This window comes from Filicampus tigris, chromosome 19 (assembly GCF_054856515.1).
Source record: "Filicampus tigris isolate MCC_2025a chromosome 19, RoL_Ftig_1.0, whole genome shotgun sequence".
In the NCBI taxonomy this organism is placed as follows: domain Eukaryota; kingdom Metazoa; phylum Chordata; class Actinopteri; order Syngnathiformes; family Syngnathidae; genus Filicampus; species Filicampus tigris.
In genome coordinates, this window is record NC_141235.1 from 363,628 (window position 1) to 631,570 (window position 267,943).

At 52.7% G+C, this 267,943-nt stretch overlaps 28 protein-coding genes and 1 long non-coding RNA gene across 72 annotated transcripts in view; 12 read left to right on the forward strand and 17 right to left on the reverse strand.

Moving 5' to 3' along the window:
* Window positions 1–1,817, forward strand: part of chad (chondroadherin) — a 7,408-nt gene extending 5,591 nt beyond the window's left edge. Inside the window, exons 2-3 of the mRNA XM_086017067.1 lie at window positions 538–701; window positions 1,221–1,817. Of these exons, the coding sequence (XP_085873193.1) occupies window positions 538–701; window positions 1,221–1,365 (309 nt within the window). The 3' untranslated portion in view covers window positions 1,366–1,817. The remainder of the gene's footprint in view (window positions 1–537; window positions 702–1,220) is intronic.
* The window catches only part of acsf2 (acyl-CoA synthetase family member 2), an 11,736-nt gene extending 4,560 nt beyond the window's left edge, over window positions 1–7,176 (reverse strand). Inside the window, exons 1-10 of one of the 2 annotated variants that reach the window (XM_086017065.1) lie at window positions 6,776–7,176; window positions 5,782–5,977; window positions 5,315–5,443; window positions 5,174–5,227; window positions 4,870–4,988; window positions 4,630–4,792; window positions 4,275–4,370; window positions 4,039–4,190; window positions 3,768–3,859; window positions 2,973–3,049 (exon numbers count right to left, since the gene is read on the reverse strand). In XM_086017065.1, coding sequence (XP_085873191.1) covers window positions 2,973–3,049; window positions 3,768–3,859; window positions 4,039–4,190; window positions 4,275–4,370; window positions 4,630–4,792; window positions 4,870–4,988; window positions 5,174–5,227; window positions 5,315–5,443; window positions 5,782–5,977; window positions 6,776–6,882 — 1,185 coding nt within the window. In that variant the 5' untranslated portion in view covers window positions 6,883–7,176. The remainder of the gene's footprint in view (window positions 1–2,972; window positions 3,050–3,767; window positions 3,860–4,038; window positions 4,191–4,274; window positions 4,371–4,629; window positions 4,793–4,869; window positions 4,989–5,173; window positions 5,228–5,314; window positions 5,444–5,781; window positions 5,978–6,775) is intronic. The other variant, XM_086017064.1, reaches the window with a different exon arrangement.
* Window positions 7,177–7,672: 496 nt separating this feature from the next.
* Window positions 7,673–15,241, reverse strand: LOC147128693 (antigen peptide transporter 2-like). Of its 3 annotated transcripts, none has more exons than XM_086017057.1 (12): window positions 14,981–15,239; window positions 13,968–14,567; window positions 12,803–12,917; window positions 12,581–12,711; window positions 11,943–12,148; window positions 11,574–11,771; window positions 11,327–11,455; window positions 10,422–10,613; window positions 10,139–10,312; window positions 9,321–9,483; window positions 9,081–9,217; window positions 8,007–8,411 (listed from the first exon to the last, which is right to left on the reverse strand). In XM_086017057.1, the coding sequence occupies exons 2-12, from the start codon at window positions 14,557–14,559 to the stop codon at window positions 8,157–8,159; spliced, it is 2,292 nt and encodes a 763-aa protein (XP_085873183.1). In that variant the 5' UTR covers window positions 14,560–14,567; window positions 14,981–15,239; the 3' UTR covers window positions 8,007–8,156. The 3 variants fall into 3 exon arrangements, with proteins under 3 accessions (XP_085873182.1, XP_085873183.1, XP_085873184.1); XM_086017058.1 differs by having other exon boundaries at window positions 8,268–8,411; window positions 8,966–9,217; window positions 14,981–15,240; XM_086017056.1 differs by lacking the exon at window positions 9,081–9,217 and having other exon boundaries at window positions 7,673–8,411; window positions 14,981–15,241.
* Window positions 15,242–17,350: 2,109 nt separating this feature from the next.
* Window positions 17,351–23,775, reverse strand: LOC147128694 (dihydropyrimidinase-related protein 2-like). 5 transcript variants are annotated; one of them, XM_086016112.1, is made up of 17 exons: window positions 22,849–23,497; window positions 22,488–22,765; window positions 21,375–21,463; window positions 20,786–20,970; window positions 20,526–20,690; window positions 20,321–20,382; window positions 20,119–20,199; window positions 19,975–20,043; window positions 19,626–19,697; window positions 19,466–19,537; window positions 19,100–19,368; window positions 18,875–19,016; window positions 18,694–18,778; window positions 18,520–18,605; window positions 18,265–18,444; window positions 17,988–18,138; window positions 17,351–17,887 (listed from the first exon to the last, which is right to left on the reverse strand). In XM_086016112.1, the coding sequence occupies exons 2-17, from the start codon at window positions 22,737–22,739 to the stop codon at window positions 17,796–17,798; spliced, it is 2,052 nt and encodes a 683-aa protein (XP_085872238.1). In that variant the 5' UTR covers window positions 22,740–22,765; window positions 22,849–23,497; the 3' UTR covers window positions 17,351–17,795. The 5 variants fall into 5 exon arrangements, with proteins under 5 accessions (XP_085872238.1, XP_085872236.1, XP_085872239.1 ...); XM_086016110.1 differs by having other exon boundaries at window positions 22,488–23,497; XM_086016113.1 differs by lacking the exons at window positions 22,488–22,765; window positions 22,849–23,497 and adding an exon at window positions 23,751–23,775 and having other exon boundaries at window positions 20,786–21,463.
* On the reverse strand, window positions 23,647–30,279 carry jakmip3 (Janus kinase and microtubule interacting protein 3). Of its 2 annotated transcripts, none has more exons than XM_086016109.1 (22): window positions 29,893–30,279; window positions 29,562–29,804; window positions 29,162–29,401; window positions 28,835–29,035; window positions 28,435–28,548; window positions 27,570–27,725; window positions 27,347–27,484; window positions 26,984–27,019; window positions 26,825–26,896; window positions 26,353–26,457; window positions 26,057–26,185; window positions 25,897–25,980; window positions 25,769–25,831; window positions 25,461–25,559; window positions 25,297–25,389; window positions 25,123–25,176; window positions 24,941–25,006; window positions 24,799–24,867; window positions 24,627–24,704; window positions 24,330–24,563; window positions 24,088–24,213; window positions 23,647–23,840 (listed from the first exon to the last, which is right to left on the reverse strand). In XM_086016109.1, the coding sequence occupies exons 1-21, from the start codon at window positions 30,025–30,027 to the stop codon at window positions 24,097–24,099; spliced, it is 2,526 nt and encodes an 841-aa protein (XP_085872235.1). In that variant the 5' UTR covers window positions 30,028–30,279; the 3' UTR covers window positions 23,647–23,840; window positions 24,088–24,096. The 2 variants fall into 2 exon arrangements, with proteins under 2 accessions (XP_085872235.1, XP_085872234.1); XM_086016108.1 differs by having other exon boundaries at window positions 25,117–25,176.
* Window positions 30,280–31,978: 1,699 nt separating this feature from the next.
* Window positions 31,979–38,253, forward strand: LOC147128696 (rac GTPase-activating protein 1). 4 transcript variants are annotated; one of them, XM_086017561.1, is made up of 17 exons: window positions 31,979–32,101; window positions 33,195–33,383; window positions 33,525–33,727; window positions 33,955–34,094; window positions 34,178–34,250; window positions 34,313–34,366; window positions 35,420–35,518; window positions 35,731–35,866; window positions 36,463–36,551; window positions 36,620–36,784; window positions 36,855–36,950; window positions 37,018–37,216; window positions 37,307–37,412; window positions 37,518–37,650; window positions 37,722–37,821; window positions 37,932–38,007; window positions 38,112–38,253. In XM_086017561.1, the coding sequence occupies exons 2-17, from the start codon at window positions 33,293–33,295 to the stop codon at window positions 38,155–38,157; spliced, it is 1,806 nt and encodes a 601-aa protein (XP_085873687.1). In that variant the 5' UTR covers window positions 31,979–32,101; window positions 33,195–33,292; the 3' UTR covers window positions 38,158–38,253. The 4 variants fall into 4 exon arrangements, with proteins under 4 accessions (XP_085873687.1, XP_085873689.1, XP_085873688.1 ...); XM_086017563.1 differs by having other exon boundaries at window positions 32,016–32,101; window positions 33,200–33,383; XM_086017562.1 differs by having other exon boundaries at window positions 32,066–32,194.
* A 689-nt stretch (window positions 38,254–38,942) lies between these two features.
* Window positions 38,943–45,215, reverse strand: syde1 (synapse defective Rho GTPase homolog 1). 5 transcript variants are annotated; one of them, XM_086015722.1, is made up of 14 exons: window positions 44,891–45,215; window positions 44,023–44,234; window positions 43,630–43,951; window positions 43,260–43,553; window positions 43,007–43,172; window positions 42,625–42,791; window positions 42,480–42,554; window positions 42,317–42,405; window positions 42,059–42,196; window positions 41,852–41,978; window positions 41,431–41,606; window positions 40,892–41,362; window positions 40,358–40,612; window positions 38,943–40,138 (listed from the first exon to the last, which is right to left on the reverse strand). In XM_086015722.1, the coding sequence occupies exons 1-14, from the start codon at window positions 44,973–44,975 to the stop codon at window positions 40,025–40,027; spliced, it is 2,691 nt and encodes an 896-aa protein (XP_085871848.1). In that variant the 5' UTR covers window positions 44,976–45,215; the 3' UTR covers window positions 38,943–40,024. The 5 variants fall into 5 exon arrangements, with proteins under 5 accessions (XP_085871848.1, XP_085871847.1, XP_085871851.1 ...); XM_086015721.1 differs by having other exon boundaries at window positions 43,251–43,553; XM_086015725.1 differs by having other exon boundaries at window positions 41,107–41,362; window positions 44,891–45,213.
* Window positions 44,481–56,430, forward strand: LOC147128698 (transcription factor COE3-like). 2 transcript variants are annotated; one of them, XM_086015727.1, is made up of 19 exons: window positions 44,481–45,390; window positions 46,328–46,569; window positions 46,733–46,873; window positions 47,485–48,876; window positions 49,730–49,886; window positions 49,970–50,033; window positions 50,122–50,177; window positions 50,475–50,548; window positions 50,637–50,705; window positions 51,165–51,246; window positions 52,037–52,154; window positions 52,940–53,073; window positions 53,156–53,282; window positions 53,357–53,445; window positions 54,212–54,277; window positions 54,348–54,534; window positions 54,608–54,802; window positions 55,012–55,179; window positions 55,955–56,430. In XM_086015727.1, exons 4-19 carry the CDS (start codon window positions 48,755–48,757, stop codon window positions 55,984–55,986), a joined length of 1,740 nt encoding a protein of 579 aa, XP_085871853.1. In that variant the 5' UTR covers window positions 44,481–45,390; window positions 46,328–46,569; window positions 46,733–46,873; window positions 47,485–48,754; the 3' UTR covers window positions 55,987–56,430. The 2 variants fall into 2 exon arrangements, with proteins under 2 accessions (XP_085871853.1, XP_085871852.1); XM_086015726.1 differs by lacking the exons at window positions 44,481–45,390; window positions 46,328–46,569; window positions 46,733–46,873; window positions 55,955–56,430 and adding an exon at window positions 55,331–55,943 and having other exon boundaries at window positions 48,727–49,886; window positions 55,012–55,226.
* An 11,162-nt stretch (window positions 56,431–67,592) lies between these two features.
* On the forward strand, window positions 67,593–70,717 carry LOC147128699 (uncharacterized). The gene is made up of 4 exons (XM_086017458.1): window positions 67,593–67,867; window positions 67,952–68,077; window positions 68,147–68,209; window positions 68,332–70,717. Exons 1-4 carry the CDS (start codon window positions 67,802–67,804, stop codon window positions 68,389–68,391), a joined length of 315 nt encoding a protein of 104 aa, XP_085873584.1. The 5' UTR covers window positions 67,593–67,801; the 3' UTR covers window positions 68,392–70,717.
* On the reverse strand, window positions 68,654–71,024 carry rpp30 (ribonuclease P/MRP 30 subunit). Its single transcript, XM_086017455.1, has 12 exons — window positions 70,874–71,024; window positions 70,284–70,342; window positions 70,142–70,198; window positions 69,993–70,058; window positions 69,841–69,912; window positions 69,668–69,757; window positions 69,478–69,594; window positions 69,374–69,403; window positions 69,261–69,298; window positions 69,115–69,194; window positions 68,960–69,043; window positions 68,654–68,895 (listed from the first exon to the last, which is right to left on the reverse strand). The coding sequence occupies exons 1-12, from the start codon at window positions 70,953–70,955 to the stop codon at window positions 68,834–68,836; spliced, it is 837 nt and encodes a 278-aa protein (XP_085873581.1). The 5' UTR covers window positions 70,956–71,024; the 3' UTR covers window positions 68,654–68,833.
* A 726-nt stretch (window positions 71,025–71,750) lies between these two features.
* On the forward strand, window positions 71,751–75,366 carry LOC147128701 (uncharacterized). The gene is made up of 5 exons (XM_086016661.1): window positions 71,751–72,253; window positions 73,560–73,719; window positions 73,796–73,854; window positions 73,923–74,010; window positions 74,466–75,366. Exons 1-5 carry the CDS (start codon window positions 72,080–72,082, stop codon window positions 75,293–75,295), a joined length of 1,311 nt encoding a protein of 436 aa, XP_085872787.1. The 5' UTR covers window positions 71,751–72,079; the 3' UTR covers window positions 75,296–75,366.
* A 383-nt stretch (window positions 75,367–75,749) lies between these two features.
* Window positions 75,750–83,565, forward strand: noc3l (NOC3-like DNA replication regulator). Of its 2 annotated transcripts, XM_086016659.1 has the most exons (21): window positions 75,750–75,886; window positions 76,901–77,105; window positions 77,196–77,301; window positions 77,377–77,531; window positions 78,110–78,190; window positions 78,325–78,458; window positions 78,613–78,774; window positions 78,863–78,956; window positions 79,407–79,582; window positions 79,665–79,793; window positions 80,436–80,567; window positions 80,703–80,783; window positions 81,565–81,665; window positions 81,745–81,817; window positions 81,896–81,959; window positions 82,028–82,099; window positions 82,457–82,638; window positions 82,731–82,859; window positions 82,940–83,037; window positions 83,103–83,187; window positions 83,275–83,565. In XM_086016659.1, exons 1-21 carry the CDS (start codon window positions 75,878–75,880, stop codon window positions 83,389–83,391), a joined length of 2,385 nt encoding a protein of 794 aa, XP_085872785.1. In that variant the 5' UTR covers window positions 75,750–75,877; the 3' UTR covers window positions 83,392–83,565. The 2 variants fall into 2 exon arrangements, 1 of the variants encoding a protein (XP_085872785.1); XR_015082579.1 differs by lacking the exons at window positions 82,731–82,859; window positions 82,940–83,037; window positions 83,103–83,187; window positions 83,275–83,565 and having other exon boundaries at window positions 82,028–82,380; window positions 82,457–82,602.
* A 1,399-nt stretch (window positions 83,566–84,964) lies between these two features.
* On the forward strand, window positions 84,965–88,370 carry LOC147128703 (actin, alpha skeletal muscle B-like). The gene is made up of 9 exons (XM_086016662.1): window positions 84,965–85,129; window positions 85,652–85,806; window positions 85,928–86,056; window positions 86,128–86,238; window positions 86,357–86,441; window positions 86,512–86,673; window positions 86,966–87,157; window positions 87,224–87,405; window positions 88,015–88,370. Exons 2-9 carry the CDS (start codon window positions 85,678–85,680, stop codon window positions 88,156–88,158), a joined length of 1,134 nt encoding a protein of 377 aa, XP_085872788.1. The 5' UTR covers window positions 84,965–85,129; window positions 85,652–85,677; the 3' UTR covers window positions 88,159–88,370.
* A 262-nt stretch (window positions 88,371–88,632) lies between these two features.
* Window positions 88,633–95,148, reverse strand: LOC147128704 (uncharacterized). Of its 3 annotated transcripts, XM_086016605.1 has the most exons (4): window positions 94,652–95,148; window positions 90,432–90,816; window positions 89,207–89,569; window positions 88,633–89,022 (listed from the first exon to the last, which is right to left on the reverse strand). In XM_086016605.1, exons 2-4 carry the CDS (start codon window positions 90,813–90,815, stop codon window positions 88,795–88,797), a joined length of 975 nt encoding a protein of 324 aa, XP_085872731.1. In that variant the 5' UTR covers window position 90,816; window positions 94,652–95,148; the 3' UTR covers window positions 88,633–88,794. The 3 variants fall into 3 exon arrangements, with proteins under 3 accessions (XP_085872731.1, XP_085872729.1, XP_085872730.1); XM_086016603.1 differs by having other exon boundaries at window positions 88,808–89,569; XM_086016604.1 differs by having other exon boundaries at window positions 88,808–89,569; window positions 90,432–90,853.
* Window positions 95,149–95,276: 128 nt separating this feature from the next.
* aatkb (apoptosis-associated tyrosine kinase b) lies at window positions 95,277–109,088 on the reverse strand. Its single transcript, XM_086016602.1, has 14 exons — window positions 108,876–109,088; window positions 107,624–107,751; window positions 105,262–105,457; window positions 103,838–103,917; window positions 103,192–103,310; window positions 103,019–103,106; window positions 102,786–102,934; window positions 101,975–102,059; window positions 101,776–101,897; window positions 101,315–101,464; window positions 97,984–101,236; window positions 97,446–97,569; window positions 97,176–97,379; window positions 95,277–96,929 (listed from the first exon to the last, which is right to left on the reverse strand). The coding sequence occupies exons 1-14, from the start codon at window positions 108,970–108,972 to the stop codon at window positions 96,901–96,903; spliced, it is 4,824 nt and encodes a 1,607-aa protein (XP_085872728.1). The 5' UTR covers window positions 108,973–109,088; the 3' UTR covers window positions 95,277–96,900.
* Window positions 109,089–110,061: 973 nt separating this feature from the next.
* st6galnac (ST6 (alpha-N-acetyl-neuraminyl-2,3-beta-galactosyl-1,3)-N-acetylgalactosaminide alpha-2,6-sialyltransferase) lies at window positions 110,062–118,665 on the reverse strand. 2 transcript variants are annotated; one of them, XM_086017287.1, is made up of 10 exons: window positions 117,280–118,665; window positions 115,860–116,023; window positions 115,459–115,666; window positions 114,775–114,901; window positions 114,287–114,452; window positions 113,566–113,740; window positions 113,339–113,477; window positions 113,162–113,265; window positions 112,514–112,597; window positions 110,062–112,436 (listed from the first exon to the last, which is right to left on the reverse strand). In XM_086017287.1, the coding sequence occupies exons 3-10, from the start codon at window positions 115,584–115,586 to the stop codon at window positions 112,166–112,168; spliced, it is 1,194 nt and encodes a 397-aa protein (XP_085873413.1). In that variant the 5' UTR covers window positions 115,587–115,666; window positions 115,860–116,023; window positions 117,280–118,665; the 3' UTR covers window positions 110,062–112,165. The 2 variants fall into 2 exon arrangements, with proteins under 2 accessions (XP_085873413.1, XP_085873411.1); XM_086017285.1 differs by lacking the exons at window positions 115,459–115,666; window positions 115,860–116,023; window positions 117,280–118,665 and having other exon boundaries at window positions 114,775–115,402.
* Window positions 118,666–118,810: 145 nt separating this feature from the next.
* Window positions 118,811–134,446, reverse strand: cep131 (centrosomal protein 131). 3 transcript variants are annotated; one of them, XM_086017274.1, is made up of 28 exons: window positions 134,258–134,446; window positions 132,709–132,908; window positions 132,543–132,634; window positions 131,321–131,411; window positions 131,129–131,250; window positions 130,691–130,795; window positions 130,453–130,620; window positions 129,509–129,626; window positions 129,326–129,436; window positions 128,764–128,968; window positions 128,544–128,641; window positions 128,362–128,475; window positions 127,407–127,613; window positions 127,020–127,181; window positions 126,621–126,836; window positions 125,906–126,052; window positions 125,671–125,796; window positions 124,978–125,094; window positions 124,366–124,395; window positions 123,768–123,870; window positions 123,389–123,698; window positions 123,189–123,306; window positions 122,292–122,366; window positions 122,080–122,222; window positions 121,303–121,480; window positions 120,394–120,590; window positions 120,256–120,316; window positions 118,811–120,181 (listed from the first exon to the last, which is right to left on the reverse strand). In XM_086017274.1, exons 2-28 carry the CDS (start codon window positions 132,892–132,894, stop codon window positions 120,110–120,112), a joined length of 3,672 nt encoding a protein of 1,223 aa, XP_085873400.1. In that variant the 5' UTR covers window positions 132,895–132,908; window positions 134,258–134,446; the 3' UTR covers window positions 118,811–120,109. The 3 variants fall into 3 exon arrangements, with proteins under 3 accessions (XP_085873400.1, XP_085873399.1, XP_085873401.1); XM_086017273.1 differs by having other exon boundaries at window positions 124,261–124,395; XM_086017275.1 differs by lacking the exon at window positions 124,366–124,395.
* A 1,514-nt stretch (window positions 134,447–135,960) lies between these two features.
* LOC147128708 (E3 ubiquitin-protein ligase TRIM35-like) lies at window positions 135,961–138,592 on the forward strand. Its single transcript, XM_086017284.1, has one exon. It carries the CDS (start codon window positions 136,062–136,064, stop codon window positions 137,439–137,441), a length of 1,380 nt encoding a protein of 459 aa, XP_085873410.1. The 5' UTR covers window positions 135,961–136,061; the 3' UTR covers window positions 137,442–138,592.
* On the reverse strand, window positions 138,360–152,140 carry baiap2b (BAR/IMD domain containing adaptor protein 2b). 8 transcript variants are annotated; one of them, XM_086017281.1, is made up of 14 exons: window positions 151,294–152,140; window positions 147,978–148,053; window positions 146,006–146,092; window positions 144,452–144,463; window positions 144,147–144,208; window positions 143,229–143,300; window positions 143,016–143,153; window positions 141,818–141,907; window positions 141,497–141,635; window positions 141,035–141,248; window positions 140,886–140,966; window positions 140,247–140,421; window positions 139,432–139,475; window positions 138,360–139,096 (listed from the first exon to the last, which is right to left on the reverse strand). In XM_086017281.1, the coding sequence occupies exons 1-14, from the start codon at window positions 151,339–151,341 to the stop codon at window positions 139,063–139,065; spliced, it is 1,272 nt and encodes a 423-aa protein (XP_085873407.1). In that variant the 5' UTR covers window positions 151,342–152,140; the 3' UTR covers window positions 138,360–139,062. The 8 variants fall into 8 exon arrangements, with proteins under 8 accessions (XP_085873407.1, XP_085873406.1, XP_085873403.1 ...); XM_086017280.1 differs by having other exon boundaries at window positions 141,818–141,910; XM_086017277.1 differs by lacking the exon at window positions 151,294–152,140 and adding an exon at window positions 148,325–151,284.
* LOC147128710 (uncharacterized) lies at window positions 149,683–153,800 on the forward strand. The gene is made up of 3 exons (XR_015082662.1): window positions 149,683–149,898; window positions 151,411–151,575; window positions 153,500–153,800. It is a non-coding gene; the product is annotated as an uncharacterized LOC147128710 (long non-coding RNA).
* Window positions 152,830–157,193, reverse strand: chmp6b (charged multivesicular body protein 6b). Of its 2 annotated transcripts, none has more exons than XM_086017289.1 (8): window positions 156,926–157,193; window positions 155,098–155,207; window positions 154,827–154,914; window positions 154,571–154,657; window positions 153,991–154,056; window positions 153,688–153,768; window positions 153,521–153,593; window positions 152,830–153,219 (listed from the first exon to the last, which is right to left on the reverse strand). In XM_086017289.1, exons 1-8 carry the CDS (start codon window positions 156,950–156,952, stop codon window positions 153,176–153,178), a joined length of 576 nt encoding a protein of 191 aa, XP_085873415.1. In that variant the 5' UTR covers window positions 156,953–157,193; the 3' UTR covers window positions 152,830–153,175. The 2 variants fall into 2 exon arrangements, with proteins under 2 accessions (XP_085873415.1, XP_085873414.1); XM_086017288.1 differs by lacking the exon at window positions 156,926–157,193 and adding an exon at window positions 155,945–156,191.
* A 626-nt stretch (window positions 157,194–157,819) lies between these two features.
* abca5 (ATP-binding cassette, sub-family A (ABC1), member 5) lies at window positions 157,820–175,565 on the reverse strand. The gene is made up of 38 exons (XM_086016778.1): window positions 175,096–175,565; window positions 174,392–174,546; window positions 173,669–173,849; window positions 173,117–173,290; window positions 172,916–173,013; window positions 172,248–172,474; window positions 172,030–172,171; window positions 171,179–171,367; window positions 170,695–170,842; window positions 169,954–170,134; window positions 169,357–169,415; window positions 168,998–169,284; window positions 168,769–168,888; window positions 168,511–168,649; window positions 168,322–168,412; window positions 168,087–168,226; window positions 167,755–167,874; window positions 167,216–167,426; window positions 166,929–167,095; window positions 166,740–166,867; window positions 166,246–166,383; window positions 165,746–165,859; window positions 164,949–165,119; window positions 164,259–164,372; window positions 163,917–164,054; window positions 163,771–163,830; window positions 163,413–163,504; window positions 163,170–163,305; window positions 162,616–162,733; window positions 162,037–162,128; window positions 161,495–161,661; window positions 161,040–161,115; window positions 160,869–160,963; window positions 160,260–160,379; window positions 160,021–160,173; window positions 159,350–159,429; window positions 159,206–159,261; window positions 157,820–158,796 (listed from the first exon to the last, which is right to left on the reverse strand). Exons 2-38 carry the CDS (start codon window positions 174,503–174,505, stop codon window positions 158,644–158,646), a joined length of 4,989 nt encoding a protein of 1,662 aa, XP_085872904.1. The 5' UTR covers window positions 174,506–174,546; window positions 175,096–175,565; the 3' UTR covers window positions 157,820–158,643.
* Window positions 175,566–176,191: 626 nt separating this feature from the next.
* Window positions 176,192–187,481, reverse strand: asb3 (ankyrin repeat and SOCS box containing 3). 6 transcript variants are annotated; one of them, XM_086017043.1, is made up of 14 exons: window positions 187,356–187,481; window positions 185,127–185,219; window positions 184,604–184,783; window positions 184,109–184,249; window positions 180,749–180,968; window positions 179,800–179,970; window positions 179,595–179,707; window positions 179,211–179,343; window positions 178,894–179,071; window positions 178,322–178,528; window positions 178,103–178,213; window positions 177,692–177,892; window positions 177,232–177,365; window positions 176,192–176,615 (listed from the first exon to the last, which is right to left on the reverse strand). In XM_086017043.1, exons 3-14 carry the CDS (start codon window positions 184,607–184,609, stop codon window positions 176,458–176,460), a joined length of 1,773 nt encoding a protein of 590 aa, XP_085873169.1. In that variant the 5' UTR covers window positions 184,610–184,783; window positions 185,127–185,219; window positions 187,356–187,481; the 3' UTR covers window positions 176,192–176,457. The 6 variants fall into 6 exon arrangements, with proteins under 6 accessions (XP_085873169.1, XP_085873168.1, XP_085873165.1 ...); XM_086017042.1 differs by having other exon boundaries at window positions 184,604–184,846; XM_086017039.1 differs by having other exon boundaries at window positions 184,604–184,898.
* On the forward strand, window positions 184,628–189,640 carry c19h10orf88 (chromosome 19 C10orf88 homolog; the record flags this gene model as incomplete). Its single annotated transcript, XM_086017495.1, has 4 exons — window positions 184,628–184,858; window positions 185,604–185,702; window positions 185,864–186,057; window positions 188,490–189,640. Coding segments are annotated over 4 exons (714 nt in total), but the record flags the coding sequence as incomplete, so codon positions are not given.
* On the reverse strand, window positions 189,176–196,863 carry LOC147128715 (serine protease HTRA1B-like). 2 transcript variants are annotated; one of them, XM_086017046.1, is made up of 11 exons: window positions 195,412–196,863; window positions 193,310–193,412; window positions 193,126–193,240; window positions 192,948–193,037; window positions 192,592–192,786; window positions 192,467–192,499; window positions 192,055–192,169; window positions 191,853–191,910; window positions 190,932–191,027; window positions 190,048–190,421; window positions 189,176–189,597 (listed from the first exon to the last, which is right to left on the reverse strand). In XM_086017046.1, exons 1-10 carry the CDS (start codon window positions 196,133–196,135, stop codon window positions 190,253–190,255), a joined length of 1,698 nt encoding a protein of 565 aa, XP_085873172.1. In that variant the 5' UTR covers window positions 196,136–196,863; the 3' UTR covers window positions 189,176–189,597; window positions 190,048–190,252. The 2 variants fall into 2 exon arrangements, with proteins under 2 accessions (XP_085873172.1, XP_085873173.1); XM_086017047.1 differs by having other exon boundaries at window positions 193,310–193,409; window positions 195,412–196,488.
* A 1,175-nt stretch (window positions 196,864–198,038) lies between these two features.
* Window positions 198,039–205,322, reverse strand: LOC147128716 (pleckstrin homology domain-containing family A member 1-like). 6 transcript variants are annotated; one of them, XM_086017053.1, is made up of 12 exons: window positions 205,089–205,317; window positions 202,833–203,040; window positions 202,681–202,737; window positions 202,495–202,567; window positions 201,848–201,945; window positions 201,114–201,227; window positions 199,979–200,101; window positions 199,768–199,836; window positions 199,612–199,676; window positions 198,653–198,716; window positions 198,454–198,543; window positions 198,039–198,379 (listed from the first exon to the last, which is right to left on the reverse strand). In XM_086017053.1, the coding sequence occupies exons 2-12, from the start codon at window positions 202,971–202,973 to the stop codon at window positions 198,248–198,250; spliced, it is 1,026 nt and encodes a 341-aa protein (XP_085873179.1). In that variant the 5' UTR covers window positions 202,974–203,040; window positions 205,089–205,317; the 3' UTR covers window positions 198,039–198,247. The 6 variants fall into 6 exon arrangements, with proteins under 6 accessions (XP_085873179.1, XP_085873178.1, XP_085873174.1 ...); XM_086017052.1 differs by lacking the exon at window positions 205,089–205,317 and adding an exon at window positions 204,049–205,063; XM_086017048.1 differs by lacking the exon at window positions 205,089–205,317 and adding an exon at window positions 203,871–204,031.
* Window positions 205,323–205,405: 83 nt separating this feature from the next.
* Window positions 205,406–218,273, forward strand: LOC147128717 (wings apart-like protein homolog). Its single transcript, XM_086017038.1, has 20 exons — window positions 205,406–206,010; window positions 208,462–208,958; window positions 209,089–209,779; window positions 210,243–210,604; window positions 210,811–210,971; window positions 211,717–211,812; window positions 211,893–212,057; window positions 212,647–212,783; window positions 212,859–212,970; window positions 213,729–213,983; window positions 214,078–214,189; window positions 214,259–214,356; window positions 214,440–214,516; window positions 215,500–215,654; window positions 215,733–215,848; window positions 215,924–216,097; window positions 216,192–216,414; window positions 216,982–217,070; window positions 217,145–217,240; window positions 217,355–218,273. Exons 1-20 carry the CDS (start codon window positions 205,955–205,957, stop codon window positions 217,418–217,420), a joined length of 3,738 nt encoding a protein of 1,245 aa, XP_085873164.1. The 5' UTR covers window positions 205,406–205,954; the 3' UTR covers window positions 217,421–218,273.
* A 274-nt stretch (window positions 218,274–218,547) lies between these two features.
* atoh1c (atonal bHLH transcription factor 1c) lies at window positions 218,548–220,148 on the reverse strand. Its single transcript, XM_086017054.1, has one exon. It carries the CDS (start codon window positions 220,024–220,026, stop codon window positions 219,382–219,384), a length of 645 nt encoding a protein of 214 aa, XP_085873180.1. The 5' UTR covers window positions 220,027–220,148; the 3' UTR covers window positions 218,548–219,381.
* Window positions 220,149–225,337: 5,189 nt separating this feature from the next.
* LOC147128719 (glutamate receptor ionotropic, delta-1-like) overlaps window positions 225,338–267,943 on the forward strand; it is a 56,501-nt gene continuing 13,895 nt past the window's right edge. For 2 of the 3 annotated variants that reach the window (XM_086016121.1, XM_086016122.1), the window contains exons 1-7: window positions 225,338–225,790; window positions 228,749–228,904; window positions 253,308–253,592; window positions 259,298–259,503; window positions 263,074–263,127; window positions 265,837–266,010; window positions 266,420–266,581. In XM_086016121.1, the coding sequence (XP_085872247.1) occupies window positions 225,673–225,790; window positions 228,749–228,904; window positions 253,308–253,592; window positions 259,298–259,503; window positions 263,074–263,127; window positions 265,837–266,010; window positions 266,420–266,581 (1,155 nt within the window). In that variant the 5' untranslated portion in view covers window positions 225,338–225,672. Of the gene's footprint in view, window positions 225,791–228,748; window positions 228,905–253,051; window positions 253,214–253,307; window positions 253,593–259,297; window positions 259,504–263,073; window positions 263,128–265,836; window positions 266,011–266,419; window positions 266,582–267,943 lie in introns of those variants that run through there. The other variant, XM_086016123.1, reaches the window with a different exon arrangement.

Below are 267,943 nucleotides of genomic sequence, written 5' to 3' on the forward strand. Positions count from 1 at the left end.
CGTAACGATCGGGTAAAGAGAGTGCGTTTGTATGTCTCGCAGACGCCTCTTGAACGGCGAGAGGGGAGGGGTTGCGGTTTCGGGAGTGGAGGGAGGGGGGTGCCGGCGGGTGTCGTCCCCCGGTGGAAATTTCCAGCCAGCGGCTGTCGCACCTGCACGAAGCTTTTAGCGTCCGTCCGTGCGCGCGCTTGTTGACACAAGATGAGAGGAGCCTTTCAGGCAGTCGTCGGGCTTCCCACGCCCGCCAAGACCTGCGACGCCCTCCTCCGCACTTTTGCCAAAGCCCTCTCAGCACCGGGGCCGTGTCCCAGTATGCTCCTCGTCCTCACTAGTAGGACGAGTGAGCAGAGCGGGCCGCCCTAACCGAGGAAAGCGAGGATGTCACCGCGGCCGACTCGGCCCGTCCTTCTCGTTGCGCCTCAAGAAGGATGTCACGCAGAGCGAATCAACAAATGCCCCTAGGACTTGCTTTCCGAGCCTTCCATCAAAGAATATTGGAAGAATGCATTTGTGATGTTGTTGATGTTGTTGTCGTAGATGGCGGAGGAGGCGTTTGAGGGCGTGACGGCGCTGACCTTGCTGGACGTCAGCAACAACAAACTGCGCTGGCTCCCCAACGCTCTGGACTTGTCCGGAGTGGCCAACCTGACCGTCGCCAACAATCCCTGGAGCTGCACCTGCCAGCTGGCGCCGCTGCGCAGGTAAGCGCTCATCGTTGCACACGTTTCGCAAGGAAAAAGCGCAAGCTAGCGCAAGCTAGCGCAAGCTAGCGCAAGCTAGCGCAAGCTAGCGCTCACACGTGCACGGTTGCCGACATCGGACGTGATGTCGCGTGACGTGCGCCGGGTGCGCCGCTCGACCGCTCTCCTCTAGCGTGGCAACGTGACAGGTGACAGGCGGGCTCCGACACGGATGCGACGCCATCGCACGGGTCGGCCCTGCACCCCAGGTTCGCTGACGCACGCGCCGTTACAAATTCCACAAATCAACAGGTTCTTCTTTTTGATTACTACAGTCCATAGTTGGAGGGACTTTGATCCACTTTTTATGGATCAATCATCTGTGCTCCTCGCACACCAGATGACGTCCTTCACAGACACATCGTGCGTCCTCGCGTGCATTTCGGGCCTGCACCGAGTCCGCGCGCGAACACTCGAGCAAGGTCGAGGCGGCACAAAGGTCACGTGGTTTTTGTCGTTTTTGTCGTTGTGCGGCCGCAGGTGGATGGACGGCCACGCCGGCAAACAAACCGACGCCGTGTGCGCCTCGCCGCCGGCGCAGAGAGGCAAGCGGGTCCGAGACAGCGCCGCCTTCGCCGCCTGCCGGCTCAAGCCGAAAAGAAGCAAGATGGCCGTACGCCGCTGAATGGAAGGGGGGCGGCGGAAAGGGGGGTGGGGGGCAAGCTCGGGTGCGCTTCTGTCGCCAATTTGCCCACTTGCTATATACGCACTCGACTCGACTTTTTTTTGCCGCGGTAACGTGACGCTCCCGACTGGAGACTTCCTTGTGACTGGTACACGTGCACAGCTCCATCTAAGCGCACGTGACCTCCCGCCGCCGCCGCCGCCGCCGCCGCCAACTTGCTGGCAGACGGATTTGTTTTCCCCTTTTCATGCAGCCACACAAGTGAACTTTTCCACGGGCCCAGCCGACAAACAACACAGGCTCCCCTGACAGAAGCCCCGCGTCGGCCCCCGCCAGCTTGTTTGCTAACTCTAACTCCTTCCCACACGTCCCGCCCCAGCTTCACGTTAGCATCGGCATCACGGCGCTCATTCCACCCGACTTTATGCTCAACGCCTCAATAAAGAAACGTTTCACTACCTTGGCCCGCTTTGGTCATTCTGCACGTCAATATGCTGCAATTCCAGTTGTCACGCGCAGGGGGCGACAGCAATCAGTAAACATGCAACGACAACCTTTTTACAAGATGGTAAATAAAGCGAGTCAGAAATTGTCCAGCGTTTCAAATTCAGGCTAAAGACGAGATGATCTCGACGATTCGTCACTTACAATAAAAGAGTAAGAAATAAGAATAAGAGAAAACTTAAGGAAAAATATTCATAGAAAAAAATAACAATTAGTAAATACCCAGAAATATGTTATAAACGATAACAAGAATAACTATTCGTATTTGTAAAGGACGTGTACATAAATGTACAAAATACATGTAAACATTGGATAATTTATCAATGAGACTGTTTTTTCAGTCCCTTTTGGGTCGCTGCTGTCTTTGTTGTTTGCATTGTGTTAAAATATAAACTTGAAAAACAATGACGTCGTCTTGTTGGCCGATAAGTCAAAACAACAACCGAGCAATCCAAACTACAATGCGGATTCGAAAAGTTGAAGATTCGAACGTTTGTTTTTTTTTGGGGGGGGGGGGGGGTGAGTTAAATCCGGCCCACCGAGTGTTTTTTATGAAGTCATATTTCTTGCATACATTTGAGACTAATTTCCCTTGGTTCAACTTGGTTCGGGGAAATGCATTCATTCATTTGCATTTTTTTAAATGAACCCATTAAATAGTGTTCATGGATTTGCTGTCAATAAGAAAATTTAAAAAAATGATATGATTGAATTGATAGAATTTTGAATGAAAATACTGCTGGTGGCCCACATGTCCGTTTCCACCCCTCAAATGAATCCGAAACGTTTGACAAGGACAACTACAGTACTTGAAGTTGATGCAGCAATTGCTGTAACGTGTCTCCCTCTTGAGGACATACAAAGCGCACGCACGAACCCTTTTTTTCATTTCGGTTACGAGCTTGTTTACACTTTATATTCTACCTACATTCGATTTATTGCAAAATTCGCAAGCAACACTTTCAGCATTGCATCCATTCCAACAGAAAAAAAAAAGTTTTGTCTCCAAATGTGATGGCATATTATATCAAGTGATGAAGAAATGAAATAATGCGGACAACACGTGGAAAAAAAGGACAATTGTGCAATGCATTCTCACTCACCGTGACCTCCTTGATGCCCATGATGGCGATGACGCTCTTGACCAGCTCGGGAGGGCACGGCGAGCCTGCGATGATGCCTGCGTGCGCACATGCACGCGCAAATCAACAACGACGCACACAATGACACCGTCGCTACAAAGGACTTTCCAGCGGACATTTCAGGAAATGAGAAGAGGCTGCGGGGATGGGCAACTGACAGCCGGGGGATTTTTTGCCCCAATGTTTGAAAAATAAAATAAAAGTGTTTCGGGGGACGCAAACCAAAAAAATGATTTCTATTTTTCTCAGTGCGTTTCAATGGGCGTTAATTATATCCGCCACCAATAGCGGGGTTCCACTATTTAGTTTGACGTGACAATATCAGCATAGAAGGCAGACATGTATATGTTAGTTGCGCTTGCACTGCATGGGTCTTCAACAACGGGGGGAGAGTGAATCATTTATCGCGGGGTTGGAAGGACATGCAGGACAAACACACGGAATGAGCATGGCTCACTTGATGTTGGTTTGCTGTTCAGCACCTTTGTGCCGTCCGTGAATGGTCATTTTTCTACACGAGACGAGACACAGATGAAAAACTGCCCCCCGCCCCCGCGGCATTGCAGTTGCCCATCCGTGACGCGGGAGCGTCGGGAACGAGCAGACCGTTGCCTGCAGGCCAGCGCGGTCGTCCGCCGGTTCCCGAGGAGGGAGGGAAGAAGGGAGGGAGCGAAGAAGGGAGGGAGCGAAGAAGGGAGGGAGCGAAGAAGGGAGGGAGCGAAGAAGGGAGGGAGCGAGGGGTCGCCGGCCGCTCACCCCCAACCACAGACGAGAGGTCGTATTCGTGCACGTCGGGCTGACTGATCATGTCCACGTACATGGTGGGCGTCCCGTACACAAAGGTACATCTGAAAGACAAAAGGACGCTTCGACGCCAATCCATGCCAGAGCGCTTGTAGACAAACAATGAAGGGACTGGTCCCAAGTCCATTTCAGGGCACCGACAACACATCGGCCCCCCAAGGCGCGGCGAGACGAGCCGCCGGTGGGTGAGGCCAGTCAGAAAAGAAGGTGCGGTTCGTCTTACTTCTCGTTCTGCATGGCGTCCAGGTTGTCTTTGCCGCTGTACCAGGGCGAAGGGAAAACCAGCGAGATGCCGTGGACGGCCATACAGATGCCGCCCCCCACCGAGCCGAAGCAGTGGTAGAGCGGCACGGGCAGGCAGACTCGCGTGGCGGGCTACGGCGCGCGAAGAGCGGCGAGGTCAGCCCGGCGGGTGGCGCTTGCGGGCGGCGCTTGCGGGCGGCGCTTGCGGCGTCTCACCCGCCAGTGGAAGCCCACGCGCCTGCCCACGAAGAACGCGTTGTTGAGCACGTTGTGATGAGTCAGCGTGGCGCCTTTGGGACGCCCCGTGGTTCCCTGGCAACAGAGCACCGAGAGAGGTGCAGGCGCGCGCCCGTTAACATGCAGGCCAAGTAACACTTTATCCGCGCATGCAGGGGAGCTCCGAAAAGAGCGCCCTCTAGTGCCTGGGAGGGATTCCCCAGTCTTCGAAACACACCAGAGCCCACTGGCGGGCTGAAACCTGCACGACCGGAACACGCCGCCGAGGCCTGTCGCCTGACAGCATTGACCGAGTGCAAGCTTAGGTCACCGAAGCGAACCAAAGAACTCTCACCGAGGTGAACTGGATGTTGATGGGGTCGTCGCAGGACAATTTATTCTGGAGCTGATGCAGCTGGCTCAGGAAGCGCCCGTCGCCCGCCTGCATCACCTCGTCCAGGTGGAAGGTTCCGGGGCGGCGGCCGTCCAGGACGATCACGCAGCGCAGCTCGGGAAGTCTGCCGAGAGGACAAGGTCAGTCGGCGTGAGGTGCGGGCCGGAGGCTGCAGGCGCCGTGCGCGGACATCGCTCCGACCGGCTGCTGCGGATGTCTCCGGGGGGCGACGTGGCCATCTCCGGGCACAGGAGCCGCAACATGTCGTAGTACTTTTGCGTCTTGAACGCCTCCGGACACACGACCGCTTTGCAGCCCACCTGCATGCACGCACATTCGAGGACACGCACACATGCCCGCTCATGAGCGGACACGCACGCGCAGAAAGGTCCCGCGCACGTGCGGATGCGGCCATCCACGGATCAACACGCATCAGCACGCAAGCAAGCTGCGGTGTCCCGCTGGGCGTGGTGTGACGCGCGTGACGTCGCGTGACTCGACTCACCTTCCTGAGGGCAAACTCGGCCTCCTGCACTTGATAGGCCGGGTTGACGGACACCTGCATGCGTGCGCGAGCAACGGGACAAGTTGAGAGCGAGCCGACAGACGAGACGAGGCGAGGCGAGGCGAGGCGTCCGACACCCACCATGATGATTCCCGCCTTGGCCGTGGCGAACTGCATCAGGAGCCACTCGTACGTGTTGGGCCCCCACATGCCCAGGCGCTCCCCGGGACGCAGGCCCACAGCCAGCAGCCCGGCGGCGGCGCGCTCCACCTGCACGCGCACAAACAAACAAACAAACAAACAGCAGGAGCCGCAACGCTCACGCCATGCCGCCCGAAAGGACTCGCTCGCTCCCTCCCTCCCTCCCTCCTCAAGCTGGCTCCAGGTGACGTCACACACGAGCCAAGCGCACTCGCAAACACGCACGCAGCACAAACACATGTGGAAAGAGAGGAATGTGCGTGCGGAGATGCTGGCGGCCGACAGAAGCCCGCCGCCGCCATGCGTGCACGCAGTCGTGCACGCAGTCGTGCACGCAGTCGTGCACGCAGTCGTGCACGCAGTCGTGCACGCAGTCGTGCACGCAGTCGTGCACGCAGTCGACTCACGTCTTGGTGGAAGCTGGCGAAGGTGGCGCGCACGCCGTCCCGCGCGAAGAGGGCCGCCTCCCGCTCGGGCCAGGCGTCGGCCGCCCGGGCCAGCACCTCGCCCACGGTGGCGTTGAGCAGCGAGAAGGACGACGTGCCGTGGGCGTAGCTGCTCGTCAGCGCGGGCACCACTGGCGGCGCGTCCACGTGCACGCCGCTGCAAGCGCAACAAGCACAAGCGCGTGCACGCGCGTCACTCGGGCTCCGCCACGCCACCTCATTTCGCTACCGGGCCGGCCGGCCCGCCAATAGCCGAAATCCGCAAAATATTGACACCGACGTTCAACGCACTGCATCGTTCGCGGAAAAAAAACGACAGCTTTTTTTTTTTCCAACCGAAGAATAAAATCTTTAGAAAACTCGGACAAACATTCAATACGTTAAGAGATAGGAGGCGGGAACGGAGAGGAACAATAGCGGACTGACCTCGCCCCCCAACCCCCCCAAAATTGGAAAAACGGACAATAATGTTGAGCGTGCATGCGAACGGTCGGGCTCAAAAAGCTTTGACGGCTTTTTGGCGCATGCCTCACATGGTGAGCCGGACACAGGGCGGACGCGCCTTGGACTGGTCGCCTCTCGGTGGCAGGCAGGCAGGCAGCACAAAGACAAACAGTGGATTGGTCGACTCGACAGGCCATTTCAGGCTCCAGAGAGACAAACAGTGGACTGGTCGCCCGAACCGCCGCGCGCACGCTCAACGCAAGGGGGCGTTCTTTGTTTTGTTTTTTTGCCTCCTTTTCAACTGCATTCCGTTGAAAAAGTCCCTTCTGGTGTTGGGAAGCATTCGACTTGTTTCCTGAACGGTCACTTGGGAGTGTGGGAAAGTGTGTGTGCAAAGGGTCCAAATGCCGACATGCAAACTCCCAAACATTCCTCGTTCGCCAAGAGATTTCCTGTCTTCATTTGTCGGCTCGTTTGAGTGCAAAAGTTGAAAGTTGAAAGTGGAACTCACCGACTGGTGGCAGCGAGCGCCCACGCGCGTGCATGCGCTGCTTTCCCTGCCCGTAGAGCGGCGGAATTCCCGAGCAAAAACCTCCGGGACGCGATGTTCGCGATCATGTTGGCTGCCTGCAGGAAGCCACGGGAGAGAAAAGCACCAGCAGCTGCACAATCTGTTGCTGTTCCGGTGCTACTCGCGAGCGCGGCCAGCGGGTGGCGCGCCGCGCCGCAGTTCTTTAGTCAAATCCACTTTTCTCCGCGCAACATCCACGCCGCAGTAGCCGTCAAACGAAAGGCACTTGTAATGTAAGACATTTGCACTCAGAGTAAAAACAACTCGAAGGTGTGTGAAATCATTTTGCATCTGAAATTTGACCCGCAATCCAAAGAGCTCGTTTAAGTTGACGGGCGTCCAAATGAACCAATGAGGTCGATCTGCAGCCCGCCCATATCCTACTCACCCGATTGTCGAGTACAGATTTCAATCTGTACAAGTACAAATGTGTCTGAGGCAGATAACAACTATGCGGTGCAAAGGTCACGTGTGCGTGCAGCAGCAGCAGCAGCAGCAGAAGCAGCTGAAGCAGCAGCAGCAGAAGCAGCAGCAGAAGCAGCACTCGTGACGACTTGCGATTCACACGAGTCAGCACACTTCAATTTTGCTGCAATTTCCAAACCTCCAAGTCGGCTTTCCTGCAAATGTGATTTTCTGACACATACAAGGTAGCAATTCTACAGCTACAAAATTCCATTGTTTTTTCACAAATACACGTTTTTCCAGTGCGGATACAAAATTACTCACACCTTCGAGTAGTTTTGGTACAAGTTAGTTACTTTTGGACCACATTTATGCACTCTCATCTCACCGGTGTCGCGAAAAAGGATTTGCACTCTTTGTCCAGGTGGCATGCCCTTTTGATTTGACTGATTTATTTTATTTTATTGATTTTTTTTTTGTTTTTTTTTTTTGCTCCTCCGGGACACACAATTGTCGAAATTGCTTCGCTGGACTTCCTTCCTTTCTTCGGGCAACGCTGGGAGAAAAGCTTTCATCAGTTGCACCTGGTTAACTGACTTCATTTTGCCCGATTGTCCTCCAAAAGAATCGCTCGACTTGAATCCATGTGAATCACTTCGGTCAATTGCATCCCGAACGGAAATCGCCGCACAAATCAAGTTGGATTGATTGATTGCGTCACGTCGAAAGGCAATAGGCCGCATTTCAGCAAGCCTGCTCAGAAAAGAAAAGACTGCATGGCGGCCGCACAAATCAGCGGTCGTGCGTGGGCCCTGACCTTCGTGCGGGGAGCGCACACGGAGGTGCGCGGGTGCGCTGCCGACTTCCCGCGCACACGCCGAGTTGATCGCATATTTCAAATGTGTTTCAAATGTGTTCACAGGTGCGAAAGGCGCCCCGCGATCGGCTCCGGCGCGGCCGCGACTTGGCCCGTCGGTCGCAGTCGCCGGTCGAAGAGCTCCTCCCTGAGTTGCCGGTAGCGACCCCCCCTGGCCATCAGCTGCGCGTGCGTGCCCTCCTCCGCCACGACGCCGTCCTCCATGAAGACCACGCGGTCGGCCCGCTCCACGCTGGCCAGGCGGTGTGCCACCAGCAGGACCGTGCACCCGCAAGCCACCGCCTCCTCCAGGGCCTGCGCGGGGCGGGGGCACACATCGGCCGACATCAGACCACATCACAGGGGCAAGGTTACCCACGTCAAGCAAAACTAACAAAGCAACTACAACTACAATTGGAGGGGAACAACACATTTCCATTCGCCAAATAAAACGAAAGCAAAAAATGATTGAAAAAGATGAAAAAACTCACCGACACGAACTCAGACTTTTATCAAACTAAAACTAACGAGAATTACAGCAAAATGTCTTTGGTCGTGGTCGGTTCATTTCATACAGGCGCTTCGAAAAATATGCCAAACATTTCGTTTTTGCTGCGCATCCATACAAGGAAGCTCAAACACGAGGATTGCACTTTACAATACTTTTTTTTTTTTTTTTTTTTTCCAAATCTTGCACTCCAAATATTTGTAGAAAACTAAAATCGGTAGATTAACACCAATTAAAAACTGAAATAAAACGGAGCATTTTTGAAAAGGGTTACAAAAACGAACAAACTCGCCCTCAAAGTAAACTGAACGGCATTTCAACAAGAAAAGTCCAAACCGAATGAAAAGTAAGTAGCGGTAACCTGATTCCTTGTAACTTTGTCTCAGTGGCCTAGCTCAAGTAAGCTTGCTGCGCTGCAGCGATCCGATTTGCGCGTGCGCGCGAGTTGCAAGTGTGTGAGTCGCGGCGCCACTGACAGCCTGTTGCGCGTGGACGTCCATGTGGCTGGTGGCCTCGTCCAGGATGAGGACCCGAGGTTGGCGAAGCAGGGCCCGCAGCAGCGCCAAGCTCTGCTTGTCGCCCTCCGACAGATGCGCGCCGCCCTCGCCCACGTCTGCGCGTCAGCAGAACAGCTCGTGAGGTGGCGCGCCCGCCAGCCGCGCGCCCCGCCCGCCCGCCCGCCAGCCGCCTCCCTCCCAAGCCACCTCCGTCCCCACCTGCATTGTCGTCGGCCTCCAGCTTGGCCAGCAGCCGCCGCGCTTTGATCCTGGCGGCGACCTCTCGCACTCGTCCCAAGTCGCAGGCCCCCTGCAGGCCGTACTCCAGGTTGTAGCGCAGCGAGCCGCGCATGACGACCGGCTGCTGGGGAACCGAAAGCACCTGCGGGAAGGCCACGCGCGTGACGCCGGCGCTGCCCGTTTGGGGGGAGGGCGCCCCAATGCCGGCCGCCTTGGCAAGAACGCCGCCAACACCAGGGCAGACGTAGACGAGCGCCGTGCACGTCGCTGGCGTCGGGCCAAAAGCTCAGAAGTGCCATGTTGCTCCACTTCCCATTTGTTCCAAAATTGATACCGTTGCTCAGTCCGAACGCGTGGGTGTTATTATTTTTGTTTTCTATTCCTACGCGCGATTGACCGATCCAAAGTGTTGAAAATGGTTTGCCGTCTCTCACTATGCAATGCTAATGTCTCGCCTCTTACTGGATCGGAATTGCTCAGCTGTGCGATTGGAATGGAAGATGGGCCGGCATTCGAGACATTTTCTTCTTCCCACTCCCTTTCGGGCACGTGACTTTTTCTTGCCAACCCGCTCATTGCTTTGTGGATTGTGTTGCTGGAATACCACGCTGACTGTGTCACTTTTCTTATCGCATGAAACTTGACATTTTGGGGGTCTCCTGACTGTTTTGGAGCTCCGGTCTTTGGCTCGACGCCAGCAATATGGAAGCTCCCTGTAGCGTGGACTCCAAAGTTGCCAGTGGCGCAGACCTCAGCCAGGCAGGCAGGCAGTCGGGCAGGCGGGCGGCGGCGGGTACCTTGCGATGCAGGTAGGCGTTGCCGTAGGCGTGCAGCGGCCGTCCGTCCAGCAGGATGTCCCCCCGCTGAGGCTCGTACAGTCGCTTGAGGAGCCCCACGCAGGACGTCTTGCCGCTGCCCGACGGGCCCACCAGGGCGGTCACCTTCCCCGCCTCCAGCACCATGGACACGTCCTGAGCGCAAAGGGCCGTCAGGGGGCGGCACGGCCGTCAAACGGCGACACGAGCCGCGGCGACACGAGCCGCGGCGACACGAGCCGCGGCGACACGAGCGGCGGCTCACCTTCAGCGCCGATTTGCCCGGCGTCGCCAACGGGTAGCCGAAGGTCACGTCGCGGAAGACGATCTCGCCCCGCAGCTCGTCGGGCGCCAGGCGACCGTCCGCTCGGCGTTTGGGCGAGCGATCCAGGTAGCTGAAGAGTTTGGAGATGTTGCCCACCGAGGCTAGCGTGTCACCGCAGCACACGAAGATCTCCTGGTGGGGCAAGTCAACAGCGGTCACCAAAACACTTGAGTCCGCCACTCAAGCCCCATTTATGGCCGGCCGGAGAGGCCTGCCTGGCGCACACGCTGCCTGCACACTTTCTCTTTCAAAAACCCCCTTTCGGGAGTTCTCCCCTTGTGCGTGCGTCAAACACGTTGGGATGTCTTCAAAGGGACCTTTTCAAGTCGTCTCTCAGCTGTCCTGAATCTGTGGACGTGTTCAAGTTCACTGGACGCAGTTTTCTTTGCGCCCCCGCTTGCTGGTTTCCATGACGACAAACCAAAGTATTATCTGCATTTGTATTTGATTCGTTTTTTTCCAAAGAACTTTGAAAGTTCTGCGGTGGATTGAAAATGCGCCAAACATCACAAAGGCGGAAAAAGCTTGACTCGCTCCGTGCGCAGGCACCGACGACGCTGCTGCAGGGCGCGCTGCGCCGCGCTAGTTCCGGGACCTAGATTGGACAGCTCTGTGTTTGACACAGAGTACGCGGGCTCAAGAATTGAACTGCGGAAGAGGGCAATGACAATGACGACGAACGTGTGCTTTTGGGAGGCCAAGGATGGACAATTTCACAGATGCCACATTCATTCAAATGACGGCCATATGGAAATGATGGACGGAGAGGACTTGATTCCATGATGGAGTTCAACTCTGGTCACCGGCGGCGACAGTTGAAGAGCGTTCGGCCCGGCGTCCCTCACCTTGAGGTTGTGCGACATGGGCTTCCGGAACAGGAGGAAGGTCAGGAGGGTCCCCACGCTCAGCCGCCCGTCGGACACCAGCGAGCGAGCCGCCAGCAGCATGGCCGTCTTGGTTAGCAAGCTGCCCAACTGACGGGCGGCGGGAGGGAGGGAGGGAGGGAGGGAGGGAGGGAGACAAAGAGGTCGGCGTGAGAAAGGGGCCACGCGGCGGCCCGTGTCGGCGCGCGCGCGCGCGCGAGTGTCTCACCCTGCGCAGGAGGGTGAAGAAGGATTTGTGTCGATTGGCGCGCGCGTTGATGTCCTTGAGGCATCGCAGCTCTCGACAAAATCGTTGGGCTTCGTCCGATTGGCCGCGGAAGCTTCGGACGGTGCGGATTCCGCCCATCGACTGATGACAGAGCTCTTGGAGGCGAGCCAGGCTGTCCTGCTTCTGCTCCTTCAGTTCCTGTCAGGGTCGACCTCATGGCTCAGGAATCACGGCTGTCCGTCCTATGACGAACCCTCGTCTTCCACGGAACCCACCGATACTTGCTCGGCCTACTGGGGACGACCCGCGCGTCTCGGAGATGCGCGGGTCCCACGTGTATGCGTGCCAATGCCGCGCGCCCCGGCTGACCTTGTGACGGCGGACCTGCTGTCTCTGCAGCGCGGCCAAGACGGGGATCTCCACGCACGCCAGCCAAGTGAGCGGAGGCGACAGGTACAACATGGCCGCCAGCATCAGGACGCTCTTGATGCTGCTGCGCAGCATGGCGTTGGCGTTCAGCGTCACCGTCAGGCCCATCTGGTGCACGTCCGATTCCAGGCGGGAACCAAGACTTCCTGACGCAAGACAAACACACGCCGCCGCTCTTGCTTCTCTTCAATTTCCGCCCTGGCCCGCCAGCGGCCCAACTTGACACTTTTGACCCGGAAGTGTCACTCCAACACGCGCTTTTGCTCACCGACCCCGAGCGAGAACAGTAAGTGAGAAAGGGAGGCTTAGTCCATCGACCGTTAGCTGCCATTGTGCTCGTTGATCATTTGATTGATCCGACGCACGAGCGGTATCGGTGAGTGGTCGGACTGGCATCGGGTTTGAGAAAAGTGCGATTGAACATGCCCGACAAAAAAACACCCATCGTTTTGGTTCCACTTCCATGGGGGAAAAAACACACCATCCAAAAAGTCATCACGCAGCGCTCGCAATTGAAAGGCCAAAAGCGAGGACGGACGAAAAGGGGGCCCGAGTGGTACGACCGGAGGCGCGCTCACCTGGGGGGTTCTCCTGGAAGAAGAGCACTTCCTGGGCCAGCAGCGTGCGGAACAGCGCCACCCTCAGGCGCTTGTTGAGGCGAGCGTGCGTGATCTTGAAGCATCCTGTCCTCAGGCCCGAGAAAACGCAGCTGCGGGCGACCGGGGCGCTGCGTTAGGTCAGCTGGCGACTGAGCCCGGCCCAGCCCGACCCAGCCCGGCCCAGCCGCGCCCCCTTGTTACCTGGCCACAGAGAAGCACGCCAGCGTCGCCAGCGCGGCGTAGAAGCCCGAGTCCAGCGTTTGGCCACGGAGCACGTCCGTCACCCTGCCCTGCAACAGCGGCACCAGCGTGTCGCCTGTCCGCATACGACACAACTTGCTTGACAAAATGTTAGCGCCTCGTTGACGCGTCCGCTTGACAAAGCGGTCGCAGTTTTGGCCCGTGCGCGCTTCTCGGTGGGTATTTTGAAGCCAAACTTGCCAGCCAATCAGAGAGGGGCTTCCCCGAGTAGCAGAGCCAACCGAACGGTCGAGCGCAGATGCCAATAAAGATTCACCTTCAACTGTTTTTAGGGACCGGGTTTTCCATCGCGGAAAAACTACGATGCTTATTCTTTTTTAACTCAGCAAATTTACTGGCCGCACAAGCGCGAGTAGATGAAAAGCAACTTTTGGTTGCAAAATGGCAGCCGTCCGTGTCTGGCCAGTCTGGAGCTTGCCATCAACTCCCTTTCTTCACAAGCCGTGAGACCTTTTCCCAAATTCTTGCTGCGTTGCGCTCGGGGCGAAGGGGCCGTTCCAAACACACTCAGAAAACGGACGCTTTGGGGAAATCTTGTCACGTCGCCAACTGGGGTGCGGGATTTTCAGTGGACATTTTCGGTGGAAGGTGGACAAGCCAAGCCTCCCATTGCAGAGAAGCAGCAGCTAAGCCGTCAAAGAAGTAGCGCATGAACGCTCGCGTGCGGCCTAGTGGCTGAGAGCGCACGCATGGCGTAACTGTCGACTGGGTGCGAGTCCTGCAAGCCAAGTGTTTTGTGCACACTAAGCCGATGAGACACCTCCGGACGGACGCGTGGATTAGCGGTAAAGGAGTTCCTTGGATTTGCCGTGCTACTGGCGCCGGCGTCAGCCAAGTCCCACCCTCGCCATCGGCATGGGCGTCAACCGAGGTGATTCGCCTTCTAGTATGGTGGGAAGACCAAATCTTCATAGCTGTAAAATGAAGGTCTGCTGGGTTATCACCGTGCAGTGGATACAATTGGAATTTGCAGATGGATGGATGAGAATGGCGAAATGAGGGAACAAACAACGGCTAAAAAGCAACTACGAATAAAGTGAGGTGAGTTAAGGTCACATAAGGCCATTGTGTGACAGTACAAAAACTTGCCTCCATATCAACTTACAGGCCACGGTGAGGATGATAAAGCCGCAACCCGCAGTCAGGAAGCGCAAGTCGGGTCTGAAGTACTGAAGCAGCCTGGCCAACACGCGGAGAGAGTCCGGTGCCGATTCGGCCTCTCGCGCCGAGCCGCCGCCGCCGCCGAAGGCCACTTCCCAAAAGAGGCAACTCAGCGCCGAGCACAGCGCCACCTGCAGCAGACCGCTCATTCCGGGGGGGGCGACGGGCTCCGCCCACAGCTCGGGGCCGCTTCGGAGTACGGCCGGCAAGAGGACCAGCAGTGCGGCCAGCCTGCGCAGCACCACCTGCTGCTTCTTGGCGGCCACTGCGCGCGTCGCGGCGTCAAGGAGCGCCCACTTGAGCGCGGAGGCGGCCCAATGCTCCAGCGCGGTTGCGGTTGCGTCTGCGCCTGCGTCTGCGCCTGCGTCTGCGCCTGCGTCTGCGCCTGCGTCTGCGCCTGCGCCTGCGCCTGCGCCTGCGCCTGCGCCGCCGCCCCCGCCCGCGCCCCGCACCAGCAGCAGGCCGCGCCACAAAGTCCACGTGAGCGACGCGTCCACGAGCAGCAGCAGGAAACCGCACAGCATGACTGAAGACATCGTGCAGCCTGACAGGCAGACAGCCAATTACAAATTACACGTCTAATAATCGATTATTAAAAAATAATTGAGAGCTCCATTTGTTTGTTTTTGTTTTTTTGCTGGGCGCGGGGGTGTACTCTGTAAGAAGCAGTTAATTTAATCGAAATTGAAATGAAAGTTAACGGCTGTTAAATCGGGAAGAAAAATTATTGGGCACAAACCGTTTGGTATCAGAGAAATAACGACGCAAATCTCAAAACGGTTAAGAAAAAAAATCACCAAAGAGCGCAAGTGAAACGCCGGAAATTGAATTTCTGGGTTACAAACAGAACAACTCAAAAGGACAAACTTGAAAACAGCCTTAAATGTCATCGATGCTATCAGCACAACCGGCACATGTCGCGACACAAATATGTCACGAAACAAGTTTGCGACTCACCTTCCAAACTGACGAACGAACGTCGAGCTCCTTCCCTTTATATCTACTTTCACTTTCACTTTGGCCAAGAACGACCTTTACCACACATCCTTGTTCTTTCGTGTCGTTAGCTAATATTTGCAAATGGCAAATTGACAACACGTTCAGTGTATTTCGGTGATTAATATTCGGATTATTTTTGGTTTAATCTCAGCGAATCAAAAACACGTCACATGGCGATTGGAAAGCGAAAAATCACTGGGCGGAAGTTGAAAAAAAAATAGTTGCCGGAAGTTGAAAAAAAAATAGTCGGTAGTTGCAAGTGGCGAAGCGGGCGTTTACCGTTTGATTTAATTTACCTTAAAACAGGAGTTGATTATTCAAAATAATGTTTTTTCAACCGAGAAATATTTCATGTTCAAAAGCATTGAGATCATGAATTTTTTTCTTCCATTTTTTTTAGCACTGATATTACACGTTAGTCATCTCGTGACTCACATGATGATAAAAGATCTTATAGTATAAAATTACACCCATCCAAAGCTAACAAGAGTATTAGAATATTCAAATAATGATAGAAATGATAATTGTAAAGTCAAGTCGTACGATTAAAACAATAAGATTATGGTATTAAGATACTGACTAATATTAAAGAACACTAAAGTAATGAGATTACAAATAACAATAAAAGTATAATCATCTCGGCTGTCCTTCCAAAAGCAGCTGCATTTATTTGTTTGTTTCCTGCATGCCGATGTGCGATCACAAGCACAAGGCAGCTTGTTTTGTTGATGTCACGGCGCCCCCTGGCGGCGCGCAGACGACAAGTGCGAGTCAACGACTAGTCGATGGGCCGGCCACACTTTCTTCTGGTCGGGCTCTTTGGCCGCCACGTTGACCACGTTGGCCACGTTGGCCACGTTGGCCAGCATCCATCCACCGAAAGGCGGGGATCAGGAAGACGGCGGCCGAGGCCACGGCGGCGCTGCAGGTCCAAGAAGACGTACAAGTATTGCCCCGTGGAGTCCACCAGGATTCCTTCACCAGGGCTGTGGAGTCTCACTTTTGATATGCACTGCAACCGTTTTTCAAAATAACTATTTTGATTGGCCCAGCAAATCTCATTTTCTTCAAACGTAGGTTAGACGTTCATTTATTTTCCTTGGGGCCTCCTCCCCTCAGTGCTTTTGTATTTTAAAAAAAACAAAAAAAGTTGTTTGGTCGGGACGTGGTTGGTTGCTCCTATAGTTTGGCGATGATTTGCTCCAAGGGAGCAAAAAGGGGAAGTCAAATGCTGCAAAACGGAGGACCCGATGCACACGAGCCGAGTAAAGACAACAGAACTTGCCGTCGCTACCGGAGTCGACAGCTCCATCCGTCCGTCTCTGGCGCAACACAACGACGGTGGCTGAGACTGTCTGGGTTCCAAATTGTAGAAAGACAATTCAGGCCGGGTCCCACGCCCTCATGTAGCCTCCCCGGACCGCATAAACCGTGGCGAATTTGAACACTAAATTGAACACACGTGCGGGCGAGTCGCAACTAAGGCGACGTCACGCAACCGACACCGCGACCTTTCGAGGACCCAGCCCCGTCGGATGTATTCTTTTTCGGGCTGCGCTGCATGCAATTCTGGGGACTAGTTCTCGGGGAAAAAAACCAAAAAACAGTTGTACATGTAATTGGAGCGTTGTGGGTGTAGAGGAAACGCCAGGCAGCGAATACGATCATTCTTGTTGCCTTTTTGACTCTTGTCGCGCGTTTTGAGCCCAATGATTTTATTTTTTTGCTTTTCCCTGGCGTGCTCGTGACGACGCCGTTGACGTGCCCGAACGTCAAAAACGCGAGAGAAGCGACTGGCGAGTCTGGACGAGCAGAAAGTGGAAAAATGCAAGCAGGAAGTAGACGAAGTTGAGTCCTCCTCAGTCGGCGTCGACCGCCCGCTCGCTCCTTCGCTCGCTCGGCATGCAGAGCCCATGCTTACTCCGGCTAGGAACGCCGTATGTACACGAAGCTCACTCTGCGTACTCACACTCGTACCAATATTGCAGCCAGAAAATGCATGACATCCTTGACCCGACAGAACAGAATGTGAGTGTGGGGGTGGGGCACTTCCAGGCAGCGCGTTGCCGGAAACAGCACCCCCTTACTAACTCTGGCTAGGAAGGCCGTATGTACATGAAACTGTCGGGATAGGAGGATTGTGCTCAGTGAGAGAAATATTCAGACCCACCCTCATTTTTCCACGCCCACCCATGAGCCCCCGCTCCAGTGTCTATGTGCCAGCAATCACCCTGAGGAAAAAGGGGCCCGTCTTTCCACTCCACTAACCGACTGAAAAAAGGGATTTCAGAATTTCTTTCACAGCATACAAGAAGAAGAGAAAATCACTTTTATAATCCCCTATTTTATTGCTACTGGCATACTACGATGGAGAGTAAGTTACCTTAAGTATAGAACAGGTGAGGAGCAACAAGGTAGAGTGGTGACATGTTGATGCAATGGGTAAATCTAGAGCCGGTCGCTCCGTGTCAGGGACCAAGCGGTCTGTCCGGCCGTCCGGGATTCTGATCATTTCAACCGCGAAATAACGAAACAAAAAGTGAAACCGTGCGACACAACCCAAGAGTACTAATAGTACGGGGTCGGAGGATGATATTTTTCACGAATGCGGACGAAGGGATGAGGACGGTAGGGTAGCCGGGTCGCAGAGGGAGGCCGGAGCGGCAACTCCCTCTGGGTAAATATTGATCAAGGGATCGTAAAGAGAGGAAGGCTTGATCACAGGTTAAAATGTCACTTGTTTGGACTTAAGCACTTGAAACAAGAGCAGTTTTTAAGAGAGTGAAGTCACGTTTGATCGTCCACCAGGCGGTGCCACGATCTTCTGAGCTGACCGCCGAGGAATGTGGTCATCGATCTGAGTTCCTGCGGGTAACAAAGCACCGGTTCATGATGTCCGCAAATGCAAAGTTTGAAGAGAAACGGCTACTTTTCTTCCTAGTCAGTGAGTAGTAAATCTCTTTACCGGCCAAGGTGAAGCTTGATTGGTGGAGGTTTCGGGGGCCAGTCTGGATTTGAAGACAAGGCGTCGCCGTCTTAGGCGTGATCAATTTGTTCGGAATCGTGACATCGTGGACCGGTCCATCGTACGATCCCCGAGGGACACCCCGATATACCTGAGCAAAAATCAGCGCATCACAAGTCAATATGTTTGAGAGCCTGCATCTTCTTTTGGAGATCCGAAGCCCCCTTCTAAGGCTTTCCCGATTCGTGGGCTTGCTCATCGTGCAGGATCAGCTGACCTTGTTGCGAGCTTTGATCCGGCGGTAAGCACTATCGGGGAAGGCTTTCCTCGGAATGAAGCGTCCGGAACCTTCCGTTCCATTGAATTTCCCATCCCGCAGGACAACCTGGCCACCGGCGATCACCACTGAGGCCACACCTCTCAGCTCCAAACCCTCAAGGACGTTCACTTCGACTGTCTACCACAAGCGGGACTTGGACGACTTTTCAATGGAACGAAACCACATGACTTGTTGTCAGACAAGAGCTCTTACCAAGTTGTGTGTTTTGGCAGAGACCGTTTTGGTGGCCGCTGGATTCCAAACGACAATGTCGGCATCAGAGCCGACAGCGATCCGTCCTGTTCAAGCACACGGAGCACGCTGTTACACAAATTGTACACACGTGGAACCAATTGTTTCTCTGCATCTTGATTACAAAGGCGGTACCTTTGCGAGGGTAGAGGTTGAAGACTTTTGCGGCATTGCTACTCGTCAGAGCTACAAACTCATTCTCATCGATCATCCCCGTACACTACAAAAAAAGGAAGAAATTCAAGCACACATCGTCAAGGTGTTCTCGCTGCCGCAACGAGGCAAAAGTCTGAGCGGGCCGGCGAAAGTATCGTACCACGATTCTGTCCCAGACCACAGACATCCTCTCCTCGATTCCATTGGTTCCCTCCGGAATGAGAGTAAAGTCGTCTTTACCCACGGCCTTCTGTGCTGTGCAGAAGCTGGCTTGAGCGCTGGAGGTCACCTGGAGGTCGCCGCTGGAAAACAGCGTCCACGCATACATGACGCGACGCGCTAACCGCGGCGAGGGAAGGGCTGTTGTCAGGCAAACGGGACCAACCACGCCAAGAGAGAGCTTAGGTAGCGTGCGGTGGAAGGATCGGGATTGAGGGGCGGGCTCATGAGCGGCGCTGCGGCCGTAGCCCAATCTTTGGACCAATACTGCGAGCCGTCCACACCCAAACCGGCGGCGATTGGCTCCCCGTAGACCACGACCCCTGCCCAAAGACAAGCGGCGGCGGCGGCAATGTGACTGAGCGGGCGGCCCAGACACAGAGCTTTCCCGTTCTCGTCTCGAGCGAGATGGTCTGTCTCTCGGCGCGCCGTTGCCTAAACACAGACAGGTGCCGGAGTCTGGCCCGTCAGTGTGCACTTTTCTCAGTGGACGCAGCCGAGTAAGAGTTGTGACAGGTGTGCGAGGCTTCACGTGGACCGTTGACCGTTGCGCAACACTCTCAGCCTTTGTGACTTCCTGTGAAGCGGCGAGAGAGGCCCCTCCCTACTCAGGGCAAATTTGGAGGAGGAAAACACCGGTCACCTTTCTTCCTGGCCTTGGCGATCACATCGGCCGCAGATTTGCTCATCACCTTTGTCACATAAAGCGGACAGTTTGCCTGTTTTGCAATGGCGACGGCTCGGTGGACCGCCTCGGCCTCCACCTGGAACATACGTTCGCATCGCGTGGGATTCTTTGCAACTCTCTTGGAGCCTGAGAGCAGGGCTGTCCAAGCTGGGTCCTGGAGGGCCGCCGTCCTGCCCGTCTCCCGTCGGCCCCCGCCGCAACACAGCTGATTCAAATGACCAAATGATCAAATGAAGCATCAGCCTCTTTTGAATCGGCCGCGCCGCGGCGGTCGGGACGGACTTGGAACGGCAAGAAAGCGGCCCTTGAGGACCGGAGCCGCACAGGTCTGCTCGAGAGGAGTGAAAATGGACCTCTTCGGGGTGAGCCAAGAGGTGTCCTTCGGGTCCAGTGATGCCAAGACCGAGAACCGTCTTTTGCCGCTAAAAAACAGAAGGCAAGTGGTTTTCAAAGCCCTTGCAGTCGACGGCCGCGCCGGAGAGCTCCTTTCGACTGACCTCAGCGACAATGTCGCCATTCTCGGCGTGGACCAGGGCGACGGCTCCCAAATCCCTCAGGACGCCAAAAGCCTCATAGAGCTGCGGGGAAGAATGCAACGGGACGCGGATTCAGTGCAATGTGCGGCGCCATCGCGACTTGAATGACAACAAGGGAAATGGTGGCGCACAGTCCAAACGGCGCGAGGAACGGCTCTCGCACCTGTGAATCGGAACTCTGATAGCTGTCCTTGTAGCTCATGAAGAACAGGAAAGAGTTGACACCTGCAAGGCAAATCGGCTCATCGGACAGCGACTGTGCACACCCCGGGTCATGATTGCGGACCAATCGCAGGATGGACGAGCGTTGCCACTCCTCGGTAAAAATCGCATTCACGATATTAGCCGTGAGAGAGCGTGGGAATAACCTCGATCCTTGACAAGAATCTCCAGGTCCCGGCCAAGGCCGCGGTGCCAGCGGGTGACGTCCACGTGGAAGGAGAAGTCGCAGCAGGCCCTCGGGCGGGCCGCGTCCATCCATTGCTCAAACGCCAGCAGCAGATCGGCCCCCGGCTCGGCCAGCACGTGGTCGACTGGGAAGAGAAAGACGAGCTGAAGCAGCGCCGCCTTCACGCCGGCCTTCGCCAAAGCGGGCCGGCGTGAAGGCGGCGGACGGGCGCCGGCTGACTGATCATGGTGGTTCCGCCGGCCAGAGCCGCCCGAGTCCCCCGGTAGAAGTCGTCGCAAGGCTTCAGGCCTTTCTGGGAGGCGTGCAGGTTGGTGTTGGCGTCCACGCCTCCCGGGATGAGCAAGTGAGCGCCAGCCTCCACTATCCCAACACCTGCAGGGACCACCAAATTCTCCCCAATTTGTCTGTGCGGGGAACATGAGCGCACATCAACCGGACAACTGCCGCTTGCTCGCTTGCTCGCTTGCTCGCTTGCTCGCTTGCTCGCTTGCTCGCTTGCTCGCTTGCTCGCTTGCTCGCTTGCTCGCTTGCTCGCTTGCTCGCTTGCACTTGGCGTGCCGGAGGAGCTCCGGACACCAAACGTCACTCGCCAAACTGCGCTCATCAACATGCACTCAAACGTCTGCGCGAAGCGCCGCACAAATGGCATCGCGTCATCGCCACCGAATTCAAATGAGCACTTTTTAGCAAGTGCAGCGGACCAGGTGTAACTCGGAAAGCATGAGCGGAGCGCAAATGACACACTTTGATTGTGACGTACAAATATTTGAGTGGATCAGAATGAAATGTGAGAAGGAAAGCAAGCTACTTGATAATTCCGTCCTCGATGTAAACATCGGCATAAAAGGAATGGTCGTCGTTGACGATCTTTCCTCCTTTGATGACCAGCCGGTTGTCCTGGAAACAAACAACACCCATGTATTGATTTAAGGCACAACAGACACACACAGGCAAACGCTTCACATCATCTCCAGATGTTTACGGTTCAAACTGACGCAGTCGGAGCACTTTTCTCCCACAAAATTGAAGTCGCTCCAGTGCCGGATTCGAAAGCCAGATTTTGCTGTTTGTTTGACGGTGTAGCGGCAGGGCTGGGCGATTTTTGCAAAAGACGGAATTGAGAAGCTTCAGTGTGATATTCACCTGCATGTAAAGGAACATTAAAGTGACATCATGCCAGCAAAGTCTTCCGAGCTGTGACGCCGACAATGCACGCACGCCGCGCACTAGAGAGGCTGCGTGAGGGAAGCAGTCCTTTGGAAAGGCTTTCCCATCAGCGCTTTTCAATTTCATACTAATGCCCTCACGTTGATACCTAAAAGCAAGACTTGATGCGACTATTTTGTCCACATTTTGGTTCAAATTTATTTTCTGTCGCTTCAGACGGAGACTTGTGGCCTGAAAGTCATCTCATGGTATCAATTGAATCCCTTCGCAGTGAGTCCTAGTGTAAAGATCACAATCAAGCATTTCTGAATGGTTGATTTCAATGTGAAAGGTCAACATTTCCTGGAGAAATAACCCCATGTCCGATGTTTTGCTCCTCTTACGTCCGGCAGTCGATTCGGGATTGTGAACGTGTAGTGTGGCATAATCAAGATTGCCCAACTGGCGTCGAGGATGCCTCGCGACCAGGCCACGCAAACAGAGGGCGGCGGGGGGGGGGGGGGGGGGGGCGGATCGACGGAATGCAAGGACGGAAGCGCTTGAAAAAGGAAGAGGACGGACTTTATTTTTATGAATAAGAAAGGAGGGACGAGGACGGAAGGGTACCCGGGTCGCGGACGGACTGGCAAAACAGGGTGAAGTAGTTTCAGTCATTTAATGAAAGGTCAGGGAACGGACTTGTTACCCTTTCAATGGATTTTGTTGCCTTGCGAACAAGCTAACAAGGTCGCGGTCTCAAGGCCGTGGCTCGTACCTGGACGTGTCCAGAGGGGGACGGTGCAAGCGGGCCGCCTCCCCTCGGCGCGTCTTCCCCGGCGGCGCGGGCCGCTCGGCGTCGCCGCGTCTGCGGGCTGAACGATTCAAAGTTGAGCGTTTTGTTTTCAAAGGCTCCTTCCACGCTGCAGAACATTCCGCCGTATTTCATCCGAGGCCGAGGAGAGTCCGAGCCCAGCTTGGACAACAGCGACGCGCAGTCATCGTCCTGAGAAATTCTTCTTTCCGACATGTCACCGCCGCAGAGAAGAGATGCGACTGAAAGGGGAAACGCCGAGACGACTGCTGAAAGGCAAGAAATGAGGCCGGCGGTGGGTGGGGAGATCTGACCTAAAACCGACCTGAAGGGAGGACCGAGAGCAGTCGAGGGGAAGAAAGCGCCCATCAGAGCCAATCGACTCGTACGAGTCACCCGTCGAGTTCGTTGATAAACACGCCAATGGCGGCAGCAAAGAAGTTGGGCGTTCCTGAGCACAACCCAAAATGACGACAGCTGACCTAGCTCACGCTTTGCGCCTGTCGCAGGAGCCCGGAGGAAAAGCAAAAGGTGTCCAGACCGAGAAACCGTGTCATATTCTGTGACATTGCGGCTCCAGCGCACTCACATCAGCGCTCATTCATGTCGACGTTCTGAACTGGATTACTATGCCTGTCACATCCGCTCAGTCAACACACATACACACAACCTAGTTGTTTGATAGCTTGACAGCCTCAAAGAGCTCAAGGAGCAACAGCAACGTCGGAATGCATCATCCCACTTTCTTGGACTGAAAGTAACAACGAAGGCACTTGACCCACAAAGCTGCGTCCTGAGGCAAATGGAGATGAAAGGCAAATGGAAATGAAAGTGCAAAAGTCACGGCCAGCGTTCATGTGCGCGTTTCTGGCTGTGTTCCATGCTCTCGACTTGAATTGGCCACACCGGTGAGGGAAAGGTTTCGCAACACTTGACTCGTGACAAGGGCGCGGCGCAGATGTGCGAGCGGAATAATGCAGGACACGAAGAGCGCGCAAAAGTCAGCAAGCGGTAACGTGACATTTTCTTTCACGTTTGCTTCCTGGCAGGCGCCGCTGCTGTTTGCGAACATCCCAAAACGTTGACTTGGGCCGACATTGGGGAGAAAAAGGCATGACGTGTGTGCTGGTCAGGCAGTCTTTATTTGCACCTTTGAAAACAATGTCCACAACATATTTCTGTCAAATGTTGACATCTGAGACAACGGGCAGTAGAAGCCACCATCACCTGCTCTGGGAATCGGCGCACAGGCATCGCGGGACGTTGAGGTCATCTGGTTTCAGGGTGGCCGAGTGCTCAGTCGCAGGAGGCCGGACGCTAAAAGACAGAGCCACAACCGCAGCAAAATGTTTTCCACTCCGTGTACAAGTGCGCGTATGTATGTATGCACGTTTGCTGGTTGAGGAAACTCAAAATAGACGCTGAGCCGGGAGTGAAATCAAGAAATGAGAAGTCATAGCCGAAGCAAATGAAGAAGAGAAACGCCACATGCCAATCAAGCGAGCAAAGAGCGAGGATGTTGAAATCAGTCAAGCGGCCATGTCGGATGTTGACGAGAACTCACCGGCTGGCGTTAGGACCACAGGATGAAGGCCAACGAGAAGAAGAGAAAGAGGAAGAGAAACTTCTCCTCCAATTCTTTGATTTGTCGCTCCTGAGCTTCGATGAATTCTTGCAACTCTCGGTTCCTCTACGACGGACGGAGGACGGGCGGAGGACGGACGGACGGACGGACGGACGGACGGACAGACAAAGGCAAAGTTGCCGACGTAGCGTAGCGAGGACGTGCGTGATTTGGGCGCTGACCTGTTGCGCGACTTGCAGCAGATCCATTCTCTCTTTGAGGATCTGCGCGTCTCGCTCCCGCAGCTCGCACATCAGGGCTCGCTTCCATCGCTCGGTGGCGCTCCTCAGCCCCTCCCTCTGTTCCTCCGTCAGGGCGTCCCCGGCGCGGCCCCGGCCGGCCTCGCGTCCGTGCGTCGGGGAGCGGTCCTGCTGTCCGAGCGCCTCGTACAACATGGCCTCCAGCTCCAGGATTCTCTGCGCCCACCGCCACAATCCTGGTCCGTCAGCGGTCCGCGGGGAGAGGGGCGGGCCGCTTACCTTGTGAGCCTGATCCATGGAACGCTTCCTGAAGTCCAGCTCCTCATCCAGGTAGCCCTTCTGCTTGCAGAACAAATCCTAGCGGCGCAGAAACAAAAGCCCCCCACGCACGGTTCAAGGTCAGAGTGGCCCCAGCTGGAGTCGCTCTTTGCCGACGCCGCCTCCTGCCTACCTTCTCACTTTCGATGTCCAGCATCTTCTGTTGAAGTGCCGACTTTGTCACTTGAATGGATTCCAACCACTGGCAAAAGGTCATCATTGGACCGCTGCTCTCGCGCCATCGCAGCGCGCGTGCGCGTTCGCGCGCGCGTTACCTTCTCGGCCAGAGTGAGAACGGTCCTGGCGTGAATGACAACCACCTGCTCCTCATTGGTCAGATTCTGAAAGCACAGCGGCTTGCCTCAGGTGCACTCGCCACACGTCCAAAAGTCCCATTTGGACGTGAGCGAAAGACGCACGTTCCAGCGGAGACCAAATGAGCGGAACGTACACTTACGGCGTTATCGCCCAGGATGTCCAGCTTCTTCATCAGATCGCTGATGACGATGTCCTGCGGAAGCAGAGAAGCTGAGAAGCTGAGGAGCTGAGGAGCTGAGGAGCTGAGAAGCTGAGAAGCTGAGAAGGTGAACGCGGCGCGTGGAAGGCGCCGGGCCACGCGCGCGCTACGTACCGCCACGCCTTCCGCCTCGCAGTAGATCTGCAAAGGACTCAGGCAGTCCGGGACCTGCTGAAATTTCATGACGGGGGAGCGCCACTCCCTCTCCTGAGCCCAAACGCGCATTTGTCATACGTGCTCTCATGTCAACATTTTGCCGTCCGAGCGGGTGGGATCACCTCCAGCTCTAAGATTCGGAACTCAAGTAGCTCGTTTTGGTCTCGGACGTCCTGGATGTCGTTTTTCAGATGCGCTTCTTCCGCCTCCATCTGCCTCACCTGAAAAACGCAACAAGACATCTTGCAGGGATTGTGTTGTTTTCTTTTTCTTATTGGGTGGGGTGGGGGGGTTTCGGCAGGGTTTGTTTGTTGGGCAAATGTCTTCTCTTCTTCCACGGCTCTTTCGTGCAAGTGAGCGACCTCAAGAAGCTGCTTTCTTTTGTCAAGTTGAGCAGCAAGCTTCCGATTTGCAAATGAACGAGATTCACCTTTGCCAGCAACTGCTGGTTCCTCTGATACAACAGCTGCTTCTCCTCCACCCACTTGACATCCTGCAAGATGATGACCATCGTCAAAAACACCACGCGCAGCGCATTGTTCCGTCACTAGAGCCTACCCGTCCTTGTTGTTTCACCGCAGACTCCAGATCCGTTACTCGGGTTTGATATCCGCTGATTTCAGCCATCAGCTGTTCTCTGGTCTGAAAAGAAGCAAGCAACTAGCATTGCGCCTTCTCTGAGAAACGGAAGCTCCAAGCCGCGGGGGGCGTGCCTCACCTTCATCTCCTTCTCGGGGTCATAGTGGTCCCCGCTCGTCTCAGTTAGCAGAGCGTAGGCTCGCTGCAGCGCTTGATATTCCCGCGTCAGCTGGCGGTAGCGAAGCTCTGCCTCCTCACGAACGCACACCTGCGACACAAGACTACTGCCAGAATCAGTCAGACCGGTAACAAGCCCCTTCCAACCCCGACGTGGAACACAAGAGCGACTTGCGGCGGAAGATGAACATTTCGCGACGTTTCCGATCGCTTCCGGACTCGAAAGGCGTTGAAGCAAAAGGCAAAGGCAAAGGCTACCTCTTCGGGTTCCGTGTCAGGGGTTTTGTCGGTGTGAAAAGACAAGGACGAGCCGTCCGAGTCCAGCGACACGTCTTCGTCGTAACCATAAAATGTTTCGATGACCTGCGGACAGAGCAGAAAGCTCTTTGGACAAAGCAAGCTGCTAACGATACTTTCAATTCGTGACAACGCAGATGTCCATTTTGCAGAAGCGTGATCAAAGCCAAGGAAAACGTCGCTGAGTCCAAAAGCTTCACTGAGACATAAAAGGCAGGCGTTCACTCATTTGGGCCCCATCGGCCGTCCAGTTGGTCTCTGTCCCAAATATTCCAGGACGCGACAGCGCTTATGTTTGGCCATCCATCCATTCTCTGTGGCGCTTCTCCTCACTTGGTCGCTGGAGCCTCTCCCGGCAGATACAGTTGCGGCAAAGCAAAAACAAAAGTGCAACAAACAACCACACTAACGGACACGAAGAAAGTTGGCTCACCCTGCAGGATCTGACAGTCCGTTTCCTCCTCAATGATTCTTGGCGTCTGTATCGTAATACTACGTCTCTTTCCTGCCGTTGACACAAATACTTGAGGTTTGAGATTCTTTGAACGCTTGGGTCTCAACATCATGGCCAGAGCACGGAAGGAGAACTCACAAGGACGTTTTTGACGTGACCTCCCATTTCCAGAGCCTGGAAAACAATGGGACGGACTATCAAAGCGGCGGCGGGGAGTCGTCAAGAATAGCCGCCGGTGAAAGCGGCTGACTGCCAAGACCTTCGTTGTCGCCGTCGGGCAGAGCCCTGCCGTCTTTTTCAGGCCACGCTCTATTTTTCCGAGGTACTGAAGGGACTTTTGCTCTCAAGTTCATTGGAGCATTTTGGATGGCTTACAAACATGGGCAAATAAGTCACTGAGCCATCGTGGCGAGTTGTGACAAAATGTGAAATTGAGCACATTTGGAGGTCAAAGGTTTCCTGTCCGACAGCGACAACGTGGGCGCTGGTGCGAGGGAGGACCTTGGACAAGTCGTCTATGATGTGCTGCTGCTCCACAACTTGAAGTCGCATAAATTCCATTTCACTCTCCTCCTGGCTGTAACCGTGGTAACCAGCACACTGGCTGCGGTCCAGGTCATTCAGCGAACTCGGCCTTCTCTGCGGATCACAACAAACGCAACTTGTAGGGCATCTCTCCACACTACTCCTCCCAGCCAAGCGGGAACAGGCGGCGCAGACTTACCATGGTTGCCATCTCCAAGTTCTCCTGCGTGACAAAGCGCACTTTGTTTTCAAGGCGACACAGCACCAGCGATAGCTCCTCATTCTTCCGGCTCAGACGTTTGTTTTTGTCCAGAAGAGGAAGAAACTGACTCTCTGTTTCCCTCAGCCGCTTCAGCTGCACGTCCCACCCGACAGGAAACGCAACGCACAGGACGTGAGCGGCGCGCAACGGAGCGCGGCGCAACGCGGCGCAGCGCAACGCAGCGCAACGCAACGCAACGCAGCGCAACGCAACGCAACGCAACGCAACGCAACGCAACGCAACGCAACGCGACGCGACGCGACGCAACGCGACGCGACGCAACGCAACGCAACGCAACGCAACGCAACGCAACGCAACGCAACGCGTGCGCCGCAGGCTCGCTTGGCCAACGACCGTGCTCACAAACAAAATCAATCAGGCCGGGACCAAAACTCAATGGCTTTATACGGACTCATTCCGCTGGCAAGTATTGTTCATGTCCGACGAGTGCATTGTTGGAGTGGCAAACGTTCTTGGCATCCACACCAAACGCACACTTGTGCTTTCTCCTCCCGCGGGCGCTTTGCGTCGCGTACTTCAAATTGCGATAGCTTACGTAGCTGCCTTTTTGTCTCCGAACGAGCCGTCGGTTTGGCTCCCCGCAAACTGCGCTCTGCTATTCGGACGCCCAGGAAAGGTTTGCGCTTCGGCCGGCACCCGGCGAGCTCCCCTCGGAGGTGGCTGAACGCGCGCTACTGCCGGGGGAGCGGCGGGAACGCGGCACAAAACGATCGCTCCAAGGAATGCAAGAAAACAAACGCACACATTCAGACATTGGCAATAAACGCCGCCGATCAATTACCAGTTCGTTGCGTTCTTCGGACAGCAGAGCATTTCGATCCTCCAGTTTCCTGATGACTGCGCTGAGCTCAGCAACTTTCAGTTGAAACCTTCGCGTATCTCGATCCTCCTGAGACTAAAGGTGTACGCACAGGCAGACAAAAACACGCAGGACCCGGTTAATCGCGTCAGCGGCGTTGTGGTCACGTGATCTTCGGATTCAAAGTTCCAAACGGTCAGCCGGCATTTGCGCTCCATTGGGATTTTCTCGGCAATAAGCGGTGAGGACGCAGCAAAGAATCGTGGGACAAAATGATTCTTTCATTGATGGTGACGTGACGTGATTGGATGCGCACGTTGGCGTGGCGAACACAAAGTTGATTTTGGTGGGAGCGGCGGGCGCAAGAGGAGGCCGGGCTTACCATATGTAGAGGATTGATAGCGGTGGTGTTAGCGACATTTCCAGAGCAGTTTAGCCCCGTCCTTTGGGCATCCCTCAGGGCTGCGATTTGCTGCTCGGCAGCCTGAGTCTGCAGCTGAAGCCGGTGGGCGTGGCCAGCCTGGAGCCCCAGGGCTTTATCCAAAACACTAACCGCGCGGTCCTTCAGTTTGATCTCGTCCATCTGGACACACAAACGGGTCGCGCTTGGTCAGGCCAACTCAATCTGACAAAAGCAAATATCCTCAAAGCAAGAGCTCCGGTCGACATTTGGGATCGATCGTCGCGCGTTTGGCGAGATGGGCCCTACCAGTCGCCGGATCTCCCTCTCGCAGTCTCGCTTGGTTCTGCCGAGTTCCTCCTGGTGCTGGCGATGAGCGGCCCGCAGCTCGGCCACTCGGGCCTGGCAGGCCCGGTGGGCGGCTGCCAGAGCGTCTTCGGCGCTCCTCTTTGCCCCGCGTTGCTCCTGAAGCTCCTGCTGGAGACGACATCGCTCGGCCTCCCAACTCCTGCGCGTGTCCTCCACCTCTGCCAGCAGAGCGCTCCTCACCTGATGAGCCGCAACAACGCGCAGGCCGTCAGACGTCTGCCGCTGGCCGCCAGCTACGCGCGGCGCTCGGCCGGGCGCCAAAGGCCGCTTGGCTCCCAGCCGGACACGTGAGCATGCAGAGAGTCCCGCGCGGCTCGGCCGCGCGGCTCGGCCGGATCACCTTATCCATGGAGCCGTCCCTCAGGCTTAGGACCAAAGCATTCAGTCGCTGGATCTCGCCATCTTTGATTTTGATCACTCTCATCAGCTCCATCTCATGCTGCCGTAGTAACGACTCCCTGCTAACGGCTAACTCTTTCTGCTTCTCCTCGTGGAGCTTGCTTTTGAGTTCCGTCATGGCAACGGTGGCGCGATGGTGCTCCGCCCGCACTTCCTGACTCTTCTCTCTCTCCAGACGGCTAACCTGATGTCTCACACACACACACGTCAAATCTGCATCCGCATCAGGACGACTTGGCGCCCCCGCGCACGCTGCGTGTTGAGGCCTTCACCTTGTTCTTCTCCTGCTGAAGTTCGAACTGGAGGTCGATCAGTTTGGCTCTCAACTCGTCATTGGCAGCTTGGACGGTGCCCATGGTGTCCGCTCTCTCACCCTTGGCCCGCCCTCCCGGAGCTCGTTTGGACATTTCTTACTTGAGTCTTGCTAGTTGTCGGTCAGAGAGCACAACATTTGTACCTGGACAGCACAAACACACAACACAAGATGAGAGATCAACATCTTGAGCAGGACACTGCCGCGTCACGCTGCTTTCCGCTGCCTTTGAACTGGACTCGGACTCAGACTCAACCTCAGTCTGGACGTGAGCGTCCGGATGCGCCTGGGCCTCAAATGAGTTGAAAACATCATGCCGGAACAGCGGAACCTCAGTTCAACACACCTGGATCCAATGGAGGGAAAATGGTACATTCCAAAAGTGGTTTGATTCAAACATGGACTCGGACAAAAAGGATGATGTCAAAATTTGGGAAGCGCACTACGGAAGCGTACTTTTCCTTCATTCATGAAAGAAGGATCCCGGGTTGGAGTATAAAAGAGACACACTGAACACCTCACACACAAACCGCACAGCTGGCTGTGCACAGTTGCTCTCCCGCAGAAAAGGACAGAAATCGGAACTGGAACGACAAACATTCATTTGAACGCGAGCTCTGTTTTTCTGAACCTATTGCCAAGGTATCAGATCGGGAATCGGTATCGGCAGATACTTAAAACCTCACGCTCGGACTCGGGTGCCAAAAAAGTGTGACGGGGACATTCCTATCGTGAACCTCGCGACCACCGTACCCCAAATGCAGAAGCGGCGCGTGAGTCCATTAAGTGGTCGTTCCAGTCTATTTTATCGGCCAAACTGGCAGCCCCACAAAAACCAAAAGCACAACAAATCACAAGGCCACCGCTAGTGCTGCCACATACATTGCGCTCTTGCTTTGAACACGTTGGACTTGAGCTTCCTTTTACAACCAAACCGAACCACTGAGTCTGGAAGATCTGCACCAACCAATAGAACCAGTAGAAGCTGAAGTCCAGAAGACCCAGTAGAACCAATAAAACAAGTGTTTCCATGGTAACTCCATCACGACATGACACTCAATTGCACGCAGGGGACGGGGGCGCACGCGCATGCAGGCACGCGTACACAAACACACACCGGCTCCATGTCATTACTCACCGTCCAATAGGAAACCTGGGACACTGCATCTTGTGTGTGTGTGTGTGTGTGTGTGTGTGTGTTCGGGGGGGTGGGTGTGAGTGTGTGTGTGTTGTGTGCGTGCGTGCGTGCGTGTTAGCTTCCTTCCGTCAAGGCGGTGTAGGCAGCAATTAGTCCAAAGCTACTGTGCGCATGACTTTGTCACCTACTGTACTCGTGAGCCACCTTGCAGCAGCACGTACAAATGAGTGTGTGCGTACATGTAGCAGTTAGCTATTAGCTGATGGCTGGCGTGTGTTTCGGAGTCGACACTCTTCTGCGGCTGCGGCTGCTGCTACTGCTGCTGCTGCTGCTGTCATCTTCCTCCTCCTCTTCCCCATCTTCCTAGTCCCAGCATCCTCAGATGTGACGTATGCTAACGTCATCATACTGACAAATTGTCCCCCCAAGTGGACATTCACCGTCATTGCAGCAATTTTTTTTTGTTTTTTCTTTTCTTTTTTCCTCTGTACTTTGCGGTGGGCTACGGCCTCTACTGTACAGCTCTCATTGCCGCAAAACACCTGATTTAAACGATCAGCTCATTGGCAATCTCTGAAGAAGCTTGATAACGATCATCAGGTGCGTTGCCGCAGGGATAGATGGAAAACAGGCAGGACACCGGCCCTTGAGGACCGAGTTTGGACACCCGGGGTCTAAACAAATGTCTTCTGAAGAATTATGTTTCCTACTCGGCAATGTATGTAAATTGAAGAAAAATAACGTTTTGGAGAGAAATAAACAAATACATAAAATAAAAATGAAAAAATGGAAAAAAAAACGCCCAAAATTACGAATAAACAATGTATACTGACATAACTTTCGAACGTATTGGTATAATGTAGGTCAAATGCAAAAAACAACGTTTTGGTTTTTTTTGTTGTTGAAACGTCACTCAATTAGCGGCACCTGCACAAATGATGTCACTGCTCACGGCGACGTGATCTACGTAATCGCAACGGGAAAGCCGCGTGCGAACCAGAAAACGCTTCACTTCCTTCACCTGCAAAATGTGAGTTGTTTCCGAGACTGTAGAAAGTGCAGCGTTTGGTTCAGATGACGCAAGCAAGCGTCAACTCGATCGTGTGTTCTGCAAAAGTTGAAGGCACGTGAACTCCCTCTTCTTAGTTTGGTTCCCACGAGTGAGCACTTTTCTCTGTTTCAAGCAAAAAGATGATTTTTGGGCGACTATTTTTACGCTTGTTTCTACAAGCGTCTGTGTATTTTTCGTTCCGTTTTTGTGTTATTTTGCCTGCAACGTGAAAAACAGAATGTGGCAACCTTTTCTGGCCCTCTGCCAAATTGTCAGCAAATCAACACTGCGCATACGGACACTGACAGCGCCATCTGGAGCGGAACACATTAAGTGAGCCACAAAAAAAAAAAAAAAAAACATTAAGTGAGCCACGTTGTTTCTGTCGTTGCAACCTGCTCGATCGTCGCCTCGCTCCTCTGGCCCAATCCCCGTCCCCATGCACACGCCCCCCACCCCAGGGTCCTCATTGAAGTGTGCACGTGGTGTTGGAGAGCGCAGGTTACAAGCGTGCGAAAATTGCACAATTTGGACTGCGTGCTGAGTCACCGGTTTACGCCATTACACCACAGCTTCTTCACTGGTTAAAAATAACTTTTTGAGAAATTCTGTGTAAGGTTAAAAAACGGTCAAAAGTTCATGAAATTAAAAAACACAGAGGTTCAAACGATTTCACCCCCCCCCCCAAAAAAAAACAGTTAGCGCCCCATGCAAAATGGGAACTGGAACTAGTGTTATGCCAAGGTACTTATCCCCGACAAAATCTGTATCCATCCGCGCCACGGGAGCACCTGCCAGAATCTGTACCCCCCCCCCCCCCCCACCCCCAAAATCACAAAAAGGGGAACCCTGGGATCATTTTGAGTAAGTGTAGCAAATATGAGCAGGATCCCTCTTTCCTAGGCAAAGTTACTGGGGGATAGAGATTCTGGCAGGCCAACATGTCAGCAGGCTGTTAATGGCCCGCCTGAATCTGTATCCCCCGGTATCAGCGGAATCGTCCAAATTCAAACCAGGGCCAAGCCTGCATGTGTATATTTGATGTCAATTGTTGCGCTTCCTCATCACCCAGCTCAGCATCCCGAAGCACGCAGTAAGAGTTCATTCACGACAGCAACAAGAGGAAGGAGAGCACCTTGACAAAAAGAGCGCGTGCCGTGTTGCAGAGGGATGGGAGAGTCTCGTTTCATCGTGGAGGAGCTGCTGGCTCTCTGCATCCAGCGAATTACCATGGAGGAAAATCCTATGAACGCTGAGCTTGGTGAGTCTGGTCGCTCGTGCGCAAAATGCTTTCGGTGCCGGCGAATTTGCCGCATAAATAACTTGAAGGAAAGTGACTAGATGGAGCAAAGCAAAATGGCCTCGGCGACGGTGACGCCGATCCTTTGTCGCGCGTTCCCAGAGTTTATTGAGGTGGTGAAAAACTTTGAGAGCGTCAGGAAGCAATGGCTGCACGCAGAGACGGAGCTGAAGAAGTACAAGGAGCTGCTGGTCAAGTCGGACGTGGCCAAAGCTGCGTTGGAGGTCAAACTCAAGCACGCCCGCAACCAGCTGGACGTGGAGATGAGAAAACGTTACAAGATGGAGGACGATTATCAGTACCTAGTGAGTCCACAGCACTTCCGTGCCGAACGTTCATGTTGCGAGTTGGCACTGTTGATTTTTATGAAAATACCCAAACAAAATCAACTCGATGACTGAGCTGGATCCAGAATGCAAGAAAGCAACCAGCCTCCACAAGGCTTGGCGCTTAGTAAGCGCTTAGCGGCCAACGGTCAGCCGTTGTGCCGCCGGGGGGGCGCTCACCGCCCTGCCGTCTTTTATGTGCGCAGCAAAGGCAGATGCAGCTCATGTGCGACATCCTGCTTCAGGACAGCAAATCCGGCGCATGTTTGAACGAGGAGCAGAAAAGCCTTTTGGCCGCGTTTGAGCACAAAGGTGCAAATAAGACTTTGCAGCGCAGCAGCAAACGGTAAAAGTCAGCACAAAAGGACGAGCGTCTTTCACGAGCGTCCGCGGCCGGCCGTTGCCTTCACCAAAGTGTCCGTGCCTCAGGTTGTCCGCCATCGACGAGTCGTCCTTCTTGTCGCACTCGGACATCAGCTACGATCGCACGGAGGATGACGCGGTGAGCTCATTGTTCACCTGAGAAAATGGGAGCTTGCTCAATTTGGGCTTTGCCGCTTGCAGGACCTGGAGACGACGTTGCTGAAACCTCTGAGGTCGCGAGCTCGAGAGAGGAGGGTAAGCTAGCGTTGGCGAGCGGAGTCTTTCCCAACCTTGAGTGAGCCAAGGCAGACTTTTTTTTTTTTCCCTTCTTTTTTATATGTTAGAAAAATCTCCCAGCACACACCCAAACACAGATGTTGTAAACTGGGTGTCCCACAAGTCACTGTCCGCGTCCTTTGCCCCATTTGTTTCAGGAATGGTTTGGACACATGTGAGGTCATCCGCATTTGACACCTCTCGGCTTTGCCGGTTTGCACTTTTCCCTGGCGACTGAGTTTTTTTCTCTTCCCGCCGACAGTTTGGGAAGCTTCATGGCTGTCACGCAACTCGAGTTTTTTGTCGCATCATCATCTTTGAGCAACTGCAAGCTGCCTTGCATGTTGGAGTCTCTGAATCTGACAATCTGTCCGCGCCCGGCACTTTAATTTTTTGGATGACCCTCTGACTGTTCCTATAATGATGATGCAACCGCGTCGGCGCTAAATAGATGTTACATCGGGTTACTTGAGGGGTTTTGTGGTCCATGCGCCTGTGGCACTTGACATCAAAGAGTGTTGATGCTCCGAACCTAATTTCGTGGTTCCCTCCACAATGCCAATACGTCTCGGAATCCGAGTGGCTGGGCAGCCGCGACGCTCTCGAAGCGTCGCCGAACGGCAGTCGGACGCAGAGAGAGGTCTTGGCGGGCAGCGATTTTGCAGGCGGCGCTCCAGTGCCACTGGGCGGGGAAATGCTACTGGCGAGCAAGCGCAAAGGCTCCAATGTCAAACGCCGAAGGCCTCACATCTGTCCCCGTGGCAGCTGAAACCAGTGAGTGGTGACTTTTGGGACGCCCTGTGTGAAAAGGTTTGCTCAGTGTGCAATGAGGACCTTTTGCGGTCGACCACAAAGTGCCCTGGCACAATGCGTCAGACGGATGAGCAAATTATTGGCGTTAAGTCAAGAAATGACTTTGTAGCACCGAAGCGAAAGCGTCGGAGCGGCCGCGCCGGCCGGCCTTTCGGCGAGCCGGGGCCACTCGCGCCAGACGTTCTCGCTTCCAGAGTTGATCTTCTGCCGCTCGTCTAGCGTTCGTCCATGGGCCAGACGCTTCCTGCTGCGCTAGCAAAGCAAGGGCAAAGCGCCAATACGTCTGCTGAGCTGCCGGAGCGGAAAACTGTGGAGAAGGTGAGAAACTTGAACGCGTATGTGACTATAAAGCAATCGCGCTCAGGAGCGAGAAGCTTGGGAAGCTTGTCTCCAGTTGGCAGCATTGGAATGGGGAACTCGAAAACAATTCAAAGCAGACTCACGAAAAGGAGCCAAGCAATTGACGAGCGCTTGCGTGCAAGGCTTTGAGACAAAAAGCAGTTTGACTTTGAGTGGTGCTGCCATCTCAGGAGGTGGAGAGCGCCGTGCTGCGGGCATTAGTGAGGACCCCTGAAAGCGGAGCTGCCGTCGAAATGGTGGCCGCAATCGCACGGGAGGGGCCCGAAGAGCCCACGCGGGACTTTGCCGGTCCCGACGGCGGCGCAGGTTGGTGAGCGCAAACTTTCATGATTGTGGCCTTCCGAGTAATGGGCAATGGAGTCGAACAACCTTTTTTGTGCTGGGTCGCGCCCGTCACGAGTGGCCCCTCATCTCATACGGGTTGATGATTGAGTCTCCCAAAATGGAGGGAAACGCAACCCGTTTTGGTGTGGAAAGAATTTGACTCGAGCTCCTTGAACATTTCGTTCTCAGCCGTTCTCAGTCTTTTTTTCAACTCAAATGAGAGATGAACGTAAATACGTTGCCTTGAAAATAAGACAACTCAACAAGATTCAGTCCAAATAAGCGATGAACATGCCTTTTGTTTTATATCGATCTAACGTATCTAGATTTAGTCTATGAGCTTATGAAATGAGGGCGGAGTTTTGCTTATCATCCTGGAAATAAAATGGTTGCTGTTGCTGCGCCACCCCCTGCAACGCGCTTGCGTATCCCTGGCTCGGAAACGCGCGTCTCAAGGTCGAAGCCGGACAGGTGGGAGCGCAGCGAAGGTTGGGTAGCTTGCGGGACGGCCCCCTCGACCGAGGAAGGCCGCCGATCCGTCAGCCGGGTCGCTCTCGCGCTTTGTTGTAATTGTGCAGATGCCACGTCGGCGCGGTGGCCGCGTGATGCCGGCGAAGCTCAAGCGCCGATGGAAACGCGTCCCAAACATGACTTTGTCTCGAAAACGGTGCGAGACTTTCCCGTCGAAATGTTGCAGCTCAATTTGCCGCGCCTTCACGAGCTCCCTCCCGCCAGGTCATTCGGCCCGAGGTGTGTTTGCCTTGCGGCAAGAGGATCCGCTTTGGCAAGGTGGCGCTCAAGTGCAGAAGCTGTCGCATTGTTTCTCATCCGGAGTGCAAAGCCAAGTGCAGCCCGAGCTGCGCGGCGGCGGCGGCGGCGGCGACGAGCGCGGCGCCGATGGTGGGCGTCTTTGCCAGCCAGGTTTTGCGCAAAGGCGGGCAGCAGTCGCGTTCACGTCTCTGCCCGTCAGGTCTCACTGGAGGCTTTTGCTCCCGCCGGCCATCCCAGGATCCCCGCGCTGGTCGTCAAGTGCGTCAAAGAGATCGAACGGAGGGGCTTGCAGGAGGTGAGCTGGCTGCCGGCCGGCGCTCCGCCGGAGTCCGGTGAGTCCCGACTCTTGTTTGTGCTTTCAGCGAGGCCTCTACAGAGTTCCCGGCGGCGAGCGTCAGGTCAAGGAGTTGCGCGATCGCTTCCTGGCAGGTAAAACGCAGGTGCGACTGAGCGACGTTTCGGATGTCCACGTGCTTTGCGGCGTCCTCAAAGACTTCCTGCGGAAGCTGAAAGAACCGCTGGTCACCTTCAAGCTCCACCGCCACTTCATGGCCGCTTCAGGTACGGCGGTGGCCGTCCCGTCCCGTCCCGTCCCGTCCCGTCCCGTCCCGGGCGCCGTCACGTCCTAACGTGTGGCCGGCGTCTCGCCAGAGATGAGCGACGAACAAAAGAGGTCCGCCGCCATGTTTGGGGCCATCGCAGAGCTGCCCCAGCCCAACAGAGACACGCTGGCCTTCCTCATGCTTCATTTCCACAAGTAATTTGTCGGACGTCGTACGCGCAGGTCCCCGCTCCGTCTGGCTCGGGCGGATGAGGCAAACCTGCCGCCCGGCGTCGAAGCCTCGGTTTCCTTGTGTTTCAGAGTGATGCGGAGTCCTCAGTGTCAGATGGACCAGAATAATTTATCCCGGGTTTTTGGACCCACCCTGGTGGGACACGGACTGTCGGAACCATCGCCGTCAACAATCATGCGTGACACAAATATTCAGCCCAAGGTCAGCGCGCGCGCGCGCGCACACACACTCACACTTGACATGTGGTTGAAGTCTGTCTTTATCTTTGTCAGGTTATTTGTCGCTTCTTGTCCGTCCCCGAAGACTACTGGAGGCGCGTCCTCGGTGTCCGGGCAGCTTCTCATAAACGCGCCAACCAGGGTGAAGGAGCGGGTATGCCTGACACTCGCCAGTGGTGTGACACCACTTTGAATTCTTGAAGCCCAAGCGGCACGGGCAAACCATTTCCGCTTTCTGACTGCGGTCACGTTGTCGGCTTTCAGCTTGTTTCTTTGAGCCGCTAACGTCTCCCGAGCTCGACAGGACGTCCGTTCAAAGTCGCGCTCGGAACGCGGCAAAGTAAGATCACGAAAAAAAAGTGCTACTTAACCACTTGCGATCAAGACTGGTTGCGATGCTCTTGTGGCGCTTTGACGCGTAAAAAGGAATGCTTCCTTCAACAGTTGGTATGCCGAGTCGGGGAGGAGGTTTTTCACGTCACCCAGCTGACAACTTGTTCATCCAGCTTTCCTAGCAATTGACGATGCTTTCAAATTGTGTTTTGTTTGGAAAAAACGACCGAATAAAGGAATATATTAAACCGGCCGAGCATGAAGTTGTTTCTTTTTTCCAAAGTGTTGTGCGTGTTGCTAATGTAGCTGCAGATGCTCAGTTGGATTTAAAAAATAAATAAATAAATAAATAAATAAAATCCAAAGGTTTCTTTTTTTTCTAATGGAAAGGCTGACTTTACGGTCCACAGAGGGAAGAAACCCCGCTGGAAAGACCAAATCAAAGAGAGCGGCATGTGCGAGCTAGAGAAAAAGGACCGAAAAGAAGCACGCTGGAGACTTGACGGCGTCCGTCGGTACGAGTGGCGTGCGGCATGTTGGCGTACGTCCGCCAGGAAAAGTGGACTCCACCTTGGTTTTGCTCAGAGCTGCGCAAAAGGAAATCTCCTTGTCATCTCCAACGGCAAGTCGGCTACGTAGCAATCGCGAGATTGGGCTGGCGGCAAGCGGCTGCGGCTCGTTTTCGTCTCTTCGCAGACCGAACCAGCGCACGGTTCGACCCGCTTCTCTTCTGCTACAAATGGAGGTGCTGTGCGTTTGTGCTCGATGTCGAAGGTATGCTTTTGAGCTTGTCACTACTCGACGCTACTCTTGGTACTTCTTTGAACTGTAGCTACGGCACTTTGATGGTTTGGCCAAAAGATGTGAGGGTGGCCTCGGTCGTAAGTGGTCAAGTGTTTGACGTTTGGCGGGCTGCGGCTTGCGCTCACTTTGAGACCCCCAAAAAAGTGATGAGTTTTATTTTGTAGCCAGACAAGCTGCTGTGCATACTTTGGTTACAAAAACAAGTGCATTGTGTGAAATGTGTGCAAAACACAATCGTACGGACGCGTCATCAGTCTGGTGCGTCAGTCGCACGCTTGGTACCGTGGACGCTGGTCAGCATCTGTCAACTTGGTACCCTGAACGCTGCTCCGCATCAGTCAATACTGCTCAGCGTCACGACGCACAGCCACGAGTCCAAAGAAATCCAAGTGACGCTGGGAGGCCTTCTGCTGTGTGACAGTGGATGGAAAAGAACCAACATGGAACAATCTGAGTTCCAAAGTCGACCCCAAAATGTTCTCGACAAGAATCTGTTGTGTGCAGGCCCACTGGTCGAAACGCGGCATTCTGATCCAAATTGCCTTTGTGGAATAGGAGTTCAGCAGTGAAATCCGGCCTTTTTTTTGCCCCCATCTCAGGGGGCGGCCATTTTGCCACTTGCGGTCGACTGAAAATGACATCGCAGTCGCTCGGGGCACAGCCCATCATGGCTCGGCTTCACAAAACCCATGAGCCGCGATTGGTGGAACTGTCGCATCATTTTCAGATGACGGAAAGTCACAAAATGGCCACCCCCTGAGATGGATAAAAATGTGTGTATTTTGCTGCTTAACTCCTATTCCGCCAACGCGATTTACTCAGATTGCCGTGTTTCGACTAGTGGGCCTGCGTAGAACAGATTGTTGGCAAGAATTTGGGGGGGTTGACGTCCCCTTGAAGCACGGCCTCAACGTTCAAAGATTCCAAATGGACTCGTGAGGCATCTTTAGTTGAAGGTGAAATTCCCCAATTTGGAAAATTCATCAAAGGTGAGTGCAGCTTTACGTATGGCTTGAACAGTGCAAAAAGTCAACAGTCGGCTCATTTGAGACGCTTGTCCTTTGCTCATCGGCTTCCTTGTTGGGCAATCCATGAGAGGATCAATTCCTCGCCCGGCGAGCTTGGATGCGGGCTTCGGCCGCTCCTCCGAATCTACATGCAAATGTTGATGTGTTTGGCCAGCTCTCGGTCCAGGTCGTTAATCAGGCTGTCAAAGTCCTTCAGGCTGAGGCGGCAGTTAAACGGAGCGTCAAAGTCCAGGACGTCCTCCACGTAGAGCGCTCTGCCGCCTCCCGAAAGCCACGCTTCTTTCTTCCCTTCGTCACCTTCGCCGCCTACGATGACATAAGGTCAAACAAATCAAAGTAATCCAAAAGCAGTCGGGCTTCGTTTGAGCCATTTCACATGACACTGAGAAGTGGGATCCGAGACTGAAAAACGGAGACTTTGGCCGAATAACCGGCAGTCGAAATTGGCGCTTGGAAGGGTTTTCCCCGCCGCAGTTTTAACATGCAAAATGTTTGCCTTCAAGACATGCAAAGCTCAAACTTGACCTTGGTCACTTTCGCTCCCCGCCACCTCGTCGTAATCGGCTTCCTGCCCGGGCGCGAGCTGTTGCCCGCAGACGCTCCAGTCGCCGGCGTAGCGGTTGATGGGGGGCGGACTGTCCAGGCGGGCCACGCCGTCTCGCCCTCGGCGCGACACCACCACCTCCTCCGCCTCCTCCTCCGGGCTCTCGGGGGTCCGGTGGGGGAAGGTCGGGCGGGCGACATCGGCCCCGTCCTCGGGCGGGATCCGGTGGCTCGGCACTGCGGAGGGAACGTCGCCAAGGTCAAATTTCGCTCGCCATCGTTTTGCAGCTGAAGTCGTTTTCCAAACGTTTTCGGCATTGTGCCGAATTGCGCTTCCGCGGAAGAATCCAGCCGCTTTCGGCCATCCGAGGAGGCCGATTTTGGAACGCGGCAGCGCCCCCGAATTGGCGCCCAAGTGCCCACGGGCCGGCATTGCGGCCGGCATTGCGGCCGGCATTGCGGCCGGCATTGCGGCCGGCATTGCGGCCGGCATTGCGGACGTCACGCGCGGCTCACCTGCTTTCCAGGTTTGGTCAGGTGGCGTTTCCTACGGGAGCCAGTGGGCACTTTGATGTCAATTTCAGCCGACAGCCTCCTGGAATGGCTGCAAACCGTCCGGATCGTTGCGTTCGAATCTCGTCGCACGAGCGCACTCGTCACCGGAATCGCGGGCGAAAAAGAAAAGCCACCGCAAAGCAAACTGTCGGCTTGAGGGCAGCCCGTCCTCTCACCGGGCCACAGCTGCAGCAGGTAGTGCAAGGCCTCGATGTGACGCTTGAAATCAACCGCACTGGCTGACCGGTCCCCTTGACGTGAGGCCTTGGCCGCTCTTGGCCCTCCCTCGGCCCGGCCTTCCCTCCAGGCCTCCTGTGTCTGTTTGAGGAGCACTGGGCCAAAGCAGACGGCCAGGTTCTGGTGCGTCATCCTGTTGCAGGAGCTGAAGTGCGCCACCAGGCTGAGATGGTCCAGCAGCAGAGTCAACGTGGCCTAGGAGAGAGAAGGGCAAAGCGTGGGCCGCCGGCTCCGGCTCGGGAAGCCTCGTCTTGCCGTCTCACCCTCTCCGGCGCCGGCAGGCAGGAGAGCAGAGCCACGGTGCTCTCGGCTAACTGGAGGTCAGGGCTCGCCGGTGGGACGGGTGGAGGGCGCCGAGTCATAGCTTCCGTCACCGCCTCGTACAAAGTGGCTGTGATGAGCGGAGACGGCAGCTCCCGCAGGTAGTCTTTTAGGATGCCTGTCCAAGCGCAAGTCGTTCAACTCAATGCTCTTTTTCCTACTATTGTTTTTGTCGCACGTTTCAAAGTCATCTACAGAACTTCGCCAAATGAACTTCCAAAGATGCACATCGATAAAAGGCGCCGAAGCTCAAGCCCGGAAGTCATAACGTCGCATTTGAGCTGCCGAACGAGGGCGTTCAGCGAAAGTGCAGAATGTGGCCGGCGCACGGCCGCAGCGGCACAAATCTCATTCCGCCGTCACCTGTAATGACATTAATGTCGGGATAGAGCTCCTCTCCGAGGCAAACGGCTGAACTGCTGGTCTCGAAGCAATCCCGGAGCTCCTTCTTGACTGCGGCGGAACCGCACAGTCTGTAGAGACCCAGCGCCTGGACAAGAGCAGCAGCAGCAGTCGGGCACATTTGTCAACTGACCGCGTCCCGCTTTGGAAGGTAGGCCGCCGCGCTACCTTCAGTCCCCGCCGCTCAATCTCTGCCACCGTCTTCTGGATGAGCAGAGGGACCGCGGGGCCAGATCCTTCTTCCTCCACCAGGCGGCGCAGTTCCACCCCAAACACATTAGCCGGGCCGGCCGAATCGCGGGCCAACTGAAAAGAACCCAAACGATTAGGCTTAGAGAGACGGACGGTGTTAGGTCAACGTTATCTGGTCCGACAAGTTCTTGCTGTCTGAGCTGATGGTGTGAGAATTTGCTTGGACACGCCTACCTGCACGTCCCACTGTTCCTGCAGTGAGAGTTTGATGTAAAGAAGGCCTCTCGGTTCCAACTTGACGCACAGCTGCTGACTGCGACTTCCTGGCGCCCGCGTCAAGAATCGGTGTCAAACCTTGCCGTCACTGACCAAAGTGATTTGCTGTACAGTACCGCACCTTTAAAGAGCGGCGGGATGGTCACTCCCCCCGCACCGCAAACTCTGTTCCTGATCCGGTCCAACTGTGGCTGAGCTGCACGCAGGGTCCGACAAAGTCAGGTAAGCGCCCCAGTCGCCAACCGTGCGGGTGAACGCAGCCGTACCTGGCCGAAGTACCAGCACGCGAAGTTGGCGCGCTCTCTCCAGCTCCAGGTGGAACGTGTGGTTTAAAGAGACGCCGTGGCCCGCTCCCGGGTTGAGGAGGGAAGTCCTGGCTCGAGTGATTCCGTCAATCTGGATTGCCAGGAAAATCTCTTTGCTTTCGTCCGGCCTGGGGAAGACGGACGGGCATCGGACCTTTCAAAAGCGAGACTCGGAATCCTCCCGACTGCAACGCACCCACCGCGCGGCGCGCTCTCTCTGCTAACACGCGGCAGCAGGCCTTAGCGAGGACACAGAGCGTCGTGCGCATCGGGGCTAAGCAAGTGTGGCGATGGCACGGGCCTCGTACGTTGCTTTGTACGCGCGCTCCCTTTTCCCGCTTACTTCTTTGTCTTGATCTGGTCCAGGCCCAGAAGGTGAACGGTCAGTAAGCCAGTTGTGCGCCGGCCGCATCGCGAAGAAGCCTCGGAGCCCGCGTAGAGCGGGAAGGAAGCCGAATGGGCAGGTTGCCGCGGCAACGGTTCCGGTGAGTCTCCATCGCTAAGATGACCTGAAGAGATCGGTGTCGAAAGAAGACATTTGGAGTGGTAGGACGAGTGAGGCAAAAAGCGGCAAGGTGACGGCCGAGCTCCTTGACCTCCTCTACCGGCTGAGCGTATTCTCGATGAGCGCCGCAGTGGCAAGGCGGGAGGGGCCGAGCTATCCAGATGATATCTGCTCAGGACATTGTGGTCGGAGGAGGCATTCTTATTGGCGCTCTGGTCACCTCCTCCTGCTCCGTCGCTTCCTTGTCCAACGCGGGAGGAGCGAAGACTGATTTTGCGTCGGAGTTCGGGAAGTTTCCTCATCTTCAGCGAGAGTTTCCTCACTGTGCCGGGAGACCTGAGTCTGCCCATCACACCCCCTTTCTTTGGGAAGGCGGGCTGAGAGTCTGGCGGAAGGAGACGCCGGGCTATCGTGACGCAGCCTGAAAAGAAGGCCGGGCAACAGAAGGCGAGCCTCCTTACCTGAGCTTTCGGCAGCTAGGCCGACGGCCGCGTCTTTGCCGTCGCGTCCCTCCTGCGCTCTTCCCTCTGCCGGGCCGGGCCTCAGCCGCCTCCTCGGCCGCGCTTGTCCGGACGGATCCTCCTCCTCCGGGATGGGGTTGTACCAAATGTCGCCGGCGCTTTGCCGCCGCGAGCCGCGGGCCTCGTCCCGAGTGTCGGACTTTCCCGCCGACAGCACCCAGTCGCGACTGCTGCGATCCAAGCTTTGCAGGTAGGCCCGCTTGTCGCGCAGCTTGTTGCCGACGACTTGGTGAGCGGCGCCGCCTGCTAGCTGGGAGGCCACCTGCGTTGTTCGAGCGCAAAACGAGGATGTAGCCGCCAAGCTTTATGAGAGAGCCCCTCGTGGTCACTTACCTTATCCTGCGTTAACTTTGCCGCCTCCCAGTCTCCGTCGACGTCAAGGGTTCGAGGCGTGCGCCGAGCTTCTGATCCTTGCCAGAGCCACCGCTGCTGCTGCTGAGTTGCGCCGCTCGCGCGGCTGAGTGCCGGGGGCTCGGGCTCCGCCGCCGCCTCGCCGGACTTGCTCGTCAGAGGAGGGAATATGACGTCGGGTCGGACCGCGGCATCTGCAGCAAATACAGGTCGCGGAATAGCACTTCACGTCAAGACATGGCGCGTTGACATGGCGACGCTTTCCAGCCACATCCGCTATTTGGCTGTTGGCCTCTTCCCGGACAAGAATCACTTTGTGCACATGTGAAAGGTGGTGGGCTCAATGTGAGCGCGTGAATGAAGTCTCTGTTCTGTCCGGCACGCACACTGCCTCTATTCACTATTCACCACTCTGACGCACACACGCTCAATTAGACAGGAAGAGACGCAGTGAGCTTGGCAAGGCTAATCGGGCTAATCTATCAAATTCTTCCCTCCTGTGACAGCACACAGATAAACAGGAAGGACGCACACTGACAGCACTGACGGGAAGTCCCTTCTCCATGTCGCTTATTACTGCACACGCGACACCCGTACGGATCGCGTTGGGAAATGTGCTTCTCGATCACGCGATCATCGGGTAAATGCCTCCGACCTTCGACCTGACCCGAACGCAGTCCTACGTCGACTCAGTCAGAGGCAAAGACGCGCCGGGGTTCAAATGCTCACTTGGACGTCGTCAAAGATGGCTGCCGCTTCCCCGTCTGACTGTGGTCACGTCTTGAGAGGCAAGAGCGCAACAGAGACAATTCTGGACGAGGAAGGCCAAGCGCGTGCCGGCCATGCTCACCGGTGACTTGAGGCTCCGTCTTCCTGCGCGATCGGTTCTTGCCTCGCAGCCGGGAGAGAGTTCTCTGGAGCAGAGGCTGGGCCATGGCCGGCTGGCGGACGTCCGTCCCGTCCGGCTGCTCCCTGCGCTGTTTCGGGGAGAGAAGCTCGACAGTATCGGGGCATTCCTTCACTCTTTCATCTCTCCTCACTCCTCGTCTTTCCAACCCAACTCTCGGAGCAGCGCGAGCAGAACAGGAAATGAATTCCACGCATTCTTTCCCAAAGTCCCCCCTCCGCCTCCATTTCCTCCTCCCACTCTCCTCGGTACACAGCTGCGGACCGGGGGCGGGAAGGGGGGGTGGGGTATGCTGGGGGCTGAGCGGAGGCGGGGGTTTGGGGTCCGTTGGCCGCTGGAGGCTCATGGGAATTGCAGTCCGAATTTTCTTCCGCAGGCCCCAAGAACTCAAAGTGGCCAACGAGTCCTGGGAAGATGCAGAGCGGCGCAGCTCGACTTGTTTGGTGAGCCGAGGTGACGGCGGCGGACGTGCGGGCGCGCTGGTGCGACGGCCAGTCGTCATGGCCAGTCGTCATGGCTGTCTTTTGGCAGCGCGCTTCTCGGTTTGGGCTTTCTTTGTGTAGCTGAGGCCTGACTGGCTGCTGCCGAGTCTGACCTGAAGCACGCGTCGGGGGTTAGGGGAAGCTCAAGGTGGCAAACGTACTCATGCGAGTACACGTGTGTAGAACGGTAGAAGAAAAATGCGTCTCGTACTGGGAAGTAGGAAAGCGGCGCACGGCTGGCGGTGGCTCAACTCTTGTTCTCGAAACAATGTCTTCTCAGACCTTTGCTAACTTTGACAACAGATTTTGGAAAATGCTAAGCTAGCTAATGTGCCAATAGCGAGTGGAAAAAATACCCCTTACTTGGGCGTGTTTGTTCAGATTCGATTGAGGGGATTAAGGGATAGAAGCTGACACACGACTCAACACGTTTGCCACAAATCATTCCTGGAGGTGACAACAAACGGCTCGTTTGTATAAGGTCATGGATCGGGGATGTCCCGATCGGTTGCACCGTCGTCATTACCTCTTGCCGGTTCGCGGCTTGGTTTTTTTTCACCTTATATGTTATTCCCCAAGATCCCAATCTAGCAATCAATGAATATCTGAACTGTAGCTGCGTAGCGCTCTCTATTTCAGCATCTTGTTTGTTTTTGTTTGTTTGTTTGGAATATTTTGACAAGAGTGGAGCAGAACGTAGGTATCTGTTCTCAATTGCAGGTTGCAATAGTCCAAAAAAAGTCAACCCGACAAAAAATACAAACTGTACCTGAGTACAGTTAAATTCGCATCGACGACAGAGACAGTAGACTAGTGTGTCAGATCTGACGAGCTTTTTATTGAAGTTTGTCTGAATTTCAATGTCCATCGGTGATGCAAGTCCCTTTTTGTCCTTTAGATGGAGGCAGAGTCCACAAAACAGCAGCCGCGCGGAGCTGCGTGAACGCTTCAATCCAACTCAGTGGCGAGACAAGAAAAGCGAAAAGAGGGCCCGGCTTGGAATGCCAATTAGCATTAGCTCGAGAGGTGCACCAGGCTTAGCGAGTTGTGGAACCTGCACGAGTCCTGATGAGGAGAAGCTTGGTAGAGGGCTCTGAGGGACTTTGGAATCCGGTGGAGCCGCCGAGCATGCAGCCAAAGGTGAGTTCAAAGCTGAATCGGGATGAACTGAATTAGGCTCACTGTTGATTGGGAGTCTGCGCACACTTGCCACCATTTCGAGGGCCTCGGCTCATCTCCAAATAAAGGTCCGATGTTCTAGTAGGCTTTTGCTGACGTTTTCTTTCCTTTGGCTTTCTGGCAGAAGCCTGACGGTTGGTGCTCACGCCGACTGCTACTTAATCGGAGCGGTTCAGAGTTCCCTCAATCTTGACAAAGGCGCCAGGTCCAGATGAAGGAAAAGGGCCCGCGTTCGTGACGATGCCGCCACCGCGCTTGGCTCTCGGTATGGCAGAGGCACGAGACACGATCATGGCCAAAACGTTCAACACACGCTCAAGCGCACTCATAAATTCCCCCAAACAAATTGTATCGGGATCCGACGAAACCGACCCTCTACTTTTGACGCGTGTATGCACAGTGTGTGTGTATGCATGTATTTATATGTGTGTGTATTAATGTTTGCGTGTATGTATATATGCGGGTGTGGGTGTGTGTATATGAGAGAGAGAGAGAGAGCTGTTGTTTATTTAGGCAACATGTGTTTCATCATATTCAGGCCTGCAGAAATCAGGTTATGCCTTTAAGTCAACACTGAAATGTAAATTTACTTAAACCGTATAGGAAATGGATAAAAACAATACAAAATGACACGACATCATAATAGAATGTTATGAGTTTGAAATACCCCAGATGAAGCAAAATGAACTCAATTTGAACTCAAAACCGGTGCAAAATGGCAGAAAAGAAGAACTCCTTGTCATCAAATGGGAATGCAATGATGGAATTGATGACAAGGAGTTCTTCATTGATCCTGAATCCAAGCCCTCACATTTGAGACTTTGTTGAGCTCCAACACGACAAAGGTGTATAAAAATGTCTTGAATGTCTTTTCAGACACTCCAGTGGAAGCCAAAGCTCAAAGGAGAAATTCAAACAATCTCACGAGTGCCTTCGGCGTTCCACAAGAGGGCGTCCGTCCATCCCTTCCCTTCCCTTCCCTTCCTCAGCTGCCACTTTCATCAAAGTCTTGGGGTGACTCTCTTCAAGGCGACACACACGCACGCGCGCGCACACACGCGCCCCTCATTTAGTGCTGCGGCGCACTCTTGTACACAGAAAAAAAGATATCCTTTGGATTGACTTCATTGGAACATGTACCCTGGAAAAAAAACATTTGTGGAATTTACTCCATTTTATTATGTCAAGTAGTTGCATGAAATAAAATCACCTGGATCCAGATATGTTTTGAAGTAGACTGCACATCTAATTAAAAAATGTATTGGTGGTTTTATTTTGTGCAACCACTTGACAAAATCAAATGGAGTTAGTTCAACAAAGCGTTTTGGTTTTTTTCACAGCGCGTTGCACATGATGAAAATGTGGTAAAGCGAGGTCATTTTCCCGTCTTCTCCTCCACAGTGTGAAACAAATGATGTGTGTCTAGTTTGTATCACGTGCAACCGAAAGTCAAGTCAAGTCGTGTTTTTTTTTTCCAGCCTAGGAGAAAAGCCTCCAAAGAAAGCATCTTGATGTGCTTGTCTTGTTCTTCCCGCGGAGACCAGTTGAGGGCTGGGGAAGGGGGCGGACCATCCAGAGGAGCGAAGGTGTGCGTTTCTCTGCGCTTGCTCGGCCGGCTCTCTCTCCATCACTTGGCCCGCCCGTCCTTATAAGGGCAGGCCCCGCCCACGCTGCCCTGGCGTCACAGCCGTGGGGTTTTGGGGTTTTGGCGTCGGGTCCTGTGGGGCCGCGGGGCTGAGAGTCCTTTGCCTTCTTGTCATCGCGCCGTCCTCTTCCTCTTCCTCGCCTCGCCTCGCCTTGTCTTTGGGGAAAAGCGGCAAAAGGGCGGGGGGAGTCTTTGCTTTCCTTCAATTTCCTTTTTTTCCCGGAGGATTTTCTTTCGCTCCTGAATTCCCCAGTGAAATTTTCTCTCGCGGTCGCCTTTTAAATGTGAAAAAGCAAAACCCAAATAAAAGTATCCCATCAGGCAGGCAGGCAGGCAGGCAGGCAGGCAGGCAGGCGGCACAACGTTTTTGCTCGCCCTCTGGGCCACTTTTTCCAACTTCCACGAGAGAGGACTAAAGACGGGTGCTTTTCTTGCTTCCACTTGCCGTCTCCTTCGGCTTCTTCTGGATCCCGGTCCAGGTCCCGGTGCGGGTCTTGAGGGATGTTCGGGATTCCCGACGGGCTCCCGCGCGGCTCCACAGCCGGTCTGAAGGAGGAGCCGTTGGCCGTTCGCTCGTGGATGCATTCCGGCGGCTTGCTGGACGCCAACGCCGCCGCTCAGAGGTAAAAGAGCCCCGAGGGGGGATTGCGGGACACCGGGTCCCGGCGGGACCGCGCCGTCCTTCGGTCCTTCTTCCCCACATCTCATCTCATCCCATCCGCCTTTTGTCCCTCGGAGACAGAAGATCCAACTTGGAAAGTCAATCTTCCAAATCTGTGCTTCAATCTTCCAACTAGGACCGCCAGTCCCATTTCCACTTGCTTGGTTTGTCATGTTCATCACTTTCACAAGCAGAATTCTGATATTGCACTTCATCCCGAACCTCCAGATGTCCAATTCAATTATTTGCATCCATGCAATGAAAACGGGGTTCTATTTCTATTGCTATTATTATTGCCGTTGTTGTTGTTGTCGTCGTCATATTGATTATCTTTATCGGTCGTATTGTTGTTGCTTGCCTCGCTCTTCATCCTTCTTGTCGTTCGTCCGATCCTCCTAGTTATTGACACACGCCCTGAGGAGGCTTGGATCGGAATCAGGTGTACGCTGATCATCGTTATCGTTAACGTTGGAGATGCGCATGCAGGCCACAACGCCTTTTTGCTCCTTTTGCTGAGAAGGAATGAAATTCCTCGTGCCCTTCGGGCCGTGCACCTTTTAATGCGACCGACAAATGAGGTTTGGGATTTTGTGGATTTCGCTTCAATTTGTCATCTGTCGTCACATCGCACGTTTTCTTTCTTCGCATTTTCACTTGATTCCATTTCTCAGCCATCGAGATATGCGCTCAGCAATTTGGACTAAGGAGATCAAAGCATCTCCGTGCGGGGGAAGAAAAACAAAAAAGTGTCAGGAAATGGACAAATGTTTTTGCAAGCGTTGTGCTCTGTAAATGTATTTGTGTGTGCGCGTCAGCGGGGTGGGCTTAGCGCGAGCCCACTTTGAGAAGCAGCCGCCGTCCAATCTGAGAAAGTCCAACTTCTTCCATTTCGTGTTGGCGCTGTACGACCGGCAGGGTCAGCCGGTGGAAATCGAGCGCACCGCCTACGTGGACTTTGTGGAGAAGGAGACGGTGAGGCGCCCGGCAGGCCCGCGCGGCCTCCGCCACACGCTGCGCAATCTCTTTGTTGAGCTGTCTTTGCTTTTGCCTCGTAGGAGCCCACGGCAGAGAAAACCAACAACGGAATTCATTACAAGCTGCAGCTGCTCTACGGCAACGGTGCGTTCCCTTTGTCTGTCTGCCTGCGCAGTCCACATCTTGCTGCCCCTGAAACCTTGCGTGCGTGCCTGCGTGCGTGCGTGTCTAGGAGTGCGAACGGAGCAGGACCTCTACATACGGCTCATTGATTCCATGACCAAGCAGGTGAGCTATTGATCCATTTCAAATTCGATGTCGTGCATTTGCTACTTGACATTTGACAAGTTGAGTCAAGAAATTCGTCTGGTCAAAATATCATTTGCAAATATTTTCTGTCACATTTGTCTCGTCGTATTTGACTGGGCGTAATTCAAGCCAGTTGGACACCGAGTCCCACTGAAAATTGCATTTCTCTTTGACATGTTGCCGCTCGCGTGAGTTAACAAGCGCAATCAAAACGAGTTTGGAGCTGCCATTTGAGGCCATTTTTTCCACTCGCCCCCCTCCCGCCCACCGTGTCAGGCGATCGTCTATGAAGGTCAGGACAAGAATCCGGAGATGTGCCGAGTCCTGCTGACCCACGAGATCATGTGCAGGTAGGCGGGCCGGCGTTTGACTTCGACTGACGTCAGGCTGAAAAGCGCTCACGCGTCCCCCCGCCGCTTCCCCCTTTTGTGCCGTCAGTCGCTGCTGCGATAAGAAAAGCTGCGGGAACCGAAACGAGACGCCCTCGGACCCGGTCGTCATCGACAGGTAGCCGGCGCGCACGTGTTCCCACCCACACACACACACACACACACACACATGCAAAAGCTGCCATGCGGACGGGTGCTTTGACGCGCGCCGAGGCGGACGTCGAGCGGCTTGTGAAGGTGCGCTGGCGCCTAGCTTGTGACATCACCACATCCATGGATTGGCCGAAGCCAAGCCAAGCCAAGCCAAGCGAGCACTTTGGGTCCCCCGATGCGGGTTGCCGGCCAATGTTCTTCCTCCCGTGTGAGACTTGAGTCCCTCGCCTCTCGCCGGCGGAATCTTAGCAGCTTGTCACCCGCACGATTCATCTCCTTGAGGGAGGGCACATCCTGCGGCGGTCGTTGCGGCAGCCGAAAAGCACGGGGGGAGCTCGGCCCGCCGCGCGGACTTCTTCGTTGAATTGAACGACAAGTTGCGAGCCGCTCCGTGCGCGAGACTCTGACGCTTGTTTGTTTGCAGGTTCTTCCTCAAGTTCTTCCTCAAGTGTAACCAGAATTGTCTGAAAAACGCCGGAAACCCGAGAGACATGAGGAGGTTTCAGGTGACGCACACAACACGCACGCACGCACACACACGCGCGCGCGCTAAGAGTTGTGGGAGAGCGGAGAGGTGTCGAGGGCTGCCTGAAAAGGGCAAGCGGGCACGCCAGAAGCAACGGGAGGCGGCAGACTGAGAAGCAACGCAGGAGCACCAGCACCAGCACCAGCACCAGCACTCACGCACACCTTCTTGACTCGCTTTGAGGTGGCACGCAGCCACGCTGGAGACGCTGAGTTGGCCCCGCGACGCCAAAGCCTGACGGGCTCGGGCAGGTCCTTTTCGCCGCCCGCTTCGGGCCGTCCGGTCCGACTTCCTTCCAGGCCCGCCCGCGCGCTGGCACCGCTACCCACGAAAGCCGCCGCCGGCCTCAGCCACGAGCGCTGGCCGCGATCGCCGCCAAAAGAGAGGCCGGGCCACCATCCCATCTGCGTCCTGGGTTTGTCCGCGCAGCAAACGGACGTGCGGGGGATGCGGCAGCAAGTCAGGATGGACGGTCCCCGACTTTGCGCTCGTCAAGCCCGCCGATGTGGGAGCGCCGCCGACCGCTCGTCTTTCTTGCCGACCGACCTCAGTCGGTCAAAGGGGGTCTCCGCCGCCCCTCCCCTCGGGCGTTGAGCGTTGGCTCCCCTCTGAGCGCCTCCAAAAGACGTCGTTGTGGATTTCAGGAGACGCGGTGCAGGGAGGCGGGCACATTGGCCGTCACTACGTGGCCATCTTCGAGTCAGCGACTGCTCGCCGTCCACCTCGTGAAACGCTCACTCGGTGCTCGCTTGGTTTGTTTGGCTTTGCAGGTGGTGGTGTCCACAACGCTCAGCGTGGACGGGCACGTCCTGGCCGTCTCGGACAATATGTTTGTGCACAACAACTCCAAACACGGCCGGCGCGCTCGAAGACTGGACCCGTCCGAAGGTAGGTGGCCCGTAGGCGCCCGTAGGCGCCCGTAGGGGACGGCGGTAAGCTTGGCTAACGTTAGCGTAGCGGCGGCCGCCGTCCCGTCCCGTCCCGTCCCGTGGGAATCCTCAATGTTGAGCACGGTTTGAATGTTTGCGAGCAAGGGGGAAGTGTGAGGTTGCCACGTGTCGTGAAGTCAAAGCGCCTTCATTTGCTGATTGAAGAAGAAACGACAGCAGCGCCTCGGCAGTGGCGGGCGAGAGCTCACGCTTCCCTCCCTGGGCCCGCAGACGGCTTTGTGTGTGTGCGGCTGTTCAAGCTCTTTAATAGCCTTCCTAATTAAAAGATGGTCACCATGGCGACGCCCCCACCCCCACCCCCCCAATCCGGTGGCTCCGAGTGTTTCTTGAACGCACTTTCCTCATTGGCCGGCTCAAAAGATGATTGGACGAGCCACAAGTCAAGATTTGCTTTCGCTTTCCGTCACGTCGCCGTTTCGTCTGATTGACGACGAGGCCCGAAGAAGCCTTAGTCCCGTTCAACGGATTCCTTTCCTCCTTTGTCGGGTGCCGAAACGTCGTCGGAAATTGTCACACAGGATCACGTCTCGCACGCTGCTCACTAATGTGCAGGAGCAGAAGGAGAAGAAGCCATCGTCGCCATGGTCATCGTCATCATCACCGTGATCATCACCATCATCATCATCGCCATCACCATCACCATCATCATCATCAGCAGCCGGCTACGTGCGTGTGCGTGAGGTGAAGCCCTCGGGGAAAGCAAAGTCCCTTTTTGTCCCCCAGCGGCGTGCCCGTGCATCAAGGCCGTCAGTCCCAGCGAGGGATGGACCACGGGGGGGGCCACCGTCATCCTCATCGGAGAAAACTTCTTTGACGGCCTTCAGGTGGTCTTCGGGAGCATGCTGGTGTGGAGCGAGGTAAGCCGGCCAGCCAGAGAGCCAGCCAGCCAGCCAGCTAGCGAGCGAGCGCCCGTGCCCTGACCGGCGTTGTGCGCTCCAGCTCATCACGCCGCACGCCATCCGGGTGCAAACGCCCCCCCGGCACATCCCCGGAGTGGTGGAGGTCACCTTGTCCTACAAGTCCAAGCACTTCTGCAAAGGGGCGCCCGGACGCTTCATCTACACGGGTAAGCCGCCGCCGCCGCCGCCGCCGCCGTCCCTTGGACGCCGTTTGAAACTTGGCCAACTTTCTCTCGGTCAGCCTTAAATGAGCCCACCATCGATTACGGCTTCCAGAGGTTACAGAAGGTCGTTCCTCGTCACCCTGGAGACCCAGAGAGGCTGCCCAAGGTACCGCGCGCGCACGCACACGCGGGAGCCTGTTAAACTGATGCCTATCACCACTCGGAGCAGCCGAGCGGAACCAACCGTGATGGAAGAACAATTGTCACTTTATTTTCTCGTTGATATCGTGTGTGTGTGTGTGTGTGCATGGGCCACTTGTTGTTCACCGCGCATGTCACATGATGATGTGGTTCAGCTGTTGTTTGCGGCGCCAAGTTTTGCCTCCAATGAGTCCGGTTGGCCGATGAACCTTTCCGGTCCGGCGGCCGAACTTGATGTCGGAGTGATGTCATGAGAGAGGGGCCGGCCCGGCCCGCCCCCTGGCGTCATTTCACCTTCCGAGCAAGGAAGCAGTGGGCGCTGCGCCCGCCACCTCGACTTTTCCAACGCCGCCGCTCGTCTTAGCAACAGCCGATCACAGCCTCGCTTGATGCCTGATGTCATCCAAATGCACATTTGTTCTCGCGCGCACACACACGCAAGTGAACAAAAACACATTCAATTCTCCATCCACTTGCGCGTGTGTGTTTAAGTCCATCGGCAAACAAGACTGTTGAAACAGTCAAATCGGGAAATCAGTGAGTGCAGTCATGTGGCAAGAAAGGAGATTGGCCCGCACACGCGCGCGCACACGCCCTGCTTTAACTGTGATTGAATTGATTTTGTGAAGAGATGTAGAAATGGATAAAAGTAGTCATATTCTTAATGAATATAATAATGTGTTTTACAAAAAGTCGGATGCATGCTGTCGATGTCACTTCCTGCTGCACAGGAAGTGCTACTGAAGCGAGCCGCTGACATGGTGGAGGCCTTGTATGGGATGCCTCATAGCAGCCAGGTGAGCGTCTCGCGCGTGCGTGCGGAGCAAGAAACGGGAGTCGTTATTTGCTCCGCGCGCTCTTGCGCAGGAGCTGATCCTGAAGCGAGCGACGGACATCGCCGAGGCGCTGTACAGCGTCCCGCGGAACCCGCCGTCGCTGTCAAACGCCGCATCCCACGGCATGATGGGAGTCGACTCCTTCGGCGGCCAGCTGGGGGTCAACGCCAACGAAGCCGCCGCCGCCGCCGCCGCCGCCCGAGCTCAAAGTTTGCCAGGTCCCCAGCGGGCGACAAAGAGCCGAAAAGCCCTCGGCCGGCCACTGAGCTCTTCTCGCTCCTCTTCCGGCAGGCGGATACGCTCGCAACGGCGGCGGCCAGCAGTCCCCCAGAGGATACGCCCCCGGCTCCACCCCCCAGCACAGTAGCTACGGCAACACGGTCAGCAACGGCCTCAACGCCTACGCTAACGCAAGCCTGCCCAACCTCGGGGTGGCATCTTCGCCCAACTTCCTCAACGGATCCTCCGCCAACTCCCCCTTCGGCGGTAAGTCGACGCCCGCTGGCCCTGTTGAGGTCGCGGCGGGTGGGCGGCTTCACCTCGGAGGGCAACGTCTCGGGTTTGCCGGGAGCGCGAGTGGCGACAGGTGGAATGGCGAGACCGCTAACCCGGTCGCGCTTCACCCGTGGACGGCTTGAGTCCAAACGGCGCCACGTGCGACCTCCTCAGTCCAGTTTGTGTCTTTGCCCTTTCAGTTGTGGCGACCAGTCCCACCATGGCGGCGTCCAATTGTAACTCCGCCCACGGCGTCTTTGCCTTCACTGCCAGCGTCAAAGCCAAGAGCGCCTTCGCTCCCGTGGTCAGGCCCGCCTCCTCGCCGCCGCCGCCGACCAACAACTGCCGAGTCGACGCTGGGCTGCAAGGTGACCACGCGGGCACGCACGCACGCACTCGCACCTACATGACAATGGTCAGTACTTCATGTCCACGAGTGTGCATGAACATCCAACCCAGTGTGCGTGTGGGCACATTTGCCATTCATTGACTCAAACAGTCAGTGCGCTGCATTTCCAGACATGTTTCCATGGAGACGTTTGTCATCGTGATCGGCGGTCTCTGGTCAACTGTTGACACGTCACCCGCTGGTGGTCGTGTATTGGGAGGACAAACTACATTTCATTGACATTTCACCCAACAACCAAACGCTTTCCTTCTTTTATCTCGTCAACAGTTTGCATGTGTTAAATCGAGCGTGCGCAGCAGCAAACTCTGTTATTGTCTCAGAACATTTTCAGTGGGTCAATTTCCAAGCCACGTGAAGTTGGAGTTAGCCTCCGTTGAGTCCTTGCTAGCTGCAGTCGCGTCTGAGGAGCTCACAGAGGTCAGCTGGGACCGGGCCGTTTCAACAGTTGGCAACTAAGTAAAGAAGACATGAAAGCATTCGGCCAGTAGGTTCACACCCGTGCGTTTACCAGGTTAGAGCAGCTAACTCGGAGTAGGACAAATATTTGCTCAGGTTTGGAAGTGTTCAAACTAAAATGAAGAGTCCTCAAGAGCAAACGGTTGAAATTGATGGAACTGCTTGGTGTGTATAAAAAAAAAAAAAGGCACGGCTCCCTGCCGGCTGGCCAGACTTTGCTTGAGCGTCTCTGTCCATGTTTGTTAAGATGGAGCCCATTTGTGCTTGCCGTTGTACAGCCATGTCGGGCCTGGTGGGGCCGCCCATGTAGGAGGAGAAGGAGGAGGACGGCGACGGCGAGCGAGCGCCGCGGGGAAGCGTCCGCGCGACGTGGCCGACGCCAACCGAGCAGCTGGGCGGGCAACAACCGATGTCATGTTGGCGCGCTGATGCGAGCAAGGCAAACTTTTCAACAACCTTTTCTCCCCATCAAGCTCCACCTCTCGCACCGCCCTGTGTCGATTGTCGCTGTCATGTTGTGCTTCATCAAAAATGCTAAATTTGTATTGTGCGTGTTTGCATCTGTGCTGTGTGTGAGTGTGTTTGCATCTGTGCATTTGTGCGTCCACGTTTTGTGTGTTTTTCTATCAGGAACAAAAAAGAAAATGTGTCAAATCAAAGCTGTGTGCTTTTTATTGTGACTTAAAGTGAACAAATGTAACAACTATTAACCAGTTTTTCCTCACGCGGAATAAAAGAAAACTTGAAATTCGCAGGCCAAGTTCCTTATTTGAGAATGAAACAACCTTGTCAACGATATCAATCAATCCCCCCCAGGACCTGTGTGAAAGCAAAGCAGGCCGCTGCGGTTGCAGCATCTGACCTCCTCCCCCACCGAGCAAATGTCCTTGGCCAAAGTGCTCAAGGTCACAGGAAGTTGAATCGGAATGAAGGCTCGTTTTAGTGGCCGTGCGCTAACACCTTTTCCGGCGCCTTCTTTGTCGTTGTGCTGCCATCGCGAGTCACGTGGAAGTTCCTTCAGTGATCAATCGCTGTTGTTGTTGTCGTGACAACCGGCAGCACAGCAAACCCCAAGGGCGGCCATGTTTGTTGACCGACGTGAAAGAAGACAAACAAAGAGACAAAACAAACGAATTACCTGCAAACACGGACGACGCTCAACTAACGGCTTAGTGAGCTAACGAGGCTTAACGAGGTCAGTGCAGCCAAAATCCAAAGTAGCGCGCGCGCGCACACACACCCACACACACACACAGCCCTCTGTCAATAAAAATGTGTTGAATAAAATATCGCTTGTCATGTTCACGAATGAATTGTGAATTGACACGTTAGGGAGCCTGCCGAACACGCACGTTCCCTCCGCCCTTGTTTTGTGTGCACGAGTGGCTGCGAATCCTTTTTAAATGAAGCCAAACAAGGCCTGCTTGTCTTTTCTGATCGGAGGACATACGTGACGCAGGAGAGCTCTTGCTTTCTTGCTTGGTTTCGTCAAGGCCGGAGTTGCCGGCTTGCCCGCGCTATCGCGGGCGTGCTCAGGAGCCCAGCAACACGTCAACCCAGACTTACTTGCACTGCGGCGGCCTCGCTGGATGTTTGAAACACGTTGGCCTCTTGAGTCAGCAGAGTCGGGAGCGCGTCCCGCGGCGCCGCACCTGTTTCGCATCACCAATCAAGGACTTTCGAAGACAAAGATCCATCTTGGTTCTCTGGTTCGCGTGTTTTTCCGAGTGTAGTGTTTTGCTTTACTTTTCTTGCACGGCGTTCGTTGTTGTTTCTTTTCGATCGGAGTTTTCCTGATCCCGCGTGGCAGGCAATTGTGTGTTAATTTCTTCCTTGCCTCGTTTTACAAGGGTTTTTTTGTTATTCCGTTTTTCCTGGTGTGCTGCCAACGATTTGTGTTGAACTTTGGACGGTAGTAACCTTTTGTTCAGAAATGTTTGTCTGTCAACTTTTTCGCTGTCTACGCTAGTGTGATCCACCCTTTCCCTGGTTCCAACGGAACCTTCACCGAATAATCTGACCACCGGTGAGTTTTAAAGTCCTCGATTGGTGATGCGAAACAGGTGCGGCGCCGCAGGACACGCCCCAAACTCAGCTGACAGACTGCTAAACCATGACAGACTTCGTATTCTTTCGCCCTTATCCTTCCCTCGTCACACCAGAGCACACGCCCTTTCGCTCTCTTCCTCACGCATGCGCACACCACACCCACACCAGCTGTCACAATGCAACAGAAGAATGAAGAGTGACTTGAAGCGCGCTTTTTGTCATCCGTCGTCTTGGTTGTCTCTGGTCACATGAGGTGAGCTTCATCTGACCAAGTGGTGAGCACGCACACGTCAGCCCGCTCTGAGGTTGGCTTCGCCGAACACTCGAAATTGTCTCCAGGCTGCTTTGTGGTTGGCCAACAAGATGTTCTGAAACGATTACAAGTCATCGCCAGTCCTGCTTTTTACGCATCAAAAAAGCCTTCGCGGAGATGTTGCCACTTGTTGGGCCGTTGGGCAGCACATTCAAACAAAAAACAAAACAAACTCCACATGCAGTTGGACGTCCTGATCGACGCTCTTTGTCCTTTCGATTCCCGTCATCGCTCCCAAGCCTGTTGACCAGACTTTCACAGGTGGTGAGTTGAGAAAGAAAAAAGGCTGCGTGCGCGTGCGCGTGCGCGCGGACGTGCGTGCGTGCGTGCGTGCGTGTTTTAATGCTTGATCCCGATAAAAAGTGTTATTATTTTTCTTGGAAAAGTTGTCTGTGATGGATGTCGCCAGCACATTCCATTCGGGCCAAAATAAGAAAGTCGATTATTTCTTATCATTGGTACATTACAAGTACTTTTATCAGCACGCGCTCTGATTGGCTGTCACTCAGCCCCGCCCCCTCCCCCCACGTTGGCCACGGCGGTGCTCATACGTGGGGGGGGCGGGGCGCTGTTGAGTGACAGAGATATTACTGCTCAGGAAGATTTGAGCTCCGATTTCCTTCATGACGGATGACCTGCTGAGGATGAAGATGAGGATGACTATCATCCTCCTCGGGAGGAAGTGCGTCTGGACCACTTCCTGCTTCACCGGCTTCATCTTTCATCGCAGTCATTCTCAAGCAGGGGAGATTGTCAGCAAACGACCCGCTTCCTTCATTTGTCGGACACGCGTGGGTTCAACGTCTCGAATTTGTCCGTCTTCTGCTGCCCGCGGCGTACGCGGAGTCAAAATGGCGCCGCAACCCATCGGATGGCCCAAGAAGCCTCTTTCCAACCCGACAACACAATAGCGCACGCAGACGCGCAGCCGATCAGCTCGTGCTCGGTCGAGCCGGGCCGCATTGTCACGATGGGCCCCGTTTTGCGTCGGTTCCGACTTGCCTCACTCAAGGTTGGGCAACACGTTTAGCCCAAAGAATGAGCCTCCCGGAAAGCAAAGGCGGGTGGGCCGGGCCGGGCCGGGGCGGGGCCGGGCCGAGGCGGGGCCGGGCCGAGGCGGGGCCGGGCCGGGCCCGACCGCCGACGTTCAAGCGCGGCAAACGGGGCGGACTGCAGAACGAACCTCTTCAACCGTTTTGCTTGCCGTGAAAGGCTCGTGCTTGTTAAGGCCGAGATGGACCAAAGCGACGTCGGAGGCGGCGAAGCGTCCGAATGCGCAGTCCGCTTGGTGTAGCGCCCGCCGTCGTAACTCGTCAGTAAGCCTCTTGGGGGCCTTCACGCATGTTGAATGGGCGTCGCCCGTGGTGACGTTTGCTCACGCCGGTCGGCTGTCGGCTAGCAAATCAGCGCTCGGGCGCCGACGGGAAGTGACAAATGCGGATAAACGGTGAGCGCGCCTCCGCCAGAGCGAGGGTTGACAATTGAAGTATTTCACAATACCGCGTGAAGAACGTGAGGGTTGACTTTGCGCGGGAGCGAAGAATCGAGCCCAATGCATTGTTTTTTAGGTTTTTATAATCCGCCCCCGGCCGACGGCTTTCCGCTTGTATTTTTCTAACCGTGACAAATGGTGACCGCCGCCGCCGATGGTACGGAAGGGTATTACATCTCCTGCATGTTAATGGTCAGCGTCGCGGTGTGTTTTTCCAGCGTAACGTGCCGACAGTCGGCCGGACGCCACGGGGGGAAGCGTCTGTCACTGTTGGTCAACGTCTTTTTGGTCCATCAGGGCCTTCAGATGAGACGTGCAAACGCGCGCACACAGCCAGTCTATCGTCAGTGTGTGCGCGCGGCCCATCGAGCATTGTTAATAAAAGAAGAGTTTCTCCCGCTTTCCCTTTGATTGACGTCCGCTCTTGAAACGCTGCGACGGGGAACATGACGACGACAAAATGTTATCTAAATGAAAGATGCAGGCAGCGAACTGCACGGCCATTGAGTCCCGCCGTCCTGTTTGCCAAGACAACCTGCATGGAGACGCAATGGCGTCAAAGTTCACGCTGCGGTTCCCATGGCAACGCGACAGGGTCAACAAAGTGCCTCAAAGCGTTGGACGGCTTTCTCGATTGCAGCGGCATGATGGAATGAAATCAAGTCGCAAAGGAGCGAGGAAAAGACGCTCGGGCGGGCGGCTCGTTTGCTCGGGAACGGCGCGGCTTCCGTTGCCCCCAGAGGGCGGCGGCGGCTGGAATCGGATGCGAGCGCAGCCCGGCAACGTCCAATCAAATATGAAGCAAGGCGGCCATCCCTGTGGAAATGGCGCAGAAATGAGCGCGTCTGGAACGGCCTTTTGGCACAATCAATTTGCGATTACTGGTCACCGCGGCAACGCAACGCGGGGAAACACACACACGTAGTGCAATTTAAGTGCAACAAGCCCAAATAAGGAGTGGAAGACGAAAGCCAAAAGGCGCTGTGAACCATCCGGGTTGGCTTTGAGGCCGGGAGCGCCCATTTGTCAGCAGGCCTTGCATGTGACGGCCTCTCACTTTGGTTTGCTGTCTCTGCTCTTTGGTTTGTCGCTGGCGCTCTCTTGCTTCTGCCTTGGCGTTTCAGCTGCAACGCTGCAAAACGTCACAGGCAGGTGAGTGACATTTTGCCTTTCGGCCCAGTGAGCGTGGAACCTCCACGCGAGCTTTGCGCGACTGCGGCGGGTCATCCAAAAGAATGCTGACTTGGCTGCTTGCTTGGGATGGGGGTGGGGGGCTGGGGGGGGGGCAGCAGGCCTCCCTCCTCAAGGCGCCCGCCTGCACTCCACTTGGTCCCGCCTTCGCTCCGCGCCGGCGCGCACCTTTTGGCCACCACAAGCGGCCCGTCACACGTGCACCGATTTCACATTTTCAAAGGAAGCGTCGTCACGAATGCGCGCACGCAGCCGCGCTCGCTCACAAAAAGTTTCTGCGCGTTTGTCCAACGCGCGACCTTTCCATGCTGATGAAAGACAAATGTCAGAAGTGCAAGTGTGTGTGCGTTCGTGCGTGTCTTGACGTTACAAGGCATTGCAAACAAACAGCCTGCGCTGTTTCGGTCAGTGCAGGTGACGTTTACGTTAATTGTCAGCCACCCAATGATCTTGGTTACCATGTCAACCAAAAGTAGATCGATGGTAGTTTATAAGGGGGGGGGGGGGGATTGTTTGCGCGCTAAGTAAAATCCACCCCACTTTTTTGATAGTTTCGCCCCTCCCACACGCGTAAAGCACATTTCGGTTTGTTTAAACACTTTGGGGCTTTTTGAAAGATGCTTTTGAAAGAATTGCATAGCCAGCCCCGTTCTCCAAAGAAGAGGCCAAGTGTGCTCGCACGATGCCCTTCGTCAATCTCCGTTGCAATGACTGAGACGAAGAGGATGATCGGATGACGCATCAAGTGCAACAAAGCGCGGCTGCTCACGCGCCCAACAATTTGCCGTTGTGGCCCTCGCGTGCGCATGCGTGGCTGTGCTGATCCTGGCGGGGGCGCTGTGGAGTAACATGAAGGCGGGTGATGTCCACGTGCCAATCAATCAAGCTCAAGACATGACGACACTGGCGGCACTTCAAAGCTACATAGGGCGTCTCCATGGTAACAGACCGCAAGTGACAACACATTTGCTCATTCAAATCACCAGGCGTTAATAATATTCTGCTAATTGATCTTTTAGAGCGATACACTGTTCGTGTGCGCGCGTGCGTGCACCCTGAACCGACAAAAAAAGTTGTCAATGCCACCTTTTTCTCTTCTGCTCATTTTGACAGCCCGTTTGCACGCACGCACGCACGCACAATGGTGCACACTCGACTGGCACGCCGCGGGTGAGCTGAAGTTGGCGAGTGTGAGCAGGAAATGAAGAAGTTTAATTAGCGTGCGATTACATGTGTGACTTTGCTCAGTGAGACAAAAAGTTCGGTCGCCCCAAAAAGTTCTTTTGAAAAGCGGACGTTACGCTTCCTTCCAGCCAGCAGGAGTTGCTCGCCTGCTTTTGCGGGGCTGCGCTTGCCCCGCCCCCTCAGCTCCGCTCCAATCAGCTTGGCGGCCCGGGCGCTACTCATCCCTTCATTGCTCCTCCTCCCCTTTTTGATGATGACACACCTGCGTTTTTGTTCTGCGCTCCCGCTTGGCACGGCCCGATCGCCTTTGCCTCCACCGCCAAGTTCAACGTTGAACTTGAAGTCCGCATCCCGATTTGTCGACTTGGAATGCTGAGCAAATTCCGGACGGCTTGGCGTGGAGGGAGGGCTCCGGTGTGTGTTGTGTTGTGGGGGCTTCAAGGACACTTGAGTGACACACGCCGGCTTTTGCTGTGTGAGCATTCCCAAGTTTGAGGAATGTTTGCCTTCATTTGTACTGTGTTGCCATGACGACACGGGAATTATTGATTGTTTTAACAAGCTGGAACATAATTGAGACCAAAGTCAACATTTGCAATCGAATGCAACCCTTGCGCGCCCATGCACATCCTCTTGGGCACAGTTGTGATTTGAATGATGTAGAAGGTACACGCGCACACACACTCGCGCACGCCTGCGCGCAGATTTGAATCAAGTCAAATTGGTGGTGTCAGCACAAAATGTCCTTTTCTAAAGGAGCCCCCGAGGGAGGTCTCACTGCTGACATTTTGTTGAAAGCCATAAAATGGGCCCGCTTCCGCCTTAACCGATTTTACCTTTGATTTAACGTCCAGACTTTTAGCACCGCGCTAATCCGCTGCGCAACACGAGTGGCTGCATGCTACACAACACGCCGCCGCTTGCTACCCGAGACAAGTCTTCAAGCAGGATCTTCTTTCCAAGTCCACAGCGGCAACTTTTCGCACGACCGCACTTGCGAGATGCAGCGGCTCGGCGGCGGGAGAGGCCGAGTGGCAGACGCGGCCGGGAAGAGACAAAAGAGGGGCCTGCCGGCCTCCCTCCGGCCGCCTCCCGTCAGCCCCCCGCACCCGTCAGCCCCCCCCCCCCCGGCCGCCCCCTCGCCGCGACCTTCAGCGAGGGCCCGGAGGACAAAGCCCTCGTTGGAGGAAATGCGTTTTGGGCGGCGACAGACGGAGATGGACGCGCGGCGGGCCGCCCTTAATAAAATCCCACAGGCTGATATGATCAAGCATGAAGTACATTACAAAGGTAATGTGAATTTCAAGCCACTTCCTTTCATTATCCAAAACACTGAGCCGGCGCTGGCGCACTCCGCTCGCCCAATTTATGAGGCCCACTTCCTCAATCTAATAGAAGGATTCAGGTGTTACTAATGGACCAGCCGCCGAGGTAATAGACGACGCAGTCGCACATAATGTGGACTGATGCGCCGCCGCCGCCGCCGCCGCCGCCGCCGTCGTCGTCCAGGAAAGACAAAGACGGAAAGTTGGGGAGCGGCTCAGCCGAGACGCCTCGCGGCAAGTCCGACGCTGCGTGCGGGTGCGACGCGGGAAGTGGAAGCGACAATGTGGCACGCCAAACGCGCAAACGCAAGTGCAGGACAGGAAGAAGCTGAGCGGCAAGAGCGAGACTCACTTGTAGTTCGTCATGTGGCCACAAGGGCCTCCTTCACTTGCTTGCCATCGAGCAACACCTTTTTTCAGTCACTAAGCACAAGCGCAAATTGACTTCACCTCAGCTCACAGTGTGAGTGCGCCTGCCTGCCTGCGTGCGCGCGTGTGTGTGCGCGCGTGTGCGCGCGTGCGTGCGTGATCACTCAACTAAAACTGCAGCACTAATTAAAAGTGTGCTGAGTGTGTGTGTTCTTGTCAGGGAGAGCTTTAGGCTCACTTTCGGGGCGGTGTGGGGCGGGTGTTTGTGTGTGTGTGTGTATGCGCGCGTGTGCGCGTGCATGTGTGAGCCAGCCATTTGATTTGGTGTCAGTGCGCCTGTGAACTCTTAAAGGGTCAACACACACACTTTCTGTTTCTGTCCATTTCTCCATTTTTGTTCCTTCACTTGTGTCATTGTGTCTGTCATAGACGGGACCCCCAGCAACTCCCAACCCACACACACACACGCGCGCGCGCACGCACCCATCCATCACTCACTTACTCAAGCAACACATTACTCCACACGCGCACACGCACACGCACACACAGAGCTGAGCGTCATTACCAGGCGGCAGTGAAGCAGAAAAGCTTGCTAATGGCAGGTCAGCGCCGTGCACGCGCGCGCGCGCGCGCTGACCAATGTGATGTGATGGAGCCAAGCTCCGCGCATGCGTCCGACGGCGAACTTGTCTGGCAGCAGTTTGAACGGGGAAAGCTGTCGTCTCGCATCCGTTGTCATGCACGGCAAGGCCGCGATGCATTGTGGGAGACGGCGTCGTCCAAGGAACGTGCTCGTCTCCCGCCACCTCGCGTGCATAATTGCCGCCGCTCACCAAAGACTGAAGGCCCCGTGCGCGTGACGTCAGGGCTGTCATCGGGCGGGGCGCTCGTCAATCTGCGGCAACTTTATACGAGCGCGTTCACGAGTATGCCTGGGGACGCACCTTGCCCCCTACCCGCCGCCCCCGCCCCCGCCCCCGCCCCCGCCCCCCATGTCTGCCGCGGTTACAGCAGGTGAGCTAATTTCCTTCAGTTTTAGTGACTGAGTCAAGTCCGTCTGTCTGCTTGACGAGCTCCCTTATTAGCTCGTTAGCTCATTAAAGGCGGGAGGGTCATTAAAGAGACAAACTGACCATCTATCACACACGCGCGCGCGCACGCGCGCCCCCACACAGCAGCTGTTCCGGCACGACATTAAAAGTCTCATTTTTTCCTTTTATGGTTCTCGTTAATGTTTTTAGGAGACCTGCTAATGACATCTCACACACACACACGCACGCACACACCGTCGTTCGGTTTTAGTAAGTGTGCCACTGTTGACCTTTAGGACAAACGAGTGACAGGAAGTTTGATCAAACGTCAGGTGAAGAAGGCTGAAACACAGATGAGCTTCATTGGAACACACCGGCATGGACTTCGCAGTTGGGTCCGATGATCAGGTGCGATGACGAGCGCGAGCGTCAAGTGATTGCGACTAATTGAGGAGGTGTGAGGAGATCTTCATGAAGCGTGCACGGCAAGTGTTTGTGTCAAGCCGGCCGGCGGCTCACTCCCAAGTCGGCACTATGTCATGGCACACCGCGGGCGCCATGCACGTGACTCCTGCTTGCCCGTTTCGACGTACGAAAGAAGCCGGCGTCCGGCGTCCGGCGAGTTGCAGCGGGAAAGACGTATAGCCAAGGTCAGCAAAATGCTGAGTCTGCTCCTATTCTCTTTCCTTCACTGGCTTTGCTCTCTTTCCGGGTGTCAATCATACTTAAAGAAAGAGACAAATCTTGCCCTCTTTCCTGGGGTGTCATGAATGATTGGATACTCAAACACACACACACACACACACAAACGCGATGCTTCTTTGCTCCCCCCCCAGTTGAAAAGACTTCCCTGGTTTTGGCTCAAACGAGGCCACTGATGCAAAATGGTGGCCGACGTGTCACGGCCGCCTTGTGCTGGTTGCGCAATCGGCGCTGGCGGGCCAGTGGCGAGCCCGCTTTTGTTGGCTGCTTGGATCGCTTTGTCGCTCTCCCCGTTTCTGACGGCAGCCTTCAAGAGGAACCCAAAAACAAAACGTGTGTGTGCGTGTGGGTGTGTGTGTGTGTGTTACAAATTGGCACCAGCTGGCGTGTGGGAAAGACGGCAGACGCAAGTGCAGGATCATCTTCAAGCAGCAGAATTCCCACAGAGGATTCTAATCGGCTTCACCGTGCTCATGTGAGGCGCGCGTGTGCGCGTTCGTTTCCAGCTATACTGGCGCGCTCTTGCTTTCTGTTTTTTTTTTTTTTCCTTTGTTGTGCTTCCAGGAGCTTTGTGTGTTGTCTTTCAATGTGGAAGCAGATGACCTTGAAATGTTTCAACTTTAAGCGTGATTTGGTCATATTTCTTTGCGTGGATTGTTGGTCATCTGGTTGAATAATGAGGAAGTCATAAGCACTAAGTCTTTAGCGTCAAGTTTCAAGGCAGCGGGGACGGCTCCCGGATTTTTTCTTTTCTTCTTTCTTTCTTTCTTTCTTGATTCTCTCATCTCTATGTAACATGTGGGACACTAAGACCCAGTGTCCACCACAGGTAGCAGAAAGAAGGCAGCCTACCCTTGTTAAATCCCGTGAGATTTCTCCAACTCACGTTTGCCCTACTACTGTTTTGATCATAACTGGTACATGTGATTTTTCCATGACATCCAACTGACGGTCATTATTCTGTTGAAATACATGCTGATTGGTTGTTGCTCCAAACCCAAATTGATCACCTAAAGCCATACACCCCAAGACCAGTGTTAAGTGAAATGGCCTGCACCAGCAGAGAACCATTTGAACCAGGGGCAGAGACAGAATGTGCTTGGCTAATGGGTGGGCCTGGAAAAATCAGCGTGGGCCTGAATATTTCCCTCACTGAGCACAATCGTCCTGTCCCGACACATCGTGTATTCGAATAAAACGACAAACTGAATAATATGAAGTTCAGATCTTCTTGCCACTTTTATCTAACTCTTTTATTGCGAACCTAAAGTGGGGATAGGTTTAAGGGGACATCCAGTCTTCAACAGTCCAGTTGACAACATTCAAATGGGGCGCTTTAATATTAAGAATTATTTTCCACTTTGTGGTGAAATGGCAAAGTTTGGTAAATAACTGAAGCGGAATTACACCAAAAATTGATGGGTTTTTTTTAATTATTTTTTTCATTCGACTAGGTTTTTGCGGAGGTGTAGAGCTGTCAATGTGGGGTAAAAATATTTTGACTAACGAGTACGTTCGAACGCACGTGTCGCCGAAATTCTACTAACAGCATTTTCCCATAAATGACTCGGGGTATTGACTTGCGTGTTCTCAACCACGTCGCATTATGTGAAAATGATTCGTTTGTAGCATTTAGCCTAGAAGTACATTTGAACGCATTTGCCAGTCAAAATATTTTTACTCCACATTGGCAGCTCCAGGCCTCCGTGGGTTTCTGTGTCACTGTTTTTGTTTTCTTTCTCTCTTGAAAGTCTTCACGGACTAGTACAGTACAGTTCAATTATTTCTGTAAGACTCTGCTGCCACCTCCCGACAAAAAGGGGTCACTACAGAGGGGAATTTGGGCTCTTTTTTTCCATCGAACTGACTTGGCCAATGAAATCGTTTGGCACTGTGACGTCATTCAAGGCCAGTCAGAAAAAAACCGTTTCGGGTTTCATTAATTAACAATTTTATTTCTTATTCAAAAGTACATTAATAAAAACGTGTAGGGGTTTAAAAGTGAAAGGGCAGAAGCAAAGCTTGGATAAAAGTGTAGAGTTTGTATTCTACAATAAGTGGCCTCGCTGCAAATGCGGCGGCATCCTCTGCGGCTCGGGCTCTGGCACCTCGCGGTGCCAATGGCTCCCACATGTTGTCCTTCCACATGATTGATGAAAAAAAATGCTGTACAAACACACATTGAGTTGAAATATAAGTGCGTGTACTCGTGCTATTTTGTACAGTAAAAGAGTGACGAGTGAGTGATTTATTTTGAAGAGGTCACTCACCGGAAATGACGTACGTAGCCAATTTGAAGCTCAGTCCGGCCAGGCAGGACCTGCTGTCTGGGGCACCTGTGGCGCAGGACACACGAGAACAACAGAGCGATTGATCTCAATATCGAAACATTGCGTGTTATCCTCATCCGCTGATGTTAGCCTCAAGTTAATGTCGGGTTAACCGGATGTTAGCCGGCCGTCGTTAGCATGCAACGCAAGCAGCTCGACAAGCGAAGTTGGGAGCCGGAAGTGGACCTTTGGAGTTGCAGACCGGTAATATTATTATTGTTATTATTATTATTATTTATTTCATACGTGTGTGACATTTGTATGGCGTGTGTTGAAATGTTGGTGCAGAAGAAGCGGGTCCGTTTGGAGGCGGGACTTCCGGGCGGTGGTGCTCCAATGGAAATGCTTCCCGCTCTTCTTCGAACTCCTCGGGAGGAGGACCAGAGGAGGGGGCAAGTTGAGAGGAGAGAGCAGGTCAGTCTCAGCTGCCATGACGACGCCCTGATTGCTATGGAAACAAGTGACGTGTGCACGTCTGTGCAGGTGTGCGTGTTCAGACCCGGAAGTCCACCGCTCACTTGCATCAGATGTCTTGCAGGCGAGCCGGTACCGTAGCAGAACCGCAACACACACACCAAAGAAGACATATTTGTCACGCATATATCGTTGTGTGGTGCAATTGTTTTGACTTGTTTGAATGCGATGATGGTGACGACATCATCTTCCAGGGTCACATCAACCACATGATGCCCGCTGGAGGTGAGGCGTCCGCAAAACCACGCTGCTGATGGGTAGCGTTGAAGACAAGAACCGCTAACAGGAAACGGATGAAGCCGTTTCCGTCGTCCGTGTTCCCTCGCCCTCTTCCGGCTGAGCTGGAATCCGCCCGGTCCCAGCTGACTGGTACAGCCTGGCCCGGTTGCCAGCCAGTCTCGGTGAAGCAGTTTAGACTCTGAATTCTTTTCAAATGGAATGACTCTTTTGGACATCACTTCCTCTTGCGCTGAGAAGAAAAGCGCCCGTGTACATTTTGTCAAAATAAAACAAAACTTTCAATGGAAATCAAGAAGGACTTTTATTCCGAAAACATCCTGACATGAATGTTGACTTGGAATCTGCTGCCATTAAGAGAACAACAACAAAAGGTCTGTTAGCGTAACATCCTGCTAGCTCGTCTTGCTGAGACACGGCAGCAGCAGAGGGCGGAGTTTATCTTTGGGACAAGCTGGCTCAGTCCATCAACTGACTTTTGAGTCGCTTGGCAGCCGGAGCGCAGCCTTCAACCGAGTCGCCTGCCGAAGAAAGCAAAACCTATGAATAGGGCCCGCCCCCTTGGACAAGCCCGCCATCACGTACGAGGGGAGGCGGCCTCAGGCTGGCCGGGGGAGTCGCCGCAGCTCTTTTTGGTGGAAATGACGCCGTTCGCTGTCTTCCTGGTTTCTGCGACAACAAAAATAAAACTTTGATCCGACACACCTGCGACGTATGCTCCGCCCACTTCAATCACCTACCTGCGTGCAACAAAAGCGAGCGACAAATGCAGGAAACCGAGCGCTTGGCGTCCTCGTCGGACAGACCCATCAACGAACATCTGAGGGTGCGTCAGGAAAATGCGCACTTGTGAGGAGTCTGAAGGGCAGTCGGGGGTCAAGGATACAGGTTGATGATGTCATAGGGTCCTCGCAGCTCCAGGGGCTGAACACACAAACGCGTGTCAAAAAAACAAACACGCATACACAGGATGGATCAAAGAAGCAAGGGGTGCCTCACCTTCGTCGCTGCGCTCGACACTAGCACGTTCTGAAAGACACGAGGGCGGCCATCATTTATCATGATGTTATGATCATCATCATCATCCTCCTCCTCCTCCTCACCTTCCCTTTGCAGGCCTGCACCAAGCTAACAGCGTTAGCGATAGTGTAGCGCCTCATGGTGGCGTCTCGAATGGCGGCAGCATAGGACACTTCGAAGGCCAAACCCCTCTCCACAGCCTACGCGCAAGCACACGCGCTCGACTTCATTGTCTGCGTATTTCATCGGTATGAAATGTCAATAATACGTCACCGCGTTGACTGGAGCTCTCTTGAAGAAGAATGGAAGTTTTTCCGTCATCGCCACGCTGATCACGTCTACTTCCAACTGCGTGCACGCCGCCTTCGACAAACACAAACGGCAATGACTGAGTGTTTATTTATTTAGTTCTGTATTTTTTGTGCATGTGTGTGTAGATGTCTCACGTGAAAAAGTTTTTCTGTCATCGGTTGGACCGCCAGCAGGTCAAAGCCAGCATACTCTGTAGGGTTTGGCCTCTACGCGCACACACACAGCCGCGACCTTGTTTCATGGCGTTTGCTCGTGACAGTGCAGACTTGACGCAAGGACTACTTACAAAGTGACTCAGCTCCGACATCACCAGCGTCAGTCTGTTGAGCACTCGGATTGGTCGAGAGCGACCCTGCCGCGCACACAGCAATTCAAATGAAATGTGGTAGCAGCGCAAACACACACACACGATAAGACAGGAGAATTGGTGATCACCTGGACGATAGGCAGCTTATCGATGAGCTCTTCGATCGGCTTGGGTGACGGAATCGCCTACAGACAAGAAAATACCATCACCTGTGTCGCTTTCAGTGTGCTTTTGCTTGCAATTGCATCAGTGAACTTGTGAGTGCGTCACCTCTTTCTTTTTGGTCGTGGGTTCAAACGTGTAGTTGATGGCCACTGTGGAGAAACCAACTGCACCAAAACAATCTACTTTATTTCATGATCGTTGTGGCATATTACGTATACATTGATTCACTTAAAAGGATTGACTGGACTTCTTCATGCAAGGCGAATGATCGCCTTTTGTTTGAAAAATGTTGATATGTCTTGGACTGGGGAGGCTGACATACATTGACAGGGGCAAAACGGAAAGCTTTGTGTATATTTGGGACTCATTCATATCGTTGTTGGAAAATGAAAACGCACTGCTAGTCGAGAATGTAAAAGTAGTAAATAATGTATCATTGTATTCTGACTTTTTTGTCGTATGTTTGCTGTGTTTGTGGGGACAACATTTGTGCGTGAATTAACGTATAAATTCGCAATAAAAATATTGTCCCCACCCCACCCCCAAAAAAGCATTGATTCACTGAAGACAGTGTTCTTGTCTGTATGTGTATGTGAGCACTGGTAGCTTCGTTAGCCTAGCTCGCCGTCTTTCGGGTTGAACTAAAGTCGAATTTAACCAAGCGTTTTATTCCATTATAGTGTCGTGAGACTCACGGTGAGCTGCCGTGTCGATGAGTTGCTGCATGTTGCTTCTATCTGCCGAGAAAGTGACGTTTAAATCCATGAAGACCGACATGATTATGACAACGAAGGAGCTACATGTGGATCGAAACACCGAAATACCTTATGGGAAATGAAGTTCTTGCGCAGGCCGATTACAAATATGTCCGCCAGGGGGCAGAACAAATTGGCGGGACATCGAAGGCCCAATCCCACACGACATACTACGGTCCGCATTTGAAGTGTACTCGTAGTGTTCAAGAGCACACATTATAAACGACCGCAAATTTCAGAATTGAGACGGTGCGTGTGGCGTCATCGAATTACGCCAGTATTGCGTCATCAAACATGGCGACACCGGTTGTTGTTTCGGCAATTTTGCCACTTAAAATGATATTAAAACTGCTGTAAAGTAGTATTGAAGTAAAAACTCAGGCTCGGACTTCCAATCGATTGACAGCTATGGTTCCCCTATTGCATTATTTGTGGCCCCTGCACGATTTGCGGCGCATGCGCAAAACGACGCCAAGTACGGAACCTGCACTAGAACAAAATTTGAAGGTGACAAAAAAAAAATATATATATATATTTAAATGCCCGAAATGAAGATTTAACATTGAAACATGATTATTATGAAAGATGTAATAAGTAGGTATTTAATGTTGAAAAGACAGTTTTCGGCACAGGCACAGGATTTCAAAGGGACCTCACCAATTTCTCTCTACTCAATGGTCAAATGCGCAATGTGGCGATGCTTGGGCTGAGGGGCTATCCGTACAGTCTCAGCTGAAGTATGCATATAGGGCGCAAAAGAGGCGTGGCCAAAGTGCAATTTGGACACCCTACGCACTCGTGCCCTCGACGCGCAATGGAAGGGCATGGTTGTATTATAGGGCACAGCTGGAGAAGTAGAAGAAGGAGCAGAAGGGTCAGAATCAATAAGAATACAAACAGGCCTTTTGTCAATTGTCATTTTTGGATTAGTTTTCGCAATAGATTGAGATTTGTTGACACGCTTGGAATCCTCCGGAAGTGGCACCCGGAAATGAAATAAACATCTTCCGGGGTAGTGATTCTCCGTTATGTGTGTCAGCTCTCGTCAGAATAGTTTGTCAAGTATCTTCTTGCGACAATTTAAAACCGAATGGAAAGCCAAGAAGTGCTAAGAAGACGAGTCATCGGTTAGTGTTAGACGTCAACATGAGTGCGGACGTGCTCGCGCAGCTGGCCGCCGTCATGGAGGCACTCGTGCACGCCGCCGTGGCAGAGCTCCACAAGCAGCAGGAAGGCGGAAGCGGCGGCCCGGGCTACCTCCACTCCGGAGACCAACCTCCGTGGACGGCCAGCGTACACAGAGAGAGCCGCGAGAGGCTGGTGAGTCGCCCGGAGACCACGGATTTAACAAAGCGCGGACTAACAATGTCCCTTTCTCGCCGTTGGGAGAAGAGAAGTCACTGGCGGCCGTCTTACGTTGCCACTCGCCAAGCTCGCCTGACGTAATGCATATTATTTTCTTCGTGACGCTTTCAAGTTGTTTTCTGTCTCTATGGCGAAAATGCGACCGTGCATGGTATATGGTTGTACCAATTAGTCCGTGAGAAGCGCTATTGCCCATTTTGTCGGTAAGAATGCGATTTTAAATGCTATATCTCAGAGTGCTTCCCAAAGAATCGTCCGCATCACTAACAATGGTATGAAAATAAAATGTAAACCTACGTTTGTCAGTCACTGAGAGATATCTTGAATAGTCGATGCAAACAGTGAAGTTGGTTGTTTGAGAGGATGTCATGACTCCTAACTTGAATTACTAAGCACAAGTTGTCAGTAGCAATGGCAACGTAAGATGGCTGCCCTCTGACTTCAAGCGCGAGGGGCCAATATTTAGTCCATTCATATATACGTCCATGCAGGAGATGTATACACCGACGCATCGTAGATTGTCGTCATTGAATGCTTAGCGTCACTGGGCTGCGTCAGGCCGTCTGCCATATTAGATGTGCCAGATGATTAAATGCAAGTCAGACAGTGACAACTTAGTGCAAAAACTGTCCCTTCGTGTACTTGCGAAACCGAAACCATTGTATGTCACTTTTAATCTCAGGATTAGAAATGCTGACGTCGTGCATGTTTACGATGAAGGAGCACAAACGAACCAAAGTGTGTATTTTTTTTGAAGTCGTCATGAGTGTCAGCGCCAAGTAAAGGTGAGATGTTTTCGGACGAGTGCTCCACTTTGACTTGACCTAATGTCAATCGGACCATTTTGGGTCTTTTTAGTTCAACGTTTGGAGGCCTGTTGCACCACAGGAATCCATGCTTTTACACACATAATGGACTCTATAGTATTAATAAGAGTTTTGTTGGTTTACTATGATTTTATTTTATGTTGTTTATATTGTGTGTTCTGTAAAACAGCTGCAGCTATTGTGAAAGCTATATATAGCTATATATGAATAAACTTGAGTAGAGTAACCACAAGGTTTGCAAATTTGGTAATATGATGTCATAATGGCTAAATACAAATTTTAGCTGAGAAAGGGAATCGCAAGAGATTCCGATATGGTGCCGACATCAACTTTCGAGTCGGCGCTCAAAACGGCATCCACGCATGTACGATAGTCGCTGGCCTGTGCCGTTGGACGCGCGTTTAGCTGTGGTGTGACGTGGACGTCTGTCCCAGGTGTGCTTTGCTGCCATCTTGGAGACGCTGGCCAACGAGGCTTTGGGGAAGATTGTCAACATCGTGGATGGCGTCAAACCGAGACGGGCCAACGAGCGAGAGCACGGCGGCGAGACGACACAGACAGCCATCGTGAGCGTTCTCAACAAGGCCTGCGTGGGTATGTGCTGAGCCCCGCCGCGCGCCACGTTGCAGCTAACCAAGCTCACGCGCCATCCTTCCATCCACCCACACAGAGGCGGAGCACTCGTACGGCGTCCCTCCCCCGCGTCGCCACTCTCCTGCGCCGGCTCAGGTAAGCCCGTGCGCTCGACTGGCCGCCATCCAGCTTGGCTGCCCTCGTTGATGGATTTGTGGAAGCAGGACCGGCCGCCGGAGGAGCCGCAGTTGATCCTGGCCGTCAGCTTGAAAGACCGGCACGGACGCGTGGACCTGGACTCCATCGCTGAGTGTGAGAACCCCGCTGTGCCCGGAAGAAAATACCTCCACTTTTTTGAGATACAACCTGTCACTTGGACCCCTTTTTTTTTTTTTTTTTTTTTTTTTGCCTTTTCTCGCAGTAGTGATTGGAGTTAGGAATCACCTTCTGCTCCAGTGAATCGAAAAAGGGAGCAATGAAGGTTGACCCTTTTAGTGGAACCTCGGTTCACCAACAAATTGGGTTGCAAAGCAATTTTGCAGACTAATTTTGCTTGGTTGATGAATTGCGCTTCTTGGCATCTGCTTGGAACGCCGTAGTGCGCCAGAGTAGGAAGGCGATGCCAAAGGCGTAATGGGCAGAGACGCCTTGTAGATGCCTCCTCTTATGCTGCGCTGCGCTGCGCTGCGCTGGCCTCCACCAACTCCATTCCACTCTTGTCTTATTTATTTCTTTATTTTTATTGCTTTATTTTTATCTGCTGCCAGGCGCCGGACTCGATGTGGTGCCACCCGCGGGCTGGAACGAGTTGGCGGCCGACGGCACCGCGCGGAAGCCTGAGGCGTGCGCCCGGGGCAAGAATTCCTCGTCGTCAAGCCGAGCGGGCCGGCGCCGCCGACGCGCCGGGCAGGAGCGCGCCGACGAGAAGCCGTTCGCCTGTGAGCTCTGCGGCCGCTGCTTCACGCTGAGACAAAATCTGCGGCGGCACGCCCGTGGCCACATGGGCATTAAGTCGTTTGGCTGCGGCGTGTGCGGGAAGGGCTTCACGCGCGCCGTGGCGCTCAGGACCCATGAGCTGATCCACACGGGCCAGAAGCCCCTCCAGTGCGAGCAGTGCCCCAAAAGCTTCCGGCACGCCGCCAACCTGAAGAACCACCTGCGCGTCCACAGCGGCGCGCGGCCCTTCGCCTGCGACGTCTGCGCCAAGACTTTCCGGCAGGCGGTCAACCTGAAGATCCACCGCCGCGTGCACACGGGCGAGCGGCCGTACGCGTGCCGCCAGTGCGGCAAGACCTTCAGCCAGCAGAGCAGCCTGATCACGCACGGCCGCACGCACTCGGCCGAGCGGCCGTTCGTCTGCGCGTCCTGCCTCAAGAGCTTCAACAACGCCAACAGCCTGAAGCTGCACGTGCGCGTGCACACGGGCGAGCGGCCGTACGCCTGCGACGTCTGCGCCAAGACCTTCACCCAGGGCAGCCACCTGCGCACGCACAAGACTCACGTGCACGATGGCGGCAAACGCTTCATCTGTGACAGGTGCGGGAAGGCCTACGCCAACGGGCGCAACCTCAAAACGCACAAGTGTGGCTACAGCTAACGCGGCCCGACCGCCACCTGCTCGTGTCGCGTCCTCACCTTCCTTAAATAAAGTGTTTTACTGCCCCCGCACTGAGTTTGTCTACTTCATTGCTGCAACAGCAGCACGACCGGTGAGTGGTTGGCACGTCCTCAGTTCGGCGGTTTGGGCCCTGACATTGGGGACCAGTCCAATGTTTGTCAGTAGGTACTGTGGGCACGTGAGTGAAGCCTTTTGTGAGTTTCTTGTGATTAGAGGCTATACAAATACCATTTGATTTGACTTTGACTAGTTAACTGACCGGTGACCCGTTCATTATTTGTCATGTATCTACGTAGATTTATTTATTTATTTATTTATTCTGTTCTGTCTTGTGAACAGCACTGCGTTTTGTTCTTTTCAAATCCGAGCGGCGAACATTGAAGACGCACTTCGGTGACCCAAAGTGTAGTGCGGCCTCCTGCCACCAGCGTCGCTGTCCTCACCGGAGCGTTGGTATTTGAGTCCTGTGAGCTTTTTAGTTTCCGGGTCGCGGAGTCTCTCCACGCGTGTGAATCGCCTGTGTTTGTCTTCCTTCTACCTGGACACTTTGTCGCCGTCGTCATGGCTCCGGTGAGTCCGACTTTCGTAAAAAGCAAGCGTGACGTCCAATTGTTGTGGCAGCGTTTTGATGAAATGATGCTTACAAGGGCGCTGATCACCTGCGAACTTCTCTGTGCCCCCAAAAGCTTTGTATTTTACGTCGTTTTTGGGCTCCCCGCCGCAGTAAAACAAAAAAACTCCAAAACACCGACCTAGTAATTAGTGCAGGCGTTTATTGACTTTTTTTTTATAGTTTGGAATTTAGGGTTCCTGGCGCCGTAGCGTTACAAAAATGCAAGAACCTAATAGTCGAGTCAAACACATAATCGGTATAGCGCAATAAAGTATTTCAGGGCCGCCCAATTTTCTGGAAGGGGAAATATTGTGCATTGTTTCACAATTAAGAGTTCCACTATGACTTGCTTTCGTCAATAATTACAGCAGGAGGTTTTCAGCCTGCCAGAACTCTCCTTGTTTCGAGCGGCGACGGCTTCCGCCGTCCACCAGCCCTCCAATCGATGTCGCAGTACTAATCAAGGTTTTTTGCTTACCTCTTAAACATTAAATTGTCTTAAAGGTCTTGACGGGCCCACAGTTTTCAATCATGACGATGAAAGTGAAGAGAGAGCGAGCGGCAGTAAAACAGGCCAAAATTCAGATGTCGGCAGGCAAAAGGCAATTTACATAGTAGACGTTTTCCTAAATGTGAGGGTCAAAAAATAAGCCGTAAATTGAGGTTTCTCATTTCTGTCTGTTCAACTGTTGCGGGACGGCGAGTAGCGTAAAGGGTCTCGCCAAGGGACCCAACCGGAGGCCACTGGAATCAAGCTTATTGATTGTGTCATGTCACCAGGCTACTCGCAAATATAAACATAAAAAAGTGATGAGGCCAAATGATTCCACACAATTTGTAGAAAAGTTTTGCCGTTGGTTCTTTGTCAACAAAATAGATGTTGATGGGATTGAATGAAGATGCTGCGCTTGCTGACTGTCTGTTTGTCTTTGTGCGCCTTTTGTCCATCGTTCCCTGGTGGCCGGCCGCAGTCTCGCTCCAAGAAGCGCCGGCCGTCGTTCCGGCGGCTGCTGAAGACGAGCAGCATGAAGCTGGACAACAAGCTGAAGAACCGGCAGATGAAGCGGCAAAACTGCGACAAGAAGCAGCGCAAGGAGCACAGGAAGATGCGGCAGGCGCTCAAGGGCGCCGCACTGGCCGAGCCTCGCCCGCTTGACGTCACCGCTAAAAGGCCCGGTGAGAGCGCCCGCGCGTTAACGCGCCCTTTGGCCCGTGGCCGTCATGCCGCCTGTGTGTGATCTTCCTGTGCCGTGCCTATGATGTCAGAGGAGGAGGAGGAGGAGGACTTCCTGGAGAGTTTACCCACTGACATGATTGACGACAGCGACCTGCAGCAGATGTCCTCGTTCCTCAGCAGGGATCTGTCATCTTGGTAATGGCACACACACACACACACGTCCACGTAGAAAGCGTGTCTGAGGTGTGTCCTGCGTGCGCGTGTGTCTAGTGCTCCGGTGCACGGCGCCAAGAAGCGCAAGTCGGAGGTGGTCCGAGGCTATGAGAAGATTCCCCGGAAGATGGCCGCCGTGCCGGAGGAAGAAGTCGTCCACTTGCTGCCCATCAAAGACAAGACGCGACTCATCCCGCGGAGCGTGCACAGAGGTGACGCCCAAACGCCGACATCTACACGCCACTGCAGCGCTTCCGACTTGTAGCGCCCAAACTTCGGCCTCATCCCAATTCCCACACTCGCTCCCTGCGGTACTCCAAGTGCACGTCGTGTCATTAACCATGGCAGCACGGGTTGCTATTTTAACAATTTTGCTCTTTAAAAGTATTTTCAAACTTCAGTAAAGAAATGGTGGAGTAAAACTTGGGCTCAGTCTTCCAGTCGATGGGAGGCGTGTGGCTCAAAATCCGTCATTGAGTCCGAAAGCGCATGCAAGCCTGATGCGCGCAATCGGAGCTCAAGCCTTCGTAAACCCCAGCGAACGGGTCTCCGTCATTGGAAATGGAGTGGAAAAAAAAAAAGAGAGGCGGTGACAAGGTGCCCTTTAACCTCAAAAGTCTTTTGGAAGAAGAAAAAAACAATTTCAATTTGAGTTTCTTTCCACTGGTTAACAAAGGTCCGCTAACATCGTGCTGTAATGTACCACTAGAGGGCGCCCACATGTCACGAGTGGCACTCGTACCGCATTTTGAAAACCGCCTTCTGGTGGGCATCTGTTGTGCATGTGCAGTGGTGACCAAGCAGCCAGACGAGGAGGAGGAGGAGGATGAGGAAGAGCGAGAAGAGGAGGCCACACGGGATGCTGAAATGGGTACGGAGGACCTTCAAAGCTTACCGACGGTCCACGTGACGCTTGCCGCCACCTTTGGAACAGAATCATGGCCACAGCGACCAGGGAAGCTGTCCTGTTGGCTGTCAGTCACGTGGCCCCGCCCTTGTCTTCAGGTTTGGCGGAGCGAGTGAACTACGCGGCGCTGATGCCGGCGCAACAGCAGGAAATGAGGACGCGAAAGATCCAAGACCGGAAGTTGACCATCGCGCGCCTGGCCTCCACCGTCATCGCCAACCCCGTCAACAATGTCAGACTTATGCTTGCTTGCATGCGCGTGTGTGTGTGTGTGCGCGCGCACAATTTGTCAGTGTGCGCATGTTTGGATTATTGGCGCACTTGTTTTTGTTTTGTTTTAGCGTGGGTGAGAGAGCTCACCCGCCCGTGTGCGTGTGCGTGTACAGATCAAGTGTGTGAAGCAGCTGCGCGGCATGCTAATGGAGGCGGACCCGTGCGTGGCGGTGACCGTCAGGAAGTTGGTCATGGTGTCGTTGATGGAAATCTTCAAAGACATCGCTCCCACCTACAAGATACGACCTTTGACCGCCGCTGAGAAAGCCACCAAGGTACCGCATTGGTGTGTGTGTGTGTGTGTGTGTGTGTGGTGATTCCGTTGGTGTGAGGATGCTGCTGATGATGATGTCATCGTCACAGGTGAAGAAGGAGACGCAGCAGCTGCGGGAGTTTGAGGAAGGACTGCTGAGTCAGTACAAGTTGTACCTGGAGGATTTGGAGCAGTGCATCAAAGGTGAGCGCGTGTGGCAGCGGCTCACATTTGATTAGCGCATAATATTGTTTTCATTCATTTCCAACATTTCTATTCATCGGTACAACAAATGTCCAACAATATGAACTAACAAACACAGTGAACTCCCAAAAGTGGACCCCTCGGGGAGGATTGAATAAGCGAGTGGTTTTGAAGTTGGGGTCCTCCGTCCGGCGCGAACATGGAAACGCGCCTGACCAGAGATGACTCGGCCGCTTGCCGCTTGCCGCTTTGGTCCTCCTACGCCGGCTTTGTGGCGCGAGCCGCTTCTTGGCGGCCTAGCCGCGAGGGCTCCCTCCTCCTCCGCCACGTCGCCGCAAAAGTGACGCGGAGGAACGTCTCCTGCTTCATCTTCCAAAGTCACGGCTGCCCGTCGGTTTTGCCATTTGGAAAATTGCGCGCTGAGCGCCGTCCGTTTGCGTTTGCGTGCAGACTGGAAGCAGAAGAAGAGCAAGCGCAGCCGGGCGGTGGCTCTGGACTCGTACTCGGGCCTGGCCGGGGTGGCCGTGCGCTGCCTGTGCGAGCTGCTGCTGGCCATGTCGCACTTCAACTTCCACAACAACATCCTGGTGGCTTTGGCGCCGCTGATGAACGACGCCGCCAAGACGGTGAGCGCCCGACCGCCGGCCCGGCCCGTCACGTCATATCTCATCTCGTCTCGTCACGCCAGACCCGCGCGTCTCTCCTCAGGTGTCCGACATGTGCTGCCGCGCCTTCGCCGACCTGTTCCGCCAGGACAAGGTGGGCGGGGTCTCGCTCGCCGCCGTCCGTGTCATCTCGGGTCTCGTCAAAAGTCTCAACTACAATGTCAGGCCCAAGGTAAGGCAAGCCCCCACACGCACCAAGCCCACGAGCCGTTAGGAGAGCCCAAAAGCGACCTCGATTTCCACTTGGTGACCTTTGAAAAATCGTACTCAGGTCAGTCAGACGCAGCCCTAACCGCTTGCAAAGCTCGCCTTCTTTGGGTGGATCTGGGGTCCCTGCAGTGTCCCAACTTACGTTGCGATCAAGCGGCCGCTGCCCTCCGTCATTATTGGCAGCCCTGCGTCTTTTTTCCAAAGAATACACGAGCAGCGTTTCAAAGAAGCAGCAAAATCCAACCTTGAATTCAAGTGCATTTATTCAGTGGGAAAAAAAAGCCACATGAAGAAATAACTAGTCCAGCAAATGGTTGTTCGCCGCCCTGACGTGGCTTAGGAGGGAGGGAGCGAGCGCGGCATTCAAACTTTCTCTCTGACCTGGGACCTTTGACTCTCTACTACAAGGAGTCAACATTTCTTCTCATCTGGTTAAAAGTGACATGGATGCCTTTTGCTTTCCCAAATCGAAGCAGGAGCACAATTAAGGGTGGCCTTGGTGTTACTTCAGTCCATTGACTGGCGTTAGTTTGGCGGGCAGATCTGCCACATCCAATATGGCTGAAGCCGGCGTCTGTCTGTCTGTCTGTGTGCGTGCTCGCAGGTGCTGCAGACGCTGCTGAGCGTGCGAATCCAGGAAGCGCTGGTGAAGAAGGACCTGAATGACATGACGCCCGGCGTGAAGGCCATGCGCCACAAAGACAAGAAGAGCAAACTGTCGCGCATGCAGCGCAAGGTACCCAACGCTAGGGCTCGCCAACTCGCTGGCTCGCTCGAACGCCCGCCCGCCCGAGCGCCAGACCGCCCGCCCGCCCGCCCGCCCGCTGCCGTTGCCAAGCAACAATGCTCTCCCTCTCTGGTGTTGGTGCAGTGGAAGAAGGCGGAGGAGAAGCTGCAGCAGGAGCTTCTGGAAGCCGAAGCGTCGGACAGCAAAGACAAGAAGATGAAAATGGTGCCCAAGGCGTCCTCTCCAAGTCTGAATGTCACATTTTGTCTTAGCTGCATGCCGCCCTCGCTTCTATTGAGGCTCACGACAAAGTTCAAGCGCCCCCGCGCGTCACTTCCCGGACAATCGTCCTTTCCCCAAGTTTGGCGAGGACTTTGTCCACGGCGCCACCCAATGTGTTGTTGGTGTCAAAAGCGTGCGGCTCGACCCAAGCCCCAAATGCGTGTGTGCCGGCGCCGGTCCAAACGGCTGGGCGCTATTCTGCTGAATGGCACCCTCTGCTGGCGAGCACAAGTAACATCGCAATTCCGACTTCCTCGCGGTCCCCCTCACATCAGGCGCCGTTGAGTCACATGTCAGGCGCTTCCTGTCGCCCGTTGAAAGGTTGGCGCTCGTTAGCCGTCAACTGTTTGAGCCCAAGGCAGGTGACGCAAACGTACTTGAAAGCAGTTGTCGCGGCGCAGACGAGCTCTGAGGTGAGCGCGTATACGGCGGCGACGTCACTACGCCTTGCCGCCCGCCCATTCCCATTGAAGCGTTTACATGACGCCGGTTGGCATTGGCACAAGGAATATAGCACCCTCGTGAATCCCAATGAAACGCCACTCCCACTGGGCCTTTTTAGTCCGATTGGAGCGTTTTCATTGCCGTTGGTCAGTCGGACCCTGTCTAATTGGAGTACGTGGCTCCATGTCAACCCGGCTCTTGATCCTCAAACGATTTGTTCGGTGCAGCCTTGCTCAAGTTGTTCGTCGTCGTCGTCGTCTTCTTCTTCTTCTTCCCGCAGCACACGGAGACGCTGAACATCGTCTTCCTCATCTACTTTCGCATTTTGAAGAAAGCTCACAAGTCTCTCCTCCTTCCTGCGGTCTTGGAGGGGCTGGCCAAGTAACACGCACGCACGCACGCACGCACGCGCGCGCGCTCGCACGTACACACGCTAACAGTTGATGTCACGTCCCGTCAGTTTTGCCCATTTGATCAACTTGGAGTTCTTTGATGACCTGCTGAATGTGCTTCAGGGCCTTATCCAATCGGGAGTGAGTATGACCCAGACTCCGCCCATTCGTCAGTGTGGGAACCACTCGATTAATGTGATTAATGTCATTGCCGGGCAGGATCTGAGCAATCGGGAGCGACTTCACTGCATTCAGACCGTCTTCACCATCCTGTCAGGACAAGGTGCGCTTGCGCACGTGCGAGTGTGAGCGCACGTGCACGTAAGTGACGCCAGTGTTTGTGCGCGGCAGGTGACGTCCTCAACATCGACCCTCTGAACTTCTACTCGGAGCTGTACGCCATGTTGCCACGGCTGCATGCAGGTGGGTGCTCACGTGGCCTTCCCTCATCCAGGACGCAATTTGGCCGCATCCAAATGTTGCCGGCAGCTTCGAGCAATCGGAACACAAACGGTGCGGCGACACATGCGGACCGAACCCGGGCGGGGCGTGTGCCGTGTGTCGCATGGGAAGAGCAACTAATATGACTGCCGAACGGAGAGGTCGCCGAGGCTCCGGTCGACTTGTTCTGCCCGTCTCTTCTACTGTACTGCCCCCAAGTGGCCAAAGTCCACACAGCGCAATGAACGGCAGCCTGTCCAAAAGTGCTCCATTATTTTACTGGTTGTGAGGAATTTTTAGATGGTAACATAGTGTTATTTGACGAGCCTTGTGCCCCAGGGGCTCCCGATGACGACGTGGGCATCGCGCTGCGCTGCCTGGACGCCATGTTGGTGCGCCGCAGGAAGCAGGTGAGCCTGCGCAGGGCCATGGCCTTCATCAAGCGGCTCAGCGCGCTCAGCCTGCACGTGCAGTCGCACGCCAGCGTCGGACTCCTCGCCGCCGCCAGGGCCACCCTGCACGTGAGTGCGTGCGTGCGTGCGTGCGTGACATGCAGCTAGCATGGCAATCAAAGTCACGTTTGTTTGATTCTTCCCCTCGGGTGCGGTGTCAGTCGTTTCCGAGATGCGACTTCCTGCTGGACAACGAGGTTCAGGGCAGCGGCTCGTACTTGCCCGAGCTGCACCAACCCGAACACTGCAACGCTCACAACACCGCCTTGTGGGAGTTGCACCCACTGCAGGTACACACACACACACACACACCGGCCCAGCGTGTTGGTGTGAGCTGATGTTTCCACGCGACACGACGGCGTCCGCGCAGAGACATTTCCACCCGGTGGTGCGGCAGCTGGCGTCCCATCTGAGTGGCGGCGCCCCCAGCGAAGGCGGCGCGGCGCTCCCGCCGGAGCTGAGTCGCAGGTACCGAAGCGCGCGCCAACGGCAGCGTGTCCGTGCTAAGCTAACCTTGGAGACTTCCTGTTCAGGTCGCCGGTGCAGCTGTTTGAAGATTATGACGTCAAAGACATGACCTTCAACCCCCCAGTAGCTGCGCCCAGACACAAGAAGAAGGTGTGCGCACGCGCACGCACGCGACGTACACGCACGCGACGTACACGCACGCGCCATCCAAAAGTCAACTTGTGTTTTTGTTTCCAGGACGTTTTCAGAGTGGATTGGTCCCTGCTGGATGGCGATCTGCAGCGACTTGTTGATGACATTCTGCGTTGCAGTCAGGAGGCGGAGCTTGACTTCACTTCAGCACGCAAACACTGACACTCAGGCGCACACTTTGTGTGACGTCGTCTGTACAATATTTTAGTCCCGTTTTTTTGCGGGCAACGGGATGCCAGTTGGCGATTGGTCGCTCGCTCTCGTGCGCTTGTCCTTGGCGGCCGCACCTTCCTTCTTTTTTGTTTCTCGACACAATAAATGCAATGTTTGCGCCGATATTTGGGCCGTTCGCTGGCGTGTGCCGACCGGACCAAGGACCATTCCGTTGACGGCCAACACCTTCCTGCTGACGTCTGTGCCGTTGCACTAAGGCACACCTGTGCAATCATCAGCATGTTGCCACCTGTCAGCCGGATGAAATATTTCATTTGGACTTGAGGTTTGTCAACAGCATTTCAGACCAACGCTGGCCTCTTGTTTTTCTTTGAGTGCAACTGCTGAACGCTGGAACAAAGCAAACGTTGTGACTTTCTTATTCGCTGGCACAAACGTTGTCATTCGGAGGCAAGGAGAAGCCACTGGGGGAGAAAACGGGACCGCTGGATCCAGTCGACTGAAAGCAGTTTTTCTTTTTGGACATCGCTGGCGCCACCTGCTGCTCAGTGAGCGACACCGCACTAGCTATTCGCTAACTCCCCAAAAGTCTGCACATTCCCCCAACCTTCCCAAACGGATCCGCGGAAAACCAGCCCAGCCAAGAAGCATATAAACACGCATTCCACAGCAGCGACTTGTGCGGATGTTTGCCGACCAATCACATTCGAGCTTCACAAGTCCGTCTGCAGTTCAAATGTTTTCCCATTTTCGGTCAAAGTCAAGCAAGACCACGCGCGCACGCGCGCGTTAGAAATGAGGGGCTGGTGATCAATTGGTGGCCCCTCCCTCACATGTTTTTTTTCTCTCCTTGGGGGGGTGGCGGATTGCATGTCTCCTCAGCTCCTTTTTAGGACATGATGCCACGCCGATGTTTTGCTTCTTGTTGGATTTCGATGTGGACGCACGCGCACACTTGAGCAGGAAGTTGTCTCGTGCGTCCATTTTCCTTGTAAGGACAAACGCGTGTGCGCGCTTCCATCTCGACCTTTGGCCTCATCTTCATCTGGACACGCAACTACATTGCCCACAATTCAACCACCGGGCTCATCAAGCCAAGCCTGCTGATTGGCGGAGGGGGCGTGTCTGAAGAGGTGAGGAAGGTCAAAGCGAGGTCAGCATAAGGTCAGCGGGCCTGTCGAGGACCGGGCGAGGTCACCGACGGGCACCGTCAAACGCGCTCAGACTTGCGCAACCATCTGGCTCAGGGGAAGAACCCGGACCGGAGGCGGAAGTTGCAAGAGAAAAAGAACTTGGGCCTGGACCGCCACAAGTGGGAGAACATCCCGGGCCAACGAAGGAGAAACGACATTTCTCACTCGTCTCCATGAGGAAAATGTGGCAAGTCTGAAGGGGGAGGGAGGGAGGGAGGGAGGAAGCCATTGGCCCGCTCCCTTGAGGCCTGCCTGCCCTACAAGGAGCCCAGTGGACAGACTGGGCCCGGGAGACCTTGAGGGGGGGCGGAATGGGGGGACCGCTCCTTCTTTGGATGGATGAGGGCAAAAGGAGGAGGAGGAAGATGAGGAGGAGGAGGAGGAGGAGGAGGAGGAGGCTTCTTAAGGTGTCTCCTCAGACGGGCGCCTCACTTGTTGGCCACTCGCTCGTTCGCTCGCTCGCTCGCTCGCCCGCTCACTTACTCGCTCACTTCTGCAGCTCGCGCACCTTGCCGGCGTCCAGCAGCACCACGGTAAGGTTCTCAAAGTCTTCCTCTTCTTCACATCCTCCTTGGTTTCATCACCTACTCCTCCTCTTCATCACCTTGTCTTCTTCTTCATCACCTCCTCCTCTTCATCACAGCCTCCTCCTCTTCATCACCGCCTCCTCTTCGTCTTCATCACCTCCTCGTCTTCATCACCGCCTCCTCTTCGTCTTCATCACCTCCTCCCCGTCTTCAACTTGACATGTTTGCCGGACTACGGGCGTCCACTGAAGGTCTCGCTTGACATTGGCCGTTTGCAGGCACGGAGGAATGTGATGTCCAAATATGGTGCACACAGCTGAGAGGTGTGGGTGGGCACGGCCAGGCGGGACGCCGCCGCCGCCCCCGCCGCATGCCCAAATTAGGAAATTTGCCCAGAGTGCCCTGCGCGTGTTCCGCCGCACTCGGACTTGCTAGTCGTGCAGTATGCGACTGTCATCAGGTGTGGCATCATGTGTGTGTGTGTGTGTGTGTGTCCCCAATATCCCCCCCCCCCCCCGCCCCTCCTAGTGTGGTAGCCCCCCCTGCCTGCGGCCATGTGTGACGACGAGGAGAGCACCGCCCTGGTGTGCGACAACGGATCGGGACTTTGCAAAGCCGGCTTTGCCGGAGACGACGCGCCCAGGGCCGTCTTCCCGTCCATCGTGGGCCGGCCCAGGCACCAGGTGGCCGCCGCCGCCGCCGCCGCCGCCGGCCAACGCCTCCTTTCCGATGCCGCGTCTGTGGCCTGATGGTGTGTTTGTGCGTGTGTGTGTGCGCGTGTGTGCGCGCGCCCGCGTGTGTCAGGGCGTGATGGTGGGCATGGGCCAGAAGGACAGCTACGTGGGCGACGAGGCTCAGAGCAAGCGAGGAATCCTCACCCTTAAGTATCCCATCGAGCACGGCATCATCACCAACTGGGACGACATGGAGAAGGTGCGCTCGTCCTTCCCGGACCGGCGCGGGCGGCCGCCTTTCAACTTGTCTTGCGCTCTTCCATCGGCCAGATCTGGCATCACTCTTTCTACAACGAGCTGCGAGTGGCCCCCGAGGAGCATCCCACCCTCCTGACCGAAGCGCCGCTCAACCCCAAGGCCAACAGGGAGAAGATGACGCAGGTGAGCGGCGGCCACGTCTCGCCTGCCCCGTGTTGCTGGCACCCGCGTCGCTTGGCCGAGCCCCGCGTGACGAGGCGCGCTTGTGACCCCCTTTTGCGACGTGCGGCCGTGCGTGCAGATCATGTTCGAGACCTTCAACGTTCCGGCCATGTACGTGGCCATCCAGGCCGTCTTGTCCCTCTACGCCTCCGGACGCACGACAGGTGCCCGCCGTGGTCGCCGCCGCCGCCGCCGGCTCGCTCGAGCGTGACCTGTCCGCTTTGCTGCTTTCAGGCATCGTTTTGGACTCCGGGGACGGCGTGACCCACAACGTTCCCATCTACGAAGGTTACGCTCTGCCTCACGCCATCATGAGGTTGGACCTGGCCGGACGCGACCTGACCGACTACCTCATGAAGATCCTGACCGAGCGCGGCTACAGCTTCGTCACCACGGGTACGTGAGCGCTTCGCTTTTGAGGGGCGCTTTTGAGTCGCCCGCACATTTGGGATTTCTGCTGGTTTGAAACCAAGCGGTCAAACTTGGCCGAAATTTGACGGACAAAACAAGGTTGCCTGTCCTCAGCACAGCGACGGGCTGCCGTCCGTCCAGCGGTGGACGTGCGCTTCTGCCGCTCACAAACACTCATTTTTGCTGCATTCCGTCACGGCTAGCCGACCTTTTTTTTTTTCTCCTTTTTCGTGACTGAATTCCCGCGTGTCCATTTGTGCCGTCCGCGGCGCCTCAGCCGAGCGTGAGATCGTGCGCGACATCAAGGAGAAGTTGTGCTACGTGGCGCTGGACTTTGAGAACGAGATGGGGACGGCGGCCACCTCGTCCTCGCTGGAGAAGAGTTACGAGCTCCCCGACGGCCAGGTCATCACCATCGGGAACGAGCGCTTCCGATGCCCCGAGACCTTGTTCCAGCCGTCCTTCATCGGTGAGTCCGGCCGGCCCTTCGGACCGGCGAGCGGCCGGGTCGGCTAACGTTGCGCCGCGGCCGCAGGCATGGAGTCGGCCGGCATCCACGAGACCACCTACAACAGCATCATGAAGTGCGACATCGACATCCGCAAGGACCTCTACGCCAACAACGTGCTGTCGGGGGGCACCACCATGTACCCCGGCATCGCCGACCGGATGCAGAAAGAGATCACCGCGCTGGCGCCCAGCACCATGAAGATCAAGGTGAGCCGGCCCGGGCGCGCGCACGACCCCCCCCCCCCCCCCGCTAGCGGGGCCGTCAAAGGTGGGTCCCGGAGGGCCGCGCGTTGGCCTGCCGCAACACACCTGATTCGAATGGTCGGGAAGGTCGTCGGGCTCCTGCGAAGCTCACCGACGAGCTGCTCATTTGAATCTGGTGTGTTGCAGCAGGAAAACATGCAGGAAAGCGGCCCTCCGGGACCCAAGTTTGACAACCTGCGCGGACGGACCGATAAACACAATCGCTGTCGCCGCAAAAAGGAAAAGGAAAAACCTTATTGGTGACATGAGCAAAATCAGGCGATTTGAAGGTCGTTGGCGCAAACGGGTGCTTTCGGATGTGCCGACCAAACGCTTGCCGTTACTCGTTGCCTTGGTCCGGGAAGCTTCCGCGCCGCGAGCTCATCCTGCACTTCCGGCCCAAAGGCAAAATGCGGCCCGCTTTTGGGGAGTCGTCAAATGCAGCAGGCCTGCCGAAGCGGGCGGGCCAAGGTTTTGACTTTCTGGGTCCGGCTGCATTCGACCCCTCCGGTCGTGACGGAATGCGTGCGCGTGGACGCGTGCGCACACCGACTTCCCGTCCCGCCCGCTTAGATCATCGCCCCCCCGGAGAGGAAGTACTCGGTGTGGATCGGCGGTTCCATCCTGGCGTCGCTGTCCACCTTCCAGCAGATGTGGATCAGCAAGCAGGAGTACGACGAGGCCGGCCCGTCCATCGTCCACCGGAAGTGCTTCTAGATGCGCGGGCGACCGAAAACCCGCCCGCCCGCACGCCCGCCTCCGGAAGCGCCGCTCGCCCTCCCGCAAGCCCAGTTCTTGGTGACCCTCCTTTTTTTTTTCTTTTTTTTTTTTACATTTTGGATGAAATAAAGCTTGACCACTGCTGCCGATGATGTCATAGCCGGGGCGTGGCCTCCAGATGAAAAAGGCAAATAAAAAGTAAAGCACAAGCTCAAGTGTCGATCATTTGTCACAATGTAATGCGACTCACGATTACTTGAGGCTGTCAATTATTCTTTCGACGATGTTTCCGTCCATTCGGCCCAAAACGAGATGTTATTTCAACAGCAATTTCCCCGATTGATCGATTAACGTGAAGCGCCATCTTAGGTGGCTCTCCCCAGACCACAACCAAAAGCAAAAAAACGAAATCAAGCTGTCTTCCAATTTTGCCGTTTGGACATTCAAAGCAAAGTCAAATACGGAGTGTTTTTCCCTCTGTGTTTAATATCTCTTTGCAATTGGTGGCGTCCAGTTAGCAAAAGAGCCAAACGCTGCTTTGTGGAAATGAAAAGCCTCCGTAGCAAATATTTGGAGAGACGGCAAATGGCCAAAGTCAGCCAGCCCCGCGTCACCTTGGTTGAGTTCCTGCTCTCATTGCTTTTCCTTGGTTTCTTTCCTCTGGCGCTCCTTCCTTTCTTTCTTCTCCCGCTTGTCTCGCTCCTTCTTTTCCTTCTTGAGCCGCTTTTCCCGCTCCTTCCTTTCCTTCTTGTCCCTCCTTTCTTTCTCTCCGTCGTCTCGCCTGACTTCGCCGCCCTCAGGGTTTGCCTCCCCCGTCCTCTCGCCTTGCTCGCCGGTGTCGCCGGCGGCCTTCAGAGACCTCTGTCAAGAGCAAAGACCGGTCAGTCGACCGCTTGGTCCGCCGTGCCGTTTTCGACGTCAAGCCGGCGGATGTCGAGGATTGAAATGCAGCTATCGGAAAATCATTTTTGATCACGGAAAATAGCACTCGGTAAGATTGCGGCTCCACTGCTTGTGTTCGCGCTAACGGGGGCGAGGACCTGACCGCAAAGCGGGCGTTGTGTCCCACGAAGCCCTTGACGAGGCTCTTGACGTTGTCGACGCGCTGAAGGAGCCGGCGCTGGCGGCGGAGGGCCTCGGCCCGGGCCTGGGCGCCGGCCTCCCGCTCGGCCTCCAGACGCCGGCGCAGCCGGTCGGCGCAGCTCCGCCGGCGCGCGCTCTCCTGCCGCTCCCGCCGCAGGAGCTGCTGCAGCTGCCGCTTCTGCTCCTCCTTCTCCTCCAGCCTGGACTTGAGCAGCAGCAGGACGTCTTTGACGTTGCCCATCTGCGCCGCCTTCTCCTCCAGGCTGGCCAGCACGCCGGCGTTGAGCTCCTTCTGCTGGCTCAGCTGCACCTCCTTCTCCCGGACCTTCCCCGCGGCAAGCCAGACAGTCGGTCAGTTTTGCCCAACCTTCACTTTGTCTCTTGTCCGACTGTCTAAAGACAATTCAGAAAGGTCGAGGCGAGGCGTGAAGCCGCCTGCGGGCATTCGCGTGAGGGCGAGGAAATGCCCCCGTGACTTTACGGACAGGGAACTAGTGAGCGTGTCGAGAGTTGTAATATATCTGCTTTATTTAACAGCGGTATGCCAGTGCAGCGGACGTGAGAGAGGAGTTCCCAGTGCAAGTAAGTACTTTAGTTCACGAACTAACTTTACTTAACTTTAGTTACCTAAGTTAACTAGTGGCGCGTTTCAAGCGTTCGGAGAAAATGTTTTGTCATTTGACCATTTCGCCGAGAAGGTTGACATGAACTTAGGCTGCCTTGCGACCACGTCACACGCGTGAGGGACGATTAGTGGGATGGACTAAAATCCACCTCCGCCCTTGCTTAGTCCGTCCTTTTTTGAAAAAAAATTGTCATCCTACGTCCCAAAAATGGCTGTCCGTCCGGGACGGACCGTTGCCGTCACGTGCCTGTGGAGCGGCCATGTTGGCAAGGGCGAGTTTCCCATGAAAGGCCAAACGCGGAGACGTGGCAGCCATGTTTGCAAGGGCAAATGTCTCGTCAAAGGTGAGTGAAGGTAAAACGTATGGACGTTAGCTTAGCATCGCTGTAGTCGCGCAGCTCAAAAGAGAGGCTTCCTATTGACCCACAGTATTCATAACCAATGTTTGTTTTTTCTTTTCTCAGGTTTTGTCATAGTCCCGAAAGTGGGAGGGACCACTCATGGAATGGACAGAACTGAGGGGACTAGTATCAAGACTGATGGGTCCCGGGTCTTTCCGCACCTTCTGCTCCAGTGCAGCCTTGACGCTGCGCAATTCTCTGTCGCAGTCGTCCACGGTCCGGTCCAGATGCCACTCCATGTTGCCCCAATGCTGCTCCACGTGCAGCCGTACGCTCTCCCTCATGGCCAGGAGGTCCCGGGAAACGTCGTCTTCGCGCCGTGCCCACCGCCGACTCCACTCGTCGTCGACTGCCTTCAGCGCGGCCTTGGCCGCCGTGTCCCGGGCCCGCCGGATTTCGGCAAACTGCTCCATCCAGAAGGAGCGCACCCGGTCCAGATCGGCGCGTTGGGCCATGAGCGCCTCCCGGAGCAGCTGCCGGACTTGCCGTCCGCTCCAGCTCGTCTTGTCGTCCTCAAAGTCAGGCGGCTCGCAGCTGGACTCCATGCTGTGGTCGTCACACAAGAGCAGAAGTCCTGCACTGTCTGAAAAAAATGTCTTACTATACACTTACCACTTTAAAAAAAAAAAAAAACGCCTTACTATACCCTTACCACATTTTTAGAAAAAAAAAAGCCTTACTATACACTTGCCACGTTTTTCGAAAAAAAAAAACCGCCTTCCTTACCACGTTTTTAAAAAAAAACGCCTTACTATACCCTTACCACTTTTTTAAAAAAAAAAGTCTTTACTATAACAATACCATGTTTTTTTTAAAAAAACACCTTACTATACCCTTACCACTTTTTCCCCAAAAAACGCCTTACTATACCCTTACCACGTTTTTCGAAAAGAACGCCTTACTATACCCTTACCACTTTTTTTCGAAAAAAAACACCTTACTATACCTAACCGTGTTTTTCGAAAAAAACTATAACCTTACCACATTAAAAAAAAAAAAACGCCTTACTATACCCTTACATTTGAAAAAAAACGCCTTACCACTTTTTTTCGAAAAAAAACCACCTTACTATACCCTTACCACTTTTGTTCGAAAAAAAACGCCTTACTATACCTAACCGCGTTTTTCGAAAAAAAAACGCTTTACTATACCTAACCGTGTTTTTCGAAAAAAACACCTTACTTTACCCTTACCACTTAAAAAAAAAAAAGAAACGCCTCACCATACACATACCACGTTTTTCGAAAAAAACGCCTTACCACGTCTTACCACGATTTTCGAAAAAAACGCCTTACTATACCCTTAACACGTTTTTCGAAAAAAACGCCTTACTATACCCTTACCACATTAAAAAAAAAAACGCCTTACTATACCCTTACATTTAAAAAAAAAACGCCTTACTATATACCCTTATCACTTTAAAAAAAAAAGAAAACCACATTACTATATATACCCTTACCACTTTTTCCGAAAAAAACAGCTTACTATTATCCCCTGACCACTTAAAAAAAAAAAACCCGCTTTACTATATACATGGTTGTTTTTTTCCAAACATATTTATAAATAGCATGTCTGAGATTTGAACCAGGGACCTCAGGTTTACAACACCACAACTCTATCCTCTCAGCCAGTAGAAAGCTGAAAACAAGTCTGCTCATTGTTCATATATTTTAAATGAAAAAAAAATTATTTTTTTTTTAAAAACACCTTACTATACCTAACCGTGTTTTTCGAAAAAAACGCCTTCCTATATACTATAACCTTACCACATTAAAAAAAAAAACGCCTTACTATACCCTTACATTTAAAAAAAAAAAACCGCCTTACTATATACCCTTATCACTTTTAAAAAAAAAAAAACCACATTACTATATATACCCTTACCACTTTTTCCGAAAAAAAACAGCTTACTATTATCCCCTGACCACTTAAAAAAAAAAAAAACCCGCTCTACAATATACATGGTTGTTTTTTTTCCAAACATATTTATAAATAGCATGTCTGAGATTTGAACCGGGGACCTCAGGTTTACAACACCACAACTCTATCCTCTCAGCCAGTAGAAAGCTGAAAACAAGTCTGCTCATTGTTTATATATTTTAAATGAAAAAAAAATTTTTTTTTTAAAAACACCTTACTATACCTAACCGTGTTTTTCGAAAAAAACGCCTTCCTATATACTATAACCTTACCACATTAAAAAAAAAAAAACGCCTTACTATACCCTTACATTTTAAAAAAAACGCCTTACCACTTTTTTTCGAAAAAAAACACCTTACTATACCCTTACCACTTTTGTTCGAAAAAAAACGCCTTACTATACCTAACCGCGTTTTTCGAAAAAAAAAACGCTTTACTATACCTAACCGTGTTTTTCGAAAAAAACACCTTACTATGCCCTTACCACTTTTTTTGAAAAAAAACCCTTACTATACCTAACCGTGTTTTTAAAAAAAACGCCTTACTATACCCTTACCACTTAAAAAAAAAAAAAAAACGCCTCACCATACACATACCACGTTTTTCGAAAAAAACGCCTTACCACGTCTTACCACGATTTTCGAAAAAAACGCCTTACTATACCCTTAACACGTTTTTCGAAAAAAACGCCTTACTATACCCTTACCACATTAAAAAAAAACGCCTTACTATACCCTTACATTTAAAAAAAAAAAACGCCTTACTATATACCCTTATCACTTTTAAAAAAAAAAAAAACACATTACTACATATACCCTTACCACTTTTTCCGAAAAAAACAGCTTACTATTATCCCCTGACCACTTAAAAAAGTTTATATAGTTTTAATGAAAATTTTTTTTTTTTTTTAAAAACACCTTACTATACCCTTACCACTTTTTTTCGAAAAAAACGCCCTACTATACCTAACCGCGTTTTTCGAAAAAAAAACCGCCTTACTATACCCTTACCACGTTTTTTGAAATAAAACGCCTGACTATACCCTTACCACGTTTTTCGAAAAAAACGCCTTACTATACGCTTACCACTTTTTTTTAGAAAAAAAAACTCCTTACTATGCCCTTACCACGTTTTTTGAAAAAAAATGCCTTACTATACCCTTAACACGTTTTTAAAAAAAAACGCCTTACTATACCCTTACCACTTTTTTAAAAAAAAAAACACCTTACTATACCCTTACCACTTTTTTTCGAAAAAAAAACGCCTTACTATACCTAACCGCGTTTTTCGAAAAAAAAACGCCTTACTATACTCTTAACACGTTTTTAAAAAAAAACGCCTTACTATACCCTTACCACTTTTTTTTAGAAAAAAAAACCTCCTTACTATACCCTTACCACTTTTTTTCGAAAAAAACGCCTTACTATACCTAACCGCGTTTTTCGAAAAAAAACCGCCTTACTATACCCTTACCACTTTTTTAAAAAAAACGCCTCGCTATACACATAGCACGTTTTTCGAAAAAAACACCTTACTACGCCTTACTATACCCTTACCACGATTTTCGAAAAAAAACGCCTTACTATAGCCTTACCACTTTTTTTTGAAAAACATCTTACTATACCCTTACCACTTTTTTTCGAAAAAAAATGCCTTACTATACCTAGCCGCGTTTTTCGAAAAAAAACGCCTTACTATACCCTTACCACTTTTTTAAAAAAAACGCCTCGCTATACACATAGCACGTTTTTCGAAAAAAACACCTTACTACGCCTTACTATACCCTTACCACGATTTTCGAAAAAAACGCCTTACTATAGCCTTACCACTTTTTTTTGAAAAACATCTTACTATACCCTTACCACTTTTTTTCGAAAAAAAATGCCTTACTATACCTAGCCGCGTTTTTCGAAAAAAAACGCCTTACTATACCCTTACCACTTTAAAAAAACATGCAAACCTATTATATAAGTGTCAATGTTAAGCTCATCCAAGAGTGCCTTTAAGAGGGCATGAATGGTAAGGCATTTTTTTTTAAAAAGATGACCATGTGTAGTAATAAGTTTTTCAAAAAGACGACCAAAAAGGCGTCAAGATAAAACGACATTGTATAGTAAGGCTTTTTTAAAAGACAATCATGTATAGTAAGGCGTTTTGTTCAAAGACGACCATGTATAGTAAGGTGTTTTTTTTTAAAAATCCGACCATGTATAGTAAGGCGTTTAAAAAAATATATTTTATAGGGTGTTTTTTTTTTTTTTTTTAAGACGACCATGTATAGTCTGATGTTTTTTTTAAAAAGACGACCATGTATAGTAGGGCGTTTGTTTTTTGTTTTTTTGATAAAACAGACGCCCATGTGTATTAAGACGTTTTTAAAAAGACGACCATGATAGTAAGGCGCTTTTTTGAAAAAAGACAAGTGCTGTCGATTGACCTCATGGGAATACGTTGGACTTACTTCAGAGTAGAAGAGGAAAAAGCGACGACACAAGCAAAGATGACGACGACGACCAAGAGTCAAGCGCAAGCGTGACTACAATCTCATTTCACCAAAAAGAAAAAAATGTCACAAAGCATCAAAGACACAAAACTCTGTGAGGGGCGTGGCCAAAACGCTTCCATCTACCGTCTGCGCATGCCTGTGAGATATTTGGGGAGGTTTGCCGCCACTTGACATGATAGCGCTGCAAACGCTTGGAAGATAAATTGATGAAGATTCCGTAGCTGGTTTGCTTCCTCAGCCTTTCAGAAAGTTGGGACAAATGTTGACTGTTTTCCAAAGTAAAAGCAGATGTTAAAAAAGCATTAGGATATGATGCAGGTATCTTATTTTGAAAAAGACAAAAGATCATTGTCTGTTTCCACAGAAACGACAGAAATGGGAGACTTTGCTGCTGGGAGGCTTAAATTCCGAGAATCGGGCCAATTTCAAGTTCAACGAGATTTCTCCACGATGACTCGATTAATTGTTGCACCTCGAGTTAACTGTGCACTAACAAACCCCGTTAGCGTGCCAGCTAGCCTGCTAGCTGAGCCACATAATCGTCAGGCTGCAGTACAACAAGTGAACTGTGAATATGCTGTGATGTGTAAAAGGGACTTTAATTTGTTTTTTGATCAGTGGTACACACGTGAGTGTTTGGGAGCAATTTCCTAAAGATGAACAACACAAGCGCTTCCATCTTGGCGACCTGCCTGTCTGCAAGCATCTTGCGGGTCCAGTCCGTCAATCAAAGTCCGTTTGTTGACTCGACCGAGAAGACGCGCGCATACCTCAACAACATCACATTCATCTCCACGGTAACGACAAGATCGCTGGTGGTAACGCTCCAAGAATCGTGTCCAGAAAAGCAAATGACGAGGTTTGAAACGTCAGCAAAACATAGAGAAGCTCTCCGCCTCCGGTTGCCAAGGCGACGTGTGGTTAGCAACGCGCTAACAAACGACACGTTTGAGAAAAAGAAAACTTACATGTGAACCTATGGACGTTTGTTTATTTTAATCATCATTGTTTTTCCTTCCAATTAATTTATTTGGTAGTCTTTCACCAATTATTTCATAAAATACCGGAAAGAGAAATTCCTAAATGTGTTTGCAAATATTTTACATTTGACAGTTTTTATTGAATAATTGCAATTAATACATGAACTGATGACCGAATTAGAGTAATGAAAAGTAAATCAAATATGTCAAATATGTAAAGGTTCATTTTAATAATCAACAATTCATTCGTTCCTGTTTGGATCTTAAAATGAATGTCATTCATTAACCACTTATTTACTCGACGGATGAACGAATGAATTAAACGGGCGAAAATGCTCGATATCGGAGTGTTATTTACATCAAATCAATGCGATCAGACGACTGAGTGCGTGTTTCGGAAAAAATTGTCGGGAATAACGGCTGATTCAATCCCCAAAATGTAAACAAACGGTCATCTGGCTATTGCCGCGTGTTGATGTTTGCAAAGGACAATCTGCTCTCAACGGCCTTCCCCGCACAAACGGTCAAGTTGTGGAAATGCTCGCTGGGCTCGGCCGATGGCAGAACCAAGGAGGCCGGCGGGCCATACGTTGCCCACCCCTGAATTGGACTACGGCACCGGTATCATGTCATTATTATTACAGTATTGTCATCATGGTCAGCTCGTTCATGTTACCGTGCAGCAGTTCAACTAGCAGGGTTAGGGTTAGGGTTAACCCTAACCCTAACCCTAACCCTAACCCTGCAGGAGGACCAATTATCGGCTTCAATCACCTCCTTTTGACAGCTCGGTTTGTTCAGAAGAGTTCGCGTTCAGTCACAGGTCCTCCGAGCGCTGAATGATTTGGAAATATAGAGCAAATATTAGTAGGACCGCCTCTCGCGTGGTGCCTTGACCCTTTGAAGAAACACTTGAAGTAGACCGTGAGAAGAAGTGATTGTAAAACTCAGTCATGATAAATATCAAGTCCAATTTCAAAGCAGCGACCTTGAAGCTGAGGTTTTCAAACATGCACGTATTCCATTCATCTTCGAAACGTCTGTCCTCATCTTGTTCCATTTCATCGTCTGAGTCTCTGAAAGGTCACCGTGGACTCTTTGGGTGGAAACCTCCACAAAGTCTCAATGGGATGCTTGGAGAGTGCCGGTCTTGTCTTCATTAAGCGGACCGTTCCTTGAGATGCGCGATAAAATATTCCTGATTTGTTTGCGAATGTTCGTCCTTCACTCTTTGTCTCCGTCCTCGCTGCTTCCTGTCAAGCGAACACACGTTTGTGTTTTTTAGTTCAGGGGTGACCGAGCGCGGTCCTGGAGAGCCGCAATCCAGCCTCTTTCCCACGTCTCCCTCCTCCGATACACCCGCTTCAAATGATCAGCCCCGAACCAATCTTAGCAGAAGCCTGACCGCCGTGCTCCTGATCGTTTGAATCGTCGGGTGTGTTAGAGGAGGGAGACCTCTATGCCAACTTCCACTAGCCCATCGCGTTTTCCGTTCTCACCTCCCGCAGAGTCCATGTCCGAGTCGGAGATGTGCGTGATGGAGAAGCGGGACACGCTGGAGGGCGACACGGTGAAGCGGGAGAACCTAGTGGCCGACTTGGTCTCCTGGGAGGCGGCGGCAATGCGGGACGGCGAGTCGCGGGCGGCCGCGGATGTTGGCAGCGGCGGCAGAGGGAAGTCGTCCTCCCACTCGAAGCCTGCGCCTGGCACAAGAAGCCTCGTTGACTACGTCTTGCAGGAAAGCTCCCGCTTGGGAAGGACACACTCACTCTCTTCGGAGATGTTCCCGTCCGAGGAGTCGTCGGACGCGCTCAGCCTCTCGGGGGATTTGCTGCCTGAACCCTCCACGGCCAACGGGAACCCGTGCGCGGTCAGCTCCTTGGTGGGACTCTCCTGGAACAACAAGTTTTCACAAGTTAGAAACGCCAGATGTTCCTGACGTTTCGGCCGGATTACAAACCAGCTGGAGGTGGAAGTACGTAAGCCGCACATGTGCGAGACTGGTGACCGGTCACCAGCTAATCACACATCGGACATTGAGGTCGTTAATGAAGCCAACGTCGTATTTTTGGAACATGAGCCGAAGCTGGAATATGTGGAGAAAAGCCACGCAAAGACCGCACGGGAAGGTCCGAGTGGAGATTGCGAGGCCAAACCCCCGAGTGGGAGGTGCAAGTGTTCAACACTCGTCAAGTCACAAAAGTCAAGTCAAGCCTTTCATGAGTTTCGGCCAAACAGAGGTCTGAGGTCCTCCAATTGGTGATGAAAGTCCCCCGCCTCTGCTGCAAATGGCCAACGACTGCTCACCTGATCAAAGATGTAGACGGTGACGTCGTCAAAGAAGGACACGTTCCTCTTCTTGGGTTCCAGCTCCTCGTGTAGCTTGAGCACGGCGGGCGTCTTGAGGAGGCTTCGCAGTTTGTGGGCCTGGCTATCGTCGCTCACCACGATGGGCACCGGGTGGCACTCATCCTCGCTCTCCTCCTCCTGGACGCCGAAGGTCCGCGGCTCCTCATCCGACTCGTCGCTGTCGTCCGAGTCGCCGTCCTCCCCGTCGGCCTCGTCGCCGTCCGGAGGTGAAGCGCCGTCTTCTGTCGGAGCCGACTGAGGCGGAGGAGAAGACCGAGAGGACCTTCTGGAATTGGCCGCGTGCTGCAAGGCCACCTCATCTTTGGGTAAGATGTACAAGACCTCTGGCCCTAAAGGTTTGTCCTTAAGTGCCCCCGCTTTCCCTTGTTCTTCGTCTAACATGCCGCTGGACTTGTCTTCTCCGTTCAGCGCATCCAGAGCCTCCTCCATGGCTCCCACCACCTCTGCTGCCCAGTCTTCAAGAGACGAGCTCTCCTCCTGGGAGGGCCACTCATCCAGGCCCCCTTCTGCCGCCGAACCGTCAATCGATTCGTCATGGGGACAGTCTTCCGTTTGGTATGTCCCACTCGGTTGTGGCAAACAATCGTTCCCACGTGTTCTTGCTGCAGCCATGGCAGTGTCTTTCGGTGCCTCTTCATCTCCATTCTCACAACCGTCTTCTTTTTGCGGCTCTTCCTCCTGCTCGTTCCTCGTCTGGCGCTCATTCTCGTAGTCGGAAAAGTAGGCCGAGTCCCTGTACGGCGTCTCCTGGCTCAGTGGTGAGAAGGTGTGTTCGCACGCCCTTAATGACGGGTCTTCACGAGCTGCTTCGTCCTTCAGGGCACCGATACCAGACTCCTCCGTCGGGCTCGCGTGGACAGCTGGCCGAGGCACATCTTGGTCTTTGGCTTCATGAGGTTCTTTTGGGACAAACTCGGGACTTTCATAATTTTCCGTGTCATAGCCACTGTCCATGGCTTTGGGGGAGCAGGAAGGGCGTAAGGCGGTGCTGGAGCCCTCACAAGACCCAGCAACAGGCGGTAGGTCCATGGACTCCACGGAATCTGGCGTTCCTCCCTGCTTCTGAAGTGTCTTGAAGGCAGGGGAAGCGCCCAGCTCACCGGACTCCTCTGCAAAGATCCCCGAAGTGATATCGGCGTTGTCGTCAGTGATGTCGTCGTCTTCGTCGTCGCTGCAGTCGAGGATGTCCGTGAGGCTGACACTGGAGCCGGCTCGGTCCAAACCGCTGTCTCCCGCTTGACTTGTCTCTGACTGCGGATCCGTCAGGACCGCCATCCCGTGCTTGTCGTCTGCGGGCGGTGGAGGACTTTGGGTCATCTCTTCCATGTTGGGCTCGGTCCTCAGAGGATGTTCTGCGGTGCTGTCTCGCTTCATCACTTCTTCTGCTCTAAGATCCACATATGGCTCCCTGCCGCCATCAGGCTTGATCGGGGCGGGTTTGGACACCACCGGGCCCCCTGGTGCCGGCGAGAGGTTGATCATCTCGTCGCTGCCCGGGATGTCCGTGACTTTGTTGCAGTTGTAGCTGTTGTTGTTACTCACCAGCAAGCCCGTGAGCGGGTCAACAAAGTGCGGGCAGCAGCACTCCCTTGGTGGCACCACGGGGGTGTCGCTCTGGTGGCACAAGTACACCAAAGCGTCACGGCCGTCCGGCGACACCATTGGGGCGTGTCGACTCAGACAGCTGCCGTTGCCTTTAGCCTGGCGGGGATCCAGGTAGGCGACACTCTTTGGCAGGCCGCGGTGGCATTGCGGGCCGAGCTCCTCCGACCAGGAGTCTTCAATGTCTGTGCTCGGCATGGTGTAGTGAAAGTCCACATATGTGTCCCGTCCGCAACTCTGACTCGCTCGTCTTTGGTGGCCGGCGCTTCTGTGGCGATGTTTGGAAGGCCAAGTGTTGCACGTGTGCTTCTCAATGAACGTGTCCTCCTCTTCATCCTCCCCCGAATCCGTCTCCCTGCGCCCCGCCGAGTGTGCCCTCTCTGCCTCCATGTTAATGCCGACCGTGCCTGAGCCGTGCCTGCTGTGACTCGGCATGGTCTTCCTCAGGGAGCCCATCATGTCGTAGTAGCCCCCGGTCACAGTCTTGCCGATGACAGAAGAGTGACTCGTGTCCAGGTCCAGGTATGAGTCTCTGTAGACCTGTTCAGATGGACTATTGAGGGAGGGGGGCATTCCCACTGGGCTCTCTAGCTCGCCCAACGCCTGGCGAAGGCTCCTTGACCCCCAACTTTCTTGAAGATGCTCATTGGCCAACTCTCCTCCCATCAGATAGTGTTCAAAGTCCACAGGTGGCGAGTGCTCGTAATAGTAACCTCCATCTCGGTCTTTGTAGGACACATAGTGGCTAGACTCCCAGGGTCGTAGGGGGCTGTGGTCGCACACCTGTCCTAAGAGGGGCTCCATTGTGAGGGAGATGGCAGGACTTGAGTCATTGGAGTCATAGACGTTGTGGATATCTGCAGACCAGTAGGTGTCGCAGCTCTTAGCTTCTTGTGACGGACAGACCATGCAGTCGCCCGAGTCGGCGCTCCCAGTCAGGAAGCTCCCACTGCTCTGGTAGTCTGGGCTGTAGGAGCACAAGGTGTAGTCAGGCTCAATGTTACAGTCCACCGGTTCTTCGATGCGGATATAGAATTCGCTGTTGACTGATGGGCTGTGGGCACCGAAGACGGGAAGCGCCCCCGCAGCATGCGGGCGCTTCGGCTGGTAGCGGGGCGGAGAAGCTCTGTGGTTCAGACTCCGGAAGGGGCAGCCTCCCACAAGGCCCGCTGGAGGATAAAAAGCTTCCGGATGCTTGACTTGACTGAGGGCACTTGAGGAGTCCGGGCCTCTGTAGGACTCTTCTGCCCTGGCCTGCTCCCACCTGTACTCAAAGTTCAGGCCGTGGCTGGTCTCGGTGACGGTCAGAACGTCATCCCCGGACTCGGAGCGGTCGCCGTCGGCAGGGGAGAACTGCTGCAGTAGAGGGAACGAGGACAACGTGGAGGAGGGCCGCTCGTGAGTCGGCGGTGCGGGACCGCGGTGGATGTTGTGTCCGGCACCGGGACGCATGGAATTCCAGCGCCTCTCGAAGTCCTCCTCGGCCTCACTGGCCCCCTTAGCGCACAGATAGCTCAAGAGCAAGTGAACTTCCTGGGCATTTGGCCTCTGATCAGGTGGAAGCCAGCAGAACTGCATCACCTCGTACCTGAAACCAATTGTGACAGTCATCAGTGAGACAAGGCAAGAGATAGCGCCAGCATGCTTTGGAGTGTTGGTGTCTAACCAGCGTTCAGCCAGAGGAACTTGGAGCGTGGGCTTGGCCAGTCGCAGCTGCTGCTCCCTCACAGCGTAGGACAGAACTTGACGGTCAGAGTAATGGCTGTAGGGTTGCTTTCCCAGCTCCAGCAACTCCCAGATGGTCACGCCCAGAGACCTGACGGTTCAGAGGCGGGACTAAGTCACACGTGTGCAACTCATCATTCAGTCCAGTGTCTTCACCTTCAGGTTTGTACAAAGTCCCAAGTCACGTTGGGAAAAAAAACAAGCAAGCAAGCAAGCAAGCAAGGCAAGTCGAGTCCCTACTCCACTTTAGGCAAGACCTTCCTGAAGTTAAGCGAGTCATAAGTCAAGTCGTACAATCTTCCTCTGTCCCGTTACTTATTCCACACAGTAGCCACTTTGCACTCACACTCACGGTCGCCTTTTTGAACGGGCGCAAAGCAGTGACTCGATGGCGCCGCTTACCAGATGTTACTCGGTTGGGTCTGCTTGGCCACCAGCAGGTTTCCGTGCACGTCGTCCACCAGCTCAGGAGCGATCCAGCGAAGCGGCACGTACGTCTGGTCGGGTGTGACCATGTAGTCGTCCTGACGGGGAAGCAGCAGAGTCAATTTGAAACCTCGAACGGTGACTCTCACTCTCACCGGACTGTCGCGAGCTCCACCTTGTACTTGGTGCGGGACAAGCCGTAGTCGCCGATCTTCACGGTCACGTCGGCAGTCAGCAGGCAGTTCCTCAAAGCCAGGTCGCTGTAGATGCAGCAGATGGCGCCATACTTACAGACGTCATGTAGCTCAGACACGGACGCAGATGGAGCGGGCCAGAATTCACCACTCACTCCATGGGCGTTTGCAACCGCACGTTGTTGTACATGTGTTTCGTCACGGCAAAAGGCATTCCGTTCCATTGTTATCCGCACAAAATCTTAGGGGTGAAATGTTAGGAGACCGATTGTCAAACTTACTACTTGAGCGTAGTTTATTCTCATTTGTTCGAATCGCGGGTCCGCACCACCGCCTATTTCTTCAAACAACTTCACAATCCAGGCAAACAATGTTTCTCGTGGGTGTCGTCGGCTCCTAAGTGGCACCCGCGCTACGAAATACAATGAACTAAGCGTACTCAGAAACACAGCGATGGCCCTCAAGCGGGGCGAGCCCCCCAAACGAGACCCGGCTACCAAAGGCACGGCCCGCCGGCGCAGAAATGAGACTAACAAGTCCGTCATGAATTCTGGCCCGCCCTGGAGATATATTGCGGCGACGACATCCACCGGCGGACCCGCAGATGGCGCTGCTTTCTGGGGGCGAGGGTCCACCGCCCGCAACAAAATCACTGATGCTGGAGTCTTTGAGCAACACTCGGGCAGCACCAGGATGTTGTTACAGGAAGCGGCCTCGGATGGACTCGGACTCCGCTCGATTGATCTGTGGGATGAGTCCCTCGGGGATGGATGGTACGGTTCTTTGCGGTACCTGTGAGTGAAGTTGTGCGCGTGCAGGTGCTTGAGTCCCGAGGCGATGTCGCAGGCCATCCTCTGGAGGATCAGCGGCTCGGGCACAGCGGCGCCGTCCGCGCACTTGCTGCTGCTGCTGCTGCTCCTCAGGTAAGCTTTCACGTCGCCCTGGTAACGCAACGCAGTCTTAGCGCCTGTGGCCACTGGGGGGCAGCGTCGCCACCGTGAGAACAACCGGACAGTACCGCTCACCAGCGGACAAAACTCCATGACCAGCAGGAAGGGCGCCACGTCGGTGCACTGGGCCAGACACCGCAGCAGAGCCGAATGCTGCAGCACCCTGAGGACCAGCAAGCAAGTGGCGTCATTGGGCATTCGGCGCCAACCATCCGCAAGTGTGGCAAAGAGGAGGGGCGCGGGCGGACCGGTAGGGTTGCACTTCCTCCAGGAAGTGCATCTGTTCCTTGATGCTGGCGCTGGCCTTCAGCTCCTTGACCACCACCTGATTGCTCCTCAGGTTCTCATTCAGCTCGCCCAGAAGAACCTGCCACACGGACACACGGACACCAATGCGGCAGGAGGACACGAGGACGCGAATGGGCGTTCGGAATGGGCGGGGGCGGGGGCGGGGGCACACACAGCGATGGACATACCCAGTCATGAAGATAACGCAGATGTTGATGAGTGTGGAAAACGAGGATGGAGAGAAGAAGACGTTATCGGCTTGCAAACGTTCGAGAGACGTCATGACTCGGATTGCAAACGGGTGCAACACCTTTGGGGAATTTTCATGGGGGAGTTTGCAGGATTTTTTTTTTGGTTTGTTTTTTTTTTTTTTTTTCAGGAAACCGCCCTTGCCTAAGGAAGGCCAGCCTATCAGAGACAGAAGGTGTGATGACCAAAGAGGTGTCAATCATTTGCTGGTCAAGCTTCAGGAGCTTTGCTAAATTATTATGGAAAGATCACCTCAGCAAAGCAAGGGACGTATTGGGGCAAACGGAGGCAAACTTTCCCGTGAATTCCCACAGAAGGTTTCGCAAGACCGCGGGAAGGTGAGCGCCTGGTCCTTACCTTCCCGAACCAGCCGTTTCCGATTTCTTTCAGGTAGAGCAGACTCTGCCGGCTCAGGTTGGACCATTTCAGGCGGTGCGCTGCGAGGAGAGAGAGCGGTCCGCGTGAGAGCTGTCAATCAGACGTCGCGCCGACAACATCGGCTTTCTTAAGTGTCTACGACGTGGAACGTCCCAGAATTCCCAAGCTCCAACAAGCGCCCCCCCAACCCCCGCCCCGCCCCGCCGGTGGCGCCGGTCTGTCTGACTGCGTAATGCATCGCAGTCGGCGTCCTTGAGCAGAGAGTCGCTCCGGCTCACCCGGTCGGTTCCCGTGTCCATCCGTCTTTGGTTGTGGGTGGTGGCGCGGACAAACGGACCTTTGTGCCGTGACAAACCCTCCACCCCCCCCCCCCCCCCCCCCCCCCCAAAAAAAGAAGAGCACAAAGGCCAGTCAGTGTCCGTAGTGGACAGAGCGTCCCCCTCCCCATGCACGCTGCTCATTCCCGACAGCCGCCCGCGTCCTCACTTATGGCCCCCGGCGCCTGGCGCCACTTAGCTGCACATGGGCGCCGCCATCCTGAAGCCTCGTCAATGACAAAATTAGGCACCAAGCGCGTCACATGGAACAAAGTGACCATGGGGTGCGTGCGCGTGGCCGCGTTTCTGTGTGTGTGAGCTAACGGTTGTGTGTGCGCGCTTTTGAGGGCTGGCGTCTTGCTGTTGTTGTTGTGCTTGCGCTCACGGCTCCTAATCAATACCGTGTCGGTGCTCTAAGCCGCCTCGTCGGCCTGCGAGCCAGGAAGTCGTTAACGGGATGCTCGAGCGTTGCCGGCCATTATCCCGTCTGAGTCTTTGTTTGTTGGTTGGCTGGTTGGTTGGTTTGTGCGTGCGTCCGCCCGAGCTGCGCCGCTTCACAAATGCGCCTCAGCCAACGCGTGTTGGGGATTGTCCGCGTGCCACGACATGCATTGTCCTCACCAGCGACACAATTCGCCAGGACGGAACGTGTGAAGATAAGATAAGAATGCCTTTATTGATCCCACAGTGGGGACATTTGCAAGCACAGTTGCGGAATGACCGGGGCGTACGACTAGAACAACTTGAGCAAAGCACCGGCCGGAATTCAGTGGCTAACGGGACGAATCCGAGGCGGAGCGGTCGGCCGGCACGTGTGCTCCATTTGCTTTCTGCGAGAGTCGCGCAGCAGCCGCACGAGGGCGCGACCGCCGAGGTCAGCCCGGCTCTCACGCTCCGCGAGTCTCCCGAGGAGTCGCGCCCACTCGCAACTCCAAGCAGTCGGCCAGGAAACGCACGGCGCGCATTCCTTTGGGAGATTCTGAATGTGAGTGAGGGAGTGACTATGAGTGCATGTGTGTGTGTGTGTGTGTGTGTGCGTGTATGCATCTACGCAAATGTGTGCATTTGTGTGTGTGCGTTCGTCACCTGCATGTGCCGTGAGGCGTTCGGCAGCGGCGAGTGTTTGTGTCAGCTGCGACGTGTCCTCCAGCTCCGACGGTGGCGCCGCCCGCCTGGCGAGGGGCAGCGCCACCTCGCCCAGGGGCAGGACGTACACGCCCGGGCTGGCCGGCGCCGACGGCCGCGCGCGGTACGCCTCGCCATCGGGAAGGTTGCGCAACTCCTGAAACGACAGCACCGGCACACGCGCGTCACCTGGAGTTGTAGCGTCCGCCTACGAGCGTTTCCCCGCACCGGCCCCCCAAAGCTCGTCTGCGAAAGTGGACGTCGAGCAGACGTTTGGCCACCGGCCGGCGGAGAAAAGAGGCAAACCGAGCGATCGACACCAAGCGAGCAATCCCACGGCTCGTTAGCCGATCAATCAAGTGACCCGCTCAGCAATGGATGACATGAACAAAATGCAATCCAAGCTAGCAAAGCGAGCGAGCGGGCAATCGCTTGGTGAAACCACGACCTCTCGCCGCCCCGCCCCGCCCGCCAGCCAAGCGAGCGATCACTTGGCCGGACGACCAAGCGTTCGGACTCCATCAGCGAAAACGGCCCACTATAGCAAAGCGCTCAACCGATCCATTGATCAACCTACCAAAGCAACCAATTGCCCAATTCGGTCAACTGATGAAGCGACAAGATTTGGACGCGACCGACCACGAGCTGTTGGGCCAGCCTACAAAACGCAAAAAGCGCCCATGGGAAGGGGACGCGGCCATGGGAAGGGGACGCGGCCATGGGAATGGGACGCGGCCATGGGAAGGGGACGCGGCCATGGGAAGGGGACGCGCCCATGGGAAGGGGACGCGCCCATGGGAAGGGGACGCGCCCATGGGAAGGGGACGCGCCCATGGGAAGGGGACGCGCCCAGCCAGACTTCAAGAAGACAAACGTTGACGGGAACGCCAAGGTGAAACGTCGTCAATCGGCCGCAAAAGTCACATTTGGCTGGACGATTTTGCTCTTCGCGTCTTGTCCGGCCGCCGGGATCTCCCCCGGACTCGCGTGAAGCTCCGCTGCCAAACCCGAGTTTGCCGCGCGGGAAGTTGCAGGAAAAACTCAGCCAGGTCCCGCAAGACCTCAAGAATGTGACCTGACAACACCCCGAAAACAAACTCACACACACACACACATTCAGATGCTTCTTTTTATTGCATTCTTCTTCTTTTTTTTTTTTTTTTTTTTAAATTCTTCTCCTTCTCATGACATCTTCCCCTCCCTTTTCTCCTCCTCTTTCTCGTTCTTCCTCTTGTGACCCTCACACGTTCGCACGGCCCGCTCGCCCTTCGCACAACATGCATGCATGCATGCATGCATGCGGGCGCTCTCGCTCTCTCTCGTTCGCTCTCGCTCCACGTCCATTTTTCACACAAACGAGGACATGCATGAGAATAGAATGTGCATGAGCGGAGGACACGTGTGCGCATGCGTCCGAGAAGGCGCGCACACGTTGAGTCCACCTGCTCGGAAGGGAACACAAATGGTGACGCACACGCACACACAAGACGATAAAGACCGGCAGACATAAAAGGCATCAAGGCCAATTGGAGGAGGTTTCAATACGTGTGACGAGGTCACTTACCTTCCTCAGGTGACCGCACGCACGCACGCACGCACGCACGCACGCACGCACGCACGCACGCACGCACGCAAGCACACACACGCAGTCGGTGGCGTCCGATGTTGGAGTCCGGAGAGGACGAAGAGTTAGCTGAAGATGAAGAGCATTTGAGGAAGGACGTGAGGACGGAAGAAGGAGGAGCAAAGAGTTCGGGGGTCGCCTCCCTCCCCCCAGGGGAGAAGAAAAATGGGGAAGAGGACGGGGGATCGGGGGGGTTCCACATAGTGCACTGGTGACATCACCAGCACAACACACCCGCCAAAGCACATCTGCACAACTCACGCAAACTCTCGGGAACACGCGCGCGGCGCACAACAAACGCTCGCACGAATGCGCACAGAAAACTCACACCGTCACACGCATAAACGTGCATGTAGCGTCACACACACGGAGAGAGAAACACACAAACTTGCATATACAGTAACACACACACACACACAGACACACATCAAGACACACTAAGAAAATGTCACAGGAAAACACACACACACGACTCGCGACAAGGGACACACGTTCATACGCAAATTCTGTAGTGCACGTACGCACGCACGCACGCACACAAAGATGCCATGCACACGTGCAATTGTGGTGGTTGTTGATGTGATTTGACTGACAGCTGTCACATAGAAGCGGGCACCGCTTGTTAGTACTAACTAGTTGGCGCCGGTTGGTGGGTGTGCGTGCGCGTGTGTGCGTGTGTGTGTGTGCGGTGGCGTCGACCTTGAATCGCGCACCGCGGCTCTTCTTGCAGCACAGGCAAGCCAGCAGGACCAAGAGCAGGCCGACCACAGCCGACGCCCACGCCAACGCCGCCGACGCCCACGACGGCTCCGCCCACTCGCCGACACCTGCGGACCAGACGCAAATCAGGACAACGCGCGCATTCGCATGCCCACATGTGACGTAAGAGTCTTGCACGCGTGTGCGATGTCACACGCGAGGACGACGCTTGCGCTGCACATTTTGCTTTTGGGTGACGTCGCCTCGTTCTCTTGCTTCACTTTGTCGCCTTCCCGTCCTGCGGGCGGAATGTTCTCGGAGCATCCTTTGGTGGTCCGAGCGGGATGCGGAGGATGCAGTTGCCACGGAAACGGGCTGCTCCTGCTTTCTGCTTGTGTTTACTCGCCAGGCGTCACAACTTTGCTGTCCGGCACAAACTCGGCCTCGCTCGTGGGGACCCGAGCGCAACGCAAGGCTATACGCTAAACTGCGCTAAGCTAAGATGGGCTAAGATAAGCTGAAGCTAAGTTAAGGGATTTTGCATTGACTCGTCCGCAGCCCCCTTTCGCAGCGTAGTCGTTCGGATGCTTGAAACGTCTTCCGTTGTGCGTTGTGGAAACTTTCGCCCATGCCTCGCTTGCCTTGAACGAATCGTTCAGGTGGCTGCGGCCGCACGGTGGGAAATTGTGCAAATGTGATCTTAGCATTCCAATGCCTTAAAATGCAACACTCGAAAAAAAACAACCAAAAAAACGTTACATGACAGGCAGCTTAGCCGAGTAAGCTAACAAATTCGTGTGACCAAACGCGAGTGCGTTCAGTCACGTGATGGTGTGATGACATCACACGACGATGTCATCATCAGGTGACTGTCAGGATGCTAAGATTAGAAATCTTCTCGCAATGTTTTTCTGCTCGGTTCGCAAGAAGCTGGAGCTGCGCGGTTGCCATGGCAACTGCCCGCAACACATCATTGCGTAATACCGAGACACAGGATGGACGATTGGCTCCGATGAAGAAGACAAATTATTAATAAACTTCATGAAGCTCCGCACGTGTGAGTGTGACAGCAAGGAGGCGCTCACGTGAACACGCACGCGCACGCACACCCGCACACACACACACACACGCACCCCCACACACACGCACACACACAACGCACCCACCCACCCACGCACCCCCCCCTCCCCACCCACACACACACACACACACAACCCGAAACGGAACCGCAGTGCCGGAATGTTTGTCTCACCTGTGCCGATGGCGGCGGCGCGGGTCCAAAGCGCGGCGCACGTCAGCACCGTCAGCATCTTCTTCGTCGTCATCCTCATCCTCATCTTCATCTTCATCCTTCCCAAAACGAGCCCGGACAGCCGCGGATTGGCGCGTCCATCTCAAGGAAGGAAGAAAGCTGCAGGAATCAGGAAGGTTGAGAGCAAAGCATTCCCCGTAAGGTGGTGGTGGTGGTGGGGGGGGGGGGGCGGCTCAGGACGGGTGCGGGGGGAGGGGGGTGTTATCAGACGCGGGCTTCGGCGGTGTCGGTCCGCTGGTGCCGAGGACGGGGGGTAGGAGGAGGGGAGGGGGCTGCTGGTGCTGTCCGCGGTGCTGCTTGCGAGAGCGCCATTTTGTTCGCCAATGCTGAGGGGGAGGGGCGGGGGATGGATGCTGAGGGCCATTAACGCGCATGCGCTGACATACATGCACATACACACACGCACACACAAGACCACGCAAAAGTGTATCCCCCCCCCACACAGGCATATAGTCAGACGCACAGGGGCGTAGCCAGACATTTTTCAGTGGGGTGGCCGGGGTGCCCCGACATTTGAGTGATGGGTGGCCAAGTGTGCACGCACGTGCGCACTGGCGTGCTCGTAATCCTCTGTGGAAGCGAGAAACAAAAGTACACAAAGCCAAGTGAGAAGGCAGCGTTTGTCATGCGAGCTTCACTGGCTCCAGGAAGCCATTTTATCATCCCTTGCCTCATCACAAATTCGACTTTTATCTCATGCACTGACTTTGCAAAATAACTGCCAATCGGTGATCCATTTTCACCAACAGCCGACACCATTTTGCATGCTGCAAAATCATCACAATGAAACAAAAATCGAGTGGTGTTGGTTTGCATTTGATTTCATGAAAGCGTGACTGTGGATGTTACGATTAAAAAAAAAACATGCTTTGAAAGGCATGATTTGGATCGACGTCGACTGTAACAATCAAATGTTCGTTATTAAAGGCAGATTCTTTCAGAGTTTGCATTCAGGTTCTTCAAATAAAGCGGCCTTACAAATGAATTGTGGCAATGGATCAGAGAACGCTGCAAAGGTGTGAAAACGGCCGCTAAACCACAGCTATCACAATTTTGCCCTTGATTTGGGCACCCCGTAGCTCTGCCCCTGCACGCACACACAAAAACACTTTCAGGAAGACGCACATCATTGCCTCTCCTTTATTTTTATGCAATCAAACACATTTATAATTCATACAGATCAACATCATCTACCCTCGCCGCAAACACGAATGTGTGCAACACACACGCACGCGCGCACGCGCGGCACGGCACGGCACGCGCACACTTCCTCTTCAGTGTCCTCAAAGGACACGTTAGCTCTGTGGCTAATGCTAACGCTAGACGCATACTTCCTGTTTCCACTCATCTCATGCAACCGCACTTGAACGTGCCCATGCAGCTGGCGAGAGCGCGGAGGCATCGCGAGAAATGGAGTCCCGCCAAGACTTGCAGGCTGCACTGCTTGAGGCGACCGATGGAGGGCAGCAAAGTTACATGCCAGCCTCACTCGCTTTTTGGATTTGACAAGATCTACCCCAGACTCGCTTCGGCCAAAGTTCGCTCGAGAGCTGTATGCAAGCTTTTATTCTCAGACGCATTTTCAGATCACTTCGAGAAATGAATAGCGCGAAATTACTATAAAATGGACTTGGTTTCATTTCCTTCATACGCATGATAAAGTCCATTTGTCAAACTGTATGTCTCCTTGAGACGAGCGACAAGGTTTTTGAACTCGATTTTCCAACTTTGCGTTTTATCATCAACTATTTCCACTTAAGTTGTATTTACCTTGTGACAAATACGTCGTCACATTGCAGCCCTCACGTGTTCTCTTTCACAAGCGTTTTTATTGTGCGCTGCGGTTACTCATTCACTTGACACCTGATAAGCGTTTTCTTCCTCTTTTCTCCTCACATCCATTTATTACACTGAACACAAAACAGGAAGGTTGCAAATGGAAGAAGTGACTGAGATGATGAGTCACAATCAACAAAACGTCACTTTGGTTTACGCCCTCACATCAGTCGCTTGGCCGTGTTGTGCGACACTTTCGCTGCCATCAATCTTTAAGGCGCTTTGGAAAAACAAGCCGCGGGAGGAAAAACGTATTCAAAATCGACAAGACTTAAAAAAAAAAAAAAAAGCAGCTGACCTTTTTAGTCGAAACAGATTGACATTTGAAAAGATTGCATCTTTTTGGACATGCGCATGTTTTTCACACATGCTTGAATAACAAGCAAACAAATCTAAAAGGAAATATCTCGACATCACCTCCAAACAGAAAAACGCTTTGAAAAAATGCAACGTGTCCGCTTGAACAGTTTCACTCGACACGTCGAGATGAGGAGGAAACCACTGAAAGCAGTTGTCTCAAGACATGCTTGAAAAGAAAAGAAAAGAAAAGAAAAGAAAAGAAAAGATTTCAAACATGTCTGAAGAGAAAGTTGTTGAAATCAGAAGCATGTCAGATGGTCCAACGTTTCCCAACAGGTCTCTCGCTTTTCAGGAAAGGCCCACGGCGTGCGATTCCGCCGCGGCGAGGCGGGAGGCCATTTTTGCAGCGAGCGCTATCCTAGCAACAGGAGAGTCCCGTTGGCGGTTGCCGCGGCGACGGGCCCAGCAAAGCGTCTGGCTCGGCGGGCTGCTTTTGAGCGCCTCGGCGACGTAGCTTCGCTCTCCCGGCGGACGGCCAAAACGAGTGCTTGTCGCCGTGCAAAGGCGCTGGGAATAAACAAACCACAACGTCGCCACGGAGCCTTCGCAAACGTCGAGCGTGCGGCACGTTCGCCGGTCCACGGCCGGTCCACGGCCGGTCCACGGCCGGTCCGCTCAGAGGCACCGAGGGGTGTTCGGCAGTGGTCACAGATGTTCAGGGCCACTCGGGGAAACTTCAAGAGCATCTAGGGGCTTTCTGAAGCGTGTTCAGGAGCGTTTGCAAACGTTCGGGCTGGCTGAGAATTCATCACGGAATGTTCAGTCACGTTCAAGAGCATTCAGGAGAACCAAAGTGCATTGGGCGCTGGTCCCAAATGTGGCAAAGGGGCACAAAGTGACGAAGGAGCGCCAAGTAACCTTCGGGAGCATTCCGTCGGCGTTTCCAAGAGTCGCGGGCAAGAGCAGCGTGCGGCTCGAGCGAGGGCTGCCGCGCAACGTTCGGGAGCTTCGGGGAGAACTTTGGGCAACGTCGAGGGGCAGCGGCACGTGTTGCCCAGCGGGCATTGAAGCGCGGCGAGCGGAGGGGGGGCTCCTCACGAGCGCGCGTAGAGCGCGATGAGGCCGTCCCGGTGCAGCCGCTGCCACAGGTTCATCTCCAACATCAAGTCGTGGTTGAGGAAGAATTCCACCGGTTGGTACTCCCTGTCGTAGTAGTGGTCCGAGTACTTTTTGTACTGCGGCGTCATGAAGCCGTAGGCGCTGACGCGGTCGCAGCTGTGCAGCGCCGCCAGCAGCATGACGGCGCCCGTCGACGGCCGGTAGATGTCGCGGTGTTTGGTTTTCAGCGTTTTGGACGGGAGGAACCTGCAAGCAAAACGTTGGCGCTCACCTTCACCGGGCACTTTGGTCGCCGTGGGTACCCTTGGGCGCCGCTGCCTCACCTGTTCCTCAGGTAGCGGATGAAGTCGGGATGGTACATTTTCAGCTTGGCCGCCGTCACGTCCTTGCCGAAATAGGCGGCGGGACTGAGCGGAAAAGATGACAGCATCAGCATCTCAAAGCGGCCCATGAAAAAGGCCACGGCCGTCCGTCTGTGAATAAGGGCTGCAGAAGCTCCACAAGCCGACGCCCATCCTTGATGTTCAAACGATGTGACGGCAATGACGGAATTAGCCAGGCCCCGGCGGGGCTCTTTGACTAGTTGTCACTCGACTGATGATGACGCAACGAAAGAGTAGGGCTGCGCCATTTGGGAAAAACATGCAACGCGGATGTTGACTATAGCCACATTATTGCCGTAATTAACATGACATTTTGATTACCTAATGAAAGAAGTACTTTTGTTTCATGCAGGAAAATGAGCTCAATGTGTTCTTGATTGCAATTGGCATGGATGACGTCCAACGCTTGCGCATCCGACCGGTCCGATTCAGATCAAAGCGTCCGATTCCAGAAGACGACGACTTTGCAACGCCATTATTGCAATATCGACGTTTTTCCGACATATTTTGCAGCGGCAGTATATATATATATATATATATGAAAAAAAAGCGCCAGAGAAGAGCGCCACGCCGAGCGGCGGTACCCACTCTTTGCCGCGCTCGCGCCCTTGCTGGACCAGGGTGTGCCGGGCCGCCGCCTTCATCAGCAGGTAGTCGCGATCGTGGTCGGGCAGGAAGACGTAGCGCGTTTCCTGTGCGGGCCCGACGTCAGCGTCAGCGTCAGTGTCGGCGCGCCAGCGCGCCAGCACGCCCGCCCGCTCTCACCTGAGACCGCGGCGGCCCTCGGTAGCCGGCCGAGGCGTAGTTCCTCATGGAGTTCATCAGCGTGTTGGTGGAGAAGGTGTAGTGGGTGGTGCGGACGCCCACGTCTTCCTCGAAGCCCGCCAGGATGGCGCCGTTGGTCCTAGAGCGGCAAAGCTTCCACTCGCACCCTTGGTCTCGCCAACATCGACTCCATTTCATTTGCGGCGCGCGCCGCGACCGAAGCTGACCTGAAGACGTAGTGGTGCCGGTCGATCTCCTCGCCTTTCTTGGAGCCCTTCAGGATGCCGCCGTTGCCGACCACGGCGCAGCGGATGCAGCCGGACGTGCGGTTGCGACGCCCCCAGTCGTCAAACATGGCGGCGCTGGCCGACGAGTTGAGCAGCGCCAGCGCGTCCGACAGCGCTGATGGTCCGCAAAAAGCCCAACACATCAGCAGGCGTGCAGCAGCACTTTTTTTCCTTGGGGTTCAATTTCACGCGCCGTGGACTGAAAATGACATCACAGTCGCTCGGGTAGCGACCAATCGTGGCTCGGATTCAGAAAAAACGCCGAGCCGCGATTGCCGGTTAGCCGAGCAACTGCAATGTCGGTCGACAGAAGCGACAAAATGGCCGCCCCCCCCCCCCGACGCGGCTCAAAGCGGCTGCTGAACTCCGATTGCGAACGCAACATTCATCAGATGGCCTTGTTTCAACTAGCAGGCCTGCACAGAACATATTCTTGGCAAAACAATGTTTGGGTTGACTGATATTCGGCATTTCGACTGTACTGTATGCTTGCAAAAATGTACCGTATAACAAGAAGATGCAAATTTGACTGTGAATGGATATCGGCTCCAAACATCGGCCCCCTTGACTACCGATAATCGGCCCTGAAGAGAACCATCCCCGTCTACCTCTGCTTTTCAAAGCCAGTCACCCTTTATATGTGACGCACTGGGGTACCGACCTTGGTAGGTGAGGGCCCCCCAGCCGAACGCGCCCCGATACGCACGGAGGCGGTCATATTGGGCGGCCGTGGCGTGTTTGGAGCACTGCAGCAGCGGGACGTTCGTCAGGAACAGGCCGGACACGCCCGACTTGGCCACGCGGCTCCTGATGCCGTCGGGGCACTCCTTTTTTCCACACAAAAGGCACACATGTTGACATTTATCTGCCGGCTAAAGGACTCCAATCATGAAATGATTGCTCACTTCTCAAACTGCAGCGTAAGTGCTACACGGTGCCAGTCTCTCGCTTGAGGAAATAGTGCCACTGTTGTCTTTTATATGATGCGCCTTACTTTTTTTTTTTATCTCGGTCTGTGTGTACAACATTTGCATTTGTTTGATATTGTGCATGTGGTTTGTTTGCGTGGGCGCAGAGTCTGCAATCAAGCAATTGATGCGTTGATTGAAGATGATCGTGGCCGCGAATCCAACACGACGAGGCACTCACAGTTAGCGGCGGGACGTCTTCGCTGGCGTAAGCGTCTCCGATGAAGGGCGGCTCGGTGGGCTTGGCCGCCGAGGGGGCGGGGCTCGTCCGGTCGCCGCGGAGACGCGGCCCAGAATCTGCCGGCACGCTGCGGACGAGCAAACATTTGTCAGCCGCTCTGCTGCGATAGTTGCGAACGTTGATGACATCGTGAGGAGAATATGCGCTTTGCTGTATTTTTTTCATTTCATCAAAATGCACCGACAACATTTTCTTCCACATTTATCCCGACTGTAGGAAGATTAAAAATTCATTGCATTCGTAGTTGCTTCGAATCAGAAATTGTATTCATGAAATAATTCTTGCGATTCAATTGATTACAACACAATGAAAACTTTTTCTTTTGATTGTATCATTTCCTCATTTGTCGCACTAAATAATTGTTTGTCAATAATAAAATGAAAAATATTCCCCCAAAATGCTGCAAATACAATTTTCAAATCAAATAGGAATGAATCTAATGATATGAATTCTAAAAACAAAATTAAAACAAGAGAAGAGAGTGACTTATTATTTCATCGTTCAACTATTTGACATCCATATTTCATTCTTTTTTTTTTTGAAGACGATCCGTCCCATTGAAAAGCTCGAATCTAACAGTTGGCCGGTCTCCATGGCGATGATGTCACGTGATGTGCGGCCGACCTCCACAATGGTCCCAGGTGGGCCCAGGACAACGCCTGGGGGGTCTCCAGTCTCCCGGACAGGAAGTAGACGCACAGCACGGAGACGGCGGTGACGGCGGCCAGCGCCAGCCGCCTCGGCGCCGACATGCTCGCTCAGAAGCTGCCGCTGGTGGGGGCTCCGCTGGCCCCCCGCCTCCGCTGCGGGTGCATCAGGATGTGGCACAACTCTTTGGAGAGAAGACCAAAAAGTTCAATGAGAAAACCAGAACCAACGGACCGGGCGCCCGTCAACGCGAAGACAAACATCGGACCGGTCGCAGCGCCTGGTCGGCGATGGGAGCGCAAAAGCGGGCCAAAGGTGATGACGCCACAAGCCGAGGGCTAAAGCTAACCTGCGCTCCGACTCGCGGCTCTGCTTACCGTCCGGCTTGGACGCGATGGCGCACTCCGCATGTTGGACTACCTGCAGGCACGTTTGGCCACGCGGGCGCCCTGCAAAGCCGCAGGCGGCGAAGCCACTTGTTGCCGCTCTCCACGTCCGTTATCTGCTTCCTGTTTGGCCAGCTTGACTTCCTGTTGCTTGGCTGAGCGCAGATAAGAGACACCAACGACATTTGCATTTGTAGCGCCGCAAACGGCCATGACAAATGTGCCAGTGGTGGTGACGAGCAAACACGCAGACACACACACACACGGGGCGAAGCGGGGACCAGCAAAAACAACACGACAACCATTGTTAACAAGTCTGCTGAACCGGATTTCAATGTCATTCTAACACGGGTCCAATATTACACAATATTCTGGAGCCCTTTAAATGACTCCAACATGATATGAATACCATTCTAACATGATTGTTAAAACAATGACTCTTGCACGCTGTTGTAACAAAGTTTACAATCTGATTACAAGCCGATTCCAACAAGATTTTCAAACGATTGTGAAATGAATCCAAGATGATTGGGAGCATGAAGGCAACTGGCATCTAACACCTCCGACAAGTGTCAACTTTCCCACTCGTGTGTGTCACGGGGCCTGCTGAGAGTCGTAAAGTGAAACACAGCCTGCCTAACGCTGACCCGCGTCCCCCCCACCCCCACCCTGGGCCTTCCTGGGACAATAAAGTGCACCAGAAGGCATTTGGGGGCTGCAAATAGTACCAAAGGTTTTCCGCAAACTGCTGGTAAAGTCATAAAGGAGGACGAGCTAGAAAGTGACTCGTTTTTCTCACAAGCACAAATTCGAACATGACTCAGAGTATCCCACAAGTGAGAGACACCTTCCCGTGTAGTCCACGTCACTTTTTGTCCCAACCAGAAAGCCTTCTGAATTTGACTCCCACACCACCACTGCAACCCGATTCCAACGCGTTTCAAACTCATTTGGATTTGAAGGCAATTCCAACCACCGGGTTGGAACGATTCTGATCATATTCGTGATTACAAACTGACGAGAAGATTGGAATCGCGAATCCAAGTGGACTCTCTCGATTTCAACATTTTGAAGATGATTCAAACCGTGAAGGCAACAAGATTCAGTACACACGGTGACAGTCAGCTGGAAGTGAGTGAGTCCAATCGGGATTTGAAGAGCAATCCAACATGATTCCAATGCCACTATGTATGATTGTAACCATGACTACAACAATGAATCCAGCATGTTGCCAAGTAGGAATCTGAAATGTTTTCAACATGATTGGAAGCACAAGTCCTTCATGACTCCAAGCGGGGTTACAAAGGGATTGCAATGATTCCAACACAATTCTAAATATCAACTCCAATCCTGAATCCTACGTCGGGGGTGAGGGCGGGGGCTCGCTTTGGGTGTTGTTAAAAGGCCTCACCTGGTCCGGGGCCGGTCGTCGAAGGTCCGCCGGCCAAGCTTCCCGAGGACTTGTTGGCGCACAACTCGAGGAGTCGGGAGGCACTCGGCGACGCTCGGCTGCTGCCGGGCCCGCCTACTTGGGGGGCCGGACCGCCTCGCGCAGGGTGGGGCCACTGTGAAGAGAGCAACAGCTGCTGGCAGCGGCAGGCAGGCAGGCAGGCAGGCAGGCGCGGCAGGCGCCGGGGGCCTCAACCGCACCAGCGGAGAGAGGAAGTGGGGGCGGGGAGGGCGGGATGGAGGGGGCACTTGCAGCCAATGGGAGCGCAGCAGGCTCTCCCCTTTTGACGCCAGTGTTTTGGACCCGAACACCGGCCGGCCGCCTCGACTGCTTAAAAAAAGGGGTTGAGCTCACGGACAGAAGGGACAGCTGACATCAACATGAAAAGGGTTCAAATGTACCACAATTCCAAACGTAAAAACAAAAACAATTAAGAAGCAATTATTTCACACATTTTGGGCATTCGTCAAACTCAGGCATATTTTCAAAGGCTCTTATTTAGAATAAATGCAAATGCAGCACATTTGGTCAGAAGGTCACAAAGAAATGGTTCAACACTTGACTTTTTAATCCAAATGTAAAAATAACCGTAGGCGGCGACAAAGGCTCTTTTTGTTTGCGTGAGGCCAGCCAACCCGCCATCTTGGCTTTCATCGGCAGAAAGGAAATGCGCTGAAAGACGAGACGAGCTCGAGAGCAAAGCGGGTCGCAAGACTCGCAATTGTTCCGCCCGCTGACATCCCGCTTTGTCCTGCTGGAGGCAGCAAATGGCAGCCGGTGGCTCCAAAGTAAAGACGTAAATAAATAAAACAGTATTGTTATAAAGCAACCATAAATATTCCCGTGATGTCCCGAGGCTAAACGCTATCTTGGGAGACACTTCAACCGTTGTAAACAATTCAATCCACTCACGATACTCCCACTCAGCCGCTAAGTGGATGTGAATTGGAAATGAGCAACATTAAATCATGTTTTTGAATGATGAAACCTCTGCTGTTCGCATCGCTCCCACGGCATCATGCGCAGATTTTTCTTTTTTTTTTGATAACACTCACGAAACGGAACGATTCTTTTTATGGATGATGACGGATGGAGGGCCAATGAGGGGAGGGTGCCCGGCCGGGTCTCAGCCGGAGGACGCGCAGGCCAAGTAGGGGTCAAGTGCGCATCTCTGGCCATGACACATATCAATCGACAATTGATCCACAAGGGGAATTAGGGATATTGGTGGCAGAATTGTTGATGTTTTCAACTACTATTTGAGAGTTCTTTTTGATTCACATCAATTATTAATATCGATAATTGAGAGATTTGTCCCTGTTCAGACATCCTAAGTCAAGGTTGAAGCAGGCGAAATCAAGTTGTGGTTCTCTTAAAGTCAAAGTATGACTACTCAGAATCATCCCAAACTGGAGTTGGGCAGATCCACAATTCCACCTTTCACATAGCAGATACCTGGAAGGAGGAACCCATAATTGGGAATGGCAAAAGAGACATTTGTCCCACTATCATTTATTACTATTTCACACGCATTTCATTCTAATAAAAGTTTGGCATTCTATCATTGACATTTGACAATAAATCTGATCAATTGACAGAGTAGAAAAAGAAGGACTACATTTTTAATTAACACATTTTGAAAAAAAAAAAAAAAAAAAAGGCTAACAAATTCTAGCGGGACCAAAGACTGAATGGAGAGACCCCCCCCCTCCCCCGGTTCAGACAGTTTTCCCAGCCCGATAAATAGCGAGTGAAAATAAATACATCAGCTCGGGTGCCCTTCATTTTGCTGTTTACGTGTTCGTTTTGGTCACGTGACCCGACGCGCCCCTCTTCCCCCCCCTCGCATGCTCGCTTCAAACTTTTTTCCATATCCCGCCCGCACATTCTTCTCAGTCCTCGCTGGCGCCGCCGCCGCACTGCAATAAGGCCACCTCAAAGCGCGCCGTCCTTCCTGACACGTCCTCTTGTCCTTTTTTAAAACTCTTGAAAAAAAATTCAACAAGCTATCCTGTTTGCTCCCCAGCAACAAAACACGAGTCACTGGCAATTACGCACCACCGACGAGCCTCGGGGGTGTGGGCCTGCCCGGGCTGGTCACAAAAACATCTGGAAAAGATCTGAGGGGAACTCGGAGACATTCTTGCTCCAAAAAAGGAGGGGGTGGGGTGGGGGGGGGTGTTGTGTAGTCTTTTCAGTCAGTTGCAGCTGGTTCTTCCTGTCACTTGTGACTTCACAGATACGAGGTCACATTCTCTTACAATTCCAAGTTCCACTCAAGGCAAAGAGTTTCTTTGCAATATGCTCGGAATCTAAAGACGGTGAATACGGCTGAATATTGCCTTGGTGCAATAAGAATCAAGCAGGCAAATCTCCCACTTCTCCGGCGGGGGCCATTTTGGCCCTCTGCCGCCGACTGAAATTGAGGTCAAAGTGCCCTCGGGCTGGCATTGCAAACACACCAGGTGAGTCCTGATGTTCGCAATGCCGACCTGAAGGCCCTTTGAGCTCATTTCAGTCGACAGCAGGGGGCGCTAAAGCACAAAATGGCAGCGCTCTGAGATGAATGGCAACAGGTGGATTCATGAAAAGCACTGAAAGCAGCATTTGTCCCACGCTTGCGTCTGTGATGTCGAAACAAAAGAAAAAGCCCGCAGCGCACGCAAAGCCACTTTGAGCGGCTTCAGTGTCAGACGTCACTTTGTGTGCGTGCGCTGCGCTGCGCTGCGCTGCGCTGCCGCCAAGTGGCAGAGCCATGCACGAGCGACTACTTCAGAGTGCGGTGCTGTGGTCACTTCTCCATCAGCTGCCGCCTTTGCTCCTCCCACAGGGCCTCCAGGTGGCCCGCCCTCTTCAGGGCAGCCTACGGGACGGCAGCAAAGCACAGCGTTGGCGTCTGCCCTCCGTCAGCCAATCAGGAGACTGCGTCGGGCTCACCTCGTGCTGCCTCCTCAGAGCGCAGACCGCTTCGTCTTTCTTCAAGATGGCCGACTTGACTCTGAAGGTGATGATGTCATCAGCGAGTTTCGGAAAGGCCTTCCTACGCGCCATTGCGTACGTGTTGCGGTCGCTTACCGCTGGTGCACGTCGTGGAGCTCGTCTTCCTTCTCCTTGCTGATCCTGTCCACCTCCGCCTGCAGCGCCACGCGCACCTCCTCCGCCTCCGCCCTGCTCCTCTGCGCCTCCTCCTCGGCCAGCAGCAGGCGAGCGCTGAACTCCCGCCGGATGACCGAGGCCAGCCCGTGGCGCTCTTCCAGGAGCTGGTCCCGGTTCTCAACACGCCGCCGCCGCCGCGCGCACGCACGCAAACAAACAAACGCTGAGCCGCGGTGACAAGCGAGGACACGCGACGGACGCAATGTCGTGTGAGCGATGTGACGATGGAATATCTGTCCAATTGATTCGCGCAAGGATTCATCCATGATTTGCATCATGCGCTTACAAAAGCATCCATTATTTACCTACACAAAGTATGCATATGAGGTGCAGGTTTGATTTCTGTCCACTGTAGTATCTGTGACTTTCGGCCTGCCATCAGTGAATGGGAGCGTAAAGTTGGCTGCTGGCTCAGGCTAGCGGCTTGCTGTTAAGTCGGCCTGCGACTGATGATTTCTTTATATCCATATTATTGGTCAAATGATCTGTCCATCATACTTAATATTATTTTTGACAAATCCGTTCAAAAACTTTTTTTTTTTTTTTTTAATTCACGCCTCTTTCTTCCAAAACAGGACACGGCTTCAAATTGAAAGAGAAAAACTGAAGGTGACTCACTTCCTGGTTTGGTTCTTCACCATGACTGAGAATATTCTTGCTTTCCAAAGTAAAAGCAGACATTTGTGTTGCTTGGAAAAAACGCAAACCTAATCCGCCTGCTTTCATGGACATTTACAGCTGAGAGGCTCAATGGATGATCCAAATAGTTATTGATTTCTCGGTTGTTGCAGAATTGGAGCGAGGTGAGCGGCGGCGGCGGCTTCTCACTTGCGTGACGATGAGCAAGTCTTGCTCCTTTTGGCGCAGCGCCTCCTTGAGCGCGTCCACTTGCTGCAGCGCGTCCAACTGCTGCTTCCTCAGCTCCTGCTGCTTGTCCGCCGCTTCCCGCAGACAACGCTCCAGCTCCTTCAGCTCCGCCTCGTACGACTCCCGCACGCGATTCACCCTGAGCGCGGGCGGGGAGGACCACGCAAGCAAATGGCGGCGCACGTGAGAAGAGCGTCGCGTCGCGGCTGCCCCGCGCTGCTCACAAAATCACATTTCCTAAGCGTGACGCGTACGTACATAAGAGCGGACGCTAAGCCTCGTCTCTGCAAACCCTGCAGTAGGACAGCAGGAAAAGCCTACTGGAGCATCTGAACTTATTTAGTACCAGGGGGGATGTGTTCATCCGAGAAGTTAGAGGAGGGTGTGCACACTGTCATTTTCTTCAACGGCGTGTCCAGCATACAAATTGGGGATTGATCTTTTTTGTATCACAAAAGTGTGCGTAGTGGTTTGAGTAAAATGAGGAATTTTCAGAGGAGATTAGAACACGGATGCGGCGACATTTTATAACTCTGCAGGTATTTTCACATGACGTGTAGGGAAAGTGATGCAAGTCAATACCTGGGGGAAAAAAAAAAAACAAAAAAAAAAAACACAGCCCACCCAGTAAGTTGAGAAAAGAAAAAAAAAACCAAAAAACTTCTGAATAGTATTGTCATTGGCTTTTCTAAAAGGCAAAGCGATTTGGTTAAAAAACAGACAGGAAGGCGCACCCACCTGTTTTGCGCGGCCCTCTCGCACTCCTCCTTGTCCTTGTTGGTCTCCTCCTCCAGCGTCCAGATGGCGAGCTGGATCTCTTTGTCGCGCTCCTGCCGCAGTTCGTCCCGCAGCTGGCGCTCGTGCCTCAGGAGCCCCGCCTCCTAAGCGCCCAAAAACACACGGTGGCATCGTCCGGCGGGGGAGGGGGGCCCGGACGGGTGCCGCCTCACCTGTTTCTTCCTGTACTCCTCCTCCCAGCTCATCTTCTCCTGCTCAAAACGCTCCTGCAGCTTGTTCAGCTCGGCCTGGGGGCACAATCAACAACGGCTAGGTGCTAAAGGCTAAAATGGGTTTCGAGCGTACGCAGAGCGTACGCAGAGCGTACGCAGAGCGTACGCAGAGCGTACGCAGAGCGTACGCAGAGCGTACGCAGAGCGTACGCAGAGCGCGCAAACGTCTGATTCTTTCAAGCGCCCGTCTCGCTGAGAGCACTCCAAGGCAACGCAAAACGGCACACCCGCTGACGACTTTCTGCCTCTGGAGAAAAGGTGACCAGATGGCGCCAAAGCACCTCTGATGCGAAAAGAGCGCTTGGTGCCAAGGTAGGTGTCAAGTACGGCCCCTGACGCCAGCTCGTCATTGGCCGCAGCCGGCGCAGGGCGACAAAGCCAAATGTAAAGGCGCAAATGCGGGCGTGTTTGCGCGTACAGCTTTGTGTTGTGTGTTTGTCTTTCCAAAAGGCTCTGTGCAATAGCGCGCGCCCTCTAGTCCGATATCGGGCCGTTGCGCTCTGCTGCTGACGTCGGGCTGGCATTGCAAACGTCACGTGGCAGGCGGCGGAAAGCCAACGGGTGACCTGTGATGCCGCTCAAGCAAGGAAAAAACCGCCGGCTCCATCTGCCCAATTCTTATTCCACGTTTGCCACAGTCCTCCCAATATTTTGGACTTGTGGGAGCGCACAGCATTGCAAAGAACATGTTAGAGGAGAGTCCTCTGTGTCGTGTCCATTTTATTGTAATTTGTTTTTTTTTTTAAACAAACGAGCAAGCAAGCAAGCAAAAACAGGTGACGCTCATCAAATGTGGTGAGATGACTGTGTGGTCAGGCTGAGCTGAGCTGAACCCACCTGGTGCCTCCTCTCTTGCTCCTCTCGGGTTTTGTCCAGCTCCTCCCTGAAAAGCCGTCCGGCCACGCTGGAGTTTTCCTCCACGCGGCGACGCAGCTCCTCCATCTCCGAGCGCTGCCTGCACACGGCGGAAGGAGGGCGGAGGTCTTTGACCGCGGCCGTCGCCTCCGTTCGGACGTCCGCGCTGGAGTCGTACGTACCTGGCCGCCAGCTGCGCCAGCCGCTCCTTCTCGTCGGCCACCTCCTTGTGGACCCGTTTCCGGTGCTGCTGCAGCGAGAGCTCCTCCTCCTGGAGCTGCTTCTCAAACCTGCGGCGGGCCAAGTCTCGCTCCTTGCGGCACTGCTCCTCCTTGTCGCACTCCAGCCGCCGGCGCAGCTCCTCGCACTGCCGAGCGCAGCGCTCGGCCCCCTGCTCCTCCGCGTGCAGCAGCTCGGCCTCGTGGAGCGTGCGCAGCTTCTTCAGCTCCTGCTTGTGCTTGGAGATCAGCTTCTGGATCTCGGGCTCCAAACCTGGCCAGGAGGAGGAGAAAGAGGCGAGGGAGGTGCACGTCTATTTGGTTGATTTTTTTTTTTTTTTACCTTTAACAGTGATCTCCTTGATCTTCTTGGTTTTCTCATCAATCCATTTCTCCCGCCGGATCTTCTCCGTGACGCTCATCAGCTCCTTCAGCTTCTTGATCTCCTGTCGGGGGGGGCAGCAGCGGGAGGAGGAGGAGGAGGAGGAGGGGAAAGAATGTCAGGGGAGGAGGGAGAAGAGGAGGAAAAATATTAGGAGGGGAGGAGGAAAAGAAGTGACGGAAAAAAGGGGGAGTACGAGGAAGGGGAGCGGGAGGTTGAACAAGGAGGAGGAGGAGGATGGGCAGCAGATGGAAGGAAGTAGGGAGCAGTAAGAGAAGAAGAGTACGAGGGGGAAGAAGAAGGGGGGGAGGAGGAGATTGAAGAATATGACAAGAGGAGCAGATAAAGAGAGGAGGTAAAAGAGGGAAGCGGAGGCCGCTCAGGTGGTGTTGCGTGTGCATAACATGCGACAAGGAACGCGAGGAGGGCAACCGTAACGATGATGAAGACTCACAGAGGCAGAGCGAGCATCCGGCAGGACGGACGGCGCGCGGCACAAACCGGTGAAGGGAAAAAGAGAAAAGACGGCGAGGTGGAGGAGGAGCAGAGCAAGCGTTACCTCGCACAGCGGGCCCAGGATGTGCCAAACCTGACGCGGGAAAGGAAGGAGACGCCGCCTCAACCGGCGATGACGACGTTGAAGAGGAGGAAGAGGAACAAGAGGAGGCCCGTTAAAGCAAAGAAGAAAGCCAGACGCACGGCAGAAGCCTGAGGCTATGGGGGGAGGGAAAAAAAACGTATTTGGCATATGTCATTAAAAAAAAAAAAACATTCAAGGGGGAGGTCATCATCTTTGTTGTCCTTTTAGCAAGTTTGCAAGATGGATTGGGTTCGAAATCGCCCTGAATGCACATTTTCAAGCGGACAAGTCTGCCTACAACGCCGAATACGGAAATCGACTTTGCTCCCTTCTCCTGAATTTGACGAGAGATACCGGTTGCGTGCCACTGTCAACAAGTATGAGTCAATTGCTTCTCCTCAGTGATATGGATGGAACGTTAGAACGTGACAGTCTCACGAAGCCATCGGAGCTTTTCTTGGCGTCTTGAAGCGCCTTACTAGTGAGGACAAAGAGAAATGCCGAGAAATGCCGAGAAATGCCGAGCGGGCTTCACACAGAAGGCAGGCGGACGGCGGCGGCGGCGGCGGCGGCGGCGGCGGAAGCGCTCACCATTTCGTGCTGCTCCTGCATCTGGGAGATCTTCTTGGTGTACTTGTGGTCCACCAGCTTGAGCTCGGCGATGACGCCCTCGCATCGCTCGCTCAGAGCTTTTTTGTCGCTGATCAGCTGAGGAGCCCCACACACGTGACACGTCAGCACAAATGAACACGCAACTAATTGCCTGTCAAATGCATCGGCAAGTACATTGCTCATCCATTGTTGGTTTCTAGACTTTGTCCAACTCTTGCCAGTACATATTCTTCCAGCAAGGCAGACTTTTTGTTTGGTTTTTTTCTGTGTTCCGCCTAAACAGGAAATGTGCAAACATTTGCTTTCTAACAAACCAAGGCAGTAGCTGAATCAACATCCATTTACATTTGCTCCTTTTCAGCCCTGTCGATTTGAAACAATGGCTCTTTTTGGAACGAAGCAACTGAAAGATGTTTATCCGATGCGTCAATTAATCCCAAAATTCACAAATCACAATTGTATTAAAACGATCGTTAGTTGCAGCCCTAACCAAGTTACTTTAATTTGAAGCCTTTTTCTACCAGATTTTCTTTAGGCGATATCACACGAAAAAATGTTTCCCCTCGGAGACAAAACTAACAAAAAACAAACAGTCCATCTCTCCAGAACCCATGACGGGCTCGTCAGGGATCCCGCCGCCTTGTAGTCGGCTGGAAGCGGCCGTCCGCCTACCTGGTCGATGAAGGTGAGGTGCCTCTGCACCGTGGCTTCGTACTGGTCCCTCTGCAGCTGAAGGTTTCGGCTCAGCTCCTTCTCCGTCTCCTTCACGTGCTGCACCGTCAGCTCCCTCTGCTGGGCCTGACCAGGACCACAAGGAAAAGCGCGTCAAGGAAGGCCCGAGCGGCGACGACGACGCGGCAGCCCCACCCCCCCCACCCCCACCCCCCGGGCGCCGCCCTGTGGTCACCAGCGCGTTCTGCAGCATTTCCACCACGCGCTTCTTCTCCTCCAGCTCCATCTTGATCCTCATGATGGATCCCGACACTTGGGCGGCGGTGGCCGACGCCTGGTCCAGCGCGGGCGCCTCCTCCTCCTCCTCCTCCAAAAACGCTGCCTGATGACACGCCCGCAGCAACGGCAGCCTTACTGTATTGGCAATTTTTATATGGCCAACCGTCATCAAATAAGGCAAAAGAGAACAAGCATATCGCTGGCGTCGGGCCAATTCCGTATTTTCTCCAAAAAATCTACGTTTGGCCAGCCTCACGCGTGGGCGTTCTTTTTACACATTACCGACCGATCTAAAGTGTTGAAAAAGGCTCGCTCTCTTTCATCAAGCGGTGCTGATGGTCGAACAAACTTGCCATTTTTGGTCTCTCCTGCAAAGTGGCCATTTTGCAGGTACAAGGTTTTGGCCCGACACCAGCCATAGATGAACACGCCCAAGGCATTTGTTGTACTTAAAAGAATGACAGGGCTTGGAACACTTTTAAAACCATACAAACGCATTGAAATAGAGCGGAGGGCCATAAATCACTTTTGAAGTGAAAAAAACAAAGCTACCAATGGGCAAAAAGATGAAATCAAATTGGCTAACAAAACCCCCCCAATAAACACAGAGGCGGCAAAAGCGCAACGTGGAACGGGCCCGCCGTTGGGCAGGCGGCCTCAGACTGACTAACTTCTCTGTGCGAGGCGGTGGAACGCGGCCGCTCCTGCTCCGACTTCTCCATCTCGTCCAGGAAGTTCATGATGCTCTGCAGTTTGGCTTCCGACAGCAGCGCCGCTCCATCGCCGTCAGCGTCCGGCGGCGGCAACGGCGGCGCCGGCACCGGCGGCAGGCTGAGCTGGACGTGACGCTCCAGGTTGTCCGCCGTCAGCGAGTCGGCATCGCCGTCCTTTAGAGGAGATCACGTTTTGCGGGATCAATTGGTCACCAGTTGCCAAATTGCTGCGAGTTGACGGTCAGCATCAGGGCAGCGCTGTATATTGTTCCCAACATTTTTTGGGGGGATTGCCGGCGGCCTGACCGCACAAGACGTTGAAAAGTCACCGACTGTTGCATCACGACTCGCTCTCACCTGCTCGAGCCAAGCGTATTTGTCTTTGTTGTAACATTTGGGCTCGGAAAGGCGCCGGGGTTCCTCCTCCAGCAGTTTGAGCGTGTCCAGCAGGTCGTTGAGGGTGGACTTGGACGCCGCGCCCGACCGGTCGTCGCCGCTCAAACGCCGGCCGGGATGCTCCTGGAGGACGGCCAAGACGGGAAACAAAACACTCGGTGACTCGTCGACTAGTGAAAGGCAGTCGCTCGACACCCGGCCGTGACTCACAGACTGCGTTCCGTTTGCATGTGGCAATTGATGGGCGTACATCAAGGAAGTACAATTGCCTTAAGCAACTTTCAATTGTAGATATTCTGACAGCATCGCAAAGAACCGCAAAAACAAGAAAAGTCGGCCGGCAGTCACCTGGGAGCAGCGAGAACCGCCGCGACTGGACAGGGAGGGCGAAACGGCTCGGAAACAGGACAGCTCGGCAAAGTGGGCCGGAAGGTTGCGGCCGGATTGGCCCTTGCTGGCCGACACGGGGCTGGCGTTCCTGGCCGACAAGGGGCTTGCGGCGCCGGCGCTCGGCCTGCCGCTTTCCGCCTCGGCCCGGACGGGCTGCTGCGGGTCCTACGCCCCGCCGCCAACGGGGGGAGACATGGCGCCAATCGGCATCATTGCAGCAACTTTTGTGGCCACGCGATTTTCACGGCCGGCGTGCATACCATGAAAACCTGTTTTAGAGCGCATGCTTGAATTTGTTTGACCTTTTTTTAACTATAACATTTAGCAACGTAAATGTAATTATTTTACTATGAGACAAGCAATTAACCAATGTTTTTTTTATGTCCACATAAAATTGCTCTCAAACATTTTTTCATTTATTTTTAAATACTGTACTGTTTATTTACTAACAAAGCATTTTTAAAACTTAAAAAAGTAAATATATTTGTACTATTTCTGCTTTAAGATAAATAACCGATAAAAAATATACATTTGAAACATTTTTTTTAATTTCACTGATATTTTAATGTATTTTTGACAATATATAAACTAATTCATTTTTTTTCATGTCCAGGATATGTCAACATGTTTATTTTACAGTTTTCTATTGCATTACTTACAACAAATAAACCAGTGAACCAGACTGAAGGTGATGACTTAAAAAAAACAATTGTAGATATTTCCAACAGCAAAATGAATGCCACAAATATGACAGGCAAAAAATATATATATATCTTTTTTTTTTGCCTGTCATATTTGTGGCATTCATTTTGCTGTTGGAAATATCTACAATTGTTTTATATATGTGTAAATATATATATATATATATATAATTCTTATTTTTTTCCCCCCACGCTGGCAATGTGGCACGTACGTCACCGCGCTTGGGCTCAGGCAGCATCAGGCGAGACAAACCAGGTCTTGTCTGACGTATGGACTTGCTGTCGTCGTAGCCGCCATCTTCTTCCTCATCGACGTCGGCGCGCTCCTGCAAGCACCAAACAGGTGAGAAGCTCAGCGGAGCCGCAAAGCCGCTCGAAAAGAAAGGGAGGAGACCTGCGCGCACGCCGAGGCTCCGTCATTGGCCGTCAACGCCGGAGAGAACGTCCCGAAGATCACTTCGCTCAAGTCGGCTGCCACGTTTGCATGGAAGACTGTCCGCATCGGCGCACGTGACACAAACACACATGCAGGCATGACATGTAACACACACACACACACACACGTGTCAAACTGGCACGCTTCACCCACGTCTGACCCAAGCAAACCGGGCCACCTGCGTTGTTGGCTTTGCCGTGTGTCGGCGACACGTCGACGGTGTTTGTTGGCGATGCGCCGCTTGCAAAAGTCTTGGCTGGCTTCTTGCCTGGCGCCGCGCCGCTCGCCCTGCGCTGCTCCACCTCTGCGCCCTGATGATGATGATGATGATGATGATGATCAGTTTGAGGATGATGATGCTGGGCTCTTTTCTGCTGCAGCTCCTACAGTGGCCACCAGGGGGAGACGTTAATGCAAGGTAAATTTGTATTCTGTTCGAAAACTGGCTTACGCCCTACAATTTCCTTCATCATTCATGCTTAAAAATAAGAGTGCTCGTTTCTTTCTAAATAAAATGAGCTATTTTGAATGTACCCATGGCCTACAAACCATTCATTCATCGATGTCTTTAAATAATTGCTTCATTGATTTTCCACTAATAAAAAAAGGAAAATGAATGTGTACAATAATTTGGAGTTATTCTTATGACATATTAGGTGCTTTCATTGCAGTTAAACTAGAACGGCGTAAAGCGATGAAGAATTCCTTTGTGGCCCAGAGAAATGCCGGCGATGGATCACCTGGATAGCAGCGAGGCGCGCCTGGCGAGCTTTTTCTTCCCGAATGAGCTTGCGGTGGTCCGGGAGCGCCTCCAGGTGACTCTCGGCGGCCTGCGCTCGCTCCTGCCACTCCTGCGAGCGCAGCAATCGGCGGGGGTCATGGCCGGCGCACTGGCAGCGTATTGCAAGGATGCCTCGGCAGACCTTTCTTTTGCTGTCCAGGATGCGTCGCAGGGCGGCCCGGTTGGCGCACCGCCGCCTGGCGTGGCGTCTGTACCAGCGCTGGATGCTGACGGCCGCCTGGTTGACCTGCTGGATGAACCTGGAAGAATACCGTCCACATTGGCACATTTCGGGTTCATGAGATGCACTCACCTTGTCGCGGATTTTTCTTTCGGGGGGGGGGGGCGGCTGTTGGACCCAATCTTCGTTATTCCCCGGAAAAACTCAATATTTACTTATCTTGCGCTCAGGCCTAACCCCATCAAAAGTCAAACTTTGGTGGCATTTTGGTGTCAAGGAACTATGTTGGAGTGAGAATCCATTACTCACAGATTTTGGCGATTCGTGGCAGGGTCCAGGTCATTCACGCTAAATCGATTTACTTTGGTTTTTTTGGTCTACATCGATATTTGGAATTTTGTCGTTCGAAAAGGAGCCCGTTGGAAGGAACAATTGTCGCGATGGCACACGCCTACTGTGTATTGGCGTCAACTTGGCAGTCGTGCTTTAAAGATCAGAAGAAAGCAGAGGCTCAGTGTTTGAGTGTTTTGGGTTTTCTTTTTTTTTTAGCTCTGAGAACTTACTCAAGTAAATATTTGTGCAACATTCTACATTGACTTGATTGCCATTTTCACTTGGGTCCAATTTGCGGCGTCTTCCGAGGCAAGCTGGCCTTGCTTCATCAAGTGAGAAAAGAGCACCAGAGAGCTGGACGGGCGGTGACAACTCATTTCATGAGAAATGCTGGAAATGAGATTTACCGAGACAAAGAAAGTCCTTTTTTGTCAAGAAAACTTCAAAATACTTCCAGTCGTCCCTCGCCATACGGTAGAGATGTTCAAATCGGACATTTTTTCCCCTCCCCATAACGACTGATTGAAATGCGGCAAAAAAATAAAATGTTAAAAACCTGCGCACGGCGATACCTTTCAGCCTCCTCCTCAGAGACTTGGTTGCGGCGCTGCGGGAGCGGACTGCCTCGCCCAGCCGGACTTTTGTTGTTGGACGAGGCGGAGCAGAAGTTCTTCTGGGACTTGGTGAGGGAGCCGCTCTCCAGAGAGACGTCGTCGTTGGCGCTGGCCTTCAGGAGATTGCTGCAAGAAAAAGCGGCGCCGGTCCCTGAGGCCATCGCCGACCAGCTGGAAGGTGGGCGGAAGAACCTACTTGAAGGGCGGCCTCTGGTTGGAGCTTTTGGGCGTCAGCGGCTTGTCGCCGTGGTTGTTGTGCAAGATGGTGGTGACGGCGTTGCCCACGGCGCCCTTGTTGCTCCTGAGCGAGAGAGAAGCCCTTGACTCATTCCATCCCCATGACATACTCGATTTATGTCATTTCACAGTGGGTCTGAGAAAGTCTGGTACCCGAAAGCTTGCAAAAGCTTTATTCTTCCCCCCCCCCCTCCCCCAATATAATTTTGCAATTTCCCCTTGAAAAGATCTTTTGCAATTTTTGCAAAAAAAAAGTTTTAAAATGGAATTTCCGTAACAATAATTGACAGAAAGCTGAGATTTGACAAATATCTCTTTCAATTGTCTGTATCGTTTGGCATTACCGGAAGGCTTTTGAAAGCGTCGTTTGACGCAAGTTTCCAAAAGTGAAACGAACCTGTTGTTGGCAGTGAATGATGCGGCGGGGTCTCGTCTCTTCATGCCGGCGGGCGCATCTGCGCCGGCGCCGGCGCTTGCGCGGGCGGCGGGGAGCGCGGCGGGCGCCCGAGGCTGCTCGTCCTGACGTCACGGCAACGACACGTGTGAAAAAGTTTTGGACGACGAGGCTTTTGGGAGTGTGTGACAGTACCAAGATGTTCCAGGTAGTTCCGTCCGGTTTCTTTCGGCCGTCGGCGCCGCTGTCCAACACGGTCAGGTAGTCGCCGCTGTGGTGGTCCGGACTGGGAGGAGCGCAGGTCACGCACACATGCAAAAACGCATACGATAACTTCAAGCAGGTCACACACTCATTTTGACCAATGTTGTGCATATTATTTGTATTTTTTTTTAAGTGGACTTTTGGCTGGCACGGAACCCACAAAAACAAATGCTGTCAATGTGAGCCACGCTTTTCCCAGCCAGTCTCAACGCGGTGTTGCGTTTGTAGCAACGTGCTAACGGTTAGCAGCTCTGCACTGACGACATTTCGGGGGAGGTGTTGAAAACGCGGCCGGCCCACTTCAGCATTCATGCCGCACATTCCTCCACTTGAAGACGGGCGCGCGCGTGGCGGGGGGAGGGCGAGGGGGGCGGGCTCCTGGGGTGAACAGATGCCGGACAATAGGCGCACAGAGGGCACAGAGTGCACACTTTTCTTGTCTCACTGGCTCCTCCGGGCGGGGGCGGGTCAGGGTAACCTGACCCCAAGGTCCCAACGCAAAGCAAGCGAGCGCCCCCCCGCGGCATCACATTGTGACGCCATTGTCATCTTCTGGCTACGTTGCCATGTCACAGCAACATTGTGCACACGGACGTACGCTCGGGCCTCTCGTCCGCCAGCTGTTCTTAAACGTTTTCGTTCTTTCCATCGCTTGCTGTTGTTGTTTTTATTATTGTTGTTGTTGTTGTAAATTAAAGGATCATTTGGGGTGGGTAAAAATGAAAAGTGTAAAAATACATATTTTTGGAAACTATATTGTAAAAAAAGAAAAACACTGTTTCGTAAAAAATATAGATATATTTATTCATATTTTATATTGTTATATTCCATATAAATGAAAACAACATTTGTGTAGGACTTGATTTTTGTTAGGATTTTTATTCTTTTGGAAGGATTAGATTTCTTTCTTCAAATTTTGAGGGTTAAAAATCGATTCAGAATTTAATTTTTTGAGGGAGAAACCAGTTTTATGTCAAAATACTTTTCCCCCAATCTTTTCCTGTAAAAACGCATTGTATAAATGTATTTTTGGAGGGAATATTTGTCCTTACTTGAACAGTTTTTTTTTTGTGACTTTTGTGTGAAAAAAAAAAAAAAAATATCAAAAAATCAAAAACCCAGCTAGGTGTGTGAAGTGAGCTTGCTTTGGTACCTGAGCGCAAAGTGTGCCTGCTGGTTGACCTGCGTGGCGCTGTTGGAGCGGCGCAGGTTCTTGACCGAACGAAGGCTTCCCACGCCGTCGCCCTGCCGAGACAGGCGCACGTTTTCACCAGAACGCTCGCGCAAGTTGTCATTGCACGGCGACGGCGACCCCTCACCAGGGTGTTGCGCTTTCCTCGGGCCTCGCACGGCGCCGACACGGATACCGAGCGGGCCAAAAACTTTCCGGCGAGCGGCATGCCGGGTCTCTTGGAGAAGGAGAGCCGCGAGCCGGACAAGCTGAGGTCCAGGACGTCCCCCGGCGGGGTGGCCGAGATGGACGAGGAACTTCGCGTGGCGTGCATCCTTCACTTGACACCTATGCACAACACCACGACTCATTTGGCAACAACAAAGCGACTCCCGTCACCATGACGACCAACAACAAAAGCCACCTTTGCACGCTGCTCATATTGAAGAAAACATGAATCGGGTTCGCGTGCAGCTAACAAGGCAAATCCCACAGAATCCATTAAATGGTGTCCATCGCTCATTCCCAACCTCTGTGTGCCGCGGGAAACAAAGCGGTCCAAAAGTGATTATTTACAAGAAGGCAGTGGTAGCAAATCCAGGTCCTGAAAGTAAAAAGCCCGCCACAGTTTGGCCTTGGCCACAGGTGCTTCTACTCAAACGGCAGGTCAACGAGCTCTTTGGACGGACTGAATGCCGATGCACTGCAGATATCTACGGTCTAAATGTGAAGATAAACACAGCAGTTAATGTTTTTTTGACATATTTTTTGCACATGAATATTTCTCTGTTGTAAAAAAAAAAAAATAAAATCCTAAAGGACAAAATGGACCTGTAAAACACAGTCTAGTGTAATATCTTTGTTGTAAAGATACATTAAGGACCCATCAAAACGTTAGTTTGTTAATGATATTTTTTTACTATAATCGGCCATCAAAAATCCATATCCGTATCACACATGTATTTAAAGCAACCACGTCGCCTCCACTGGCGGAATGCTAACGAGCAACTGGAATCTTATGGGCTGCCAAATAGCATTTCGCTTGTGAACACAAATGTTGGTACAACACTTGAAGACATACCACCTAACAATGCTCACAGGCATATATTCTTTATCCTCTGTGCAGGACAACTAATATAAGTGCCATACTGATGAAGATAAATGCACCCGACAAGCAGTGCAGTGACAGTTTGTGTTTTTGTTACAATCCTGGCGTTAATGTATGTTTTTGTAGGTTTTGAGTCTGCCACTCGCGATTTTCAGCGTCTTGACCACTCACCACCGCGAGTAACGAGGCCTGACCGAGCGTGTTGACTGCAGCAGGTGGATGCCAAACTGCTCAAATAATCCAGCTACGACAAAATTGCAAAGCAATTACACTACACACAACGTGGAAGTGTAACGTAACGAAATGTACGAGTAACGTGCTCAAAACAACAACAACAACAACAACAACAAAATCAAAAGTCAGTCAACCTGTATGATGCTAGATGACAAAATGTTCGACGACCACCACCACCCGGTGGCGTGAAGTGTCGAAAACGAGAAGCGATCAGAATGGCACACACGCTGACACAAGCTTGCAGCTGGACGTGTTTCATGCTTTCTGTTCCAAAACAAGCTAACGCTCCGACATCACAAGCTAACGCACGCTCGCTCGCTCGCTCGCTCGCTCGCTCGCGTCCTCCACGACTTACTGAAGAGCGACATGGCTGAAGAACCTCTTTGATGAAAGGGGAATGTTGTCAACGTCCACTTGAGGGGGCGAACCAACGCGCTCCGTCCGTCCGTTAACCGGCACCAAAGAAGAACGCAAACCACCAAACACCGAAAGTCAACATCTTCTCTTCACTAAGGAGCCCATTCGTCTCGCCTTTTCCGGTATCCTATTGGCTCCTGCTTGGCATTCGTCTCTTAGTCTTGCCTCTGATTGGCTGATACCCGCTTTCACTTGCTGAGAGGCCAAGTAGGCGTGGACTACGAGTGACACGTTTGGTTGTCTCCATCATAGTTGACTGAGGAGGCGTGACGGCTCAGACAAACGTTGTCTCGCCAAATAACAACACCAAAATAAATAAAATCGGAAAAGGGGCAGTGTTGCGCAAGTTACTTACAAAATGTAATATATTATATATTACTAATTACTTGCATGTGAAAGTAATACGTTTCATTACAATATTACTCTATTTGTAGAGTAATGCGCTACTCAAGTAAGTTACTTTTTTTTAAAAATTGGGGATTCATTTATTTCATAATGATTTTGCGGGCGATCACTACCTTTGATCAATATTTGTGTCATAGGGTTAGGGTTAAGCCAGCTGCACATCACAAGTCAAGCTGGCAGATGGTGACCCTTTGGGGGTCATGCAAGTCAACAGGCTTTGTGGGGGTGGGCAGACTTTGTTGGGAGCGAAACATGCAGAAAGAATAGATTCCTTTGGACTGGCAGCCACAATAGAACTGACACGCTTCGACATTTTGTCCAAAAAAAGCTGGGCAAACCTTTGCGTTCCACATTTGAAAGACGACAGATGGGCCAGCTCATTTACTCGAGCTCAAAATAGAAAATGAAAATTTCAAAACTTCAGTCATGCCTTGACATGCTCTCACAGGTCGGACATAGGGCGTTTGGGGTGGGGTCTTTTTTTGGTGTGTTTGTCTAATTTTGCTGATTGTGAGTTTAGGGTGGGTGTGTGGGGCAACTGCCATTAAAAACAAAACAAGTGCACCCAAAAATGAAAGTATCATGCCAGAGACGAGAACAAAATGAATGCCCTCGAAGTATATTTGAATATAAACCAACGTTGATATTTTATTAGTTCTCTTTATCATTTCACATCATTCTATGAAGAGTGGGTGCTGATCAAATGATGGGCTCAGTTGGTCGTCGTGCTGGATCCTCAAAGGAAGGATTCGCAACGGCACCTATGGACATACTGTCAAACACTTTTCTGGTTGAAATCAGATCATTCCCAGGAGAATAAAGAGAGAGAAGCGCGCTCGTGGTTGACCATTTGGCCCTGGGGGGGGGGACACGGAGGGGCGCCTTAGCCCCCCCCCCCCCCCCATGCCTTTTGGGAGGAGAACAAAGGACTAAGGAGTCTTGGGCTAACCTTTATACTGCTCCTAAGAAGAAGACAGATACGACAGCGGGGGAGCGCCAGTGCGGCATTTTGGGGGACTTCTTTGACATCAACATGGGATGAGAATAAAATCTTGATCTAACCAACATGTCGTAGAGGTTCATTTCCATTACCAATCCAATCCTGCACGGCGGCCTCTCCGGAAACGTAGGCGCTGAGACGGACCGGCAAGTCTGTTGAAAAGCATGCTACGTCTGACAACCGGAACAACCTGAATGTCTGCTTGGCCATCATTCTTGCAGGGCGGCGTCTTTCAGAAAACACGAACACACCTGATTGTCACCGAACAAAGCTGAGAGGCTGCCGCTCTCGGACGGAACCGGGCTCGAAGCGAACGCCGGCCGCTCTTTTCGCAAGGATGACGTCGAGCCCAGCCGCGGAGGATCTCCGCTGTCCCACCTGCTTCAACGTCTTTGAAGATCCGGTCAGCCTGCCGTGCAGTCACAACGTCTGTCGCGCGTGTCTGCGCCGGTGCTGGGAGCAGAAAGGAGAGCGACTGTGTCCGGTTTGTTGCGAAAGGTGTAACTCGATGGACATCATTTCAAACTTGGCACTGAGGAGCGCGCGCGAGGCCTTTTCGCCAGCCTCGCCCTCGTCGGACGACATCTGCGTCACGCACAAGGAGAAACTGAAACTCTTCTGCTTGGACCACCAGGCGCCCGTGTGCCTCATCTGCAGGCACGCAAAAATCCACGCGGGCCACAATGTGCGTCCCCTGGACGAAGTTGTGCGAGGCCGCAGAGAGAAACTGCTGGAAGGCTTGCGGGAGGCAAAGACCAAACTGCAAGACTACAGCGTGGTCCGAGACGAGTGCCACGAGCAAGCGGCCCACATCAAGGCCCAGGCCGAGCAGGCGGAGAGCAAAATTAAGAAGGATTTTGAGGAGCTTCGCCGCTTGCTGTCGATCGAGGAGGAGTCCAGGCTGTCTGCCGTCAAGAAGGACGAGCAGGCGAGGAGTCGCCTGATGAGGCAGAAGATGGAGGCTCTGGACAGGGACGTGGCCGCTCTGGCCGAGGCCATCAGAAGCGCAGAGGAGCTGCTGACGTCCGACCACGTCTCCTTCATCAACAAGTACCAGGAGGCGGCGGGCGGTATCCAAGTGCTGCCCTGGAAGCCCGAGCTGCTCCGAGCGGCTCTGCTGGACCGAGCCAAGCACGTGGGCAACCTCAAGTTCAGCGTGTGGCAGCGAATCAAGGAGGCCGTCTCCTACGCCCCCGTCATCCTGGACCCAAACACGGCCGCTCCGAGACTCCGACTGTCCGAAGACCTGACCGCCGTCGCTTTAGACGTCTGGCGGCAGCGGCCGAAGAATCCCGAGAGGTTCAAGTGGAACGTTGTGCTGGGCTGCGCCTTGGCCGCGGGGACGCACGTGTGGGACGTGGAGGTGGGGGACAACGAGGACTGGCAAGTGGGGGTGGCGTGGGGGGACCCCGCTTTGCCGGGCGGCATGCGGCTCAAGAGCGTCGGATTTTGCGAGGGCAAATACAAGCTGCCTTCGTCACAATCGTGGGATCCATCGGTGAAACTGCGCAGGCTCCGAGTTCGCGTGGACACCGACAAAAGATATTTTTCCTTCTCCGACCCGCTTACAAGGAGGGAAATTTACAAAGGCAGGAAACATTCTGCTTTGCCAACTTTGTCCGCTAACGTGAAAATATGCCCGTACTTTTACACCATGGACAGAAGCCCTCTGAGAATAATTGCGCTTTCACCTGCCGTCACGACTCAAAGTCCGTGATGGAAGTCAGTCACCTGCAGCCAGCGAGCTAGCGAGCCAGCGAGCTAGCGAGCCAGCGAGCTAGCGAGCCAGCGAGCTAGCGAGCCAGCGAGCTAGCGAGCCCGCCAGCGAGCTAGCGAGCAGCACTTTCGAGGACATGAATCGAAAGAAATCGGATGCCATGCGCTTCTCCCAAAAGGACGTTTGACTTGGCATAAATGGACCTGTACGTTCGACAAATGCCGCAAGATCGTTTTGACTGATACCGCGGTTTGACAAAACGCCATCGGATCAAAAATGAACTGCTGGGATATCAATGATCCGTACACTTGTGCGTGTGTGTGTGCGCGTGTTGTTATTTTGTTTGCACAATGTCGATGGCGCCAGCTTTTGACTTTGTTTTCCAAGACGAGATTTTGTTGTGTGCAACGGTGGCGCACACTCTCCATCCCAAGCAACTGCACTTGCGCTTCTCTCTGCATGGCAGAGTCGGCGCAATTCAAAGAGAACGTTTGAACGATACGCTTGAGTCGAACTGGTCAAGTTTGTTCATGCTGACGGCAAGCAGGCCTGGATGCAAGGAGAACGCTTTGTTTGTTTCTCGTCCTTTTCAGACGATTGTCGATTGTCACACGCGCGGCTTGCGTCAGAGTGGACTCGATGGAAATAATCGTGTGGCCCCTCCCCAAGTTCAAAACGGACGCCCCTTTTCATCTGGCCTTGACCCCCTGACCTTTTTCCTCAGAGGAGGGGGAAATGAGATCACTTCCCGTTTCCGCCACATATCTCGGCCCCGGCCTCTTCCTCCGCTCATGCCGTCCCATCCCGGGCTCTGATTAGGGCAGCCTCGCGTCTCTCCAAGAGGAAACAAAAAAAAAAAAGCTTGAGCACGCACGTCATCGCTTCTTTTGATCGACAGACTGCAACGATTGCTCGGGATCAATACATTTGCCTTTTTTTATTGATGATATATTTGTTGAAGCTGAAGTCAGCTGCTCGGCGGTACATGTTTTTGTTGTTTTGGCTTTGCCTTCAAAGCATGCATTTGCTCCGTACACATCTTTGAAATGAAAAGGCCCGCCGTCCGCCTTTTGCGGGTGTTGCCGCCTTCAACTGCTGAAGAGATAAATAGAAGTCATTGAATAAATATTAGATTTGCGTGTAACCACTCATGCCGAGTCCTCGTAATACTTGTTATTGCAGCTATACATCATCATGTCAATAAATATACTGTACATCATCATGTCAATAATAAGTGGCGTCCATGATGTCAAGGTTCATCGTAATGTCATTAAACAGGATCATGAAACATCATCGTGACAAACATCCATGTGAGAATGTCATCCATCACGGTGCGGGAATATCATCACCGTAAACAAAAGTGCTCGCTCGCGCAAGACAAACATGTCAATTCGGGACATCCCGCGCGTGTACGTGTGCGGAAATGCCACTGAGACGCAGCCACTCGCCATGTCCATCAACAAGTACACCTCCATTAGGATGATTGGGATCGTTGCTGACATTTTGAAATTCAGCACGTGTATGAAAGACTTGCACTTTACACGGAGCGCTGCCGCGAGCGCTCCCGGGTGGGCGCACGGCCGTTGCCCATCAGCAGCTCCGTCGCTCTGTCCCAGCGTTCTCACACCGTGGAAATGAGTTTGACTTCGGAGGCACTGCACGAGAGGAAATAAAGGTCGATGAGTGAATCGGTCTCTGTTTGTGCGGCACCTTTCCTACTGTTGACAGACACAAAGACCAAAAGGACGACAAAAGAAAAGGTGCTCACAAGACAAATCGGCCCACCAATCAAGAAAAAATGAGAAAAAAGGCAAGAGCAAGATTGGAAAAGACCGTGAATAAGATGCATCCGTCAGTGGCTAAATGAATCAATGCAACTTTGGGCGGCCGGAAAGCAGCTCAGTCGCAGATGAGGTCAAAGTAAGAAGAAATGGAATGTGGAGGCGGAGCTCAAGCGCTGACTTGACATTAAAAAAGGAAAGTTGCTCACCTGCCGGCGAAGCGGGACGCCGGCTCGTACTCGTCCGCTGCCGCCTGCACGCACAAACGCAACCCGGGAAAAGACATGTCAGCAGTCGGGTCAACGCCGACGAACGCTCAGTCTGCAGTCACGCCACTCGCCACCGGGGGGCAGCAAAAAGCAACGAGCACCACTCAGACCGAAATTGGGGTGACATTCTTGACTTTTTCCCTTAAAGGGTGCTTAGCATCATATCAGAAATTCAGGCCGGGGGTCTCCCACTGAGATGCCGCTCAACAGAACGTTCTTGCTGTGTGCGGCCATATTAGGAAAGTAGGGGCGGACCCCTCGCAGGCTTGAGCCTCAATAAAATCAAGAGGCTAATCGAGGCTGCTTTTTTAGGCAAAATCTTGCCGTCCACCTTTCCGAGCCGAAAAGGCCGCGTGGACCAGCGCGCATCCGCTCGAGCTGCGGCCCACCTCAAGCACTCACAAATCAAATCAAATTCCGCCCGCGGGTGTTAGCAAGCGTTCAAGTGTGGGCGCTTAAGTTGCATAAGCGCCTTTGTCAACCGCTGACGTGTGTCACTGCGCTCTCCTACGCGCCTGATACAAACACCGACACCCCCCCGCCCCCCCTCCATGGCTTTATGTAACTGCAGAGGGACAAACTCAAGTCAAGCCGTTAGCCGAGCGCTTTAAGCTCCGATTGGTCGCCGAGACTCGCGCTGACTTGTCTTTGCATTTGCAGCTGGGCTACTTTGGCCTCTGTGACATCACGTGACAAGACTGCCGCCGGATTGCAAAGGTTCTCCCATGACAAGCGTGAGTGTGCGTCGGGCGCACCTGCGAGAAGGCCGGCATGGTGACACTGTAGGGGCGTGGCCGGCCGGCCAGCGGGTGGGCCCGGTAGTCGGCGAAGGTGACGGCGGCCGTGGCGGCGGCGGCGGCGGCGGCGGCGACTCCGCCGGCGTCCCGGTCCAGAAGGTTTCCCGTGCTGCTGCTCCTCCAAGGATGGAGGCTGCACACATACGTGTCACATGACAACAAACGCGCGCCGCATATGAAAAGCATCCAAAATCAAGAAAGACACAAGACTTTCATTTGGGTGACAACCGATTGCACTTTTCCGACGTGAAGCTTTTCTCTGTGCTGAGGGGAAATTCTTCATGTGTATAAATGGCAAAAGACCCACGAAAAGAATCCAAATGGCCACAAATGGCCACCAACCACAACTTGGGTGGATTTGAGCCAACTTTTTGGCTTCTGCAGAAAAAGACCCAGAAAAAAAAAAAGGGTCGTTTTGTCCAAAACAAATCTCACAAATTGGACTGTTTTGTCCAAAAGAAACCACCCAGGTGGGTCACATGAACCCAATTAGCGGATGGCTCAGTTTCTGACCCAAATGGGCTTCTTTTTGACCCAAATGTTTTTCCAGTGTTTGGAGACACTTTGAAAAATCAAAGCACAATCAGGCCACCATACCTGTGAGCAGGAAGTCGTGCGTCGGCGTCACCGTCGTCCTCCGAGATGACGCGCGTGTACGAGAAGGGGAACCAGCCCCGCCTGAGGAGCACAAGAGGTCGGCGTCAGGTCGGCGCGGCTCGGGCTCGGGCTCGGGCTCGGGCACTCACATGTGCGTCTTCTCGTTCTCGCCGTAGTGCCAACCGTCGCGGGCCTCGGGCACCAGCAGCGTGACGGCGTCGCCTTGCTGGAAGCTGAGCAGCGTGCCGTTGTCGCCGGCGGCGTGCGAGAAGAGGGCCCGCACCCGCGCCGTCCGCCCGCCGCGCTCCTTCTTCTCCAGGCCCGCCGCCATCGAGCTGGCGCGCGGCAGCGTGCGAGGCGAGGCTGCGCGCAAAACGCAGGTCAAAAAGGAAAACGCAGGTCACAAAGCAAAACGCAGGCCACAAAGCAAAACGCAGGCCACAAAGCAAAACGCAGGTCACACGCATGTCTGCTACGTGACGGCATGGCATTTTGGCCACACGTCACCTGCCATTTAAGTGGCGCCACGTGAGCCGTTTCAGCGGCGGGCGCCGTGTTTTGGTGCCGCCTGGCGACTTTTGCGCAGCGGGAGGAAGCCAGCGGCGACTTACCGAGCGAGGTCTTGCTCTTGGCGGGCGCCGCCTTGCGCACGGGCAGCGTGTTGGAGTAGGCCGTCTCGCCTTGGGGCGCGGCGGCCGCTTTGGACTCGGGCCACCGCTGGTAGTGTTCGGCGCCGCCTTCCATCAGCCTCTGCGGCCACACGTGACAAACGCGTTCAACTTTCCTCCTCGCCAACTTACGTGGGACAAATCCGGAGGCAATGCACTCGCGGGGGACTTGATTAGGGACGCTCACTAACTAACTAACAAGCGGCTCGTTAGTTCCTGTCCCTAATCAAGCGTGCCGTTTGTAGTGAGGGAAGTCAGCAGCACCTGCGGTCCGCCGCCGGCGCTTCGGAGCGCCGCCAGCTGCGGGGGTCCGCCCAGTGTTTTGGGGCCCGCCTCCGGCGCGGCGCCGCTCATCTGCTGGGGTGACAGTGAAAGCAAAACGTTTGGTTCAAAACGTTTGGTTCAAAGCTCCGAGGCGCAAGCACACAAACTCGGAGGATTTTCCGCCAGACTGGTGACCGTGACAACGCGGTCTTCCCCAGATCAGGAAACACTCGAGCGTTACATCGTGACTTTGTGTACTTCCTGTCTGCCGCCCACCCGCGCTGGCAAAGTAGGTCAGCAAAGTTTTGTGGCGTTTTCAACTCTGGAGCCCACCGGGACGTTCGCGGTGTGAAAACTTGTCGTTTGCAAGCCTATCGCAGCCTGGAAGGCTTCATTGGAAAGCCACCCCCCCCATGTCCGAAGCCTCGCGAAACCCTAACCTTCTTTTGAAACCCTAATTGCAGAGCCCACGCCAAACGTCAAACCCTCGATTTGGCACCGAAGCGATCGTTTGAAAGCAATCACGGACTGACACGGAGAGGCGGATGAAGAATTTAGGAAAAAAATGGACGGCCTTACACAACAGGAAGCGTGTCACGTAACGCTGAGTGGCGCTCCAGTGCAAGACGCCGCCACTCAGGGCCCACGCAGGCACGCACGCACGCAGGCACGCACGCACGCACGCACGCAGGCACGCACGCACGCCGTTTTATATAAGGCAGGCGGCCTTTGCAACACGCTCGGCCTCATTTGCACGCTCATTAGCACATTCAAGCGGGAATTTGCAGGCATCCGAGGTAAGGCGCGCCGCAGAAAAAATGACTGAAATCAGAAACTCAGTTTTGACTTGACAAATGGAACGCTTGCACTCGAAAATGGCGGCATCCATGCATCGCATCGCATCGTAGCAAATCGTCCCTTTTGACCTTTTAGCAGCGACGCAAAATGGCCACAAAACACTTTGACGCCGCTGCCGCTGCTGCTCTCGCTGCCGCTCTCGCTGCCGCTCTCGCTGCCGCTCTCGCTGCCGCTCTCGCTGCCGCTCTCGCTGCCGCTCTCGCTGGTTTGTTGTTTCCGTGAAATGAACTCACCTGGAGCCTTTGAGCTTCGGAGAGTTTTTACACGTTGCGGCACATGAACGCCTGGGACAAATTTGGACAATTTGTGGAGCGATGACACGACGGCGGCCGCCACCGACCTGCGCGGCCTTGTCGCCGTACTTGGCGGGCGTCTTTCCGCTCTGACTTTTGCGCCGCAGCTTCTTGAGCTCGTTCTGGCACTTTTCCAAACTCTCCCCTTTGCCCCTGTGCTCCGTCTGGTACTTCTTGAGCGCCGCCTGCGGGGGGGGGAACAGAGCGGCGGTCGGCGGCCGGCGCAAACGGGGCGTCGCCAAACGCGGGCCGGCGCTTACGTTGAGGTAGCGGGCGTCCATCTGCACTTTCTTCTCCAGCTCGGTCAGCAGCTCGTTGTGGAACGACTTCAGCTGGAAACAAAGCCAAAAAGGCAGCCTCGCTCAGTTATGCCCACGTCGCGAACGGCGAGCGAGCCAAAGAGCCCCCTCATACAAAGTGGAATGTATGCACATTTAAAGTCCTACCTTTGGAACCTTTACGTTTTCTTCCAATTCAAACCTTTTCACACACGCCAATTTCACCCCAAGGCGGAGCTTCGGGCAACGCGAAGCTTGAAAGCCTCCACTAACCGGGCATATGTCCAAGGCCTAAGCTTGCTTTGAAATGCGAAGCTCGGCTCGAAACCTCAGCCCTGGTCTTGAAACCCAAATCTGAAACCGAACGCTGGCTCGACACCCTGACCGCCACGATTACGGCCAAAATGAACCCGACGGCCCCGGAGCCAATTGGAATCGGGATTCTTCATCGTGTTTTCAACGAGCGGAAGATCATTTGAGAAGACGAGAAAATGCGGAATTTGAAATTTGGCAGGGGCCAAATATGAGCTCAACATGATGGTGCTGAACTTTGCGCAGAAGGCCAAACGAGTGCAGACGGCAGCCGCCCCTCATCTCCACTTTTGCCGGCCGATCGGCCGACTTTCTTTCGCTGGCCGCGACCGGACCGGCTCGTCCATTTGGGCGAGCCGATCGTCCGCGCGGCCGTCGGCCACCTGCCGGCGCTCGGCCTCATCTCGTCTCGGAAGTCGAACGCCGGCTCGACGCTCCAATCGATCGTGCAGCTGGAACGCAAAGGGCAAATCCTGCCCCGGTGCTGAAAGGCCAGCTGCGCATTTCGCTGCCCTTTCGTCACCGGTCGGCCGCCGCCGCCGCCGCGCTTCTCTGTGTGCTTGTCGGGGCTGAGCACGCGGCGCTCACCATCTCCTCCAGCTGGATCTGGATGCGGCGGTGCACTTCGGCCATCTGGAACAGGACCTCCCCTGCGGAGCGCAAGAAGGCCATCAGGTGCGGGCAAGGTTTGGCGCGCGGCGCAAGATGGCGGCGGACGGCGGCGACGAGGAACCGATGCAGGGAGAGGGCGAGAGGATGACGATGTGGACGAGGGTGAGCGGAAGCGAGATGAAGACGAGGATGGAAGGTGAGAAAATCAGGAAGAATGATGGCAAAGGGACAAAATGCGCCTGCATGACACATGCGTGTGCGTGCCTGCGTGCGTTACCTACATGCTGTTTCTTCTGAATATGCGGCGTGTTGCAAAAACACAAGACAGGTTTTTAGAAAAGGAGTTTTTGGCCCACACTTTGGTCTCCGCAGTTGACACGAAAGAGACGTGACGACACCGACCAGGAAGCGGAGCTGGCGTGCGAGCACATGAGCCACTTTTCATGCCACCTTCACGGTTTCATGTCGCTCGCACGAGCCGACGACATCCTGTCGCTCTCATTAACTCCACTCCAATGCTCTCACACGCACAACTGAAATGATCTCGCACATTTCTGCATATTTTGCACTTGCAAACATGACTGAAACACAGACCCCCCCCCCCCTGAAAGGGTCTCAGTCAGCAAGAGGCGTAAATGTGGGAGCCAACGCGGCAAGATGACGGGCAGCGGCTCTATTCCTGTTCCTGTTCCTGTTCCTGCCATCTGAATGCCTCGCGGCCAGCCTTTTTGACGCGTGCGTCCTTGGAAAGTGAGGTAACGAGCGCCTCCTTATATGGTCAACCAGGGCAAGCGGAACTGCGGGAGCTTCCCGCCTTGCCTTCCCTTCCCCACGCGACCATATTTGGTCGGCCCGGCGGAAGACAAACGGCGGCGGCGTCAGCCATCTTCCTCCTCCTCCTCCTCCTCCTCCTCCTCCTCCCGAGGAGCGCCGCTCGCCTATTTTTAGCGTCCGACGTGCTCTCCCAGCAGCAAAGCGAGCGGGGGCCAAGGCAGACGCGCCGAAGACAACGAGGACGAGGAGGCGGGAACGAGTGGGACGGACGCCGTTCGCCTTCGCTCAGTCAGCATCGCGCATGACAACACTGAACGGAGCGCGCACGTACGCGCTCCCAATTCGATGTGATGGCTTTCCCCATTCAAAAGAATGCAAATGCCATCATTCAAAAAAGAGCAAAAAAGAATAGAAAGAAAAGAACTGCGTAAAAACGTCGGGTCATAAATCGAGTGTCAAGAATTCAAGCGTCCCGATTTCATGCGGCCATTGAATTGACGGCGCTGCCCCTTCCGGTGTTCCCCCTTTGGCCACCCAGGGGCGCTATACTACTACTGGTCGTGACTCATAAAGTCGGTCCTATAGAGGTGCAACAGTTCATTGATGAATTTGATCATCGATGAGTTCAAATCATCAATGATCACGTCCACTGAAATTCTTTTGATAATCCATCACGTGATTGGAGAGCTTGTTCGTGTCCAACTTCTGCATTTAAGACGTTTGCAAACATCTGCTTTTACTTTGGAAAACAATCATCAACATTTTTTCCCAATTTTCTGACCGACGTTACAGACCAAAGCAGGAAGTGAATCGTGAATCAATTTGTTTGTTGTTTTATTTTCTGCACTGACAATGTCGAATCAATAAAGGAGTGGAAATGTTGGGGGTTTTTTTTGATGGGATTCAACCACGAACTGACAAAATGTTGGTGAACTGTTTCTGAAAATACTGTTCAGTTGCAGCCCTCCAATGCTAATTGTCATGCGACGCAGAGGATAAAGAGCATCGGCCGGCCGGCCGGCGTGTGTGGTGCGCCTACTCCTTGCGGCACAAGGACTCACCGAGCTCCTTGGCGCCTTGGCCGTCGCTGGCCACCTCGCCCATCCGCACCAGAGCGTGGAAGTAACCCTTTGCCGCGGACGTGACACCTGCAAACACGCAACATGAGGAAAGTCCACATCCGTCATCTCCAGCCGCACGTCCATCTACTGCCGTCCTCGTAGGCTATACAAATTGGGTCAATTTGACCCACCTTCTTGCGTTGTTTTGTACAAAACAGCCCAAATTTGGGAGTTGTTTTATACAAAACTGCCCATTTTTGAGAGAAAAAAACCCAAAACAGAAATCTGGGTCAAATTGACCCAAATAGTGGATCAGTCCTTTTTCTTCTTTTTTTTTACCCCAACTGTTGTTAGAGTGCATCTGTAGACTTTTTGTGGACTTTTTCACTGTGTACAATTTGCAGTTTGTCCTCCTCGACTTGGTTCTTGGAATGACCTCGTTTTTGGAATAAAACTGTTGTCATTCTGCGCAAAAACGCCATCAAGACGGACGTGCGGCTGGACACGGCGACGAGATGCTCGGCGTCGCGATGTTTGCGGCTGGCCCAGCAAGCGGAAAAAGCGCCAAGCGAAATTGGGAACAAACATATCCAAAGCTCCTTTCGAGGTTCCCAAAGAACGCCATGAAAACATGAGCCGTGACGGGCGACGGGGCGGCAGCTCGGAGGAGCGCGAGACCCACGGATTTACAAAAGAAGATTAATGTCACAAACGCAGGAAAAACAGCAAGATGCGGCCGAGATGTGGCGACGGACAAAGGTGAGCCTGGTCCGCCGCGTCGTGAGCGCCAGCAAGCTTGCGGAAGGGCACGAGTGCAACGGCTCTACGTTGCTCAGGAGGCGGGATCATTTCCTTCTGCACTCGCGGCCGCACGCTTCGAAGGCTGCAAATTGCGCAACCCACAGAATTTGGCATTTTTTAGCCTTTTGCAAGACGTGAAATTGGCAAAAGTCGGCAAGGGTGTGAAATCATCAAAAACCTCCAACTTTAAACATGTTGACCCTTTCAGTACGGGAGACATTTACACAAAAACTCTTTGCAGTCTTACTGATCAAGCGACATAAAAGAAACGGCCGTATTCAGACAGCGTTGGCGGGTCAAGTGTTTCAACTTGTGCGACTTCCGACGTCTTCAAGATTCAAGCCGAATCTTTCTCATCTACTCAAAAGCTATGCTGATCTCAAATCCAAAGTGATGCAACGGCGCCGTCGTCTGGCGGCCGTCAGTCACTGCGGCGCTTTTCAAAGCTGGATTTGACGGACGAGCTGGGCGAGATGGGCGGATGCCTTCATCGTGAAAGCTCAATCCGATCGATGCTATCGATGCTAACGGCAAACTCGAGCGGCCGGTCCACGTCGAATACGAAAGCGTCCCGCCTTCAGTTGTGACGAGCGCCGGCGTGGCGACGCGCCCCGAGTCGGCGCCCTCGCCGAAGGCCGACTTTTCATTCCACGCTTCCCTGCTCCCGTTTCCCAATCCTCGCGACGACGCCTGTCCTACTTGCTGGCGTGTGCGCGCTTTACGTCCTCAGTGCGCATGCGGTACTCTAAATACACCTGAGCGCGCACACACACACACACACACACACACACATATATATATGAGGTCCATACACTGCCTTTCCACACAAACATTCCAAACAAACACACAAAACCCCGCGCCGAGATTTGCCGGGCCCCTAACTACTTCTTCATCAAGTTGTCTTGGAGGGAAAGCATTTGTGACCCTTTGAGTCTTCATTTGCACACTTGTAAATATGTTGACACGCTTCGTCCGTCACCGTCCTTTTGCGCTCGTCACAAAACGCGGAAGCAGGCCGAGTGATGGCGCATGCGTGACATGAAAAGAGGCCGATGGAGTGACGGGGCAGACAAAGGCGTCGGACGGCCCAAGACGGACGGACGCACGGACGGACGGACGGACGGACGGACGGCAAGCATTGTGAGGCGGCGTGTGTGAAGGCGGAACTCACTGGTCAGCGCCTTCTCGTAGCTTTTGCCCATGGCCACGAAGTTCCTCAGGCACGGGTTGAACTGCTCCATGATGGACTGCGGCGAGAACACGCGTGGCGGCGTTAGTTACTCACTCACTCACTCACTCACTCACTCACTCACTCACTCTTTCAGTGGGAACGACCCGCAACAAAATCTCACATGCGGCTTTACTGGGCCACATTGGCGCACGCACGCACGCACAGTGGGAGGAGTCGTGCGTGTGCCCGACCTTGACCAATCACCCGCTGCAGCTGCTAATGATTTTTCTGCGGGCGGTTGTTGTTGTTGTTGATGGCGGTGTGACCTCACAGGTCATGTGACTTGCCAGTTCAACTGCAGGCGCCTTGGACTCGTTCAAAGGTGACCGACCGACCAACTTGACTGAAGTGTCAGCAATCCGGGCCCCGTCGCCGCCGCCGCCGGCGCCGCCGCCGCAACGCACTTTTTTTCCCTCTTTTTGGCGGCTGCTGCAGCGTCCCACGCACATTTCGTCCTAGCCCGATGGGACTCCAAAATATTTTGCTATACTAGTTGTATCATCGTCGAGTCATAAGGAGTTTAGTCCTTGTACTAGGCTAGTACTTGGATTAGTCCTATTATTAGACCTAGCCCTGCACCTAGGATCTGAATCGAGCCGCGCATGCGACGCTATAGTCCTAGTCTAACTGTAGAGCTTCGTGATATGACTTGGGCAAGGGCTATTTTTACACTACCGCCGCATCTAGGTCGAATTCTAGGGCCGGACCTAGTCTAGGTTGAAGTCTAGATCCTAGAGCGGTACTTGTGCTAGTCCTGTTCTTACATCTACATGGAAAAACGGCGTGTTGAATTGACTCCATTCATTTGCTCAAGTGCTTGCTGCAAATAAGCTTGCGGAGTGGACTTTTCAAATGTGTTTGGATCCGGGTGCTTTCGGTTCGTGCCGCCGCTTGAGCAAATCAAACGGAGTGGGTTCAACGTGCCGTTTTTTTGCAGCGCACTGTCGTTCCACACCTCAATTGAATCTGAACGCTGTACTGAAGACAGACTTCATTCTAGTCCTGGATGGAGTTCAGCCGCAGGTCTAGTCCTGGTACTCAAGCAAGTCCTCTTTCTAGACCTACTACGACGACTACGTCCAATTGCCGTCTTGGATCCTGGGCTAGGTGTAGACTAGAAAACAGTCCGGACAGTCTAGACTAGGAAATGTTGCTCCTCCTCAGCGCGGGGAGAACCTCAACAAGCAAGTGGAGCGGTGTTAGTTGGAGCTGTCGTACTCGTTCCTATTTCAGCTCTTGGACTCGGGGTGGATGGAGGTGCCTCGGCAGAAATCCGCTTGTGCTTCTTGTCGCGCTGAGCGGAAGCAAAGGCCTTCTGCTGGCACGCAAGGTGAACACAAACGCATGTGTGCGGGAATCTTTTGTTACATAAAGACGTGGGGGGTGGGGCTTGTGTGTGTGTGTGGGGGGGGGTGATGTCATGTGTGTGTGCATGCATACGTGCGCGCGTGTGTGTGATGAGTCAGCGCTTACATAAAGAGCAGCGGGTTGGCATTTTGTTGGCCTGGAAATTGCTGCACAGCCAAGTGGTGCCATCGCAAAACGGTGGGGGTGCGGCAGGAGGGGGGGGGGGGGTCTTTACAGGGGTGTTGGCTCAACGGTTATACGACTTTTAGTTTTTATCTTTCCAAAGCTAGGTCAACACTGAAGTGTACTCGGCAGTGTGTGTGCGCGTGTGCGTGCTAGGGGGGGGGGGGGCTGCAGCATACCGGGATTCCGACTGGCACTGCAAGGGAGCACAGATGGTGTTTGTCTTTCTGTCACAACAACAACAACAACACAACCTCCACCAACGCATGCACGCAACTCCCAACACGCTGCCATCATCATCATCATCATCATCATCGTCACGACTCAGTGGGTGAGCCTCCACACGTCGCACACGCACGCGTCATGTGAAAATGTGCACCTTTGCATCTTCTCAGCGCTCTGCCGGCCAGCGAGCTCGAGAGTGTCGTGACTTCGGCCAGACGCGTGGCACTCCAACGGGTCTCCAAAAACAAATGCAACAAAAAAAAAAAACACCCACTCGGCCCCAAATACTTGAGAAGCATGTGTCAAAGTAGCCAGAAGCGCTTGTTGCTTTGGACCTCCACGAGTGAATAGTAAGCTGGATGCAAACGCGGCAGGCGGGCAGGCCGCCGCCGCCGCCGCCGCCGCTGCCGCCGCTGCAGGTGGCAGGACGGACGCCAGCTGAGATGTTTGCATGCGCTGCCAATTTGACCTTCAACCGGGAGGCGCTCACCTGAGCTGCCAAATTGCTGCCACAATCATTTTCACACACTTTGGCTCCACGAGGCTCCGACCGCCCGCCACCTATTTTTGCAAGCCGGTTACTTGCTTGGCAGTGTACAATTCATTGCGACGATTCATTAAAATACTACATGGTGAATAAAATAACTTATGTGGGGTCCCTTAACACCTATAACAGCAATACTTTGTCTTTTAGTATTTGATTAACTTTAACACAGAGAGAAAAAAGCAGCAAAAATCAGCTGACCATTTGCCATTTTTTTCTGGGGGTGTGGGGGGGGGGCGACATTAGCTCTCTATTTTTCTCTTTTTCACCTCATCCCATCAACACAATTGCCACGCCATTATATTGCTGTTCATTGTTTTTGCAACAAATTGAATTTGAAATTAGAAGTCATGCCAAATAATAAACAAATATTGAAGTATTTAACTGTCATGTTAAGGAAGGGATTTGTTGGGGCATGGGGGGGATAACATTTGTAAAAAATCCAATTTTGCTGGACACTTTCTGGCCAAATGAAGAAACGAATCCATTTAGCAGGAAACCGGACATACGCGCATTTGATTTACTTTTGTGGGCCGGAGGAATGACGTGGCCGGCCGCATTTGGCCCCCATGCCCTGGGTTTGACAGCGGTGCACTAGTTAAGTCTGCTGCACCCGAGTTGAACATTATTCCCAGCGCATAGACTGCACCCTCAAACAACAACAACAACAACAACAACAAAAAAGACAAAGAGTGCATTTAAGGTATTGCAATGCCCTGGCAAGTGGGCAAGGAGAGCCACGTCACACATAAACACAAACTGTCACCACTGGCAAAGAGCTCCTGGAGCTCACATGAAGACAACGCACATGATGAATTAGATTAGGAGGGACAATCCTGTAAAATATGCTTCGAACAATCCACCCAAATAAAACGTGCGCAAGGCGTGGGGAAAAAGGGTGTAAAATAGAGTTGATCAGTCATCGATCATCATAAATCAAGTGTGCGTGCGTGTTACCTTGTAGACGTTCTCGGTGATCCGGTGGACCTCGTCGGTTCTGGACATGTTGGTGGCGTGACTCGGCGCGGACGTGTGGCGGGAATTCAGCTGGTGTGCCGTTGTGCTCTTTTATAGGAAAGTCCCGCCGACGACGCACCGGCGAACCCACGCGTGCGCGGCTGCACGCGTGCGTCGCATGCAGAGGCGGACGGCTCCGCCTTCGCGGACTCAGGGAGAGGGGACCGGCGCTGATGACGTAACGGACGGGGCCGAGCCACTCCCACAGCTCAAATCAAACAAGTTCGTTAACGTTCCAACGCCTGTTCGGATTTCGAGTCGCGGAAAGCGCGGCGAGGAAGTTGCGGGTCCAGATTTTTTATTTATTTTTTTTTTTTTTTGCACGGCCTCGCTGGCCACGCCCACTGCACTGCGTCACCGGGCCCTTTGGCCTCGACAGTTGAGAATGGACGGAGCATCCTCACTTTGGATCTCGGGCATTATGACGGAGCTTCCTAGCGACTTTTGTGCAACGCACACACACGGGCACAGTGACAAACACGTAGAAAAAAACTCACGTGACGACACGCACAAAGACTGAAAGACACGCGAAACAAACACGCACACAAACACTCCAGCGGACAGCGTTGCACAAGTCAGCGTTAAAGAAAGCAAACGCCCGATTGGTTCGACCTGGCGCGGACGTCACGGGCCAACAACTCAAACAAGGCCGGCAAAAAGGCGCCAAAGCCGAAAAAGGTTGAAGGTGACCTGAAGGACGCAGAGGCGCGCACGCTCGCTCGCTAACGCACCTCCACAACCACGCGCGTGATTCATGCGCATTGGCGTCGGTGGAATGAATGGAGCGACTGAGCTGAGTGGGTCCACGCCACGCACCGCCCACTCCGACGCGCGCGTGGCGTGGACCCACTCAGCTCAGTCGCTCCATTCATCACCACTCAAAAAAGAAAAACTGGAAACGGACCTATACCGCGCCCTTGTGGCCGAGACTACAAGTACACCTTGAGCACACTAATAGGACATGTCCTCGCGAGCCCGAACGGCAGGCAACTTGTACTACTAGTACTGTGCCATCTAGCTGCTATGTCAGTAGCAGCACTAGTAGTTGCTGTTGCTGATCACAAGCAAAGAAGTTGACCATTAAGTAGCCATCTGCCTGCTACTAGTATGCAAAGTTGTTTGAGCATGTACTCGCTCTTGTGGTGCGTGCGGTGTAAAGGTGACAGTGCCGCAAAACTGCCGCAAAACTGCGCGCTCGTTGACGTGCTCGCTAGCTAGCACACACCTACCTACCTTACTAGTAAACTATTGCTCCAATTAGTAGGCACGTGTCATGCAGATAGTGTCCTCCTTCTCAAGGTTATCAAATAAATGTTTATTCAGTAACCCACTAGTGCACATTTTCTTGTACGACAAAGAGCTACTAGTACATGGACCTTGAGTTGTGCATCAAGACTATGGTATAAATGCAAAAAAAAAAAAAAACAACAACAACCGAGTTCCGCCCGCTGATGGTCAAAACAAACAACAGCAAGCTTAGAAAGCGCATTTTATTGTGAAAAAGATCCACGCCAAGGAGCTTCTCACACCGGTTGAACATTTTTGAAAATGCTTCCATTAACGGCCATCTTCTAGTCCACTTCTTTTACAACTGGCGCCACATCCCATTCAAAAGGTTTTGAAGTTTAAAAAAAAAACCCGAAAACAAACAAAAAAATGTTCTGTTCACATACACGTGTGCCCTGCGACACAGTGAAGTTATCGAACAATTTTGTGGTTCCGGATCGGCGAGCGCAACAGGCGTTCATGGAAAAACCTCGTCGCTCGAGGTTGTGGAGATGCTGAAGGTCATTGAAGGTTGTTAGAAGGTCATCCCCCATCTTCATGCGGCCAACATTTCTGCCTTCTTTCTCGGACGTTCTGTCGCTAAAGGAGAGACACGAACGAGTCACGTGTTACAAACGAGCAAGCCATCAAATTCCTGATTTATAACAAACGTACGATGCCCATAAAATCCAAAATTGTTTCAGCCCTCGAGTCACCTACATAGTTGATGATATAAAAAATGTGGACATGCTGATTCAGGGGTCAGGACTGAGTGAATGATTACCAACTGCATTCCTAATCACTACAAAACATATTTGCATAATTCAAAACATTTTAGCCCTGTCTCGATTCGAGAATCTTTGTTGCGATGTCATTCCAGGAGATGGCGGCCATGACAAACCTGCTTTGTCCTCGCCGGCCTCCGGCACGTCCGGGAGTTGCTGCGAGGGGACGTCGGGAAGCAGCACGTCCCCCTGCAAGAAGTCGCCGGAAAAAAAAGTGAAGCGGATGCACGATCGGCATCATAATAAGCCCGTGACGATGATGAGGGTGAAGAAGATGAAGCACCTGAGTGATGGCCTCCAGCTCAGCCAGAACGGCGTCTTCATCCTCTTGAGACAACGAGCCTGACAACATCTCGTCAATTTGCTGAAATTACACACGCAAAAAAAGTGTCAGATCACTTGCCTCGCATGTATTTTTTAATCCCGTATTGACAAATAAGTCACCCAGTTTTTTTCAACAGCTGAAAAAAAACCAGATACATACATGATTTGAATGAAGCAATTTTGGTGGGAAAAGACAAAACGCATGTGAGAAACATGAGCGGACGCGTGACGGCGTGCGTACGGGCGGCGTCAGCTCGCTCACCCTTTGGTACTCCACGGCGTCCTGCGTCTCATCCAAGATGCGCTCAACTTCTTCGATGGACATCACCTGGGAAGGCAGAAGAAGCTCAAAGCGCTTTGCAATTTTAGCAGTAAACAAAAAACAGGTGCCGTCAAAGCACAGCATCAAAGTACATTTCATACGGCGTCAAAGCACATTTATTATCAAGCAGAGAAACGGGAGCCACGGGACTCCGCAGCCAAGTCAGCCCGAATCGACTCCACGAGCTTTTCTTGCCGTTGGCCAGTCTCGTCAGTCGGCAGTCTCGCAATATTGACTCGCCAGTGGCTGAAATGGACACTTCTAGTCAATGACGTCTTCTCGAAACGATGAGACCATGATAAAAAATAACCATCAGTTACTCGTTGTCGATTGCTTGTCGCACTTCTAGCTGCATTGGACAATTTGGGGAGGAATTTTTGAAACTTGCACCACGGGAATGTTTGGATTTTCTGAGCACTTTTATCTCGCTGACTTGAGCATTTTCTTCAGTTTAACTGGAACCTTGACTTTGAAATCAACAAGTGAGTTAAATGTTCCTGAACAGCCCACCACCACCCACCTCGTGCATTTTCTTCAGACATTCGTTTCCCACTCGGAGGCCGTCGATGACCTTCTTCTCAATCTGGGCAAACTCCAGGTCCTGAACCTGAAACATTGGCGAGACAAGACAGACCACCGGTGAGGCCAAGCAAGCGTCACGCCAGGCGGGGGCCGAGACGCCAGGCGGGGGCCGAGACGCCAGGCGGGGGCCGAGACGCCAGGCGGGGGCCGAGACGCCAGGCGGGGGCCGAGACGCCAGGCGGGGGCCGACCTACCATACGCTCCAGGTTGCTGATCTGGTTATCCGTCTTGTCCAGCAGCTGATCCTGATAGCGCTTCTTCTTCAGCAGGAGCAGCGCCTTGCTGCACACGACAAAGGAAAAAATGTTCGCCGTTGAAATGTCGCATGTTTTTGTCATCTTAGGCGGTCGGCGTTGTGCTGCACGATTGCCGATTTGCGTACTCGCAACTTGCGGCACAATTCATCGAATGCAGTCGGTCTCGGTCGGTGTTGTCTGTGCGCTTTTCCCAGCGGGGCTTACTTACTCTTTCCTGCCACTTTTGAGCAGCTGCTTGGCTAAAAGTCGCTCCTTCTCCAGTTGCAGGCCGATCTTCTTCTGGTACTGCCTCAGTTTATCTCGTTGCTGTTTCAGTTGCTGCAACGGCGCAAAACGTTCTCATGAAACGTCTCTGTATAAAGTGGAAATATAGCTCTTTTGTGATATATTCCTATATCCCTTACAACATCTTTTAACAACGTATGCTGCGCACGTTCATTCTCAACTCTTCAATTGTTCTTTTCTATGCATGTTGCAAGTGCTAAACTCTCTTGAGTGGAAATTGTCTAGTTAACTCCTGTTACTTTGAAATGAATCTAAAATAACACCATTATTGTATGTTGACAGTTCTGTGTTTAGCAAGCCTTCCAATGAAAACCTTTGTTGAAATACGATAGTGACGGCGTAGTCAAAGTCTGAAATTTGGATTTCACAAAAGATCACACAAAACCTGCGACTTAGTATTAGGGCCGGACAACAATTTGGTGCATTTTCATCGAGTTTACAAATGTCTAACTTGATGATTATTTACCACAGGGGAAATGACACTTCTATCACTGTACTTTGAAAGATGTTGTTGGAGACGTGCACATCATTTGATCTTTGACATACATCTCCGGAAAACAACAGCGAGCACAAATCGAACACATGAGACATTTGGCACAAGAAAACCACACAAATGTTCGAACACATGTCGCCGAATTGAAAGGTAACAGCTAAAACGTTGAAACGTGTCAAAAAAGTACGGTGAAAGGACTCCTGTACGCGTGATGAGTAAGGAAGGAGTCTAAAGTCAAGAGTTTCCAAAACGGGTTCGGCCACAGCCATGACTTTACCAAAACGGCCTTGTCTTGTTCCGTCACTCGACTCTGCTTCTTTTTGGCAAACACATTCCCCATCGTGACAAAGCATCACAGCCGCAACAAGCGGCCAACAATATCAGCGTCCAGCAAACGATGATTTTTTTATGCTACGCCGGCTCCACAGAAAGCAAATTAGCTACAAGGCAGCAACTGCTGCCTAGCTAGCAGGCTAACTTCCGCTAAGGTGGCCACACCCACACCCGGAAGTGTGAGTGAGGCCGCGCGAGACTAGAACTACAACAACCAAGTTTAGACGCAGTTCGCGTTGTTGTTGTTGTTGTTGTTGTTGGTTGAAGAATCGTTGCAGAATTTGTCAAACACGCTTTTCTTTCCATTTGAATTGAGCCTTCTCATACCGTACAGTCGTAGACATTCTTTGACCTACGGTAACATCATAGGATAACATTGCTTGCCAAATGCCTTTGAGATCTCCTGTCCAATAGGTGGCGATATGTTCCAAGTACATGTAACCCGCCAAAAACAAGACGACGAAGAAGCAGCAGCAGAAAAAGAAGAAGAACTTACTCCACACATCAATATATGAGCCGTATTTCCATTTGTGTCTCGTGATATATTCTATTTTCGTCCATCCATTATTAGAGTTAAAAATTCAACATCAAACTGTTATTAGACATTTTCTTACTCGTTCCAGACACCAAACTAGAAAATCAAGCTGTATTTCAATTTTGATATTAAAAGGAAAATCAAATAACGAGTCGTTTTTCAATTTTTAGTATCTTGTTTCCAACGTAACATCCAATGACCAAAAGAGACACGGACCATTTTGCAATACTAGCTCAAACGTTAGCACACTACCAGAAACAGTCCAATGCGCGGCTTTCTTGTGGCTTATTTACATCTTATTCGAATACATTGAAGATGACAAGACAGGCATATTATGTGAATATAATGCTTTACAGTCAGTGTTGTCGAAATAAGCAATTATTTACTTACTGTCATGATGCTTTGTCGATTCACCATATTTTTAGTAACTGTTGATATAGAAGTTTGATTGAAGTCGCCAATATGGATCACTTAGACCAGGGGTGTCCAAACTCGGTCCTCAAGGGCCGGAATCCTGCCTGTTTTCCATCGATCCCTGCTGCAACGCACCCGATGAAGCGTTGCAGCAAGGAGAGCTGGAAAAGAGGCAGGACACCCTCGGCCCTTGAGGACCAGAGCTGGACACCCCTGACTTCGACCCACTGCGCGTCCCTCACCCCTTGTCGTGTTGGGAACACCCCGGCTGTAACCGGATCCTTCTCATTGGTCGACAAAACGCTGGCAGGAACGCCCAGCGGGCGTTCTTGTGTCTTAACAGGAACGCCCCCTTCACCCGGACCCTTCTCGCTCGATTGGGTGTTTTGTTTTTATTGCGCTGCGCGATCGCCGATTGTACATCGCGTCTCATTGGTCAATACAGCTATCGCCGTCTTAACGACAGCTCTGATTGACTAGGCTGGACAATTCATTTATAAAATTAAATATGTAAAAATTAAATAATGTGCACATTTCCAGAGTATGAAAAGCTGCGGTAGTAAAGTTATATTTGTTCCAAAGTATTTTTAATGAAGGTTTGACTCCCACCTGGGTCATTAAACAACAGGACAAAGCCTATTTTTTACTTCAGTTTTGTTTTTCCATTTTCTGCTTATTCAAATTTGGGATTAAAAATGTAGTTACGATAGGTGTCAATTATGCATGTTAAATGAACACAATATCACATGAATTACAAAGCAACAAAAAATGTTATTAAATACATTTTAATTCACCAGTTTCAGGAAAAGAGACAAAATACAACAAATATTCCAGGACCGTTGCTTATGTATATCCCCCCTCCCCCAAACAAATACTTTGCCCACCCCTGGTATAAATATTTTTTTTTTTTGGAGGCCTGCGTCCTGGCTGACATGTGCTACATGTATGACGTCAGCTTGCGAATTCAGCTCGGCCCGGGACGGCGTCCGTGTCGGTGTGAAATGAAGGGACGCGACAGCAAACGTCCAAAGTCGCGTGCGCCGCTTTGGTGCTTCCATCTCGGACGGCTCACTCTTGCACTTCAAAACACGTACTAAGCCCCTTTCATGCTGCCTTTTTGTCCAAATGATGAAATGGTAGAGCGAGCGCTTCTCATCATCTTTTTTACTTTGTTTGGTGGTTCCCTTCTTGACGGCTCGCATTCCCTTCAGAATTGCTGTCAAACAACACGCAAAGGCCCCTTTCAGGCTGTCTGTTCAGCAAATTAGTGCAACAGTAGAGTTGAGACACCTGCTTGCGCATTGAAAACATTCTGGTGTCCATAGTGCACGTTCCCACAGATGTGGCTTCTGGGACAGCGACAATCGCTTTCAGCAAAAAGGGGGGCGAGTCTCGAGCGACGGTTCGGCAGCGTCCTGTCTAAACGGCCTTTACGCTTTGGTGCCTTCATCCTGGACAATTCGCACTTCCTTTTAAAAACACGATGCATAAAAAAAACAAAAAAAAAACCCTTTGGTCCTGTCCCTGCAAAACTGAGGTGGCTTTTGACTCAAAGGTGAGCAGCGTGAAAGGGGCGATAAAGATTTGACGTTACGCACGCACGCACGCACGCACACACACACACACACACACACACACACACACACACACACACACACACACACACAGTCTGTTTTTTTGCGCGCGGGAGGTCGTCACAGCTGCCGCACGACGCTGTCGCCGTGGTTGTCGCAATCGGCGAGCGGCTGGTCGGCGAGCGACTGCTCGTTGGTCAGGCGGCGCCACTGGAAGGTGGTGCTGAGCGAGCCCCCCTCGTCGTCCTGCTCCTTGGCGAACTCCAGGAAGACCTGCGGACGCGCCACAAGACACCATTGGGGGCCACGGTCGTCAGGTGAGAAAATGTCCACCGGAAATGCCTTTGGAGTGATTCGGGAGACGGCAACGAAGAATCCATCCCCAACGACACTCTGTGAGCGTCACGCTAACACATAATGGCAAATGCTTTTGGAGAGCGAACCCAACTCAGCATCACCGTGGCACTAGTTAGAAACCTTTCCAAGCAGGAATTCGAAAATAGGCGGCGACGCATCATCATCTCGATGCAGCGCTTAACTCAAAGACATCCGAGGATTTTTCTGCAGAAAATGGCCATTTAGGGTCATTTCCCAACATTCGATATTTTAGTTTGCACGCGCTACTACCTATCGCGAGTAGGAGGAAGATGGTGAAGATGAAGATGCCGCCCGGATGTCTCACCTGTTCCAGAGTGCACTGCGAGAAGTTGTACTCCTCAAACTTGAATGTTTGCTTCACTGCACAAAAACCAAGACATCACGTTCAGTTGATGAGGTCACCGCATTCGGCGCGTTGCGTGTGAGCGTGCGCGTGCGTGCGACTGACTGCGCTCCAGCTGCGAGAAGGCGGCGGCCAGAGAGCGGACGTCCTCCGTGGGGATTTTGTACGCCATCAGCGTGGCAAAGCTGTCACAACAAACAAAGGAGCAAGCGAGCCATCAAAGTGGCGGCTTCAACATTTATTAGCACCGCCACAACGGCCAGCGCTGCCGCTACCACCAGTACGCCCGCCACCGCGAATACGAGCAATACTACTCGGGATGTTCGGGTCCCGACACCTTACCGGCTTTATTTGAGGGTATCAGGTCCCCGTGGAGGCCGCTGATACCAGCCACTGATACTTAAAACAACAAATCCGACATGGAATAAGTCCTCCTTGGCAGTGGTTGGTGCTATCACTGGCAAGTCAGAGTCTGTATCACAAGGTCTTTCTATGTTCCGAACGATATCGCTAGTCTGTATCTGAGTGAGTACTCATCAATGGTATCGGTGTAAACAAAAGTGGTATCGAACGTCCTTAATGCTACCACGACTGCAACCGCCGGCGTTAACAACAGTTGAACTCTCAGCATTTGGATTCCGACTGCAACTGGCGCCACCAAAAGGAGGTCAAAGTGCTGCACGAAGGGCAGGATTTGTTTTGCCTTCGTGTGGCCAGCGCCGCTTGCACGACGGCTGCCTGGGAAGAGGCCCGGCGGGGGACACGGCTGCTGTCACCTCTCCTGTCTGCAGGCGTGCGGGAAGACGGCCAGGATCTCCTTGTGCAGCGGCGCCGCCTGCCGGAGCCCCGTGGCGTCCTCCCCGAGTTTCAGCTCCAGGCCGTACCCTCGGCCGTACTTGGCCTTCAGATGCTGGATGGAGCCCAGGCACCTGCGGGACGGGGACGGGACGCAAGGCAGAGCAAGCGTCCGACTTTGGAAGCTCCCAGGCGGGGGGCCGCACGAAACGAGACGCACCTGAGGCGGCCCGACACCAGGATGGCCACGCGGTCGCACACGGCCTCCGCCTCCTCCATGTAGTGCGTGGTCAGCACGGCGCCGCGCTGACGGTCCTTCATGGCGGCGCGGATGGCCCTCCTAAGCACGCACGCACACGCACGCACGCAAAAGCCGACGTCAACACGCCACCGCAATGGCGCCGCTCCAGTCACCTTGTTAGGCAAAACTCAGGGGACAAGGCAACCCCTCAAATGCTTTCTTCTTTTGTTTTTGTAAATTGATTCCAGAATTCTTAAACAAATTCACAAATGAGGATGAGCAATTAAAAATATGGCATCGTTTTCAGGCTTCTAAGTAATTGCTCAATTTAAATATAATCTAACGAAAATGTAATCTTCTGCTCTAATCAACTATCTTATATGTACGGTTTGTATTTCATTCTCTAATAATAACAACATTCAAAGGACTTTGACTTTTTCAATTCATTTGATTAAATAACTGGCTGACTAATTCAAATAATAAACGTAGTATACATTTGACTAAAGAAGTGGACTTCTTCGGATGTGTTGTGATACATCTGAATATTAATAAGGAAGGAAGGAAGGAATGTGCCAAGTGCAATCTGACCACACGCGCTGTTTGGACTTGGGGTCCATCCCGGAGGACGGCTCGTCCAGGAGGAGCGTCTCAGGGTTCCCGATCATGCTCAGCGCAAAGCACAGCTGCCGACACGAGCGCAACGTCAACACGACCGTTGTTTTTTGGGGGGTGGGGGTGAGGCGCGTTCGGTCCGCTCACCTTTCTCTTGAGTCCGGCGGACAAAGACTTGGCCTGCTTGTGCACGTGCTCCTTCAGCTCCAGAGCGTTCACCACACTGCGCCAAAAACAAAGGCGCCAAGAACAACGCTTACTTGTCTTGCTTGGAGAAAGCGCTTCTGATGGCAGATTCTTTCCCAAAATACAACCTCGACACGCACCGCGAGCAAAGCTGAACATCGCTGGCTTTTCGACATGGCGTTGCTCGCCACTACAACATCTTTTCGCCCGTGGCGACACAAACTTTCCGCCACGCTCTTTGAGGCAAGCTTATATGCACTCTGGGGACGTGTGAGATGCCTCAACTTGTCTGCCTTCCGCCGCGTTGCCAATATGTTGAAAATGGCAATTTCCAAATGTGAACAGAGCAAGTGAGGCGACGGCGACGGCGGCGGCGGCGGCAACGACGACGACGACGACAACGGCGGCGGACCCACCGCTGGATGATCCCGGGGACGTTGTGTCCCTTCAGCCCCTTGATGGCGGCGTAGAGCTCCAGGTGCTCGTGCAGGGTCATCCTGGGCCACAGAGGGTTGACCTGCGGGCAGTAGCCCACGTGCTGCGGGGGGCCCTCCCCCGCGCCAAAATCCGTGCCCATCAGCACCTGAGGACACGCCGCAAGTTCTTCATGAAATTCAAACTCAGAAATTGAAACGCACAAATGTCTCAGCTTTACCGACAGATTCAATGCCACTTTTTAACACTCAATTTTATTCCCCTTTAAAACTGCCCATTGAAAAATGTCAACATTGCAAAAAATTCCGGTGACAAAAACAAAGATCAAAAAAATTCGCCGTGAAAAAATTCAAGGTCTATATGGAAACTCAGCTGTCACGGAATTGGACAAATTTCCTTCCATCGCCAATGCTCAATGTAAACAAACAAAGCAAAAAAAATGTACTTTGCGTGTGTCAATGTGAACACAAAAACTAAAAAAGCACACAGGTGTGTTTGTTGATGTGGGTGATGTCGCGCGTACCTGTCCCGCCGTGGGCTCCGTCTCGCCAGACAGCATGTGCATGACGGTGCTCTTGCCCGACCCGTTGGGGCCCAACAGCCCGAGAACCTCGCCTGGAGGACGACACGCGAGAGAACGGCGACGTCAAAGAGTGTCGCGAGGCAAAAGGGCCCCAAAAAGGCCCCTGAACGCAGCCAACTGGAATTTGAGCAGCGCGAGCGTTGGGAAGCCTGTCAGCTCCAAATCTCGTTGCTAGAATGACACTTTTTGAAGTGGCCGTTCAAAAAAAGGTTTGAAGGGGTCACACGTAGTGACTGCGTGTGAAAAATCCACCTCAAAAAGTACATTGGGTTAGCCACTTGGTACTTTTTGGTGGTTTTGTCTTTGTGCTCGGACCAAAGCAGTAAGCTCGTAGCGAGCTGAGGAACTTTGTTTTGACAAAAGTCGAGCTTTGCCGCCATCCCCAGGCCACTTTTGATGGGGTCACATGCCGGCGATACGGCGTTTGACCGTTTTCAGGGCGAGCGCGCTCGTTGTTTCCGTTTGGCCCATTTTCAATTTTCGCCGGCTTTCGTGCGCAAGTCGAAGCGACCCACCCACCTTTGCCGACGCAGAAGGAGACGTTCTTGGTGGCCACTTTGCCGCTCTTGCTGAAAGCGAAACCTTCCCTGCGACTTTTGTACTTCTTCCTCAGGTTGCTGGCCACCAGCAGCGGCTTCTGCGGGGCAAACCAATAACAAACGACAAACAATATATGGCCACTCGGGCAGCTCACGAGCAGCACAGGCAGCACCGGGTGCAAAAGGGAAAGCAACAGACAGTGGCTACGCCACTTTCCAGTCGGGCCCGACCGGCTTCGCGGCATACAACGTCGATGCTGCTTTCATATGTTATAGCTTTAAAGCGAGCAGACTTTCCCAACATTTATTGAGCACTTTAACAAGCGCAGCGCACATAAATACGAATCCAAAATGTGATCATGTAAAAAAAAAACCAACCTAACTACACTACAACCACTACAAGGAAAAATAAAAACGACTGAGCATGCTTGGCCCCTTATCGGGACAAGTGTGGCATGGACACAAAGTACAACAGAAAAGATTTGAAATATGATCAAACTAGCCGCCCAAGCGTTGCAGCGGTCTGCTTCTCACCTCGTCGCCGGCGCGGCAGCCGAGCGCCTCCTTGACCCGAGCCTTCTCCATCCGAACGTCCCGGTCCTGCTCCTGCTCCTGCTCCGGGCCTTCCTCGGGGTTGCGCTCCGCTTTGGGCCTGCGCTTGGACGACATCCTGCCAGGTGTTTATTAAGTGTGTGGGAGGGGTCAAATCATAAGCAAGGTGGGTTTTTTTTGTTGTCGTTTTGAACAGAAGGTAAAGCGAGGAACGCGGTTGCCGACCTGCACAAGCCATCGGGCCTGATGGTCCCGCCGCCGCAAGAGCGCTCCAGCCAGCGCAGCGCCAACAGCAGCACCACGCACTGCACGTACGGCTGAGCGGCGCACAAAAACACAACAGCGGCACAAGCGTCACTTCTTCTTTCGCCACCGCGGCGAGGCAGGCGTGACATCTTCGCATTTGGGGCAAGTGTTGAAAACAGCTTCAGAACAAGCCATCTAGTAGCGCTTCGAGCGTCGGAGAAGTGCCGAAGTACCCCGGGAGCTGCGCACCATTATGTGGCCAGCCATGAACACGATTTCCCAAGAAGTCAAACTAAGGAGCTGCACTCCCTACTTTGGACGATGAGTTTGGACTTACCGCAAAAACGGAGATGAGCAGGTTGTCCGACCTCAAGTCCCGATCGTGATGGAAGGTGGCCTGGGCAGCAAAAGCCAATCAATCAATCAATCAATCAATCAGTCCATCAATCAAGTGGACGTCGTCCAGCCACTCGGGACTCGTACCTTGGCGATGCAGCTGAGGCAGCCCATGAGCGGGTAGAGCGGGTTGAAGATGCTCAGCGCGTTGTGCATCCACTGCGTCGTCCCCTGGCTGTTGCCCGCCAGCGGGAGGTGAACCAGCATGCCCGACACCACGCACGCCTGACGCGCGCACGCAAACGGCCGTGAGCACGGGCCCGCGCGGGCCAAGGTGAAAAACACTTTCAGCCCTTCACCACAGTTTTTTTTTTTTTTTTAAATCACATTTGTAAAAGAGTTTGAGGCCACAAAGAGCAGCAGAATTCCTTGCGATAATAATGACGGTGGCGGTCCAGGCCCTGGATGAGCCCACCACATGTTGCTCACCATCATGGAGATGATGGAAAAGAAGTCTCTGTTGCTTTGGACCCGAGAGAAGCCGAAAGAGCACACGTACGTGAAGAGGATGACGGCCGGAACAAAACCGACGGTGCAGAAGACCTGCGGGGGGGGGGGGCGCACACGTCAACAGATCAGCACAGGCTCCCCGCCACACAGGTCACGCTTAGGCTGAGAAATACTAGGACAAACGCATTGGTTAGAACATTTTTCACTTTAGCGATTTTTTACAATTATTTTTTTTGAACAAAAACATGAGCAACTAAATGGAAGAATTAGTATTCACGTTGTAGTAGCACATGCATGGCAGCGCTGAGCTATTATGGAACACGCAGCACAACTCAGGACAATTTCCCCCCAAAAATGTGAAGATTTTGTATTTTATTTTTTGGGCTACGATACGTTGGACGTGCCAAAGCGCGTGACTCCAGCACACTTGGCCTCCGCGTTGGAGAACTGTGCGAGCAAGAGTCTTCCTTCGTCAAAGTGGCGCTCTCACAAACGTGTGCTACAATCGCTTTCATGAAGCGTGTGGGACGGAGGCCTCCAAGAACGCTTTGCACGCGCTCTCTGCATACCGCGGGTTTTTCAGGTATTGCCGACGGATGTGGAAGGCACATGAACGGGGCGCCGATGTCTGGCATGCGCGCGATCGCGGAGCGCAGAGGCGGCACGGACCACGGCGCCGAGGTGGCCGGGGGTGAGCAGGCTGCCCGTGTGGAAGGAGAAGAGGATGACGGTCATGCAGGACACCATCAGGTAGTAGAAGGGCACGTCCATGGCCGCCTGGCCGCACCAGTAGGCCGACGGGAGCAGCCCGGACACGCGCAGCGTCGAGCGGCACTTCAGCTGCGGGGAGACAAGGCGACGCACGCGGCCGCCGTGGAAACATTTATTGCTCCTCATCCCGGGCCACGTTTCATTTCAAAGCACACACGGTTGTCCCCCCCCCCCCCCCCATAAAGAGCTCAAATGCATGCTTTTCAAAAAACTTGATATGAATAATAGAACTTGAATATTGTAACGATATAATAATTGATGTGGTTGATTCAATCGATTAAAAAAAACTGTTGCGCCCTCACTTTTCACTTTTGTCGGTCAGGAATGATCGAATTACAATCAACCCACCATTTCAGCAAAATGCAGATCCTTGTCATGCACTTTGTAAGCAAAGCAAATATGACAAATGAACACAAATGAATAAATGCAATTCATTTTTAAGCAACTGATTTTGGAAAACGGATGATTGAAACATGTAAAGCAGTCTTATTTTAATAAGGAGCGAAATCGCTGCAACATTTACTCTTCACGATAAATCAAGTCATAAATTGTTTCATGAGATAAATGACCCCACCCAGAAAGCCAACATGAGTAGCCAGTTTTGGAGGGAAAACGGTGGCTTCATAGCGCAAGAGCAATTTGGAAGCGTTTGGCGAAGGGGTTGGCGAAGGGGTTGGCGGGCGCCGGCCGCTTACCTCTCGGTCCCGCATGTGCTCCATGGCAAAATAGGCGGGCATGCCGGCCGCCAGCATTCCCAGCAAGATGGACTCGATGAAGAGCAGCACGTGCGCCGTGGCCTGCGGCAGTTTCTGTGGGACGCAAAGCAGACGGCGACGGCGCCGCAAAGCGCCGGCTTGTCAGGGCGCACTTTCTTCAATTTACCATCACTGATCAATTGAAACAATATCACATCAAGTCAATTCTTTGCTTTTTGGGTCCATTCACGCTGACAACAATAAAGATGTGCATCGGAGGCACAACCTTTGCCTTACAATACATTTACTTCTTCACTTTGCGACACTGAAAAATCAGCAAAATTGGCCCTTTCTTTTAAAGTTGAATGTGTTCAAAAAATTGGGTGAAAAGCGTACCGCGGTCAAGGGCCACATTTAACCGGACCTTTTTCCAATAAGGCTTCCTGCGTTTGATTTGGATTTCAGGCCGAGGACAAAGGCGGCGCCGTGGCAACACTCACATAGTCGAAGGGTTTGGTCCAAGTTTGGATGCGCGCCGTGCTGTTCAGCCCTCTGAGCAGCGCGTTGCTGAGGATGTTGACGCTCATGGGTAACGAGTGCACCGTGGTGCTGTTGAAGGCCAAGCTGTACCGGAAGCCCTGCGCCAAACACAACATTCCACTCCGCTCGACTCAACTGCTGCGCGCAAGCCGCCCAAAAGCGGCCACGAGCAACACGGCAGCTGCGACGGCCACAACTCGACGCAGGGTCGCGCCGGACAACGAGCTCGGCGGGCCCGGCCCCGCCTTTCAAAGCCGCCGCGCATCTACGACATCGACCGATGCCTATGAGGAGGATCGCTTTGCATTTCTATGATTGCCAGCGACAATCACGCCAAAGCATGTTTTTGACTCGTGTTTGAATCGTTATGACTGTAACAGACCACCGTCATTTGCATGAATTTCGATTGCGGGAGGAAAAAAAAAAACGAGCCAGAAACGTGTGCTCTAGTGACCTTGCTGGATCCCGTCACGTTGATGGCGGCGCTGTGCGGCGCCGTCGCCATGTAGTCGCAGCGATTGCTCACTTCCACCGCGAGGTCCTGCCCTTCCAGGTTGCGGATGAAGTCGGAAATATCCGTCCCTGCCGAAGGCCGCACGTGAGGCCGGAGCGCAAACACGCCAACGTGCGTGCCAGTTGTCACCTGTGGAGTTGCACACCAGGAGTCTGCTGGCGTATCTGCGCGGGGGCTGCGTTCTGCCCAGGAGGTAGATGGGCCGGAACTGCCGGTCCGGCGAGTGGATCAGGATGTTCCCGGTGGACAAGGACAGGACCAGCAAGATGGCTACAAACACCAGCAACAAGGACAGACTGCCGGCCAACCGGCGCGCTCTCGTTAGCGCCGCTCCGGCTACTGGCAGCACTCCAAAAATGCCACTCCCGCTCCAGCAATCAATTAGCCGGGCTAAGTGTCGGCGTCGGCGCACTCACACGTAAACCAAGGCCTTCCTCTCGCGCCACAAGTTGAGCATGTGGAGCCACGCCACCGAACTGAACTGCTGGCGCCACAGCGCCGCCCCCCGCGCCAATTCCGACCGGTCCGAGAACATCAGCAGCCGCCGGTCCGCCTCGTTGTCGCCGCCCGACGCCAGCGGAGCGTCGCGCTCGTCCTCCGCCGCCTCCCGGTTGAACACGCTGTAGACTTTTTGGGCGACAGCACAACACAAGGACGCGTCAGGCCACAGATTGCAAACTCATCCGATATTCCCCATCGGGATGCGAAACATAAACCCCCCAAAATTTGCATTAGTGCTGCTGTCACTATCGAAGATTTTTAGAACCAATGACTTGATTATTATGTCCATTAACATTGATTAACCAAACATTATTTTGCATTCGTAACACAATTTCCCCCCCAATCAACCAATTATTGTTGTTTGTTTAGTGACATAAAATAAATAAATCAAATTAAAAGCAACAGCACGAGTTGAAGTTGTTCAAAAGTTTTCCGGCTTTGGCGCCTCTCTCACCTGCTTCGTCCACTTCAGCCTCCGCCTCCAGACGCAGAAAGACGTCCTCCAGCGTCGTCATGGAAACGCCATAGTTGACCAGGCCTAGGTCGGGTCGGGAGTCCAACTCGGAGAACAAACCTGTCCAAACAACAAAATGCAAGCGCGCGTTTTCGAGGGACAACGTCGAGTGCCAGGCCGGAACTTGTCTAATAGAAAAGTAGCGCTTTGCTGCCATCTTGTGGCCTCCCTGGGGAACTACCACAAAGGGAAAAATCGCATCTCCTGTGAGTGGGCAAAGACGATGCCGCATGTTCAAGTGGCAAGCGAAGGCAGCGCTCGCTCGGCCGCACCTGCGAAGGCGTCCATGCTCTCGAAAGGCAGCGTGAAGTTTAGCTCCGCCTCCTGCTGCCGAGTCAGTTTGGCTTTGGGAACGTGCCGCTGCACCAGCGAGGAAATCTTGCCGGCATCGCTGCGGTCGCCGATGGACATCCTGCCGGGGGACACGGGGGGGGGGGGGGGGGGGGGGGGAATAGGTGGTCACGTGGCCAGGGTTGAAGCGGAGCACCGGCCGAGCGCGGGTGGTACCTGAGATGATAGCCCACGCCGCACTTGGTCTTCAGGTACATGGACGAGCCCACGCATTTCAGCCGGCCCTGCGAGATCACCGCTTTGCGATCTGGACACGCAGCGCAGAAGAGCGCAATGGGCGTTTCACACTCATTGCGCAATCTCACCTCAACAGCACGCCCCAACGGCTGCAGGGTACACACCCACCGGCAAGGATGTCGGCCTCGTCCATGTAGTGCGTGCTGAGGACGAGCACTCGGCCGGCTCTGCGACTCTGCAGGAGGGACCACACCTGATGGCGGGAGACCGGGTCCATGCCGGCCGTCGGCTCGTCCAGGAGCAGGACCTGAAAAAGGCCCGCCCGGGCGTCACTGTCGTCGTCAAACGGGAGCCGCGCCGGCCGCCGCCGCGCCCAACTTGAGAAATCAAGCCAGTGGGATCCAGGGTGGACATCAAGGGGGGTACCTTGGGGTCCCCCAGGATGGCGATGCCCACTGAGAGCTTCCTCTTCTGGCCCGAGCTCAAATTTTTGGCCTGAGCCGTCATGATCTTCTCCAAGTCCAGATCCTTCAGCACTTTGGACACCTTTCCGAGTAAGAAGCAAAATTTGACTTCGGCGGGGAAGGCCAATTTGAGGTACCGGAATTTCTCGGAGCAGGATGACATTTAGCGGGAGTAGGAGATGGCGTTTTACCTCGGCGTCCACGTGGGCCGGCGGGATGCCCTTAATGGCGGCGAAGATCCTGAGGTGCTCGTCCACGGTGAGGACGTCAAAGAGGATGTTGAACTGCGGGCAGACGCCCACCAGCCGCTTCATCCGCGGCCCGTCGGCCAGCTCGCCCACCGGGGTGCCGTAGATGGCGGCCGAGCCGGCGCTGGCCGGGCAGATGCCGCACAGGATGTTGAGCAGCGTCGACTTCCCCGAGCCGCTGTGGCCCAGCAGAGCCGTGATGTGGCCCTCGTAAATGTCAAAGGTCAGACCTGCAGACGCAAAGGCTGCAATGAGCGCCGCCCGCCATTTCTTTGGTGAGGATCCCGAGCGACGGCGCCGACCTCGGAGTGCCTCCACGCTCTTCTCCTTGTCTTTGTACACCTTGCTGATGTTGTTGATGCTGCCATCGAGGGCGCCACACACACACACACACACGCAGAGAGGAACAACATGCAAAGAAAAGTCAACACGACGGCATGATGAGTCATCACGTTTCATCGGGGCACTGTGACATTACGTCAAATCCAAAAATGAGTTTGCCCTACTTTGTTTATATGAAAAGCAAATCACGACATTGTTTATTTAAAAAAAAAAAATGTTCCCCTTTATTTCGGCGACACCATTTTCTCAAGGATTTGAAATAATGGAATGTTTTTGGGTAATGTCAAAGCGAGTGTTTCCTTCTCTCGCTTGTCACGTGCACAACGAGGTGAAAACGTTCCCACCCCTCTTGTCTGTTGCTTTGTTGTCAGTGCCTTTTTTCGAAAAGAGCTGGCTGCCAAAAGGCTTGCAAAAGGGTCTCAATTGCGCAACCAAACCGCTAATTTGGCAACGCTGACTCTGAGCCGTCAAAAGAAATTTGAAGGGCCCCGAGCAATTCAAAGCTCATCCCCGATGATCAGAAAAGCGACACGGCCTCACAACGGCAGCCCACTTACCGGACGGCCTCTCGGCCTCGGAACTCGGGCGAGACGGCCTCCGCCGACTCGCCGGCGGGGGCGGCGGCGCCGTTGGCCTCGGCGTCGTACACCGAGCTCACTTCCATGTAGCGCTCGCTGCGTTTGGACCAATAGGACGGCTTCAGGAAGTACAGCAAGGACCTCCTCATCCCAAACTCGTCTGCCGCGGACGTTGGCAGCGGCAAGAAGAAGAAAAGCAGAATCCGCATTGACAACTGAGACTTGGGCAAGTAGTCATGAAATCAAAGTCAAGTCCAAGTTTTGGTCCTGAGTTGCACCTCACTCGGAGGCAAAAAGCTCTTTTTCTCTTTTGTTCACGGAGGGGCGGAGGAGGGCCTGCCCGCCGAGTGCGCTCATGAGGCCAAGCCGGCGGAAGGCAGTCCAACTATTTCAAGCTCCAACAGTTGCTGTGTCCATTTCGCAGAGGATGTGTGGCGCTACTTACGTGACCCGTGGGTTGGCCCTCAATGCATTCAGCAACAAACGCAGCTTACTTTGCTGCCAAAGGCCGCTCCGAGAGACTGAACAACTGCTCGCATGTTCGAGGTGTCACAAAGTTCACGTTTTCTCTCACCAAAAAAGCAACAGACTTTTGTTCAACTACGTTGGACTGCGGACTTCCACGGAACGGCAAGGCTTCAATCAAACACGAGAGCCTGCTCGAAAAACGGCGGTCTGACAATGGCCGGCGTGGAAAGGCGTTGTTTGACGAGCGCTCACCTGGCAGCACCTGGTCCAAGTAGACGGCCAGCAGCAGGTAGACCAGGCAGTCCAAGAGCAGCATCAGCAGCGGCACATAGAGCGGATGAGGCCCGCTGGCCAGGGAGGAGAAGACGGCGCCCTCTCCTTGAGCCTCCAGGTACACCACCTGAGATCACACTTGCGTTGACGCAAGCGGGCCGACGCGGGCGGGCGGGCGGCCGCGCGAGCACTCGAGCGGCAAACGGCCGAGCCCGCGCTCTCGTTCGCTGCCACCCGCGTCACCCGCCCCGCCCCTCCGGCCGCGCACGTTCAAAGTCACAAATGCACAACACGGGAAGGCCAACCCGGAAGTGGACAAAAGTAGTTCCTGCGCCTCACAGGAATCACTTTTTACCCACTTCCTCAAATAATCAACGGCCCGATTGGCAGAATCGTCAAAACATTGCACATGCGGCCGGTTGGGAGCCAAGAAAAGCCCCGGTGTGTTCCGCACGCGCGGCACCTGAGCGACGCCGATGGAGAAGGCCGAGGGCGAGAGCAGGCACAGCATCCACACCAGCGGCTGCGGGAAATCCTTCATCAGGATGGTGAAGAGCGACGAGCATCCGAAGACCACCGTCAGCATGGAGCCCACCGTGCTGGCAAACTTTGGCTTCTTGAACAACGGCGTCAGCATGAACGAGAAGAAGATCTGTGCACAGGCGCAAAACATTCCTCCTGAGCTCAACAAACACTCACAGCGAATCCACCCAAAGCGCGACAAGTTGACAAAAATAGTGCGGTGCCGCTATTTGCTCGCGTCTTCGTGCCAAGGAAAAAAAGTGAAGGGAGTTGAGGAGGATCATTTAGACAGAGGTAGTGCTTTGCAATCCTTTGGTAACATCTCGGTGCCATGAAACTACTGAAGTGAGCCAAGGAATTTTGTTTTGACAAAACTAGTCCTTTGCCACCATCCGAAGGCATCGACGCCAGTCGAGCTGGTTCATTTAGACAAACAGCATTACTCCGACGCCCTCTTGTGGCACCGTGGTGCCAAGGAACTAGGTCGAAGTGAGTTGAGGCATTCAAATGAGACAAAAATAGTGTCATTCCATTTTGACAAAAGCAGAGCTTTGCCTCCACCCGGTGGGATCAGGGTGCAAAGATATCGAAGCGAGATGATGTGGTTTACTTAATGTGACGGCGTCTTGTGGCGTCGTGTTGCCTAGCAACTGGATCAAAGGGCTTTCAGTGAATCCAAAGTAGCGCTTTGCCGCCATCTGTTGTCCAATGGAACTACGTCCAAGTCAGTTGACAAGTTTCATCCGGACAAGAATGGAGGCGGAGTGGTGAAGTCAAGTCGGCGCTACTCACAGAGGAAATGCCGTAGAGGAAGATGAGGGAAAAGACCAGCAGGAAGTTGCTGTTGGGGAAGAGCGCCGTGCAGGTGGCGATGACGGCCATCAGGACGGACATGGCGCTCACCAGGACGGCGTACACCAGGCCCCACGACATCCTGCGCGCACACGCACGCATGCAGGCTTGAGAGACGCGGCGAGCGGCCCCACCGGTGTCGGCGAGCCGCCGTTTACCAGAAGGCCGAGTCGTAGAGCCCCATCATGGCCATGGTGTCTTTGATGCGCCGCTCCTTCTCGGCCGCCACGTTGACGATGAGGAAGGTGACGAAGGGCGTGAAGGCCAGCACCAGGTAGATGGAGATCAGGGCGCGCGGGAACTTGTGCACCTCCACCCAGCCCGGCTGACCCATCATCACCGCCGTCACGTCCAGCTCGCTCCACACCGCGCGCTTGGTCTGCATCTGTCGGACATCGCCAACGCGACTCAACCTTCCTTGCATTCGCCTTTGCGCCATCGCCATTTGGGAGCCCATCGGCGACAAACTAACTGACTCCCACAAAAGTCTCCCCAAAACACTGAGTGCACGGAAAATGGGGCTGGAAACACCGCCCCCCCGAAAAACAAATGTCAAAATATTGGAAAGAAAAAAAAAATCCAGTCGCAAATGGAGAAAGCTTGATTATTCAGAACTTGGTCGCGTTTGCTGTCGCGGCTTATTTTGCGACATAATGACGTCATTGATCGATCGGCAAATTATGACGCTTTACATCCCTTAAATTAAAAAAAAATAATCATAAATGACTCAAAACGACACTAGTCATGATAATGAATTGGTTCCTAGTTTCTGGTTCTGTCAGAAAATCGTCCAAAATGGCCACTTCAGATGCCAACCGCGCCTCACCTGGATGATGGCGGCGTCCATCAGCAGCTGGAGGCGCACGAATCCCGAGTGCCAGTAGTTGGCCGCCCGGCAGTTGACGGAGCTGCTCAGACAGTCGCCTGCGGAGCAGAAAGCAAGCGCAAAACAGGACGGCTGAATGCCGAGGGAGCGCGTGGGAAGCGCCGCCGTGGTGGACGTCGCGCCTCCGCCCCCGCACGTTACCGACGGACTCGGTGAAGTCGCTGGGCTGCGGCAGCTGGTTGTAGGGGAAGCGCAGGCTGTAGGAGGTGGCCCGGGCGTCGGCGAACACCACGCCCACCAGGCCCGACGGATCGTACGCGCTGGCGTTCTCCAGCGCCTCCTCGCTGACGAAGGTCTCCAAATTGACCGGGAGCTCTGCCGGCGACCCGCACAAAATCAAGTCAACGCGCCCGTGAGAGGGAGTGCAAAGAAACCATGCATGAGTGTCAAGTTGCAGTACGAGTGATTAGAGCAAGCGCGCCCAACCGGTCCCAAGTCAACCGCCAGGGGTGTTCGGGGGGGGGGGGGCGATTTTTTTGTGGGCCTGTTATTATTATTTGGATGAATTATGGCTATTGCTCGTCATAGATAGCATGCGTGTGCGTACGTGTGAATGCTCGCGAGAGGTTGGCTGCTTAAAAAGTAGATCCTGAGTCCAAAAAGGTTGGGCTGCGGGCATGCTGGCGCGGCCGCCAACATGTGCCGTTTGGTGGTGCGCGTACGTGTTTGCGGGCGCGTGCGCCTGACGCCTACCGCGGGCCACCTCGTCCATGATGCGGCTGGTGACGTTGGTGACGGGCGTGTAGCCCACGCTGGTGAAGACGCCGGCGTCCGTCTCCAGCTCAACGGTGGACACGCCGGCGTAGGAGACGTGCGGATTTTGACTGCTGATGATGATCAGCAGAGCCAGCAGCAGCAGCGGCAGGATGACTTCCTGCAAGGACATTCCACAGTTGTTCGGCCCCAAGTCAGACACCAACAGATGACGTGAACGTGAACACACTTTTGAGCACTCACGCCAGCTCGATCCTCCTCCCATTTCTGGGACTGATTCAAGCCATGCAAACTATTGAGCTCATACCATTTCTCCCAAAATATATTTTGGGGGAAATAAAAAACCCAAATTGAGATTTTTTTGCTACCTCTAATTACCACATTTTATGACTGATTTAGAAAGTTCACATTTTATTCTGTTCAGCTCATTTCTACTTCAAAAGATGCTCATGTTTAAAAGCCCAGTTATATTTTTTTATGTGTAATCATTTGAAATTATACAATTAAAAGACTTTCCCTATAATTAAGAACAAAGGTTGAAATAGTTTTCCAAGGAAAATGTGGCTTCTGGACTTCAGCAGGCCCATCCAGTGCCTTCAAAAGAAATCACAGCTGTCACAAGCAGGTCAGAAGGACCGCTCTCTCTATTCTGCTGTGGCTTCACATTTGTTCCTTGGAAGAAGGAAGCGAAGAGAGAAAGACCTGCAAGCTCTGCTGTTTGGTCCTCCACTTGATGAGCACATTTTTGTACAGGAGACTTCGGGTTTGCTGCCACACTGCAGCATCTCTGCTACTCCCGGCGTGCTTGGCGCGCATGACGTCCCCACCGCAGCTCGTCTGCCCAGTGCTGGCCTCACCTGGAACACACACGCACACACATATTATTGATATTGATGTGCCACAAGCACACACGAAAACAAACATGCAAAAATACATATACTAATGCACGTGCACGCACACACACGCACATAAAGGCCACGCAGAAAATGTGCCTGAATTCCTTCTTTGTTTTCACACAGCATTAAGTTGAAAGCAAACACGCACTACGTTTTAATCACTATCACTTATTTAAATAAAACTAAAAATTAAACTAAACATCGAGCCTGGTTAATTTCACTATAAAGGAGTCGTCCCATTACAGCCAATAAATGTTGAACAAACGGCGCCCCGCCAAACAGCTACTTTCCAACTACCGAGCTGGACGCCCACTCTTGTCAATAATATTTACTCTATCACTGTCGGAAGTAATAATTATCAGTATTTTAAAAATGATTAAAAACAATAATATCATCATTGTTTCTGTTGGTATCACCGCGCTTACAAATCAATCAAGCTAGCAATCGTCAGACACTCAATCAGAGAATTGGTGATGAAAAGGAAAAAAGAAAAGAATTTGCTAAACTCACGTAGAACATGAAGATTGTGAAGGCCTTTCCTTTGCGAGGTTGCTCGTTTGGGTTTGTCTCACAGCGTTCGTCACTTACTTCCTGTTGTCAAAGGGCACGCCCCACAAAATGCAACGTCCACCAATCATAGCTGCTCTTCGTATGATTGACAGCGGCTCGCGTCAATCGTCTGGGGCAACAGTTAACGTCATAAACGTCACCAAAACAATAGACGCAACTCAGCGTGTATCAAATCAAGGGGTTCGCTTGAACCCCCACAGGGTCGTCGATGTGGTCCGAGTTTCATCAAAACAACCTTTTCGTTGTTGCTTTTGTTTTCATGACCACGACGTCGACCAACCGGAGCTGTTCTGTGGATGATTGACAAAGGCTTGAGGCTGAAGTAACCCTTCTGACGTCATAAACGCGACATGAAAACGAAAACAAAACAGCCCAATTAACAAAAATCACAGTGACTTTACATAACAAAAAGACTTTTCACCTCAAAGAGCCATCGAGGTGCTGCGTGTTTGGAGCAAACGACCCGCTTTTCCTTTGTTGCGTTAACCAATCAGTGCTGTATTTTGTTTGCGTGATGGGAAGCCCAAATCGCGAAATTAGGGATGGGGGGGAAACCTGACGTCACTCGACAACGGCGACCCCCAGGAGACACAGGAAACACCCGTTCACGCCGAACGGCACAACATAACCTACTATATTAAACATTATTCTCTTTAATAAACAAAACTTGGCATAACACAACGTGATTTGAAGTGAATGCACCTGAGCGATTTATATACCGGTCATTTAAATAAAGGAAATTATGAAGAAAGGTTTGCACTTTGTGTTGAGATGAACCAGAACAACATCATTTGATAATGAATCAGCCCTCTTTGTCGTTTACATCAGCCTGAAAGGCTTTCGGGTCGCAAATGGAAGAGTCAAGAGTGGGATCAATCCGACGCGCCACCTACCTGCAATAAAGCCTTCAAAGGTGTGAGAGAAAAAAGACAAGGCTTTTTCCATATACAGTGACAGTAAATTTCGGCAGTTTAAAAATCAGCTTGCCACTTATTTGGCCTGAGTTGGATCAAAAAGATTCACATTTTTGATGATTGAGAGATGCATGCACCAATTTTTATTTAACAATTGTAACAAAAATGTGAAAACAGAACACACAAATTTGTAACAAACTATATAACGTGACTGTATTTAATATGAACACAGTTTAAACCTCACATGCTCATCGATGTAATTGGAGTATGCGATTAAAAAACAAAAAACAAAACACCACCACAACTTTGTTTTCGTTTCGATCTCGCCGCCGCCGAGGAAACGGCTTGCGGAACGGTTACAACAAGCAAGCTGCGCCACTGCAAGACGTTAGAGGGACTCCTGGGCAATGTCGTTGAAGCGCAGGAAGCGGTGGAGGCACGAGGGCACGGGCAGCCTGCCCACCACGTCCGTCCTCATCATCAAGTCGGGTCCCGTCAACATCCTGATCCGCAGCCGGCACAGGTGCGATAAGTCGGGGACCCAGTCTGCATGGAGGAGGAGGAGCAGGAGGCCGCAAGGAAAATGTTATTGGCTTTGGAAAATTCATCCATCCGTTCATTCTCCAAACCACTTACTCTCCAATTTCTCCTTCTTAGCCCAAAAGTTTTTATTGACAAATAGCGCATCTATTTTTGGTTCTCAATCAATGTCAGCAACGTATAGTGACAGCCAGAACATTTTGATGCTCCTCCACTTGATGGCAGCTCCACTTCAGTTGTCAACAGAATATTCAAACCAAGACCATGCTAATTTCTGACTTGGGTTAGGTACGTTTTGGTGTTTAACTGTACAATGGGATCACATGACAGCCAACTTCAACTGCGTATTCACACACACTACAAAACAAAGCATTGTGTGTGTTCAATGCTTGCAAAGTATTTTTATGTTCAAATGACCTTGAAACGCATGGTAGCGTATCAAGTGTGCGGGAAGCGGAAAACTTCAAAACAGGGTTTCACCGTCTGCCAGCCAATGCTAGGCCACATAAAGCCTAAGGCCAATTGAGAGGCTCCAGTTCAGTTTTGGAAACAGGGGCGGAAGCCTCAGGAAACATGCAGAAGATTATCTATCATCATGGAAAACACATATGAGTATTGCTACCAAATTGCGGCAGTGGTCGCCAGGTCTCCTGTTCCCGTCTTTGGCACAGGACGGCTTTCAAAGGGGGCGACACCGTTGACCAGTTGACAAACTGCAGCAGGAAGTTGACCAGCTCGCCGTCGGCCACCTTCAGTCTGGAAGCGCAAGGAAGGCCACGGAAAATTGAGACAATCGCACATTCACTTCTGGAAAGTATGTTGGACGCCCCAGTGTGCGATGATTCATCAAATGAATTCATCCCCAAAATGTTTCAGCTCTAATCCTGAGGTTTTGTACGTTGTCAGTACATAGTTTCAAACATTTCATGTATTTAGAAGAAAAATATGCGAGGGTGTGTCAGTAGTGAGACTCCTTCATAAGCAACAGAAGAGAAAAGGGAAGAGCATTTTTGAGGCCGCTTTACAAGCTGCGCATTGCTGGCAACCGGCAGGCGAAGGCTTCAAAGTGAACCGGGACCCACACGCTTGAGTGCAGCAGCAACTCGGGCTCCAGTCCGGCCTCGAGGAGCGGCGGCAGCCAGCTGGCGGCAAACTGGGGCCGCTCCAGCGCCATCATCAACATGTCGTCCAACTCCGGCGGCCTCAACGCCGCCTTGCCCCGATGGCCGTCCGCCGCCGCCGCCGCCGAGTCGTCGCCCGAGAGTCGCGGGGGGTAAAGCCACCTGCAAGTCAGCAAGCACGCTTTCTTTAGGCACACACGTCAGCGTTTCTGCAGGAGTGTTCGCCGAGCCTCAAAACTCAAATGCGTGATTGCCGTGTGTCCGCTGACACCCCCCCCCCCCCCCCCCCCCCCCCCCGTCGGCCCCGCCTCTGCACACGCCTGGCTGAGCACGACTTCAAGTCGCTCCTCGAGGTGCGGAAATGTCGCTCACCTGTGTTCCAGGACCAGCTTGAGCAGGTGTGCGTTGTGCGGGCCCAACACCAGCCTCCACTCGTCCTTGCACAGCTCCGCTCCCGCCGCCAGCAGCAGCCTGGCCACCTCGCTGCGGGAAAGCACACGCAGCGGGCGTCACAGATACGCCCAGGCTACGCCGGCAGCGCCGCAAAGTGGACGCTGCTCAAGCAAGTAGGTGTCGAGGGTGCTGGCCTGCCTGTATCCCCGATCCAAGGCGAGGGAGAGCGGCGAGCGCAGGTCCAGGATGCCGCCGCAGTCCTGGGCGTCGGGGCTGAAGCCTTGGGCCAGCAGCAGCTCCACGCTGGGCGCTTGGCGGCCTTGCACGGCCAGGTAGAGCGGGCTCACCATGCCCGCGTCGCGGTCGCACCCGCGATCCGTCACGACCAGCAGCCGCCGCAGGATACTGTGGGCGGAGACGGACGCTTACACAACAATAATATCTCTGCAATAACACACGGCTTTCGCATGGAAAAAAATATATTCACACATATGAACACTTGAGCAGCCATAAAAATCGCTGATTTTGGGCGGGTGGGGTGGTGGGGTATTCTTTACTTTGTTAATCGGGCAAAAACGTCATGCTTTGGCATCTCCTGGTGACATCTTGGTGCCACGCAAATCATGTTGAACAGAGGGAACACTTGTTTTATCTAATTGGCAAGCGAGTCCCATATGTAGGTATGCCCTTTTTAAAATGGTGCCACATAATTGATGACAGACTTCAAGGTTGCACCACACCAACTCCCATTTGCCCTAGCCAGTGGCTACCTGAGGTGGCCGAACTGTGCGGCGGCGTGGATGGGCAGCTGGGGCCAGTCGCAGCCGCACACCAGGTTGGCGTCGGCGCCGTGCTCCAACAGGAAGTCCACGCAAGACGTGTGGCCCTCCTGGGAGGCCAGCAGGAGCGGCGAGGCCAGGTCCGCCGCCTGCGCGTTCACGTTGGCGCCTGAACGGGGGGGAAAAAAAAAACACAAAAAAAAACCACTCACATTTCGCTTGCCTTTGGGCGTTTGGGCACTTAATTTCCAAAAGTGCCACAAAATGGCCGTCCTCACGAGAGAGCGGACAGGAAGCCATCATCTTACCGGCGTTGACGAGGACCTCCAGACATTCCCGCCGCCCGTGCTGCGCCGCCAGGAAGAGCGGCGTCATCTTGTAGTCGTCGAGCGCCTCCAGGTCGGCCCCTTGCACCAGCAAGCGCACGATGTCCACGTGATCCTACGCAAAGTACATCAGGGCCAAGTTGACCAAGAAATGCGCTCACAAGTTTGCATCGCCTCAAGATGTGAACACTTTGGGAGCACAAATGTACAGATGTACAAATTTTGGTTTTCAAACCGAAATACGTACGCCCGCCCGTGTGTCCTTTTGAAAAAACAAATGTGGTCAAGTTAGCCTGCGTCAAATGCGAACAAATGAAATGAACAAAACATTCAAACCGACTGCCAGTGTGCGCGTGCACGAATGACCTGATAGACAGCGAGATGAAGGCACGTCCAGCAGGAGGCCGTGTGAGATCTGTTCAACTTGGCGCCCTTGGCCACCAGGAGCTGCACCACGTCCTTGTGGCCATTGCTGACCGCTGTCGGAGCGCATTTGTTACTTGGCGGCTTGCACGCAACACACGCACACACGCATGCCCGCAGCCTCCCACACACACAGATGTCACTTTACCTGCGTAGAGAGGACACGAGAGGTCGTTGGTGAACTGGTCGATGTTGGCTCTGGCTTTGACGAGAAGACGGACAGCGCCCAGGTGGCCGCTCCTCGCCGCCAGGAAGCAGGCCGACTCGCCCTCGTGGGTGGCCGAGTTGACGTACGCCTGGAAATCCGACAACGAGCCGGCTGCACACGGGGGGAGCGAGGTGATAACCAGCACGCCAACTGCTCCTTTCAATTCGAGGCTTCCACTAGTTCTCTGAATGGTCTGCGCTCCTTGTCCCCACTAATAAGACAATTCAGTACACTAGAAGTCCGACTGTCTTACTAGTATCATTCTTTCCACTACTGTATTCAAGGTGGACCAGTGGAGCAACTACGTTACCAGTAAGAGAAGACTGCACTAGTTGACATCAGAGTGCTACTCGTACATCATAGAATTCTCCCATTTAACATTTCACAAGAAGTGTGCGGATGTCACATAGGTTGGTTTTGCGTCACTAGTAGGTCCGTTGTACTAGTGCATCCTTGTTGTTCTACAAGTAAATGAATTTTCTTGCGATGAAGACAAAGAGTGTATTAGTACACACAATTTAATGCACCAGTACGATATTGAATACATGCTCACAGAACTTCTCATAGTGATTGGTTAGTCAATGGATTGGTTGGTTGATATAATTGCACTTTTCATGGCTGTGATGTGTCGATGTGTTGTCTGTCCAGAATCTGGACAGTTTCGTCGTCCCTTCCTGCGGCCCTGCTATGGTGTGGAGGGGTTACTTGGTCTCTTCAAGCTTGCCTGCCTTTAAAGAGTCCTAACTTACTGAAGGCTTATCACATGAAAAAGATACTTGTATGTGTATGGTCTTAAACTGATGTGTGCCATACTTGTGGTTTCGTCAGTCAAGTAGACTCTGAAGCTTTTGATCCCAAACTGGCAGTACCAGGCTGCGGTTGCGCTTACCCGTCCTGGCGGCCGCAGAGAGGATCTCCTTGAGGCAGCTGACCCTGCCGGCGGCGGCCGCCTCGTGGAGGGCCCTCCAGCCCCGGTTGTCCGCAAGGTCGACGCTGCGTCCCTGGCGAATCAGCCACCTCAGGCGCCTCCGGTAGCCCAGGCGAGCGGCTGAGGCCACGCTGGACACCGTGTCCTCGTAGCACTCGCTAAAGTCCATCCAGAGGCGACGCTACAACGGCAGCGACATGTTGGACGCGTTGACCGCGAAGAAATGACAACATTGAAAAAGGAACTTTACCGAAGTGGAAGAAGATGCTTGGGCTGAGTCGGAGCAGCTCAATGAAGCCATCCGCGATCTCAGTCTGTGATGTTTTGATTCAACTCTAGAAATCTGGTCTCTTTCCAATTGTTTTCGTCACTTTGTCGTCTGGTGACACAGCTCCGATTCTTAACATTATAATTCAATGACGGCCAAATGGTCGGGGGAAAAAACGCACGGCAACGACGAGCTTAGAAGTCATCACGTCCCAAGATGAGCAGACGCGTAATCAAAACAGCCAGTCGCTGTGTGATAACGTCATCAGAACACCCCGGAAGTGTATCGCGACGCGTTTCTTGTCCAGCTGGAGCAGAAGCCACTTGGAAAACCCTCGGATTTGACGGACTTTTCACCATTAAACTATTAGAATTGAGTCGGTCGAAGGTTGAACGCACTGGAAAACATGCGAAGGCTGAAGAGGACACATCGGCGTCATTAACAGTTGCAGACGGGAGACATGGCGGGTAGGAATGGACGCAAGCGACCTGTCCACTGTTTGTCTGTCTGCGACCCGACCCAACTGTTGTCTGTCATAGAACGTCAGGAAGGAATGGGCAACTGGCGGCAAGTGGACCCTTCGTTAATTTCAAGAAATTGAAACTATTTTTTATTTTTTTATCAAACCCTTATAATTATTCCTTAACACACTCTAGTCAATCTGTTCTCTGCGAAAAACGGGACGAGGGGAATAAATCTCGGAAAACCCGAAAAATCCAAAAATAAGAATATAAAAATAAATAAAAATAGTGGAAAATGGAAAGCGATTGCTGAACGCTCGAATGATATTTTGTGCAGGACGCAGAAAAAAACCGTAGAAACTCAATAACATTTCGAGTGAGTTGATTTTTGTGAGGAAAAAAATGCACAAAATGAGTTCTTCCTCTTAATGTCAGTTTCTCGTTCAGCAGTTTTGTGCAAGATAGCCCTTTAAGATCGGGGGGGGGGAATAACGGCGATTTTGTTGTTTGCATTAAACCCTTTGTTGTTGGCTTAGGAAAGTGGATCTTTTTTCATGCATCAGGAAATGTATTATAAAAAATGAAACATATTAAAAGCATGCATTTTGTCCATATTTAAAATAGAATGAGGAAATGGCATTGATGAAAAAAATGCATTGATGTTGCCCATCCCTGACATAAGGTATAGTTAATGTTATGTGTAGCACTTGTCATAGAGGACTCACAAAGTTACAAATACAAAGTAAAAAGCACAGTCACTAATATTATACCGTTCATGCAAGAAAACAACACAACAATTAATCAAGTCTGCGTCATTGTGTATATGCCTCTGCAAACAGTCAGTCCTGTGCCTGCTATTATTTTGAAGCACAGTGAGCATCATTTAGAAAAAAGCTTTTTGAAGAGGAAATGAGTTACGTGACGATGACATCTCCCCCGACCCCCCCACCCCCCCAAGTGGCGTCTGGCCTCACGGTGGACGTGAAGACGAGAGCGGCATGGCGGTGCCGGAGCGAAGGCCGCAGCCTGGCCGACGTGGTGCTAGCAGTTGACGTCACGACGTCGGATGACGGCAGCAGCGAAGAAGAACAGATGCTGAGGCGGACACTTGGGTAGGACACCAGGTGGCAATGTAAAAGACAAACTGTACAAGGAGACAGTCTCAGCGTCTCAGTACAGCCATGAGTCGTTCTTCGCAGATGATAAAGAATCTGTGTCTTTTAAGATTGCAGGACAATTTTGTCTGTGCGTCTTGCTTTGCTGTTGTGTTGAAATATCCATTGCTTAAGTTAAACGGTTATTGATTACGCTGCAACACCGATGCTATTTGTTAGCCCATGCCTATGGCGTTCCTCTTTTGATGTTAGCATTAGTCTAGCAGCCTTCACAACTAAGCTATTTGGTCATTATAAGTACTCAATGTGTAAGTGACTGTTAAGTTTAGTTTTCGAGTATACTTGCGCTGCAGGTGGCAATAAGCAGATTGAAGCCTCTTTTTTGATGCACTGTTCATTGCTAAATTGCTGCTTGTAGTAAGTTGAGTTCATCTTAAGTTAAGGTACTGCTCTGCAACTCCCTACGGGCCGTAGCCAACTGAACTTCCGGTTGCCAAAGGGATGGTAAATATGCAAATGTTATATTTGACATGTGAATAAAGTCAAGGTGGCGTTTTGCGCCCGCGTGTCCCAGGGGTGACGGCGTCCTGTTGGAGCGGGCGGACGATGACAACGGCGAGCCCTGCGTGCTGACGCTGAGCTGCGGCCACGCCGGGCGGGCCGCCATCGGCCGCCTGACGCTGATCAGCGAGGCGCGGACCATGGAGGTGTACCTGTCCACGGGAGAATACTGCGGCACGGTCCGGGGCCACAAGCTGGACCACATCCGGCACGGCGACAGGTCAATCATAAGCCGTCCTTCCCATTTTCCACCGCGCCATGACCGACATGCGTAGCCCCAAGTGATGGGGCTTTGTCATTTCCGACGAATGCGTTACACGTGATCATTTGAAAATGGAAACACTTGCAGAGGTTTATAGGAATTGAAGATGCAATTGCATATTATCAGCGTTTACACATTGATGAGTAATCAATAATTATTCATTCGGGATGTTTGATGGCACTTTTTTCGGAGCGGTACCAGTACGAGCATTCATTCTTGAGTACTCACTAGTAACAATCATTACCACTAGTACTTTTGATAGCTACAATTTCAGTGCACACAATCCTCGATCATTCTGAATAAAGACCTTCCTTTTATTAATGGAAAAAAGACAGCACGGTCGCTCGGCAAGAGAGCTGAAGTCCAAAATAAAAAATATTGCGCACTCGATAAGTTGAAATAAGCCCGATATTGGCTCGATAGCGATGCCTGGTACTTGCCCACTGACATGATTAATGATGACTTAGAATTAAAAGTCAGCAATTCGTTATTTCACAAGTGTGTATCAAACCGGTTGCCCTTCCCATTTATCAGCACCGATGTTAACCCCCAGGAAGACGCACTGTTACTGTTACTTGCGCGGATGCTAGCCTGCATGTGGCAGAAATAGCCTTCATGTCATTTCCTTTTTGTGTGCTTGTGTGGGCAGAGGACCTTTCTACAGGAAGCAGCTGAGCCTGGACGACGCGCCGTCCTCATGTGACGTGAAGGTGACGAAGCGCGCTCGCTTGCTTTGCACTCCTTCAAAAATCTCCTGGCACACCAACAAGCGTGCCAAAATCCTGGCTCGTAACACTAAAAAGAAAAACAAAAATGACCACTTGTTACTGGGAAAAGTTGTAAGAAAAAGCGGACGTGGTAAATACTACATTTCATACCAAGGAATTAAAATGCGATCATTTCTCGTGGCGCATTTCGTAAAGGGGTAGAAAAGATCATATTCATGTTTCCCTCTTTCCATTTGAAATTTATGTTTTTATGTAAACATCCATTTTTCAATTTGTAACAAAGTCCCACCCTACAAAGATGACGATATTAACTGTCACTACAGTGATATTTCTTATTTTCTGCAATATTTCCACACTTTGAAAAAAAAAATCAGCAATAAAACAATCCAAAAAATACATTGGATCCAATTTGGAGGCGTACTCGCATGGCTTGCTAACGCCTTGAAATCCTGGTCGGCCCCCTCAGCTGCTCTCTCTCGCGGGCCGAAGCAGCGTGTTGCTGTGCGGCGTGGTGGCGGCGCTGCGGCTCCTGCAGCCCGGCCCGCAGCAAGTCGACGACGGCGGCGGCGCCGGCACCATCGACCTCCGGCAGGTCCAGTGCCTGGTGGACGAGATGGGCGGCAGCCTCTCGCCGGGGGCTCAAAACCTCATGGACATGCTGCGCCTCCAGCAGAAGGTAAGGACGTACGCTAACTGGACACTCACTTTTCCGCTCACTGAGCCGAGGCACATATTTAAAAAGAAATAAATAAAATGCTACAGCACACCAGCAGACATAAACAGCACAAAAAGTGCATACACTGAGTTCAGTATGTACCTTCTTCCATCTAGTGGAAGAGCATTGACTTGTTCTGCCTGTCACAATGGCTACGTTGACACTGCAGCTCAATTCTGATTTTTGAAATTCAAGCCAGGCCTCTTTCGTATATGGATATGAAACATACCCCATGCGACTGCAGTCTGGACGCTCAGGTTGCACTCATCTGTCCTACACGTCATCAAAAGGTGACAAACGAGTGCCGCAATTGGATTCCCCGCTGAAAGGAAAAAAAAAAAATGTAAAAATTGTTGGTGAGGAGGGGGTGCGGACAGAATATCTGTCAACTTTAAGATCAAAAATCCCTGACCGATGGCCTCGACCCGTCGGCCCCACACACTCGCCCCTGGAACTGAGTCACATTTGTTTTTGGACATGGATGGCAGAGTGTCAGGCATAGAGAAATGAACAAAGATGCTGTTTGGAGCAAGCAAGTGGAAGGGGATCCTGCCCCACAATACAGCTGACGACCTCTCGGGGCTCACTGCTTGCAAACCACCCGTTGACAAGTGCCACACGCAAGATGGCGGACACGCAGACGTATGGCAGCAAGGTGTCGTCTACGTTTACGTGGCTGTGCTCACGACACCGTCTTTCCCCTCAGAACCAGGGCAGCTTCCTGCCCCTCCTGATGGGCGGGGGCCTCTTGTCCGCCTTGGCCCCCCCGCCGAGTGTTGGGACCGCCGCCGGCGCCACCTTGCAGGTACCGCTACCGCACGCGTATGCAATACGCGCGGCAGGGCTGTCGGCTTGATTTACGAACGGCTCCATTCAGACAATGATTCGATGAAAAGTAAACAATTGCATCGGTCATGGAAAATTTTCGGAATGAAATTGTAATTCGGCATTTTTATTTCCCATCAGCCTCCAGCGGACTCGGTCAGGCCCGCCCCCCAAGCGGCACCAAACGGGCCGGCGACGGACAGTGGGCTGGCCCAGTTGATGCAGCGCTTCCTGTCGGGCAGCCAGGATGACGCCGTGGGCGCCGTCTTGCCCGACTCACTTCGCGAGCTCTGCGCCCAACTGATGACACTCAAAGTGGAGCAGAGCAACACGCAGTAAGTTACACAAACGCTGACCTTTACAAGGATTTTCAGACGCAGAACGTGGTACTTGGCAGGAGAGAAATTCCGATAACCGATTAATTCCAAAAATATATCATGAAGAAAATGACTTCTATGGTTCCTTCTCAATGACAACAACAAAGATATGAATTATATGCCAAACATTTGACTCTTTTGCAATACTCAGTCCTTTAGTATTTGGTGGACTTTACAACAGAGGGAAAAATTGGCAAAAGTCAACCAATATTTTTGCTGACCGGCAAATAATCCCTTGTTTGTCCATCTGCGCCCTGTGATTAACTGGCGACCAGTCCAGGGTGGCACCGTCCTCTCAGCCAAAGTCAGCGACGATAGACGCCAACTGATTTGTGACCCTGTAAGGCCATTTTTGCTGGTGGGTGCCATGGCGACCGGAGTACCAACCTCTTCATGACAAACATACAAAAGATCTTTTGTTGTGCTCGTGGCGCCACAAAGTGATCTTTGACACCGGCCGAGTCGGCTGAGCATGACGCCATTGGCACAGACGGGAGCAGAAGCGCAAACGCATCGGACGCCGCAGCCCCACTCGAGTCCAAAACCAAAGCGTACGCTTCAAAAGACACAACCGAGCGTGAGTCTTGTTTTTCTTTTCGCGTGTTTGTCATTTCCTTGCTGATCTCATTTGGCGACCACGACCAGTCCATTATCTTACATTATGCATTATACCGCCGTCTCTGTGTCTTTGCTGCTGTAACACTGAAAATCTCCCCATTGTGCGATAAATAAAGGCCATCTTATCTTATCTTATATGTTTCTACAGCTGACCACCAATTTTTGTGCTCGGGCCAAAGCAATAAAAGCAATATTTTGGTGGCATAATGATGCCCAAGAACTATGCTGGAGTGAGTTTAGGGGCTTCACTTTCACTAAAGTATGACTTGAGCGGCATCTTGCTGCCAAGGAACTGTGTTCAAGTGAACTGAAGAGCAACATTGAGAAATTAAGTCGTGATTTGTCACCACCTTATTGTAAAGGATCGTTGATAAAGTGAGTTATGGGGCTTTATTTTAGCAAAAGTGGTGCTTTGACGCCATCCTATAGCGATAGAAACATTTTTTAGGTGGCGTCAATTTCTGGCGGGGTTTCACGATTTGCGGCAGGGCTCGATCGCTGTTGTGATATAACGGTTAGCAATCGCGATTAGCATTAGCGTGCTAGCGACGACCGCTTTAGGTTTCCACAGACATCATGTTATATGTGCAGGGTATTATGTACAGTACACAAGGAAGGGTTCCTTAAAAGTCACTTACAGACGAATCTTCCACAAGAAAACACAGTTAGCCGGTTAGCTACAATGCGGTCAATTAACTTCCATTAACTTCCTCTTCCTCTTCTTTTTTGATTTCTGGCAGACTGGCCACGTTTTGCGCTTTGCTGCCCCCCACCGGTTAAGTGGTGAACACCTAAAAAAAACAAAACGAGCCAAACCATCAGGCGCTACTGGTGGCAGTCTGGCAGTTTCTACTACTCTTGTATCAGGCAGCCAAGTGCTTCTTAGGAAGTTCAAAACTTCCTTTCAGTGCTGTTTGGGAAATCTTCATGACCTAATGAATGAAAAACTACACTCTACATCATTGTGTTTTTCAAGCGGAAGTCATCTCCAAAATTGTCTTTGCAATAATATTACATTTTGTTTCGATCGACCTTTGTTGTCGACTTCTGCAAGTACTTCGATTTTCTTTCTTTCTTTATTCCCATCTGTACTGGTGACCAGTATATTGTTTGACAATTTTCTAGTGTGTACACGTTTGTGTTTCATGTGCTGAGCTCATGGTTTAGCACATCTGTTTGGCCTTGTCTTTTCCGCCTTTGTGCGGGATGATGTGTTGCACAAGTGACAACCTTTGGAGGAACATCAACTCTGACATTTGCTTCAAGTCGTTCCCTTTCATTTGAACGCCTTCTTCGCCTTCTTGTTTTTTCAGGCACAAGGTTTTGTTGTACATCATCAAATGTCCCACAGCTGGAAGCAGATTTGTCGCGGGCTCTCCAAAAAGTTTTGGCGGCGGTCAGTGAGTGACAAAGTTTTGCGAATGTCAAGGCTGCCGCTCAGCGTTGCTTCCTGCTGACTTTTATTTTTAGCTTACCCTCAAAGACAGAAACCAAACCAAGAATAGTCTTCCAAGTCAGCAAGTGGGACCGACCGAGTGTTTTTTAAAACATCGGCACTTTGCTGTCGGCTAGCGTTAGCTTAGCATCACTGGTTGGCAGTGATACACGTAAAGTTTGAACGAAAACACCATAAAAAATACCAGATTGAAAAACACCACAGAGATGTTAAAAATATCACCTGAGACGTATATTCAAATCCACATGAAGACATGATAAAAGACACATTGGGACAAACGAGAAAGAGTACTTACATTGGACTTGTTGTCCGTCAGGACTGTGGATGCGTCCATGGATCGTCGCCTGGAGGAAATGGAGCGGCGTCTGAAGGAGCACGTGGACCGCCGCCTGGACGCTCTGGAGCACAAGTTGGATAAAGCGCTGCTCGCCGCCCTCCAGCGAGGGACACCCGCAGCCCCGCCGCCCGGCGGCGACCCGCCCGATGCTGAAGTCCTCAAGTCCTAGCACAGCAAAGAGACAGCGCCAAAGTGGCACGAACTCAACTAACACAGACGTGCAATGCAGCACTACCTTGACATTTCTTGAACGGGACAAGCAAGCTAACGCACAAATTTGAAATGAACACACTTGCAGGGAGCATGGAGAAGATACTCACATGGAGCTAATAGTGTGATAAATGTGTCGTACTTATATTAAGAAGGGGGGATCACCGGACATGCTTACAGTAGCTTTGCTAATGCAAAATTGGCAAATATGATAACAATTGGAAAAAAACACTTTGTTCAGATTAGATGGAAAGTTTGTGTATGCCAGAGCTGGTCGCTTTATTTTAGTTAACACCAATTATGTAATCAAATTAATCGACTGCTATTTTTATAATTAATGAATCGTTTAGAGACGTTGAAGCTGAAATTGCCCAAATCCTCGGAGCTTCAGCCTCTCAACAGGAAAAAAAAATCTCCAATTTCTGTCATCTTCCAAGAAAGCAGACTGGTTATGTTGGTGATTAGATTTTTTCACAATAAGACATTTATTAACATCAACTTTTGCTTTGGAAATCACAATGGTCAACACTTTGGCGTGATTTTCTGACAGATCTTACGGAGCAAATCAGTCACTGAATAATAACCCATTTATGTTTGTGCATTTTCTGTCAACTTGAAATAACATCTTGTTTTTGATTAAAGGCATGAAAATCTAAAAATGCTTCTTCATATCCAATTCATCGATGAATCAATCAACAGGTTATTCGATTATATAAGTAGAGGTTGACGTGTCCTGACATCATGTCGGATGTATCAAGAAATAAACATGACATCATACTGACTCACTTTTGCGTATTTGACATGTTGCAGGTTTGGCGAGGCCGCTTGGCGCGAAATGCTTCTGTTGATTTATTTGGGCTTGTTGGGGAGCGTCCAGCTGCAAGCACATTCACAACAAATAAAATGGCCAGTTTGACTCACTTGCTATTGTTGCTTCATTTCTGATGGCAGCGCCACAGGAAGTGCAATGTGTTCCCCGGGCCACAAGAGGCGCTCCACTAGCAAGGAAAGGTTTACGATGGCCATCCCAAATAATTGTACTCTATTCTGAGTGTGTATTTTAATAAGTGTGGCCATTAAAAGATTCACAAGAAAAACAACAATGACAGGATGAAAACAAAACACGCTTAAAAAAAAAACACACACAAAGACCCAATGAAATCAGGACAAAAAAATGCAGACGATAAACAACAAAGATACAAGAAACACAAATTTACACAGAGATATACACAGAGATTCTGTTAGAATTAATTGTATTTTCTTCCTAGAAGAATGGTCATACACATAAAAACAACTTCAAAACAAGTCCTCAAAACAAGTCCAGTACCCAAGCAGGCAAGCACTTGTTGGACACACAAGCGGTTGCACGTGTGTCTTTGATGTGCGTGTGCGACGCATGGTCTCAAGAATCGGTCGGCCCGTGCGTCCGTCCGTCCTGAAACTCAGCAGGTGTTCCGCCCACAGGGCCCCCAGTCGGGTGCCGGCGGAAGCGAGCCGGGCGGCATCGGCGGCCCGTCGCTACCGCCGCCGCGTCACGGCTCGACGTCGTCGGGCACGACCGAGACGATGACGTCCTCGTTGCCGCGCCTCACCACCAGCCGCAGCGTGTCGTCGCGCCTGATGGCGTCGCTCACGTCGCCCGCCGACGTCACGCGCTCGCCGTTGATGCTGATGATCACGTCGCTCTCCCGCAGGCCGGCGCTGGCTCGGAAAAACCACGCAAAGACACCATTGAAACGCGATACACACATATCACAACCGAAAACTACTGAAACAATCTGATAACAAAATGAAAACAAGAAATATACAACATGATCAACTCCAGAGAATACTGATTTTTATGCTTTGTGTTCCGTTCATGCTGAGCTGGTTGTTGTGAATTTGTGTTCAAGTTGTGCTGATTGTTATGCCTTTTGATCCATTCGTGCTTATTGTTATGCTTTTGGTTCTATTCATGCTGATTGTTATGCTCTGTATTCCATTCACGGTGAGCTGATATGCTTGTTGCTCCATCCGTGCTTATCGTTATGCTTTTTGTTTCATTCGTACTAATTGTTACGCCTCATGCTCCATTCGTGCTGATTGTTATGCTTTTTTTTGTTGTTGTTGACCGGTGACTGTGTGTCCTGTTGTTTTCGGCAGGCTTTTGTTCAGTCCGAGTGTTTCCGAATGAAATTGCGCTGCCGACGCCGATTGTTTTTGCGCACTCACGCCTCGGCGGGGGTCCGGCTGAGGACTTCGATGACATAAGCGCCCGAGGTGACGTCCGGGAAGTCCGACTGTCTGTCTTTCAGCTCCTTGGCCAGACTGAAAAAAAGCACAACAACAACAACAACAACAACAACGTGTGTCACTTTTACATCATTGCGACAGGAAATACTCAATTCTGTTTATTTTGCCGGATCTTCATGGGGAAAATATTCTTCGAGTAGGTTTGACTATTGGCCATGCGGGTGGGACTTTTTTCTTTTTCCCTCCTGTACACGACTGTAGTCAGGCATGAATAATCTCCTACCGGTGAGAAGGTTCACATGGCTTCTACTTAGTGTGTTTCTATTGGCCAGCACATAGCTTTCCATCCATGCTTCTGGCCACTGCGTACCTTTCCTTGATCACTACCACACACCTTGACTCAATTCCGATTGCTCAGCATTTACTCTCTTTCTGCTTCACGGTGAGTTGACTCAATGCTTCTTGGCCACAAGGTATAGCGTGATTGACTGTCTTTCTTTCTGCTGCCCGGCGCATACATCAACTCGGTTTCTCGGAGAGACATCCAAAATGTTGACTCCCTTTCCACTGGCCACCACTGGTACCTTCCCATGATTTTCAAGGCTCTGTTCCATTCCTCAATTTCTATTGGCCAGTACAACGTTGTACTCGGTTTTCTATTGGCTGGCATGGTGGTGATGTACGCTTGCGTTTGCATGTCATCCAAAGAACATTTGTCTCAGCACTCTGTCATTACGCGCGAGTACAGCATGGTAATAATAGAGCGGCGCAAATGTTAACAAGTCAAAGAAGGGATCATTTTGCGGCCTTTGTAACGTGCTCTCGTGTTTTGGAGCGTCTCCCACCGCCGCCGCCGCCGCCGGCATGTCCAGTGTGTGCGCGTGCGTGTCCAGTGCTCACGTTGGCGTGAGGCTCATCATCCTGATGCCGATGTACTTCTTCTTGCCGCTGTTCCTCCCTTGGCCAAACAAAAGCACGGTAAGAACAACTAAGACACCTCAATAGCGCAACAAACCTCATCCCAAAAAGAATTCCGACAGCATCACCTTTTTTTTTTTTTTAAAAGCTCAACATTGAAAAGAAGGCATGCATATAAGAGCACCTTTGGCCTGGCGGTCGTGCGACTCGGCGAGGAACTCTCGTATTTTGTCGGACGGGATGGCAAAGGAGATTCCCGCCGTCACCTTGAGCGTGTTGATGCCGATCACCTCGCCGTCCTACCACGCACACACGGCCGCTTCAGAAGCTACACGCGCAACTGCTTGACATGCCTTTTTAGTTTTGAAAAGCAATAATCATTATTGCGTTGGTATTTTTTTCCCGTTATTAAATAGTAGATTGAATCGGACTGAATGAATTCTAAACAATACCATTTGAAAAATAAGAAGCCGTTATTTTCTTGTTACAATCAGTGATTTCACTGAAAGCAAACACGGAAGAGTTCAATGCAAAATCGGACAGAGTAAAAGCGTTTGGATCGTGATTGTGCGGCAAGCGGACGAGGACTCACTCACCAGGTTGACGAGCGGCCCTCCCGAGTTGCCGTACTGCGCGTGGGCGTGCGGGCGGGAGCGAGACAAAGCAGACGGCTGAGTCAGAGGGCGGCGAAAGCTTTGGGCTTTGCGTGTGTTTGTCTCACGTTGATGATGGCGTCGGTCTGGATGTAGTCCATGTCGGAGTTGCGCAGGCCCAGCTCCTTGCCTTGCCGCTGCGTGGTGCTGACGATGCCGGTGGTGACGGTGTTCTGCAGCGAGAAGGGACTGCCGATGGCCACCACAAACTCGCCGGGGCGCAACTCCGCCGAGCGGCCCAGCAGCAGAACCGGCAGCTTGCTCTGCAAGGCAAAAACGCTCGTCGTTGCCATCTTCCCACAGTCGGATGTAAGCCCTGACACTTCATCTTTGACTCAGGAGTGTTGCACTCTGATTTACTCTTTGACTTTGCGCATCCATTTATGTGTGCGTCAAGGTTGTGATTATTAAGAGCATGACTCACATAGACGTTGATTTTGATGAGCGCGATGTCGGCCTTCTCGTCGACGTCCAAGATTTTGGCGTCGAACGTGGCGCCGCTCTTCAGCTCCACCTGCGGGCACGACGCCAAATGTCACATTCCCCGTGGGCCGGCGTGCGCCTTGGCACGATATCGAGTGGCCGCCGCCGCCGCCGCCTACCTTCACTCGATGCTTATTGGCCACCACGTGGGCGTTGGTGACGATGAGTCCGTCCTCCGACACGACGAAACCCGAGCCGCTGGCGACCGCCACTTCCCGCTTGGAATAAACCATCCTGCGAGCGGCGAGATGGACGGTTACGACGAGACGGGTGGCGCCCGCCTCCCCGACTCCATCGTCTTACTTGCGGTAAAGTTCGATGTGGACGACCGCCGGCGCGATCTTCTCCACCACGTCGGCGATGAAGTTGTACTTGAAGCGAAGACTGTCGGGGTTCTTCTGACCTGCTGGGGCGCAACGAACGTCAGGGACACCGCGACCGCCAGGGGGTCCCAAAGAGCACGTCCACAGGGACTAGAGTTGCACGTACACCGCCGGTTTGACTTTGGTTTTTCAAGGACTTGCGACTACGATGAGCGCACGAACGATTCCTTCGGCCCGTGAGAGGCTCGAGTCCATCCGCGACACCAGTTAGCGAGCCAGGCTAATAAAAACAAAAGGCTGCGAGTCAAGTCTTGTCTTACGTAAGCTTTGCGCTTGCTCGCGTTCCAGATGTGCTGTAACATCGGCGCCGCTCCCGCCAGCTGCGAGGGCTCAGGAGACCGGCCCCTCCCGACGGGAAACTCATTCCAAATGTCGGACAAGGCAAGCCATCCGCACTGATGGCTGAGTCAGTCGCAGAGGGAAAGACTGACGAGTGAGCGAGATAACCATTGGCTACCGCGTTCCTGTACTCCATTTCTTTCGGTACCTGTTGGCCTTGCTCGATTTCTACTGGCCACCACGTGTCTTTAATCCATTTCTACTTCCCACCACCTACCCTCACGATTGCTGGCAACCACCAACGTTTACTGGATTTCTATTGGTCGCCGCATACTTTTACTTTATTTTGAGTGGCCAGCAAGTACCGACTACCCGCTACAAACCTCCGTTCAACGTCTCCTGGCAAGCATACAGGAAGCCTTCACTCAATGCTTACAGGCCGCCATGTTGCTTTTATTGACTGGTATTGTCCGCCATGAGGCTTTAGTCGAAGCTTACAGGCCAACACGTACCAGGGGCCGACCGGTTTGCGCTGGTTGGTTGCAAAGCCAAAAGGAGGGCGCGCGAGGAAGGAGCGGCGTGCTCTGACTCGTAAAGGCGCCCAAACGAGGTCAAGCGAGGACGCGCGCTCAGCCGACGCTTCGATCTTATCGGCGACCTTCTTTTCACGCGTCGGAAGGCCAATCCGACGGCGATGATCAACAACGTCATGCCGTTATCTGATCCCACGCGGAGGCGGGCGCGCCTCAACTGGGAACGCTTCCTCGGGCTCCTCCTCCTGAGTCACCGTGCGAGCGTTGCCGCGTTGACGGCTTGTCTGCACAGGGAGCCGCAAAGAAAAACATTTGGACCTGCTCAAATCTGGGTTAAATAACGCCTGACCCACATTCAAGCAGTCCACCAATCGCCTCCCAGCGATGAGTCACGGCAACAAACGCATTCCAGACCTCCTTCGCGGCTCCAAAGTTCCGCGCGACCGGTCCGGAAAACAACTGCCGGCCCGTCACAATCCATTTCAAAGACGCACTCTTGGAACCACATGAAGAATTTTCTCATGCAGGAATGTCAAACTTACATCACAAAGTTGATTTGGGCCAACAGTCGGTTAAGAAGTCATTGCTTTAGTATGTTGCTCTACTTTTATTGGCTCGCTGGTCCCCAAATGAAGTGTTGGCACAAACAAGACCACGTCAACGTTTCTCGCAAATGATTTCGGGGGTTCTGCTCTGCATGATTTGCGGAGCCTCGCTGACCCCGATGTGACAACCGCTGGCTCGACTCACCAGTGACAACACTGTGTTGCCGTGGTGACCGAGTGTCATTTCTACCGTGTGGAACATTCCCGGAGGAACGACAAGTTTAGTCTGCGCGTGTGTATGCTCAAATGCACCGCACACCGAGGCCAACTTAGCACGTGTGTTGTTACAATTTGCCACTTGTCACCCGGCTATCAAAAGTCTTTGTCGCTGAAGAAAAGTTGCCATTTTGGTCCAGACTCACTGGCAAAACTATATGACAACAAATGCATTTAGCCAGACACGTGCAGAAAGCCAACTTGACTTGATTTGGAAAAGGAGGTGGGCCCCCGAACCGTGAGTTTGACATCGTCCGCCAACATTTTGCAACATTCGCGCGCACACGTACACACACACACACACACACACACACACACACACACACACACGTGCACTCGTAACAGACTCACGGCCGCTTCGCCTTTGGCGCCCGTGCAGCGCAACTCACCGTGCAGACCGCACGCGCCTCTCTGGATGGGGATGACGGGCGGGCGCCCGGCCTGGAGCGCGCGGGCGCTCTCGCGCCGGAGCCGACAGACGTCGGCGTAGGTGACGCCGTCGCTGCCGCACGCGGGCTCGGGGTTGGCGCACGCGCACACGCCCACGCTCGCCCGGGCCCTGCGCCGCAGCGTGCTCGTGGGCGCCAGGCCGTCGCTGGGCGCGCACGTCAGGCCGTCGCCGCAGCGGCGCTCGTCCCCGCCGCACGGCTCGCCCTCGTCGGCCGCGCACGCCCGGCAGCAGTCGCACGCGTCCGGCGCCACCCCGGCCGGGCACTCTGCGGGCGAGGGCGGCGGCGGGCACCGCGACGGGTCGCACGTCTCCGGGCAGCCGACGGCGGCGCGCTTGGAGAGCGACGAGGCGTCGGCGGGGGCGAGCAGCGCGCACGCCAACACCAGCACCAGCGCGATCATCGTGCGTGGGACGAGAGCGAGGAAGCGAGGAAGCGAGGAAGCGAGGAAGCGAGACGAGGACGGTGAGCTCGCGGAAGCTTTGAAAGCTGGCGGCCAAGTGAAGCTGGGCTGACCTGGTGCGCTTTTAAAAGCGCCGCGTAGACACCTCGCCTGATTGGCTGGCGCCTGTGACGTCTCCGGGCGGGGTGCGGCCCCGCGGACCATCGCTCTTTTCTCCCGAACCGCCACGCAGTGGACCCCCGCATTTTCACGGCTCAGCATCCGCTGGTTAGCCTGTTCGCAGACACCCTAGCCTTTCAACGCGCTTCTTGGTGGAAATAAATAACTACAAATTATATATACCCTCCTGTTCTTTTGTGGAAAAGACCTATTGGCGGTGTTTTCACACTTCTCACTTCACTCCGATTTTTTCAAGGCAACGATATCAACCGTGAATAGTCCGCTAGGCGGGTCACTGATAGTGTAGCGGTACACACGCCCGAGTTGTGTGCGGGCAGCGTGGGATCGATTCCCGCTCAGTGGCGGTGTCTGCGTGTGCCCTGCGACTGGCTGGCGACCAGTTCGGGGTGTGGGTTGCCTTCGCCCGTTGACGGCTGGGATAGGCTCCAGCACCTCCCTGCGACCCTGTATAGGATAAGCGCTTTGGAAGACGACACATAGTCCGCTAGGCATTGAAGAATGATTCACTCATTCCCCCCTCCCTAATCAATACAAGTGGATATTCTGTGGACATTTTCGGAACTCTCTCGGTCGACTAATTTCCGAGTCCATAATGCCCGCAAAGGGATTGGTCATACAGTATTTGCAATATGACTGGCTGCTCCATCCAGGCAGTAAACTTTCACGTCAAGTATATAAATTGGCCTTATCCTGCCCCCAGGGGGCCAAGGTGCGCACATCACAAGGAGCGGCACAAAGTCCATTCAACTGAAGCAAAAAGTGAACAACAGTCCCGTGCTTTACATTCTGGTTGACGATGTCATTACTGTGTGGGCGTTTTGTAACATCCATCACGAGAAAATCACGTTCAAAAACACATTACATGTACTAACACTTGTACGAGTGGGTTTGCGTAATCCTGCTACGCGCGCGCACATACACACTGCATGTTGTGCTTTATGAGCTCAGCCAGTGCGAGCGAACATACTTGAAGAGTTAGCGGTGCAGCCGGCCGTGCGCGCCAAGCCGCGCCGCGCCCAGACAACACCCTGTCCTCTGAGCCGTGTGCGCGCGGACTCCTTTGAAGTTGCAGGCCGTGCGGCGTCGGCATCACGAGCGCTCGCAAACCGTTTGGTGGCCCACCTGCGAGATTCGAGCAGATGACGCCGACCCAAAATGACACGCGGAGGCGCGGCAACGCTCTCGCGCATGCGACGTCAACGCATGCAGCGCGCGCGCTCCCGCCTCGAGGCCCACAACTTGGCAAGCCACTTCCATGACCCAAATGTGGGGGCGTCCGCGCCCCCCCCCCTCCTGCCTGCATTGGCATCATCCACCCCTGCCTCCCAGGCCCACTTCTTGCGCCACCGATGACATCCTGTGTCCAAGGGAAAAAAATGTCCTCAGGCCAGTCAAAACACTCTCTTCCCGGAAAACCTGCGCGCGCGTGTGCGTGCGGCCATCAAATTCCACTCGGCTTGAGTCAGTCGGCATGATGTCGTCGTGAGCGTGTGCGTGCGTGCGTGAGCAGCTGCGGTCTCCGAACTTGGACGAGATGCGCTAGCGGAACCGCTGTCACACGCGCGTCACTTCTCACCTTTGTTTTTCAGTTTTTTATATTGTTCTTGGCTTGTCGCTTTTGAAATTCATCCGCCTCTAGACTCGTTTTTGACTCATGTTTTAGTTGTTTCTTTTGATGTCATTGACTTTTTTTCGACTTGTTCTGCAGCTGTTTTATCATTTGTTGATCTTGTTTTTGGTGAATACGTGATTTGGTGACTTGTTTGGACATTGTTGATGTGATGTACTTGTTTTTTTCTCAGATTGTCGTGGTTGGTTTTTCAATTGTTATTCTTTTATATTGTTCTTGAATTTTTATTTGATAATTCTCGTGCTTGTGTTATTTTTTTTTTTTTAACTCACACTTCCGTGTGGTTTTGGACTGCAGGCGGCACGTCAGCGCGAAAAGCGTACCCGAGTTATCGCCTCAAAGTGAGATGTTGGGTGTTGTTTGGCGTGTTTTAATAATAAATAAAAGATTTTAAAGGAAAACTTCAATCTGGAGCAGAGTCAAATCAAAGTAAGAAAAAGCTGATAAACGTATTTCAAAAACAAAATGAAGCAACAAGAAAAGATGCTGAGGAGTCCCCACCGTCCGTCCGTCCGTCCGTCCTCCAATCCAATCACCGGCCATCGACGTCCATGTCCTCAGTGTTATGCCGTTTCCGCGGCAGGCGGGGCTCCGTCGTGGGGCGCGGAGGAGGATTGTGGGCAAGGGAGCTCCTCACATAGGTCGAAGTAGAAGGTGGAGGAGGCGGCGGCGGCGGCGGCGGGCGAGCTGCGATCCTGCGGAGAAGACAAGAGATGACCATGATGACGACGATGACCATGATGACGATGAGGAGGATGGAGAGACTGACTGAGCCGCTGGAGCATCCTGGTCCACGCTGGGCCACGATGGCGCCGTAGATGGCTTTTATCCAGCTGTGCATTTCCTCCGGACTGTCGGTCTGACACGCGCACACAAACAAGCAGAGAAAGAAAGACAAAAAACACACACACGTCTCAACATACGCACACATGCAAATGTGCGTGTGTATTTATGTCAGGTGTGTTTACCTGCAAGTAGAAGGTCCTGGGGGCGGTGATGACCTCAAAGAGGTTGTCCCTCATCATCAGCTCACTGCACAACACAAACAAAGCATTGGCGACTCCTCATTTGAGTGACCCACTTTCAAGTAGCACAACAAGAAGCCCGAGCGAGCGAGCGAGCGAACCGGCAAGCAAGCGCCTGGACTTGGAGAAAAGAGCGCAAATCAAAAGTTGAAGTCCAGAGCGCCCTCTGCTGGTGCCATCCAAAAGTCAAGACCCAAATTAGACCGCTTCCAAGCCACCCACCACGTGCAGGAGACAATCAATAGTGTGCCTATTTTTACACAAAATCCATTGTAGTGTTAACTCATAACAAATTCACAGGGTTTTTGTTCCCAAGAAAAACGGGATGAGGAAAAAAGGCCAATTTCTTTGCCCCAAGAGGAAGAGAGTTTCAATCACATCGTAATCGTGTCAAATGAACGTTTAACGAAGGACAGCATTATACATCGTGAACGTCAAAGCTTTATGGCTGAAAAAAACGAGTGCATGGAGGCCTTTTAAGTACATAGGAGCTTCGCTTTGAACATTTAGACTTGCCTAACAACTGCGCTCATTTGCAATTATGTTCGCATAATGCTAGCCAACTTTCAAAATGTTATGCTTTGGTTGAACAATTTTGGGTTGAAATTGACAAAGCTGTGTGTTTTGTGTGTCCCTTTGATGGCCCACTTCAAGTGGGGCAGCCTGAAGCAAGCGCACTGGACCTCTCCATCTTGCCTCAAGCTGGAGCGTGACAACCGGCACCAAAGAACACCTTCAAGCGGCTTTTAATGCGCTTAAATCGTCTAGGTAGACTAATACTATATCAACTATATGTGTGTGCGTTTATATAATCGACCACGTGGGTCGATGAAATATGTAGGACGGGAACTCGGGGACCAGCTCTGATACATGCGCACGCACACACATATTCAATTGATCACCTTTGCTTGCACTCTTGAACCTTGACGATGTCCTTGAGGAGGATCACACGCAGCGCCCCCCTGTCCTGTGAACACACACACACGCGCACAGTAGTGGCTTTGGATGAAGGCGACACCAGCTCGGTCAGTCGGTCGGTCGGTCGGTCGGTCGCCCACCAAGTCGGACTTGAAGTAGCTGAGGGCGTTTTGATCCAGCATGAAGTAGCGCCGCTTCCATGTCTTCATCTGATAAACACACACGCGTATGGAAATGACACATCACACTGTCGATGCTAACCGTTGGCATGGCAATGGCGTTTTGCATTGTTTGCTAGCATTAAGCTAAGGGGCCTTTCCTCAGAGCAAAATTCTTTTTGGCTCGTCTCACCACAGCTCCCTGCTTGACGCAGAATCCCGCCTTGATGACGTCCTGGTCCCGGACTTGGCCGGACAGGAAGTAGGGCCCGCCCGAAGCGCCGCGCTCGGCCGCGCTCGGCCCGTCCGCCTGCTCCTGCCGCGCAAACATCCAAACGTCCTCAGTTCATTTGAAAAATATTCCCATCGATGAACTGATTGTGAAAATAAGGAACAAGCATCCAGTATTGCATTAGCCAAATTTAAATCAAAATAAAACATGGGTGTTCTCCCCCCCCCAAAACAAAACAAAAAAAAAAAGATTGCCAACAATTCACACTAGTCACTTTAAGGGGGACATATTGGAAATGGCGCTAATCTGCAAGTTGTTGTTTCCCCCCCAAAAAAAAACATTTATGCGATGCTGCATTTTCCAACAGGTGCCACTAGTTGGCACCAAAGCACTTTGATTGCTTTTGTCTGAGCACATAAGACACAATTGGTAGAACAGAAGACAGGTTGCCCCCCCCCCCCAAAAAAAAGGCAAAGATGTGAATTTGCAAGTGCTGAGCCCACCAAAGTGTGGCCGATGACCGTTGACAGCATATCCAGTTGACTGTTTCCTGTGGACAGCATGTCGCGGATCATTGACGCTGGGTTTTTTTTCTCGTGTTTGTCCAATGTCCTATTTTTTTGGGTGGCGCTTGAATGCACCTCGACCACAAAGTGAAACTGAAAGTCTGTTTTTGCGCCGGCGGTGTGATCAACTGCATTGTCTCAATTGGCCCGTTTTACATAATCTCCTTTGCGTTAAGCGCTGGAGCGCCCATTTGCTTGCCCGTACGGGTGTGATGTCGCGTCAGTTTGTTGGCAAAGCTTCTGGATGAGCCCCACGTTCGTGTTCAATAAGTGACCTCATTGTCGATGCATCACCGTGTAGATGCTTTTCTGACGATTCCTTCTGCTTCACAGTAACTAACTAATGGTTGGCCGGCGGCTGTGTCGAGAGCGATTCCAAGCGCAGCCGCAGACGGTTTGACGGAGCGGTTGGGAAGTGTGGAATTCGAGGCGTGGCTGCTGCGTGTGGAGGCGTGCGTGCGTGCATGCGTGCGTAGGCTGGGGGGGGCACATTCCTTGGTGCGCGCCCGGGCAAGCCCGCCCGGCCTCACCTGAGTGGCCGTGACGATGGGGACGCCGCCGACGATCTCCGTCTTGTAGGAGACCTGCTTCAAGGCTCCCAGCACTTCCTGAGGTGGATCGCCACCCTCGCTGAGCTTCGGCACCTGCGAGCAGCCGGGAAATGTGCCACTTTGGTTTGGAAATGACACCGAATATGGATTTTCAGGGAGGAAACGGAGCAGTCCTTTCTGCAGAGCACTGTTGCGTGCTCAAAGGACTATGTGTTGTTGCTCTTTGTGTGTTCAAGGAGCAGTTGATTGAAGGGTTATATATCCGACGTTGATGCTCATTTCAGTTAGCCTATCTAAGGCATTTCCCATGATGTATTTGCATTAAGATAATAGATTTTTTTTTTGTGTTTGCATGTGGAGAAACACCCCATCGAACAACATCATGGATGCTAATTTCGATTGGCCTGTATTATAAGTTAGCATGAAGATAATAGCTGGAATTCCATGCAAGTAAAAGCACAACAGCGTGGATGCTAATCGTCTTTAACATGTCTGTGGCAGCCATTCACATTATTGGGTTAGCGTTACGCTATTGGAGCTCAGTTGATGGGATTACGCGTGGATAAACACCCCCGCGACAATATGATGAATGCTAATTTCAGTTGGCCCGTCTATGGCGTTTCCCATTATAAGTTAGCTATAAATTAGTAGTCTTTTGTTGGACGCAACACTCTGGACGCTGCATCGTACAAAAAAGTCGCTTCTGTGCTCACCGTTATTTTGGTGGCGTTGTTGAGAACGGCGATCCACTCCACCAAGTCCTGTTGGTCGTTGGCCTGCAGGTAGAACTTGCGCATTCCGGCGTTTAGAACTGCACGGACAAGACAGCGTGAGAGGTGGGAGTGAGTCACATGCGGATCACTTCCACACATTCCCTTTCAGAAATTTTAGTCAAGCGAGTTTCACATCCTAAATGCACTTTTGGAATCTGCAACATCGGACGACTTTTTTTATTTTTTAATAAACACATTATCGCATTAGAACGTAAGAAAGATAATGACATTCAATCCGCACGAATCACTGAGAAACATTGTTTCATTGCTAAAGTTCTTTTGAATTCTCTTCTTACTCTATGGTTGAAGTACATTTTTTTATAGAGTGCTATTTTCCTGATTAAAAAACGCATTACAAAATGTGTAGTTTGGGGGGGGGTTTGAATTCAACTGGTGTCTCAAGGCACAGCTAGAATAGAAATAAAAAACAAGATAGAAGATAGTAAAAAAACAAAACAATGTAATGCGACATAACTGAAGACAACCTTGAACCCACAAGCAGAAAATTGCCAATGGAAAATGGAAAGAAGGAACGATCGACGCATTGTGCGTCGTTTGCGTCCTCATTCATTACGGAAGCTTCTCACCGAAGCAGAACTCCGCCTTTGGCCTCAGTTTGGCGCCGTCGCTCACCTGTGGGCAACAGAAAGAAACAAAACACTAAACAATAAACAAGACAGTTGTGGAAGTGGACTCCGCACACAGGAAGAGGGAAGGCTGCAGACAGGAAGTCCGCCCGGCTTCCTGTTTGTCCTCGGCGTGCGCTCGCTCACCTTGGAGATGTAGGACAGGTTGAGACAGCCGACATGCTGGGCCCCTTCCGGAAGATTCTGAGCGAGGGAATACATGCGGTACAGAGTCATTCTTGAAGTGGGACACACACACGCACACACACACACACACACACATGCACACACGCACGCACCTGCGGATTGTCCATGTACCACACAAGGCTGTCCCGCTGCGCGCCGAGGACAAAGTAACGTCTCAGGAACTTGCCGCTGCCCTCCGCCTCCTCGATGTCCAGGAAGCCGCAGATGCGATTGCGTCGGTCCACGTACGGCATGGCCGCCCGTCGCAGCACAGGTGCGCCGCCGGGCCGCCAATCGCACGTCGCTGACGACGCGCTGGAACTGCAAGGCCAGCGCCGGACAAGGTCCAATCACATCCAAACAGGGAACCGACGCCACGGGAAATGCGTGCGTGTGGTTTCCAGATTCCAGCAACAATTACCGGCTCACCCACAACTTGTTTGATCATGATTAATCCTTCAGAGACTTCTGGGGGATTTAAAATGGTTGAAATGCTCTGATTTGAGCCTCTCAACAGTAACTCTTGTACGTCAAGCCCCATGACAGCAGCAAAATTTGCAGCCTTTTACTTTGGAAAATAACGATCAACATTTTTGCCAATTTTCTGACAGAAACCTGAATGGGAATCAATTCATCTTTGTGTGTTTTCTGCACTGACAATTTGCAATCGTGCTGTTTTTGACCAAATTGATATTTTACCATTGATTCACCGTATAACACAGATTAATTGACTATTGACTATAATCATTAGTTGCGGCCAAGTGTTGTTTGGCCTCACTAGTGAGACAGTTGTTTCGTGTGCTGCGTTGTCCAAGTACTAGTACTAGTACACTCTTTGTCCTCACGCAAAACACAATTCAGTGCATTGATAGAACAACTGTCGTAGTAGTGATGTTTTTTCCACTGCTGCATGACCAATTTTAGTACACTGGTAGAACAACTACTGCAAAAGTGGACTGGTTGACGTGCTAGCAGATGTGCACTAGTAGACTTTTTGTTTCTCTAGTGACATGTAGCGAGTCGTTCCACTAGTTTTGCAGATTTTATAGCAGCACGTCCTACTACTAGTGAAGTGCCAGATGTTACAACTAGTAGCCTTTTAAAAGTTGTACTAGAAATATGCAGTTCGCTGGAGTACAGATTTGTCTCACCAGTAACATGAAAACATTGTCGTCCTGAAATGTCGTGCAGTCGTGGGAAGAAAAAGCTTCTCTGACTGGACTAGACCGTCGTTGCACTAGTGCGCTCAATTGTCTTACTAGTGAGGACAAAAAAAAAGCGTAGTAGGACCCGGAACAAATGCTCAAAGAGCTTTGAAACTTTCCATACCTGCGTTACAGCGTTAGCGTCTTCAAAAAAACGTTGCCCATTTGAGCAAGTATCACACCGAGCTAAACAAAAACAAGAACATTTTCAGAGTCCAGAAAACGTCCGAGATTCGCGGAGTTTTGCTCAGGTCGAATTGACGTCGTCGGTTCGAACTCTCAACAGGTAGCAGGGCAGGCAGCGAGAAAGGCGAACAGGAACCATGGAGATAGGCGCGTTGAGGGCATACGGGCACGGCGACGGCGCTGCCATATTGGATGTGGCTGGGAGTTGAGGCCAGGAGCGCCGTGCAGTCGCGCGCTGCTTGCGTTCCCACTCGAAAACGCCACACCTCACCAGACGTGATAACGACGTCGTTGTTGTTGCGTCAAAGCTACCCTCGCTCACTCCGATTAGACTGGGGATGGCTCGATGATACCTCAAGGAGTATGTTAACACTCAATACTATAGTGACCTCTGCTGTACATCTAAAATCCTTGCAGGTAAACAATTTGAAAATAAGATGGCAAAACTTGCAACCGCAACTTGGCAACTTGGCCCTGCAACTCTATCCAGCGCTGAAGATGCGAACAACGCGATGGCTTCTTGCTCCGGCGCTGCTCGCGCTTGGCGCGTGGGCGGCTTCTAGTGAGCCCTGCACACTCATTAGGCAGTGTTTTTTTTTCAATTGCATTCAAGTTCCATTTGTGGGAAAGTAAATTTGGGAAAATGGAGGGCTTCCAATCAGGGGTCAGCGGGGAATTTATTTCACCATTTCAGTGATAATAAAATACATCGGCGTTTGTGGCGCTTTGAAGGGTTGCCCCGAGCGGAATGCTTTACTGGAAAACATTTCACAAAGCGTCGCCTTCATGTCCTTGAACTTCATCTTTTTGTTCTTAATCTCTTTGTTATTTGACCGGCTGGTGAGTTATGTCACCTGCACAAAAAGATTGGCCTTTGCGGCAGTCTAAAATGGAGAGTTTCGGACAATAAGTCCGAAACAATTAATATTACAATCAATATTTCTCACTCAGTATCAAAACTTGAAAGATGGTAGTCACCGTGCTGATGTAGACCTCCATTCTTTGCTCCTGCTAAACTACTGTTCCGCTCATACAAAGGGCCCCAAAAATCATTTTCTGGTTGAAACAAGTAAGCCAGTATTGGTGGTAGTTGACGTACATAAAGTTGAGTTTTTCTTGAAAAGTGCGCCTTGAATATGCGTTTTTAATGATGTTCAACTTCCTCCTCCCACGTAAATCAACCTTTGGTGCGCATTTTAGCCTCAACCAATCAGAGGGACCAACCAGAGCACGGAAAACTGTCACTCTTTGAGTAGCCAATGTAAAATCGGATTGGTTAAACAAAGAAACAGCCATTTCAACGGCGTGTGTGTGTGCGGTCAAAGCCAAAAGCCAGCACTCTTGTATTTGAAAGGCCTTGGGCAAATTATGTTTCCGCGGCAACACATGGAAGCTGAAATCTGATTGGACAAAAAAATCCTCAACCAGCAAGACGTGTGCTCTGAAGTGAGGACTAAAGACTTGTGGAAAGAAATGATTTGCATTCCACGGAAGTCGATCCGTTTGGGTCATCCGAGAGCCTTCCCGACTGACCGCACGCACACCACAATTTGCAACGGAAAGATGCTATTAGGATCTGTGTTGCAAAGCTTATTGAACGGGAGTGATGGATAGGTGAGCGGGGGACAGAGCGCCAAAGCGCCTGCGGCGGCGATTGAGTCGATTGAGGCGACTCACACCTCCGCCGTGAACCTTCCGCGTTCCGGCATGCTTTCCTTGGACTGCTTCTTTCCACCTTTAGAGTTCTACTGCGAACTTGGCTACGTGCAGTACGGCAATTTCTGCTTTGATGTTGGACCTTTGGATAAACCCTGGTGGGAGTCCCAAAATTACTGCGCCAAAACATGGAAAGGTTACATGGCCAGCTTCCACTCAAGAGAAGAGGTCAACTTCCTGAAAGGTGAGCGTCTTTCACATGGGCAGAGGTGTCTTTCTGTTGGTATTTTCGTAGACGGGCGCAGTTAGAAAGGGGCGTTTGAGCCGTTGCGGGAGTGAACACAGTCGACCTGTTTGCCGGCCAGTGGCACGGGTTCCCCTCATTGCCTTTGAATTCAAAATCAAATTCTTCAAATTCAGAATTGAAGTTCTTCAAACTCGTTTGAAGACACATTTTCATTCTTTGGACCCGGACGACTGGCAGGACTGGCTGCGGAAGTGCGCGTATTTTGACCAGGATGGCTTTCTCTATCTATCAGACTGCACCAGCAGCAAAACCTACATCTGTCAAAAAGATGGACAGTTCATCTCTGCTTACCTTGCACGTCACCTAATGGACCCTTCCCGCTGACGTCAGTTGACCCGCAATGCTTGGTTTCCAGTCGCCGTATTGGACGGCACGCGCGCAAAAGGAAAACTCAAAGAGAAAAGCTCCCGATTAGGCAGGCCGCCCGCATGGCCATTATGATTGACACATTGGAACCAGTCATTTGATGTCGAAAAACTCAAGTTGGTTGGAGGGAAAGAAAAGAAGTAATCATCCTTGTATGTTTTGATGAGAGCCTGTGTAGTTGTTCATTCTTTCCAATGTTAAACTTAACAGTAAAACAATGCTAGCTATGACTATCGTATATCATGCCAATAAAATATACATTAAGTCATGGCAAGTCGGTGTACTTTTTTCCTTCCATTTGTGTGCAGTCATATGGAAGGGACAATTTACGAATGTTGTCCAAGTACTTGAATGGCGCACTGGCTTCGACGTCCAAAGTGGCGAGCATAGAAGCATCCAAGTACTTCCGGTTAACATTGTCAGAATAAGCGTAACGAGTCATTTTGCAGTATTGATCCCGGGTGGAATTGAGCCATGTTTTCATGCCTGAAATTCACATTTCCATAAACATGTTGATGACTGTCGAAGTGGTTCAATCCAAAATGCTTCGTGTCGTATAGGCTTGTTTTATCTCCTAGAGTCTGAAGAGATTTGACGGTATTTCCGGTTTGCTGTCCAACTTGACCTAAGTTGGTCCAATGGCATGGAAGGCTTTGGTCGCCCAAGCCGGAGGAAACAATTGCGTGTGATTTAATTTCCAGCCAGTACAAGAGTGCGGGCCTTCCGAGTTCGACATGACGCCGAACCGCCTTGGCACACTAATTGTGTAGTGCGTGCGGTGTTTGCCATCGAGGACTTTGCCCGCTGCCGGCGTCGGCGTCGGTGTCGCTGACGCTGGCCGGCGGCCTTGTTTATGCTGCGCTTGCCTTCGGATCAGCCAAGCAGGCCTCCGGTCCGGTCCGATGTCAGTTTAACGCCTCCGCAGGTTTGTCCCCATCGGCCCATTATCTCACCAAGTAAGCTCCAAAACACTCCTTTTTTTGTGTGTCATTTTTATTTGTATTTTATTTTATTGTCTTTTACTCCAGCGCCGGGCAGTGTTGTGTGTTTTTCGCGCTGCGGCCCGGAACGACGGGATGGCGTTTATTGTTAGCCGTTAGCTCGCATCACCGCTAATGCTCAAGCGAAGAACTTAGGCGGAGAGAAGAATTGTACATGTTGCCGATTAAAAGCCTCCAAATGCTCGCATCTCTTGTCCCCCCCCCCCCCCCCCAAAAGACAAGTACGAGAGCGAGCGGACGCCGTTTTACTAGCTAGTGGTATGTGGCTAATGTTAGCATTGTTTGGCTCCACCAATATGGGAGTTTCTTTTTTTGTATTTGAGATCACACAATTTTCGCTCTGTAAAAACACGGAAGACGTCTTCCACCATAACCTCTCTATTCGCGGGGCTTAGGGAGCAAAATGGCAACTTGTGCCCGTAAATGCTAATTGGTGCAACAATCGATTTTCAAATAATGGACAACTAATCGTTTACTGCTTTGCAGACCTTGTTTTACTTCCATTAGTCCAAATCCGAGGAAGTTGTGCCTTGCCACAGTAAATTCTCCCCGGTTTGTGTTGACATTCCTGGAAGCAGACTGATTAGCCTTGTTGTGAATGCAAATACGACGGTTCGCAAACATCTGCGTTTACTGTGGAAAACAATGTTCAACATTTTTGCCAATTTTGCGGTATGTTACAATCACAGAACGATTTCCAATCAGCTTATATGTGTGCATTTTCTGCAGTGTCAAGTGGAAATACTGTATTGTCCTATTTTTCAGTGAAGGGATGGCAATCTAGAATGGGTTTTATCCAATTCACTACAAAATAATCAAGATTATATTTAAAAACATGTTGCTGCCCTATTTTTTTTTTTTTTTTTTTTTTTTAAACATTGTTAAGGTTCCACTTTTGGCAGTATCTTTTTCTTCACTCTTGCCACCTCTGGTTTTGTCATTGTTTTTCAACAAGCGCCGTGAAGAATGATACTTTGAACGCATGGTCACGCTTCATCTTCCGATCTTTCTGTTCCCTTAGAAAATATGAGCCAGATGCAACAATGACATCCAGATTTGGTAAAACCTACAGCCGCAAGGGTGGAGAGGGCACGTCCAAGTTTGATGAAGTGCTGTCCACCAAGAGGGGCACCCTGAGCACAAAATGGGGCGATACCACCTACAAGGCCAAGGTGGGCTCCAAACGTGCCGGTGTCCCAAAGGGCTCTTGTTTCCCGGACTCTCACAAGCGAGCCCGACTCGGCGGTGGCGGTTCGGACGACCCGTTCGGCTTCGACAGCGACGAGGAGTCGAAGCCAGTGTCCTCTCGCAGCGGCGGCAGCGGCGGCGGCGGCAAGTCATCTCCTGCCAAGATGGCCTCGGCGGGAGCCCCTCGGGTGGAGAGAGAAGGGCTCACCCCAGACCTCAGGAACTGGTCTCGCTTCCGCGAAGGAGTCCACACCTCAACGCAGGAGATGTCACAGCCGGGTGGGGCGGATCGTAGCGGTCCCTTCTTCAACAGCGGCCTTGCCGGCAAAGGTAATTAGTAGCGCTAACCATTCATGGGTGTTTCACTTTTCCAAAGTTAAAGCAGATGTTTGCAACTGTTTTATTTAGAAAAATCCACTAGATAATCAGCGTTCTTATTGACTTTGTCTTTTTCACGCAGCACCAGTTAAACTCGATAGCTCCTCGCCGACTTGGGAGAAGCAGCACAGCTACGCGTGGTACCAGAACGCCTCGGAGAGCGACCGCAAGCCTTTGGCGCAGACCGCCACCTTGAAGACTTCCGCCAAGGCCGAGTCCACCTACAGCTCCTGGGACGCCCTGATGGGCTTCCGCCCGCCTTCGCCCATCCGGGAGCCACGCGACCCCGCCCCCGCGCTTTCTTGGACTTCGGCGGACGCCGGCGACAAGCTCCCCTCGCCGCCTCGCCTGCAGCTCCCCGCGGAGATCCGGGAGCCGGACGGCGACTTCGGCTTCGAGACGGCCGACGACTGCCGGACGTCGTCGTGTTCGTCTCCGTCGGCGGTCGTGCGGAACTCGAACTGTCGGACGTACCGCAGGCCCGGCAAGCGGAACGCCGCCAAAGCCTCGGACTGCGGGGTCACGGCGTGGGGTCCGTTGTCGTCGGCGTCTGGCGGCGCAGACGCGACACACGGCGGCAGGACGAGGGACTACACCGTGCTGCACCCTTCCTCCGCCTCCATGTGTAACGTCACCAATCAGGCGGGCGGCGTGAAGGAGTTGAGCGGCGAAGCCGCTCCCGCTAGCGATGCGAGTGCCACTAGCTTTAGCGCCGCCGTTGAGCAGCTCGATGGCGTGTGGCAGCGGAAGAGGGCCGAGCAACAGCACAGCAGGTACGGACGGGCCGCAGGTAGAGTGCCTTGGTTTTTGCAGGGATGTTTTTGCTCTTGATTAAATATGTTTGATTATATTTTAAAAAAAAACAACAACAATAATCAATCATACAATTTAAGTAAAGCAATTTTCAAAAGAAACTAGTTTGATGCTAGTTTTGTTTTCCCTAAAATTGGCTAACTAAAATGTATTTATTTACTTATTAGAGAGTACAAAATTAATAAAAGCAATTGTCTGTATCCATTCAACATTTGAAAGAAAATATTGGTTAATTCATTGAAAACAATATAAATGCAATTTTAAAGGCAAACAAAAGTTTGCACACCCTATTTGAATCCATTCAACTCAGGAAAGTGTCCTAAAAAGTCCATTTTGTGACCTGGACGACATACATTTGAAGCATGCGCTTGTGCAAAAGTCTAGAAACAAAAAAAAAAGCGCCCTCGTTTCTCTGCTCTTTAGTCAGAACCAGTCCGCATCCAAGAAAGGAACCAAAACGGACCTGTTCGGATTCGATGAAGTCGACACCTGCCAGGAAAATGACAGCAATGACCACTGCGACGGCTCGTCCAAATACTTAAGCAAATACTTTGGTTTCGACGACATGAGTGACAGCGACGGAGCCGGCGGCAACAGCAACGACGACGACCGCGGGCCGAAAGTGACAACGGGGGTCGCGGGGGCGGCGGTTTCCGGGGCAACGCCACCCGTTGCCGCGGAGGCCTCGCGCGACCAACCCGTCAGGAACTGCCTGGCGCTTGACGGACGCGCCACCGAGCGGAGGACAAACTACTCGCAGCGGCACGGCGGCAGCTCGCGAGCAGGTCAGATCACATTCATCCCCGCTCGCATCCGTGTTTGCGACGATGCCGAGTCCGGCGTCATTGCGTAAACATTGCAAGACGAGTGGCCCCCGCGAGTTCTGTATTTAGAACGCCAGTGCTGTGCGGGCGGCCTCCTGTTGCGCACTTGTGATATTTTCTTCTCCCTTTCTTTCTTTTCACCCGAATTGACGCCGGCACGCCATCAGAGCCAGCCGCTCAGCTCTCGGACGGCGTCCCCGCAGACGTGTTGAGCTTCTCCGAGGACGATCTCAGGGTGGTGGCCGCCGGCCCCAGGAGGCCCCCCCAGGGCAAGCCGGCCGACAAGAACCACGACACCCACCGGAGGATCTTCAGTGCGCAGAAGAAGGTGAGGCGCCCGAAAAGTTGCCTTCCAGCCTCACCGGCTCGGCAGACCAGCAAACATGAAGACCCGTCAAGATGACCGGAACAAAAATGATCACGATTATGGGCGCGACCGCCATAGTGCTGAAAAAAAGGCAGCTTTGTGCCCTGAAAACGTTACAAACCACATCGAGAAAATCAGCAAGCCGTTCTACTCGGCGTTATAAATCTACGGTTGCCATCAACAAGTATTTGAATCATCGTTTAATATGCTGATTATTTTTCAAATGTATCTTGGGGTTGGGGAGTAAATCAAATTTCCATCTCCCAAAAAGGAAGTTATTAGGGGAATTCCGATCAGGGTTTTATGACACCTATACGGATACCAATCGCGTGGTTTATCTGTATATTTAAAAAATATGACCCACAATGCGGGCGATCAGATTTTCTGATTGGCAATAAGGGCTTTGATCAAATGTCACACTGCGCTTTTCCTTTTGGCCGAGCTTACGAAGCGTTCCGCGCGGCCCCCGATTTTCACTCGCACTCTTTGGTCCCTCATGACGAGTGACGTCTGGCACCGACACGCGCAGATGGCAGCCAAAGCAAAGAGAGGACGCTGGCGGGGAGTGCGGCCTTATTTTGGGGGTCACCGATCGCAAATCGAGCTGAGTGGACTTTTGGCTCGGCGTTCGCTGCCGTGCGCGTTGAAATTGCAAATGCTTCCGTTTACCGCCTGTGTGTGTGTTTGCTTTGTTTGCATGTTGCAGTCCCCCACCAAAGCAGTGTACAACGCCCGCCACTGGACGCTGGAGAGCGAAGAGGAGCCCATTCCGTCCTTCATGTGCCGCCGGCTGCCCACTCCGGTAAGACGTCCGCTCACAAGTGCACCTTTTGCGCCCCGCTTTTTCCACCCCGGCCAAATCATCTCCCCCGCCGACCGCAGACGTCGGCAGGAGCGTCGGCCGACGGGCCGTCGGACGTGCGGAAGGACAACGGCGTCTTCAAGGCGCCGCCGCCTCCTCCCAAGGTCACAAAGTGTGTCAACGTCCCCAGCGACCCCGACCAGGACACCGTCACCGCCCTCAAGTGTCGCAAAGAGCACAAGGAGGTACGCACGCTACCGTGCGTGCGCGCGTTTGCATGTTGTGTGTCTTTGCGTACGTGCGGTCGTGCATCTGCGCGCGCGCGCGTCGGACTGAACCGAATACCGACCGGGCCGATATTCGGCATTTTGACGAATATCAGCATCGGCCCTTTTTAAAAATCTGATAACAAATTAAAACTCTGTTGAAATTAAAACAAAGATACCTGAAAGGTTAACATTTCCTGCATTTTGAGGACTTGATTTACTGTAGAAAAGTGTATGGAGCTGTTGTTTAATTTTTCATCGAATGTTCAAATTTGATCACAAAGACATATATTTGCAAACATTTATAATAATAATAATAATAATAATAAAAAATCAACAATGAAAATCTGAAAAATTGTTCAATCAACATATGCCTAAAGACATTTCAACAAAGTTAAGAGTTGCCTTTTTTTGTTTTTTTATCTTTTGATGGCAAAATGAATATCGGCTCCAAATGGGCCTCTTTGGCTCCTAATAATCGGCATTGGCCCTGAATAAAGCCCGTGGTCGTCTATCTGGCGCATGCCCGCGCGGTCACGTTAACGCTTTCCCTCTGGGCCCGCCTCAGCTGTACACGGTGGTGCAGCACGTGAAGCACTTCAACGACGTGGTGGAGTTTGGCGAGAACCAGGAGTTCACCGACGACTTTGAGTACCTGGCCGCCGGTCTGAAGAGCGGCCAGCCGCTCAACACGCGCTGCCTCAGGTAGGGCGAGGACGAGGCACGGCCGGTCGTTTGTCTTTTGCTTCACGCCGCCCGCCCGCCTGTGTGTGTGCGCAGTGTGATCAGTCTGGCGACGCGCTGCGCCATGCCCAGCTTCAGGATGCACCTGAGGGCACGAGGCAAGGTGGCGCAGGTCTTCAAAACGCTCAACGACGCCCCCCAGCACCATGTGAGTCGCTTTTGCTCCATTGAAACAAATCTATTGGCCAGGCGAAGAAGAACATTTGGCTCGGCAAGGTTTTCTTCAAACAAATCAAAACTCGTGTGTCGAGGCAGCTTGCTTGCCCCTGTAGAGTTATTCTGCTTCATTTTTTTCCAAAGAAAACATTCTCCTAAATCGTCAAGTTGTTGCCTATTTGATGAGGAGACTTGCATCGCATCCTATTGGACCGTCTGAAAACATGACATCATTCCAAAAACGTCAACTGTTGAACAGCCCTTGCGCAGACGCTTCATTGAGATATGCCGCACCCTTGTCTCTCAGCTCATCAGTGCGGCACTTATATTCGTCACACGAAGATTAAGGAAGGACCAATTCTATTCTTTGGCTTTTGATTCGGTTGTTTTGTGTTCATTTATTGCTTTGCTTTAGAAATAAAATTGGATTGTATTAGAAGGAATGGGCACATTGACAGTACTGACAAATTCATTCAAATGTGTGTAAAATAACATAAAGGTCATCGCATCATACGCTATCGAACTGAGCCACGCCATATGGAATCGAATGGTAATCTCGCAGAGTCGAACCAAATCTTTCCACTTTCAAATCGAACCGTTCCGCACCTAACGTATCGAAAACCGTATCGAATTGTCTTTTGTGGGGGGGCGCACACCCCTACTGGCTGTTGTTTGCTTTTTCAAAAGATGATGATGTTTGAAATGGGATTTTTAAAAAAAAATTTGTGGGGGTCGGGGGGGGGGGGGCAGAATCTGGCCATGTGCACCGCCTCCCTCATGTACATCCTCAGCCGCGACCGGCTCAACATGGACCTGGACCGCTCCTGCCTGGACCTGATGATCCGGCTGCTGGAGCTGGAGCTGGAGATGGACCAGGACCAGGACCAGGGCGGCGGCGACTCGGCGTCCCAGCTGAGCGCCAGGGAGATCTGCAAGATGAAGGAGAAGATCCGCAAGCTCTGCGACACGGTGCACAACAAGCACCTGGACCTGCAGAACATCACGGTGCCGCTCGCACGCACGCACGCACGCGCATCAGCTCGTGTGGCTTGAGGGTTCCAGTGTGTGACCTTTGACCCCCTGGCCTTTGTTCCCGCAGACGGGACACCTGGCCATGGAGACGCTGCTGTCGCTGACGTCCAAGCGGGCGGGCGACTGGTTCAAGGAGGAGCTGCGGCTCCTGGGAGGCCTGGACCACATCGTGGATAAAGGTTGCACCTTCAGCACTGTCATGTGACTGTGTGCGTGCGTGCGCGCTTACCATGTGTGTGGCCCCACAGTCAAGGAGTGTGTGGGCAACCTGAAAGCGGAGGACGACCAGGACAAGCTGGTGTCATCCTTGTGGGGAGCCGAGAGATGTCTACGCGTGCTGGACAGTGTAAGCCTGGCGGCCATGTTGGCACCTTACGTAACATGGCGCAACCTGAAGGCGCGCGTGTGTGTGTGTGTGTGTGTGTTTAGGTGACGGTGCACAACGCAGAGAATCAGAGCTACTTGATCGCCTACAAAGACTCGTCACTCATTGTGTCCTGCGCCAAGTCAGTAGACAAATACTTGATTGCTCGTGTGCGCGCGTGGCACTTGCGTGTGTCGGTGCGCTTCACGTGCTGGTTGTCGACCGCGTCGTCGGCGCCCGAACGGCACGCGACGAGTCTTGTTTTCTCTGCTCTGGAGAGATTGCCTTCGTATTATCAATCTCCGTTTTGACGCGCGAGTGACGTGACCTTTGGCCCGCAAGATGCGCAGGCCGCCCGAGGATGAGGAGGAGGATGAAGAGTTTGCACGTATCCACAAAGAGCTGCAGTGTCAAGCGAGGCTGATGCCGGCCTGCGTCTGCTCTGCTGGCCCTTCGCGCGCACACACACACACACACGGGCAGTGTTTGCTAATTGTTTCTAACTTGATTTCACCTCGACCTCCTCTGCCCTCATCTTTGTGGTGCTTTCCACATTCACGACATGACCAGCTGCCACTCAACACCTGTCCTGGCGCGCGCACACTTGGGCTGCTCACGAGATTCATTTGGAAAGAATTGAAATTACCATTATTCAAACGATCATTTCTTTTTGGGTACAAAATGACGACGTTCAAAATATAAAGACAAATAAATGTCTTTGACACACCAAGATAATTGAAGTTCCTTTTGGACCAAATGAAATGTATCATATTAGTTATTATAAAATACAAAAAAGGTGCAAATGTGTGATTCCCTTGTGTAAACAAACAGTGTGTTTTGATATAAATGCATATTTAGATTGATACATTGTTCAAGTAAAATCAATTGTAAAAATATTTGATAGCCAAAGCCCTTGTCAGACTCACTTCCAATATTTGTTTTGGGCGCGCCACCAGCCATGTTGAGCTGCTCCGTTGCAATTATGCGACATCATCGATGTAATGGTCATTTTGTCTATCAGCGGTGCGTAGCGTAGCGATGTCGGTTTGCGACGTCCCGTGTGCACGTGACTCAGTATTTGCGGGCGACCAGCTGACCTATCTCCCCCTCCCCCGCCGCCCCCAGGGCACTGCGGCTCTGCGAGGAGATGATCCGCCGCTACAGCAGGGAGGTGGTCGGTGGCGGCGCGCCGCTGGGCGTGGACGGCGTGCTCGCCAAAGCGGTGCAGAACTGCATGAGGGCCACCATTGGCGTTCTCCTCAACTTGACGCACGACAACGGTGGGCGCATGTCTACGAACGAACGCACGCAGAGCGCGGCGGCGGCGGCGGCTTGTAAATGTGCATGTGCGTCCGCAGAGTGGGGCAGCACCAAGACGGGCGAGCAGGACGAGCTGATCGAGACGGCGCTCAACTGCGTTCTCAGAGTTCCGCAGTACTTTCCTCGGGAGAAGAGGTTCGACATCCGCGTCCTGGTGAGCACTGCCTGCGTGTCTGTGAGTGTGTCGTCGAGCGTTTGTCTTTTCAATGTGTGTGTGTGTGTGTTGTAGGGTCTGGGCCTGCTGATCAACCTGGTGGAGTACAGCGCCAGGAACCGCTACTGCCTGATGGAAATGGAGACGGAGGGAGGTCAGGGTCCCTGCGATTCCACCCTGCTCCTCCTCCCCCCGCACCAGCAGGACGTCATCATCGGTCCGCTCAGCGCCGTCGCCGCGCTGGTGCAGGTAGGCGCGCTCGTCCCCGCCGCCGCGAGCGAGCGAGGCAACCGCACCCCACCCCCTGAACCGGGAACCCGCCGCCGTCTGCGTCCGTCCTCAGCTGTTCCTGCAGCGAGAGCGAGCGGCCGTCCAGGCCGAGGCGCGGACCGATGACCTCATCAAGGAGCCGGTCAAGCCGGCGGACAAGAGCGGCGAGTGGCAGGAGACGGGCGGCGAGATCCAGTGGGTGGCCAACGACAACCACTGTGACAACGACGCCAAGGAGAAGGAGGGCGAGCGCGACAAGAAGGAAGAAGACGACGGCGAGCTGGACCTCAACAAAGGTCAGCTGCCGGCTAAAAAGTACAAGATCAAGAAAAAAATGTTAAAAATGACAATATGAAAACAACAAGCGAGAGCATAAAAATTTGCGATAGACCGATAATCGGCCCCGACAATAATCATTTACTGTCGAAAACGATACGGAGCTATTGTTTGTCTTCATGAACTTTTGGAAACACTTTTACAACAAAGATGGTTATTTGCAAACATTGTTTGGAATACGTGTAAAAAAAAAAAAAAAATTCAAAAATCAACACTATGCAAATCTGAAAGTGTTGAATCAACATATGCTTAAAGATGTTTCAACAAAGTTAAGAGTTGACTTTTTGGGTGATTTTTGCCGCCAGTATTCTTTCTGAAAATGAATATCGGCTCCAAATATTGGTCATCGGCCTCCTTGACTACTAGTAATCGGCATTGGCATCGGCCCTGAAAATCGGACTCTCTCGAATGAAAATACATTGTAAAAACTACAATGTCAAGATTGAGTGCTTCGCTTGGTAAAAAACCATTCGGCCTGAAAAATACACCTCAGTTTCACTTTTCTACGTGTGTGTGCGCGTCTTCAGCTCTGCAGCACGCGGGCAAGCACATGGAGGACAGCATCGTGGCGTCGTACACGGCTCTGCTGCTGGGTTGCCTCTGCCAAGGAAGCCCCGTGAGTGGCGCGCGTCTACCTTGCCGACGCTAACGCTAATGCTAACGCTGCGCCCTGCCGTCTCTGTGTGTCAGATGAATGTGACTACTGTGCGAGAGAACTTGCCTCAGGGGGATTTCTCCATCATGACGGAGATGCTCAAGAAGTTCCTCAACTTCATGAACCTCACAGTGAGTCACATGGACGCCCCCGCCCCATCCCGCCCCCGCCGCCCTCTGTGTGCGCTAACGTGTCATTGTGACGTGCCTGCGTGTGACTCTTTGCTCTGCTCTCGGTCCCTGCAGTGTGACGTCGGCACCGCGGGACAGAAGTCCATCGCCAGAGTCATCGACTATCTGGAGCACTGCTAAGCGCGCGCGCGCGCGCACACACACACACGGTCCACCTCCAGTCAGTATTTTCACTCCTCTGCCGTACCCCCAAATCCCGTGTCTTTTTTTTTTTTTTTTTGCAAGCCACTGATGTTGACTGGTCACCTCACACCTCCTCCTTCCTTTAATTTGAGGTTTGACGTGCACGTGTGGGGAAGGTGCTTTGAGAAGAGTCCAAAAGGTTTCGTCCGGGTTTGTTGTCTCTTTCGCCCACGCGTGTCGTCCGCGTTCCGCTTGGCCTTTTTCTTGTCACCGGGAACGTCCCCCACCTTCCCCCAGTTTCGCCCTTTACCGAGTGCGTTCCAAGCACCTCTTGTGAAACCACTTGAGCATGTTTTTTTTTTTTTTTTTTCCTTTTCCTTTTCTAATTTCTTCACACTCGGAGCGAGTCGTGTCGCACGCTTGACAAGTTGAACGCGGCAGCGTTCCCCCAAACAAACAGTCCTTCAGATGGCGGGATGCCCCATAAACTCTGTTCACATTGTCACATGTTGTGTCGATAGCATCAGGAGGGTTTCTTCATTTGAAAAATTCCACTCGACTCATCTCACGCACACGCACACAAACGTTTACAAGAGCTTTATTGAGGAGCGTAGAGGATGTTTGTGTACATAGTTTGTACATAGGTTGGCAGAGGAGCAGTGCATGATGGGAAGCGGGTGGGTTGGGCCGAGCGGGGGGAGGCCTGGACTACTTTTTTTTACAGCCTTTTTGTTTTGTTTGTGTTTCTCCTCCTGCGTGTTGAAAGCTTCTTAACAGGGCGACGGAGTTTGTACCGGTCTTTGCTTACGTGTACATACTTTGAGAAGAATAAAAATTGTTACTTTCCGTACCTCCTGCTGCTTTCCTTTTTGCACAGCGCTGGGCAAGATCTCCACACTCTCGCTAAAATTGCTTGCAAGTCAGTCGCATTTTGATCCACATCATTCCTAGTTAGAAATAATAACCCACCGATTATTAAGTAAAAGCTTATTAAACGTACCGTGTTCTCTTGACCGAAAAATGTGCCGTTCTGAAACCAAGCAGCTAACTTCAGTTGAGTTGTATGGCAAGCACGTTTTTGCCACATCCTTAAATGGTTTTAGCCCCCCCCCAAATCCCCTGCCACACATTTTTGACTTTTTTCATCAAGCACTTTATTGTAAAACGTAATGACAAAAACATGGTAGAGAGCATTAAAGAGGTAAATCATGCACTGTTGTGCCTTTAAAGGGCGTGGCCTGGCAGGAGCTGCGGTCACTTATTCACAGTTAGTGTTTTAGAAAAAAAAAAAAAAAGAGTGTTCTTGTTTTGGTTTTGTGTGTTTGTTTGTCCGGCATTATTGGTGATTGCGGCTCTCCTTGCCCACATGCCAGGGCATTACAGCAAATGGAAGTAAATCCAATTTTGGCTTGGGATACAAATCCATAAAAAAAAAAATCAACCCAACATTGACTTGTAAGTTGCGGCACTTGTAGCTGAAAAATGATGAAGCGATAAATTATGTCAAGGATCTCCACAGCAAAGCTCCGATTTCTGTCGTCCTCCATGAAAGCTGACTGATCATCTTTGTCTTGTCTCAAACTAAGACTTTTGCAAACGTTTGCTTTCATTTTGGAAAACAATCATCAACGTTTCGCCAGGTTTCTGACGCATGTTCAAGAACCAAATCGGGGACTGAATCATAATTAATTTGATGTCCTGTTTGACCAATTATTAAAATAATCATTCGTTGCAGCACCTTTGTATTTCAAGGCAACACTGTGTGTTGGCAATTAGCCACTTACTGAATCAGATTCATGAATAAATGCATTTTAATACTTCAGGCGTGTCGAAATAGCGTAAATGCCAGTTTTAGGAAGTGCGCACTGCATGGTAACCTGCAAGCGGGTCTCACGAAGACCAACAACTCCCAAAGGTTGTGACAAAGAAATAGAGCAGCAGGAACACAAGCGTCCAAGTCACTTTGGGCTTGGCGGCGTGTGTGTGCGCTCCTCGCACAATTTGGCGGCCGCTCGTCTGGGCCCCTCGGGCTCCCCGTCGCCCACCACCCCATCGTCTTCGTCTTCGTCCTCGCCCTCGCCCTCGCCCTCGCCCTCGCCCTCGCCCTCGCCCTCGTCCTCGCCCTCGCCCTCGTCCTCGTCCTCGCCCTCGCCCTCGTCCTCGTCCTCGTCCTCGTCCGGCGCGCCGCGCAGCAGCTCGCTGAGCGTGGCGATGTAGATCTGCGCCATCTGGAGCGTCTCGGACTTGGACAGCTTCTTGTCGCTCTGCAGCTGCGGGATGACGCTGCGCAGCCGGTCGAAGGCCACGTTGAGGCCGAGCATGCGCCGCCTCTCGCGGGCGTTGGCGGCCAGGCGCCTGCGCCTCTGGGCGCGCTCCGCGGGGCGCGCGTCCGGCGGCGGGTCGCGTCCGAGCAGCGCGTCCGCGCCCGCGCCCGCGCCCGCGCCCGCGCCCGCGCCGGGGCCGAGCCGGAGCTGCACGATGGCGCACGGAGCCCAGACGGGGCGGCCCGGCTCGTCGTGGGCCTTGGCGCGCACGCAGCCCGGGCGCTGGGCCGCGTGGAACTCGGAGATGAAAGGCGTGAAGAGGCTTCTGCGCGGACGCATCGTCAACTTTCTCTGCTCTCTCCGTGGCCACGGCGGTGTACGTGTGACAAGCTGGTGCCTGCCCGCCTCATTTATGCGCCCGCGTGGTGGGCTTGCGCTTGCGCGTGCCCGTGCGGGTCCGCGCGTGCGGGTCCAGCAGCTGAAGGGCGGCCGCTCGCCAGGAAGTCCATTCGCGCAGTTTGGAGAGTTCATCAAAAGGGGATTAGACGCGCGCGAGTGCGCATGCACGCGCAGCCTTGGAAAGCAACCAAATGAAGCGATGACGTTCAAGCGTCACGTGACGTCAGGTCTTTTCCGATCATACGCGCAACATCCCCCCCACCCCCTTTCTGCCCCAATACTTTTGTCACATTTTCATCGTGTAGATGTCCCAACACCTTTGACCGCGCCACAACCTGGCGACGTCCGAATAAACTCCACATTGTCTTCAATGTTTGCGTCCCAATACTTTTGTCACAACTGCATATTCCTCACTTTTCACATGCTTTATATTTACCGATGCTTTCGTTCACTTCCCTTTTGCTGTTCCAATGCTTTTGCCTTTACTACACTTTTTTTTTCACTCTTGCCGTCCACCACAGTTTCGTTCTGGACGTGTCCCAATACTTTTGTCCTGCATTTCTCTCACTTTTCAACTTTTGGAGGTGTCCCAATTCTTTTGTTCGTCCGCCACATTTTCACTTCATGCTTGTTGTCGTCACAGCAAAGGTATTGGGACACCAACAGAATGGAAATAATGTGGAATTTGGTTATAAGTATTGGGTCACCTCAGGGACATGACAATGCGGGGTTTTGTTCAGAGCTGTTGGGACACCTCCAGAATGAAACTGTGGACTTTGCCGAACCTTTGTAGTCTGGCCTGCTCCGAGGGGGAGCAGCCCGTGGAGACCGTCGGGTTTGATCTGCGGTGCGAGTCTTATGTCAATGAGCCGTTTGATTGGCTGTAATGAAGCATGCGCGTGACACCACAGGTGGGGGGTGTGCGTGCGCGCGTGTGTGTGAGAAAGGGGGGTAAGCCTTGAATGATCTCCCTGCATGGTAGCCCCTCTTATAAACATACAGTTGTGCAGTTTTCCTTGCTATAGCACAGATTGTATTGATCGTTAGCTTGTCAATGGTGTTAGCATTCAGCTAAGAGTAATTTGTCGCAAGGCAGTCATGTTGTTTTAACATTTTTATGTCGTAACCCAAGGCACCAGCGCGGACTTTTGACACGACATATGATTATGTGGAACAAATATTATAATTTGTCCTGTCAAAGTGGGCAGTGCTTGCCTCAGTGTTTAGTAGGGGATAGCCAATTTAATCAGTTCATGTGAGCCTTTTTCAATTGAAAGACTAATTGGCAAAATCTTTAACAAAAATCGGCCAATTTTTTGCTGATTTTCACACATTTTTCACATCCTATCATAAACATTCAAACAAACCTGAAAAAAATTTGGCCCCCCAAAAATGGCTGCCAATTTTTCCCTTGGATGTAAAGTTGAACAAATATGAAAGTATTGTAAAACAGTCAAAAGTTGTGCCTGTAATTCTTATCTTTATGGTTTTACGCATTAAGGGAGAAAAAAAACCCTCGTTTATTCCGCATGTCTTATGAATCGGCCAATTAATCGGTTATCAACGTTTAATATCAGAATCAGCTCTGGGTCATCAGGCCCTATAGCTGACCCTGATTGGCCACCCTGATCCTTCTTTTGCCTTGGCTGAGGTCACATGGCCAACCAGAAACTTCATGGAATGTCCCAAAAGTGACTTTTGCCATTTTTGCCATCAAAAGTCCAGCGCGCATCTCCTGACGGAGGCCTCGCCCCAAATGGCTTGCTGGTTTGGGCTTTGGTGTTGGTGGGCGGCGGCCTTTGTCGGGGGGCTTTGATCGGCCGCCCGCGTCGGCTCGCTGCCGCCAACGAGCCGTTTGATTGGCGGCCCCGCAAGTGTCGGCCAAAAGCCGGCCGGGGTCGGGGGGCCTCCCTTCTGCTCTCTTCGCCGCCACGCTGCTCGCTTTTGTAAAGGCCGCCCGCGTGCGCTGGCACACGCCCGCCCGCGCCTAATCCCCTCACGAGTGCGCCAACGGACGCTTCCAAAGGACGCTCACTTCCTGTCACTCATGGTCGCTCTGCCACCGCCCCACGCCGCGCCCATTTTTAATTAAGCACACAAAACACTGATCAGCTCCACTGATGTGATGCTCGGCAGCCGTTGGACGGCCTGAAGGAGCTCCAAACTCACCCTGGGACAGCAACACGCACGCACGCACGCACGCACGCACGCACACACACAAACTGCTGGAGCCAACTATCCTGGAAGGCAATTTTGTTTCCATCACTTTTGGATCATTTGCTGTGGAAAAAAGACAAGTAAAAGCAGAAGTAATTGACTGTTCTACAATTGAGATGACCAATTCTTGAAGTTGAAGTCAATTTGTTGTAGTTGTGCTGTGGAAGGCGCGACCATCAAGTCTCAAAAGAAGCGGTTTTCACGTCACAGTTTGCGAGTCAAAATGAGCATCTTGAGCCCGGCCCGGCAAAAAACCCATTGAAAGGCCAAAGTGAGAATCAGCTGCCCCAGAAAGCTTTGCTGGGCCGGGCCGGACGTACGCGCCAATGAGAGGTCGAGGCTTGAATAGCTTTTTGCGCTCGTCACCACGTTGCAGCTGCTAGCGACGAGCGTCGGCCGCTGGCTACTGCTGCGGCTAAACGCGTTGCAGACTCGCTCGTGAGTCGGTCATCATCGCCTCTAGAAGTTACACTTCTGACGAGCGTTGTTCTCACAAAGCTAAGAGTGACACCATGCTAATTGCTAAACTAAGCTAAGAGTGACACGGCTAAGGTGTCTAACAGCGGTGCTTGGACGATGGCGTCCACTTTTCACAGATGTCTGGCTTGGAACCTCCTTCAAGCGGAACACATCCAACTTTGAAGAGCAAAAGAGCAAGCAAATGAAGATGTGTCTGGACTCTGGAGAGAAAATCTACTCGCAAAACTGAACCAGAACCAGAAATGAATGACCATATGCCATGCCCGTACACATTCTTCTTATTTGAGAGTTTCGTGGCGGTTGGCAAACTAAGACGTGCTAATGTTATTGTCATGTAATGTTGTTTGTTGCTTCTATTGGCTTCGTTGTGTTAATTGCGTTCACAATAGAGTCGCGACTTTTGATTCGTCTTTTGAGGTCTGCACATTAAATGTTCTCACAATTCCATTCCAGTAGGCCTATTTTTCATTTTTTTTAAAAGATCAAGTTAGCTTTGCATTTATACAAGATAATACAGTTTGCTGCTATATGCAATGTGAATTGAAGAACTTAAGAATGTTGAGTATAAGAAAAAGGAAACCAGTTGCTATACTGACACATTTTTATTCTTTACTAAAACCCTTCTTGCATTAACCTGCAAAAATGCTCCACGAAATGTGAAAGTTATTGCTCTTTAAATGAAGCCATTGAAACTCAAAACTGCTCTGCAAAGAACAAGTAATTACTGTATTTCGCTTCTTGCCCATCGTGTGACCCCCCCTCCCCCCCCTCCCCTCCCCTCTCCCCCTCCCCTCTCCCCCCCCCCCCCCCCTCCCCTCCCAGTGATCAGGTGCGGCTGCTGCAATTAGCGCTCTGCCCTCTTTGCAAGGGTCACAAAATGGCCGCCTCAAGTGTGACGTGTGTGGCCAGAGCGCGGCAGCAGTTTTTATGAAGCTTTACAACGCACGAGTTGGACTTTTCTGCACCATGTCGACGCTCGGAAGTATCAACATGTTTTTATTTTCTCTGGTCAAGTGGGGAAGTCGTCCGCCAGCCACAAGCCGCCTCTCGTCACCTCCTCGATCGTCCCAACAAACAAACAAATGGTGAGTGAGCGCCAGCCGCTCCTCCACTTTGGTAATTTGGTAAGCGTTGGAACGAACACAGCATTACATTGACGCTTTTAAACGTATGCATTCGCGATTTAAGATAAAATGTGTGCGCCTGCGACTGTGACGCAGGTCAATTTGTATGCGCGCCTGTTTGTTTGTTTGTTTGTTTGTTTGGGGTGTGTGACCAGCAGAGGGCAGCAGAAGCCATCAAGTTGATGTGGTACGATTAGTGTCATTGCTTTTTTTTTGGTGTGTGTGTAAATGTCACTGGCTGTCGGCCCGTCTGAAATCCGTGTAGCCCCAGTTCAGCTCCTCCAGCATTTTATTTGATATTCCAAAATATCTATTTATAAATGCTTTTCTCAGCCCACTATGCATCGGTCAAGCTCCCCTTTAGCACCGGGAGAAAAAGAAAATCCTGGAGTCGTCCTTGACATTCTGACTTTGTGGAACGTGACGTCATGACCTCATAACTTGACGACCTTTGAATGCTCCTTTGAGTTGCTCTTGCACGCATCTTGACAATTGTGCAATTGAGTTCTTTGTTTGATATTGTACGAAAACTTGAGACGTCATATTTGGATTAAGTTGTGAACCGAGTTGTGCAGAAAGTTTGTGTGAATACTACTAGTAACGCATACTACTGAAACACAGACGGCAATTCGAAAACCAACCGAAGCAAAAGAGCAGCGGCGATGAATTGTGGTGCAGTGTGTAATGACAGGCCGTGTCCAGAAGAGGGAGTAACACTCCACCAGTAGCCAATAGCCAACAGCGCACGAGCGTGTTGCTGTCAAGTTCTTTCATAAGAAGATAGCGTGTGGGCTTAGGGTTCATGTCTGACGAAAATGCCAAAGGTCAGGTGGTGACGTCAGCTCCACTTTGATGCTGATGATGCAGTTTGTTGTTTTCATGGTAACCACCACTTGAAGTACCCTCATCATCAAAGTTGCACATTCCTGTTGTATATATTTTTGGGTTTTGGGACATTGCAGCTGTGATTAGAAGCCAAATAAATCTGAAGTGACCTCGACGCTTACTCGGCCCCTGTCAGCCCCTGTCGCCAGTCACACAACACAAAAGGAGCGGTCGCCGACCATTCACAGGGCCCGTATGGACAAGCGACGGATTGGTCCACAGCCAATCGCGGGTCACATCCAGACACAAACATTGAGCGACTGGGCCCCGACTGGGCCCCGAATGGAACCCTGCGGAACCTCCCAACTCTAAGCAACCGTCTCTATGCAACGTTTGGCCCCTTGCTCCATTGTGTGTCTGCACAATGGCTGGCGACCAATCCTGGACCTACCCTTGCCCAAAGTCAGCGAGAGAGAAGGGAGGGAGAGAGAGAGAGAGAGAGAGAGGATTATTGAGTGTACTGTATGTATGAGAGAGCCCCTTCTCTCTCTCTCTCTCGCTCTCTCGCTCTCTCTCGCTCTCTCTCTCGTCATTGTAGCGAGAGGCACAGCGTGTGGAGCAACCCTCTTGCCTCCTCCTCCTCCTCCTCCTCCTCTTCCTCCTCTTCCTCCTCATCCTGGTGGCTCAGCTGCTTTTCGTCCTCCGCAGTCCGGAAGCTTCTTCTTTTTCTTCTTGTTGCTCTTCATCTTCTTTTTCTTGTTGTTTTTTTTGCCCCTCCTGCTTTGTGCAGCCCCGCTTTGGATTGCTTTCCTTTTTCTTGCCTGCGTTCCCCCTTTTTGTTGTTTGGTTCTTTCTTGTTCTTGTTGTTCTTTTTGCGCACTGAGGACGCGGCGGCGGCGTCGGCGGCGGCTGGTGTCGGCGTGCGTGCGTGCGTGCGTGCATGCGCGTGCGTGCGTGTGCGCACGCGGCCATGGATCTCCGCATGCTGCTTGCGCTGCGTGCGTGCTTGTTGCTGCTCCACGGAGCGACGCTACGCGGCGACTCCATCATTCACATCGGTAAGGCAGCCCCCCTTATTGTTCTCATTTGGGGGGGGGTCATGCGGTACGGTCCCGACGCTGCCCGGTGGTGCTGGGGGGCGGCCGATGGGGTATAGCTCACCCCCTCCCTCGTTGGCGCGTGACGAGCAAGACAAGCTGTTGCTCAGTCATTCATTCATTGGCCGCTCGGCTTCATTCAAAGTGTTGCAGGAAGCGGCGGGCGGATGACATGGTGACACACTTGATGTCGCAACATGAAACCGGACGTACACATGCTACGTTTGCCGTATCGACCGGAAAATGCGATGTCGACGTGCTGATTTGGGCGTCAAATCTCATGTAGTCCGTCTGCTACGCTGCAGATGTCTGAACCGCAAATGTGACAGAAACACGCCGCACGAGACATCAAGCAAGTACGTCAAGTCAGCGTGAACAATGCTACGTTAGATGTGGAAAACTGAAATGTAACCTGCTAAGGTCAAGGGTGAGTCATAATTTGCCACACTGCAGACACGACAACCAGGTGCACCGTGTCGACCGACATCGGATTTGACGTCGTAAATGTGTAAACGCCGCGTCGCAGCGAGGCACCAAATAGACGAGGCGGCTCGTGAGTGAAATATTTGTTTGTATGGCAAAGATGAGAAAAGTCACGCGATGACGCCGGGTGCTGCAGACGCGTGGCTGTTTATTGTTGTCGTGGTCACCGCCACCTCTTGATTGGTGAAACCGCAATTCGTCAAGATGACGACAACGCTCATCATCGTAATCATCGCGGTGACTAACTTGGCAACAGGCAGCCCCAGTGCGCCCCGCACCGGTCACCGCGTCAATGGCGGGCCACAAAAAGGAGCGGTCGTCCGCACGGGCGGGCCTTCGCAAGCGGGCCTTCGCAAGCGCTCCGTCGCTTTGACTCAAGTAACTTATTCGATAAATTGTATTTGTCAGAATAGTTTGAATACAATCGTCGGGGCCGGCGGCGGCGTACGCTCCGGATTGGTCGGCGGTGGCTCGCAGAGCACACGAGGTCAAACAACGGAGCGCTTCCTTCGCCAATGTTTCTCTCTCTCTCTCTCTCGGCCGCCCACGAGCGAGCGAGCGAGCGAGGCGCAACTTTGAGCAGGACGTGCGCCTCATCTTAAGCCACTCATGACAAAGAGGACAAACGGCCACTGTTGGCGCCTGGCGAGCTGCTCGGCCACACTTTGTCATCAAACGCGCTTGAAAGGGGGGGCGGGGCTCGGACCGGAAGCGTGATGACGACACACACGCACGCACACACACATGCAGGAATCCGGTTTGGTGGAGCTGAGGGGATGGAGAAGACGAGCCCATCGAGAGTGACTTGATGTGATTTGGCGTTTGGCAGCGCTGACATGCTGTCATGGCGTCACACGTGCCACTGAAACGGCCGCACGCAACCCTCGAGTGCCTCGCACTCACTCGTGAATGGCGCTCGCACACAACGCAAGTTGTCCGAGGTGCAAATTCTGTGGTTGCCCGAAGTATTTGGACAAGATGGCGGCCGGCGCGTTGAGGGAGTGCGGATGATTACGCGCCGGTCTCGGCCGACCGATGCGAAGATGACGCGCCGTCCTTTGCGGCCGGTCGATGGACGATGACAGTTGATCAATGGCGTCAACGCGGCGCGGCCAAACGACTGATGAGACACATTTGGGCCGCCGGTTCTTGTCGGCGCAACGTCCGCGCCATCGACCAAAGTAGCGACAACACCATGTTGTCAAGATGGGATGAAGAACCAGCAGAAGGCTCACAAGAAAATTGTCAGACGCGTTTGCAGCCTGCGCGCTCGTCGAACAATCCGGCGCTTAGCGGGCCCGGCCGGGCGAGCGGACTGCAGCAACTCCAGAAGCCGAGCCGGAAGCGGACGGCGAGGCGGAAACCCAAGCGCAAGCAGAGAGCGAAAAAACGAAGCGCCGCCGGCGTGACGACGAGAAGCCCAGAAGAAGGAGGCTGGAACTTGCCGTGACCCGCCGGCTTGACGGGCGCGCTTGAGGCAAGCCGCGGCCCGCCCGGCCGCCCGCCCGCCCACCCCGGCGACTGGCGGCGACTGGCATTCGTGGATGGGATGTGACAGCGCCGCTTCCCGCCGCGGCCTACGCCAGCGAAGAAGCGCCCGCCCCCAACCTCTTCCTGCCCCCCGGAGCATCTGTGGCCTCCCGCCGCTTCTCAGCTTGACGTGGTTCCCAGCCCAAGACGGCGACGAGGCGCCCGGTCCCAGTGGAGAGCGACGCGCGACGCGAGCGACGCGAGCAACACGCAATCGCCGCTCAGCAAACAACAAATACAAATTTGTTCCTCTCCATTTTCAGGCACCTGTGCCTTACTTGAATATTCATACGATGACCTTTAACTTTTACTCCCAATACTTGAAAACGTTTATCGGTACTTTCTACTCCTTACTTTGTCAAAATCAGCTTGTGACTTTTTCTAAACGTCCGCAGGTACTGATACTGATCCGGTAGTAGCTTAGCTTCTAGTTCTGCTTGTAGGTACCCTTTGAGCTTGGCTTTTACTTCCGCTTCTAGCGCTGCGTTTTAGCTTTTAGCTCGGCTTCTTCTTTAGCTTTGGTTCTGCTCCCGATTTTGGCTCTGGTTGTAGTTCAGCCTTGGTTCTGCTTCGAACTTGGAGTAAAAAGAGGACAAAAGTCGTAGCGTAATCGTATTGGATTTAGGATGTTGGTATCATCGCACCTGAGATGCCAACGTTTTTTTTTTAGTCATGAGCACTCATTGACCCAAAGGCCATTTGGAAACATTTCCCATTCTTAAGTCGGGCAGAGTTTGCCGTCAGCCGTTTTGTGAAAATGGTCACCTGGAGACGGCCGTAAAGCTTTGCAGAAAACGAATTTGACATTTGGGATGCTAAATCCTGTCCCGCTCTGCTTCAGTTAAGTGTTGTTGTTGTTGTTGTTGTGCATTTTGGGCTTCTGACGCGCTCCTCCATGTGGTCCAGGCGCAATCTTTGAGGAGAACTCCGCCCGAGACGACGAAGTGTTCCAGCTGGCCGTGTCGGACCTCAGCCTGAGCGAAGACGTGCTTCAGAGCGAGAAGATCACGCACTCCATCAAACTCATCGAACCCAACAACCCTTTCCAGGCCGTACAAGAAGGTAAGCGGCAAGCTTCTTTTGCTGGACGGTTCGGTTTGCGGCGCTAACGTTAGCTTGGCTTTGGTTCTGCGTTCAGCTTTGCTCGGAGGTCAGCTTTGATGCTGGTTCCAGTTGGGCTTATAGCTTTGGTTCTGGGTCAAGCTCTGGTCTTCTACCATACCCTTTTTTAATTTTTTTTCAGTTTTAACATGACTTTTGCTTGTAGCGCTGGTTGCTGCTTTGCTTTGGTTCCGCTTCTAGTTTTGCTTCTGCTTCAAGCTGCGCTTCAAGCCGAGGAGGGAAAATCCGAGTTATCGAGTCGTTCTCGAGACACTGACGTGAGTTAGCGCAGGTGAATGTGAGATCCCAATTTCTTTCCTCATCCCTCCGTTGGCCGTTTGGCCCGCGTCCCTCAGCCCCCCCCCGATTGAAGAATCTTTGGGCCTTTTGCCTGGATTTGCATTTCACTCATGCAGTCGCCGTGCTGTGCGTGGGTCGGTTGCCCGTCTCCTAAATTCCCGCCTCGATCCCTTTTGGCCTCATTGAATCAGAGGCAGCCCGGTTTCCCGTTTCATTGCTCATGCTCAGCTGCCCCCCCAGACTCATTCTACTTGTGTGCTTTTGCTTCTAGCTCTGCATTTGCTCTTGGTTCCGCTACTGCTTGTGATTCTGCTGATACAAGGTGATGCCGGATTGTATGATGCTGCTGATGCTGATGCTGATGTTGCCATGGTGACAGCCACAAACACATGCTTCAAGCTTAGCGACTGTGGCGTCGACCCCAAACTTCATGAGGTCCATTTATTATTTTGTTGGTGTCAACAGCACACGACACTTGACTTGATCAGAATGAGAATTTTTCTGTATGATGTGTGACGCAAGCCACGTGAAGAGCATCAAATATGATTTGGAAGCGTGCGTGCGCAAAGACCAGATCCACTGGTACCCCCCTCCCCCCCCCCCCCCCTAATGTTCCGGCCCCACCCACGCCGCACACCCCCACTTTCCAATTAGCCGCCTTGTTTGCTAAAAGTGCTCGTTAATAGTCGGACAAACGAGGCTGACGGTCGGACGGCGATCCGTGCGACTGGGCCTCATCATGTCCAATTAGAGCAAAAAGCAAATCTTTCTTCTCCTTCCTGTGCTTGTATCGTTTTTTTTTTGTTTGTTTTTTCACTGCCATTGTCAGTGTGCTCTCTCTCTCGCTTTTATTTTTTCTTTCCTCACCACCGTCGTGCTGAAACAAACAATTGTGGCCAATCTGATCAACAATTGGAGACAAACAATGAATCGGGCGCCAGTGGATGTCACGGCAGGTAAACAAAAAAACAATGGACCGAACGCCGGAGAATGTCTTAAAGGCGAGCGCCTGGATTTGAAGCGACTAAAAACGAGTCATAATGGAGCTGCCGATGATGCTGCTGATGCTCCCTTTGTTTTTCTGGCTTTTGCAGCGTTGGCAAAGTTTGTCGCACGTGCGCGTCCCCAAGAGACTTAACGACTCACGTTTGTTATTCCCGGCGCGGCCAGCGGGAGCAAAGCGTGATAGATGGCCGGCGGACGAACGTGGCCTCAGTTAGCACGTTAGCACGTTAGCTTCATCCGGCACGCGTCGACTTCCGGTCCGGTCGCCGCAGCTCGCAAAGCGGCCGAGGCAGACGAGCGGGGATGAAATGTAGCCATGCTCGCGCTCGTGTGAGCTTTGGTGACTGTCTGACTTCCTTTGGGGGGGGCCGCTCAAATCAATTTTCTCACTTTCACAATTCAACAAACTTGAACAGAAAGTCGGACATGTTGCTTTAAAGCAGACATTCCCGGACCGCAAAGGTAGAAAGAAAAATTTGGGAAAATGTTGAAAAAGCAAAAAGGACTCATGCTTGAAATCAAGCAGGAGCTTTGCCATTTGGGTTGAAATGGAAAAATCCCGGAATAGAAAGTTGGAAAGAAAATAGAACCAATTTAAGTGATCCACATGAAATTGGGTGTTCGTCATAACAGCTTCGATGAAAAGTTCTCCGGGAGCAACGCCCGAAATGGAACAGAAAGTCAGACATTTTGGGCAAATTGCAGATTTCTTGCCGCCTACGAACGGCAGTCGGAAGTCGCTCTGGAGACGGACGGACGGCGCTAAATTGCCAAGATTTTTGACGGCGGGTGGCCGACTCCATCACGCTAACGTCCACCTGGTGTGCAGTGAGCAGCCGGTCATCTGCCAAGAGCTCGTGTAAGAAAATCCTCATTGTTGTGCCTGGGGGAAAAAAAAAAGATGATGCTTTTGAAATGGATCTCCCCAAATAGTGGCCATGTGATGACTTCACGGAGCTAGCGCGCGTGCAAAATCCTTTCCAAACAAAGTGTCATCTTGCCGACGGACTTTGCTTGGCGAGATTGTGCGTGACTGCAAGGAGGCGATGGAGGACGTCACCTGACCCGCTTTCGCTGGCGCCGCGTGACTCGTCAACTTTGAGGTGGCGCAATCAAAGGCGATAATCTCGGCAGGTCTGAGATCTCCACCGGATAAGACGCCGCCGCCGCGCGCGCGCGCGTCCCACTTTCCTCGCCGAGTTTGCCCGCGGCGCTCGTTTGCGTTGACGCGCGGCTCGGAAGCCCTTTCGACTCGGAAGCCGCACCTGAACTGCCGTCGACGCGCTCTTGCATCGCGCGTCGCCTTTTGTGGTGTCGTGCTTGTCAAACTCCCGGAGATGGAGATTGGGAGACGCAAAAAGACACCATCTTAGACGCTATGATTGAGAAAAGGGCCTACCTACGAGGGAACAGCATGTATGGATTTTTCCGGGCCTATTTTTGGTCAAACGAAAAACAAAAGAAAAGATTGGCCATTCATTAAAACAAATAGATTGCTCATTTCTGGTCTTCAGCGAGGCCAACCCGGCGGCGCACGAGCGTAACACGCAGGTGGCGCGATGATGCGACCGCCCCTCGTTGCTTTGGAGTGTCGGAGCTTCACCGCAAATCATTTTTGCCTTTTAAGATAAGATAAGAATGCCTTTATTGATCCCACAGTGGGGAAATTTTCATTTTGCCGCTTTGGCTCCTCAGCTTGGCCAGTCTTCATGCTCGTACGCTCTCAAGGGACCCGCGCGCAAGCTAGCTCCTTTGCGATTGACACGACAACCGCTGGGAAACAAAGCCGTCTGCACTCGGCCCGTGTGCGAGACACCTGTCGATTCATCTGCGAGCGCACGTCTTCGCTTGGACGCACGCACGCACGCACACACGGTCGCTGCTCCCGAAATGTCACGTTGTGCCCAAACAAGCCCGAGCCGCGTTTGCGTTTGTACTTGTGCTCTGACAGTATGTCCTCAACACAACGCGACGCGACTTCCTGAAGAAATATTGAATGAAAGATGGCGTGCCCGACTAATAAGGCCTCATGTATCTTTGATGCGCCATTGATGAATTATGAAGAAGCTTTGGCTGCCGCCTCGTTAGCTCGCGACAAAACGTCGCCGCCGCCGCCGCGCCGTCACGCCAACGTCGTTCGCTGAGTCACCACGCGCAAATAAACCTCCGTAGCCAGCTCATAAACAGCCGGGTGAGACGCTGTCGTTGCCGTTTACTGCTCAACTAGAAACAATCGAGTGGATAAAAGACACGACATGTTAAGTGTGTTTGTGTTTGTTGTTTTTTTCCGCCTGCGCGTTTTGCCCGAGCTTGCACCCTGGCAGCTAGCAGCTAGTTAGCATGCGATGCTAGCTCTCAGATTGTGACACTATGGAATGAAAAAAGTGCTTCTGGCACATACGCACGCACACACACGCAGCTGCGCAACTTGTGAGTCTGTGGAAATGCGTGTGATCGACAAAGCAAAAAGTCAAGGGATCATGTGCATGAGTGTGTGCGTGTGTATTGGCGTTGTCATAAATGTGTGGTTTGGCGCCTAGTTGACATTGGACAGTCTCTTGGCACAGCACCGAATGAAAATGTCTCAAAAGTGATGAAAATGGTGAAGTGATGGCGCCGATCTGGTCTTAGTGGATCTTCTGCCGTCTAGCTTGTTGTGGTCGTCACTATACGTTGCTCACGCGGGCCCAAGAAGAGATGATTTTCAGTCAGCGAACGTGTGTACACATTGATCGGCTCTCCATTTTGCAGACGAGCAAAGTGGAAATCGGCAAATTGCGAATTCCCTGGCGTGCGGCGAATGGCCCCAACTTCAACGTCTCCGCGGCGATCCTCCGGCGCAAACGGAGTTGACAAAAATTCCTTGACCGTCCCCAACGGAGCCGGCGAGCGCCTTGACAATATCGTCAGCTCCAAATTCAGCTTGCTCTACATTTTACATTTCACCATCAGACACGCGTGTGCTGCTTTTCGCTCCGTTTACTTGTAAAGTTCAAGACTGAAAAGCAAAGTCTTGTCAAACTGTCAAATGTGGCGTGAAGACCATCAGATAAATGACTTTTGGTTGTCCAAATGTTATTCGGCCAAATATTGCAATCGGCCTGAAAAGATCCCGCTCCATCGGCTCTAATTAGAATTTGAGAAAAGTGAGAACCACTGTGCGAGACGAAGTAGGATCCATTTCCGAGGTCGTAGTAGTGCTGTGCGCTTTGTTCATGTATTCATTCATTTTTACTATTATTTTTTTTTTTTACTTTTGAAGCCTATTTGATGTACTCTGCGATTTCCTGGGCAAATGTGCGCCAATTTTCCCCTTCGCTGTTGGTCGCCCCCCTGAGGAACAAAGCGGCGCTACAACATCAATTGTAGGCCCTCCTGTGGCCTTTTTGTCCTTTGTCTCAATGGGACGTTTGGCTTCACGTGACAACTGAAGACATCACATGATTCGGATGGGAATCATCAACAATTGCCACAATGTACAAGCGCGCGCGCGCGTGGAAACGCCCACACTGACTCTTCAGTGTGTTGCTCTTTCCATGCGTGGGAACAAAGCAGCAGCAGCGGCGGCGGCATCATCATCATATCATATCACAGCATGAACCCTTGCATCATGCTCGCACACGTATAGAAATGAAATTGCTATTGTGAGTCTTTGGCCAAAGCTGCCTGTGTGCGTGGCTTTTTGTGTGTGCGCGTGTTTGGAAGAGAGTATGTGAGCGTGTCTCTGCCTGTGTGCCGGTATGCGTGCGAATTTGGCCGGAGTGTGAGCGAGCGTGTGGATGAGACACGGCGTGCGTGCGTGCGTGCGCGCGAGTTCTGCATGATGTGGGTCAGCGCGCGGTGGATCCCTGCCAAGACAAGGAAGCGTTTTGTCCTCGAGGTAACGCGACCCCCGTTCTCGTCCAGGAGCCGGGCCGGGCCGGGATGAGCGCCGTTGCCGTCCCCGGCGCGCATGCTGCCTCCCCCGGCCCGGCGCAAGCGACAAGCCCCGGCGAGTCATTAGCGGAATGTCCGGAGCGATCGGTCACGCCGTGTCGGCGGCGACGCGCGAATGCGGCCGGCAGGAAGGAAGGAAGGAAGGAAGGCAGGCAGGCGGCCGGTCACGCAGGCACGCAAAGACAAAAAAGGTGCGCAGCGGCGCCTCGCCATGCTTTGCGCTTTGATTCCCTCATCCAAATCGTCTTTGCCCTTTGAATTGAACGAAAAGGACTTGCATCCCTTCCTGTGTCGCACCCAAAAGACGATGTTGTCCTTGAATGATGAAAAAACCCGGCGGACAATATTGTACTTTGGGAAAACTTGAAGCTAACGCGACAGCATGTTCGGCCCCACCTTGGCCCTCTCTCTTGCATTGTAGAGGAGCCAGTGCGCATGTCCAACTTTGAACCCAAGTCAATTCTTTTGCCCGTCCTTTTTGTATCGTCCCGTCCATTGGACTCGTTTTCAAAGTGTTTGTTGGCCAGCGTGCGCAGGGGGGCAGCTCCCTCCCTCCATTCACCATCCAAGTCCCCCAGAATGACGCCGACACGCCAACGCCTTTGAAGTCCCGCTCATCTTTGGGGGGGGGGGGGACACGTTGCATCAACTCGCTCCTTGACCTTTGACCTCCCACTTTGCAAATATTCCCAGCGGCCGCGTGGTCTGGCCTTGCAAAGCGCCAGCGCCAAACCGGCCTTTGCGTCCTCCGCAAGGTCACCGAGTTCACGTTAAGAAGACCAAGAAGACGCGGCGACGAGCCACCGACAAAGCAAAGGAAGCCCGGGTGACTCATGAATATTGTCGTAGCCGTGCCGTGCAGCGCTGTTTAGCCTGTTGCCATGGTGATGTCGCCATGGAAATGAGACCAGGGGAGCTGGAGGGTGGAGCTTTTTTTGGTTTCTAAACATGATTAATTGTTATCAGCGTTGCTAAAAGGGGGCCACGTCCCCCTTCTGGCTGACTCTAACAGGCGAGTTGATACAAATAGCAACAATTGAGAATGCAAACAACAGCGAGTTGCAGGAAATTAAAAAAAAAAAGAGCGAGACGACGGCAGGCTGCAATGCTAACTGCTGCTTGAGCACGCTAGCTGCCGCGTGGCTGAGCTGAGATCGTCTGTCATCTGCTAATCAAGCGCTCAAGGGTACAACTCGGGACATTGCGTGCGCGTGATTTTCTGCTGACATCGGCAAAGTCTCTCGACGCTAATGGGCAGCGTCACCGCACTCTGCTGTGATTGGAGGAGGCTGGAGGCCACCGCCACAGCAGCCAACCGCCACTTGATACAGCGCGCGCACACACGCGCGACGTCTGCGCTTGCATCCTCGTTGAGTCGCGCGCGGCCGAGAAAAGCGCCGTCCGCCTGCGACCGGCCGCAAGTGTCAACGGCTCGCGGCAATTTCCTTGGCCAGCCAATGTCGAGAACGCCCTCGACGTCTTGTCGCGTGCCCGCGTTTGCCTTCCTTTAAGAGGCGGGGCCCGCCGTGCGACATCAGCGCGCGCGCGCGCGAGTGTCTAGGTGCGAGTGTGGTCGACAGCAGCTCCCGCGGGACTCTGCCGGTCGTGTTTAGCCTTCAAGCCAATGGCGGCTCTCCTTTCTCACATGCGAGGGCGTCACGTGTCGAATACGTCAAAAAAACCACGACTCGGCAAAAGGTGGCTTGCGTGTGCTGAAGATTTCACTGGAATGTGTTGGAGGCCGCTTGTTCTTCTTGATGATTGTCTTCACTTTGGGACGCGGCCGCCTCCTCCTCGTCTTATTGGTGTTCTTCTTTTGCTGGGTCATCTCGGCGTCGCTCGTCTTCTTGCTCTTCTTGTTTCTGTCGGCACGCCGGCCATGAAATATTCACGAGGCCCTCGGGCGGCCGGTCTGCTGCGGCAGATCGCGGCCGGCGAGAAAGCGGCGCGCCGTCGCCGCCACGATCCGCCGGCTTGCGCGGCCCACCCCGCCCCATCGGCCCCGCCGGCCCCACCGGCCCCTCGGCGAATCTCCAGGGTGCAGCCGCAATGGCCTCTCACGTGCGCGGCTGAGGAGGAGTCCGGGGAGAAATGAAACGGACTCAACTCCTTCCTTCTCGCCTTCCTTTGTTTCTTCCTTGCCACTCGTGGAGCCTTGCCTCCATCTTTTTCTAGCACCCTTGTTCCATCCTTCCTTCCATGTGTCCTACCTTCTATCCTCTCCGCCATTCCTCGCCTCCTTGCTTCCTGCCTTTCCTTCCTAAGTTCGCAAGCGCTTGCTCGTTTCCTTCTTTCTTTTCTTCCTTCGTTCACCTGCGTGCGTGTCCCTGTCAGTTTTGTACTGCCCCCCGTTGGCCGAGGTGCGCGCGGCAGAAAATGCAGCACAATTGCCGTTGAAGCAAAGTCAAACGATTGAATTGGTTTCATTCCATTCAATTATTTGACTAGTGTGCGTTTTATAAAACACTCGCACATTTATAAACAAAATACAACACCAACATTAAGATTGTTTTTGAGGCTTAGGCTGGAAAGGATCAATGGCCTTCCCGTACATTTCAATGGGAAAGATGATTTGTAATTTTGTGAAATGTGATGCAAGTTAAAAAGAAAAGGCGAAATGAAGCAAAATAAAAAATATCTGGAGGTCGTACGGACCATCTGGATGGAAATTGCCACAGGCGCCTTCCAACAAGTTGCGGCAAGTGCAAAGAATGTTCGCCATCCGTGCCTTGGTTGGGTGTTGCGCTTTTGATGCCGTCGTGGCGACGACTCGAGACATACGCTAAGCCGCTGTTTACCGGCTGACTTATTTATGGCTGTTTATCGACACGTCTGCGGCCGGCCGCGGCTAAAAGCGTCTCGCCTTTCAATAATGCACACTTGAGGCTTTTATTGTCTTTTGTGTCACTTGCATTTTTCAACGAGTCCTGATTCATTTTGCACACGCGGCGGCGGAATGAATAATCGAGCGAGGGAGTCATCATGGTCAAACGCCACAAAATCGCACTGACGAAAAAGTGACGCTTGGGTTGTCGGTTGGTTTTGTTGAAAGTTCAAAGTATGGCCCGCCGTCATCTTGAATGACCTTTTGTTTACGTTGATATTTTAGAAATGATTGAAGCCATTTCTATTCATGTTTCGTATCTCGGCGAATTGGTTCATTTTATACATTGCTCATAATACAAGAAAAGTAGTAGTCATGTGAACAATGAGAAATATGTCAAGTGGTGCCTGGACTGATTGGTTGAATTGACTCAAGTCATCTTTCCCCAATGCAATGAAGAGAAAACCAAAACCAATTTGCACTCCATTCAGGCCGCAAGTCGCCATTTCATCATCTGTCACTTCACTTCTGGAACAAGAGTCAAAGAATCTCAACGAGGCAAACGTTTTCCCCTTTGCATCGCTTAATTGTACAAAAGCAGGCAGTGAGTTCAACTTGATCGTGCAGAAAATGCACAAACATCGACTGGTGTTGGCTTTCCAAGTAAAAGCGGGCGTTTGCAAATTGGGATTCGACACAAAGAAAATGCATCTGCTTTCGCGAAAGCACGGCGGCAGGAAATGGACAAGCTTGACCGTTCACTTCAACAGTGGCCGTGACTCCGTTGTCAAAACGGTCGTTTGATTATCAAATAGTTGTCAAGGGGTTGTCCCGTCTGCATTGGAACCCGCTCGAGTGTCGGTCGAGTGCAGATGGACTTTGTGACTCATCCCCAAGTCACAGCAGGTCAGTGGAAGCCGCCTCCCGGTCGCCGTGGTAACGCGCAAGTTGAAAACGCAACAACGTCTCTTGGCTTTGCGCCGGCCCGCCCGCCCGCTATCTTTCTTGGACTCTTTTGAGCCGATAGCGAGCGCGCAGCCGTAATGAGCACTTTTACACCTCCGTGACTCCTTTGCGCACGCACACTAGTCAATGTTAGCAGCCGGCCCTCAAATAAAAGTCTGGCCTTTCAAAAAAGGCTGAAGAGAAAAACATTGACTGGACACTTCACGGGGACTGAAGCTCACTAATCACATCACTCTGCTTCGGAACGCGCACGCGCGCGCGCACTGCGCAAGCTAATAGCATGTGCATGTGCCACAACACAAACAGAGTCACGTAACAGTTGTTCAATGATTGAATTTGATGGGGGAGACTTTTGTTTGTGGTCCGTCCTTTATGAAATCGTGTTCACGCTGAGCGAGAAACGACGTGAAAATTCCCGTTCCCGTTATTACAGCAAAAGCGGCTTTGGCCGCTCGCTCCTCCTCCGTCTCGTGTGTGTGTTGCCCTGCTCGACGGCGTTTGCGCTTGTGCGGCTGTTGGTCCCGTGACAAAGTGGCGCAATTATGAGGAGCGCGTCCAACGGAGAGAATCGATGGCGTTTCCTTGTTGCCACTAAATCCGAGAGCCCCGGAAAGGAATGCTCGCACTGGCCATCAATTGATTGTGATTGAGTGACGCTAATTTGCTCAACCGGCACATCATTCACGTCTTCTGATTTCTCCGAGCCCTAAGCGTCGTGTACGGATTTTTTTACCGGACGTTTTGGTCAACGACGTAGTCGTCTATGCCAAATAAGTAGAGTAAGCAAAGTGGAAGCGTTTGCCTTTTTTTTTTTTTCTCTTCTTTTTTGGGAGTGCTTTCTCCCCACGTTGAACTCCCCGCCACGGCACTTTGTTCTTCTTATCTCGCAGCAGCGAGATAAGCGAGAACACGCAGGACATATTTAAGTTTATCTTTACGCTAGCAAGGGAGAAAGCCAACTAAAAAGTGTGATGGATGGAAGGAAAGGAGCGTAGGTTAAGCTGAATAACGAGCCTTCTTACATACAAAAGCCCTTTCGGGCGAAAGGGCTAAAAGCTAGCAAAGAGCGCATCATGCCGTTAAGAAGTTTCATCCAAATGGCCTCAAGGTGGAACGTGACTATTAAAAGTGCGTGCGGATGAGCTTGCGAAAGGTAAAAGGCTTCCGGGCAGAAGAGACAACAAAGGCCAATGACGGCAATTCAATTAAATGCTAATGCTAAAGGCTAAACGGCTGCCTAATGGCTAAATGATAAATGTTCCACGCTCAAAGCGGAGCTGGACAAACTGTTGTGCTCAAGGGCTACATTGGATTTCTTTTTTCTTTTCTTTTTTTAATCAGACCGACGGGCCGGAGAACAAAAGAAAATCAAACGGCGCAAATGTGTGTGTGGGGCTGACATAGCAAAAAGTTCTTGCGTAACATTCTAAACACATATTCTTTTGGAAATCAACACAAAATCTTGCAACCTTTTGCGTTTTCTATCCCTGCTCAAGACCCCCATCCATACTCTTTCATCCTCATCATCATCATCGTCGTCATGTTCTTCTCGTGCAAACTATTTTGTCTCTCTCTGTAAACGCCAGTGTCATATTTTTCTTAAATAGTTTTTTTGCTGACATGATCAAAGTCTCATTTGATTTATTTGAAGTAATCATGTATTAATCTGCATTGTTTGCAAAGAGTCAAGCTTTTATAATCCTATTGTTGAGAATGATCGATTTATGTAAAAAAAAAAAAAAAAAAGCCTGACAGTAAAGTTGGCTTTTTCATTTTATTTGAGTGATTTGCAAGATAAAAAGATGGCTGATGTCCATGCAGTTGTATTCTAAAAAACAAATAAAAAAGACATTTGATGTATTTTTTCTGTCGGTGTAATTAATTCAATTGAATTTTTCTTTTCTCTTTTCTTCCCCAAATCTGCAAAGTCAGACGAGAAAGTAGCATTTTGGATTCAAATGAATGAGGACTTCAATTTTGATTTATTTAAGACAAATCTTTTCCGTCTTTTTCCAAATGTCCTTTAATAATTCAGTTTCCATGACTTATTGAAAGAAATGAGAAGCAAGTGTGACTCTGTGGGCTTTTTGGCGGCCTTTTCCGATGGCTGCTGTGACATGTGGAAGAGTCCAAATGTGAGTGCGGGATTGGATTGGATTTTTTTCCCTCCCTTTTTCTTCCCCTTCATGCCGCGTTGACGTGCGAGCCTTCATGCTCCCGGCCTCGTTAGCCGAGTCCAGCTGGGAGCTTTTTTTCCCGCCTGGCTTGCACTTTTCCCCTCCGCCGGGACGTTTGGCGTGTTTGAAGACGGCGGCGCCGAGATTCCCTCTGCGGCGTTTAGCTGGCTGGCAGCGGCCGCTTTTTTTTCCCCCCGTCAAAGTGCCGAGGGCGCGCGTGGACCGTGTTCGACTTTCTCTCTGCCACGTTCTCCAGCTGCCCGCTTCAACGTCCTTGTTTTTATTGACTCCGGGACGGAAAAGATGTAAACCCGGATGGCGGGAAGCATCGCTCTCCAAAACGAGGCGACATGGCCGCCATGACGACGCGAGCGACAGCGCCGCCGCCGAGCCCTCGCGAGAAGCGGCCGCAAGGCTTCGCTGGCATGGACGCGGCGTCAGCAAAGATAAGACCGGCAACGCCGCCTTTGATGCTAACGGCATCACCGACGACGACAAGGAGCAAAAGCAGCACACCCAGCGAGTGACACCGACGCCGGCAACAGCAATTTGATGCCAAGTGCGCATCAAAAGCCTCGCAATCATCCCATTGATGTGGAATTGACATCGGACGGCCGCTGGGCTGGGCTGCGCTGCGCTGCGGGCGTCGTGTTTGGAGTAGCCAGTTGTCTGATGATTTCAAATGGCCGCTGCTGTGATGCTAATTTATTCCGTTAGCCCTCTGTGGCGTTTTGCGTGTTAGCGTTGGTTGAGGTGGGCCAATGGCGAAGGAGCGCTCCATTTGAGCCTCCGGCGGCGTTAAGCCGAGGCTTGTTTGGATGGCCGCAACCGCGTGTGCCGCCCGCCGCCGCCGCCGCCGCCGTCTTATCAGGGGAGCCTGCCGTCAGCCAATCAGCTCGCCGCAACTCTTAATGGCCTTCGTAATCAATCGCCTGCCTTTTTCCTCATTTGAAATCCAATTACCGACTTGTTTGGAGTGTGCGTGTGTGCTAGTGTTGTGTGTGTGCGTGCGTGCGCAGTGCCAGGAAGTTGAAAGAAAAAATTTGCCTTGGCAGGGGCAATTTATTATTGTTCTTGTCTGCGTTCAGAGATTGGAAAGCTCGCAATCTCACTCAAGCACACACACACACGCGCACAACAAGCAGTCACACTTCATTGAAACACAAGCAGTGTCCTATAACAATTTGGACTCATTCATTGCCTCCCCCTTCCCCCCCCCCACACACGCACACACACACACACACACACACACACACACACACACACACACACACACACACACTGGGTAAGGTCAATTTAGGTGTCAGTGAATGCGGATAATCTCGAAACAAGGCAACCGGCCAGTGAACATTCACGCGCGCACACACGGCCTGCTGGCGTGTGGGTGCGTGCGTTATCAGCAGCCTGCCGGCCTCCCCCCAAGTCCTTTCAGGCCTCCTACTTTCACATTTTGCCCTCATGACAAAATGAAAGCAGAAGAAGATCAAGAGCTCTTCTACTGACATGAACATGCGTGCGTGCGTGCGTGCGTGCGTGCGCGACAGTGGACTGGAGGGTAAAACAACTTTGCTGCTTGTTTCTTTCCTGGAGGGAGCCAAGAGTCGGACAGATAAGGTCACGTGGGCCCTCTGGCGTTAGCGCTTAGCTTAGCGTGACTTGACTTTTTGATGCAGATGATTTCATTTCTGGAAAGTCTGGAAAAGAAATCAAGTCAGGAAGGAAGGACGTACTCTTCAATATTAGTCAAGTGGAAGTCAAGAAGGCGCGCATCTGGGAAAACCGCCGGCACTCGTATCAAAGGGGCGGGGCCAATGTGGCGTCCGCCACCGCTCGCAAAGACCCACAAGTGGATCTTATGCGGAGCAAAACTGCACACGTCCAATGTATGCCAGTCTTTGTTTTTCAGTCTGACTTCATAGGTGAAAAAATACCTTGAGACGAGAAAAGAAGAGAAGAGAAGACTGCCTGCGTGCCAGCCATCATTGCGGCTGTCGCAAGTCTGGCAAATGAAAGGCAACTCTTTCGGGCTTTCGATTTGAAAAGGACGGAAAAGAACGGCAAAAAAAAAAAAGCCTGAAATAGTCCAGCGGCACTTTAGCATGTCGACAAGTGCGGAGAAGTCAAAGTAGAACAGCAGCCCACAAAGTTTGAGGCGCAAAGTCCGGAGACGACCACCGAAACGTGGCAAGCCAACGAAAGGCGCGCCGGCGGCGGCGGCCTTCCCGACTCGCTCTGCCTCCACAAACGGTCCCGTTTGCACTGTTTCTTGTGGCTCGTTGCAATTGGGCCATGTTCCGCGAGCGTTGCGTTTGTCCATATCCTCCGTCGGCTTTCGCCGCTGCCGCGACCCTTTGTGCCCCAACTTTGCTCCTCCCTCGTCACTGCGCCAGCCGGACAATCATTTCAGGCACGCTTGACGTCTGACGCCCACGTCACTCACCGGGCCAGGCCCCGCCCTTTTCTTATGCAAGACAGTCATGATGCTACTTCTTGGATTTTTCTTTGTTTTTTTCGGGTGGCCCGCAGTATTGCGAGTGTCGGAAATGATGGTGTTGAAAGTGAAGGGAGACGCGTGTAGGGGAGCGCTTTTTTTTTTCTTTCCCCTTGATGTCCGCCGCGGCCCCGTCTCCCCCCACACACACAAGGCCCACCTGCTCCATGCTCATAAATAATTCCACAGAAGGATGTAAGGCCAAATCACAAACAAATAAAATTTGAAAAAAAAAGGTGGTGGTGGCGGTGGCGGCGGCGGTGGCGGCGGCGGCGGCGGCGGCGGCGGCGGCGGCGGCGGCGGCGGCGGCGGCGGCGGCGGCCGGCCTTCAGCTCCCGCTCACACGTCGGCTTTGCTTTTCTCAACCAATTTTGACGGCAAACTTTTATCCTGCTCGTCTTTTTTCTGGAAGCAAACGACGGAAATAACTTAAAGTCGCTTTGCAGACTTTGATCAGTTTTGCGTGTGTGATTTTTCAACGAGAGCGAGAAGAAAGGCGACAGGCGGACGAGGACGCCACCGGCGGGTCAGCTCGTCTCCCGTCGCCATCAAAGTGGACGTCAGTCAGCACCGGTTAAATATAGCGCCCGTGCACACACACACACACACACACTTACTTATTTAGCACCTCTTGTGACTTGAACTTTTTAATTTTGATGCCTAGTGATGTATTCCTTCTGGTTACAATGAGCCTAAAAGCTTTTGCTTGTCAATAGTCAACAAGACGCACACACATTTATTTCCAGTATTTATCGCCTTCACTTATTTGAAACCTTATTTTATTCTTTATTAAAAGTGATGCATTTTTCTGCTTAAAATGAGCTTAAGCACTTTCACTTGTCAATAATCACAACGCACGCGCATTTATTTCAAACCTCTTTTTATTGAAGATTTTACCCTTCTACATGTTTGCTTGAAAGGAGCCTAAAAAGGTTCATCTTGTCCATGAGCAGAAGACGCACGCACGCACGCACGCACGCCAACCCGCATTATCTTTTCTTCTCATCATCTTTGGATGCGCATTCGACCGAGGCCAGGTCCATGCTTAAATTGCACGTGCGCGCGTGTGCGTCGGGTCCATTGTCAAATATCAGTCCGGCCTGTTCAACACCAGCGCCGCGCGAATAAATGAAAGCGAGATTGGTTGTGGGGCGTGCGCACGCACACACTCTCAAGTGCAGCGTCATGATGGCCGACGACGCTAATGTGCCGACTAATGTGATGCCACGTCAAAGAGAGGAAGGTGCCTGATAACCGCTACTATTGATGCTAGCACTTGGACGACAAGCTCCAAGCACCAGCACGACTTCCGCCGCTGGTACAAGCAGCGCATTGCTAGCACCACTACAATGAGCAGCTAGTACCGCTAGCACTACTAGATGAGTAGTATCCAAGGCTCCCCCTATGAACGCAATGATTTGCCCAAGCACCGGGTAGCGTAGCGGCTAGTGTCAAAAGTCTGCTCGTGAGCTCTAGGCTCCAAATATCGATGGAGCGCCGGCGTCGTGAGCGCACGCACGCACGCCCGCCCGCCCGCCCGCCGCAAGGGTTGGTGCGCGGACTAAAGAGCAGAGAAGAAAAGTGCAGCCGTTAGCGATTAGCTCAAGTGGCTGAATGCCATTTGGAAAAAGCACGCAAGAGCGCCGTTCACAACAAAGAAGCGCTTCCGTCTCCGCCTCCTTAATTGTGTTTCATGTCAACAACACACAACATTTGTCATGTGAACCTTTCGGGATGGAAACGTGACTTTCAGCTCAACGTTTGATTTCAAATGAGCAGATTTTGATGTGACATGTGGCCGATTTTGCATGTTAAATCCGTGCGAGTCCAAAGGCCACTTTGTCATGTACAACACCTCCAGGTCCTTTTGTCAAGGCCGTCGGAATTAAAGCGGCTTTGAAGTACTCGGAAGAAGTTTGCAAATGAGCCTTGGCGAGTCGACGCCTCAACGTCGGAGCGACTCGGTGGCAACGTTGTCCGACTTTGAACGGGGACGTTGGCTCTCTGCTTGTTTGTTGGAATTGCCACCATGTCTTTCTTCATGTGCCGTCGCCGCCGCCGCCGCCGCCGATTTCCCAGCGGGCCTCAGTGACGCCAAAGACGATGATGATGACAGTCAAAGTTTCCGCTGCTCGGCCACCTTTATCGCCCAACTCGCCCCTTTTTTTATTGGGAGCGGCTTTTAGCCCCCCGTTTGCAGACTCTTTGCGTTTCCTCTTGTCATCTTTGCCACTGCAGCAGCGGGATGAGCAATAAAAAGACGACATGAATACATCACAAGCCAAGAGGCGCTTGCTTGGTCCGTGCCGATTCCTAACTGCAAAAACGCCCAAAAAGGCAACGTGATGTTTGACGGCGCGATTTGAGCGGCCGCAGCCGCGCTTGTTATCAAAGACGTGCTCAGACAGACATCTTCTCGTTTTGCTGCAGTCCTTTGAGTGCCCCCGTGTGTGCGCGCATTGGTGTGCGCGAGAGTGCGCGCGTGTGTGTCCGTGAGTTCGTCTGGTGCAGTATGCAGATAGCCCCCCTGCAGTGTACAAATGTCCTACAACTCTTTGCCCCGTTTGTTGATGGCTGCCATCCAGGCCGCTGCGTGCGTGCCCGTGTGCGTGTGCGTGCGCGTGACTGCGCGTGTTCATTTTGAGCTTTCTGCCTCCTTCCACCAGTCAGAAAAGTTGCTTGTACTTTGGAGACGTGCGTGTGCGTGTGCGTACGCGTGTGCTTGATCGTGGGCTTGTGTCTTATGGCTGAGTCATGTACAGTATTATTGTTTGCGTACGTGTCTGTTTTTATGTATTTGAGTGTGTGATCTTGTGTTGTGTGTGCGCGCGTGTGAGATGATGTGTTTGCCTGTCAATGTTTTCGGGATCATGCGTGTCCCTGTTTGTGTCACCTTGGTTGTGTGTGTGTGTGTGTGGGTGAGATGATGATTGGATGCGTGATTGGATGCGTGCGCGTGCACCCGCCCTGTTGTCTGTTGTTGTGGCGGGCTGGGCTGCGAGCAGCCAAAGAAAGTGTCAGGAAAATGGCGCGGCCATCAATCAGGCGCGACGCAGGTGAGGCGGCCGGCGCGGCGCCTCGGCCCAGGTGCCGGCGTGATGGCGGGCGAAGGGGGAGGGAAACAAGTCAGCGTGAGAGAGAAGTAAACAAGTTGTTGAGTGACCAAAGATGTTAGGCAGCCTGCAATTGAAGCCTGCGGGATGCGCCCCCTCCTCCCCAAAAGAAAAGCAGATCCCAATTCCCAGTTTTTGTTTTGTGGTGTGCGCGCCTCGGCCACCTGGGGGAGGCATAACACGCACTCCTCAGTTTCAGCTCCTCAGTACGCCGCTGATATTAGCTTTTCTTCACAGAGGATAAAGAGCATGTGCGTACGAGTGTTGTTATTTTCCGTCGACGTCTTGCTGCACCGTTTGCAAGTCAAAGCAAAAAAAAAAACCAAAATGGTGGAACGACGGCTTGTTTCTGGAAAACCTCAAGTTGAGAAGTTGAGTCGCATGTATTTCAAGGTGACTTTTCGTCACGTCTGTCAGGAGGGTGTGCAGTGCCCCTCGCCCCCACTTGAAATGTTGTTTGCCAGTATTGCAATCAAGACGAAGGCACTTTCTCCAGCATCGTTCCCGGACGCATCGGCGCTCGTTGTTTTGTTTGAAATGTGGCAGTTCGAGCGAGTCCATCGACGGCGTTTGTACCGGGCGACCCCGGCGCGGCGCCTTAAGAGGCCGGCTCCATGTAATGGCCATCGATCCGCCTCCATTAGCCAGAGGAGGGAAAAGTGCCGCATGGCAGGACGGAGGCGCGATACGCCGCCGATCAGCGCGACCGGCTTTGCGGAACGCGGCGCCGTTCTTCTTATCGCCGCTCGGCGCCTGCATGCCGGCGATTAGCCCGGCGTCAGGCGGGAGTAAACGGGCCGAGACGGACGAGAGCGGCTTTGAGGCGGGAGGGCGGCGTGGAGCGGGAGCGCCTCCGTCCGCCGGCTTTTGCACCGCACCGCAAAAATGCAAAAACCATCTCAGGGAAACGTCGCGAGACACTTTGCTCAACTTTCAGCAAGACGATACAAAGTCCATTTCGACTACTTCCATCGGCAGAAGTACTTTTGGGACAAAATGTCCTATTTCGAGTGAGGGAAAACAATCTGCCAATTGAGATTCTACAAAAAGGATTTTTGTCAAAAGTCTCTTCAAATAAGTGCATTCAATTGTTTTCACACAATGTATGATCAATTGAATAATGCTTGGGTTCCTTGTCCTGCGCTTTGGCCACCTTCGTCGACTCTTCGTCGTCTTCCCCCCCCTGCTGCTGCTGCTGCTGCTCCTGTCGTCCTTCCAGCTCCGAGTATAAATAGCAGCGTTCCGGGCGTTTTGAAATGAGTCCAGTTCAGCTTGTTCTGCTCGCCGCCGCCACTTCATCCATTATGCAGACGCACACACACACGCACCTGTACAGCAGAGTGGCGAGCACGTTCGGAGGATCCTCGCAGTCGGCGGCCATCTTTGTGTTCGGACGGTCAAGGAGGGCCTCTCGTCGGAGGCCGACGGACGCCACATTAGCTCGCTGGCTCGAGTGGATAGAAGGCCAATTAGGCCGGCCGGCCAGCTGGCCGGCCCGCTCGCTCGCTCGGCGGCCGTGTCAGCCGGGTCGAGTGATGCTCCGGCACGAGAGGCTGAGATTAGGCCCTGTCTACACGCAGCCGGGCTTTTTGAAAACGCCGAATACGAGCCTGCGGTTAGCCCTATCACCCGCACGGCCCGCAGGTTTTTCGACGAAAACGCTAAACTCCGGCCGCAGCGGAGATTTGCGGACATCTCCGGATTAGCGTTTTGACGTGGACGGTTGCACCCGGAGAATTACGTCGTCACCGTGCGACAGCAATGCTTCGACGTCATTGCGCGACTTTGCGTGTTTTCATGCGAGTCGACATGGATTCTCGTTGCGGCGCTGCAACGAAAGAGGTGCCAGGTGTCATCATCGTCATCGTCGTCGTCGTCATCGTCATATGACCCATTGAGACCGCATCAGACCGAAAGCCATTTCTGGCACTTTAGATTGCGCAATCCTGTGTAAAAAAAAAAAAAACCCAAAAAAACACAGCCACTCGTGTGCTGTGACCAGTAGTGACGATTTTGGAAAAGATATGACATTGAGCCAATTGTGACTTTTGAGCTTTCGGCCCAACGTCAGCCATAGAACACAAATAAACGAGGTCCCAAATGATTGATCGGCCGGCTGATTTCATCGGCAAATGTTGGCCGCGTTAGCGCTTTGACACTTTGTAACCCAAGACAATGATAGACAATCAAACTTGTCCCTCACAGGAAGACAAACAAACAAAAAAGCCCATTTTTGCAAATGTCTCTCTCTGTTGTAAATGTAAACAATACGAAAGGACAAATGTTCAGCCCCTAGTTCATATCTTGTTGGAAGAGATCCAAAATGAAACGATTTTGGTCACGAATGAATTGTCTCATTCATAGCTGATCACAATTTTGTTTTCCTACAACGGGACTCTTGTCATCCCAGATTGGCAGAAAGATCTCCCCAAGAGGAACTCTTTTGCCGTTGCGCTCATTTTTGACCTTGTCCCTTTCAAAAAATGATGAAACCCAAATGATTGAAAGTCACTTGGGTCGTGTTGAAAAATTGCCCTTCCCGCTCGGCCGGCGTCTTTGCAGCGGCGTCTTTGTCCACTTCATGTTGACATTGAGTGACATGTCCTACCTTCATGAAAATGATGAAGTGTCTTCACACAAAGAGCGCCCACGACTGCTACTAAGCATTTCTCAGTCAAGATCATTTGGAGCCATTTCCCAAGCGCGTGGCAAGCTCGGAGCGCTTGGCGGGAATCGGCGGCCAACGAGGAGCTCACAATTCAAAAGCGCCGAGCGTTTTCTTCTCCCTTCCCGCAAATGCTTCCATTGGCGACTCCATTTGGATTTTTTGACGTTGTCTCAACATGGGCGGCAGCGACGTCGTCGTCACGCCTGCGGCCCGGCGCTCAACGTCACCTTTGACAAGCGCCGTTTATCGCCTAACAGTAATAAGCCGCAATCGATGTCCTGTTTATCTGGCCGTTTTTTTCGGCCGTAAAATAATAAGCACGGCGCTAAGTCACTTTTTATGGCGGGCGGAGTCGGACGTGGCTTCATTTTCGACAGCAGCAATTGTCGGCGAGGTTTCGTGGTATTTGTTGGGCCGCTTTGACGCAAATGGCGCCTGAATCGGGCAAGTTTGGATCAGCCGGCCCGGCTCTCGGCGCAAACATTTTGGGAAGCTCAAAAAGAGGCGATAGAGGAAGGCGGACACTCGTCGCAGATGAGGAAGAGGATGAGGATGAGGATGAGGATGAGGATGGCGGCCTCCAGCATCTGCTCGGAGATGCCAGCAAGTGTGTCAAACTTCACAAGAGCCGCCGGCTAAAAATCTGCTCAACCACCTGCAAAAGAGAAAACGCATGCACACAAATCACGCCTCTTTTTTTTTCCAGTTGTTTTGCTCTTGCGTGAATGTAGATCACGGCCGCAGTGAATAGCGAGCGACCGGTGCGTTGTTTGTCGGTATGCGCCTCCACGTTGACTGGCAACCGGTACTGCGTGTGCGTGCGTGCGTGCGTGTGCGTGTTTGTTGTTGCCTGCGCGCTGGGACTTGAGCTGTTTGCTGCTTCACTGAAGCCCAAAATCAGCAACATGCACCACATCGCTGCTGGGAAAGAAAAAGAGAACCCCCCCAAAAAGTGCGAGTGAAGCCCTCAGTCAGTCCACAAAAAGGAAGATGGACGATCGACAGACTCGCCGGCTTCGCGAGTCGTCATAACGAATCAATCCAGACGATTCCCAAGTTGTCAATCGTTGTCGATGACCAACTCGAAGCTGAGCCCGCTGATGTCCTGGCGCCGCAAACTTCAGCGCTTGTGTTTGGGCCGCCTCGGACGCGCCGCGCACCATCCGAAAACATCCCCGAAATACAAAGTTCAGCCCCTTTAAAAAAAAAACCCCAAGAGTGCGCGTGTGCGCGTCCTCCGTGTACGTGGGCACGAATGAAAAGCCTTAGCTCCGCCCCCCACGCCCGCCGCAGAGCTCAAGCTGATGTCACCTGCGCCAACTCTGAGCCCGCCGGGATTGCATTCCGGCTTAGCCAATCATGAGAGTGCCGCCTGCGTGTGCGTGTGCGTGCGCGTCTTTTTGAGTGCCTTTGATCTTGGTGGTGTGTGTGTGTGTGAGAGAGACCATGGCCCGTGTGTACACACGCGTGTGTGTGGGCTCTTTGTATTTAACCTTGGCAGTCGGTTGAGTACTCGTGTGTGTGTGTGTGGGTGCACACGTGAAACCGTGTGACCTTGGTGTGTGTGTGTGTGTGAATTGTCAAGAGGTGATGATTGACAGCTGTGAGCTCCAAATACACGATTCAAGCCCCCTTTGTTTAGTGTGTGTGTGTGTGTGTGTATGTCAAAGGCCACACCGTGTGATGTTGACAAAGTGGCGTCACATCGTTTGGTTGTGCAGGAATCTTTTTTTTTTGTGTGTGTTTGTTTTTTTGTTTTGCGTCCAGCTGAGTTGTTGTTGTTGTGCGCCTCCTGCAGGTAAGCAAAAGAAGCGCGTCGGGCGAGCGCGGCCGGCGGGCGAGCGCGGCCGGCCATCGTGTCCGACGGCGGCCCCGCCCCCCCCCCGACGCCTTCCGCCTGAGCCGCTTCAGCTTCACTGCGCACCATGCGTGAGCGTGCGTGTGTTTTCCCTCTGGCCCAGCAGCCAATCAGCAGTGGAGATTTGAGGTGGCGTCCGTTCTCGCTTTGGACTTTGCTTTCCTATGCCTGATTTTTGACTCTCAGAAAAAATGTGCACCGCTTTGACCTCCAGCGTATTTGATTCGACATTTTGTTGGCGTTTGCCACCTTGTTCCGCAAATATTGCGATGATGGTGATGATGATGATGATGATGGCGGCGGCGTCATCTCCACCGAAGGCCGCCGTAGCAAACGCGCTCATCGCATCCGCAACATTTTGGGAACTTTGATATCGATTGTCTTTTATTGTCTTCATCCATCAGTTATCTCACACACAGCCCCCGTGCACGCACGCACGCTCTTGAAAGATAATCTGCGTTGTGCTTTATGGATGCAGACGATGAAGTGTGTGCGGGCGTTTGGACTCGCTACCAGAGTGACGCTGACCCAGTCTCGCCGGGAAGATTTTGCAAGCCAGCCAGTGTGTCGGCGTGAGCGCCGCTTGCGTCTCCGTGGTTACACGAGCAAGTATCGGTGGGCCTCGCTCATTTCGACTCGCGGGTTAACATTTTAAGATTTGGTGTATGAATGCGCACCTTTTTTGTTCATGTTCAAGATTTGTTTCATTGACTCCCAAAAAGTCTTTCCAAAAGGGACGTTTTTGAGTTGGTGAAAGAGCAGATGTTGGCCAAACCGCTTTTGTATATTTGAAGTATTTGGCAGGATCTGGACGATTTCCATTTCCACGCTTGACGCGATTTGCAATATTTCCGTTTCAGCGCTTCAGCCGGACCGGCCGATTTCAACTTTGCCGCGACTTTACGATGGTCGCAGCGTCTTCGTTCGCATGATTGCAATGTCCAAATTTCAAGTCACGGCCACCATTTCCATTTTTCCTACTTGAGCGGCGTGATTTCAATTTGCATTTTGTCCACCGTCGGTTTTTGATTGTCAGCGAATGACTTTTATTGAGGAGACTCCTTTTCCAAAAGGGCCTGGGCAGATCCAAACGCAGAGCCGACCAACGTGACGCCTCGGGTCCGAAAGATGAAAGCGGCGCCCGCCTGCCCCCGCGTGTGCTCGTGCGCGCGTGCGTTTGGAGGTTGGCGGCTCCAAAGTTGCACTGGCTGTGTTTGTGTCTTGTACGTCATCTTTAAATCATGAGCAGTACCTGACACATGGCAAGGTACACATCTGGCGGCATATTTGATTCCATCCGCTGTGGGGAAGCCGTGCGCGCTCGCCGCCGGCAGATTCGAGATGGGGCCATGAGAGTGCAGGCGAGGCATCTGAAGGAGGAGATGGAGAAGGCGGAAGGAGGAAAGAGGGAGAGCGAGGAGAAGGATAGGAGGAGGAAAAGAAGGACAAAGAGAGGAAAGGCCGAAAGGCAGCGAGCGGCCAAGGCCGGCCCAGCCCGGCCCAGCCCGGCCCGGCCCAGCCAGCGGCGGGTGGCCCGCTTGCACTTGTCGACAAGCGCAAGCGCAAGCGCAAGCGGGATGGCTTCCGGGCAGAGTTTGGGCGGGGCGTGGCCTTGCGCGGGCTCTCTGCCAATCAGGCCAGAGGAGGAAGCCGAGGACAGGCGCCTTTGCTCTTTGCTCTTCCTTTCCTTTCCTTTCTTGGTCTTGACTTGGCGTCAAGCTCCGCCTCCTCTCTGCTCCGAATCAACATCTTCATGGCGTGCTTCCTCCTTTTTGTTCCAATTGGAATCACCCTCCTCCCTGTCCTCGTCTTCATCACGCTCGTCCTCTTCCTCCCGGTCTGAACTTCATCCAACTTTTTGTTGTCTTGCCGTTTTTTCTGCCTCGCGTCTCATCTGGTCCATCAGTTGTCTCCCTCCCGCGGGTGACGTGCCTTCGTCGTCGTCGCCGTCGTCGTCGCCGTCGTCGTCTTGGTTGATCTATTTATCTTGACGGCCCGTCCTCCATTCTCCTGCAATGGGGCGCCTCCTTTTCTCATCTGTCCTGGTGACTCTGTCGTCTGCTGTCTCTTATCTTCTGCTAATGTTGCTCCTCCGTCTGGGTTACTTTCTGGCTTTCCGGGATGAGATGCGGGGCGCACCGATCGTGGGAAACCGCTACGTCACCTACGTCATCAATGGAAGGACGAAGCGCTACGATAACGTGGTCATGTTTTAATGACGCCATCCAGGTGTGATGATGTGACGATGACGTCATGCTAATTGAATCCCGCTTGGATGCTCACAAAGTAGGAGTGGAAAAGCCGTTGTAAGACAAACTCATTAAAGTTGCGGCGAGACTTTGTCTCCACGGAGACTCGGATCGATGCCTGCGGTCACCCGACTCTCTTGTTTATTATTTCGCGGCTCCCCCCGCAGCCAATCACGCGACGGCGGAAGATCGTTAGCCGCTTCGTTTCGGGTCCAAAGTTTGATCCAAACAACAGCGGGTCATCGACACATCTCGGCTCGCAACTTTGAGCCAAAGCCCACGCGTCGCACAATCAAACCGAAGCTCCTTAATTATGATCCAAGATGGAATATTGACAGCGCGCCAGGCGTCAAGCGCTTGACTGGCTGCCAGCCATGAATGCGTTCCGCGGCACTGCCTTACTCTTGACTGAGCGACGGTCGAAAGAAGCGGCAGAGGGCCCCCGACGACAAATGAGCCGAGAGGGCGGACTTTGACACTTTGAGCCGAGGTTGCGCGTGTGGACCGGAGTCGTCGTCGCCGTCGCCGCGGCTGTCCTTGGAAAGGCCGGCAACGTCGGCTTCGGACGCAGCCGCAAGGCGCCACTGCTACCATGCTAACACGGAGTAACGGCTCACATTAGTACCGGACCGCATGGTCTGCACAGTTAGATGTTGGAAACAATGCATCAAGACAATCCAACGGTCAGTTACTCAGGAGTAACGAGCCATCACATTAGGAATTTATTTCTTCAGTGACCAGGCTGCGTGCGTGCGTGTGCGTGTGTGTGTCCTGCAGCCTGCGAGCTGATGAATCAGGGCATCCTGGCGCTGGTGACGTCGACGGGCTGCGCCTCGGCCAGCGCGCTGCAGTCGCTGACGGACGCCATGCACATCCCGCACGTGTACATCCAGAGGAACGGCGGCGGCTCGCCCAGGACGTCCTGCCAGCTCAATCCCAGCCCCGGCGGCCGCGGCTACACGCTGGCGGCCCGGCCGCCCGTGCGCCTCAACGACGTCATGCTGACGCTGGTGGGGGAGCTGCGCTGGCAGAAGTTCATCGTCTTCTACGACATCGAGTACGGTATGTGAGGACATCCCACCTTGACAAATGTGTGGCCTTACCATAGTTCCGGTGATGTACGGTCGACATGGGATCGGGAGTAAACATGTTGTTTGCGTCCGCTTCATGTGGTCGGGAAGAACAATGTATCACGTCGTCAACGCGGGAGTAATCCATCATGTCCTGAAGTAAATGAGCCTGAGCCTCGCTTGCTTTTGTTGGAGAGCCCAACCGCGCTTCCCGTGAACGTTTGCCGCGTCCCCTCGCGTTACGCTGACTGATTTGCGGTGGTCACTTTCCCATTTGCGGCACAAAGTCTTTGTCGAGCTTGCACCAAATCTTAATGGAATCACCTCATGGATCTCGGAGCGCGATCGATGCGGCCAACAATGGAGCGGCCGGATGAATGCGCCCAGATTGAGGCGCTAGCCCCACCGCTAGCCGGCTAGCTCGTCAGCCGGAAAAGCCATCGCGCACGGCGCAAGGCTTGGCTGAGCGTGACACGGCGCTTCAGAGAGGAAATCTCACACATGGACACGCCGCCTTGCACCCCGGGAAAAACACCTTTCAGCGGCTGCCAGTCACAAAGTTGCGTAGACCCCGGGGACGCTCCCGCGTGGGCTCGGCTGGGGGTTGGGGGGCAGTTGGCGGCGCGGGGCGGCTCACCCGCTGTCCAGTGTGAGCACATCAAATGCGTCGCGATTGATTTTGCGGCGTGTTCCTTTTGCTGTTGTATTTCCCATGGAGGCAATGTTACAACGTGGAACTTTAATATGGTCGCGGGAGTTCGCAGGAAAAACAATAATTTGCCACCGTGACACCGTCGCACACGACAATGCGGCGGCAGCCTCGCTGGAGTTGAGACGAAGGATGTCACGTGACCAATTTGGGAGGAAGAATACTTGTTGGTGTTGACGAGAGTTAGCCAAGAGAAATGTCACGTTGGCATGCTCACTACAATTACTTGCGGGCGTGTCATTTTTCAAGGAGTCGGTGGGCGTCTGAGTTCGGACGGTCCGTTGACACGATGGGTCGAGTTTGCCGCCGCCGGTAAGAAAGTGTCACATTGACGTGTTGCCCGTGTCGCAGGAATGCTCCAGGAAGTGTGCGTGCACTACCGGCCTTTGTCCATCTGATTGTGTTTTGACGAGGTGCAGCGCCTTGCAATATGAGGCCGCCTGCGCCGGATGAAGTCGTAATCAAGAGTCCGCGCGCAGAGTAGAACGACGTCCTCTCTCTGCCGCTGATGTTTCCATGGTTACCTGCCGCCCGAGCCTCTCGGGACTAGATTCCAAGAGTCGCTTTTGCGACAAACTGGAATATTTTTGCCGGGCTCGACTCGGAAGGACGAGCGGCAGCAGCTCTCTCTTCCTCTTTTTTGGGGTGCCACGCTCATCCCAAAAGATGGACCGGTGGCCTTTGCTGGCAATATGTCACATTGACGCGGCCGCTCGCTCGCTCGAGCGCGTCACGTCAACCTGGTCTGTTGAGTTAGTCGGGAGAACTAAGATCTGGCATTGTTGGAAGTCACAAAATGTCACCGAAACACTGGCCGTGCTTTTCGTAGCCTTCGAGTTAGTCGCGAATGAAATTGTGTCACATCGGTGGAGTCGGCTGCCAGTAAGAGTGTCCGTCCGACATTGACGCGGTTATTCGGGAGCAACGATATGACACCTTGGCGTGGCCTTTCCAGTTGCATGTGGATGAGTTAGCCGAGTTAGTCGGGGGGAACAATGTGGCACGTCGTCACGGTCACGAGGTAGACGGGAGCGACGTGAACCGCGCGCGGCCTTTTTGGGCTTCAGAGATGCGATTGCGTCGAGCCGGCTGCTTCCGTAAGAAAATCAGCCGAGGGACCAACTTGATCACATTCCCAGTCGCCGGGCTGCGCGTTGTGAATTTTTGGCCGCTTATGTCTTTGTCAGCATTCTGCTGCAAGCAATTCCGCGCCGAAAAGAAGCAAACAAGTCGACTTGCTTGAAATGGACTGGCCGGCCACTCGCTCCACTTGAGTTGCCAAGTGTGTCTCGCTTGATGTCTGGCATGAAGCTCATTTGTTAGTTTTTCCCTTTTTTTTTTTCTTTTTTTCTCTTTGCCGTGGCTTTCGCATAAAAACATGTCACGTCTTGCTCGAAAGGAGACCGAGGCTCCGTGGATGGAGCCGGCCCGGGCCCGGGTGACAAGGAGCCACACTAAGTCTTCATAAATGTATTCAGCACATTAGTGTGACGTAGCCTCACGCTAACGCGCTAAGACGGCCGCGCCCGTTGACGGGGATGAGCGGAGATGGATGGAGACCAAAGCCCCGCTGGGCCGGCCTGGCCTCGGCCGGCCGGGCCCCCGCTCGCCTTTCGCGTCTCGCCACGCTCAAGGTGAAGAGCGCAGAGGAGACAGGAAGTCAATTAGCGCCACGCCAGCCTTAATTGAAGCCCAGCAGCCAATTTACGTGCGCATTAGCCCTTATTGATGCCGCGTGGAGCGCGGCCAAATCTCCAAGGTCGACGTCATCGTCCGTGTCGCGGCCACCAAAGAACTTTGCCATGATATATTTGTGCGATACTTGCGGGCGGCAGACGAGTGAGCGGAAGCCAAGCCGTGACAAAAACGCGGACGTTGCAAATGGTTGTGTGGAGAAGATGGCAAGAGTGCCACTTGGACGCGGAAGAACAAACCTGGCTCCGCCTTCGGGCCTGTGGTCGGCTTGCCTTTGCGTAAGCGAGCAAAGCACGCGCGCTCGTCGACTCGAACACGCGATCCCTCTCACCGGCAAGACTTTCTCGTATTAACGCTTGCAAAGTCAGTCACCTTTGCTGCCACCGGAGAGTTGCGCTCACGTGTGCAACGACACGCCGATAACACGCTGAGCGTCCTTCGGCAGCTCCCTTCGCCATTTTGAAGGCCCGCAGCATTTTCTCTTCCCTGACTATGGCGGCTCCACCAAAGCAAAGGGTCGACTTGTCTTCTTTCAGCGCAAATCAGCAGTAGAAAGATGCTTGATGAATTTTCTTCCCGTTGAGGAAGTGAGCGTCGTCCGTCCGCCAATCAACGGCCTGCGCGGCGGCTGGCCTGACAGCTCGATGGAAGCGTGCCAGATGGGTTGCCATTATTATTTGGGTCTTCCGCACGTTTTCCATCCGGGCGTCAGTCAGCTTGCGACTGACTTGGAAGGTCTGCGTCAGTGGAGCGCGCCGCCAATCGGCTTTACGGCGCCGACCTTTCGATCGAATGTTTCAGACTTTACGAGCCGTCGCAAACAACCGTGTCGCCAAAGTGCACGCAGGTAGTTCTTGCTTAATTGTGTTTGGGACCAAGGAGACAATTGACTGCTGTGTGTGTGCGTGTTGCGGGCTATTCGTGGCGCGGGGGGCGGAGGGGTTGGAGTCAACGCAGCCAGTCAGCAGAATTGCAATTGGATTGATGAAAGTTGAACGTGGTCACGAGGCGGAAGCGCCGCGTCGTTGCCGGACACGGCAGTGTAACGGTGACGTGGAGCGACGCTGTCCGTCCGTCTACGATGTCGCGGCCACCACCGTGTCATGCTAGCGTGCCGCCGCGCGGTGACACCGAGCTAGGCCGGCGACATGGCGTGACATGAAAGCGCGCAACGCGTTGGACAGCCGCCCGCCCGTCGCTTGATTGCTTTGTCGGCGGAACGGCGACATGTGGCTGATTTTCTCTCGCCGTCTTCAGGCCTTCAAGGCTTCGGGTGGTCCACGCGCAGCCTGCGGGGGGTTCAAAGCGTCGCCTTTCATTGACGGACAGCTTGACTGACGGGTGACAGGTGTCTGTCACCGGCTCGGCAACAAGCCGAGCGGGGCGGCGCCCTCAAAGGTTCTCATCTTGACATCCTTGTTGCGCCAGGTGCAAGGTGATACAGTTAGCGGCACCCGAACGCACCGCCACTCACTTGCCAGCTAGCGGACGATTAAAGGGCCCTGAACGCACCATTAGTTACTGGCCAGTTTCAGGATGAGAAGTGGGTCCTGAATGCACCGCCATTTATTTATTCACCAGACAGAAGACAATAAGAGGATCCTAAATGCACCAGCGCTTACTCGCCAAATAGAGGACAAGAAGAGAGCCTGAACGCATCGCCACATACTTGTCATCAGACAGGAATACGTGAGGGCCCTGAACGCAGCGCCACTAATTTGCTGCATTGACGACTGTAAATTCTCTCTTCGCGGAGCACCTTACTAGCCAGATAAGAGCCCTGACCTGAAAGCATCGCCGGCTACTTGCCCGACAGATGACGATAAGAGGTCCCTGAACGCACCGCCGCCTCATTGCCGGAGAGAGGAAGATAAGCTCCGAACCGACACTTTTTCCACTCCCGAGGCCACAAGCGGTCGCGCGTGAGTACCGCTGCTCTCGTCTGTGGCGGGCCGACCGCCGGCGCTGCTCATTAGCCGTCGGGCTCGCTCGTTAGCCGCACCTCCGGGCAGGAACCCGCACGCAAGTCAATTAAGGCCAATCAGCGAGCGCGCGCGACACGAGCGCTAGCGCCGGCAGGTCGCCGTCCTCTCGCCTGCCGTTCAAAGACGAGCGGCCCGCGTTTGCGCTCTCTGTTTTCTTGGAATCAAAGTGCCGACGCGGCTGCCAGCTTTTGAATATTTCAAGCGTCACATGAGCTGATGCAACCTTCATCAAGACGCGCGCACACTCGGTTGAAAAAAAAACATTTATAAAAAGAACAAGAAAAGCGGCACACTTCACCGAAGTGGTCGCCGCCAGCATTTAGTTGAAGCAACAGACGGACGGCGCCCTCTAGCGGTCCACCGCGCTCAGGCGACCTCAAAAACGTCTTACGGGCTTCGCTAGCCCGCCTCGATGCCGTTTGCCGTCGTGGCGCAGACATTTGCTGTGTTGGAGCACAGGTGCGGCATTAAGACGACAAACGCTCGCTTTAGACTCCAGATTAGAAGAACAGCCGGTGAGGGGATTTAATAGGCGCCCCCACGCCCCAGCGCGTGTGCGTCTGCGTGCCTGTCAAACGGTGAATTGTCGGCTGACGGTCGACCTTGGATCAGAGCGGACATTGTTTGTCTGTTTCCGGGAGGCGAGTCGGGCGGTGCACGAATGGCGCTCTTGGAGAGCCACGCTTGCAAGTGTTTGCGCCTGCATGGAAGCGATTAGCCGGCTAACGAGCGTCTTCAACTGCGAAGCAATCAGTCATGTAGGCAGTTGAGCAAGGCCTTTGGCGTGACTTGGCTGTTGGCCTCGGGCGCCGTCCCGGCGCAAACTTTGACGTTGGACCGGAGAGATGAACCCTCCCGCCCAGGTTGGCTTAGCGCTAGCTAGCTGCTACCACAGAATTGACAACTTGGCCGAAAGTGAAAAGACACGTTTGGCTCGGCCATTGGCCAGGACTCTGAAGCTTGATGTCAGTTATTTTTAAACCCCCAAAAAAGAAACGCTTTTCGTACATCGACGTGGCTGTGTTATCGTATCGGGCGCAAACGGATTGAGTACATTTTGAAATGTTTTCGTCAAGATGAGGCACACAGATGGAAGGGCACTCCACTTACACTGAGGACCAAATTGGGATTGAGGGACAATTGACCATTGCGCTTGGGTTGGTTTGAGTTTTCAAATCGGGTTTCACTTTGGCTTTTGAACATTTTAGCAGGAGTCGGCAATGGACAGATGACAAATCAATGACTGCTTGCTTTGCTGTCTCGTGTCTAACGTGCGCGCGCGCGCGCGCGTGTGTGTTTCCCGCGCAGACATGCGAGGCCTTCAGGGTTTCCTGGACCGCGCGTGTCGAGAAGGTCTGGACGTGTCTCTGCAGCGGGTGGACAAGAACATCAGTCAGGTGTTCAGCGAGCTGTTCACGTCCATGAGGACGGAGGAGCTCAACCGCTACCGCGACACGCTGCGCCGCGCCATCCTGCTGCTCAGCCCCAGCGCCGCGCACGCCTTCATACAGCAGGTCGGCAAGATTTTACTTTGCTTTTTATTCCTCTTACTATTCTACTGTTTTTTTCCCCTACATATGAGCTATTTGTTTTCAACGCATTTATTTTTTATTTCAGGAGTTTTTTTAACCTTGGTTACTACCCAAGCATTGGACCGGCATCCTGTCCGTCATTGCGTCCGTCGTACGCGTCGTCATGTCGGCTTTTTTGCCCAAAAAAAAAAAAAAAAAAAGATTAAATGCGGATTAAAAGTGGATTAAAAGCAGATGTTTTCACAGCGGCGTTCAGATAAACATTTCCCCACACAACGATGTGCTCGAGTGCCACCAGGGCCTCACACACGTTGCCTGTTGGTCACATGACTGCCTGGTGTTTGCACACCTGCTGTCGCACGCACACACACACACACACACACACACATTCATATACATGCACACACACTAAAAGTTGAGTTGTTGGGTTGAGAGTCACTCATCCATCTCCCACGATGCACCGTTTTCAGCTTCGCTCGCCCCCGCTCGCTGGCTAACACTCGTTCTCACTCGCTCGCCCACTCGCGCACGTGCACGCACGCGCGCGCACACACACGTAACAAGCAACATGCTAAGCCGTGGAGGTTGCAGGTCAGAATGGAAACAGCCGAAAGTTGTCTCTTGAAGGAACTTTTTTTTCCTTTTTTTTTTCCCGGCTGTCCATCATTGGTCAGGCTGATGAATGGATGGAGCGGATGCAAGCGAGTGTGAAGGCGGGAACGCTTTGGCCTGATTTATTGGAGAGAGGCGTTAAGGACACAAACTGGGCATCAATCTCTGACCACCTCTGCGAGCCGCACATAAAATACCGACTCCAAAGCGGCCAAAAGACTTCAACAAGACCTCAACAAACGGTTTTCCAGTTAGCCCGCCGGATCCTGAACGCACCGCCGCTTACTCACCAGGTCCCGGAGGAGGCCCTGAACGCAGCAGATCCCGGGGCCACCTTCAACTCACAGTAGAGGGCCGTGAATGCGCCGCCAACCTTCAGGTCGAGGGCCCTCAATGCAGCGCCACTCAAAGACGAGAGGGCCCTGAACGCAGCGGCCGTCAGTGCCTGAGGACTTTTTGGCTATGGCCAGCTTGCAGGCAGGCAGGCAGGCAGGCGGGCGGGCGGGCGGGCGGGCGGGCGGGCGGGCGGGCGGGCGGGCGGGCGGGCGGGCGGGCGGGCAGGCAGGCAGGCAGGCAGGCAGGCAGGCAGGCAGGCAGGCAGGCAGCTGTTGCTTGCTCACACATTAAGGCCAATCGATGCCCCTGGAAGAAGAAGCGCGCGTGTCTTGGTTTTTTTCATGTTGTCAAAGAAGGGGAAGAAGACGTTTTCTGGCCTTTTCCATGTGTGCTAATCACTTTTTTTGTCCTTAGAGCAAATGAAAACCTGGACAAAAGGGAGAAAAAAAACATTTTGTGCAAAATAAACGAAACAAAGCTTGAGGAACATCTAATGGATATTTTTGCCTCAGCTTTGTTTGACCTTTTTTACGCGCCACCTTTTTTACGGCGGCTTGCGTCGGATGAGGACGACCTCGCCGACAGGAGGCCGCTCGGGTCGGCCTTTGTCCATCTGCGCTGGCGTGGCCGCGTGCCACCGGCCTGCTCCGCCGCCATCTTAGTTTGTGTGTGTATGTTTTGGCAACATGCTAACAAACAAAGTACGAACAGCGCACATTCGAGAAAAAAAATCGTCATCGGAATTATTGAAGCAATCCTTAGTTGTAGCTCTAAAAAAAAAAAAACGACCAAAGGAAAAAAACCAAAATGCTAACCTACAACACATAAACAAAATTGTGAACATGATGAGACAATGATGGCAAATGACACACTAGCAACATGCTAACAGAGGACACATGCTCATTGCGTGGCTGGAAATCGCACGCCAACGTCTTCATTCCATAAGAATGAAGAGCACGTGAACAAACGCCACGTTAGGCGTTCATTTATGCCAGGTGGCCACTTTTTCCATCCTGTGCAGGAAATTGAAGAGCAGCAAGTGTGATCAATGCCAGCCGGCATTCCTGTCACTCGCTTAGTCATTAGCAAGACTCGCGTGCGCGTGTGACGCGCATGCCAACAGGGCTGAAAAATGACGCAATTACCTTCACATGATGAAAAGTGTGTGGGCGCGTGCGTGTGCACGTGCTGCAAGCCTGACAACAAATGTCACAACGCTCTTTGCAGTCACAACTTTAGGCTGGACACACAAACAGACACCCCCCCGTACACGCACGCACGCACGCACGCACCCACGCACGCACACACACACAGATGGTGTCAAGTTGTCCCAGGAGGCCATTTTGGCGCTGCTGGGCCATGGCAAGCTTTTGCCTGTCTGCGGCCATATTGTTTGTGAGAGTCAATCAGCCGCTCGGCCGACGCACACGCCGAAACAAACACGCTACGGCAGAAACGCAGACAGAGAGACACGGGCACAAACGCACGCGTCAACAAAGACACACACACAAGCCGCCCCGCGCACACACTCACTCCCCATTGCACAAAATCACAGAGACGCGTGCACGGTCGTAGGAGCAAGACTGAAGAAGACGCCTCAGGATAGTGACAAGACTCACGCACGCACGCACGCACGCACGCGCATGCACGCGGTGTTGCATACAAATGGACAGGAAGCTGGATTGCTGGTCTCCTAGCAACAGACCGGTAGATGCACTTGAAGGGGCGGGACTTGTGAGATCAGGACAAAAACGACACCTAATCATCACTCAGTCAGTCGGTGCGGTGCGTTTGTGCGTGTGCGTGCGCGCTCCTGCGTTTGTGAACACGAAGCCATGACTCAGCAGTTTCGCTTGTGTGTGGAAATTTGTAACTCATCCGTGATCGTCTGCCCCATGCTGCTTCCATTTCCACGGTGACAAGATTGACGCGCACGCACGCACGCACGCACGCACGCACGTGTCTGAGTGCACGGTCAAGTGCTCTGTCTGGAACATGTTTCCCATGAGGCCTTGGGTGCAAATGGCTTTCAAGTGGAACCGCACAAGGACACGCACGCACGCACGCACGCACGCACTCCATCTGTGACATTTGCATCCACTCACAGGTGTGTTCACGCTTTCCACCGCCATGGCGACCCTGCTGGCGGCGTCCCTCGGTCCTCGTGCACATGGGCCTTTTGGGGGGTGGCGCCTTTGAATCTTGGAGCAGCATGTTAGCCGAACTGAAAGAGCAACAAATGGTGCGCATGTGGGGGGGAATGCCACATGCGCGCTGGCGACAGCTAGCTAGTTGTTGTGTCCATTGTGCGATCGAAACGTGTTGTGTCATCGCCGAGGAGTTGTTGTCTCAAAACGGCGGCTCGCATCTCGCTGGAATAGCAAAGCTGCCACAGAGCATCGCTTCGCTCCAACCGAAAGCAAGAATAGCAAAACAACAGAGCAGCACAACGGCACACAAGACACGCATGCAGTCGAGTGCAGTACAAAAAAGCGCAAGGCGCGCGCACACACACACAACGGTGAGCGGTTGCTCGCTTAAGTCACAATTGCATCCTAATACTTGCGCTGTCTGTTTTTGGGTGTGTTTGTGTCGTGTGCGCAGGCGGTGGAAACCAATCTGGCCTCCAAGGACAGCCACTGGGTCTTTGTGAACGAGGTAAGCTCATCGATGCCTTTGACGACTTCGGCAATGCGCACCGAGGGCGCAAAGTGCGCGACGCCAAGCCAGGACGACGAGTACGTGACCTTTTCATCACTGCAGTCACGCAGCGATTTGAGTTGTCTTGCACTCTGCTTTGATGGGCCAAGTGTCAACGTTAGCAGCCAATTAACAGTGTTAATGACGCGCGTGCATGTTTTGCCACAGACCGCGGGCGCTATCCCACTTTCCCGACAACAGCTTCAAAGTGACGCTTTAACTAATCACACTGAGCGTTTGTTAATGAACACCAAGAGTGAACGCTCCCCCGAGACCACCGAGACGCTTCAGACTCTTTGCATTTCTTCAGGAAAATGATTGGGGGAAAAAAAACAAACGAGGATGTCTGATAGCGTGTAAGGAAACGCAGAGCGACGGCGCGCCATGTTAATGTGGAACGCTGGCATCTGTGCATGTCTTCCTGATTGGAATCGGAAAAGTAGCAGCGATTCTTTCAAGACTTCTTGAGGACGCCGGGCCTGGTCATGTACAACAAACACATGAACGTCAACATGCTATAAGGACACCAACAATCGATTTGATGACATGTTTTTCCAGAGCGTTAGCAAGAGACGAGGCCCTAGAACGGAGCCTTGAGGAATGCCATTGAGCAGGACAGCGAGTCGAGTCGCACGACCTTCGTAACAATCTCAATCTTCAGGATCCATTTTTGTCCGTCCAACTGAAGCTCATTTGACTGACCGGCTATCAGTGAGCTCAATTGTCAAGTTAACGTGGCGTCCCACTAAAACCCAATCCGAGTCAAGTCACGCGAGCGGAGTCCCCTAACCATCTCGGAGGTCCATTTGGAAGTTGCCGTTTGTGAGGCTTTGAAGCGTTAATGAGATGATTAGCAGACAAAAGGAGGCGAAGGTTACTCGCCGGCCTTCTTAGCCGCTCACCCGCGTCCACTCGCTCATCCGGCCTCCTGCGCTCGTCTTTCATCCGCCGACGCGGGCAGGGGAGACCGATCGCTAACCAGAGGAGGCAGCAGCAGGAGGAGGATTAGAGGTAAAGGCCTCTTTGATAAACAATTAGCGGCACAATGGTGGCAAAAATACCAACTGGGAAAAAAGCCATGTGTGTTTGTTTGGATTTTTTCCTCCCAGATAAGCGGGAATTTTTGAACGCCAGAAGCTCTCACCAGATGGAGGAAATCGTTCCTCTCCCAGACGGTTGCCGTCCTTTATGCTCCTTGGTTCACCCTGCTCCTGTTTTCTCCACCTTCTAAGTCCCCGAGACCTTGCTGAACAGCATCATTTACCAGCACCGGATAGAGCACAACCTTTTCCTATAATTCGGTTTCGGCCAATTTCTTTGCGTCTTCATTTCCTCCTCGGAATGTGTACGCGTTCAGCCGACGCGACGAACGGCAAGGCGCGTTTGCAACATCTTTTCGATCAAGCTTTTATTTCGAAGGCCTGCCTTTTGACAGGATGTCACGCAGTTGCCCCAACTTGGACGAGTGTTGCCGAGCAGTAAGCCAGGGAGGCTTGCAGGCTTGCTTGAGTCGCCAACAAAAGAAGGCGCCTTGCCGTCTGTTGAGGTTTTTACACCATTTGACCAAAGTTTGAAGAAGAGGGCAAGACGCACAATAGAATTCCGGAAACACCTGCGAAAATGGGGCCCCTCTCTCCCCTCCTCACCGTATACGCCACCAAGAGGCGTCGTCCAAGGCAAAGGTCAAGTTAAATAATCGGGAAGTCATTTGAATTGATTTCACACTCTTTTTGAATAGAATTTATCGAAGTAGAAATCTATTTGCAATAGATTCACTGGATGATTTCCTTTGGGGAACATTGCTTTGGATTTTGGACAATTTGGTTCGAGTCCGACTCCCTGGAAGCGATTTATCAGCGAAACAAAAAACGGTTCTTCTTTGGACGAGCCCTGCCTGCTGTTGTTTTATCAAACAACGTGGCCAACTCGTGGGCTGGCTTGCCTGCGAAACGTTTCCCAAAGAAAAAGGGAACAAAAACCTGTTCCAGTGATTTTTGTCGCGTGCTAATGGCAACATCACACATCAAACCATCAACACGTCGCGGGCGAGTGCACTCAGCCCAAAACTGCCCGACTTTTATTTTCACAGAGAGGCGTGTGATGAGCCAAAAACATTAGCATCCATTTGCTGCAGCCAAATGGATGCTAATGCGCTAATTAGCTTGTTTTTCATGCTGCGAGAAATAAGCTCCATCAAGGCATCAGCGCGGGTGTTTGCTCACACTTTCACTTGGGCGGGGGACATAATATGTGTGTGTGTTTGTGTGTGTGTCATCATGCTACGTGTTAGCCTGCAGCTAACTCAACATTGGTAACTAAAACTGGCCTGCATGTCATAGCTGGCTCGTCTTCATCATTTGTGCCTCACAGAGCAAATGATGTCTCCTCAAGCATTTTACTGTTCAGGAATTCCTCACAGTTACATTCAATAACTGGGGGTGTGAGTGTGTGTGTAATATCCTTTTTTTTTTTTTTTTTTTGCAAGTGGCAATATTTCATTGAGCACTTGGCGATGCAGGCGAGCTATGGAAGATGATGATCAAATCAAAAAAGCATTCATATTTGCACTCGCACAAGAATCGGGACCGGAAAATGTCACATGACTTCCATCCAGCATGTCAAGCGTCAAATGTATATTTTGGCTCCGCCGTCTCCTTGCCGCTGCAGGAAATCAGCGACACGGAGGTGCTGGAGCTTACCCACAGTGCACTGGGGCGCATGACGGTGGTCCGGCAGATTTTCCCGCCGTGGAAAGACGGCGGCGCTCGATGCATGCGACATAACCATCGCATCTCCTCGCTGCTCTGCGACCCTCAGGAAGGATACCTGCACAACCTGGAGGTAACCGCTAAAGTTAGCCGCTCGGCCTGAAGATCGCTAGCCCGCCGGTCTGACCTTTGCTCGGTGGTCTCAACTTGACTCGTTGGTCTAAAGTTGACTAGCGGGTGTAAAACGAGCTAGTCCGTGTAAAGTTGGCACATTTCTCTTAAAGTTGAGCTAATTGATCAGAGGTTGACTCGTGGGTCTCAAGTTGGCTTCATCTATTTTTGATTTTTGTCAGTTGAAAGTTTAGCTAGTCAGCGTAAAGTTAGCCTGTGTAAAATTGGCAAGTCGCTCTTAAAGTTGAGCTAATCGATCAGAGGTTGGCTGGTGGGTCTAAAGTTTGCTTCGTCAGTCTCTTTTAGATTTTTGTCAGATGAAAGTTGGTCGGTCAGTCTAAAGCCAGCGGCGCTGCGTCCCGTCCCGGCAGGTGTCCAACCTGTACCTGTACGACAGCGTGCTGATGCTGGCCAACGCCTTCTACAGGAAGCTGGAGGACAGGAAGTGGCACAGCATGGCCAGTCTCAACTGCATCAGGAAGTCCACCAAGCCCTGGAACGGAGGCTGGTCCATGCTGGAGACCATCCAGAAGGTTTGCCGGCGTTGGCGTCTTAGCGTCTCGGCTGCCCGTCGGCAACACGTTCGCTTACTTCAAAATGCAATCCGGAGCTTTTCAACAGCCCCTCGTGACAGCCTTTACTTTTTGGACAAATCAACCGCAATCAATTCAAACCACAACTATGGAACACACCAAGCGATTGACAAACCCACGCGATCCGTTGACCAACCTCTCAAATACAAATACTTTGACGGCGCCGCCCCCTGTAGGAATGAGAATGGAAACATTGACAGGAGGCGGCTGTTGCGTTTGTGTCAATTTCGGCCCCAGAACAAATGTTTTGACGCGCGTGAGGAAAAGAAGTTTGTGTCTGCCGACTGAGAGGAGGCGTCCGTGACTTTGCATGTAAGCCAAACGTTTTTCCCGTCCGCTGACAGCTGCCGCAACCTTTGCCGCTGACAGAGCAACGGTTTTTCATGATTTTTTTTTTTTTTGCATTCCCTCTGACGGCTGTCTGCGCTGCTACACCGGCTCATGGAAGGCATGAAATGTCATGTCATCTGCCGGCAAAGGGGGAAAAAAGGAAGGAAGGAAGGAAGAAAGAATGCGGCGGCACGTGCCGCGCATGAGCGGCAAAATAGCGGCGACCGATGACTGTCGACGGCCGCTTCTCGTTGACTCTCGAAAGGAGCCACGTGGCTGAACGCAAAATGAACTTTTTTAGCCAAATAGTTGTCTTGCGTTCCGCAGGCGCCTGCTAAGGCGCGATGTCAATCTTGAGCAAGGATTTTGGCTCCCACTTTTTTTGTCAGACTGATAGCAATCGTCCTTTGGATTCATTGAGTGCGCACAATGCCAGATCGTTGTGAACAAAGGCTTTTCGTTCTTTCTTTCACTCACTTAAAGGCGGTGTTCGATAAATCCAGTTGAAGCCCAAACTTGTTCGGGGATGTTTGACAGAATCACAGTGTAAAGCCACCACAGCAGTCTGTACAATGCACGCGATCGCGTACGTCAACTTGCTGAGTCGCCTGCGCTGCACTCGACTGGCAGAATTTGCAGTCCGTACCTTGTTGACGCTTGATAACGGCAACCATCTGTTGGACTCAGTCAGTCAAAGCAGGCAAATGTGTCAATCAGATGCTTGAAATTCAGAAAGTCATCATACCAGCCAAATTGAGTTAGCGAATCTTAGGAGGGCAAATGTCGAGAGAGTGTGTCTGAAGGGGCAGAGGCAAAACTGTCGTCAGCCGGCCATGCACTTCCTCCTCGAGTAAAACGGCCACAAGGGCCTCCCGACGTATCGCTGGCCGCTATCGGCGGTCTTCACGAAAACTCGATACATTAACTTGCCGGCCTTGCTGAAGTCAGGTAAGCGGGGCAAGAACATTATGT

Coding starts and splice junctions, on each gene's coding strand:
- LOC147128693 (XM_086017056.1), bottom strand. CDS start 14,559: ATGTCTTCAGTCATGCTGTGCGGTTTCCTGCTGCTGCTCGTGGACGCG. Junction 9,484..10,138: donor ACGCCTACCTGCATCGCAAG/GTACCCGCCGCC, acceptor GCCTTCCCGCAG/GTGCTTTCGGTTCCCCAGCA. Junction 8,412..9,320: donor GGAGGCCGACGACAATGCAG/GTGGGGACGGAG, acceptor CGCCCCGCGCAG/GCCCTGGAGGAGGCGGTGGC.
- LOC147128694 (XM_086016110.1), bottom strand. CDS start 22,892: ATGGGCGCTTTCTTCCCCTCGACTGCTCTCGGTCCTCCCTTCAGGTCG. Junction 20,200..20,320: donor ATCAGAGTTCCGATTCACAG/GTGCGAGAGCCG, acceptor TCTTCCCCGCAG/CTCTATGAGGCTTTTGGCGT. Junction 19,538..19,625: donor GTCCGCTTTATGTGACAAAG/GTGATGAGCAAA, acceptor TGCCCTGAGTAG/GGAGGGGCCTCTCTCGCCGC.
- jakmip3 (XM_086016108.1), bottom strand. CDS start 30,027: ATGTCCAAACGAGCTCCGGGAGGGCGGGCCAAGGGTGAGAGAGCGGAC. Junction 26,897..26,983: donor GTCACGTCAAAAACGTCCTT/GTGAGTTCTCCT, acceptor TGTCAACGGCAG/GAAAGAGACGTAGTATTACG. Junction 24,564..24,626: donor CCATGGATCAGGCTCACAAG/GTAAGCGGCCCG, acceptor CGGTGGGCGCAG/AGAATCCTGGAGCTGGAGGC.
- LOC147128696 (XM_086017561.1), top strand. CDS start 33,293: ATGGGAGAGTCTCGTTTCATCGTGGAGGAGCTGCTGGCTCTCTGCATC. Junction 34,251..34,312: donor ATCGCACGGAGGATGACGCG/GTGAGCTCATTG, acceptor TGCCGCTTGCAG/GACCTGGAGACGACGTTGCT. Junction 35,519..35,730: donor AGCGGAAAACTGTGGAGAAG/GTGAGAAACTTG, acceptor CTGCCATCTCAG/GAGGTGGAGAGCGCCGTGCT.
- syde1 (XM_086015720.1), bottom strand. CDS start 44,975: ATGGCCCAGCCTCTGCTCCAGAGAACTCTCTCCCGGCTGCGAGGCAAG. Junction 44,235..44,890: donor GACGGAGCCTCAAGTCACCG/GTGAGCATGGCC, acceptor TATTTGCTGCAG/ATGCCGCGGTCCGACCCGAC. Junction 43,952..44,022: donor CAAAGTTAACGCAGGATAAG/GTAAGTGACCAC, acceptor CGAACAACGCAG/GTGGCCTCCCAGCTAGCAGG.
- LOC147128698 (XM_086015727.1), top strand. CDS start 48,755: ATGTTCGGGATTCCCGACGGGCTCCCGCGCGGCTCCACAGCCGGTCTG. Junction 50,034..50,121: donor GCAGCTGCTCTACGGCAACG/GTGCGTTCCCTT, acceptor GTGCGTGTCTAG/GAGTGCGAACGGAGCAGGAC. Junction 53,446..54,211: donor ACCCAGAGAGGCTGCCCAAG/GTACCGCGCGCG, acceptor CCTGCTGCACAG/GAAGTGCTACTGAAGCGAGC.
- LOC147128699 (XM_086017458.1), top strand. CDS start 67,802: ATGCAACGCAAGCAGCTCGACAAGCGAAGTTGGGAGCCGGAAGTGGAC. Junction 67,868..67,951: donor ACCTTTGGAGTTGCAGACCG/GTAATATTATTA, acceptor ATGTTGGTGCAG/AAGAAGCGGGTCCGTTTGGA. Junction 68,210..68,331: donor GATGTCTTGCAGGCGAGCCG/GTACCGTAGCAG, acceptor ATCATCTTCCAG/GGTCACATCAACCACATGAT.
- rpp30 (XM_086017455.1), bottom strand. CDS start 70,955: ATGTCGGTCTTCATGGATTTAAACGTCACTTTCTCGGCAGATAGAAGC. Junction 70,059..70,141: donor ATAAGCTGCCTATCGTCCAG/GTGATCACCAAT, acceptor TGTGCGCGGCAG/GGTCGCTCTCGACCAATCCG. Junction 69,044..69,114: donor CTCGCTTTTGTTGCACGCAG/GTAGGTGATTGA, acceptor TTGTTGTCGCAG/AAACCAGGAAGACAGCGAAC.
- LOC147128701 (XM_086016661.1), top strand. CDS start 72,080: ATGAGTGCGGACGTGCTCGCGCAGCTGGCCGCCGTCATGGAGGCACTC. Junction 73,720..73,795: donor TCTCAACAAGGCCTGCGTGG/GTATGTGCTGAG, acceptor CCACCCACACAG/AGGCGGAGCACTCGTACGGC. Junction 74,011..74,465: donor CCTGGACTCCATCGCTGAGT/GTGAGAACCCCG, acceptor ATCTGCTGCCAG/GCGCCGGACTCGATGTGGTG.
- noc3l (XM_086016659.1), top strand. Junction 78,459..78,612: donor TCGCCAACCCCGTCAACAAT/GTCAGACTTATG, acceptor GTGCGTGTACAG/ATCAAGTGTGTGAAGCAGCT. Junction 79,794..80,435: donor ACTACAATGTCAGGCCCAAG/GTAAGGCAAGCC, acceptor GCGTGCTCGCAG/GTGCTGCAGACGCTGCTGAG.
- LOC147128703 (XM_086016662.1), top strand. CDS start 85,678: ATGTGTGACGACGAGGAGAGCACCGCCCTGGTGTGCGACAACGGATCG. Junction 86,057..86,127: donor ACTGGGACGACATGGAGAAG/GTGCGCTCGTCC, acceptor TCCATCGGCCAG/ATCTGGCATCACTCTTTCTA. Junction 86,674..86,965: donor CTACAGCTTCGTCACCACGG/GTACGTGAGCGC, acceptor GCGGCGCCTCAG/CCGAGCGTGAGATCGTGCGC.
- LOC147128704 (XM_086016603.1), bottom strand. CDS start 90,815: ATGGAGTCCAGCTGCGAGCCGCCTGACTTTGAGGACGACAAGACGAGC. Junction 89,570..90,431: donor AGGCTGCACTGGAGCAGAAG/GTGCGGAAAGAC, acceptor GCCGCGGGGAAG/GTCCGGGAGAAGGAGGTGCA.
- aatkb (XM_086016602.1), bottom strand. CDS start 108,972: ATGAAGATGAAGATGAGGATGAGGATGACGACGAAGAAGATGCTGACG. Junction 103,918..105,261: donor ACGCCTCACGGCACATGCAG/GTGACGAACGCA, acceptor CTCTCCTCGCAG/CGCACCGCCTGAAATGGTCC. Junction 97,380..97,445: donor CGGGAACATCTCCGAAGAGA/GTGAGTGTGTCC, acceptor TTCTTGTGCCAG/GCGCAGGCTTCGAGTGGGAG.
- st6galnac (XM_086017285.1), bottom strand. CDS start 115,035: ATGTGGAAGAAAATGTTGTCGGTGCATTTTGATGAAATGAAAAAAATA. Junction 113,741..114,286: donor GGGGGCCCTCACCTACCAAG/GTCGGTACCCCA, acceptor GCGGACCATCAG/CGCTGTCGGACGCGCTGGCG. Junction 113,266..113,338: donor GAGGGCCGCCGCGGTCTCAG/GTGAGAGCGGGC, acceptor GGGCCCGCACAG/GAAACGCGCTACGTCTTCCT.
- cep131 (XM_086017273.1), bottom strand. CDS start 132,894: ATGCACGCCACGCGAAGTTCCTCGTCCATCTCGGCCACCCCGCCGGGG. Junction 127,614..128,361: donor CTGAGCCCAAGCGCGGTGAC/GTACGTGCCACA, acceptor GGCGGGGCGTAG/GACCCGCAGCAGCCCGTCCG. Junction 125,797..125,905: donor AAATGCTGCAGAACGCGCTG/GTGACCACAGGG, acceptor GGTCCTGGTCAG/GCCCAGCAGAGGGAGCTGAC.
- LOC147128708 (XM_086017284.1), top strand. CDS start 136,062: ATGACGTCGAGCCCAGCCGCGGAGGATCTCCGCTGTCCCACCTGCTTC.
- baiap2b (XM_086017276.1), bottom strand. CDS start 148,486: ATGTGCGTGGGACGCTGCAGCAGCCGCCAAAAAGAGGGAAAAAAAGTG. Junction 141,636..141,817: donor GCGCCGGCGGCGGACCGCAG/GTGCTGCTGACT, acceptor GTGTGGCCGCAG/AGGCTGATGGAAGGCGGCGC. Junction 139,476..140,246: donor CCATGCCGGCCTTCTCGCAG/GTGCGCCCGACG, acceptor TTGTGCGTGCAG/GCGGCAGCGGACGAGTACGA.
- chmp6b (XM_086017288.1), bottom strand. CDS start 156,007: ATGGGGAATGTGTTTGCCAAAAAGAAGCAGAGTCGAGTGACGGAACAA. Junction 155,208..155,944: donor AACAAGACAAGGCCGTTTTG/GTAAAGTCATGG, acceptor GCGCCGTTGCAG/CAACTGAAACAGCAACGAGA. Junction 154,915..155,097: donor CTCAAAAGTGGCAGGAAAGA/GTAAGTAAGCCC, acceptor TGTCGTGTGCAG/CAAGGCGCTGCTCCTGCTGA.
- abca5 (XM_086016778.1), bottom strand. CDS start 174,505: ATGCGCGCCAAGCACGCCGGGAGTAGCAGAGATGCTGCAGTGTGGCAG. Junction 173,291..173,668: donor CATGGACGAGGTGGCCCGCG/GTAGGCGTCAGG, acceptor GGTCGCCGGCAG/AGCTCCCGGTCAATTTGGAG. Junction 164,373..164,948: donor CCGGCCACCTCGGCGCCGTG/GTCCGTGCCGCC, acceptor CCCCCCCCGCAG/GTCTTCTGCACCGTCGGTTT.
- asb3 (XM_086017043.1), bottom strand. Junction 179,072..179,210: donor GGAGGTCCTCGTCAACGCCG/GTAAGATGATGG, acceptor CCCCCCGTTCAG/GCGCCAACGTGAACGCGCAG. Junction 177,893..178,102: donor AAGCTGGTCCTGGAACACAG/GTGAGCGACATT, acceptor GCTGACTTGCAG/GTGGCTTTACCCCCCGCGAC.
- LOC147128715 (XM_086017046.1), bottom strand. CDS start 196,135: ATGCTGAGCCGTGAAAATGCGGGGGTCCACTGCGTGGCGGTTCGGGAG. Junction 193,038..193,125: donor CCAATAAGCATCGAGTGAAG/GTAGGCGGCGGC, acceptor TCGTGCCCGCAG/GTGGAGCTGAAGAGCGGCGC. Junction 192,500..192,591: donor AGACCGACGCCATCATCAAC/GTGAGACAAACA, acceptor GCCCACGCGCAG/TACGGCAACTCGGGAGGGCC.
- LOC147128716 (XM_086017048.1), bottom strand. Junction 199,837..199,978: donor GCGTCAAGCAGGGAGCTGTG/GTGAGACGAGCC, acceptor TGTGTTTATCAG/ATGAAGACATGGAAGCGGCG. Junction 198,544..198,652: donor CCAGGACCTTCTACTTGCAG/GTAAACACACCT, acceptor TGCGCGTGTCAG/ACCGACAGTCCGGAGGAAAT.
- LOC147128717 (XM_086017038.1), top strand. CDS start 205,955: ATGGAAAGGTTACATGGCCAGCTTCCACTCAAGAGAAGAGGTCAACTT. Junction 212,784..212,858: donor CTCAACACGCGCTGCCTCAG/GTAGGGCGAGGA, acceptor GTGTGTGCGCAG/TGTGATCAGTCTGGCGACGC. Junction 214,357..214,439: donor GTCTACGCGTGCTGGACAGT/GTAAGCCTGGCG, acceptor GTGTGTGTTTAG/GTGACGGTGCACAACGCAGA.
- atoh1c (XM_086017054.1), bottom strand. CDS start 220,026: ATGCGTCCGCGCAGAAGCCTCTTCACGCCTTTCATCTCCGAGTTCCAC.